A 224,048-nucleotide genomic window follows, 5' to 3' on the forward strand; every position below is an offset into this window, starting at 1 on the left:
GCATATACTTGTTACACGATGATATCAGCAAGAAACACTTAACTTACTCGGTTATACAGTCAACGTCTGATTTTTCGTACTCCCAAGAGGCCACGAAAATGTCCGAAATACGGGCAGTCCGAAAAAACAAATGCATGCCTTTTACTGGCCCCCAAGGACTCAAATCGCCACAGGCACGTCCGAAATAGCTCTGAAGGCCTGCCAGTACACTTATTAGGCGTATCAGTGCTCGTACTGTGACAGGAGACGGCAAGTTCACGCGTGTATAATTAAGGAGTACATAGTGTCCCGTAGTAATTGCCCCTTCTTCTCTTGGTATGCTTCACCGCCAATACATTGCGTATACTTGACCGGGCAACAGTACTGTATTGAGACAAAGCTGACTTTCGGCAACCGGCATCATGCAACACCTTGTGCTTTGCAAGCTTCGAAGGCATTGGCGATGATTACAAAGGCAGGGTCAGCGCCATTGGAAACAGCGGCGAATTGTTTTAATAAGAACACGGCACCGAACAGCAAGAAGCTTGATAGCCAACGTCTAAATAGCTAGGCCTAGCGTTGCCGCGGTGTTGGCTACAGCTGCCAGCGGATGTGCATGCGAGAGCGCCTGTACGAGGCGGCGAGATAATCAAAATGGCGGCGGCGGTGGCTTCGATCAATGCTGTTTCAGACCTGCGGTCATGGAAAAGCGTCCGGAAAATCGGACTGCGAAGGGTTTTTTGCGTCCGAAATTTCAGACGTTCTCATACATTGACTCTATGGGGTACTGTGGCGGTGCCGCGAAGGCGTCCGAATTATTGGGCATGTCCGAAAAATCGGGCGTTGACTGTATCCGATAATTTGTTATATATATGTCCGTTATGTTATGGCTCGACATATACAAAGTGCTTCCACACGATGCCTCAACGAAATATGTCAGAAATATCTCTCACATTTGTTTTTTTGCGATTCTGCGAGCAATCAAAAATGGCTGAAAACATAAGTGCTCGAATGTGGCCACGGACACATTTTTTTCAGATGTCTTACAGAAAGCGAAAAAGCATCCAGTAAAGCGAGACAAGTTAATTTATTTGACAATGAACATGACACAACGACAAACAAAAAACAAGAAGACCCTCAAACTGCAAAAGCCATTTCACGAGGAGGTTCCATGCGAGAGCCTTTCACGAGTGGGTTCCTATCTCAGAAACGACTGATCCTTGAGATAGTAACGCTGGATGAAGATGGACTGCGACTTCCTTTCCAATTGAGCCAGCTCCTGTACAGCTGGCGCCATCTGTGCCGTGTGCGTAGCGTAGTTGCTCCCTATGGGAAGAAGAAAAAAGATGAGACGGGTCCACAGGTAAATAGTTGTCAAAGCAACATTTGCCAGGCCCAATTGAGAATGTTTGCGCACTGGAACTTGTAAAGCGTCATCCAGGGAGCATTCTTCCACAATAACTTTTAAAAAGGGTTTAGTAGCAGCCGCGGTAGACGCAAATTAAATGTTACAAGACAGTGGTGTGAGAAGGTGGGCTACCTTCTCCACTGCAAAGGTTCTCTCCCACAGCCCGTGATATTTGTCCCCTGCCTTCTCTTATGAAAGAGCCGAGGGACGTTTATGTCATGACCCCTTCTAGCCCCCTTTTCTCAACTTCATTTTTCCTCTCCCTTCTTCTCATGCTTTGAAGCCCATTTCCATACGTGCAGCGCAGGTATGCAAATTTTTTATGCTGCAGGCAGTACACATAGACATGCAAACTCGCACATTTTTTTGGCATTTCCATGCACTTGAGCCGTTTTTCGTGCCTAGTCTTTGGAATTTGTTGGGATCAGTCTCTACTCATGTCTGTATGCAGCACAATCTGTCTTTACTGGTAAACATTTAACAAGCACCGAGTGCAAGCTGCCAAAATTTGTGACATCACTGGGAGACAGAACGGGACCTTCAAGGTAGCACTGCCATCCTTCTTTCTTTCTTTTTGTGTTCTTTTCGATTTGTGAAGCCACTGCTCAAGGTAAAGGCTCGTTTATAATCCATACATTTTTACGTTTATAGTCTGTATATACAGTCCATTTAAAGGCTGGCTTAAAACTGCCCCGTGAGGCATATTCACACTGTGAACTGCGGGCAATGTTTTCATAGTCTAACGCTGCCCATCCGTGAACGTTGTCGAGAATTCAGCGATGGAAGGGCAGACGCACTGCACACTCTTTTTCGTCGAGGTGCCAGTGCGTGAGCATGCTGGTATATTTTTCAACCATATTTATTAGAATATAGGCCGACTTCTTTTTTGTTTTTTTGCTAAATATGTTGTCCAAAATGAGCTATCAACCTACATTCATGAACAACGCGAACAAAAATACCAAGCTATTGAAGTTCCTTCATTACACAGGCCATAAAGCGAGCCTGCAGATTATCCAGACTGGTTTTAAGAAGTGCTGCATATGGAACACACTCGACGGCAACGAGGACGACACCATTTGCTGCTTCTGCCACTGCAGCTCCATTTACGCTCTGCTGCATGCAAATGTTGTTGGTCATGTGAGCAGAGCATAGCGGGTAACACGAACATCATAGTCTGCTGGCGATGTCTACTTCGACAGCATCAGCATGCGGCAGTGCATGCCAGTTATGCTATGGCGACATACTTAGACATCGCGACATACCGAGCTGTAGAGCAGTCACCTCCACACAGTGTAATTTAACATGTGCACGTGTGCATGACTATTACTTTGGCCTATATATGACCCTTAAGACTGGTTTAATGCTATTCCAGAGATCCAATCTATGAATTTATTTCACTGAACATTTACTCTTGCAGTCCTTTCTGGCTTATGAAGGCTCGGCTCAAGGTAAGAGTAAACTAATTGCTCTTCCAGAAGTTTAGTGTAAGAATTTATCATTAGCGTCTGTTTGAACTGCTTACCGATTGCTTGCTAGCGTGGAAAGTCTTCTATGCATGTTAAAAAATTCTTGCACAACTGCCAATTTCAGCAGGTCAGTACATTTGGAAAACCGAGAAATAGGGTCCAAAAACAGGAAGAATGATGCGGACGAACGAAACACTTTGTTTGCCCACCTTGTTCATTCTTTTCTGTTTTCAAAATAGGGCCCATGCAGCACTCACCCATCTCCCGGCGCTTCTGCCCGTAGACCACCTTGCCATCAAACTCGTCGGCGGGGATCTTGAGGTCAGGCTCTACTTGCTGAATTGTGACGTTAAGATGGTCCTCGATATCTGCCAGGTACTACAGCAGAAAAACGAGCACAACATATATCATATTAACACGCATAATCCCTTCAGTTGCCACTTTCCCTTGACGAATGCAGAAACGAAACACCTGCCATTCAAAAACTAATTCAAGTTAGAGAAAAAAACCGAAGGATGCACAGAAAAGCACAGAGAATGCAGGAATGATGCTTCTGCAGGTGGGTACAGTGATAGCCGTCAGTTAAACTGCGCTATAATATCTTAACAGTTGTTCTGTTGTGCATTGACTGACCTGCGGCTCATTATACCAGATGCAGCAGCCACCACGGTCTGTCAGGTTTGTGTTGAAGCAGTTGCGACCCTTGCTTGAACAGTTGGAGTGGTACCACACCTGCAAACCATGGCACAAGACACAAGTTAAAAAAAAAAAGAACTGAAAAAAAGACAGAAAGAGAAAGAGAGAGAGAGAGAGACAGTGGACACACACAAACAGACGTAATCACTGTCCAATAAGCAAAGGTTGACACACTCGCTCACAAGCACATTGACTTTTACTCGCTCCACGCTCATTTAACAGGCACGACATGGAGTGTTAGTGAGTCACGATGGGTTTGAGTGTATGCGAGTAGTATAAAAATGAGTGAATGCCTGTGAATTTGATTGAATACGAGGAGGCATGAATGTCGGTGACAGGGAGTTCAGGTGCGTGCGAGTACAGAAGTAATAAAGGAATACAGGAAGCATACATGAATATCTTGGGAAATAGCTATAAAGATTCCACACTTACGTTGGTTCTCCACAAGAAAACTAGAAAGTCTCCTGTCAGGAAAGGAGTCAGGCAAGGAGACATAATCTCTCCAATGCTATTCACTGCATGCTTAGAACTTTTCAAGGTATTAGACTGGGGAGGCTTAGGAGGGAGGGTCAACGGTGAACATGTCAGCAACCTTCAGTTTTGCAGATGACATTGTCCTGTTCAGCAACAATGGGGACGAATTATAACAAATGATTGAGGACATTAACCGAGGAAGTGTAAGAGTGGGGCTGAAGATTAATATGCAGAAAGCAAAGATAATGTTCAATAGCCTTGCAAGGGAACCAGTATTCAGGATCGCCAGCCAGCTTCTAGTCTGTACAGGAGTATGTTTCTCTAGGTGAATTGCTCACAGGGAACCCTGACCATGAGAAGGAAATTTACAGAAGCATATAAATGAGTTGGAGTGCATACAGCAAGCATTACCAAGTCCTGACTGTGAGCTTACCACTGTCATTGAAAAGGAAAGTGTACAATCATCACATTCTACTGGTGCAATCATATGGGGCAGAAACTTGGAGGTTAACAAAGAAGCTCGAGAACAAGTTAAGGACCCCGCAAAGAGCGGTGCAACAATAAATGTTAGGCATAACATTAAAATATGGGAAGAGAGCAGTGCAGATAGCCGGTATTCCAGGTGACATTAAGAGAAAGAAAATGAAGCTGGGCTGGCCATGTAATGCGTAGGGTAGATAACTAGCGGACCATTAGAGTTACAGAATGGCTACCAAGGGAAGGTTTGCGCATTCGAGGATGCCAGAAGACTAGGTGGAGTGATGAAACTAGGAAATTTGCAGCTGTAAGTTGGAATCAGCTAGCGCAAGACAGGGGTAACCGCAGAGAGAGGCCTTGTCCTGCAATGGACATAAAAAGGAGTACGGTGATGATGATGATGAGTAAAGACGTGAGCGATTGTCGGCGAGCGTGAGTGGACGTGAGCATGTATGCGAGTACCAGTGCGTCAGTGTTGACGCTAGTGTGAGAGTGAGTGGGTGCTGGTAAATATGAACTATGGTTGTGACTATTAAGACTATGACAGTTCTGATGAGCCAGAGTAATAATGTGAGCGAGTGCGCATTAGTATAACTGAGCACATAGTGTGCAAGTATAGTGGTTAGTGAGAACAAGTGATGATCCACGTATTCTGCCAACCTATGCATCACCTGGCGCACACGCGTAGCAAGGCCATAGGAAGCATTATCCTGACCACAGGAATACGTTGCCATTTTATAGAAACTTATTAAACTTAAAGAAAAAAAATTCAGTGGTGCCTCGTGTTGCCATAAAGATGCGTCTAAAGCTTTTCATGTTAGTTCAGCCGACCTCAGAGATTCTGTCTGCTTGATCTTTCCTGTGGGTTGTGGCTCCCAAAGGTGGTCACAAGCTTTTAAACTATTTTTTTTTTAGCAATAATAAAAGCATCATTCATTCGGAATTTGCTGCAGCTCTGATTTGTTATGAACCTGTGTCGGCAATGGAGCACGAAGGCAGCAGAGAAGTGGATGCGTTACATCTGCCAGGCTGCACGGTGCTACATTTTGCAGACCTACACTTCAGGCAGTATCACGGGAAATGAAGAACTGTTGTTTAAGGGTTCTGAGCCACAGAGGGGCATCCGAAGTGTTCCACAGCTTCTGGAGTAACACAACATTTGTCTATATATCTTTTATACTTCCCGTTCAAAACGAGCGTCAGGCACAGCGTGGCTTCAGACGTGAGAAAGGAGACTTATCGCATCACCTAAAGCAGATGTAGAAGGTATACTATCACAAATAACTCAAGAGCGCACCAATCAGACCAGTACTGTAGTTGAAGCCCATATAACGAATGTATTGCGCAAAGCTGCCAAACTGGTCCATTCAATAGTACGGTTCTCCCCCTTGGAAACGCAGGCGAAAACCGCTCTCCCCGTTTGTCCTGTAAAATGCTGAATGAACTCTACTTTTGGTAGCATGGCATGTGTGCATGCATGTGTGCATCCATGTCAGTGGTATCTGGTATTGCTAGACCGCCACAACAGGTTACGCTATGTGACAAGTCTCCGTTATCACGGCCAAATCCGCACTACACGCCACGGGTTTCCCACTGGTCTTATTAAAAGCTAAAGTAGTCAAATACTAGCTGTGCTCTCAAAGAGTCTAAGCTCTAAAGTGTAATTACTGGGTCACCAGCTATCCAATAAACAAGTAAAATTTACGCAAAACTTTTCTGGCGGTACTCCTAAAAAATAATAATAAAAACAGTGTAAATGCACTTACCTTCTCAGGAATAGCTGCAACAAGAGAAATGGCTAAACCCATCCTGGCAGGAGAGAACAACAATATTGGATTGAGTAAAATTGATGAGAGCGACTAGTCATCATAATCATTTTCACTATGAAGCAGAACCTTAATACGTGTAGCTTATAATTGCAGAACACACGGTAGCAAACATTTGCAAAGTGGCTGGTGCCTATGGGCTGTCATGCCAGCTACGATGTCATTGACGAGGCATATTGGAGGTCATAAACAATTGCCGAATCGCTGGCGTCTATGGGCATAAGAGTAACTCACGGTTATAATAAACAATCGTGCAATGGCTGGTGTCTATGGGGGTGTCACGCCAGCTATGACGTCCTTGACGGGGGCACAATAGAGGGGGGGAGGGGGGCTCGAGAGCCACAGGAGACAGCGAGCAATCTTTTATGAGAGGTTATGCACTCGCTGCTGCTTGCAGCTCAACAATATTTAGCTCATGTGTTCGTAAAGGCATGGCTTACAGAGATCACTAACATTTTCCTAGCATGCTTAAAAAGTGTACCAGTGCCCCTTTATTGTGCACACAAATATGCGTACATTAGCGTTTTCGCATTCCACCTCCGTCAGGATGTGGACGCCATGGCAAGGAATCAAATATGTAACCTCAAGCTAAGCAGCCAAACGCTATAGCAATTGGGCCACAGTAGAAAGCTGCCCATTAAGAGCAAAACTGAGACCAACCTTTCAGCTCGTCCAACCCTGCCAATGCGATGAACATAGTTTGACTTCTCGTCCGGCAGGGTCACATTGATCACTGAAAATAGCACAAAAATTTAGACATCATGTGTATTTTCTTTCTTGGCAATTAAGCTTCTTATGTTCATGTCAGACAGGTACCTTCAGGTAGGCTTGTGTCTATACTTCATTTCATAAGAAGCACGCAATTCTATGAAGGTAGCCTTTTCTAACTGCCCGCATTTGCGACCAACAAATAGTGCCTTGCATATGAAAGAAAGATTAAGGTTTGCATCATGTAATTCGACGTAGCCTTAACCTCATACCTTTGTCACAAAACATGATGTACGTAATTACAGTAAAACCGAGATATACTGAACCTGGGTACACTGAATTATTGTTCAATATCAGACACACAAATTATCCTGTACAATATCCTGTATAATGGCATACAGCGCCGTACACTTTCATTGAACCCCTGCATTCGATATATTGTTATGAAGCCAACACAATCCGTGAGCGACATTCTGCCTGGAGCAGATGACAAAGAAGACGGGTCTGTTGAGTGTGCAGGCTGTCCACCATCTTGATTGCTACTGTGTACCTCAGTGCAAATACATTGTAAATAGTCACGCCTTGCGTTGTTTCATATAACACCTTTGTGGTGGAGGTGCTGAGTACAGGGAACAACTACCAACACCACAAAGATGTTTTACGTCGTTTTACGTAACAATGTTGCATGCTGCACCTCGCCGCGCCCCTGCAAGCGCACTTCTCCTAACAGGGAAACAATCGCCTTTTGATGCCATCGAAAATATTTAATGCCAAAGAATACCAAGCAGCATTGTCTTGGCATATGCTGTCAAACAAAACATTGACTCTGAAGGGCAGTACACACTACAGCACGCCGCATCTGCACTTCGCGGAGATACCATCGCGGAAGCACAAAAGACTCATCGCAGTGGGATGAGTGAACCAGCTGAATTTGTTTCATTCATGCTCGCAGGGTTACATGTGAGTGGGATTGGACTCTGGATTGTTCTGCAAGCTGAAAGTTACTTTAAAATTTAACAGCATTTGTGTAGTGTTGGCGGGCACCGATGCAGCGCAGCCGCAAGGGAAGAGCCGCGAACTATGAGAACGAGAGGCCTCGAGCGTGGACTGCACGAGTAGTGAGGACGACTGGTTCCAAAGGGAAGTTGGTTGAACTCGAAATCCGACATAACTGTGTCTGCCAACTGTGTCAGCCAGCTGCTGATTGGCCAGATCGTGCTATAAATGGTGTATTGTAAGGGACATGTGGCCGGGCATGTTCATTGCATGATTCGCAGTACAAGTGTGCCGATGGCAGCAATGCGCATATCTACACAGACAGGTTTGCTTCCGTGCTGCGTTCATTTCTATTTTATTCGGAATAAAAATGTGCAACAAGCACTTCGACATATGTGAGGCGCACCGCGGTCTCACACCTGAGTGATGCAGGCTTTTAGGGTTAGTGCTGCGATTAGTATATCAAAGACCATTCCCAGTGCGAGCGACTTGGGGCATTTGTATGTAAAACAAGTTAGCAAACTTTTGTGTTTTCAACATGCCTTTGGAGAAGCAAATCGGTAAATTCCCGTTTTCCACTATCTCTGGAAACTATGCGAGACATGCGGAGTTTCAGGTAGGCATAATTTATATTTTGAGTTATCAATAGTATATAGAACAATTTTGCAGTCCCAGTGGAGTTCGATACTATATCCGGGCTTGACTGTATCACACAGAGTGCGTTGCAGACCTGAACCTATTTACCAATGAACTGGCGGAGTGACAGCTTTCTGCGACCAGCGGCCAAAGGGCACTGCTTGCACTTGCAACCAAAACAAAGTGCGTCGCATACTCGAATCACAAAGGTGCACAAATAACACGCGATGTGACGTAACCTTGAGTTCACATGGTGTAGTGATGATATGTGAACCAGCTGTCCTGCAGAAACTGCGGCAGTTCCAAAACAATCGCACTGTGAAACGTGCGCATTGAGACTTCTATTAATCTCACTACTAGCATAGCTTTCCCTCAGCAGACAGACAGTTATAATCAGCAAACCGTACCGCACAATTAGCTGACAAGCAGCTACAGGTAAGCACCCCACTACCAGCACTTGTGCTACAGTCGAACCCATTTACAACGAACGAGGCGTATGCAATAATGATTACTCGATATGTCGGGTAATTCTGTATACCCAAACATGCCCGAAACGAATTCAACTTTTGTGATGCATTCATTACAAATGTATTTGTTCCACTGTAGAAAAGAAGCAAGAATGGAACCTATTTATTAAAAACACAACTACGCCTACAGCTAGTAGACAGACATTTTTGCCTGCACATGCCTTGAACTAGTATTTCTCAGAATCACTAGGAGTGGCATTCTCGATGCACAGAGATTGCACAGGAGATTGCATAGGATTGCAGTACTGTGCCAATGTTGGCACAGTACTGGCGCAGCACATTAACTTTTACTAATAAATAAATAAATAAATAAATAAATGTAGGAAGTGTGACCATCACACAAAAACAAATCTTCTGAAAGCTGCGTTTGCGGCATGCAAGCGGCCTTGTGGAACTAGCAGCAGATGCCACAGTGCTACATGTATATGCATTCTCCCGCTCATTATGAGCGCGCTCTTTCACATGATTATAGGCCCAGCACATTTCATGTGTTTATATCAACGATAATTCGCACTACCGGAGCACGTTATATTTGGGTTTAGTGTAAACTAATTTATTGAAACTAATGCGTTTTGCATGCCCCTGACTAGACCCCTAGAGGGCTTCATAACTGACTTACTCACAATCCTAACAAAAGGTTCACAAGAGGAAAAAAAAAATTGTCATCCACCTGACTGTAGCACAAAGCTACAGAGAAAACCCATACAGCTTTCTCAGAAAGCTTTGCAGTTGAAGAAACATTCGGCCTGGTCTGAGGATCAAACCAGAGAGCAATGCCTTTTCCGGCCTGCCGTTCTGCCATCTGAGCTAACCAGAAGGCTATCAGATCGCAGAGTGAGGGCGAATTAATTGACAGCTCGAAGCAAAGGGATACTGGAGATGGCAAACCAGTCATGTTCAATCCTCAAGGCGGAGGAAGGTTCATGATAAGAAAAAAGTGTCATTTATCTGAGTGTAGCATGACACTACAAAGGAAACTCTTACAGGGTTATGGAAGAAAATAAAAAATTATGTGCAGCTTACCAAACGGCACACCTGAAATGTCGATACCACGAGCAGCCACATCAGTGCAGATAAGGAACTTGGCGCCACCCCTCTGCAGCAAATGAAGAAGCAAAGAAGTGAATTAACAAATAAAAGAAGAGACGGCAGGCAGGCTTGCAAGCACTGATAGTCGCTCGTCATCTTGTAATGAATTCAATGCATAGCATCGGCAACTGTGGTTAACTGCCTGACTTGCGGGTACATCAGCCCTTTGAGGGTCGAATCTTTTTCACAAGAACTGTGCTCCTGTGGTCAAGCGTTTTTATCGCAGTTTCCAGTAGTAGAACATGATTCAAAACTCATGAATATGGAACAAATTTATTGCAAGCAATATTTTGTCTCAAGGACGCTTTACTCGCACTAATAGTATATGCACACACAAATACGCTGTACAAAAGAGAGGGAGAAAGGTGCCTAGCAAAATTTATGGCTATCAAGATGTTGCCACTAAAACACATTTTATCAGAAGAAATGCTTGGGCAGTCACCACGAGAAGAGGCACTGAACGTGGCAATAGCACGCACCTCAGTGTAAGGGAATATGTGAATCGCAACCAAGAGGGGAACCGCAACGAAAGAAAAAAAGAAAACTGATTAGTATCTCTGAATTTTGGTCATGCCAGGCTTTCAGAAATGCGATAGCGGTGGCCATACAAAAATGGCAGCATCTCCTCCATGCATCCCTTGGAGGTAGCAGACGATGTGCGCGGGACCATGTGATTAAGCGCTCAGAGGTAAACAAGTCCACTTGTACGCTCCGGCGAGCACAAGCACAATTTCAAGTGACTTTAGGCGACTCCACAGAGATGGCAACACCTCTCAACAAGTGGTGTCGAATACGCATGAAATGTTAAACACAAGATTATTGGCACCAAACATGTGCTTCAAAAACCATGCGCGAGGAATCACCAATGCTGTACATGTACAGCAAAAACCCTCGAATGGTTAGATATTGTCATACGTATATTCTCAAATTTTGTACTGTTTTTCACCGGTGAAGTCCTGCCACAAAGCCATATGTGGTTACCAAACGAGAACACTGCAATCTTCACAGAGGAGATGACTCGCCTGTTTCACCACTTCAACCTCAGAAAAAAAGAAATTTTTCTAAAATGTATGCAAGCACCAGCGATTACGCTGGGGTATACAATGAGTCATATGTAAACAGCGGATGCATCTGACCCACGGGATGACGACAACCGTCGTGTTGTCCTACGGGTAGCCTCCACATCCTTCTGCACTGTGTACGGGTGTGTACGCATTCTCTCCATACGGATGTGTTGTGCACTGTACTCCAAAAGGTGCTAGGCTGTCTGCTATGGATACAGTGGGTGCTCAATGCAAGTGCAGTAGTCTGCTTCTGATGGCCTCTAAGCGAGGCCAAACAGCGGAAGAATCATGTAAACATTGTCACACGTAAGATAAAAGCAAGACAAGAACGTGAGTGTGCTTTCACCAGTGTCGCAAGTACCAAGGAGTGAAAACATCAGTTGCGAACGAGGCGACAATGCCTCCGAAAACATTGTATCAAATGTGCGCCACTTCGAGCGTTGCTAATCAGACAAATGCGTATTGACTTTAACAAGGTTTGACACTCTCATATTTCAAGCATCGCTTAAGTGTGTGTCTGAAGCTGTGCCGTGCAGTTTCAACAGTTGAAAAGCCCCGTAAAAACCCGCAAACATCAACACGAGCAAGCAGACAGGCAATTAGTATACACATGAGTGAGTCCACAAGAAACAAAGATTTTTAAACATTCAATCCCGCGTGTTGTGTGAATGAACGCATTGCATTAACACAAGATTCCCACATGGTATGAAATCGTTTAAATTCTTTTTCTTCACCGCAATCTTTTCTTTCGCCTCTTGTCATCTACGGTACCTGGAGTAGTATGCCAAGTCTGTCACCTGACGAAACCACACTGGTTATGGTCAAGCTTTCTTTCTCTCTCACGTGTGTGGCTTTCGTGACATACTGTTCGGTCATCCAGTTTACTTAAGGTTCATTTTGAGACCATGCAAGTTGCGCAGACAGGCTACGTCGTGCCGATCTGAGATGACACCAGTGCCACCTTTATGAGCAGTTAAAACTCTGGAGATCGAAATTGCAAAATATTGTCCACCGCTGTACATGCTGGCGGCAAGCGTGAAAGGTGTATGCAACTCACCTTGAACGTTTCCAGGTTGGCCTTCCGTTCCTGTGGTTTCCGGTCACCGTGGAGGCAAACGCAGGAGAATGGGTTGTCCTTACCACGGGATCCTGTAAGATCAGCACAGGTGATAGCATGTGCTATTTTAAGTGTCATAGTAAAAGTTGTTGGAATTTAGACAGCTGGGTGTCTGCTCTCGGTGTCAACATGTCGCCATATGACGGGTTCACTTCTTTAGATGGGTGCTTTCCAAGCGTGTTAGATATGGAATTGTCAACATTTTTATATCTCGCACTTCTCTGTAGAGTTCTCAAACGGAGTCCACATTCTACGAACTCCAAAAGCTCGCTCAAGAACTAAAAAATTCTGAATCCATTCTGCAGATGTACGCTTTTCGCGATTTTGAAGATGCAAGTAATGTGTGTGAAGTAGCACTCTCAATCGACAACATGAATTGGCAGCTGACGCGGATGCACGGTAGACACCTGTATTCATTATCTTGAGGCTCAGCTGCACCAGTTACCATGCCTGCTGAGGCGCTTCCTTGACACCTACCCTTGCTCAGGTGGTTGAGGTAGTTCTCGAGGTTGTCGCAGTCCAGCTTGGTGCGGCAGAAGATGATGCCCTGGTCCATGTTCTGCTGCTGGATGGCACGCACCGTGTACTCCCCCTTCAGGATCTTCACAGCCTCTGACAGGGTCTCGGGGGTGTTGGCACCGGGTCGCACATTGTCTCGCTCATGGACTCCATCCGTCTGGCAATGTCACAGAAGGCACAGGGCACTAGCTTTCTTCTTTTTTTTTTTTTTTAAATCTTGCCAACGGAACCTCTCTAACGCACTACAGTCAGCACTTCATAAACTCCTCTTGCACTGAATTTCGTTTCTGAAGTAAGAAAGGCTTATACTGAGTAACTGAAGGAGAAGAAAAATATGTACATACGATGCAGATCTATCGCTTCAAGAAAGCGAGTAGTGAACGAAATGCTGTACAAGTGTTAATCTTCTGCAACACATTTTGCAGCATACAGTGATTACGTGGCTGCTCGCCAAATCAGCAAAGGCTCAGCAAACCCCCCGCCCCCCCCATTCGACACAAGTGATTCACGTGACCACAGATTACACCGTCTCCAGAATCGGCCCAGTTTACTATTGCACTATTTTAAGGTTATTGCAACCCTAATTACTCAGCAAGAAGCCGACCAAGCAGAGGTGTCGAAACCCAGGAAAGAAGGCACAGAAAGCTTCAACTTGTGCGTTTGAAAGCGTACGCTTGTTGCAATTGAGCATATTCAGGGTACAGTGTGTTGTTTTAGTACTGCGTAACTCCGTAAGGAACAGATCTGGCAGTTGTGCTGGATTCCAGGTACAAAGTAAATAAAAAGTCAGTGGCCGGGAAATGGAAACACGCCGAAAACAAATTTAAGATTTTATTTATTTACCTATTTCAACATCTAACGGCTGACACAGGTATGATAAACAATGGAGTTGGGGGCCCTGGATTTATCTCCTATAATGTGCTTAAACCAAGTATGATACACGACTAAACGGAACACCATACTAGAACACCAGTGCTGATTAGAGATTACATTTCGTATGAAAACCCGTGAAACAATCTTCCATCAACGGATGCAAGTCTAAACTTTCACATCATCCACTTTCTTTGCAAAAAAGTTGAAGAAGTGAATGTTATATTCTATTGTTACTAGCTGTCCCTTTAACAGTGGATGATAGTGTACAGTCCACAGAAAAAGTTTGCGAGATGCGGTTTCCCCTTCAAATGTGAATTCCTGCACTGTTAAAGCATGCCACTTCGTATTTAATGAATCACTGCGTAGGTGGCGAAGGCTACTACATGCTGTAACATTTAATTCAAGACTGTGTGACTACGCTTCGCGAGAATTCAGCTTCTTGGCAGATCCTGCGTCCCGTAAACTTTTTCAGTTGACTGTACATGAGAATCTTGGCATATGGTGATTTTCATGTATAACCATAGCCCGATTTCACCACAAATCTGCTAGCAGCATTGAAGAATGCATCATCTTGATGGCAGCATTTCAAGCACGAAAGAGAAGTGTGCACAAATGACAACTAGGAGCAAAAGAATGTCAAACGTTTAACAAGGTACGCACCACAACATGCCTGCTCACATTCATCCAAGAGGTGTCCTTTCTCGGGTCCACAACGCACACCTGATCAAGAAAATCAATGATACACAAGAAAAAAGTACTGGCATTTAGAAGTTGCTCACAAAGTCGTAGCAATTGAACAGCCAAGAAAATCTAGGGAGAAGCTATGAACAAATCAAATCGAATCAAATTGTGGTGTTCAACATCATTGTTAGTCAAGCTTGTCAGTATGACAACACCATACGGTAAACAGCGTAAGAATGGGACTAAGATAGCAGATGCTTGCCTGTGTTGTCCATGTCTCCCGTGTTAGTCCTGTTCTTTTATTATTTTGTGTTAATATATTATGTTGTCTTAAACAATTATGCTGCGTTTAACATCCCAAAGCTAATCAGAGGCTATGAGGTATGCTGTAATAGGGTCTGCAGATTTTATTTCGATGACCCGGAGTCCTTTAATTTCCCCATGAATTTAAGTGTACAAGCGTTTTATAGGGAAGCTGTTTAAGGGGAGTTTCGCAGCTGTCTTTGAGCGACGAAGGCAAATGTGGAGCAGCGTGCCCGGTATCAATCAGCAGTGCAACCTGCGTCGAAGTCCCGAATTTTTTCGCTTGGAGACGTAATTATCAATGATTATACCAACATAAAAGTTACCTTGCATACACCTCACACGAATAGGCAACACCTTCCGTGTGCACTTATTTCAGTCAGTAATTCATAACATTTGTTTCTCACATCTCGTTTTACCGGCTTCATGTTGGAGGTCAACTAGGAGTCTGTATGGCTGCAGTGGTAAAGAGCGCCAGCAAGCGCAGGCCTGCATGGGAGCCACGAAGCGGTTGTATGACCAGGGTGTCGGTCACAACAGGCAGGCGGCGTCAGTAATGAACCATCACTAAGAACAGCCAGCTAATGGACCCACAGTACTTCCGAAGTGTGCGACAACTAGCTTGTACGGTTTTGCTGTGTCTGATCTCTCAGTTGCTCAAATCGGCATACATCTGCGAAGGATCTTTTCTTTTTTCCATTCGTGCTCCATCAGGATGAAGCCACTACAGCTGAAAATTGAACCTGCAACCTTATGTTCGGCCACAGAATGCCACAGCCACCGAGTTACTGTAGTGTGTTGGCTGCATTCTGCCATGCCAACGTGCCACGACAGCTGAAAGCAAGCAGTACAGTTGCAGTTGCAACATGTGCACGTCCCGTAACCAGGCACAGAACAGTGTGTGTGCTTTGTGGCTGATTCCTGTTATGTTGACTAAAAAAAAGCCAAGACAGATGAAAGAGTGTTCTTGCTGAGAAAGTCAGCTCTAAACTTATACTAGTACAGTAACTTCTGAATGTCAGCATTCAATATAGCTCGTACCACGCTCACGGAATGAAACACTAAATGCCGGCCATTTAACACATCATGCACAGAGGGGGCCCACTGCTGAAAGGAACACTTGAGTGCAAAGCATGTCTGGAGTTTCCTCTCTTGCCATAGTATGACCGCCTTGATTTGCAGCAGATAACTTGCGGTTGGTCGCTCCGACTTCTTTCGACACACCTGTGCAGTGCAGTGACATTGCTTCCAGAGCCACTTGCAGCTAGGATGCCAGCAAAGTGAGAGGTGCACATTCGAGTGCTACCTTTAACAGCGGACTGCACTGCGCAATGCTCATGGATGAAATGTGGGAGGGAAACTTGCAGCAGAATGCTCCATATGTGCAATTACTTGAGAGCACCCTATCATGTCGCTATGAATCTATTCACTAACGGTCATGCAGGCTCTGATCTAAGTGTACGAGCCAAAATTATGCCAATGTCACATTAACTGCTGACAGTGTAAAAGAAAGTATGCGCATTAGTCAGACATAAACTGACATGTTTCATTCTGTGAGTACATTACATAAATAAAACAGTGTTTTAACAGTAAATCTTTAGTACCAGTTCAGTGTTTGTTTTGTCTGTATCTGTTTGTCTGTCTACAAGTGTGCTGCTCCTTACAACAATGGCCAACCAACTAGCCCACTATTATCTCCTTGCCAAGTCCATAGCACAGTAACCTGTTCAGTTTACGAAACGTGACATGATAAGTTTCAGGCTATGTACAGCTTGTGCCATGTCATGCAACATTCTCACTCATGCTTGCTTGCCCGTTTGTCCTGTCTCCCAAAACTATGCAGCACTGTTTACCTCCAGCATTCTCGCACCTGCCACAGTGGTGTGGTTCGCGTGCACGTTTCCAGACACTTCCACTGGCAACAATTATGCCGGAATTTGGCATTGACATTTTCAACCAGTTGTTACAGGCGTACAACTTGTTGTACACCTGTAAAAATTTGTACAAGTTGTACAAATGCTTGTACAATGCCTGTGGTTGCAGACAGTGAAGTGATAGAACACTTTGTGAAAGGTCAGGCAAAAATGTCTGCAATAGCTTGCACAGTAACGCTAATAATGCCTTACGCTGGCAACATCTTTTGAAGAGTCATTCATGCATGCTAGAAACAGCTCAACAGTGCTCACATGTTGATGAAACATTCTCTACATGCAAAATTGATGAACATTACTCACCACATGGTGCACTGTTTCTGGAACGCTGTCCTCGCCCTTCAGATCCACCCAGGTAGGAAAGTGCATCAGGCGCTCCTACATCAGGTATAGAACATTTAACAAGCACATTGCTTCATCACTGAACTTGAGAGATTTACATGCAAGATAGACACCATGACCACACAAAGACGCTACTAGAGGCTTTAAGCCAAAAGACAAAATTGTACACTGTTAGCCAAATATTGTAATGACTTATTTTATAATAAGGTATGTAAAGTGGCTCACCAACTTCTCATGAACGGTTGACATGTAAGATAGACATCACTACCACGCAGAGACACTAGTAGAGGCTTAGGAAACCTTAGGGCCCAAGGACACTTGCATACTTCTAGCCAAGCAATGTAATGACTGATCTTACATAAAGTATATCAAGTGGCTCATCAACTTCTCAATCTTATCTCCCTCTACACCTGGTCGTTGAAGCTCATATTTGACTCGAAACAACTCAGTGCAGTTTGCCAGTCATATCCAGTCATATCCACTACTGATTTCATTATCCCCCATGCTACAACACAGGTAGTTCTGAGAAGATCACTTGCTGCTGATCAGCATAACAGTAATAAAAATAACTTAACCTCCGCTAGTTTAGGCTATTAACAGTTCGTTGTGCAAACTTATGTGATGATATTGTATCAGTAAACCAAATGAATAAAAAAATAAGCAAGACAACCCAATTCTCACTTCACATTTGCCTTTCTGTGCCTTTCCCATACTTTCAGTATACCTCGTCCAAAGCTTCAGTTCAAATCCAAAATCCCAAAGATTGTACCACACCATAAGTACATGATCATGTGACTTTGTAAACATGGTCATGTGCCCTCAGAATTATGCTCAAGCAGATATCAACGAAAGTCGGAGGGCTGGTGGACGTATCATTGGCAATAACTTCGTAATTTGCACACGCAACGCATCCACACTCACACACACATGCAAACACTACACACACGCACCCACAGAAGCTCTGAGCAAGAGACAGCATAATACTCACGGCAAGTTTCTTGACTTCAAAAGAATGAAGGGTTGCCGAACACACCACCATCTGAGAGAAGGTAAAAAAAAATGCTGGTCAGGCTCGTGGACAGAGGCTTCCTGGCAGGTTTTAGCTGACTGCAAGCCAAGCATAACTCTATCCCACAGAGGCGTTCAAGTAATCTCACAGACACGCTTCACCGATCTGCCTTGGGTGCTGCCATGTTTAATCATGTGTGGACACTTCCACTGCTTGCCTCAGCCAGTTTCGGCTGCCTCCGTTTACGATGGCCGTAAACGCTAGTCCAGTGCAGGAAGTTGCCTTTTTGGTGGCTGTCATCGACAGTGACCAGGTGGCTGTCATCGACAGTGACCAGGTCAATGATGCAAACTTTCAGCCAAAGCTTCAGAGGACATGCAAATCTTGCATATGTCTTTCCAAGCTCATTACGGCCAGTCCAAATGGTGTGGCAACTGCCATATTGTGTGTGCAAGAACACAGGGCTAGAAACTGTGTTCCAACATGCAGTGGTGCATACTTTTCACCCCAGAATTAAATCAGGATCACTGTCCTTTGTTCTTCTTTTTATTCTTTATCTGACAATCACTTTGAAACCCCAGCTTGTCATGTCTTTGGTTCAGTGACTTTCTGTGCGATGCCATTTGACTGATCATTATCTATGCAATCACTCGCGAATGTACCCAGCTGCTTTAGGTTTGTTCATGCAGTGTTCTGGGCTTTTAACATACATGTTTCTAAGTTTTGTAGTAACTTGCAGAAAAAGCTTAATATTGCTTGTCGCTTGTTTACACTGTGGCTTGTGACAAAACATTCAGCTTTGAACATCCGCATGTAAGCGATTTAAGGTACCCATTGGAAGGTATACTCAATAATGAGTGGACTAATATTTAATACATGAACAACTGAGTGGGTGGGGATGGACGTTAGCGGATACTAAAAGAAAAAAAAAACAGATGCATATGTGTGTGTGTGCACGTGCGTGCGTGGTTTATATTATAAAATAAATATGTATAGATATATAAAGAGACTGCTGTGAGAATTCACTGTACTCTTGAAAAAGGTTGTTCCACCTACCAAGACTGTTGAGTAAGTAAACCTCGCGGGATCGAATCCCGGCCACGGCGGCCGCATTTCGATGGGGGCGAAATGCGAAAACACCCGTGTACTTAGATTTAGGTGCACGTTAAAGAACCCCAGGTGGTCAAAATTTCCGGAGTCCTCCACTACGGCGTGCCTCATAATCAGAAAGTGGTTTTGGCACGTAAAACCCCAAATATTATATTGAGTAAGTAAACCAAAGATAACTACGAAGTTGTGCTTCTCATCTTTCTAAATATGCTTGGCCCATTGAAAAAGCTAGTTACTATATATCTGTAGATATATATACACGAGCATGCGTGAGCGCCCACTTATTCTGCATCGCTATCTGGCAACCATATTTTTTCTTAAATTTTGCCTTTGATAAAAAAGAATGATAACAATACTCCCAGTAGCACAATCTAGGCTTGAAGTATATGATGGTTCTTTGTTCCAGGTTTGTTGGCTAAGATACAAGGTCAAAGGACATGTAGCAGGGCAGAAGTTCCAGTCAATCGGAGTAGGCAAAACATCATTCACGAGTGGTCACGAGTGGTACAGCCTTCGTCAAAAATAGACGAGTCATGCTCCACACTTTCACATTATGTGTTGTTTGGCTATGTGGTGCATTTCCTTTGGTGCTCAAGACACTCCAGACCACTCCATGGAGAGCATGAGCGTTCTTGTAATGTTCCAGGGTGTTGGAACTGTGGCACACCACAAGCCTGTAGTCAGCCTGGCGGTCACAGGCAACATGACCCGTATATACTTCTGACAAAAAAAGTGTACGTCTTTTATCAATGCTTCTTCATTGTCATCACAAAACACTGTGAGCTGACCAGTTTTTGACACAAAGATCTAAGTGACAATGCCGCAGCTGTCAGTCCACTAACCATAAAGCAGCCTTGCTCAAGTATGTACATACTGCACATTTAGCAGATTACTTTTAGCGCATTTATGTATACAGACATCGTTTAGGTTTGAACTATCAGGATGCAAACTGACTAGTAGGGCTGCCACCTAGAAGTATTCTCTGCACTGTAATCTTACAGCAAAGCTGCTAAAGAGAATTTTGCAGATGTTTTTGTGTGGAGGTAAAGGACAGTGAATAGTTAAAAATGCATTCTGTTATTTTTTTTTAATATAGAACAGTTTCACCATCTTTTTCACAACTACAAATCTTGGAACCACATATCACACACTGGAAGCTTCAGAAAAGAAATTTCACAAACCAGTGCAAACATTAGGTTTACCTTGCTGTTGCAACTTTCATTACCCTCCCTTCTTTCCTTTTCTCTCTATCACAAGTAATAAAACAAAACATGACGGCAGAATTGAAAGCCATCAAGCAAGGTTTGACACCCTAGCTGCACTGCTCCATGACGTGAGGCCCACCTGCAGACGCCTTCCTTCGGCTGTTATCTGGGGTATCTGCCGGTGGATCCGGTTGATCAGGTCATTGTTCCCTTGGTTCAGCAGGCCGTCCTGTAATAAAAAAAAGCAAGCAAGACATGGACAAAACGTTAAGCATGGTGCAGGCACCAGATGGCGCTTTCACTTCGGGCTGATCCACATAACAGACAAAACTGCAGGTTTCAGTACAGGCAGTGCATCAAACGACTAGAATGTTTATTACATCATCATCATCGTCAGCCTATGTATGTCCACTGCAGAATGCAGGCCTCTTTCAGCAAAATCGAATTACTCGTCTTGCACTAGCTGATTCCATGTTGTGAATTCAAATTTCCTAGCTTCCTCACACCATCTAATACCCTGCTGCTCTCGATTGTGCTTCCGTTCCCATAGCACCTATTCTCTAGCCCCAATAGCCCATGGGTTATCTGCCCTACGTATTACATGGACTGCCCAGCTCCATTTTGTCATCTTAATGTCAACTAGAATATCGGCTACCTCCATTTGCTGTCTAACTCACACCATTACCTTCCCCCACTGGTACTTTACACCTGCCATTTTCCTTTCATCGCTCATTGCAGGGTGCTTACCTTCTCAAACTTAGCCTCCAGGTTTCTGCTCCATATGTTAGTACCAGTGAGATCCAATGATTGTACACTTACCTTTTCAAGACTAGTGATAAGTTGCTAGTCATGACCTGGTAATGCCTGTCATATATGCTTCAGTAAACTTGTATTCTTCAGTAAATTTCCTTCTTGAAAGATTAAAAATGGTTTGAAGCACCTAACGCAGCTCAACTGAGGCTGAAGGCACGTGAAACGGGAAATCTCCATCCCTGGATTCTCTGTCACCTGTTCTTTGGTGAGCTTCCTATTGAGGGGTGTGAAAGGCCACACCCAACTTCTATAGAACCACATGGTACCACATTCTACATGGAGAGCTGTTCTGTAGCATGCTATATAAAGCCAGTCTAATGCTTGTCGTCATGTGATGTTTTTGCCACACAGGTGCATCTGGTATTTACATGGAGTGTGTTGAGCATGTCCAGGTCCTTTTGTGTGACAAGCACTCTCTAAGTTATAATTTTTGCAGTGTTTGAGCATAAGCTTACAAGGCAACAACCTTGTGTACCTTGCACTGCATGCACACTAATGAGCCCTACGGGGTCAAAATTCATCCAAAGTCCTCCACTGCAGTAAGTCTCATGGTCAGATCACGATCTTGGCACTAAAACCCCAGAACTTAGTTAAAGCAACGTCTTTGTCAATGAAAACTTCGAGGGTACTTCTACAAAGACCTCAACTTTCTTGTGCTAGCAGTAAACAACTAGACAGGCAAATGTAGGCATTTTCTACCAAATAATGTCCTGCTGCTTCTTATATAAAAATCATCATCAGCCAAACAAATTTATCTGTTTGCCATAAGAACAGTTCCTTCTTTAATGAAGCAAGAAATAAAATTTTTCTGCTGAGAGAAAGATCCTTTGTGACGTTCTGAACACATATATATCAGAGTAAAAATGAGTGTTCACGTACCGCTTCATCAAGGACGAAGAACCGCACCTGAAACAAGCGACAGAATCAGTTACTTTTTGTTTACTTGTTTCCTTTGTTCTTTCTTTTTATTTGCAGATGCTGCCATTCCTGTACGCAGCATAGCAGGAATGCATACATAGAGCTTTCTACATAAATCACCAGAGGAAATTGTGGCACTAGTGTCTATGACAGCTGCAGGGATGGTGACTCAGTCAGCATGTGGATTTGCCCAAACTTCGTCCTTCTGCCTTCAAATATCTTTGCGACTTTGCAAATTAACCATTAACCAACAAGATATTGTGTTAAAAATGAAAAAATTTACAATGTTTATGCATGTGCGTGGAAACTTATTGCCTTCACTCATTCAGTAAAATAGGGTTTCACCGAAATTTAGAAAAATTAAGTTTAGTAAAACAAGGCTACAAGGACATCTGAAGCCACAAGCCCAAAGATTACACAAATCCATTGAACTACGCTACAGTCCCACAATAGCTGAAGAATTGAAGACCAGAATTCCATCACGTAATTTATGTGGGAAGATCTGTGCATGGACACACAAATAACTATAGTAGAGCAGATCATACAGTAAAAAAAAAAAAGAAAGTTACTAGTTGGAAAATGGTAAGGTATTTATTTGGCAAACCTTCTGAATGACAGATTATGCAGTGATGCATGATCAGGGATAAGAGCAAAAATGAAAACTTGTCAAAAAAAACCATTGGGCGATGATGACGAAGCTATTGACGAACTTCGTCGTGCATGTTTCCCCGAACATTACTTATTTTCGTAAAAGCTTGACGCATTGTTCATAACATCACAAAACAAAATTAAATTCTAAACTCTACTGACAATTCAGGAGAATGTGCAAGTATGTGGCTCTGAAACTGGCACAGTTTTTTTAGTAGCCATACCTGGGTAAGGCTAAGCTCCCCCGTGCTGATCAGGTCTTCAAGACGACCAGGCGTTCCGACCACGATGTCAACCTGAAACCAACCAGCATCAGATAAAGCAAGGAAATCAGTTTAACTGACATGACCAGCAAGGAATTAGACAAGATTAGAATCAAGCTATAGCCTCCTCAGACCCAATATAGTCTTAGTGACACATTTACATAACATTTACAGTGGTTCACATTGTCAACAAGGCTCTCACAAACTAGAAAATTTAGCTGTTAGATGAGATTACATGGACACATATGCACTACAGCCCTATCAATATATATATATTCAGATATATAAGAGAGCACGTTTTGTTTTTTTATAAATGCATACATTATGCTTGAACATGACCTGTTGGTTTGTTACCTTTACTTTTCAATCTGGATTGCCACAGCATCTCATGACATTTGCAATGTACTACAACCATTCCTTTTTTGTCATCTGTGAGGATGCAGTAGTTCATCTTTCAAAATACACATTTTCTTTAAAAGCAATGGAACATAACGACTAAGCACTTGATATAAACTGTTACCTGCATCTAGCTTCAGGTTGCACCAGAATTTATATTTTCGTTTTTCTTCTGGCCTAATAACGAAAAAGATAAAAGATGTATACAAGCATGAACAGCGGGCCTGAGGAGTATTGAAGGTGTAAAGCTTCCTACTCAAATTACTAGAGGGAACTCTGGCGCTAGTGCCTACGGGAGCTGCGGGTGCTGTGTTTCAGCCACCATGGGAATGTTGAGTAGTCTATGGATTTGCCTAAACTTCATCCTTCTGGCTTCAAACGGCTTGTTTTTACTTTGCAAGTTGATCACATTGAACAAAATACTGCATTATAAATGCAGTAATTCACAATGACTATCACTGTACGCAGAGTACTACTGTTTAAAATTCATTCTTATGCATTCAAATGACCCATTGATCCATTGATGCATTGATCCATTGACGCATTCAAATTACTCAATGACCCAAATTGATCACATTCAACAAAATATTGCACTATAAGTGCAGCAATTATGTGAATATGCATGTATGCAGAGTCAGGCTGCCTGAACTTCATTCTTCTGGATTCAAGTGGCTTTTCTGAATTCTTAAGTTGATCAGATTCAACAAAATACATATTGTGTTATAAATGCAGCATTTCTCAATGATTGCACGTGTTTGTTAGAGTCATACACTACCTTCATGGATTTAAGAAAACATGACTGCTTGAAAATGTAGGCCAATAGAGGCAGATAAGGCGTATTGAATAATGTCACACGAACGTCTGACGCCACAATCACAAAGATTAGAAACCACACACAAACCATCATTTCTGTGGTAGGTAGACAATTGTAGTGCCAGAATTCCCTCTAGTAAATTTTATAGGAAAATGCAAGATAGGAAAAGGTCTTGACTGGCAGGATGCCAATGTCATACCCCATTCCTCAGTGTTTCGATCTGCTCCTTCGCAGCGACACCTCCAATGACAAGCAGCTCCCTGCATCATCAAGGTCAGACCAATGATGTGATTGACCATTTGAACGGAGCAACAATAAAAAGAGGCAATAAACCAATTCAGATCGGTAAAACTTTGTTTCAACATGCCGGTTTCATTAATGTCGAAATAAGAGGTTCATTACTAGAAGCAAAAGCAAAGGCCAAAGCTTTCGTTCTTGAATTCCGTGCCTGCATCGCGGCAGCAATATGCTGACGTGAGCTCACAGGTTTCAATGAGCATTAGAGAAACCAAAGTGCTTAGTTTGTTTATTTATTAAAGCGGTAGCTTTCTTTAGATATTTTGGCCAGTTTGTATGGTTTGACAATATGGCACAGTAAACAGTGCACATACCCAGTGACACCAGTTGTATAAAAGGTTGGGCCACTAGGTGCGTGCTGGCTGCTCTACTACTGAGCATACAATATGGGTTGCCGGGTATGCACCCGAAAAGACACTTTCCTGTTTGCGCACATCGCTTTCCTAAGCATGCATATTCTGTTTTGCCTAAGCAGCCCTCCTGCTTACAGTTTCACACACCATCCACATCCATAGGTCTTCAACACAATGGTAAGTCTTGCTAATCGAGCCCGGTACATCTGACTTTCTTCAGCTGCTCTTCATAACAGCACTTGTCTATGTCATCTGCTTGTTAGACAGACAGCAAGGTAGTCTGCATCATTGCAGACTTCGATGCTGTCTCCTGCAAGCTGCCTTCTTTGCCATCTAAGTCAGGGTTGAAAGAGGACTAAAGCTGTTCAGCGAAGACGGCAGTGCAGTTGTCTATGCATTGATTGTCACCCCTTGCCTTATGTCTTCAGAATGAAGTGATAAAGAATTCCATCTCTTCCAAAAAAAGAACTTGGCTTGCTAAATGAAAACAGGATCAACACAATGAAGAAGTAAACAAGAACGAGAGTGAATGAATTCTTTACCTGATGACAGGATCCTTCAGGTGCTTCTTAAAGCTTGTGATGCACTTCAGCGTCTGCTCGGCAAGCTCTCGAGAGGGCTAAATAAAATGTCAGAACAGGGCAACATACTGCTTTGAAAAAGAAGGATAAAAGCACAACAACAGTAATTAAAACGCAGCACACAGTATCCTTGAGGGCAGAAATATTGCAAAAGCTCTCACCTCAATGATTATTGCTTGGGGTGCATTCTTGACACTCTTGGGAGCACCAACAGACGCTCCTGAAGTCGGACATGGGAGTGCAAAATGAGGACTTTTCATGCCTTAAGCACACAATCCTTAACCATAATGAAATCGCACTTCACACAGTAATTTAACAAATGGAGAGCAATCACTGGCAAAGAAATAGAAAGTAACACTGTAGCTGTTTCTCTAATACAGTATTACAAAAACATACTATATTCTGTAACAGATACCGTAATACCATATGTTGTATTACAGAAATGAAATTGGCATGATTTATTTGGTTTGAGTGGTTTGTGGGGTTTAATGTCCCAAAGCAATCCTGGGGCTATGGATTAAGGGCTCCAGATTAATTTTGACTACGTGACCATCACCACGTGACCATCACCATGTGACCATCACCGCAAACATGCACAATCACTACACGTGGCTGCCACCAGGAACAACCACCATCAACACAATGTGATAATATACTGTATTTATTCGATTACAAGGTTGTCACGGTCATAAGGCAAGAATGCCCAGTTCGGGCACCGAAGAAAAAGAACTTGAGTATGCACACTTATATATAGCAACGTAGAGTAGCTTGATGGATTATTCAGACTCAGCGGGAATTGCTCGAAATGTATAATAACTGGAAGCCTCCAGAATAATTGGATCATCGGTGTGGGTAATAAATGAATTTTGGCTTGAAGCCACATCCTAAGCGAAACTCACACTGCTGTGAAGTCACAACTCAAGACCACTTCACAGCTGCGCAAATTTCGCATATGGTGTGGCTTTAAGGCCCCAAGTAATGTTTGTGCTGCTGTGAAATCATAGCTCAAGAAGAAAGTCGCATAAAATTAAACTTTTTTTAATTATCAGAGTGAGTTGTTTGAGTGAAAAATATGGTACTGCCTCACCTGTCAAGGCTTATTATTAGTTGTTAGGATTTTCACTGCAATGTAAAATCTGGATCGCCAGAAATGTGGCGCTGCTGTTGCCATATTGAAATAGTAACCGAATCTGTCAGCCTAGCATATAGGAAGGACAATACCAATTATCGGGAAAAAAACCTCGCCTTATATTCGAATAAATACCATAAGTACGAATGTCTTTCCAGTTCACCCCCATTTAAATGCTGCCGCTACAGCCAGTGATCGGAACCATGACCTTAAGCGCAACAGGACGATGCTATAACCACTAAGCCATCAAAGCGGCACAAAAAGGTACGTCACAACTGTCTAGATACACGAAAATCTGACATGTTGTCATCAAATCAACGGCTTATATTTCATCGCAAGGCATAGCAATGCATGCAAGAGCTCGTACTACACTGGGGCCATATTCTGAAACGATCCACTTTGGCGAAAGTTCACCGTCAGGCACACGCCGATTGGCTGGTTGAGCAAAATCGGATGACGTAGCTCACCCGATTTTGGTAAAACAACCAATCAGCAAGCACCTGAGGGTGAACTGTCACTGAAGTGAATCATTTCAGAATTGCCCTTGCATTATGTATCAGCAATTGCAGATGCACACCGTGATAAGAAAGGAATACAGCACAGAGAAAAATGTTACCTCACGTTCGCCTTGAGTACACTCGTGCCATTTCTCATGTGCCTGTGGGCTGTGTCGGTGTCTTTTTTTTATTTCTGTCCTTGTCTTAGCATGCTCTCATGTTCCTTATAGCAGGCGGCTTTTTTTTTTTTTTGTAAACATAAAATTTTAAAAGATTGCCTGTGGCTATAGCACAATTCTAACCCTTGAGCTGGATTGCTTGAATAGATGAGCACTACTTACATGAGAAATCAAAATGCATAACTGATTACTTAACAAAATTTCACTAATCAAGTTATTACCTGAGCACTTTACAACATACAGTGCAATTTATGAACAGTAGGCAGTGAGTTTGCAAGGCATATTCATTTGTAACGAATTCTGAGGATGACACCAATTTCAAGGCATGAACAGTCAAACCTGCAGCAAAATGTACTGTTCCACTTCCAAAACAAATCCCTTTTTATGCATTGCAAGACCATAATAATGCAACAGTGCATTTTGTCACACACTATGGGAGTGAATGTCTCAAAACGGTCCCATTCTCAGAATTCTTCCCAGGTGAATCGTCTTGCGAACTCATCGGCTAGAATTAATCAATTGCAATATGTGCCATGAGGTAATTAGTTTAATTTTGTGAAATTCTGTTAATTACTGGATTATATGTTTCAATTTCTTGTGCAAATAATGCCTACCTCTTCCAGTAATCCAGCTGAAGGAATAATTGTGCAATCTGCCAAAAACAATTATTTAAAATTATCTTCAGTCTTAAAAATACTTTAAAAAAGACAGCCAGTATAATTTTATATTTTCACCTCTCTGTGACACTTTGCTGAGGACGACGCACCCTACTGCTTCAGTCTTGTCGTCCAGTCTTTGGAAGTAATGTCCAGTGGAGATAATGCCTGTCACACAATGCTATCTGACGACCTGCTTGCGCGGGTCATTTCTAATCAATGTTTCCAAGCAGCTTCCCGCTCCCTTTCTTCACCTTTTGCTTCACGCCTTCAAACACATTACCTTAACTGATGACCTGTTCCCAATGGCACCAGTGGGCATCATCTGGGGCATTTTGGAGTAATCTACATTATGGTTATAGTGACTTAAAGGGGGCCCTTCAAAAAAGGTGACGTAGAATTTGCAAAGGCAACAGAAGCGTGAAGGCACTTCATCGTTTTAGGGTTTCCACTAAGCAATGTAAAACGGTGCAACTGTCAACTTTCACTGAAAACGTTCTACGGCAACTGCGCTGTTTGTACTGAACTTGAAGACACCGTGGAGGAATTTCTTCATGAGCATTGCGCACGAGTTGACCTGGTAATGACAGATTCGACTCATTGCTAAGGCAGTTGAATTCACTTGTAAGCATGCAGCAGCCAACTTATCACCGGAAGGGTTGGTAATGGTTTCTGATCAGACAACGGCAGAAGAACAACTGTGTTGCCATTTTTCGCTCGTTTTGAAGGGCAAGTCCACATATACCAAACTACTGAAATAAGGACCACTTTTTGAATAACTATAAAGTTTGTTACAAAAGAGTTTGGCTGAAGTAGAACGCAATGAGTGAAGCAGAGCGTGTGAGGCCGCTGACCTGTGACTGTGGACTCAGCGACGCACTCTTTTGGTGCAGACGAAACTGCCACGTAGCCATCCTGGTAAAAGAGGTGGATAAAAAAAAGAAAGAGCGAAATCAGGAGAGTGAACAGGTAGTCTTGCCCAGCTGTGAGAGCCACCAAAACGCCTCCACACTTACAAGCGGCATATACTTGAAAGGTGTGGCACCAAAGTTGAACTCCATTTCGGCATTCTGAAAACAAAGACAGAAAACAGGGAGGAAACAATCCATGCATACACCACTTAACATACGGCGTGCCTAAAATGCAAATTTACTTTTCTTGGTGAACTGATTTCACAATGATTTTCACTACGCTCCCCCGCTGCTTCAACGCATGCCGGCAGTCGTTCTCAGCAGACTGAGAGGCAACTATGGTAAGATGTGTCTCATGTTTGTGACATTTGTTATTTTATGTTATTTATGCAAATCATCTGCAGCACCTAACGAAAGGCAAACCATCTTAGCCCTCTAGATCAAAAGGCAGGAAGGCGAGAATAAAGATTATACAATAGGTGTGGGGCTGAGGAGATGCACCCCCCTGCAACTTCCTTTTAAATCCACTGGAACAAACCACAATGGCATTGTCTTTGGCATACCCCTCAATGTCACCTTGCACCCAAGTACATACCACAGCAAAAAAAAAAAAAAAAAAAAGTGCGCAGCTTGCCCTAGTGGTGCAAGGCTGGAGTTAACAGCGGAGCTTGTGATCACCTAGCTTTTACGTGGCTTGCCTACCTAAGTTGTCTGTAGGTTTTGCGAGGTTATGCTAGGTTTTTCTAAGTTGTTGGTAGGCTTGGCTAAATTGTTTCTAGGTTTTGCAAGGTTATGCTAGGTTTTGCTAAGTCGTTGTCTCGGTGGGCTTGACGCTGGAAGTTTTCGAGCAGCCACAGACCAGGATCGCTTTCTTGGCGACATCGAGTGTTCAGGCGTCAACTCTCGCATTCCCTGGACTGAAACTCGGGATCCTCGACTCGGTGTCGCCTCTTCTCAGCCGCAGCTTCGGCGCGGTGTTCCAGATCAGCTTGACAGTGACGCATCGCTTCTCGCTTGGCAGTACGACGCTCTTCCTGGTACGCCGCTTCTTCGGGCGTCCGGACTTTCTCTGGTCTTCCCATGGCAGCAGCACATACGCACGAAGCAGAGGAGGTGAAAGGTGTGTCGCCACGCCAGCTGTTCCGAGGCATGTGACGTCACAGCTCCATCTTACACACATGAAGTGCGAGGAGGCTATGTGGTTCGGTGCTCTCGCAGGTGGTTGCTAGGCAACGCGAGGCGGCGCACAGCTGGGTTGAGTTTTCTGGTAACGCTCCACGGTGGAGCAAAAGCTTAAACAGCTCCGCTGTTAAAAAGTGGAGAGGACTACTTTTCTCACCCTAGAAGCATCATGGCTACAGCGCATATGCTCTGAATGTGATCAAATCATAGATCCATCAATATAAAAAAGAAGCTAAGGTGAAAGTCAGGTCAAGGGTCATATTTAGTAACAATCCATTTCATTTTTCAAACTTTTCTTACTTTCTGCTGCACCAAGTGGCCAACCACAGCAATATTGACGTCCAAGCCAATGGCAATAGGGCAGAAAAAATTTTCTGAAGAATTTAACTGAATCATTACGAACTACTACCGAACCAAGCTTTAATCACTGCGGTTGTAAGCTAAACTGAGGAGGTTCTAAGTTCCACGACTGGATGTTATGCTATGAGTGATGCCACAGTAAAATGCCTTGGGTTATTGATTGTATGAGGCGGACAAGAAAAGGTCAATATTCCATGCGCACATTCTTGTGCACATTTTTGCTTTCAGCCAGTAAAATTGCGGCCACATCAACTGGGAGTTAAACCCTTGCTAGCAGGCTAATAAATAATGTTTCATGCTTAAGTGACATACCTTGAGGACAACAGATGGAAATATGGGGCACCGCTTCACGTTTTGTGGTATCTGGAAAGCTTCCTCAAAGACGGTACCTGCATGACGATTCAGATCATGTTAATAAATTCAAATTAAGTCCAGCTTCTTTGAACAACCTAAATGACTGAAACAAAATAAAGCACCTCGTAGCTCTAGCAGAATAATCTTGTGGCCATTCCCATTTCTTGCTTTTACTGTTCTTATACTGTTATTATTATTCTTAGCAGCAACAGCGTTAGAAGCATAATAGTAGTGCTAACAATAATAATGGTGGTCCTTATGATATGAAGAAGAGAATACAAAAAACATGGATGGGTAACCGACACCAGAGGAATTAAAGCTTGCACTCAAACTTTACAAACACAAAAAATAATGCGTTAACACTAAAATAAGTTTTTAATGTGGATGCAAGAAGTTTTAAAGATGAATATTTCTTTTACTGCTCGTGATTATAATGTGTATTGTAGCGTACGAAAGTACAGATGCTAAGTCCAAGGAGATGCAGTGGCTGGAATAGATGCCAGTGGTCATCGTAACATGGCTACATTCTTGACTAGATTTCTCACCCCTGGCCAAAGTTAACTAACCATCATCATCATCACCATCGTGGTTACACCCACTGCAGGGCAAAGGCCTCTCCCATACTTCTCCATCTACCCCGGTCATGTACTAATTGTGGCCATGTTGTCCCTGCAAACTTCTTAATCTCATCCGCCCACCTAACTTTCTGCCGCCCCCTGCTACGCTTCCCTTCCCTTGGAATCCAGTCCGTAACCCTTAATGAACATCGGTTATCTTCCCTCCCCATTACATGTCCTGCCCATCGTCATCATCAAATCTAACTCTTAATCTAACAGTTAACTAATGTTTGGCTGCTATTGCAAATTTTGTGGCTGCTTTTCTGTGCCTGGAACCTGGCATCCACGACTGAAAGAGCAAGCAAAGAGCCCAAATAAAAATACAAACAAAAAAACTCCAAGCTTCAACTGTAGGCAAGCACAGGAAGACAGTGTGCACGAAGCCACCAGCCATGTTGGCTTGCCCTCACATGCCCACTCTTGCATTCCCTAGCACACTTGGCCGATGACGTTCAACATAGGGTGTGTTCTAATTCTGGCCAGCGTCAGAGACAGTATACATGGGCAACTGAGAAGACAGCTTCATGCCCAGCTAATAAAACCCTTCTGGAGCCGTCTGGAAGACGTCTGCGCAATGTGATGCCCTCTTGAATTGACAAGAACAAGCAACGAAAAGCACATATCACAGCTTTATTTAGTTAAAACTTTGATGTGCGAACCTATGAAAAACACAATGTTGCTTACATTAAACACATAGGAAAACATGACTACATTTTCCTGTAAGCAGACAATCTTGCTGTCGAGTTTTCAAGCCTTCTGTGAAGACGACGTCTCCTTTGGACAGCAAAGTAGCCTGCATCATTTTTTACTTCCATACTGACTTCTGAATAAAGGGAAAATCAGGCATCCACCCGTTCGTAGCAATTGCTACTAAGGAAACCCATACGGGTTCCTCGAAAGAAAAGCCTCATAGTTGAAGAAAAATTCGTCCTGGTCCGGGACTCGAATCCGGGACCACCGCCTTTCTGGGGCAGCCGCTCTACCATCTGAGCTAACCAGGCGGCTAGCAGATGGCAGGGCAAAGTCGAATTTGTCGACAACACGAAGCAAAGGCAAGAGTTTGACGCAGTATTTCTGCGGAAACCCGCAAGGTGGAGAGAAGCAATGAATAAAGGGAAAATCAGACATCCACCCGTTCGTAGCAATTGCTACAAAGGAAACCCATATGGGTTCCTCGAAAGAAAAGCCTCATAGTTGAAGAAAAATTCGTCCTGGTCCGGGACTCGAACCCGGGACCACCGCCTTTTCGGGGCAGCTGCTCTACCATCTGAGCTAACCTGGCGGCTAGCAGATGGCAGGGCGAAGTCGAATTTGTCGACAACACGAAGCAAAGGCAAGAGTTTGACGCAGTATTTCTGTGGAAACCCGCAAGGAGGAGAGGAGAGCTGCCCCGGAAAGGCGGTGGTCCCGGATTCGAGTCCCGGACCAGGACGAATTTTTCTTCAACTATGAGGCTTTTCTTTCGAGGAACCCGTATGGGTTTCCTTTGTAGCAACTGCTATGAACGGGTGGATGCCTGATTTTCCCTTTATTCATTGCTTCTCCACCTTGCGGGTTTCTGCAGAAATACTGCGTCATACTGACTTCTCGAAGCTATCCATTTTGCTGGCTTCATCAGAACTGGAATGAGACTTAAAGGGGCACTAAAGGCAAATATTAAGCCGAGCTAGATTGAAAGATTGTGCTTCTGCAATAACGAATTCTTCATTCGTCATAAAAACAGAGCTTTTGTTAGCGAGAAAATGACGAAAATTGAAAACTGGAGTAGCGTCATTTGTTGTTGACTATGATGCCTTTTATGTGTAGCATCAGCACCTCCGATTCACAGAGAGCGGCCGCGACCCGCCACTGCGAACAGCATTGCTCTTCTCAGTTTGCAACAGCCAAGGCGGCAACGTATGGCAATTGAACCCCCTGCCGGCTCCGGGCAGTAGAGGCTCAAGTGACCATAACATGGTGCCCTGAACCCAAGCAGAGCCAGAGAGTGATTCAAGCAAACTGAGCACCTACACCCATCAAGCAGTACACTTCGTATATAGAGCTAAATAAAGTCTACAAAACACCTTACAATGGCATAGAGGGCAGTCACGTGGAGGTGACGTGAAGTCCTCCGCTGTGGAGCGGGCGGTTCAAATTGAGAAGCAGCAGCGGAACCTTTGACTACAATATCCTAGGGAAAAAAATGGTACACTGGCATGCAGAAAATGATGATAGACTTCTAGATGAATATTCTGTCAATTTAGCTCGGCTTAGTACCTTCCTTTAGTGTCCCTTTAAGATGGCCGTTGTTCCCTTTGCTGCCTATTCAGCCGCCTGTGGCGTACGTGCATAGTCGCGAAGGTTGCCACGGGCAGCCACAACTGGGTCAGGGGAAGAGACTCTTCTCGAGTGAGAGAGGTGTATTCTCCTTCCCAAGCTTGGCCTTGAGGCAGCGCGTGCTTGATCATTTGACTTCCAAGATTGGGTATTGTGGGAAGACAACACGCACCAAACCTCCATCTTCCTCAGATCATTCTCGCACCCGCAGCAAGCCTCTCCCTTTTCCTCACACTTTGAACTTTATACAGGACGACACAGCGGCAGCGGCAGCGAAAATACGGCACGAATATTTCTACAATTACCATCAGCATAATAAAATGCTCATTTATTCTCCACACGTACCATTCTTGGAAAACTTGATGCTTCCGTTGTCCAGGTCGAGGTAGCAGCCAATCACATCATGCATCCCAAAGGGCTGCACAGGAGATTAAAACCAGGCACACAAACAATGTTTTTGTTTTTCAGCTGCAAGTTAAGCACTCTTCTCGCCAAACGAAAGCCACAACTTCCTAACTCCGAATAGTTGGCCAGTAGAGGCACTAGAATGAGACCTCAAATTCACTTACATGCTTGAAGGTTTCATGGCAAGTACAAAAGAACTGCTAAATGTCACAAAGCATGCCTAGAAATGTACCATACATGCCTGCACCACAAATTCAAGACGTTTAACCTGTCCAAACAAAATCCACTTCTATCTATTGACAGATTTATTTTACGCACTCCTCACATTATTAAGGTGCCATTCTGAGCAGATGACAGAAGACCAGAGCTAAATTTTGGACTCATTGTTAAGTTTCCATCACTTTCACAAGTGTACCATCAATATAGTACAGTTAAACCTCAACATAACAAATTTCAATATAACAAGATTCTCGATATAACTAAGAATTTAACTTTTCATAACCTCTTGTTCATAGAACACCATGTATTTAGAACCACAATTTAACGGAGTGTGTTTGTATGCAATTTCAATAGAACAAAATTTCGCTTCCCTCACAAAGGAATGCCGAGACAATAAATGGAAACTTCCATGGACGCAGATGGCCAAATGGTTGAATTACAAGCGGCTGCTTGCAAATGCACCTCTCAAATCACATGTGGCGCTACAAGTGCAACCTCCGAAGCGAAGCCGAATCATTTTCTACATAAAGTCCAAGTGCGATAAGGTCGTATGGCGCCCCACGAACTTTGCGCTTCAGGTGCGAGTGAAAGTGCGTGACGGTGGGGCAAGAAAGATGGTGGCTTCTCGTGTGCCACTTTCCTGTGCAAGCAAATGGAAAGAGGGGGAGGGGAGGGAGTGTGTGGTAACGCGATCAAGCGAGTGCGAGGGGGGTGGGGGAGGGGTAAGCTGGCGCACATCTCAGCTGTGGCTGCATACAGCTGTAAGCACGGCTGAGCGCATAGGCATACGTGCAGCCCGATATTGAGGTAACCTGCCTCGTGTGTAAAGAGTGGGCGCTCCAAGACGACTTGGCATCATGTAAGCTGTCTTGCCGCGCATTTAGTATTGGAGGTTGCGTAATCTCGAGTGTCGGTGACCCGTTGGAGTGAGAGGTGGACAAAGCATTCGCTCCCAGCTGCCGGTGCTTTTCATGATAGCATCGTCTCGGTGCGGGCGGCCTTATCAGCTGCGGGGGTGGAGTGCATGCGAAAGCGTGGATGGCTTCGCTTAATTCGTACCGCCGATGTGAAGATATCGTGACGCGCATGGCATGAAACTGTATCATTCATCGCCGAATGCCAAATTCATTCAAAAGGATTTGTTTTCTCATTCAAATTTGCATTTTTTCGACTGCCCGATAATTCGGAAAATTCTGCAGATTATTCGCATAAAAGGTCGAATTTCAATACTACGAAATTTTGATAGAACGAAGCAAATTGTCGATTTTACCTACTCCATTATATCGAGGTTTAACTGTACATTGAAATGTGATGACTCTGCAATCAATGATAATCTCTCCAGAGCTTGGCTTTGTACTAATAACAGTGTGGAAACGTTCCTGCGGAAATGTGAGGGTTGTTCAGCGCGCTTATTTGATGGGCTTATCCACCAATACGCAAGCCTTGACAAGTTGGCCGCAGCAGTCATGTCCAGCAACAGAAAATCCACTGCAAGAATGAAAACCCGGTCCGATGCAGTCACTCACCTCCCCGTATGAGTCAAACTGCTTTCCAAAGGACTTCTTTCCGGTGCCGCCAAATCCAAACCCTTGTTTGTCAGTTCCTGAGTGAAGAAGTGAAATTACAATAATGTAATGGTTTCCAAGGTAGCTCTGATTGCTGAGACTTTACAAAACATCAGCCTGAGCTATGTCTGATACAGATAAGCTAAAAAAAAAGAAAGACACAGAACAACTTTTTAAAATGAAGGGAACCTCTGCTCACCAAGATCAAGAGCTGCGGCCTGCGTAGACCACCCCACACGGCAGAGGCCTTCATCAGTGACCTTGGCTTCGTAATAGTACTTTCCTGGAGCGCAGATAATCAATCAATAATCCATCGATCGATCAATCAATCAATCAATCAATCAATCAATCAATCAATTCCTGCTATATACAAGTATAGCAATCATATGTATGCACATAATGGCACAAAAGCACTAATAATGTGCAAGAAATTCAATATTGAGGCCCTGTATCTACATGCAGGAGTGGAATATATGTAGAAATCAGACTTGTAGATGTTACAGAAAAAAAGTAACTGATTACAATTACAATTACTTGACTTGCACGCAGAGTATTCAGATATGATTCCGGCTGGAACTTAGGAACTTTTTTTTTTTAGGCTACACGATAGCCGCTATGCACACCGGTAGACATCGCCACCAAAAACGGCTATAGGACTTGTGCCTTGCTGTTTCGAATCGGACATGTAGCGCCACTGTGGATAGTGCTGGTGAAAAACCTGTGTTCCCTGCTCGCTGCCACGCAGAGGTGAGAATGGCTACTAGCAATGCGAACCTGTGTTTGCAGCACGGAGCAAGAAACATTTAGGAGTGGAAACTCCGCTGTTTGCGGTGACCAGAAGAAGTCACAAGCCCGCGGAGCCGTTATCGTGCTGGCGGTGCCTGGTGGCCTGGAAAGAAATTACTGCCGTTGAGAGCGCACAGGAGCCGCCTGCCCGGGCGCTGCATTTCTTTTTTTTCGCTGCGGCTTCTCCGACACGCCGCATAGCGCCGCCACTGTATACGGCCCCGTCGGCACATACAACAATTGTGACCTTATCTGGTCGCCCGCGCTCGCTCGCACTGACGGGAGTTTCCCCTCCTAAATGTCTTACTCCGTGGTTTGCAGTGAAAGTAAAACTTTACTTCTGTCTACTGTTGTGTGCACAGATGTCTCAATGGCTTTAAATACATGGCCTGGAAAGTGGAATTTTATCAGTTTCTCTAAAAATGGTATGAGGCAGATTTCATTTAACTTGTTACGTACATGTCTGGCAGAAGTTACAGGCACGATAATAAATTTTTTTAAAAATAAACAGCTTTACAATTTCAACCTGCAGAACTTGTAGAAGTCGAGAGAACCTGTAGGATTCAAAGATTGCAGCCAATAACTTGCAATCACAAACACAAAAGCAAGCTTGTCTTTAGAATTATGGGGTTTTACACACCAGAACCTGATTATGTAGCCCACCTAGTGGGGAACTCCGGATTAATTTGGACCACCTGGGGTTCTTTAACGTGCACTTAAATCTAAGTACACGGGTGTTTCCTGCATTTCGGCCCCATCGAAATGCAGTTGCCATGGCCAGGATTAGATCCCTTGAGCTCGTACTTAGCAGCCCAGCACCATAACCACTAAGCAACCACAGTGGGTTGAAGCTTGTCATGAGTCAATGCTTTAATATATACCTATACATAATAAGGCCCAGGACTGATGCAGACAGCAAGGAATTGAATGTTACTCATGATACAAGACCAAAAATTTTCACCACAGGGTATTTATGGCACAGCTTACCTCTGTACTGGACTCCCTTGGTGCAACGGCATCCATGCCAGCCTTTCTGGTCCCGGCTCTGAGTCGTCAGACCATCAGGGCTCACGGCTACAAGGGATGCATATAGCTTGAAAACTCTGTCTACATAAATCGCTGCACTTACTCAAGAGAGCATTTAGCATAAAGCTTTAAAAGCAAGAAATAAGAGAATGGAATGAAAGTATGAAAGAAAAAAAGAAGGGGAGGAAGCGGCAAGATAAAAAAAAGAAGACACCAGAACTTAAATTCGTAACTCTACAACAAAAACAGGTATTGCAGTTCTGTCAATTGCATTTGTTGGAGCATCTAAAGCGGACAAATTTGATGTATAAATTTACAGCTCACATGAATTTGTTACAATGTTTACGAGAGCTTTGCAAAAAACATACTCACAAATAAGTGGTATGTTGCAGGTCAGTGCATAATACATCAACTTTGTACGCTTTAGGTATATTGTTAGGTGCATTTCACAGAATTGTGATATCATTTTTCATTGCTGAGTTAGGGTTGTAAACTTGATACCTGCGTTTTTTTTTAATGAGCAACTTCAAGGATTTTTCTTAAAAAATTATGGCACAAACTGAAAATCCAGTTTCTAGAGTTATTAGATTTTGCTTCCTTTTTTTTTTTTTTAACAAAACCATTCTCACAAATATTACTACAGTGATTGCTGAGAAACACAATCTCTCCATTCCTATATATTCAATAGGAGCTTCAGAGCTAAAAGCTTCCTCTTAATGCTGAAACTCAGTTCCCGAGGACATCATTGCATTGCGCAGTGCCTGAAAATTCGTACCAACGCGCCCAACTATCAGTTCTGCTGCATGAAAATCGCCCTTGAAATAGCAAAAATCTTTCTTACCGAGCGCCGATCCACGGTCGAAGAAGCTCATGGCCCATTTTGTGGCTGGAGGAAAGTGAAAACCAAAAAGAACTATCAGCAGGCCATTAAAATGCCACAAGAAAAGGAATACTCGAAGTGCAAACAAATTTTTCACCCCTGTCACACTGCCGACCTATCTCTCCCAAGAAGAGACTGATACCAGCCCCACCACAAATCCTTGCATCAAACAAAGAATTCCTTAAGGACCTGCTTCTAAGTAAATGTTTTATCACAAACACATGTCATCCAAGTTCTGAATCTGTATCAATAAGCAACTAAATGTAATGTAGTACTAAATCAAACTAAAGGGATAACTTAATCTCCCAAAAATTTGCCTGCACTTCCTAAGCAGAGAAATGTTGCTTAAGGGGGCACTTGAACACTATCCCCATCTCACGAGTTATTTGCAGCACATGGAAGCTGCAGGACTCATGCAGGTCAAATGCCCCTCAAGATGTGTTCATCTCTGGTCACCTGATCACAGCCACAGTAATTAGTGGTACATGACATGTGCAAAGGTCCTGACATGTCACATATGGCTGTAACGCATCCTGTTCCGAGCAAACCTAAAGCTCTCTAATCCTAACAATAATCAGACGATTACGCCCGGAACTGTATTCTGCTGCATTAAGATATTACCTCAGTAAACCTCGTACCTTTGGCAGTGCTGCAAACGACTTCAGCTTAACTTAGTCTGCTAATTTTTTTGTTTTAAGACTGGATTTGCATTTATTTGGGAAAATAAGATGGATTACTAGGGGACTAAATGAAGGTCAAAATATCCCCCATGATCTAGGAGCTACAGTGTCAATATGACATGACATATTTCAAAGTATTCCTGCATGTACGGGCCTGTTAATAGGGAAAAAAAAAAGTTCTCAAAGTTTGTCAAGTTGAGTGTTTGGTTCCTCTAGAAGGCAATGCAGATCTGGTTTACCAGTAAGCTATAAACTAGTCTCGAAAAGACGTTGCCAAAATCTCATGATGTCACGAGGAGCTTGCACGGGAACTTAATTTGCATCTTTTTTGGTTTACCAAGACTCTGCACAGGCTAAGACTCACATTTCTGGTATTCCAGGCTACATTACGGTATGCATTATGGTAAATAAGATTGCCTTGCCAACTGAGGGGAACGAAGTTCTTTTGCTTTCTTATATCACCTTGATTAATCAGTTTTAGTCTGAGGTAATGTCCCATAACCTAAACATGTGAAAAGTTTAGGTTCAACATAACTTGGTTTAATTTATTCAAGTTCGATCCCATAAACAGCCACATCAAGTTGCAAACATACACAACGCTGTGTACAATTTAGATGGAACAAAAGCGGACTGCAGACTCAACTCTGCCTGCTGCTAACAGCCAAGCACCCTGCATGTTCTAGATCTGTATATTCAAGTGCCCGCTCGATGTTTCAACTATGCAGGACATAGGAATGGAATTGTTCACTTATGTGCCCAAAAATAGCATACAATGTGCCTTCTAGTTTGGTGCCAATTGGAGTGGTCTGCTAAAGGCATAGATGATTTACTGTGCTGCTTATTCAACAGAAAAATTGGAACGGCGCACTAGTTGATGCTTTAGTCTGTGGGGTGTTTTAATTTTTGTGCCAGAGATAGTGCAGTAAGTCATCTACGATGAACAACCAACTTGTACCAGTTTCAGCACTAATGCTAAAACTGTCTCATGCTGAGAGACATGCTTTGGGTATTTGTAACCCCCCTCCCCTTCCCTGATTTGTCTTACAAAAACGCTTATTTACTGTAGTTGATGACGTGGCTAACCAGTTCCCCACCCACAAGCACAACATTTCGGCCAGAGATACCAACAAAGTTGTTGTGCCAATGAATGACTGACAGCACACACTACAAGTGCATGCAGATTTCTTTTTTTGTTTGTTTACTGGACACCCAGCAAAATGAATGAAGATGCTCAAACCACATCTTTTCTTCTTTGTACCTTCCTGACACGAGCATCCAGCCTGCACAGTTATGGCAGGAATTTTAATTTTTAATTATTATGATTATTACACTTAGTACACTTGCAGTTCAATATTTGGAGGCGCTCTGCAGTTTTTTAATTTTTTGTCTTTTTTCTCTCACACAAGTGCACACTTGTGCCAACACAGGATATTTTCGATGCTAAACGTTCGGCAGCACGCATACCAACGAAAGATCTTATTACAGCAAACACATCAAAACTCACAGGCACTGGCCGGTTTGTCTGCGCCGCCCTTCTTGCCTCGGCCAAGCTCGTCGTCTTTCAGTGTCTCCCACACTATTTGCAGGATCGGCAAACAGAAGGCACCAGTCTTTCCACTACCTGTTTCAGCGGCCTGCACAATAAAACATCACAAAGCCTATCACTTGCATACTCACACCAGACGTGCCTGTTCAGCGACTTGTTACCAGTCATCCTCCTTATTCCGTGCAGACTGGAGCAGCGATTGTGCATCTAGGCAGAGACTACACTGCGTACGGTGGCTAGTGATAAATATTAACACAAAAGATCGCTGAAACTGTGGTATGCGGTGCTGCAGCTGACATGATGATACTGCCAAGAAGTGTAGGAGTGAGGTGACCATGAAACCATCAACTACTGTCCCAAACCATGCAATTCGTTTCATCCTTTCCAATTACTCCTGTACTTGTGAATGTGAATTCTAGGAAACTACACTTCGACTTCCCTGATTTTCCTTGTAGCAGGATGAAAGGTTGCACAATTTGTTCCCTTTTGCAAGATCTGCCACACAAACTGTGATTTTAAGAAGGTGTTGTTCTGGGAACCTTACTACGTCTAACCTTGTGCTAACCCCAAAATCAAGGTCCATGTCCCAAGCTTTCATACAAAGGATTGAAAATCAGGCGAGTTGGAACCTATCTATTCTTGGGCAGCGTACACACAAACGAAACACAAGACAGGACAAACATTTGTGTGTTCACTGCCCAAGAATAAACTGCCATAGAAATCTTTGTTCAAACTCCTTCATGACAAGGACAGCATCCAGCTGGAACTGCCTGCATAACCAGCAATACCAATTCATGATACTTTAAAACCGTGACATCTACTGAATGTCCCGATATCTACTTTTTCCAGTAACATCCCATGTGGCATTTATTTATCATGTGTAATTTACGCATTAGTGGGGGAGGAGGCATTACATAACAAAGTGAAACAAACTAGAGCACTACGTATTAAAAATATTGTACAACAATAGACTAACTAAAAATGAACCAATGTAATAATATAATACATTAAAATAGTAATGCACATTTCCAACAAGAAAGTATAATCAAAAATGTGCCTAAGAGCTTTCATAAAGCGAAAATGGCATCACGCAACAATACAAGGACACTTCAAATATACAGTGATTTCTACATATATTACAAGAAAAACATCAGCTACAGTCGAAGTCAGCAATAAGGAAAACTCAACTTACTTAAAGAGCAGTAGCAAAAGCTTCTTTGTCAACTATGCTAACTGTATCAGGCAGCCGATTCCACTCAGAAATGGTCTTGGGAAAAGAAAGTACTTTTGAAAAGGTCTGTTCTGCAATTACATTTCCTCACTTTTAGCTCGTGATCTATTCATCTGGATACATAATGTGGCTGGGATATGTACTTTTCGCAGTCAATTCCAGTCTGGGCATGAAATAGGTTATGAAGAAGCTTTAAGCATAGAGTTTGTCGTCTTTTTTTTTTTCCTAGGAGCTTCCATCCTAATGTTTGCTTTGCAGCAGTAATATACTAATATTTCTTGTGTAATTATCTATTACATACGCGCTTCTATGCTCTGGACTCTCTCAATTTTTTTTCCCAGCCATTGCCCCAACGGTGGGTTCCATACATGTGCACCCACACTCTAACAATGACATGGCTTTTGTACAGATAACAGCCTTGCTGAGGGAATAGCTTCGTGCTTCAATGCAAAAAAAAAAAAAAAAGAACAAAGAACAAGAAAAACAACTAACACTTTGAATTCTTTTGTTGTAACAAAATTGACATGCCTCTGCTAATTCGTAGATGGTGTAAGAAACATGTTTAAGTAACTATGTCTGGAAAAAGTTTGCAGTGGGGAGCTACTTATCTATATGTTGTTGCTGCCACATGCTTTTTTCTTGTGAAATGCTTGTGAACGCATTTTTGTGACTTTATTTGCATACGATTCTATACACCAGTTTTCTATTTAAGCTAAATAATTTTGTAAAATAATGGTATCGGTATCACTGGTAATTTCTCTATATATTGTTAGATCACCAGCAAACAATCTCATAGAAGAAGTGGCGGTGTCTAAATGGTTATCTATAAATAACAAAAAAATGCAACGAGCCTAATACCGAGCCCTGAGGGTCACCGGATGTTATGGCAAAGACATCAGATTTTGCACCATTTCCCACAACACACTGGGACAGCAAGGAAAGGTATTCCTGCATCCATGTGATTACTTGTTCGCTGAAACGTAACTTGTGCGTAAGCAATTTGTAATCGATCATGTCAAACACTTTTCTAAAATTTAAACAACGCAGACTCCACACAAGAGACCCTGGTCAATACTTGCCCCATACTGCACGTGTATTTACATCCTCACATGTATGAGCGGCCTTAAAAGTAGAAATTAGACATAATGACATGTCATAATAACATGACACATGGGGAACCACTTTATACCATAAGAACGTCGCCACCTCCGAGAATGAGCGGTACAGCTTCGGCCTGCACATCAGTCGGGAGTCTGGAAGCAAGAAAAGACAAATTGTACCTAGGCTATTCTCACAGCAAACATTAATTTAACAAATATGCAAAAAAAAAACATCAAATGAAGCACGAAACCTAATGACGTTTGTATGTGATGCTTCGAGATTCTGGTTGAGTTTCGCTTGTGGAACCAAAGGTATATATACTTAATGCACGTATGCAAAAGGCTGCAGAAGTGAAAATAGACACATGTAAACAAGCTATCTGCACAATCGTCTACTAAAGTGCTCGCGCGAACGCCGTAGCTTTAAAGACGCTTTGAAAGTGCCAATGAGCTACAGTGGTCGTACTGTTGAGATTGGCAGGGGTAGGTTTGGCTCTTATGATCACGAACTTTTAGCTAAAAAGGCAACAGCTAGAACAAGTAAAACTCACGTCCACTCCATGTCTTCGACTGCCCGCGCGATCTCGGGCAAGACGCCCATCTCTGCAAGTCAAATAACGCGAGAAACAAGTGTGAGTAGATCATGCCGGCACATCCAAGATGACAGCAACACCACACGCCGTTCCCTAACAGTAAACTTATGTTGAACAGTGGAAATATGCAAATTAATTAATCTCAGAAATTGAAAACTGAGAAAGTCACTGACTTAAGCCACCGACTTAATTATATGTACGACAAACTTTAGGGGAGTCCCGAAATGCCAACGTGGGCGATCGCTACCGCTACCGGCGATTCAAACTGCAAGCTAATACGTTCAGTAAATCGTCACTTTAGATTTCACAACAGCATGCTTAAAATGAAGTTCAACGCTTCTTTCAATTAACACCAATTGTGACTTGAAATATCACCTTCAAACGCAGTCATAATAACTTCTAAGCCACGCTTGAGTTACTGCCGACGCAAAAACGAAAACAACAGCGCTAGCGGATTGACTTGAAGTCGACGCAAGTATGCAAGCCGAAACTAAGGTACAATACCGAAACCACGACCTACCGAAACTGGCGTTCTCGGCTTCAAGGCAAACTGAGGAAAGAGCCAGTCACCAACTGGATTGCGATTGAGGGCCTTTATTACACGACTGATTATGTCCGTTGCATTGGTAGATCATGGTATTTAACATTAAAATATCGGTAAGCGTGACTCATCCCGGGTCATTCCTCGGAAAGGGCGACCACAGTAGTTTCCGGTCGTCAACACTACTGTCCACGAGGGTTCGTTCGTCGGTTCGTGTTTCTCCTTTCGTGTCGCCGTGATAAAAATTGATAAAATGCCCAGATTCGACGATCGCTTGTGCTTGTTCACGTGATTGTGCGGGCTTGTGGTGATGCGCGGTGACTTGCGGCGCTAGCGAACGCTTGGTTCGTCGCGCCGAGCACAGCAGAGGTCGACGTTTGTTGTGGGGTCCCGTGTCCCCTGCCGTAGTGAAAAGTGGGAGGTGAGTGTCTCCCTGTGGTCATGCGTATGCTGCCTTGCTGCAGCGACGACACTACTGCGTGTTCCCGCATGTACCCTCCCACAAAGTGCGTAGCGCGTCGCAAGTGTGTGTGTGTGTGTGTTCCTTTTTGTTTCCGTGCTTCTCGTTATCGATGGACGCGTTCGGGGACCACCTTCTGTCCCCCGTGACGCCGGCGAACTTCTAGAACCGCCCGCGTCGAATTTGGTTTAGCCGGACATTATCAGTTATCGTGAAGTGGAGCAGCGCTCAGCGTTCGCATTGTAGTTGCACCATATTCCTGCAGTCATTGTGTCAAACGTTGATCGGGTTGTGTTGCCGTGTAGCGGACGGTTGTTTCGTGTGAGGATTGTGACGTAACGGCCAGCGCTTGCACGGCACGGCGCTTAGTCACAGAAACGGTTCTGGCATTGGGTAGGGGTGTGGACGTTCACTGTATTCTTTTCGGAGACGCCAGCGACATTCTGATGACGAGCATGTGAGCACTTTCTTCATCCGTGACCTGCACGTTGTTCGGATCGTTCGGATCAAAGCAGGGAAATGGGTTCCTTCGCACGCAGTCTCCGTGAGGTGTTTTACTTTTTTATACCGAGTAACTGTCACGTACTACGCACAGCTGTTGTGTACTGCACGAAACCTCCTTTCTCGTCTACATTTTGCTCATCTTTTCTTTTCCCCAGAAGGGGACATGAAACAGTTTACATTTGACGTCGCAAACCTGTGGATTCCGCGTTTTGCGAAACCGTCGTTTCTTGCCATGAGTTTTGTTTTGTTTTGCCATGCGACTCCCGTAACACCTGCGGAATTAGCTTGAGCAGTCGTGCATGCAATATGCAAGTGTGTGGCTTGTGAAAAGGTCGGTGGAGGCCGCTGACATATGTCGTAATGCGATGCTCCGCCAGTGAGTGTTTGTTTTTCTTGAAATTCTTCGTCAAAGGATCGGTGCCTTTACAGGTCTAGGCAGCAGGTGCTGCGAAAAGCATTTTTTTTTATTGTGTGTGTGTGTGTGTGTGTGTGTGTGTGTGTGTGTGTGTGTGTGTGGCAACGCAACAGAATAGTTGCGTGAGTTTGGTTATCTTCGTAATGGCGCTGTTGTGTGAACATCCATTCGGCGTTGCTAGTGAATTATTAGTAGCTCTGGCAGTTGGTGCATTCCTTTCAGTACTGTAGTGCTGTGTTGCTCTGCTTGATGTAAGTGCCTTTCACGCGTGCTGTAGAGATGACCAACTCCTTTTTTTGAAGACAGACCGAATGTTGACTGTTCTACCACGTTAGAAGTTCAGAAAAACCTTGACAAGCTGTTGCAAAGCGTGCCTTCATTTACATCCACACCATTGTTCAGCTTTCATCTGGGATTCACTTTTCTTCCTGCCCGGTGGCACTTGGCAATGGCTGAGTGGAACAACCCATGTAATACATTTTATGAGATGCGCACCTGCTCATTGCATGGTTGCAGGTAATATTTTAGCCCAGAGCAGCTGTGTTCTGATGACAGAATGCAGAAAGAAAAGTTCGTGCGCACAGGTCGGGGTATAAATAGAAAAAGTCAAGGTTAAATTGTTGTCCGTTATTAAGGCATCTTTCGTAAAGCAGTATGCAGGTTTGAAACGCTAAAGCTCATTGCTTTTGTTATTACTAACCAGATTAATGGCAACCGGATTAATGGAAATGTTGCTGAAGTGCTAGCAGGAAGTAAAGTTTGCTGTTGATTGGGAGCAATGCATCGCCTCCGACTGCAAAATGAAGACTAAATTTTCAAAATTCTGCCATTTTTGAGCCCTGTATAAAGCTGTAAATTCAAGCTTACATCGGAGTTGAGTATCAGAAGGGCAGTAATGACACACTTTATTTCTCCTTACAGACTTCAGTGGTTTGATCAACAGCAGATGAACAATGGTAGTCTGAGCTGCAGAGTCAATGTTTTTGCAAGGATACTTGCCTTTAACATCCTGGTAAAAACAAGGGCACTTGTTTTACCAAAAACAAGGGCACTTGTTTTTACCAAAACACTGACTTGAGGGCTGCTACTAGCTTCATTTTCCTGCTGTTGATCAACTTTTTTTCCATGTTCATTTTCCCCTTAGTAAGCCTTGTTCCAGCTTTAGTTGATTAATTGTATATTCTCATATTTTTGTATAGAACATCTCTCATGGTTTTTTGTGTAAAACAATGGAACGCTGTGCTGCTGATTGAAGAATTGTATATTTGAGGGTAGATTTTGAATTTGAGAGATGGTGCTAGGGCTTGGGGGAAACTCGCACAAACCTGCAAACCAACCGCATATCTTTAAGCATTGTGCTTTCACATTGTAGTGACAGTGAAAGACCAGTCAGCACCAAAACTGAGAGTCATGAGCCTAACGCCTTGTTGGATGAATTCGTGCCCACAGCGAGTAACTTTCATAGCATAACAATTGTGGCATGCACTCATGTTGGTTTTCTAAATCTTATCTATGGGCCAAGTGCACTGGCTATTTGTACATGACTCGGCATACATTCCAACGCACACTTGCAACAGTGGTTAGTTGGTAAAAAAAACGGGTGTCCAGAAAATTTTTTTTTAAAAAGTATGCGCTTCAGTATTGTGAATCTGGAAACTGCTGCGAGATTACCCTTTCTTTTATTCACAGCACATTGCTACAGTGCTCTCGACAGTTGTGATAGAGGATGTGTTCATCCTATTGAACTCTCCATGCTCTACCTGTGCTGTTTGTATACTGCCCTTCCCTACGTAATACTGTTGGTATAGAGGGGAGAAAAATAAGGGGATCCAGAGGACTCGTTTTCTTTTTTTTTCATCATAGCCATATCAACAAAGCATATGATTAAACCAAAGAAAGCACAGGAGAAATCAGTTGTTGCATTCATTTAAGATGTAAAGGCAATAAAAAAAGGGGGGGAAGTGGACGAAATGACAGCTTGTCGCAGGTTGGAGCAACCCGCACCTTCCCCTTTACGCGTGCGGTGCTTGAGTGGGCCTATTACCGCGAAAGCAACGAAAGTGCTCCAAGAATACTTTATTAATCTAAACTGATGCAGCGTTTCTCTCTAGTGTCCCTCGAACATCGCTGGTGTCTTGTTTTTGAGGAAGAAGCAGTGGACGAATGCTCTCATGGCAAGGGGTACCTGTGTGTTCCATTGTCTGACCTTATCTCTGTTGCTCTGCATCTTTCTTTCCTCTGACCTCCCTGTCCTGTTTGACTGCAGTGATATTTGCATTGTGGCAGGCCTTGACAGTGTGCCCTAAATAAAGAGGAGCGCCGCCATGCCACTGCTGTACTGTGTGGTGGCACGAGGCAGCACGGTGCTGTCTCGGTATGCCAGCTGCGCAGGCAATTTCTCAGAGGTCACTGAACAGATCCTGGGCAAGATCTCGCCAGAAGTTCCCAAGCTTACCTACTCCCACGGAAGGTAAATGGGATGCAACTCTCATGCGTTTCAATTCAGAAAGAAAGTTGAACTTTGACTGGTTAATATCCATTTCAGAATTGAGGCACATTTCATTATCGCTAAAAAGAAAGTTACAACAGTGAGAAGCACAGGGGACATGATACCAATCTTTGTTGAAATTTAGTATTCATGAGCGCGCAGGTTCTTTGAAACTGCACAGTGCGTGAGCACCTATGGCAATGGTCAGCCAGATGGGCATCAGCTGCTGCAGCCACTTCAGTTAAAGTCCAGCTTCATGGATCAGCTGATGAATGCCACAAATCTTTGACCATTTAACTTAGAAACATTTGTTCTAGTTCATGACCTTTTTCTGCTGATGATGCTACTGGCTGCAATATAGTTTTCGTGTGTCATTGTCCTCTGTGATCTCTTATGTGAGATCTGGAGACCCACCTGGGTAATGTTGAGTGTAACAGTTTTCTCTTGGTTGTTTTAGTATACACTGACTTATTTGGCAGCAGCGTGTGTTACGATAGCTTAGCTCATCATAGCATTAATTTAGGAACGTGCTTAAGACACTCTTCTCTCAATGTGTGCATACGTGCATGCATGTGTAATAGCAATGGTGCAGCAAGTAATTTGTGTTCTTTAGCTTGAACAAGCTGGTTCGCACCAAGTGGACCACTTTGCTGTTTTTCCAGTGCATGCTTTGATGCCTGCAAACCTTCACTCCTCTTTTCTGTGTAACTTATGAAAGAACTCGCAGTATTAAGATAAAGGTATCATCCCATCATGCATGCTTTATCTAAAGTGGTTTAGCACAGAGCCATGCACTAGTCAAGAGCTGTGTAAGAAATGTGCCACGTTTGGTCATTTTCAGTTAGACTGTAGGTTTGTTCAATTCGCTTGCACCACCTGAACCAGTTCACGAGGTGCTGCACCTTGCCATTCATGTCAAAAGGTGCAGGGCTGGTTCACAATTTTGCTGCACCTTCTCAACTGTCTTTGCGGACTTGGTGCAGCAGTGCAACACATGGGTGCAAGCGTCATTAAAATCTCGCTTGTGCACATCTGCTGTGTCTGCACAAGCGCAGGATGTATTTATGCCTCGGAAGCCAGTCATACCTGCAGTTCGTGACTCTCAAACTTGCGCACTCGGTGCACATTAGTTGGACAAAACATAACACCTGCACCGTGTCTGCACCTCGGCATTCGTTTCAAGTGTCGCATTGTGCCTGCACCACAAAAATCGAGCTGCACAATTCCAAAACTTCTCGCGCGCTGCTGTTAACTGGTTCATAGTGCTACAGGCAAGTCAAATAGACCTTAAGTGTCATTAGCTGTTCAGCATGCAAGTGTCACTAACTAATGGTCAGAAGTTCTTTTGGCCTTAAATATCTTAGTAGTGTTCGCAGAACTAATAGAAGCCCATCTTAACTCAGTGTCATGTCTTCATTCCAACTTCCTTTGAACTTCAACTATTATGACAATGTTCCCAAGTTTTTCTTTTTCCTTTGCAGCTACTTGTTCCACTACATCCTTGAAGATGGCATTACCTATCTCTGCATTACTGACGATGTAAGCATTTTTTTAGTAGCTTTAGGCATCATTTTGGCTGCATGTTGGCTAGTTACGGCTGCTCGAGAAGTCATAGCACTGGACAATTATACTTTGTAAGAGGTGTTATGTGATGAATGCCACATTCAAGGGGGTAGGCGACTTCTTCAGGTAGTGGTGCTTGTTTTCTTCAGTTAAACTTCTCGATGTTCTCAGGGCTATTCGTTTGTGATCAGTTTGTTTGTATGTTGTCGTGCAAAGGCATTGTTGCATGCATTCTTGCACTGCTCTGGCCTTTTTCACCGATTTCTGTACAAACGTCTGTTACAGGAATTCGAAAGGGTAACAGCATTCCAGTTCTTGGTGGACATTCAGGGCAGGTGAGTAAATGTAGCCTGAAATGATCTGCTGTTGGATACCTTAGGTGTGGTAAATAGTACATTAATCACTGCTGCTATAGCATAGCTTCAATGATGGCAGTGCGAAAAAATGGAGATGATCGCGTTTGGTCTGCGAGTGCTTATCAATCTAGCAAGTAGTAGTTCTTTTCCCTGTGGGCACCACATGCTCTTAACCCTTCAAGCACCATTGATTTGCTGGTGCATTTCCACGTCTGTGTCCCGCCATGTTCCTTTCGACATTCCTTTGGCGAGGACTACACCAAGACTACACCAAAACCACACCATCATTTACAGGAATTATCGAAATGCTATTTTGTTTACATTGTATATCATACTTACAAACATTAGGCAAGATATTACATAGTACTGTATAATTAGGAATTACTAACACGCTGCATTGTTTATTTTCCGTACTTCATTGTTATGCTTCCCGTTTTCCCACTCCCCTCTGTAATGCCTTTGAGCCTTGAGGGTACCATAAATAAATAAATTTGCCATTATACATGTCATTTCCTTTTTTTCATTTCGGCACAACCAAAATAAACCGCTCTGTTAATTTTATAATATGAGGAAAAGAATACCCGCTAGGGGTGCGTCACTTCCGAAAATATGCGACACTGAAAAGGTTCAAGGGACATCAAGAGAACAATTAGTAATACTATACAATTCTGAAGTATGAAGGAAAAAAAAAAGCACTTTTAGCCTGAGAGGACACATGATGCAAGTTCGCCCTGATGTCGGGGGCTTCGATGGCATCTGCTCCAACCTAATTTTATTGGTAAAGCTGGACCACATTGCATTCTAAAGAAGTCAAAAGAATGAACTTGACGAGATCTAAGAACGCTCACTGCACCATAGTGGCTTAAATGCGAGAAATGTGCAATGTCACAGTGACTCACAGCTGATTGAGTTTTGGCACAAAGTTAAAAAATAATAGTTGATAAATAAATAACGGGGGGGGGGGGGGTAGGCCTTACTTTTTTTTCTTCTCGTTGACCTCATGCCATGAAATTAATCGGAACCTTAAGCTTGAAATATTCGGGCCTGTCTATGGCTTTTGAGATAATACCACATTTGAGATTACCACATAATACCTAGCGAACTTGAGGAGCAAGCACAGAGCTACTGGAGCTTCCACAGCTGTAGGGACATGTGGCTTATATTTCAAAAATGTTTAATGCCAATGACTAGCGTGTCAGTAATGCAGTTTTTGTTTCTTACTTGAATATAATGTGCACATAATTTCTGAGTACATTTAGTTAGAATCGAGCAAATGTGGTAACAATTTCCTTTGAACGTTCTTCTGACTTTATTATTGCCTTTCGATTGCAGGTTCCAAGCCAGTTATGGCCGTCAAGCTCATTCAGCGCTTGCCTATGCAATGAACAGTGAATTTTCGCGGGTACTGGCAAATCAGATGGTGAGCTCGTACTCTAGCTGGAAGCATACACTCTGCTAATATCTGTAATGTGCCACATTCCAGAAACACTACTCTGGCATTGGAAAGGATGGCGACAACATAACCAAAGTTCAAGAGGAAATCGACGAACTCAAGGGCATCATGGTGAAGAACATTGGTGAGTGGGCTGAGCTATCGAAGTCTTCAATTTAACACGCCAGCTCTCGGATGTTGCATAGAAGAGCTGTGGGTCAATTTGATTTTGTAGTTCATGCATCTAAAATAATGAGGGGTGCAAAATATTCAAAATGTCCGAATAATGAAGCAAATATTGTCTTGCTTCAGTCCCTGAATTGAATAGCTACCATTCCCAAATGCAAATTACCTTTCCGCTTTCGAATGCTTCACATTGCTAGCTGTGCGTGATCGAACATGAAACTGAAGCTTAAATGAAGCAAATACCCCCATGCCACGGTGGATCTAAAGAACGGGAAGCTACATAGAGTGCACCATGTTGCTCATGAGCCACGCATGGACATTCGGCAATGGGTATGATTTGACACTATTTATCGAAGCTGCAACCGTGTGTTCTCTTAGAATGATACCTGAATACGTTCGACCACAACATTTTGTATTATAGTAGCCCCATCTACAGCGGCCATTCCCACGAGAGAAAAAGTGGCTTCTTCACTCTGCGATTGTGGCAATCAAGGCAAATTCGCGCTTTCCTCTTGGAGGTAATCGCAGATGCTAAAGGACTGACAAGGCAGTCTTGGAACTAATTCACAACCAAAGAAGTTCTGAAGAACCCTGCTTGTTTGTTGCATTCTCGATGGCGGTAATAAGGCTGGCAGATGTCAGTCTTGCGAAGATTGCTTAGCAGTGCATGTTATTGTAAGGCCTAAAATGTATATTTTATGCCCCTTTAGTTTACTTCCACTCTGGAAACACCTACACCTCTAATTGCATTGGCTTATGGGCATTGAGCCATAAAATGTGCAGTAATTGAAAACATGTTTTATGACTGATTTAGATAAATTACATGTTTGCTGTGCCAACTCCATCAGCACCTTTAATGTTAATTACACATGGCATACATTTTACATTAATCCTGTATTTGTACTCTTAGCTAGACTCTGTAAGCCTTTTATTTCTTTTGCACCATATACCACCCTATTTTAAGCTATCTCCCTAATCTTTGCATTGGATAAGTGTGCAGTTTTGGTGCTCTTTGGTCACAAAACCTTGTATAATGACAGAAACTTCAAATGTGGTGAATACTGCAAGGTAAGCATCATTGTTTTATTTTAATGGTGAGAACAGCTGTTCGATTCATATTTCATTAGGCCTAAAAAATTCCTGATATTTGCACGCCCCTAAAAATAAGTAGCTTGCTTTTAGTGAAAGAAGACATTTCATATGTGCTGCAATTGCATTCTGTTCAGACATTAAATTCAATGCGATTTCTGTGTCCTCTTAGGCAAGAATTGGAAAATGTGTGTGTAGGGGGGGGGGCAGCTGGAGCGTCATTTAAGTTGACCTCGTGCGTTGTTTTGAACGCATGTGCAGATACGGTAACGTCGAGAGGTGAAAGGCTGGAACTGCTGGTCAACAAGACTGAAGCCTTATCAAGCACGGTCAGTCATCTGCTGGTTTAGATTTTATCTTGTGGTCCGCTATTGCTCTGCACGCTTATGATGAAGGTCCGAGCAAACATTTGTACATGATGGCTATCTTGCTGCACCCTTCCTGCCGTGTTTGCAGTCTGTGACGTTCCGCAAGAGCAGTCGCAACCTCGCCCGGTCCATGATGATCAAGAACATCAAGATAGCCATCATTATTGCGGTCATAGTTTTGGTGAGTACTTCACTGTACAGCTTCACTGTAGGGGGATCACTAAGGCGACAATTTAAGGTGTGTCAGTAAATTGTGCTTCTAGAATATCAATGAACACACTTTTACTGTGAGAGGAAGCACAGTAAGCCAGAAACATGGAAGATTGTGCCACCGCCTTGAAGTTACTACAACAGGGGTGCCATCTCAGATCATTGTTTAAAATGTGCATTCAGTTTGCATTCAATTTCGCCTCGCACGATTGACCTAGGCCGTGCCTTGTCGTCAGACGCGCCCAGCAGCTGACAACTTGGCAAGGCCTAGCCCAATCGTGCGAGGATGAACTGAATGTGCGTTTCAAACAACGATCTCCAGAGCACTCCAATTTTGTGGATTTTGATGATATCTTGTGTGTCCTAGTTACTTCTTCTTTATTCTTAAAGATGGGGCTAAACTGTTGCATATATGACTGGAAGATTCAACTTGGCAAGCTTTGAGAACATTTTCTTTGCCACAGTGACCGGAAATACGAGAAAATAAATTAAAATTTGACATTGCCCTGGTGGCACTGATGCTGAGGCTTTGCTGCAACATCCATGAAATGGAAGTTTGGCCGTCATTTTATCTTCCAACTCTTGCTGCAAGATTATTGAAAATCTGGAAGCAATTCGTAAATGGAGCCAGGGAGCGCCTGACTCATCGCTTTCTTTATCGCTCCTGCTGTGTGTTTTCCAGGGTTGGTATACACTTGTAGTAACACAGTTATTATCCAAGGTAAATCTGGTGTTATCGGAATTAGAGATACCTTATCAAATGTGCTTATGGGAATTGGTGTTCTTTGAAGTTTTGAATAGTGCAATAACTATATACTGAACAAATGAATAATTGCACAGATTTAATATTTGCAAAGAAGTGCAAGGGATGTTGGTGCAGATATAACTAAACTCAGTAGCCAGATACCTTGATCTTGTAAATGTCATATTGGGATTAACTTGATGGGATAGGCATGGCCTCGCAACGTGTAGTATGTGAAACGCCTTTGTATGAAGCCATAGTACAATGTCAGTAATGAGAGTTGTTTAAAGTATCATCATGATCCTGCTATGGTTCTTATAACTGTTGGCAGTTTCTTTGTGCATTGCAATGCATCTAGAAGCTGTTGCTTTGATTTTTGTGTGGTCCCGTAATAGGGCACTTCAGCTAGTCCAAAGATGTACTGTATTGTCGTTTGCGTAATACCAGGTTACAAGATATATAAATGAGTGGTTGGTTGATGGTATGTAGTTAACCAGCAATGACAGAGCTGTTAGTATATCAGTAACCAACTGTGTTCTCCTTGGCTGCTGGTGTAAAGCGTTAGCAGTGACAAATTGTCAACATGCAGCCTTTGTTTATTTTTATTCGACAAGAACAGCCTTGTGTACATGAAAATGTGTCTAATCTGTGCCTACGTTAATTAACCACTGCTGTAAAGTGTCAGCAGCGACATGACCATGAACATAAAGGTTCCCCCGTTGACAGCCATATACTAACACAAAAATGATTCTGGTTGCGGTTGGACAAAGCACCACAAGATGTTGCTAACAGCACAGTTGCTGCAGCACACATCTCCAGTATTCCACGAAGGATAACATGTTTACGGACAGGCTGAAGCTCTCTAATAACTGCAACGCTTCCCGTGTTACAGGTGGTAATCTACATCATCGTCTCGTCGGCATGTGGTGGGCTGAGCTGGCCGAGCTGTGTCTGAGGGTCGTCGCCATCACTGCTACCGCCACATGTGGCTTCGCCCTGCACATGTTTAGCTTCGTTTACCCTACACGCGTACACCTCAACACACGTTTTCGTCTATCATTGGTTACAAACTTTGCGCGTGCATGTAGTGTTGGGCTAACTTCGTCACCTGCCATCGCAGCGTCGAATGTGCGAATGACGAGGGTTGTTTTCAACGTCCCAGCTTCTGGCGAGCTGGTAAATAGTGATTGTACAGAGCGTTCTTGTTTTCCTGCAATTACATTGTATGATATTTTCCCGCACGTTTAAATTCTTATTATATATATATATATACAATGTCTCTGTGGCTACACACGACCTAACTGAAGATGCACAGTGGTTTACCTTAGGAGAATGAAATTTACGTGCAGCTCAGTCCGTCGTCGGGCTCGCACCTGTGCACTTTATTTCTGCGACTGCACGGAAGAAATGATTGTGTAATTTTAGTAACTCGTGTAACTGTGTATCGCACTCGACGTAACTCGGTGCAATGTTTTCTGAGCTTGTGTTTTTAGTGTACAACTCAGTGCAACCTCAGTCGCATCTTTTTTTTTTTTTACATTTATACTAGGTACTAATTTCGGATGCCGATTGCCGGAAAAAGCGAGTTGATCTGCCTGCATAAACAGAGTGCTTGAATGAAGTGCCAGAAATGAAATTGTTACGCATTGCCTGCAGTGTTGTATATAGCGAAATGGGAACAGTGAGTTTTTCTCTGTACTGTGTATTTGCAATACTTGAAGGGAGTAATAAATATTGGCACTTAATCAGAGTTGCAAAATCGTGTTCCTTTCTTTTTTTTCGTTGTAGCTGGTGGCATTCTCATTTACCTCGCTGGAACCTTCCACGAGCCGAAACCAACACACTGCTTCCATTGTACCGGCTGTTTTTATGGCAGAATTTAAGATAGAACCTTGTGATAGTGAGATGGCAATTTTCAAAACAGCACTGCCCCTGGTTACTCGAGATTTGACTACAGAAAGACGTCTATATTGCTCAGGTTGTCCCTCTGTACATCTCCATTCTTGAAAAAAAAAGTTTCTTGCAAGTTGCATTAAGATGATTCCAACCATCATGAATATTGCCTATTTAGAGTAGGTACAGACCTCTAAATTATTACTACCAAAAAACAAGATCATGTCGGTAAGATTTCACAGCACAAATAGCAACTGGGAATGGCCATTGCTCTGCAATATCTACACTCCTAAGAACAACAGCCAAAGCTAAGGCAGATGCTTGTCTCTCGCGTGTCCCGTGATGCAGTTTTCCCCGCAAGACTCTTGTCTCCCGTAATCTGGCCTCCCCGTGTAGCTAAGCGCCGGCGGTGTGGTGCAGCTTAATGCGAGATGGCGCAAGTGATGTGATGCTAATGCTACCTAATGGTGGGTTTACTCTGGCGCAAAAGCTCGTTTTTCTTTGGCTTGGGGATCGGTGAGCGACGTGGACATTTTGTGTGCTCGCCTGCTATTCACGTGACCATCCCGAGAAAGGCTTATCAGCAGGACTTCAGAATGGACGAACATAATCGTTCGAACGCGCCACAGTTTGTGGCCATACACGAGAGTGATTATGCATTGATGGCCTGAATGGGAGCCATTGTATGCTCGCTATAGGCTCGCAGCGAGTCAGGCTTCCTCGATTTGCCGCGTGCCCATATGGGTAGTAATTCGGCTAGCAGGCATCGGTGTAGGAAAGGTGCAATAAATGCCCTTGTGATTTTTTGCACTACACTCTGTTGTCATTCTTTTGTCCCAAGAGCACATGTGAGAGCTCACAATGTATACGGGACTAACTCTGATCTTTGCAACTGCCTGGTATACAAATTACAACACAGATTACTTGACCACTTATTTATTTGCTTGGACAACTGGCCACTTTCACAGCAGATTTTCAGAGCCTGGTTAGAGGAAGAGTATGAGGTGTGGTAGGAGACTGGTCCAGAACGTATTTGTGCAAATGGCCCTGACTGTAGGCTGCACTGCGTTGCATGTTTCGACGCTGTTAAAGATTTGCTGGTGTGTACAAGGCTCTCTGCATTAGTCTTCACTGCCTCATTACTTTACTGGCGTGCAACTATTGCAGCATACTTATAGCACAAAACAAAAGGAAAGTTAGTCTTCATGTGTCTTGCTCCCTTTGTCTTCTCTGTAATCCCAGCTCATCTCATCGGCTCTCCGTACTTATCCTCACTGCCTAGCTGTACTTGTATTCATACTTCGTAGGCAATGCTACACAAGTAGTACGGCCACAGAAGTCTCACTCCGTGCGTCTTCCAGTGCAGTTTTCGAAACTGCAACGCTTTCTGGGGGAAAAAGAATACTTCAGACACTTCAACTACAACATATAGATACAAGTTTATGTCCAATTTCATGTTTGTGCCCCTTTGTGCTTCCAGTATACGACATACGCCTTTGTCACTAGTACAACTGATGCACTGCAGCTGCAGGTTGCGAAAACGTGCCACTGCGTTCAGTGGTGGTAAATAGGTTTAGATTGGCGACACCTTCTATGTAACGTAGTCACCGACTGATAATTCGGACAGCTCCACGGCACCATCACTAAACCCATAGACTTAATTTACAAGGACGATAAAAATTTCAGTTGTCTTGTAGGTGTGCCGTGCGATAATTCAGACCGCAACTGCATGTCTGTGTGTTAATTCGGCCACTGAGTCAAGCAGAAATGGCAATATTTTTGTTCTGGTATGTCGTCAGCCATTTCGCTGGCGCCTCCTGAAAACCGAAACTAGCGAAGGCTAGTCGATCAAGCAGCCGCCGATAATTCAGTTCATGCATTGACTCTACTTTCATATTACCTGTAGCGACAGCGTGGCAATGGCCGAGATAGGGGCAGCGATATTGTAGCTATGCTTTCCACTCGATTCTATGGCACTCGTCATACCGTTCATGGCTGGCTGATTCTGTTGGTAACATGTGTGGAGCGTCGCTCTGACCACCGACGAAACACGAAAAGAACTAGCAGAAAAGGCACTGCTAGAAAATCGCGGCCACGGAATATCCAGGCCACAGGTGAGCATATGCGCTCGTAGCAACGTGTTGACAAACTTAGGCTGTAGTCCTTGATGGTCAGTTCTGAAGTTACTTTCACTTTTGCGATATTTTGCATGACTGGCAGCAGATATGTCAACAGATGGCAATGTTTCTGCACTGTGCAACAGATTGCATGCTTGGCGCTGAGCCAAGAATGCTGGAACTCGTAGACGTCACCAATACGTCTTGCGCTAGTCAAGTGAAATTGAAGGCGTACCCTGAAACTGATGATCCGAGAATAAGGAACCTTTTTTGCCGCTTGTGGAATAAAGTCGCTTCTTTTCTGGCTAATCTGGTATTTCGGGCTTCCGATTATTCAGACCTCTTGGCAATCCCCGTCGGGCCCGAATTATCGGCCAGAAATTCATCTCGCATCTTGCGACATGAAAGTATGAGACTTAATGCTACATCGAATTACATGACGCATTTAATTAGATGTAATTCGACCTGTACCCCTGTTTCATATGCGAGCAGTAAGAGAAGTCTGTCTAGCCTTCGTCGCATGGCCTGCCATCTGTGAAACACAGTATAGTTGACTCCCTTTGCAACAATATTACTATTGTAACAAAATATTTACTATGTCCCTGCCGAATTCCTTTTTTATATGTATGTATTGTGAACGGCTCTACAACGAAGACTACAACAACAAATATGCCTGTACAATGAAGGAATTTAAGCAGTTGATGACGACTTGATCGAAGTCTAGGGTGGAAAGGATGCGAATGTCAATGAAGGCAACATTGATGAAGAGCCTGTAAATGAACCATGAATTACGACAGTGAGGAAGGCGATAGTGGCATATTTGACAGTCTCCAGTTTTACCTTCATGTCGCTTCCACGTTCTGCTGTGGAGCGTGCCGTAAATGTCGGCGCACTCGCATATTCTATCGTACGAGTCTGCACCAAAAGAATGAGCATTTTATTTCACTAACTCTCTCTTGGACTCGTGTTAAATAAAGGCTTTGTTTCGTTGAACGTGCTTAGCCTGCACTTGTGTGAGCGTTACGGTGCAGGACCTTTACAGGGAAGTGACCTGTATAACGAAGAATTTTCCAGGTCTCAAGCACTTTGTTATAAAAGCGTTTGACTATATTTGGTCCATAGCTATTGCAATGTACAACCTCAAGTTAAGAGCAAGAGATTCAAGGCACATGTTCGGCTTTTTTTGTACCATCTGTGACAGCTGTCATCTTTTCTTTCTTGCCCTCTCCCTCTACATGGAGTCAGACTTGGCTCCTGAAGACAACCTGTCTACCTTTTTCATGCAAAAGGTTTTTCCCAATCGTACGGCTTCACACAGCAATCGTACGGCAATCGTACCTTGGCGTCCCGACAGATTTCGGAGAAAGCAAGAAAAGACCTACTATTACAATAAGACAACAAATGGAGGCCTCAAGTGTAGCCCCAAACAGTATTAGTGGCAGCTATTCTCAGTCAACTTTTGGGATACTATATGTCAATTTAGAACAGGATGTCCCATCTCCAACAGTACTATACACACTAGATGTCACATCATGTAAAGGCATTATCCCTGAAAGTACTCAACCAACCTTAACGCATACCTTCCAACTTTCCCTAATTTTTTATTTAGTTAACAAATGTTGCATTAAGTTTTACAAAAAGTAAATTATGTTTCCAAGAAGTTTTAGAGGTGTTAAAAGATTAGTCAGCGCAAAATTGCAAGATATGCATAAGAACAAAACTGTGATGGTATCTGTGCTGCCCTATCATGGCAACTCAATGCACCAAACACCATAAAGGTACTTGTTTCAAGCTACTTTATTCAGACAAATTCCTGAAGCAGGGGAAATTGCCAATGAAATGACTGAAATATCACTGATATAAAAGCAGCATTACTTGTTAGTCTCTGCTGTTCCAAGTTTGCTGCTGCTTCTGGGTTGCATCTAAAGGTAAATAATTGTAACAGGGTACTTACGTATCGCACAAACGAAAGGTGTAAACTCAAGGTAAACGCTAAAAACAATGGGTGCTATACACCACTGTCATGTCCATGGAATTTTTAGGAAAACTTAAGTTTGCATGTTGACAGGTATTTAAATCTACAGGCAAGGACAAAATGTTAATTATTTCTTCAGCTCAAATGATGGAGACTACAGGATGCACAGAAACGACAGAACCATGTGCTGAAATTGGTGACAATGAGAGTGCGCGGCAAAATGGTTAGTGTAAATATGGCTCCCCTTTGAAGAGCCATGCTCCTGATATGCAAGCCAGCGACACCTAATGGCAGGCACCTGGCGCCGAGACCAGCATTTGCATATTCGCAAGGGTGGCAGTTATCGAACTTCTGGTTGCCACATCTCCAACGGAGATTGTAGCAAGGCACACCTGTGGCGTGTCTGTTAAACAGTTAAATGATAAAAGATGGCGTCAAGGGTACTTTCAAGGGTACTTTGGCTGCATGCAGGAAGCAATCTGTGTACTGCCTCTGGGTCCTCACACTTGCTCTGGAACATGTGCATCACAAAATGCGATAGCATTGCTATGTCATTCCTTCCACTGTTTAAAAGACTCTCCACTAGTGCGGCAGTAGTGCACCTTGTGTCGTATGTGTTGCAGAGCTCACGTGGCACTAACTATATTCACACACACGCATGACTATGAACACTTGACACATCCTGCATTGCTGCAAAACAATGTATTCAGCTGCTAATCATAATGCACTCCCCCCTGCCCTCAAAGAAAAGTCAACACCTTTCAAACACTTTGTACAGGTTTGGCAAACTCGCCACTTGCAACACGCAAGAGTTCTCCATGTACTCAACAGGCAGTCTAAGCGTTTGCTTCGCTGCCGGAAACACAACATGCTCAGTCACCCATTTCCAGCCATTTGGGTCGTCGGCCTGACCAACGTCTATCGTGGGAGCCGCATAAAACCGTGCCGTCTCTCGGCAGAATGTTTCGAAACACTCCTGCTCTTTCTCCCACTCGACTTCCGTCGCAAGCCGCAAAGCGTACATGGGAAGCCCTTCTACCGGTGGTGTGTGGTCGTTGAGAATTATGGGCAGGGAAGTGATCTCTCCCGACTCGTTGATGCCCAACGAAAAGTAGTCCTCCAACATCTCGGCCTTTGATGTAAGGAACGTCGACATGTAGCGCGCAAGTTCCTCCTTGGGGCCGTCCGCTTCCGTCCACCCACATTCTTCGAGACCTAGAGCCATCATTGCGAGATCATAGATCGGAGCGGGCTCGGACAGCTGGTACAGGCCAAAGCGCCCAAAGTTTTTGAGCATTAGCTGGTAGAAGAGTTCTTCGGACACTCTTCGCGTGTTGATGATGTACAACTCGGTCTTGTGTTGAACAAGGGAATATCGTTGGTTGACGCAGCCAACGAATGTATGATTCCGGAACAGTTCCCGGAGACCCGCATGGCTATTTTTGATGACTGCCTCCCAGAGATTCGTGACACTCTGCAACTTGACTTGCGGTCGCTCTGCGGCTGAGTCGTCGTCGCTGTTGTCATCCGGCTCATCGGGGCGCGTGGGCTGGCTTGAGTTTTTCTTTCCGGCCTGTGGCGAGGGCTTTTTGAGGAAGGCATCCAGTTTCTGCATCTGGGAGTCTGTCCGGACCATGTGCCTCTCGTCGACCGAAGTGGACGTGCCTGCTTTGTCTGCTTTCTTGGCTGCGGCCGAGACAGACTTAGTCGGTACTATGCGTGGAAGGCATGCCTGTGTGAGGAAGGTCCGCGACGAGTTGCAGGACAGGAGCGCGGAGTCGACTGCCTTCTGGATGCTCTCCAGGATAAGTTCCTCGTGCAGAAAGTGCACCTCCCTTTTGGTCGGGTGGACGTTGACGTCCACGTTGGCCGGGTGTATCTCGAGCGACAGGTAGAGCCAGGGGTGTGCGTTCTTTGGCAGGTACGACGCGTAGACGGACTCGATGGCCTTGCGGAGCGTGGCGCTCTCGACGAGCCGGTGGTTGATGAAGAGCAGCATCGTGCACTTCTTGTACGAGCAGTTGGCGTTCGACACGAGGCCCGCCATCTTGAACTTGAGGTTGGCCTCGGCGCACTCGACGGTCAGCAGCTCGCGGCTGACGTTCTTGCCGTAGATGCACTCGATGTTCTGCAGAGCGCTCGCTTCGCTCGCCGTGTTCACGTCCGTCGACGAGTCGTCGGCCTGCCTGACGGACATGGCGATGCCCGCGTTGTGGACCGCGTAGCGGCTCACCATGTCCACGATGCGCCTGTACTCTTCGCCGGGGCTTTTGAAGGCGTTCTTCCTCGTGGGAACGTTGTAGAAGAGGTCCTCGACGACGATCAGCGTGCCTCGGTTCCCGGCGCACGGCCTGGCGGGCCCCGTGGGCTTGCCGTTCAGGTACGACAGCTTGTACGCGCACTTCGAGTCCTCCGTCTTGGTGGTGATGCTGACCCGGGCCACGTAGCTGATGCTGGCCAGGGCTTCGCCCCGGAACCCGTACGTGGCGATGGAGCCGAGGTCCTCGAACTTGACCAGCTTGCTGGTGGTGAAGCGCTCGCAGACGATGTCCAGGTCCTCCTTGCGGATGCCGCATCCGTTGTCCTTGATCTGCAGGAGTTTGAGTCCGCCGCTCTTGGCCACCACTTGGATGCTCGTGGACTTGGCGTCGATGCTGTTCTCGAGCATCTCTTTGAGCGCGTTAACGGGTCGCTGGACCACTTCTCCGGCAGCGATGCGGTTCGTGACGGTTTCGTCGAGTCGACGAATCTTGCCGGGTTCCAAAGGCGCCGTCATTCTTCTTTTTCTTGCTCTTGACTGCTGGCAAAAATGACGCTAGCTGCCCTTGTAGCGAAGCTCTACGTTATTCGAGCGAAACGCAGGCGTAAGACACACATGCAAACACGTCCCAGCGCTTCGGAAACTCTTTTCAACTGACTGCGTCGGCGTAACGAATCGAAAAGTCCTGCTTTCTCATTTCTCGTACTTCGCCGCCTTCTTGCAACAGCAGCCGATGCGCGCCATTTTCGCGTGGTAACGCGGCGCCCCTCAGCGGTGTTCGACAATTTGTACGTCAATGGTACGCCAAAGCCTATCAAACCTAAAATGTAACATACAGCGCATAGTTCCCGTGAAAACGTAAAATATAACTTTTGTTATGTATTTCATTTAATACTGAAAGCACGGCTTTAAATAAAAAAATAGTATTGCCGAAAATCACGCCAAATAAAGACGTCTGGCGGCCTGGCATTTGGCTATGTGTACAAGATGGCGGCGCCCATGCTTTGCGCGAGCTGATACAGAACTGCGATGCGCTTTCGATAGCGATCGTCACAGTTGGTCTTTATTTAAATGACGTACGCTTGCAAAACATCGCTCATTGTTCGGACAGGTCTCGCAGCCGGGCCACGCGCCCGATCGCGTTCCGTGATAATCGGCTGAAACGCGCGACTGTGTCCGACGCCGCACACATCGGCGATGCCCGAGATTTGCCCGAGCGGTTTCGTCGAAGACATCGAGGACGTCGTCCGATCGGCCGAAGATGTCGTCTCTCCGACAGCACGTCGAGAGGTGGTCCCTCGCGTCAGGAGGCGAAAGGGCCATCCTGAAGCCTGCGGCGACAGTTTCCTGCCTGGTAAGGGAGTCAAATGTGGTCGTCGAATCGGCGCAGTTTGTGTTCCGTTCCTCATCAACTTCTAGCACACTTGAAGGAAAAGGAACACAGAAGGTGCGAGTCAAAAACGAGCGCCAACTTCCAACTGACTTTCATAACGGAGTACGTTCTATTGAAATTGACGCGAAAGGCAAAACAGACAGAAGGTGACCTTCTCTTCTCGTCCGTGTTCAGTTGTGCCCTGGTACGATGTTTCATAATGCCAATCACAACCAACTAGCTCACCTGTCCATACTTAGTGAAAATTGCGCCGGAAGTGGAAATGATCTGAACTTGTGCAGGAGGTCGTGCGCAACGCATAAGCCGTCACGTACCAGCTCACTAAAATTCGAGAAATAGCAGTTCTTTGCTCGGTAACGCATTAGGTGGGTGCTAATAAATAAAAATCAAATCGCATATTACGAATTATTGGGCACAACGAAGTGAAGATGTGACGCGCCATTGTCAGCATGTAACGAATACACGCTTATAAGGAATACTGGATATAACGAAGTTATTTTCGTGTAGGACGCGGCTTTGTTATAACGAGATCTGACTGGACTTTGTACTTCATTCTCACATGCAGGCACCCACAAGATTCACGTGAAGACATGGGGCTGTGCCCACAACAGTTCGGACAGCGAGTACATGGCCGGACAGCTGGCAGCCAAGGGATACACTATCGTTGGTAAGGACATGAGGTGGCAAGCACAGTGGCTCTGCTTTTTATGGTAACAAGCGGCGAAGCAGTAACAAGTGGCGAAATTTCTGCACAAGATTGTTTTGCTGGTACTGTCAGTTCACTTGTGACATAACAGGCTTGCCTGGAATGCGAGTGTGCGCTTACTACATTAGCTCTTACTAGCAAGCTAAAGCAGCGGTGAGAATAGCACTCTTCAGCGATAGTGCATATGTATACTGCCAGCGTCAAATGAAATGTGAACAGCAGCACGCCCGATACTGCCTCGCACAAGTTGTCTTTTTCTGCACGCGAGGTATCTCCATCATGACTGCGAAGGCCAAAACGACAGACATGCACAGATCTTTGGTGCACAGAACTGCACCACTTATACTGGATCTAGCTTTACTGCAAGGACAAAACAGCTATGAGTGGCATCTTGCAAGCTATCTTGTCTGGCTCTGCACCCTACTACCACCACGCTCCATTGTGTTCTTATTAGAACTGCCTCATTGGTGGTATGCACTATGGTGCTAACAATCAACTGTTAGCCCTCCCACACCCTTTCTTCTTTTTTTTTTCAACACTTGCATATTCTTTTTTCAGTACATATGCGGATATAATGCCGCGTTTGTTCGAACATAATGCAAGTTAATTTTTTTCTTCTTAGAATTGCCAGCTTGAGGTGAGATGAGCTCGGCCATTAAGCTGTGTGGGGAAACCAATCTCCCAGTGGCAGGATGTGTGGGTTGACGAATTGAGACAGTAAAGAAAGCTGGCGTACAGGACCTTAGGTCCAGTGGCCCAAATACATTGAAGCACTGCTCACCTATGTCGCCTCAATGCACTGAAAATGTGGTCTTGGCACACTTTGCATGTATAACTACCTTGTTTGTGCATGTAAAACTTTGCATGTGAAACTACCTTGTTTGTGTGAATACAATGTGTTATCTCCTGCTCGCTCACAAAGATAAACAGCATGTGCATAGATGATAGAAAAAGGACATACAGTTACTCTAAAATATCAGTTACGTCATTATTTTTTTCTGTAACTTCTTTTTTATTGCCTTTATTGGCAACAGGAGTCATGCACCTGTAGTGTTAGACAGTGAGGTATACAAATGAAATAGTGATGCCTTAATTCACAGGCAATGGTTAGGAATTCATTTTGTGATTTGTGCAGCACTCTCGAAGCATGAATTGACAGAAGAGCAAGTGCACAGTTCCTGTGCTCACTCGCAGCTATGAACTGTTAGAAGAACGCTAACGTATACGGGGTGATCATTTTTTAAGTTTCCCAGAGTTTTTAAAGATCGCCTGTGGCTGATGGCATAATTCTTGTCCTTGAGCTGGATTATTCAAAGACGCGGAGAGAAATCATGAGATCAGCATGAGAAATCAAAACAAATATTGAACTAATCGACAAAAATTCACTAGTTAACTTCTAATTTAAACACTTTATGGCACATATTGCAGTTTACGAATTGTAGCTGCTGAGCTTGCAAGACGTATCCACTTGAAATGAATCTCCAGGATGACACCAGTTTTGAGATATTATTTCCTGAAGTGGGGGACGAAGTACATGGACGTTCCATACTTCTGTGCTTCAATGCCTAAAAGAGTGTTTTCTTAAAAATAAGTGGAGAAACAGTGCATTTTTGTGGCAAATTTTATGGTACATATCTCCAAACTGGTGTCATTCTGGTAATTAATTCCAAGTGGATACATCGCCTTGCAAGCTCACAGGCTACAATTAGTAAATTTCAATATGTGCCACAATGTAATTAACTAAGAAGATAATTAGTGAATTTTCGTCATTTGGTTGAGAATGTGTTCCAAGTTATCATAAAAGCAATGTCCGTCTCTCTGAATAATCCAGCTCAAGGACAAGAATGATGTTATTTGCAACAGGCGAGTTTTAAAAATTCTGGAAAACTTAATTATGACTACCCTGTATATGTTAGCTTTCTTCTAGCAGATCTTAGTTGTAAGCCGGTGCATGTCCTGTGTAAGTCCTTTTCTGTCGTTTTGTGTATCGTGAGCACTGCACAAATCACAGGATGAATACATACCACGTGCTCAGTTTTCTACTCTAGTAGAACTTCGTTGATACGTTCCAGTTGCGTACGTTTTCCCGGCGCCAACGTTTGTAATCAAGAACACAAAAAATGACGTACTAGAGTTACGCTAAATTTTTATCGGTTCATACATTCCCGGAAAACACGATTTTTCGGTATCAACGTTCAGTACGTCGCTAAACTGTGATTGTATGATACGTTTTCCAGCTTCTAGATCCCATGTCAACAAGAAAATGCGCGAGGCGCGCGATCGCAGCTTCACCGCAATACTCTCCCTCCCGTGTCACGTGAAAACGCCGTTGCGCACTCAATAGAGAGTTTTAGGTTAAGGAACGCAAGCCGTCTAATTAGGTCCCTTAACCTGAAACTCGAAATTTTTTTATTTTGGCACCAGCAAATTTTCTTCGGGGTCGTCGCATGCGGCATTCACAGCTATCACCGCCTATCGTATTGCGATAGGCTCATTCGCCTATCTGTTTCACAGCACGTGGTGCCGTCGGAAGCGTAGCGCACGCCTTTAATAGGCGATAACGGAAACTTGCCGCCGTTCCCTGCTGTAGACAGCGATCGTATATGTTTTCCGGCCGTTAGATCCCATGTGAACAAGAAAAGGCGCGAGACGCGCGCGATCGAGAACAGTACATAGCAGCTTCGTTTTCTCACGTGAAAACGAAGGCGCGCATTTTAACGCGATAGGGTTAAGGAGCTCGTGTCGCAGAAAAGCCGGTGTCGTCGGCGTCCGCGGCGTTGGCCGTGAGCGATAAATCACGGCAGGCACTTCATAAATAAAAAGCAACTTCCAAGATGGGCTGGGTGGGAATCGAACCAGGGTCTCCGGAGTGTGAGACGGAGACGTTACCACTGAGCCGATGCTTCAAAGCGGTACAAAAGCGCCTCTAGTGAACGCGGTGTTGCCTTAGAAACGAGCTGTTTCTAAGGCTCAGACGTGCGTCGCTTGCTCAGGCGCACATTTCGTTGTCGCGCCAAACGCTGCGTTGCTCGACGCTCACCGCGTCCGATGCGTGGCACGTAGTCGCTGCGCCGTAGCCCATTGTCTTACACCCCTTGGCGGGTAGACGGGAACGCTGTCGCGTTCCACTCTTGAAGGCGAAGCTTAAGCGTCCTCCAATTTTTCTTATTCCGGTACCAGCAAATCTCCGCCCGGGTCCGTCGCACGCCGCAATCGCAGCTGTCGCCGCCAAACCTATTGCGATAAGCGTATTCACCTATCTGTTTTACAGCGTACGGCATGTAGTGCCATTGGTGGCATACTGCACACATTTAGTAGGCGATAATCCAAACACGCCGTCGTCCCATGCTGTAGGCGGCGCGATGTGGGCGTCGCGTTTCGCTTCGGCGACACTCGGCGTCGCCCACCAGCTCGATTTCGTTTCGGTTTCCCGTCGCCCTCTTAAAGCACCACGCAATAAGAAAACAAGAAAGCGCGTCTCGGGCCGCCGGAGCACCATCAGCTCGACGCGCGTAGGCGTCTCGGGCCGCAACGATCCGCCGGACGCTTTGCATTACTTAGATGTCAACAATTGTTGAGTCTGTCAAATTTTGTTAGTTACTTCGGATCGTACGTTTTTCCGGTTAGTACGTTTCTCGAGTTTTTTTATTTGCAAAACGGTTTTGCAAAATGAGGTTCTAATGTAAATGGTTAGGTAGCCTAGAGATACAAAGTTAGTAGCCTTTCTGTTGCCAAGTGCCCATGGGCAGTTTTGGACAGTCATCACTTCCTGTAACTTTTTGCACTGATTAAGGAGGGAACTTTCTGCTTAGGCGAGCGCTCGCTTTACTTTTGACTTGGATCTAAGTCTAAGGTCACTGCTTCAAAATTTGAGTCCGTCCTTGGGCGTTCCCGTCGACGCAGATGATGCGAGCAGTGCTGACCTGTGGCTGCTCAACAGCTGCACGGTGAAGAACCCTGCCGAGGACCACTTTCGTACCGCCATCGAAGGGGGCCTGCACCAAGGCAAGAGGGTTGTGGTGGCAGGATGTGTCGCCCAGGCTACCCCCAATGTGGGCTACCTCCGCGGTCTCAGCATTGTGGGAGTCCAGCAGACTGACCGTGTTGTGGAGGTAGTCGAGGAGACTCTCAAAGGTACCCAAGCCTTCCAGCACATTCTGTTTCTTAGTTGGCTTTGACATCGTTGCATTGTCATACAATTGTCTTATCACCATTATCAGTGTCATGGTACACTAGACTAAACGTAGTCAGTCCACTGTTGCCTGTTCTTGTGGTCGGCAACCAAACTTTCTCTGCCAATGCAAAACAGAGGTGAGACGCATTCATTGCTGAAGGCCAACTGGTTCTTTGGGATGCATGGATTGTCATGCAAGAGCTTTGTGGAGGCTGATGGTTTAGATGCTTTGGTTTGGTGTAGCACCTGTATAGCATTTCCTTACCACCTGGGCCATTGGCTGCGAGGTATGCTTGGAACCGAAGTACGATGCATGTCTCTTCATCAAGATGCACCGTTTCACCTTGCTGGCTTACTAGAGCTTCGTCTAGACCAAGTTCTGCGGTGCATGAGGTCTACATGATATTAAAGCGAATGGTGGGAGGAGTATCTGGCCCCTTTGGAATAAACGTGTGGTGAAGAAAGTGAAGATGCCATGCCATTGTTGTCATTCCATTGTTGACAAGTTGCCGTAATGTCGCCATTGTTTTCACATTGTTGTCATACCTTGTCAAAATGCTGTTGTTGTCATGCTGTCATAATCTCTACTGTCGTCAGACTGTCACACTGTTTACCAAAACATATTGACGACAATTTGTGCCATCATCATCGGAGACTATTATCAACGTCAGCAGCATACTTCCAAAGTATTGCTAGTGCATCCACTTGATTCCTGCAGTTTGCAAAAGCTATTCGTATAATTTGACAACTATCTTCAATTATTTCTGCAACAATTTATTTAGAGCAACAATTTCAGCAGTGTTCACAATGTGCAAGGCATTGAGAGAATGCGTTTCTTGCAGGCAACTCTGTGCGGCTTCTAGGTTCCAAGAAGGAGGGCCGACGGAAAGCTGGCGGTGCCCCGCTGACCCTGCCAAAGATTCGACGCAACCCTCTCATCGAGATTATAGCCATCAACACGGGGTACTCGAAGGCACTTTCACTCACTACAGTCACCTAGCACTAAATCAAACTGCTGGGGACCATAGATTGTGCTTGAATTATTTGGAGTTGGATGTATACGAGATGGTCCCAAGCAGAATTATCAATTATTACAGGTACTGTCGTGGACAAAGAAACCATAAGCAAATTAGAGCTAACCGTACTTCGTTTTATACATAGCAGGCAATGATATAAAGGTTAGAGACCTTCATATCATTGCAAAGCACTTCACAATGCGATGAGGAAAAAGCCTGGAATCGGCATGGATGATAGCTGCCCAGTGACGAGTGTACCGTTTTTTTGTTTTTTTTTAAATGTTTGCGAGGCGCAAAAGGTAGAGTAAATGAGACGGTACTGAGTGCCGCCTTGTTTCCAGCTGCCTCAACCGCTGCACATACTGCAAAACCAAGCATGCCCGCGGAGACCTGGGCAGCTACCCGATCGACGAACTTGTGGCACGGGCCAGGCAGGCATTTGAAGGTAAAGCTACTCCCATTACCGTAGACATTTAGACCCAGATGTAGGCACCTACTGCATAAAAGGCAAAGGCTGTGATGAATGCAGTGCTGCTCCGTCCTTGCTTTAACCGACTTGTATTGTTTTCTTTCTGACAAAAGTCTCAATACTGCTCTTCTAAATAACACTATACTTTAAAAAAGGCGATGTATGCAGTTTTTCATAAGGTAGCATCATATGAAGCGTGGCGATACCAAAGACATCATAATCCAATGTGAGGGATAGGCCAATCCTGATGACAGTGCACAATATATATGTCCTTGCAAGTGTGTAGAAGTGGTTTCTAAAAGGGGCCGATCCTGAATGCAGTCTAACCAGAGATGTGGGTCGGCTGATCCTCATAGCAGTGCGTGATGCAAGTCCACACAAGCGAGGAGCTTCCCACAAGAATTACCAGAGGGAACTCTGGTGCTGTAATGGTTCAGCTACCATGGGAATTATTGGTGGCACATGGATCTGTCTAATTGTTGTGCTCACGGCTTTAGACATATTCTAGCGGCGTTATGACGGGGGTACTGACACAGGACATTTGACTACTAATTTTTTTTGCTTTATGAAGGTTCTAGACTTGGAAATATAGTGACAAGCATCAGAGTGCCGCAAATAATTTAATTAATAGCTTTTCCACACCCACTTTCAGTTTACTTTCCCAGGAGCGTACTGTACTGTGACGTCACAGCTCAGTATGTGGCCACGTGAAAGCAGCAGGACATTGCAACATTTTGATGCTTGCACCGGCTCGCCTGGTGCCCTGCACGCTGCTACTCGTGAGAACTTTACGTAGCAGCATAGCAGATGAATTAGCAAGCCGGAGCGAGTGTCAAAACATTGCAGTGTCCTGCTCTCGTGTGACCATATACTGTGTCGCGATGTCACAACACAGTAGAACTAAAACTGGCTGTAGAACAAGCTGTTGTATTAAATTATTTAGGTTTTTCTGAACCTTGCCAGTATATTTTCTAGGGTTTAAAAGCACTGAACCTTCGTTTAAAGTAAGAAAAATAAGGCTAGAAAATATTGTGTCAGTAGTCCTTTCAAGTTTTTTACCTGCCGGGTTTGCTGCTGCTGCTGTCTGCTAACTGCTGTCAGCTGCTGGGCGAGTCAGTATTTGTGCATATTTCATCATCAGCCTATTTATGTCCACTGCAGGATCAGGGCTTCTTTCTCTCTGTGATCTCCGATTGCCCCAGTCTTCAGCCAACTCATTGCACCTTATGCCTATGAATTGCTTAATTCCATCACGCTGCCTAATTAATTCTTCTGCAGTCCACGACTGCACATTCCTTCCCTTGGCTCCCATTCGGTAACTCTAATATAGACCACTGGTTACCTGCCCCGCACATTACCCGCCCAGCTCCATTTTTTCCCTCTTAATGTATCGGCTACCCCGTTTATTGCTCTGTAATCGACACCGTCGTCTTCCTGTCTCATAATGTTACATCTCACATTTTTTGCTCCATCACTCTTTGCATGGTCCTGAACTTCTCAAATTTCTTTTAACCTCCAAGTTTCTGTCCCATGTGTTAGTACCAGTAGAATGGAGCGAGTGTACACTTTTTCTTTTCAAGGATAGTCGTAAGCTGCCGATTATGACTTAGTAATGCCTGCATTGTGTACTCCAACCCTATTTATTCTTTTGAGAATTTCCTTCTAGCGATCAGGGTCCCCTGCGAGTGCCCTTTGGCATGCCACCAGGTACGGTACGTGCCTTTGAAATATGTACGTGCGTGCTCCTGGCCAGGTGTTCAGCCAATATGGGACATCAATGTCGGGAAGGGCTCCTACCTTTTGGGAAATTGCCGGCATGGCACTGGGAGGCATCCTTTCAAGTGTTGGTGTGGTGATCTGTTTGGTTTATTTATTTGTTGCACAGCAAGCATTGTGGTTTGTGCGAAGCCTCTCCCAAGCGACGCATCCCTGAAAATGCGGACCTCTGGCTTGGGGAGCTGCTTATACTCATCTTGTAGTCTGTCTTGTCAGCATTTTTTCTGGGGTTCACAGGTCTAGGACCTTCAATTACCGTGGAAACAAAATAAAACGATATAGACAGTTGCAAATACTATGTCAGTATTCCTTGAATTCCTGCTATGCAACTGGTGGCCTTACACGGAACTGCTTTCAAGGTCAAAATTAATAAGTTATTACGTGGCCGCTCGGGCCCCTCATTAAACCTGCAGAGGGTGTGCGTGAAATTTGGCTGACCTCGGAGGACACGGGGGCTTATGGTCGGGACATCGGGGTCACGTTGCCCGACCTGCTGCGGGAGATGGTGGAGGTCATCCCCGAGGGCTGCATGCTGCGGCTTGGCATGACCAACCCACCATACATTCTTGACCACCTGGAGGTGAGGAGGCCAGTTTTCCATCCCTTTGCCAGTTTCTTCTTTCTTTATGTTTATAAAGCAGTGCCAAAGAATGTTAATAAATGTTCAGTGGGTTCCATTTCTACTGAAAACGGTTTGTGTGCATTCTCATAATCAGAGGCTAGAACTTCAGGCAATATGCCTATCCTTTCCTTACATTCTTATCCTGCCTATTTAACATATAAGCATAATCAATGGGTGTAGAAACATATTAGTGGTACTTGTATTGGTGCCTATAAATGCCTATATTGATGTTGGTGCTTATATTGGATTTTCAGAGCCTAAAAATGCCTTTTTCGTTGTTTTGTCCTAGCCTTATTCTGTTTGATATTGTCAACTGCTGGGGAGCTTGACTGAAGGCAGCTGATTATTACCACAAACACTCTTCAGGTGCAAATGATGTTATTAACAACTTCGCAATCGACAAAAGCATCGCTGTGAGAAGGGCTCAACTGTGCTACATGACAGTATGCTTAAAGGTGACGTAGCATACTACTTGTGCACTCGGTTTGCAATTTTAGCCGACATCATTGAGTAATTTGAATGCTCAAACGCAACTCTTACTCAGAATGTGGGGCTCATTTAGGACCTTCAGGAAAGGTTTGCCACTGTTCCGAATGGACCTCTTGCTGATAAGAGTCAGTTCAAAACTTCAGTGGCCTCGAACTAAAATCCCGGCTTTCTGGTACTGAAAGAACTGCCAAAGGTTCTGAACAGCAAACATCTTGAAATTCCAGAAGGTGTTGGATTATCAAAGGTTCCGTAGTACAAAAATGTGCCCCTAAGTTCACTGGATGTTGAGTGTTCCTTTTCTGTTTATAAACCAATATTCAGTGAAAAAAGGCACGACATGAAACTCATAAATATTGAGACGGTACTTTTTTGTCACTGCTTCCACATCTTTTTTCGTGGTGTATGTATACCTACGCAACCTGCTTTATGCCATATTATAGAGCAAATAAAGTGAATTTCACTGAATGTGGGTTTAGTGGGCAGTGTTCCTTAGAAAATTATAATTTGTCGTCAGTTGCACTGCAGAAATTTTTATTCGTGCTTGTACATACTTAAACCTTAGACAGTATTTGGCACCTATACATGCCTTTGACGTAGTAGTTCTGCAGAAACCCGCAAGGTGGAGAGAAGTAATGAATAAAGGGAAAATCAGACATCTACCCGTTCGTAGCAATTGCTACAAAGGAAACCCATACGGGTTCCTCGAAAGAAAAGCCTCAAAGTTGAAGAAAAATTCGTCCTGTTCCGGGACTCGAACCCGGGACCACCGCCTTTCCGGGGCAGCCGCTCTACCATCTGAGCTAACCACACGGCTAGCAGATGGAAGAGCGAAATCGAATTTGTCGACAACACGAGGTAAAGGCTAGTGTTTGACATAGCAGTTCTGCGGAAACCCGCAAGGTGGAGAGAAGTACGAACGTGTGAATGTCTGATTTTCCCTTTATTCTTATACATGCCTTCAATGACAGTTATCGTGCCTGTTAGAGCTGCCTAAAACAGCAATTTTTAGCACCCAAACATCCTGTCTCTACTCATAAATCTGTGTGTTTTTCGTCATGTTTGTACAGGAAACAGGAATGATACTCGCTCTGTAATACATATATGTATATGTACAGCATGGTCCATTCTTAGAGGGAACACGCGAGTGCTTGGCCGGCGGTCCGCGGAACGCTAACTGCTGGTGAGCTTTGGAAGCGCGGAACTCACTAGCGTCAACTCACCAATCACAGCAAGTGCCCCAAGCTGAATATAATGAAAATGTGCTTACTGGTTAAGTAGTTGCTGTGATCTCTCACGCTATTAAATTATATCTGCCTCCTCGAGTGGTCCACCTCAGGCAGTAGATTTGCGCTATCCGCTACAGGCAACAAGTACTGCAGCCACAGTCTGGACGCTTGCAGATTGTCTCACTCTGTTTAGGAATTTGAGCGAATCGTGCTCTTTCTTGACAGGACATGGCCGAGATCTTGAACCATCCTCGCGTCTACTCCTTCCTGCATGTCCCAGTGCAATCTGGGAGCGACCCGGTGCTGACTGAAATGCGTCGAGAGTACACCATTGCGCAGTTCCGCAGCGTAGTGGATCACCTGCGGAAAGCGTAGGTATTGCCAGAGCCTGCTTGAGGTATTCCAACTGCTTTATGGATTATTTTAATGGAGCAGGGACGTGACATTTTTCACTTGTCATTTTTTATGTGCCAACTCTTTCTTCCTCCCCCCCTTCTTTCTTCCTTTCTTTCTTTCAGTGTTTCAGGAATCACAATTGCTACAGACATCATATGCGGCTTTCCTACAGAAACTGAAGAAGTGAGTTGAAAGCACCATAGTACGCTGCGGCTATACTGGATCACAAAATAATCCTTCTCATTGAATCAAACTTTGTAGCTGTGTTAACGCAAAGCCCATCATTTTCGTTTTTCATTATAAAGCATGTTTCACCCAACGATAATCTGCTACCATGAGCTTTTCGGTATGAACAACGACAAAATGTCGGGACTTATCATTGACTAGGCTTACTATTATTATTTATACCTCTGTCATTTCATGTTTTCACCGTTGCACCTGCCTCCTTTGTATTTTGCATTCTGCCACGTTTTCTTGGCTTTTCGAGTGCACCAGTAGTAGACAGCTGCTCTTGGACACTGCGGAAAACATTTGATTTATTTATTCACTCATTCATTGATTGGCTGGCTTTTTTTAAGTTATAATAATATGGATCTGTTATAGGAAAAGGCTTGCTTGCCTTTAGTTACATGCAGGTGCCATGATTGAGTCGTACAGATCATTCACTTACCCTTGAGAGATTGGCAGCTTGATTTACAGTCCACAGCAAAAGTTTGTGGACTGCACGAGCCCATGCCTAACTGCCTCTCCATGCCATCTACTGTTACATTATTAATTGTGGACCTGCCACTGAGAGCAGCTCTAGGCTGGAAATGTATCCTGTTGTTGTCTGCTGGTGTGTCAGTTTTTTTTTTTTTTTGTTAGCTTGACGCTTCTCTACTTCCTCATTCTCACACAAGGTGCTCAGTGGTACGTGGCTGATATCAATTCCAATGACACTGCTTTTGAAACAGAAGCACGTTGCCATGGCTACCGAAGAGCACATTGTGCAAGAAAGAGAAAATACAAAAGCCTCTTGTCGAGTTATAAAAGTGACATGCCAGCGAAGAACAAGAGGACACATCTCCAGCCTAGCGTTCCTCATGATAGCAGCTGACGCACCAGAAGTGTCATAAAGAGACTGTTTGATACCCACTCGCGTGGTCTCCAAAATTTGGCTGTAGACTGTAATAGTCTGTACACCCTATTTTAGCTCTTGCGTAGGTATGACTAATAAGGTGTCTATGCAGTTTAGTTCTGTGTACATGTTACTATTTGGACACACTTTGTAAACAGTCTATTTCATTTTTACTTTATTTTGACCCTTCATCACTGGCCATTTCTCACTCTTGGTCATTGGCTTGGTTCTGCCACTTGGTACAATGGATGATCACGAAAGAAGAATGAAAAATGAAAGTGGCCAATCCAAGCCATTGAGAAACTGCAAAAGGAATTGCAAATTGATTAGACTATTACAAAATATGGCTGCCAGCCTCCTTCACCATTTGCCTATTACTGACACAACATTTCTCACCCTAAATGAAGGTCCTCGTCATTGATACCTTGAAAAATAGACTGGCGAGCCTCAGAGCACCCGAAAAATTATTTGCTATAATAGCTTTTCTGTGAACCAGTTTCGGTTTTGTTTCTTGGGAAGTGCATGCATTGTGATTTAACGCACAAGGTGGTCACATGTGGAGTAGGACATGGTGACATTTTGACCTTTGTTTCGGCTCGCTTGGTTACCTCCTATGCTGCGGCTTGTTGCGCTACCCAAGGTAGCAGTGTATTAAACAATTGGGTGAGAAGAAACGACTGCCAAAAACTTCACAGTGCCCTGCTCCCATGTGACTATCTTCTGTGTTGCAATGTCACAACATATGCATTTCCTAAAAAAATAAACCAGGAGTGGCTCATAAAAAAGCTACTATAGTTAACTGTTCAGGGTGTTCTAAGGCTTATCAGTATATCTTCTAAGGTATCGATGATGAGAACCTTCACATTAAGCAAAAAAAATTATAAGTCGAGAATTTCATGTTAGTGCTCTCTCTAATGTGCCTTGGTGCACATGGTTCTTGCCCAGGATTTCGAGGAAACAATGCAGCTTGTCCGAGACTATCAGTTCCCATCGCTCTTCATCAACCAGTTCTACCCAAGGCCCGGCACCCCTGCGGCCAACATGAAACGAATTCCTACGCACATTGTGAGTTGCTTGATGAGGAAAATTAGTGCAACAAAAAGACAATGCGTATAGAAAGGAAAGGCCAACTAGCCCGACAATTAATTGTTGTTATGAGTCGACAATGATGAACTTGCGTGAACCCTAATAAGGTGTTTATGTTCCACAAACAGGGTCCATGTGCCCCCTCTTGTAAGAGCCATAATCAATAAAGCATGGGTCATGTAATTGTGCACACAATTTAGGACCTCCAGGCATCAAGACAGCATAAAAATACATTACTGTAGTGATGTGTCATATCATCTGCTGTTGAAACACAAAAATTTTTTAAATCTTTATTCTTTGAGGTATGCTGCTGAAAACTTGTGCTACATGTAACATTATGCACTTGTTTATAATAAGAGGTCTATTTTTGTTTACCTCCTTTGGTTCTAATTTTATGCAAGCTTCAGTTAATTTTCTAGAAAGATTTGCAATGTACAAGTTTGTCAGATTTTGATAAACAGGGTATCAATGGCTTCTTTATGATTCGAGGAATGTCGTTAAGACTAGCGTTATTGTGCTGACTATCCTAGAACAAGAGTTGCGAGACTTCGAAGTTAAGCTTCAGAAGAACACTCCCTCAAGTTTAAATTTTGCAGGTGACCCTATTATCACACCAATCATGCCATTATCATGGCATCGTGTTGCATGGCTGGAACGGTTACATGTCACAGTGTTTGACAGTGAGATGGCAGCAATGCAGAAAGCAATGTCTCGTGTGCCCCGTTACTTGCGGCAGGCATGGAGGCGACGCCGTTGGCAGTTTGTGGTGCCCGATACATGATGCCACATTCGCGCTTCTTTCAGGGAGACCAAATTTGAAATTTGTCTTTGACAATGCTTTTACAATGAATATCAAGTATAACAAAGGTATTTTAGTGGTGGATGTCTCTTCTGTCTCATGCTCATGTCTCATCCATTTGTGTATGTGTGTCGATACTGCCACCTACAGGTTAAGGAGAGGACTAAACGACTGTCAGAACTGTTCCAGTCATACATGCCTTACAGCCATCGAGTTGGCGAGCGACATATGGTCCTCGTGACCGACGTGGCCCATGACCAGAAGCACCTAGTCGGTCACAACAAGTTCTATGAGCAGGTGAGTCAATCCAAGCACATTTATCAGTGCTTTTTCGAATCACTTGAAAAACCTCGCCTTATTTCCTTTAGGCACTTGAGTGAGCAGCCGTACAAGCGAAGATGCATCGAAGTTGGAACAACCAAGTAAAATAATGGCATGTAAAATGTGCTGCTTATGTTTTCACGATTGGTCCTGCAGTGAAGAGTCTATAATATGCTCAGCGTGTGGCCACAGAAAACAGGAATGCTGATGTCTGGGCATTTGACTTCGGCACCACTGTGTGTTACAGTAGCGCATTGGCTTCCTTTAGTCTTTTCAACAATAACGATTTACAGCAGGCAAATTTAGCCAGCCACTGCTTGTTCTTCAAGTACACTTGCAAGTGAAATTAAGCTAGATCATAGGGTTTAACTCTCTGGAACTCCACAGTGGGCTGTGACGGAGAGCACCGAAATAATTTTCGCTAACTGTGGTTCTTTAACATGCACCCAAAACATATAACACAAGTGTTTTTGCATTCCGCCTTCTTATGAATGTGGTCGTTGATGCTGGAAACGGAACCTACCACTGTGGCAGGTCACTTGCATGTGAATTGGTCAGCTGTGCTTCCATAGTTGAAGCGTGTGTGGGAGCCGTGGCGTAGACGTTCACACTTGTGTACGCAGCAAAACTCGCTGAAAAATTCAGATTCTCAAAGGGACGCTAAAGAGCAAAATAGAGATATATATTAGTAAATTATGCTTTCACAACACAAAAACAGCCACTCTTTCTGTGAGAAGTAGATCTAAAAGGCAGAAAAGGCACAAGAACAACGGGCCTGCCGCCCTTAACTTCCCACACTATCTCACCACGACGTCAAGTAGTTCAATGATGTCTACTCAGGCCTAGTTAATTTTTCATGGGTAAAGATGGCCTACACTGAATTTTAAAAGAGCCAAAGACTGAGTTTAGAGGGGCCCTGAACCACTTTTTATCGAAGTGGAGAAAGACATTTGAAGTGAAGATAGGCTATTTCAGAACCACTTTGCCACAAAAAGCACTTCAGTGCGTTCAGCAGAAGCGGAGTTATCGGCAATCAAACACGGCTTCAGCTGTGCTCCCCTTCCTCTTCCAATGCCTTGCACTGTGAAGGCTACGGCAGAGACGTCACCATGGCGCGCAGTTCAAATTTCCGATTTGGTGCCTTTGCCGCGCTAAACGTAAGCGAAACGCGGCTGTCTTCAGAGAGCCGCAGTGCGCTTATTCACGGGACTCGTGGTATTCCAGGCCTGTATTCCCGGCCTGTAATGGGTTTCCACAGGTGCCACTACACTGCCCGTACAGAGTGGTGCCAGTGAAATTACGTCACTTTCAGATTGGGAGCGCTAATATTGTTTTACACTTCTTAATAATTTGAGAAGATTTAAGATAAAAAGCACGTGCTGTGAATGAAATGTATCGTGATGTGCTGTGCAATTCTAAAACATTCTGAGAAATAATTCAGTCCAGAAGATAAGACCTGGTTTGAGCAACTACTGCGGTTGGATGGTATAGTATGTAACTTGCCTCTACAACATAGGTAAACATAAAGCATACATATACATTTATATATATAGGACATCATGATGATGACGACAGCAAAAATCCGTCTGGAGTGTTCATATAATTGCTATCGCAATAATAAGAATGCTTTCTGAAGTCTTGCCTGCTGATACGTTCACTAGTGGACCTTTAAATGACGCACTATTTCCTCACCATAAAAAAAAATCCGGTGTGTGTGTGTGTGTGTGTGTGTGTGTGTGTGTGTGTGTGTGTGTGTGTGTGTGTGTGTGTGTGTGTGTGTGTGTGTGTGTGTGTGTGTGTGTGTGTGTGTGTGTGTGTGTGTGTGTGTGTGTGTGTGTGTGTGTGTGTGTGTGTGTGTGTGTGTGTGTGTGTGTGTGTGTGTGTGTGTGTGTGTGTGTGTGTGTGTGTGTGTGTGTGTGTGTGTGTGTGTGTGTGTGTGTGTGTGTGTGTGTGTGTGTGTGTGTGTGTGTGTGTGTGTGTGTGTGTGTGTGTGTGTGTGTGTGTGTGTGTGTGTGTGTGTGTGTGTGTGTGTGTGTGTGTGTGTGTGTGTGTGTGTGTGTGTGTGTGTGTGTGTGTGTGTGTGTGTGTGTGTGTGTGTGTGTGTGTGTGTGTGTGTGTGTGTGTGTGTGTGTGTGTGTGTGTGTGTGTGTGTGTGTGTGTGTGTGTGTGTGTGTGTGTGTGTGTGTGTGTGTGTGTGTGTGTGTGTGTGTGTGTGTGTGTGTGTGTGTGTGTGTGTGTGCGCGCGCGCGCGTGTGTGCGTGTGTGCGCGCGCGTGTGTGTGTGTACAAGCACTGAGAGAAGTGTCTAGCTGTAGCGTCGCCTGTTATGTATAATTCAGAGTATTCGTGCTTAGTCATGAATATCGGAGCATTCCTATAGCAGACCGAGCCAAGACAATTGCGTGTATACCTCTAACAATGCCTGCAACAGAGTTTGAAAAGCAGATTTCCCTCCTCCGCAGATCTTGCTTCCCATGGATGACCAGTACATGGGGCAGTTAGTCGACGTCGAAATCACCAGTGTGGGAAAGCACTTCATGCACTGCAACATCATCGGGATCAACACGTCAATGGACCGAAGACTTCCTAAGCCACTCCCCAAAGGTCAGGTCTCGGGCATCAAGCCAAGCCAAGCTGCCATCCAAAGCAAGCAAGCACAACGATCGTATGGGGCGAGCTCGAGACACTGCTTGACTGTTATTGTGACAGCTATATTAGTAGCCATTGTTGGCATTGTCTTAGAATTCTCTATAGGCACAAAAAGGCTTGTTTTGAAATAAAATCAAGACACGTGGTTGTTCATAGCAGCACCATCGGTCGTTGCTGGTTGTATCATATTAGAGGATTACTGACACGAACATTCTCTATCCCTTTCTTTTTTGCTTTTTTTACATAACTGTAGACTTAATAATAGCAGTGTGAAGACCCAGTTCTTTGAAAGCGCCACATATAAGCAATTATAAATTTTAGTTTACCAGTTCAAAACGTGCGCCAAGTGCCCAGCAGTTCCGGACATAAAGCAGAAGTCTATCCACGTCGCTGAAACTGAAGGTAGTGGTCACATGGCAAGACAAAATACTCATACATGCACCAGTTAACTTGGTAGAATAGTTTTGGTTGAAGGCCATGCAATAACAGTGTTGCTTAAGGCTGCGAAAGTGACCTTACCAAGTGTGCACGTCTCTTGGAAATGCACGGAAACCATAGAGTGCTGAAAAGATTCCGCTTTCAGTAGCATGGTCACAGTGTGTGTTTACACATCTACTTTGGTTTAGGTGCACAGTGAAGAACCGCAGGTGGCTCTCATAATCATATCGTGGTTTTGTCACATAAAACACAGAATTTATTTGGTTTGTATATGCGGCTTCACATCCGAAGCTACGTTGAACTTGGCACGTGTTTTAAACTGGTCACATTATAAGGTATAATAATTTGCATTTGTTGTGCTCTCCAGAAACGGAAGCGCCACAATGTAATTGCTTAATCAAGAGCTACACAATTAGAGCAGTAAAAGTGAGACAAGAAATGTTTGTGTCAGTACTCCTTTAGAGAGGCATTAAAAACAATAAAAATAAAGCGATTTCCTTCACCGACAGCCTTGTTTCTTTTCTGCCTAGAGAAAATCGCAGAGAAAAGTGCAACTGAAGGCTGCACGTCTTTTGAGGACAGCAGATTGCATGGGAAGATGGGCTGGATATAAGGGCTCATTCACACCGACGACTGACAGTGTTGGTCGCAAAGTGACCAGTCACAAATAGTCGCAAATGGTCACTTTTCTCGAAAAGCGACCATTTTGGGCATGTCGCTCGCTGCTCGATTTTTCAGTCGCACAACCGTGGTCGCAAAACTGATAAACCAATCAGCGGTGCACCGGAAGTGATATTTCACGTGCGTACATTCAGCCTCCTCCCACGTCACGGCAAATTCCGCGTAGATTCCGAGAGTTCTCGCTGAGAACGATAATCTCCAGGATCGCGACTTGCGGTTCGCGCTCAACCAGGCTTGCCGGTGTGAACATCAGTCGCCTTCGGTCGCTTTTTGGTTGCGAGTCGCAAATAGTCGCGCGGCCTCCTCAAGTCGCCGGTGTGAATGAGCCATAAGTCATCCAAACGCAGGCACTGCACAGGATTGCTATGCTGTGCTAGTGATTTGTGATGCCATGCTCTGCCGAGCACTACTGCCCCTTATGAGTCAAACCCACCACACACCGACTACCCCACACAGAGGAAGACACATTCCCGCATGTAGTGCCAATGGAGAGGAGATAGCATCAGTGAATACTTCTCTAGAAAAAAGTGTTACAATTAATCAATATACACACTGTCCTTTACATTTGTATAAAACATACAGTTATCATTTTAGTGTCAATCTAGCACAGAATCAGTTCGATCGCCATTCTCATGAAGTAAACACTCCCAGGTTGTGCAAGTTAGACTGACTTCACAGAGAGAGAGAGGTTATCTTGAAGAAAGCCCAGCGGATGGCTACACTAGAGAACTAATATGTAATAGCATTAAGAAAAGATATTGCAGAGTATAATTTTTTTTTATTATTATTGTGACCACCAACAAACCATAATTTGACAAAGTGAACAGGAGCAGGATTATGAGCATTTACAATCCCCTATTGAGTGTTTTACTACTGCCTTAAAGATGCACTTTTCAAATTAACGCTGTCATACAACACAGCATTCGTCAGTCGAAAATGTTTTATGCGACTTGGGCATCTACCAAGTCACCATAGTGGAACAGCTAAGGCAGAAAATATACTCTATGAGGATGTCGCCAAAGAACTTGGATAAGTGCAGTATACAGAACCAGTAAAACTTGGCTATATTCTGGCCACAACTCAAACCACACCATCTGAGCATTGACAATCTTAAAGCTCTGCTCTGATGTGTTGTTCGCTCAAAACAAACAAAAAACGGCAAAACAAAAAGAAAGCCACTGAGATCAAGGGCTATCGCTGTCCACAAGAGCAGTCTACTTTGATTCTTGCCGAGGGCTCTTGAACGACTGGACCTCTTCGGCAGTTAGCACATGGTGTTCAGCGCACCAAGTGAGAAGCCCAGTAAAGTCCCGTTGGATGCGCGCAACTTCTGCAGCCAGTTCGCCGTTGTCGGCCTCCAGAGCCTCAATGTGTGCGCGGATGATTTCCTTCTGTTCTTCCAAGTAGCTGCGCTGCTCAACTCTGCGTGTCCTATGTTGCAGAGAAATCCCAACACATTAGGCGAATTGAAATGTAGACGCCGGAGTATGGAAGCTTAGGTACAGCGAAGAGCTACTGCCACAGACGTTAAACAGAAAGTGTATGTGCTGGCGCCAAAACCATGCAGTAATGCGTTCAGCCAAAGAGCACGAAACTGCTACTGGAATGAGTGAACATTATTACAATGTGTGAGCATGTAAGGACTACAGACTGGATGTATTACGTAATGACTGTATACAATCATGGTAATCGCGAAAGTATTGGTCATTTGTTAACTGAAATCAAGTGGCACGGCACAAAAACTTCCCTGGCATGCCTTGGTTAGTCACATTGCCACAAGGCGTCGCCACCGAAGCAGCTGTTCTCCAATACATTCTCTGATATTCTAGGTTTTATAAACTGATGAGGGTTTAACAACCAACTGCAAAAAAGTTTTGGTATGGGTAAGAGGCCTAGTTTCAGATAGTGTAGACATAGAATCTTCTCTGTGCAACGTTTTACGTTTGAAGTTATGAGCGGGTGCATCACTGAAAGCTTGCAATAATTGATGTTTCTGATACCGAAACTATACACACTGATTACTACTAGCCAGAAACGATGCACAGCCTAGAACATTGAGAACCAACGCAACTTTTCTGCATGATTTCCGAAAATATGCAGTGCCGTGGTGCACTAGAAATCTCGAAGGTCAAATGCTGGGATTTGCATTCTATCCACTAACAACCAGGTGCATGCATCAGTAGAGATGAAATATACGCAATACAATAGAGATGAAAGGCAGGTAGGTCAACCAGAGTAAATGTCTGGAGCTTTGCCAAGATTGCTTAAATGTAAGTTATAATTTATATTTATACTAATTTATAATTTATAACCAATTGATACAAAGTGAAATTTCGTTGCAGTTGGCCCATCCCAAAGCACAGCTCAGTAGCAGTGACCGAGTGACACTGTAGTGGAGTACCCTGTATTTATTTCTGTCACCCAAGCTCTTCCAATTTGCACCGGAAACTTGGTGCATTTGTGCTTTTTCATTACACCCTTGCCAGAATGCAGCCCCTGAACCCACGTCCTCGCATGCTCACCAACGGGACACTACAGCCAGCCACCGAGTCCTTGTGTACATCTCTCTACTATGCTAAAATTGTCTATTATCATCATTACTGCATGCTACACTCCACTACTTACATAGCAAGCAACAATGCGAAAGCTAAATGAGTAGTGCAGTTGTAGAAGTCTCAGTCCCCATGTTTTGCGATGCAGTTTTCTTTTAAAGGGCCCCTCACCAGGTTCGGTCATTTTAAACAAAGTGCAGCGCATACATAATATGCTGGCCACCATGCCTGAAAGGTATTACAGCACTGTACTTTGCGAGAACAGATAAAATTATTAAACCAAATGCTGCACGCCCTAGCTCTTAAAGAAGCTGTGCTCCCGGCCAGAGAGTCACAGCAACATGCACAAATGCCTCTATGTAAAATGCAGTGCTAGCAAGCAATGTCACTCACCATGACAAGTGACTTTGGTAAATCATCCAATGCAGAATGTGCAAGCAGTCACTTAAAGTGCTCTGCTCAGAAAATAAAATACTAAAAGAAGGAAAAAGGAGGCGGGGCTCATCACGTGACGCAGTCACTCGGCTCCAGTGCGAGAGAAAGCATTGTATGCATTGCACTTAGTTTTACAGTATTCAAGTAACCGCTTCACGAAAGCTTTGCTTCACACAGGTTCCAACATGTGCGTTGGATCTGCGCAATTTTTAATTTGCAGAAACCTCTATGGAATACATGTTTCACATAACTACCACGTGTGGATGCAAGATTAGGTCAAATCACATATTGGTGTATATTTGCGATTCTAGTATGCAATGCAATTACATTTCTCGTTGCGAGCAGAGGCAAGGTACTGTAAGCACTGGTCACAGAAACATGCCGCTCCGTTCGTTCAATAGTGAACAGGTTAAATCTGCGACGCCTTCCATATAATAATTAAATCTTATTTTATGACATAAAACTGAACGTTACGTTGAATTTCGTGACACATACCTATATCTTTCTTTAACATGTAACAGACTACTTTTAAGTTGCAAATGCGAGCAGTAAGAGAAGTCTGCCTAGTCCTTGCAGCACTGCCTGCTGTGTATGAATTGGAGAACAGTTTTGCACATTTGACTCCTTTTCTGCAGCAACACTGTCTACGCATGGTGACACAACTTGCCTTTGCTTACAATTGCCAATGGTGCAGAATGCAATTTGCACGCTCTGCTAACAAAAAGTACTACGCAAAGTATGCTAGCGTGGAAAATTTTCCTCGACCAGCATCATTTTAAAAGAGATGCTGCTGTGACGGGCACAAGCATTGACGTTTTCTAGTGCGGTCAATGCACGACAAAAGTATAACAGGATTGAAGTCAAATGCACTTGGAAAGTGTGTTGAAAGTGAAACGCAGCAATGCTTACTTAGTCTGTATTCCGGCACAGACTCTAGTGTGCTCGAGAGCGCCTGTGTGACTAGGGATATAAAGTCTTGTTTCGCATTTAAAAACACCCATGAGAGATCATTGGCCTGCACTCCTGTTTTCAATTAAGATTCTGCTATACTCCTTGATAAAACATCACAGCACCATTGACACTGCTGATGAAAGGAGGTCCCACAAAATATGGAGACCTATGTTTCATTTCCCTAAAACTCCAAATCTGTCCCAAGTGAAAGTATTCACATTTTGCAACATGACCTTGTGACACTGTGCAGAGGTTGCACATTTCTTTCTCTAGTTTTAGACTTATCTTGAACATGTTCACCTTTACAAGCCTTGATTTTTTTTTTTACAACCCTGAGAGCTTGCTAGTAGCCATAACGCACCTTCGAGGCTTGCAAGAGAAAAGAAACAAAGTTCTTTATTTAAAGAGAAAGCTTCCAAATAAAGCAACATATACTGAGTGTACACAGTATAATAAGAGCACTCTTGCCTGATTAATCAGTACATTTTAAATGGTGAACTAATCAATTAATTGGATTTGTAGATTTACATACATAAGTGGAAAAAGTCGGTGCCATTGATTTTGTGCAATACATACTTTTAGAGGAAAGAAAAAAAGATATATGCTGTATGAATCAACAGGTGCCTTTAATATTACTTGAACGAAACTCTGCGCAAATGTACATTCAAGCATGTCAAACTTGGTGAAATGCAACTGCAGATCCAGCCGCGGAGGCAAAGAAGCTTGTTAATGTTATCTCAAAGTTTCTTGGCAGTTTGTCAGTTTTTGGCAGCAGCTTGTTGACATTCTCAGGCAGATTTAGGTCATTTGAGCTTAACCAACTGATTGCAATAAAAAATTTGTTGCAATTAAAATTTTTGTCAATTAATTCGAAGGGTAAGCGATCCATTGGTCAGCCATAATGATTACAATTAAAAGTGCGAAGAATCACACCTGGAGAGCAGCGGAGAGGAGGACAGCGCCAATTTTAATTTGATTAATTTCTTTTCGAATTATGACATGCATGCTTCATGCACAATGAATAATAAGTTAGCCGGAGGCGAGGACTATCCTTGTCTCTATTATCTAAGTTTGTTCTTCATAGCAGAAATTACTTTCAACAGAGAGTACAAGGATGCAGACAAATTATACTCCGTTTCATACATCAGGTGCAACACTGTGAAAGCTAGAGATACTTTTTGCAGTGGCTGCGTTTGCACTTAGAAATAGCTCGGTGTTTCTTGACCCGATTTTCGTGAAAATTTTCTTTATGTAAGCTGTTTTGAATGAAGGAAAGAAAGAATTTACTCTTAGAAACAAACAAACAGTGTACTCATATGGCTGATAACACGTTGTTTTAAATAAATTTGCGTTTCATAGTTTCTTTTCGTTAGCCGTAGCGGCAGCCTCACGTGCATGCTTGGACAAGCAAACGCCTCCTGGCGCGCAGTGAAGCATGGATGGGAATGCGCAGAGTGATCAATTTTGGTGACCAGACTTCTTGCGTAGCTTCCACAGCGTTGCACCTGATGTATGAAACGGGGTATAGCTAGACACACGACGTCTGTACAATGATTTTGATAGCGCAATCACTCAAAAAAGCACAACACAAGAGAGATGCACAAGCAGGTATACAGGACAACGCTTGAATGAATGAATTGTGGGGTTTTATGTGCCACAACAACAATTTGATTATTAGTCATGCCGCAGTGGGGGACTCCAGATTAATTTTGACTAGCAGGGGATCTTTAATGTGCCCTCAATGTATGGGTCCACGGGTGTTTTTGCATTTTGCCCCAATTAAAACGCAGCCGCCTCGGCCGGGATTTGATCCCGCGACCTCGTGCTTAGCCATAGCCACCACGGCAGGTAAGACAAAGTGTGACTAGCAACTCAGCTGCACTTTGTCCTATATATTTGTGCATTGGTCTGTTAATTTGTGTTGCACTTCCAAGAGTACGTTTTCAAAATGTAACATATAACCTGGGTAGCCCAATTTATTGTATGTCTGTATGTCAACAACGTTTTTGTCTGAGCTAGTTGGTTCATGGTAACTAGCATGCACCCCGAAGTTAGTCTGTACATTTAAACTGTCTTATGGCATTCCTCTGTACGTGTTCGTCTCAACCTACATCTTTGTCTTTTGAGCTGCAAATATATATATATATATATATAAAGGAGGAAAAGAGAGAATTGAAATCTGTTTTTCATGCTGTATACCGAGTCGACTAAACAGGCATTCAGCATACCTGCAGGTCGCCATGGTTGCTTAGAGGCTATAGTGTTGGGGTTGCCAAGCACAAAGTCAAAATGCGAAAACACCCGTGTACTTATATTTAGATGCACGTTACAGAACCCCCAGGTGGTCCACAATTTCCGGAGTCCCTCACTACGGCGTGCCTCATAATCAGATCGTGGTTGTGACACGTAAAGCCTCATAATATAAAAGTATATATTTTTTAAAATTTAGCATACCTGCAGATCGCCGCGTAGCCCCGGTTCTTGAGCATGCGCCGTAGGTGCTTGACGGCGCGGGTCTGATGGACGCCGAGATTGGCCGTGCGCACCCGGACGTTCAGCTGCCGCACCGACATGCTGACGAGCTCGCTTCTGGAGAGGCCCAGGGCTTGGCAAATGGCGAACGCGTCGCCCACTAGTGCACAGCTTCCGTCCGTCTGAGCCTGCGAACGCAGACCCACTCCGACGGGCTGCTCCGGCTCTATGTGGCCGTCGCGGGCCTCGGCGACTGATGCGGCGTCGTTCGAACCGAACTTCTCGACGTCGGGATCTGCGTGACAGCGTCGAGGGAACTCAAAGGGCGGCTCGTACCGTTTACGTGCGGTCGCCAAGTCGACGTATCTATCTTTTCGTTGAACTGCACGACAAACAGTGCGGACACGGGACAGACAGACGTGCTCGGTCATTTGCTCCCGTCGTCTGCTGTTCTCTTGTCCCGCCGTCTGCACTGCTCGCCATGCTCTAAACAAATGCGGAACTAGTCCAGCTCAGAACTTGCGCGCGTCGTTCTCAGTTACAGATCTGTTCACCGCCCTTCAAAAAAAGTGTTGTGTACTAGTTTCAAATTGCTTTCGGAACGACCTACTCTGTGTACCAGCAGTTGGTCATTTAGGGTGAACTGAAAAGAAAAAAAAATTGATTAAAGCTTGTGGTAAAAAGAGCGGTGGTGGCCAGCTGGTGGCCGTCTGGTCGACAGAAGCGGGAGTATAAAATGAAGATGGAAGCTGTCTGCAACAACGGACAAAACAAATATCAACTGAACTCCTAGTTGTCAAGCGCTTCAAGAACAGCACGCTAGCTATATTGCTAACACTTCTCCAATTATACAGCACTTTGAACTTTATTATACTAACGCCCTGTCAAACTTTCACTGCAGCGGTAGACAACAGAAACCGAAGGCGACATTCCGAAACCAAACTACTCACTAGTTATAGAGTTCATGACACTCGTCGTACGGTCAGGATAAGCGAATGGCGTTTTGCAGTCTTGTTAAAGACTGCTGTGTACCGCCACTCGACCTTTAACTTCTGTAAAACCGGTGTCCGCCGGCGCGACCAGCTGCTGCGGCTGCTGACCAGCACATGCCAGCACGAAGACGTGCAGTTACAGTCGCACCAGCCGCACGGTGCGCCACTTTCGCAGCGGCTGTTCAGGTAAAGAAATTAATCATTCGCTTACAGCAACTTTTGAAGCTTCCTTACGCTTCCGATAAAATGACAACCATAACATCTGATTTGCTGCAAGTTATACGCGGGCAGTTTTGATTTTGTTCTTTGTCTCATTTACCTTTTCATTTTTTCATTCGTCCGCTCGCTGTGACACCGAAATTCCTGAAAAGAATACAAGTGTGGACTAGAGTTTACCGGGAATCTCTTCAACTGAATGTGAAAAGACTGGAGCAGTGCTAGGAAGTCATTCGTGCAATATGTAGTATTTCGCAACACAACGCACTAGCAGCAATGTGCTATTATATTTCTGAAGGAACAAATAATAACACGAACGCGAGTCTTGCAGCGCACGAACGAGTTCTCCTGGCTGCATAAAAGTATTCCTGCGACTTACTGCAACCATGTTTATGACTTACGTTTATGGGCATCATCATGAGCCCGGTAACAACCCAGGACAGCTGTATCTCTGTCTAAAAAAAAATTGCAATCTCTCTTAATTGTACCATCAAATGAACTGTGCGTTCGGGGGTGACTTCGCTGTGAAGATCGAAACCGAAACTGCCAAGCTATCCCACGCCGGCGCCACGTACTGAGGGGGCGCCACAATATAATTTTCGACGCCATTTACAAGAAAGCGCGTGGTTGAAACGTTGAAAACTTTGGAAGCTCCGAAACTATGCGGTACATGGACGAGGCGATCTAAGGTGGGGTTCGAGCTTTCGGTTTATTTTCCGTCGTTCGCTTAGACGTTCACGTACCAGTGACAAGAGACTTCTGCAACGATTCGTGTGAAAAAAACGGTGCGGCTGTTCGCTTATACGGATATGCCGGGGTATGCGTATCGCCTTTGTGGCTTCGCCAGCGGAGTCGATGGGAGACCTGTCAACTTCAAGGAACCCCTGCCCCACGCCCGTGTCTGCGGTTTGTGCGGATTCGTGCCTATGGAACTAGCAGTGCTACCTTGCCTTCACCTCCTGTGTAGTTCTTGCCTTGGAGGCTGTGCACAGGGCGACGGCGCTGCCTGCTGCCCCATGGACAACACGTCGTTCCAGGTGGACAAAGAAGTCCAGCTTCTGTCGCCTCCTCGCGTCAACTTGGCGAAACAGCTGGTAGGTGCGAATGCTCCAACGCCGGTATCATTTTCTTTCGTTTCCCTCGGATTCGCTTATGTCTGAAAACGCGAGTCAATCGCTACAGGGCCTCCTGTGACAACGTCGTACGCGCCGCCGATCACGTTTTCTGACAATAGGCTAAACCAAAGCGCGAAGAACTCTGTTGAGTTCAGCCAGAGCTCGCAGAATTGTGTTCTGCTAATGTGCAAGCGTAAAAATATCGTAGGTGACATACATAGGGCGTAGTAGCTACCAGTGGCGTGGCCAGAAATTTATTTCCGGGGGTTTCTCCCCAGACAAAACTGCTTTAAGGGGAAGCTTTAGCTCGGGTGCTCCTATCTACATACGTGTGAAAGAACTCGTTTTTCTCGGCAACCACTTTACCAAATTTGGCGAGGTTTGTTGCATTTAAAAGAAAAACTTAATATCTAGTGGCTGTTGGTTTCGAATTGTTGATTTAGGTCGTCAATTTTTTATTAAAAATTGGCAAAAATCGAGAATTTTCAGAAAACGAAACTATCATGTTCACAACTCTCTAACTCGGCAATGAAAATTGATATCACAGTTCTGTGAGTTGCATCTAATAGTACATCTAAAGCGGACAGAATTGATATGTTACACATGAAACTAAAAAATTCAGTAACACGGAAATACAGCTTTTGCAGAACCCTTGTAAACAACGTAACAAATTCACGTAAAATGTAAAATGACATATCGAATTTGTCCGCTTCCAATGATCTAATGGATGCCGTTCACAGAATCGCGATATCTGTTTTTGATGCAGAGCTATGAATTTGTTAACTTCGTGTTTCTATTTTTTTTCAAGCTTCCGAATTTTTGAAAATTCTTGTAACAAAATTCAGGCCCTAAATAGAAATTCAGCTTCCAACAGTCACTGGAATTTAACTTTCTCTCTCAAATACAACAAATGTCATCAAAATCGGTGCAGAGGTTATTTCAGAAAAGCGTTTTTGCGTTTTACATGTATTTGAATAGGCCGCGTCGGAGTTGGGCCCGGGCTAATGCTTCCTCGTAAAAAGGATGCACGTTTTTGCGTTGCTGGAACAACGCTTTGGTTAACTTCTGACAAGTTCTTTTATACCTAAGGCGTGCAGCCACTTCGCATCAAATTATGCTAACGTCCTTCTGCTATGATATTAAAATGATATTAAAAAACTAAAGTTTAAAACTAAACTAAATGATATTAAAAATATTTAAAAAGCGAAGATTTAATTAACGAATTTATGCATTTTAATAGTGTATGTTGATGACCGAACTAGCACATGACTTAGAACAACAAACTGTGCTAAAAACGGGGCCAAGCAAAAACAAGACAGCGCACTACCACGTGTCGTCTCATTTGCAGGCCAGACTTGTTTGCAAGTCACCTGTCACCTGGTGTTGTGGGCATGCTATATTATTCGAGATTTAAAATAGAAGAATGAAGCTTCACGCTAGAACTTCGATAGTATCCTATGATGCAAGTTTCACTCACCTTCGGTGACCTGCTGCCCGACTTGTTTGAAGAGTTGTTTGGGAGCAACTTGCGATCATGGTATTGTAGTCATTACACGACGCATATTGTTATTTGATCACACTCGGGAATTGATGAGGAAGACAGTCCGAAGCAGGGTTGCTTTCTGTTTAGACGCCTCTGTGAAAATTATGGCATCCGTAGTTCGCAGTAAAATAAGGGCCAGCTGGTAGCTCCGAGAGGTTTAAAAGCATTGTCTCCCGACATCCATCTATTCTGAAAATTGCCGAGACGTTTAATTAGGATGGGCTCTCCGCAGCAAGCAGCCCGTGTTGCAACGGGGTAGGTGGGCCTAAACTAGGTGACTGGCTAGGGCCATCTGATGTTGAGCGATTGGGCAATGATAAGATGCATTTTCCATGTCCATAATTGTCTGCGAATTTCGTTCTTGACACCTTTCATGCGCATCTCCCCCCTTCCTCCTCGTATACATCACCCCCTTTCCTTCTTAAAATTCTTTTCTGTTGGTCACTGTCACCCTCCTCAACATTCACCGGGTTGTTGAACAGTGCGGCGGCCGCTAGCATTCCTATATTTCTGTTTCTGCATAGACTTCGATGCCAGTCACCTACCTGCCCACCTACCCATCTGTTTGTTGGGGCGGTTTCTTAGCTTCCCTGGTCCAGCACCCCCCTCCTTGATATAGTTTGCCGTACGCACATCAGTGTTCAGTAGGTCATTCTTTCTTGTCCTGTTTTTTGCCCTGTCTTAAAGCGAAGCTTTCTTTGCCTCTTCCTTCGACTTTCCCACTGCTGCTGCTGCTAATGGTGTGGCTGTCTGGCACACAGCATCGTGGAGTGGTTCAGAGTGTGTGTATACATGACAGTAGTGCGGCAGAGAGGAAAGGCGACACAAGAAACTCATTTGGACCTTTGCGCCGCGTCGAATGTGCGCAATGCCTTCTGGAGCTCCCTGGGCGTCACTACATTAGCCTCTTGACAGCTGTAATTATCCGTGACCCCCCCGCAAAAGCATTGATGAAATTACACCGTGTCTTGTTTATCGTGCGTCTAGTTGATTGAATGTAGCATGATTTTAAAAGCAAACAGGCAGATAACAGTTTCTCGGTTACGATGATAGCTGCCGAGTCCCAGTCAATGCTGTCTCATGCCGCCATGTTGTCAGATTCTGTGATGCTGGCATTTTGAGCCGATCAGAGAGGCCACGCAGCAGCCCTCTGGGCTAATCGGAGATGACAAGATGGGTAATTTGACATTATGGCAAGATTAGCAACCATGCGACTTCATACAAATACAAAATTACAGCAAACTATATAACACGTTCTTTCGCTTCCGCTGTGGCCAATTTGCATAACATCGATATAATTTCGTCTTGTACATATACTTTGTGCAGCGAATAGACCACCTTTGGCCACCAAGTAAGTGGCGGTGCGACATGGTGCAATCGAATTGCTATTTGTGAAATGCATTCATTGTAATTTCTTCTCATTTCACCTATCTGCGATTGCACGCTCTTGATTTGGGCTTTCCAAGAATTGGCGCGTAGATATGCAAGAAATTATGTTAATGGGTTCGGCGCTCATGTAAGGCGTTTATTTCATCCTTGCCTGATATACATAAGAATTTCCAGCGCCTGTAGGTGACCGCCATGTTTTTTGTTGTAGTGGCGATGATGGTGAAGGGGACTCCACACTCTAAAAACAGTTGCACCCTTTGGGGTGTATATTTACCACACAACAATAATCGTCATCTGTTGAGTACTCAAATGCGGCTCATTCATGTGCCTGAATAACACACGGCACAAAGAACGTCAAGTTCCGTGCAGTGTTGTTTATTTGCCATAAACAGTCACTGCTCAATAAGTTATGAATTCGACACCTGCACCCGAAAGCTTTCTGCTTACGTTTCTTTCGTATCCAAAACGCAGTTTTGCATAAGGGTTGACCACCAGGGCTTTCCATTGTGAAATTGATGTGAGCAGACCCAAAACAAAGACTGCCGAAACATCCTAGACGGCACTGTTTTATGCTTTTATTGCAGGCCCGCAGCACGGGTGCGCAAAAGGCACACTACCGTGCAGCTCATGATAACATAATCAATACGCACCCGAGTAAGCTTGATGGGCTTGGCTATATAAAGCCACTATCCTATAGTTTCGTTTCTCAGGCGCAGCAGGACCCATGTGTACACAGCGAATGCGCTTCACACCAACTTCTTGTGTCTTCTGTGAAGGTCGAATGAGGGGCTCTTGCATGAACAGCTTCCTCGATTTCTCGTTGTTGGTGCAGTCAGCGACGGCACAGTGCTGCTCGGATGAATAACTTGGTACGTCCCACTCAGAAGATGCGGCAAGGACACATCCAAAGCAGTAATCAGCACATGCGAAAGTAATACGCCTGAAACACAACATCCATACATCCGAACACGCACCACAAGTACAGCCACTTTCTTCTGTCTCCCACAGTTCTTACCATAGGGCAGCACCTGGTGCCAACACTGGTGTCGCACCTGGTGGCTGACACTGGCACTGTGAGGCTATAAAACAATCTGGTCTATATGATGTTCAAGCGACCTCAACCTCCTCCCCCTCCTTTTTTTTTCGTTTCCCTGTTATAGGTGAGTTGTTGGAACGCCAGCAATGGCTGTGGATTTGAGGGTCCTGTCGGAGAACTGCTGGAGCACTTTGAGAAGCACTGCTCCTTCCATGCCACCACCTGTCCCCGCTGCTGGGAGACTGTGACGCGTGGCGACCTGCCAAGCCACTACGTTGCTGGATGCGACGTCACCTCCAAGCCGCGCATAGACGGCGGAGGCGACATGACTGTCGCGATGCAGACGGACGAGCTGCTGAGCCGCAAGTCAGGTCAATGCTCGTACCACAGCTTGCTAATGTCCATACAGAGCCAAATGAACGAGCTGGCGGAGGCGCTCACCGGCATCAACGCTGCGATCGTGGAGCGCGACCATCGGGAACTAGAGCTTCTTCCCGGCGCCACCACCGAACAAGGAGCACAGCTGGGCACAGATCTAGACACCATCCTGGCGGCGTTTACAAAAACTAGCGCTGCACTTACTGAGCGTTTCGACAGTATGAACTGCTCTCTGCTTCAGGAAGTGGCGTCGGCCCTTATGCGGGCCCCGAGCGGCGAGACACTCGGTGGTAGTGCGACTAGAGTAGCAGTGTGGGAACAACAGGGATGCGGGGATCCCGCCGTGATTAGTGGCGCTGTGTCGGGTGTAGACGTGGGTGCCCTGCTGGTGGCGTTAAGCGAGAAGATTATGAAGCGCCTCGACAACTTGACCCACTCTCTTTGCCACGAGGGGACGATCCCACGGTTGCCAGCAGATGGAGCTAAAAGCAAAACAGTCGCGGCTAAATGCGTACAGACTTGCCCATACGAGAGTGCATTGTCACCAGCCGTAACCAGCGGTAGCCCCAACAAGGTACTCGTGGCTCTCGTTGTAGTTTTGGATAAGTGGCACGAGCCTAGCAGCTATCAGATGTTGAGTTACTTTCGTGTCGTTATTGGCAATATTCGTACTGGAATGTACCTGTCCTTTTATGCGTCGAGAGAGGCAAACCTGGTTGCGGTGTACGCAAGATTCGACCAGAGGGATAGGGACGAAGTGTACAGAAACCTGCCACTTGTACGTAAACTTTGCTCCAGTGACCGCAGCTCACCTGATGTCAAGGCTTGGATTATGCGAAAAGCAGATTGCTTTTTTGGAGATTCAGATTTAAGGCCGCAGACTGGGATTCTCCTGTTTGTGTGCAACCTGATAGAGCCTGGAGACAGTGATGGTAAGGGAAAGATAGAATTCATCATGGAATATGATTTAACCGCTGAAGAACAATGAACCACCATTTATCAGTCAGATGTCTCGTGTCTTTTCAAGGAATAAAGCAAATACAAAGCTAATAAAGAAAATATAAGACCAGCCTATTGTAAGTGGCTATTTCTCTACTGCCAGTAGGAATCTTACAAAATGTTTCTTCCTATAAAGCCTTTTCATATGACAAAGGTAATGCAAACAAGTTTAGCTTTCGACGCAAAGTGGAGGTTTGATCTAAGGGTCAGGATTCTATATAGTGTTATCAACTATTTAAAAGTGTGCAGGGAGTCGTGATCAACTTCATTTCTTTGTGGAAATCTTTCTGTGCAATAGAACACCATCTCATATACCTTTTTCTCACCCCCCCCCCTCCCATACACACACCACTCGCCTTTTTATGTATTGTATGAAATATTCATTCACTAAATTTTCCGGATGGGATTGGCAACACTTCAATCAGCCTGAAGCGCAGGCAGGATTTAAAAAGGCACATTCAAGAAGAAATAGCAACCACATAATAAATTAGGTGCTAGATTCAGCAGAGATACAAGCAGTCATGGAGACACTGCTTAGCCAAGGAGTAGATCTGTCTTATCTTAAGCTGGTATATATAGATATCTCAGTACCTATAAAGATTTCATGTACAACTACCTTATTTCTCCTGAAGAAAATCGGGCAAAATAAGGATGTCAGGCCAGGGGACAAAACGTCTTCATTGCTGTTCTTGGACTCCAATGATATGCTATTTGACTTATCTTCTTGCAGCAAATTAAGGTCCTAGACCTCTAAATTCCAGAAAAAAATGCTGACAAGCCTCAGAGCAGCCTTAATAAGTTAGCTTTTCTACAACTAATTTTGGCTTCGTTTCTACCATGTCACATAGTGACTCCGAAGGTAGCCTCGTGGGAGTAGGAGACTGTGACATGTAGACACTGCGGTGTGCTCAGTGACCACCTATATGCTGCTGCTCACTGGGAGGGCTGATGCAGCAGCATAGCAGACCGATTGAACATTCATGAGCCAACTGCCAGCATTGATTAGGTTGCATGAAGTATATTCTAGACCAGCTCCCAGCATATGTTGACCAAAAATATCCTAGCGATTGCTGTGATGTCACTGTATTCTCGGAACCACCTCGAGGCATAAATCTCGGGATATAAGCCTAGAGTTGGCATCATTGAATCATGGATCCCCGTGAATTGAGCTGTGCTACGTTCATTCTGTCGCAGTATAACGGGAATTATGTAAATTATGTAAACCATGTTGTGTTACAAGACTTGGTAAGATGGCGACGTCTGCTGAGAGAAAAGTTCACTGTGTACAGGACCGTTTATTCTGACTATGTTTTGCCCTGCTATCTGCGTTCCTATTTTATAACGCGATCTTATGTGCGCACACAAGTGTTTCTCGCATTGAGGTCGTCTTTCATCACTTCAGCGAATTTCCGATCCGGATGATACTTGGCTGGACTGCATTGAAGAATTACCGGCATATTTCCGACTATTCACATTTCGCGATAGCAAAGACAAGGGATTCTCTTAACCCTAGATAATGTATTGGCAAGCTTATCAGAGCACCCGAAATAGTTTAGTAGCTTTTCTACAGCCTGTTTCGGTTTCATTTCTAGCGCAGAAGGTAGTTGCGTGGGGAGCAGGACATTGGCAGGATGTCGACACGCGCTCCTGTTCACTCATGGCCCACAATACGTGTAGCACCATAGGAGTCAAGCGAGGGATTTGGTGTGAGTGTAAGTACCCCACAACATTGAATTGAATTCTGAGGTTTTACGTGCCGAAACCAAAATTTCATTATGAGGCACACCGTATATAGTGGAGTACTCCGGATAACTTTGATCACCAGGGGTTTTTAACATGCCCCCAATGCACGGACACGGGCGTTTCAGCATTTTGCCCTCATCAAAATGCGGCCGCGGCCGCCGGGATTTGATCCCGCGACCTTGTGCTTAGCAGCGCGACACCATAGCCGCACAGCCACCACGGCGGGTGCCTCGCAATGTCCTTCTCCCATGTACGTATCTACCTCCTGCGTCATGATCGCCAAACCCTATAAAAAACACTGGCAAACATAATTTGATGTAATACCTTCTCTGCAGCCAATTTTGGTTTCGTTTCCCTGGAGAAACTGTTTAGCACATGACACGGAGGTGACACATAATTTTGAAGAAAGGAACGAACTGATTTATTGTCTAGATGGGTGGCCATCGTGACGAAAGGTATGCACACTAATTTATTGTCTTGCTCCTTGGTCATTATTTCACTCGCAACTGCAATCGCATTTTTTGATAATGTCAAATCAGTTGCAAGTACGCCGCTGGGTGGTCGGTTGGGCCGGATCTGTGTGGCATCGCAAGTGATGTCTGCAACACGGAATGCCTAAACTGCTCCATTTTCAATGTGATGACAGTTTTCGAGATGCTGTTCTGTATGTTGTATGTGTGATGAAATATGATTTAAGCACTTTTCGCTTCACTTTTCTGAGCGCTTGTAGCCTCTGCCTTACAGGGCAATGAGCCATTGCATTTTTTGCTTACATAAGGGAGCATGAATGTCTACGAAGTTATGAGTCATGAAGACGATATTTTTTGTTGACGGAGAACAAAGATGTACGGTACCCTAGCCGTATGCAGCTTCGCTGTAAAACAAGGAATTTGTTGCTGCCTGTCCGATCTGGTGTTGTGACTGACCATATACATGAACGCTAATTGAATGCATAGTAAGATCACTTGCACTTGCGGATGCAGGTGGCCGGCAAGACGTCACATTGTCGTCATTTGTGACAGTCTAATTTGACCAATGTATTTCGTGATCTTTCTACAGGCATCCATTAAAGCACCTCCAGGACGTTTTCCGCCTACCACCTGGCGGACTTGTGTGGATCAAGGGGCTTTTAGCATTTGTGTTTTTTTCACGCCGCATGGTGTGATGCGCGTTGAAGTCGGCGTAAATGATGTATGACGCTTGGAAGCAGTCAGTGGTTCAATTGGAACTTTCTTCTAAAACATGTACACAAATTCAACACCGACTTATTTTTTTAAAGGTTTTTACTGAGTGCAGATTGATATTGGGGGTTTGTGGGATCTGGATATATGGCCACTTTCGTTTCAATTTGAGGCCTTCTGGTATACTATAAGGAAATTTCCATCAACCAGTCTCGAAGTGCTAGTTGCCCTAACAATTACCTCCTGAATTTTTTATGTATCTCACGGGAGCCATTTCGCGATGCAAAGTCCCCTAAAGTTTGTCTGCGAAAATGGTGAAGAGTGAAACTGCTATGAACTGCCGAAACTGCCAGAGCTATAGTTCAGAGGAAGCATGGAGACATTGAAGAAGAAATGCAAAGCACACTGTTTGTGGACGGTGATAATTCCTTCTTCCAAAGAAACATGTATGAGCTGCATATTCGTGACACGTGAGCCACGAACTGCTGCCAAGAAAATTTAAGCTTTTGTAACGAAAAAAAGGCTAACGAAGAAAAGTGCTAAAAACGCGCGGCCCGCCAGAGCACAAGTTTCTCCACTAGGCAGTGCAGAAAACCGCTACATTTGGTGGGAGAACCGCTAAATTGGCAACGCTGGTTGCAATGCTTGTCAGGGCAGGTGCAAGGCTATATAGCATAACTCCTACTGTTTGGCGTCAAGAAACTATCACAGCATCCTTTATAACGTTCACCAGGATACATTTGGTATATTTTGATGCCGCTATGCTTTGAACACAGCAAAGAGCTCCGCAAAGAAACTGCAGAAGAAAGGGCAGTGTTGGCTTTGAGTAATTTTGCTTTAATTTGAACAACTTCCCCATTAACACCTATAGATATCGAAATGAAATTGCGCTGACCTTCTTCATGTAGGTATAGAAACAGGCTTCTAGAATGTGTTGTTCATGAGTTAACGCATAGAACACGGTTAGTTTGTAGAGTCAGTAGGTTTGCATATGTCTGCAATTTTTCTATAAAGTAGCCCGCGTTCCTTGCCAGGTATCACAGCAACAGGTGGTCAACGTCCATTTGAAGGTGCTGGACTGCTAAAGTGCGGTGTTCACTTCAGTCATTGGGCACCAGGTGGTAAGTTCACTAGTTGCCCATGGGATTTCCAACCCACGGATAGTTCTTGGGGCACTGAGAACAGGTCGTCATGTAGCGGTCGCCTCCCAGTGATGTATTCTTGTAGGCACACGTGTTCGCCTTGGGACAGGTGCTTTGCACGACGCCGCCAGGGCACGTATGCTGAACGTAGGCTCCCAGCGGCTTCGGGTCCTGCATGAAGCGTAGCACTTCGGAGATGGTCACGAGAAAGACGTCGTCCTTCTGTAGTAGCCAGTCGACGAACTGCAGGTAGCCCTGCTTGCGACTGGGTTGTTGCAGGTAAGCCTCATGAAGGAACAAAGGGAAAGGTGCTCGGTTGGTCGTGTAGAAGTCCTCAAAGTTGGACCTGCACGGATACAAGTGAGCGCTAACATATATACTGTGTGCATCCATCCAGTCTTCCTGTAGTCATGTAAAATCTCAGATTAAACATAGATTTAGTGACCGAAAAGCACCCTGTGGACGCGTCGTAAAGCAGAGTGGAATGCCTAGTGTACTTCTTTCAACCTACAGCAATTTTCTTTATTTGTGCACGAGTTTCCACACGGTGTTATCGTATTTAACGGGTCACTAAAGGGAAATAAGTCTGACTAGGTTGACAGATTGGGCTTCTGTAATAACGGATTTCTCATTCTTAGCGAGAACAGAGCTTCTGTATGTGCGACAGTGACAAAAATGGAAAATCGGAAGGAAATCTTGCTTATCAAGTGACATCAGCATTAGCTGATCGCAGAAAGTGGCATAGTGGGAGGTCACATGGGGATTACATCAACACGTCCACTTTGGCGTGGGCGGTTCAAATGGAGCAGCAGAGTGCGAGACCTTGGTGGCAATCTTTTACGCAAAAACAAAAGTGATATAATGGCACACAGTAAGCAATATTATGGACTTCTAGACAAATAACATATTGATCTAGCTCGACTTAATATTTTCCTTTATAATCCATTTAGATAAATGCATGCAGGCCTTCTTCGTGAAGAAATTGTACAAGTGCTGCATAAACTAGTTGCCAATTACAAGCGAATCGTGAACTTGTACATAATTAACTCCTCGTAGTCTGCAGGCTGGTGTGTCCGCATCTGTGTACGAATGAATGAATCAATAAATCAATCGAATGGATGAATGAAGCTTTATTTACCACTGGAAAATGATGCAAGGAGATGGCTTGAGAATACTCAATCACTGTACATTTAAGCTTCTCTCTCTCTCTCTCATGCAGCCTTTGTCCCTGGACACGACACAGTCACAAATGAACATCAACTGACCACTGCAGATTCTTTGGCCGGTCAGTGTCGATTGCTGTTGTGCCTCAAGCACCAGCTACACCACAAATTTGTTAGCATTTTCAAAGCTAACTAGAGCCTGTATGGTTTTACCTTTAAGGACTGATGCTTCACTGAGGTGGATGTGCAACTTGCCCTGTTACGAAACTTAAATCAGATCCTGTTTAGTTAATAGTTTGTGCAACGCTTCGAGTTTTCGGAATTAATTGTGTCGGCTGAATGCTCGGAGTCGCCACAATGGGGAATGCACCTAACACTATTATATCAAAGGTCCGCACACTTGATACATGACATCATGCGCGTAGAGCTGCAAAAATAAGGTAAAACATTTCTCAACAGAAGCGTTGCGATATTTTTCGTCCGCTGTTCGCGACTCTGGAGTGCCTGCCAAATGCGGTCAGGCTTCTTTTTTCTCTCTTTTTTTACACTTGGACCCATGGAGAGAATAGCTCTTGACGTAATATGCCATGTTTGGTTCTACAGAGTTGCTTATGTACACCCATATATCGTCATGTGAAGTTTATGGGTGCAAAGAGACCATTGCGCGTTCGTGAATGTTCTCTGTTCGGTATGCGAAGAACAGCGCATCCGCCCCGCGCCCGACATGCTCTACAACAGTCTTTATATGGAAAGCAGAATCCTTCGACTGTGGTTGCAGCCGACGTCAGCCTAAGCTGCTTCAAAAACGCTGCTTCTTTTTTTACATCGATACTGTATTGAATTGTTGGGAAGTCTCTTCGCGCATTTGTGCGTGGACAGGTTATTTTTTGCACTCTCCATCTCCTTTACCCCCTCCTCCTCAGCGTACAGTCGCCAACCGAACAGGTAATCCTGGTTATGACCTCTCTCTCACTCTATGCGCAGTTATCTTTTATTCTCTCGTTCATCCATTCATTCACGCGCCAACCATCCTGCTTACTTCGCCTCGTCCACTTTCTCGCCCACCTGAGGTACTCGAAGGTGTCGTTGGCCGTGATCGGCTGCGGCACGCACATGTCTGCCATGGAGCACGGCAAGTCCTGGCCCGCGCGCTCGCGGAAGAGCACATTCATGGGCACCACCCAGAGACCCGGGTAGGGGTGCTCGGGGCACGGGTACACCATGCAGCTGCTTCGGAAGCCGAAGTCCATGGTGTACGGGTAGACGGGGTTCTCGGGGCCACGTCTGACGCGCTGATGGACCAGGGTGCAGTCGTACCTGCAGGCGTATTGTGACAGTTTCTATATATCGCAAAAAAAAAAGAAGTGTGTTATATACGGGTTCGGTAGAGAATGCGCGCTTGGTTTATCCGATTGCGATATTAGAAGTACACCTTTTTCAACAACCGTTTCGAGCGGGTCAAACGAAATGGCGTAAAGATTCAGGCGTAACACTTATTTTACGAGGGTGTTATATGTTATCAGCAAGGGTGCTTCATATATACTTTACACCATTTGCCTTACGGGGGTTGCTGAAAGGGCGTAAAGATTAAAGGCGTGTAGCAGTCTACTAAGAGTGTAATGCCCTATAGGTGCAAGCTGCCAAACTGTGCACCTTTCATAGCAATGGCAGTTATAATACCCGGACGCTCTAGGTGCGTTCGCAGCGCCGCCATTGTCGAGTGCACCTCTACGGTAGCGCATGCTCGGCACGCGCTCAGGGTTAGTGCGAGGGCCTCCAGAGACGGCAGAGCGCGTTTGGCTGCAAAGACGACCAATCTTGTGTGTTTTTCACTGGTCGATCTGGAACAGCATTTCTTTTTCTTTTTTTGCTCCAAGGCGGCGAATCCACACTTCACTGGTCTGCCTGAAAGCGGATTCGCGCTCTCCGCTGGTCGTGTCTGATCAGCTAGGTCCGCGTCGGGATCGCTTTCACTTGCAACGCTGCCGATCGAGACGCGGATTCGGGCGGAAATAGGGCGAGAAGCGTAAGTGATCGCTTCCGCTCGCTCGGTGACATTCGTTGCCGTGGAAACGCGCACAGCGCGGAAGTCGGTTAGTGTGACGTGTCCGCGCAGACTTCCGGTGAGGACCGATCCACCGCGGCGTATTTTTCGCTCTCCCGCTCTCTATGCTCCCGCTGGCAGCTTCAAATTGGTGAACTGCGAGCACTCGCTCCGCGATGTCGTCGGCCGCTCCAGATCGACCAGTGAAAAACATAAGTGATCAACGCATTGCAAACTCCGGTGACCACGAGGACAGGCTATAGGTGGCAGCACTGTCGGCGGGTTTCCTTAGAACACGCACCTATAAGGCGAGATATAAGAAGGAAGAATCAGCATTTGCTTGCTGCGGTAAAGCTAGGGAAACTATGGAGCATGTTTTATTCGAATGTGAAGACGTCTGCCCAGCGGTCGATTTAGGCACCACTGGCCTCCTTGAAGCCCTTGGGTTCAGCGAGAGCAGTGGAAAAGTAAACATGTCCGCAATAGGGATTAGTAAGAGGCGATTGGAGGATTGGTGGAAGAAAAGTAGGGAAACCACAAAGAACGGAGACGTACAAAAGCACAGTTCGTAATAGGGGATCAGAAAATTTGGTTGTGGGAGTTCATAGTGTTGTTGTTTTTTTCTTGTTTAACCTAGGTAGGACATTAGGGAGTATAATAGCAAGAGCTTGGTGGCGCAACCCACCGCCCCGTTCCAAAGGGGACGCTCATAACATCCATCCATGCTGTGGATCGGTAGTCGAAGGTGCGCATTGAAATGTACTCGGTGGCACTTCGCTGTGGGCGATTTGGGCCGATTGTCTGGCGAGAAAAATGCACTGAATGCAGTGAAGTGATAATTGTCCTCCAATGCCACAAACGCAGTTTCTATTCCACTACGTCGACGTACTTCTTGCGTTCTGCGCATTCTGTTCACCCTGTTGTTGCACAACTAAACTTTCTGCCATTCTCGCACTGGTTATACAAATGCATGTATTCATGTATAGTGAAGTGAAGTTATAGTAGCTAGTTCTTTTGACTCTACTTCACCACTGGTCTACGCATACTTAACTACATTTGACCTCTTTTTCGATGATGTGTCAAATACAAGACGTTTACTAAGTGTAGTTAAAGGATACGCAGCTATGAGTGACTGCACTGTGGCAGGATCGCCATGTGGCTTCACACGCATTTCTTTAGTGGTAGTTGTAAAAATGCAGTATTTTAGCACGAAGGATGCTTTACATTTCTACGTGCATGAGGTTGATGCGAACAATATTCAATTATTTTTAGAGGCAGCTTCAATAGGTTGCTTTCTGTACATTTGAAAATAATGGTCGATACCACCCGTCAAGCTAACGACGCCACACTAATGAGTTCGTTATGTTGGTCACCAGCAACTCAGTTTTACGACGTCCGGTGTCTAGCGACGGTAATGGTACACATGATCCTCTTGTAACACTATATTCCCGGTTCCCTTATGTAGAAGATAAAGTACAAAAGCGCAAAAAGACACTTGCGATGCAAAATATTATGTTGAATTCCAATAGCGGAGTCGGAGCAAGTTTTTCTGCTCGTTTCGGAGCAAGTTTGTTCCAATGACAGAGGGAGGGCGGGACTAAAGTGTTCCAATGAGAGCGTCGGAGTGGATTCAGAGCGGGAGTCACTCCGCGGAGCAGAAAAAGATAATCCGCCAAAAGCGGCAGAGTGGACCGGAAGTCCGCGTGACGTATTTCTTTTACCACGTTTGTCTGCTGGGAGGCGCCACCGGTCACGACTCGCGAGGAAGCAAAAGCTGCTGCACGCTTGGCGAGATATCTATTCCGCACTTTTTAAAAAAAACAACAGGTGACCGGCGCTGAAGAGAGAAGTGACCGGTGCGGCGGTGCTGGGATCAAACAGCGGAAGGAAATGACAACGCGCAAGGTATCCTGGGTAACTCGGCGATAGAAGTTCCGCTTCTGCCTTGCTCCGGCGGCGCAGGTTGTGTTCCACTCGCGGATTTGGAGGCATTGCTCTACGCCAGAGTCGAGTGCTCGCTCGCAGTCTGTCAGCTGCTCCGACTACGCCATTGGTATTCAACATTAAGTTTGCGTAGTGCGATGTCCACATAAAAGGGCACCTCAGGAACCGCTAAGGGAGGTCGCGTAACCGCTAAGCAGCAGCCATGGAATTATACGCCTAAGATCAATTGTGTCCCAATCACATGAGCGCTTAAGATTTTATTCTGCTGAGTGATCTCACGCCACGTCGTTTATTTGTGATGACATCACAAAGATTACATAATTATCAACACATCGCTACAAGGAATCGCTAAAGCGCTGCCTTCAGGTTTCTAAGCGCCCACTTAACTAATTTAAAACGACCCCAAATATTTTTTGTGTGTGAATTGCTTAAATCACAATTCAGCAATCGCGCACTCGACACGTGCAGTCTCTAATTTTATTGCAACCCAAAGGCTACAACGCAAAGTCAAACGAGCCTCTACATCGTAAAAAAACAATGCATACCACAATTTACGACGGCGATATATGTACGCGCACACGTAGACAAGTAGCGGCTGGCAGAAGACGCGACGCGCAATCCGCACTATGCACGTTCAGCCAGTGTCCGCTCGATATCGCGGCCAATACGCCCGATCGCCTCGGCGGCGCATCCCGGCTATAGGGCAGCATTCTACCTTCAGCTGCTGGCATGGCAATGCTGAGCTGCTGCGTCACTGGTCCGAGCGGAAAGGGTAGTAAGCAATAGGGGATGGTTGTCGTTTCGGCGGATTGCCGGATGGGCGGGGGCGCAAACGTGAGCGGCCGGAGCGGTGCAGCCGCCTGGCGGCGTAGAGCTCAACCAGACACAGTGCTGAAATTGCAGTAACCTACCATATCCTGCTTCGCTGCGGGTGCAAATTTACGACAGCGGCGTAATTGTGAACGCGATTACGCCACTGTCGAAAATTTACACCAGCAGCTAAGCAGAATATAGTAATTGGCTCTGTGTATGTGTGGTTCAGCTTTACACCACCAGCTGGCGCCACCAATCTGGCCGCTCACGTTTACGAAACCGCCCGCGCATGCCGGAATACAGGACGCACTAGAATTCTCGAATTAATAGACAATTTTAGTGTGTCCGGTATTACGGCAAGCCCGGGCGGTTTGCCGGTTTAGCGGGGGCGTAAACGTGAGCGGCCAGATTGGTGGCGCGAAGCTCAACCACACAAACACAAAGCTAATTACTACAGTTGGCTTAGCTGCGGGCGTAAATTTTCGACAGCGGCGTAATCCTGTTCACAATTACACCGCTGCCAAAAATTTGCACCAGCAGCGAAGCAGGGTATAGTTACCCTGCTGGGTTACTGCAGTTTTAGCTCTGTGTTTGTCTGGTTGAACTCTACGCCACCAGGCGACTGCACCGCTCCGGCCGCTCACGCCCCCGCAAATCCGGCAATCCGCCCAAACCACCCCCGTTTGCCGGATTAGCGGACAGGCTAGAAGTCTCTATTCTCTATTACAGGAAACCGGACCCCAGACGCACGCGCCAGGCGTCTCAAAGTGCGACTTTGGCGCGAGAGAATCGAGCACGCGTTCGAGGCTCTAATAGCAGTTAGAGCATCGGGCGCTGGAAGACGGAGGCTGTGATCCCACCGTAGGTCACGCGTTTATATTATAGCATTATAGGCGCACTTCACCCACTTTGGAGCTGTCTAACAGCTAAGACTCGCGAGGCATGTAGAGCGTACGCGGTGCGCCACCGTGTGCACAAAAAAGAAAAGCAAATTTGTAAAAGATGCAAGGTACACAAACGTCACTTTGATGGAGTATTGTGAAGGTAGCCCGTGACGCACGCGCGTGATGCTGTCGTGACGTCACAATCACATATTTATTTAACAATGTCCTTACAGGCCTCGTATGAGGCATTGGGTAAGGGGGGCGTTACAATAAGATTTGAGTATGATACCGCATATTGTTAGAGCGTTAGCTGTCCTATGTTCCGCCCTATTTTTTTTTCACCTTGGTAGAATATGGGTGCCGCTGTGTTTTTGTTTACATAACGGGAAAGTATTGACTGTTACTGAAGGAAGAAATTGTGTGTGTATATATATATAATGTATATATATAGTCATACCATGAGAAGCCAACAAACACTGACACCAAAGACAACATAGGGGAAATTACTTGTGCTGAATAAATGAAATAAAGAAACGATAAATTAGTGGAAATTAAAGTGGATGAAGAAACAACTTGCCGCAGGTGGGAGCCGAACCCACAACCTTCGCATTTCGCGTGCGATGCTCTACCAATTGAGCTACCGCGGCGGCGTTTCCCCATCCACTTTCTTGGGTATTTATGTGTACTAGTAGAACCCTGGGAGCGTTAGCCAGCGCCACCACTCATACACCTAGCGAAATGCGAAGGTTGTGGGTTCGGCTCCCACCTGCGGCAAGTTGTTTTTTCATCCACTTTAATTTCCACTAATTTATCGTTTCTTTATTTCATTTATTCAGCACAAATAATTTCCCCTATGTTGTCTTTGGTGTCAGTGTTTGTTGGCTTCTCATGGTATGACTAATAAAAATCGGGCCCCTCGGTTAACCCCCTCTCTTCTCGTTTATTACATAACGAGGGTCTCGAATCCGGCAACATTGATGCCTTCAGGTAGCATATGTGGCTGTATTGACCAGTTGCCTTCACCCAAAAAGATCACGTTCTCGTGACGCCTGCGGCAAAAACGACGTTCCACGTCCGCCGCCTAGGTCTATGAGTGGTGGCGCTGGCTAACACTCCCAGGGTTCTACTAGTACACATAAATACCCAAGAAAGTGGATGGGGAAACGCCGCCGCGGTAGCTCAATTGGTACAACATCGCACGCGAAATGCGAAGGTTGTGGGTTCGGCTCCCACCTGCGGCAAGTTGTTTTTTCATCCACTTTAATTTCCACTAATTTATCGTTTCTTTATTTCATTTATTCAGCACAAGTAATTTCCCCTATGTTGTCTTTGGTGTCAGTGTTTGTTGGCTTCTCATGGTATGACTAATAAAAATCGGGCCCCTCGGTTAACCTCCTCTCTTCTAGCTTTTATATATATATATATATATATATATATATATATATATATATATATATATATATATATAACGCGGTTTTACGTGTCAAAACAACGATCTGATTATGAGGCACGCCGTAGTGGGTGATTGCGGAATGATTTCGACCGCCTGGGATTCTTTAACGTGCACCTAAACGTAACTACACGGGTGTTCTCGCATTCCGCCCCCATCTATATGCGGTTGTGGCCGGGACTCGATCCCACGACCTCTTGCTTGGAGGAAGAAAGTCGAACTTATTCCTTTAAATACTGAATTCGGCTCGGCCAACATCAGCCCCGCTATACATAAATGTCACGTCGTGGATTTCGAAGTAATTTCCGCTGTTTGCGTCGTTTTCGACGGAGAAAATGTTGTCGAAATTCGCCTTGTTTTACCTCCGCTGCCTCTGGACACGCAACGAGCAGCAGCAGCCTTACAAACGACTGAACAAGCCCGAGCGAATGCCAAAACGTCATGATGTTCTGCTCCCACGTGACCACCAACCTTTATCTGCATGAGGTCCTGACTGAATGAACACTTACTGGAAAACGAAAGCGTTACTGGTTCCTATGGGTACATATATATATTAAATTATTTAGGGTGCTGCGAGGTTTGGCAGTATCTTGTTCTCTTGAATTTAGAGATTGAGGGCCTTCATTTAACGCACAAAACTGAAAACTAAGTAACGCAATTTCAGTACTGTTTTAATTTTATCTGTTTGTTCGCGCCCACTTTCTATGTGTGAGAATAAGAACACAGGACACTGGATATCCACTTTTCTGTTTAACAAGTTCTAAGCTTTTCTTACCGGAAATGTTGCGCTTGCATGCGGAAGAGCTGGTCTCCTCCGGTGTAGAGGAATGGGCCCCTGGCACCGGTCACATCCGACGGTGGCACATTCGCAAACGTCTCCATCATGATCTTTTGATCCAGCATCTCCCGTTCCCACTGGGTGCTGTTGATGGTGTTCCAGTAGTCCCAGTCGGCTCGGTGGCTGCGCGACGCGACAAAAAAAGTGCGCAGACTGAGAAGGAGAGCGAGAGCTTACAGAAAAGTTATGCTTGAGCAACACATTGTGGAAGTCAGTGAGGCAGTGTTTTGCGAAGAAATGCCGACAAGGGAACACGCTGTTCCAAGGGTAACCGGTCCACAATTGACTACTGTCGCAAACCGAGAAACTCTTTTGAATGTCTTGTTGGACACGCCATGACCCGCGAAAGTCACTAGACAGTTTTAGTATAGCGTGCGCTATACCATTGCGTACGCTAAAAAATAGCGGGTCGTCACTGCGCATGCGCTGAACGCTAAACGAAATAGCGGGTATAGCGGGCGTACGCAACGCAAACGAGTTAGCGTTAGCGTTTTTGCGGGGTTTGTGGAGTTTGCGGGAAACATGGCGGCGGTCCCGGCTGCCCGCTTCGAATTGAATTTGGCGTTGCTTTTGTAAAATGCACTTCGTTCTTAGCAAATGACTGTGTAAACGGCTTTCGCTTAGTATCAGGCCGCTTCGACGACACAGTATTATGGATAACCTCGTGGTGTTTTCGAGATCGCTTCTCGTTTCGAGCGAGTCGAAGCCTAACGAAAGAAACGTTCGAGATGTCAGCGCCACCTATCGCTACAGGCGCGAAATAGCCGCAACGACGGCATATAGCCTCTGAGATCCGAAGATATCGCCGGCCAACTAAAATTGTAGAAAACGTGCGCTGCTTAGCGTACGCTATATAATAGGGAGTTTTAGAATAGGGGCCCCAATAGTTTGGGGCCCCAAAGAGCTTTGCGGGTGTTAGCGTTGGGACACGTAGGAGTGAAGAGTTTTAGAATAGGGTTTTACGTTTGCGGATAGCGTCTTGCGCTTACAGCGCCACTACGGCGTCAAAGAAAAGCTATTAGAAATAATTAAATAAAATATACCATTTTACGATACGAATAATAATTTTGACTTGCGTGTATTCGCATTTAATTACAATTTAGAGGCTATTCTGTAAGCAGCAAACAATTAGTTGCGCTTAGTTATGAGCAAACCAACTATACTAGCCTTCACCAGCCAAGCTTAGCCGTGTTAGGCCTACGAGCCATAAAACCACAATCGAATTCAAAATCAGCGGCGTCTAATGAGTCAATCTTTATAACACACGCTAGTTGAGAGAAAGCGATAACCGCAGTCACTTCTCCTAGCTTGCGAACTTCACGCGTTACCGCGAATCGAATCCAGTTCGGTGCTAGGTTAGAACCGTCGCTTCGATGGGTGCCGCCATGTTTGCCGACGCAAAACTTTTGGGGCCGCTATTTGGGCTCCCGCTAAATCGGTGAAATAGCGTTCCCAACGCAAAACCCAAAGGCAGTTGCGTCTTGCGCATGCGCAGTGGCTTCGACGCTATTTCTTTGGGGCCCCTATTCTAAAACTCGCTAATAGCGTATAGCGTACGCTAGAGTTACTTACGCTAAACTAAAACTGTCTACTATCTTCCTGTGTACCTCTGTGCTGTCTGTAGTTGGTGCAGGTTACGATGAAAAATCTGGCGGTGGGTGTCAGATCAAACTCATAAAAATTTGGGGACGCACAGTTCAAAACTGGGGCGCTATAACGTGAAGATATTCCAAACTTTTCTATTCTAATTCTGTAATCAGCCCTCCGCGACTGGTCAAAAGCTTTTTTGGGCCACCCCCACTCCGCCTGTCAGTCGCGCGACGTCACGCAAACCGCGATAGCTACCACTCTCATTATGCATGATTGGACTGAACAAAAGAAATCGGGAATTATGACCTTTAATGCAGAGACTGAGTAATGACGTGGTATCAGTTCAATGGAAAGTGGTACCCACTGTCAAGCAATACATATGCCTAGGTTAAGCGTAAACGAATGAAACTCGTGCTAAAGTGCCCACCGAGATAACGTAAAAATGAAAGGGAAGGGGAATGTAGCAGTAATGAAACACAAAGCGCTTCGGGGCTTCAATAAATATGAGTTGGTGCGTGGAATCTCGAAATGAATTATGGTGCCAGCGCTAACGTTCGCTAGTGCCATTCTGTGCTTAATATAGGATATCTTGTGGCGGTTAGAAATTAACCAAATATGGGCGGGCCATTTGGCTTTGACGGCCCACGGTAAAGTGCCAAATGAGGCAGCACAGGGGGGCCATGGGTTGGGCCTCTTTTGAAGTCAGAGAAGCGCAGAGCAAAATTAGTTTTGAAGAAAAACTCAGGAACATGGATGAACATAAATGGGTGGCAAAAGTGCACAAGTATCTTCACTTGAAAAGCGTGGACACAAAATGCATGGAGGAAGAGGGCAGGAAAGTTGGCAACCAAGCACAGGGTAATTGAAACTGTGAATAGACAACCAGATTTCATCAGAAAGTAAGTGAGACAAACAGAGACAGTGAATTGTATGCAAAGAATAGAAGCAAAGAAATATCATGGAGCATTATAAGAATGCACGGGAAGAAAGAAATTAGAAGGGCGAATCTGTACAATATGCCATTTAAGGCTCGAGCTGATTGCCGAAGAACAAAAAACATACCGCAGCTAATATTCGCAACAAGATTAGACGTGTATGCTACAGCAAAAAGATGCGGCTGAAGTTCAACGTGTCTTGAACCCTGTTATACGAACGAAAGCTCTGGTAAGCATGTTTAGACACGGCTTTGCTTTTAAAATTTTATTGCACATCAAAGGCTTCATCACTGGAGAATTTTTGTGCGACCGGTATTCCGGCAAGCGAGGGCTGTTTGCCGGATGAGCAGGGGCGTGAGCGGCGAGATTGGTGACGCCAGCTGGTGGTGCGAAGCTCAACCACAAACACAGAGCCAATTACTGTATTCTTCTTAGCTGGGGTGCACATTGTCGACAGCGGCGTTATCGTGTTCACAATTACGCCGCTGCCGAAAATTTGCACCAGCAGCGAAGCAGAATATAGTAGCTTACTGCAATTTTAGCTCTATGTTTGTCAGGTTGAGCTCTACACCACCAGGCGGCTGCGCGGCTCCGGTCGCTCACGTTTACACCCCGTTTGCCGAAACCGCCCCCGTTTGCCGAAATAGCGGACACGCTAAAAGTCTCTACTGTCTTGCTGTAGCTTGTCTAAGGTAAGGACTGATTTGCGGTCTGTAAAGTAGTTGCTTGCAGTTAGAACTTGGTTTACTATAATGTTCAGACTCAGCTTGGCGCCTACGGCGAAGAGTTGACGCGCTCGCATCGGTGGGTGCTTCATCCATGGCGAGACTGAGCGACCAAGCCCCGGCGAGGCAGCTGTTAAACCGTCGCGTAATCACGTGGCACACGGCGGCGAGGCTCAAGCGAGCGCAGCTGCGACGCCTCTCCGCAGCGGATCACGTGACGTGACGTCACACCTTCACGCTCTGCGCCATTGGCTGAAGTTCAAGCGCATGCAGAGATTGACCTTGCGAGTTGTACCTCGAGGAATAGCGCTTTCGATCTAAAATCCGGAGGCCACTCAGAACGTCCTAATTGAATGTGAAGGGACTCGCCGAGTGAGACCCGTAGGTAACGTACACCTTCGAGAAGCGCTTCGATTTAAAGTGGATGGGAGCGGCCGGTCAGCAATCGAGATGAGCAATATATTTTTAGGGTATTGGCTGAAGAAAAGCAGGGAAGAGATTGATAGAACCGGAGTCATTGCAGGCGTAGGTAATGGTATATGTATAGTGATACAGATTTTAGATGCTAAAGGTAGCATCAAGATCAGATAGGCAAGGCTAGATAGCGATAGGTGTAATAAAACCTGGTTAAAACAAGCTGTTTAGGGGACTATTTGTCCCCGCCCCGTTTCGCAAGGGACGCCAATGATGATGATAATAATAATAATAATAATAATAATAATAATAATAATAATAATAATAATAATAATAATAATAATAATAATATAGTTCGACACCACTTATAGTTACGGAGCATCGAGATGATGCCAACCAAGAGAGGACGTTAGAGACATCTCGAACCCCCCCTCATCTCTGGCATTTACGGTGATTGCACAGGAAACGCAGTGCCATGTGCTGCGTCGTTTGAGGCATCGAGTTTCTCACTATATTACCGAGAGGGAAATCTGGCGCTGCTGCACTGTGTTATGCATGGGGATGCCGGTATATTGTGACTTCGGTTTGGCATCTGTTCTCGGAGAGCCAGGCAAGCACCGTTCCGTCTGTCGCAATGATTAATTTTCTACTAAAACAGCATTTAAGAAGCTGTTTCAGCTTTATTATTACACAAAAACATGTTTTGTTTAACTATGAGCACTTGTCATTGCATGTACAATTATATGAAACGTAAGAAGTATCAGCGGACCGCTAAAGTTGGACAGACGACAAGATTCGTGCTCGCTTTGGAACAGTTTTGTCGTCTGTTCTTGCTTTTCTTCGCTTGCGCATGCATTGTAGGTGAGTAAAGATGTAATATGCGTTAATGGAAATATTTTATGAAGATTTTACTCTAAAACGTGTTCTTTGTGTAGCCATATCCACGTTTTAGACGAAGCCTCTTACAACACCAGCCAACACAAGCCTCGCAGACACACATACCGTCATTCCCACGACGGCACAGCGCCCCTTAGGAAACTCCCATAGACGGTGGCGCCAGATTTCCCCCTAGGTGTTATGGTGAGAAGCTCTATGGTTTGAGCACGGCCGGACTCGACTCGCTCGCTCCTCCGCGGCGGAGAGAGTGGAGTCCGGCCGTGATTTGAAGACTGTGAAACATACGCACGTGACCTCTGCCCGTCCAATCACCTGATCGAGTGCACGGCGATCTCGTTGCCCCAAGAGTGCAGCGCGTTGACGGCCGCGTAGTTCGTGTGCTCGTGCGACACGAAGAAAGTGGCCGCGATGCCGCAGCCGTTCGCCTTGTTCTTCCTGGCGGAACCCTCGAGCAGCTCGCGGTAGAAGGCCATGTTGGTCACCGTCACGGCGTCGTCGAACGTCAGCGTCACGAACTGCGGCACCTGGTCGGGTCGCATGCCTGCGGGGGGCTTGTCGGAGGCGCATGCGCAGTGCGGGCGCAAGCAGACGGCCTCGTTGCAGCCGGCGTCCAGATCCAGCGCTATGAGGTGAAAATACGATGGAGACACGATTTTGGTAGTTCTTTTAGCAGGCTTTATAAGGCCCTGATTGCCGTCTACATCAATCCCCCTCTCCCATCCTTTTCAATCTCTTAGATTGGCCCGCTTTATTGGGCGAGAAAACGGCGGAGTAGACTCGCCACACTACGGTGAGGTCTAGCACAGACAGCTTTAATTCTGAAGAAAGGGAACTACGCGTTTGAAGGTGCATACTTGTGCAGCACCTGTATATATATATATGCAGGCTGGCAGTAGCTTCTTTTCGCATTTGCACTATATTTTCGCTCCTTATTTTAGATTCAGCTGAAAGATCAGGTATAGAGGTTGCAAGCATCTGCTATTTGCTACTAACACGCCTTGGTTTCTTCCCAAATCATCATTAAAGCGAAATTTTGTTTGGGTGTTTGGGGAGGAGGGGAGAGTTTGGCATAGTTGTGTTTCTCTTCGAGTAGATGACGTAGGGGTCAGGTGACAGACTCCGTTCATTACGCGACAAAATCAAAAACAACTGTAACAAAATCTCGTTACTGCATCAACCATCCACCTTCAACCACGTAATTGGTAGGAATTTTTCGGTCTGTGCTCACCCCCAGAACAGACGTCAAGTGGCAGCTGGAAAAGGGGTTTGTATTTGAGTTTCCGTGTAACAGAACTATGTTTTCTTGTATATTCGAATTACCATGCCACGCTATCATGTCTGCAGGTTGTGTGTGAGTCGTACTTTAGGAATTTGACGCATTTTACTGACAGAAATTCAATGAGCTCATTAACGAACTTGCGCCAGGCGGAGGGCCAACAAGAATAAAGGCTTATGCTGCCCCTCCGCACACGTGCGGGCACGCGTGATGAACTTGTGCACACAATGTATGTGTCCTTGATGCGTGGCCGCTCTGCCCTTTGCATCTGTCGCACAACGTGTACTGCGACCGTAGTCGACATTATGGCGCACACTGGATGGATGTTACAGCGACCCCTTTGGAACGCGGCGGTGGGTTGCGCCACCAAACTCTCGCTATTATACTGCCTAATATCCTACCTTGGTTCATAAAGAAAATAGAAACACTATGAACTCCAACAACTAAGTTTTCTGACCCTTTATTGCGAACTTTGCTTCTGTACAATGTCCAAAAACAGAACGGCCACCTAGCGGCCGCCGCCACTCAGACAGACCTCAAACGGCATCTGGAATAAAGGCTTTGGCTCTAAGTTTGCGCGTGTCATAATCATATGTCATCTCGTATATTCGTATTTCAGTGCGAAGCTATCATGTCCGAAGCTCGTGTGCAAGTCGTACTTTACGCATTTTTACAGCGAAGCTGTTAGCCTCTGGATGGTCGTCCTTTTTCGTGTCCCCGTCCGTCAACAAAAAAATGTGAGCCGATACCGGCGGCAGCGTAGGGCCAGGAGCAGTGCCTCGTACCCCGTAAGGCGGAGGCTCCAAGCAGCCAGCAAAGTGAAGCGAACAGGGCATATATTCTTTGGTATCACGCGTACAGCATGCAGAACAGCACGCGTTTCGATAAAGAACAGTCACGAAGCAATCATCCGAACCACACAGTTGATGATAAGGCGCTCCTGATAACAATGCGAAGCACGTAGCGCTCCCCGCACACGTTTCCCGATAAAGATTACCGTTGCTCAAGCAGCCGCCCCGACGGGAGCTTGCGACGTGGGGAGCGACGTCTCTACCCCCACTTTCGTATATACAAGAACCAGCCTTGCAACTGTTTCAATGTTGTTGGCGTGCTGTCAAAATTACCATTACTCATTACTCTAAATTACCATTACTACCATTACTCTAAAGCAATAAGGCATTGCATACCCTCATCAGCAGTTGTAGTGGTGGTTTTCGACAGCTACGCTGGACATCCACATTGGCAGGGCCGAGAGGCGGGAGCCTCCGAGATCCCCTCGGTGAAGCGACCAAGGATGCGTCACAACGGAGATCTTGGAGGCCCCCGTGCCTGCTTTCGTGTTAATTAATAATGCACGTTTATAAATTAAGGAGCTCTAGCCCTCCACCTTTGGTGGGAGTCGAGCCCACGACCTTTGTTGTTAATTAAGGCGAAGTTAAATTAAGGCGACTGAAAGGGCATAGACATCGCGCGGTAGTCGCAATGCTTTGGCATTCAGTGCCCCTTCAATTTTTGGCGTTCTGCCGCCGAGCACGAGGTCGGGGTTCGATTCGGTGGCAATCGCATTATCCGACGGGAGTGAAATAGGAAAAGAACATTCGTACTGTACCGCGCTTTGTGTGCAGGTGGTCGAAATTAATCCGGAGCACTTCGCTGTACAGCGTCCCCCAGAGCAGACGGCGCAGAACATAAAATTTTCGCAAATTGGGAAAGACAACTTTTGTACAAATAAGCACACGTGAAATACTATAGCGCACGAAAGTAATGAAAATCCACGCGGAGCAAGAATACAGCACTGTGAAGACACAATAACCGGAAAATACGTATGCACAAGTATGTAATAAAACGGAACTTCTGAAAATAGGTTAAGGTTCCGCGGGCAGGAAATGAAGTCAGTGCTGATACTTAAGTAAATATCAGCGTGACAGCTCGTCATTATTGTACACCGCTGCTATTCTATACTGCCGAGTATAGTGCGTGCCACTAAGTTGGCGAAACGAAATGATGTCGACATCACGAGAAGTATAGGGAAAGCAGAGACAAAGTAACGCGAGCTAGTTAGCTCTAACCTGTTTGCGCTCTATTTCTCCATGATCGTATACATTAAAGGGCGCTTTATATCAGGCTTTCAGTATTCGTGATGCACGTGACACATATGTTCTTACTCGCTGCTATTCCTGCTGAACCGTCCTAAACGGCAGTTTTCTTTTTTTTTTTTCATTTTGAAACGGAGAGATAAAATCTATCCCGATTGCTGGCAGCGCATGTCTCATTAAGGTTTTCAGTTTCTAGAGAAGCGTTGCCCAAAATCGGAAAACTTACGGGGAAAAATAAAGCTCATTGAAGATACGCACCTCGTCAGTCGAGGTCGAGCATTCCCCCTTACCATTTCACATGCTGATCCTGAAACCTACACTTTGACTTTACACCGTGCAGTTCATATATGTTCTCGATCACGTGTTGCAAGTCGTCGCCACTGCCTTGCAGAACGTCGTCTGCTGATCGCAGCTAGGTTGCTGATATATATGTACAGTGAAGTAGACGCGCGTATGAAGCGGTTCATTGACGTTTCGGCCGGGGTCCGGCCTTCATCAGAACCTGATTCTGATGAAGGCCGGACCCCGGCCGAAACGTCAATGAACCGCTTCATACGCACGTCTATTTCACTGTGAATATTTACCCGGACCCAGAACTGCTTTTTTTTCTGGTATATATATATATATATATATATATATATATATATATATATATATATAGACCTTGCCTACCTAGCATGTTGACTATTTCTCGGTGCTGGCTCTATATATAGGGATGGGGGTTGAATACTCTGAGGCAAACAGACGGCTCGACAGCGAGCATGAGGCGACGTATGCGAGGCGGCGAAGCGTTACCTGACTTCTGGTAAGAAGAGGGTGTCGTCTGCTCCACCGTTGCGGCACTCGTAGCATCGGACCCGAGCCATCCCAATGCCGCCAACAAAAGGACGCACTGAACAAGGAGCTCTTTTCGAAGCATCGCGTCCGCTCGGAGCCGACAGCTGTGGATCCGACTGTTTCCCCGATCGACGCTCGGAATGGAAGTATATAATGCCTCGAAATGCAGGAGCTAAGAACCCTTGTACTGATAGATAAGAACAATTGCTTTGTCGGAGGAGGCGTGCAGTTTCCTCGTTCCACTGATTCTGTGACGGGCGTACAACGTCCACCGACCTGATTGCTCGATAAGGTCGATGGCGAGGGTCTTAATCAATGTCTATATTTAATCGAGTTTTTTAGCAGATAAAAGCAGTTATGAGCTGTAGTATGCTCTGATGATCATGAGAAGGAAATTTGCAGAGGAATAAAAATCGGCTGGAGCGCACACGGCTTCAGACATTACCAAATCATGACCAGGAACTTTACACTGGTGTGATGAGGAGCGCCCGTTGCAGGCGTCGCACTTAGCAGTGTGCGCGGTGCCAGAGGTTTAAAAACAAGAGTATGTAATTGAAATGCTTGCAGTAAACAGGCAAATTTGGACGCGAACTAAGGCATGCAATTAGTTTTACCCTCATTGACATCAACCTAGAAGTGCTCCCTGAAGGCCGCGAAGTCGCTTTTGTGTGTGACGGAATACATCTTAGTGAAAGTGTAGTAACGCCGGTTATGTGCGTCGACTCACGGCGCGAGTAATAGGTTTTTAAGCAAGCCCCAGGCAATCATGAAGGAAGATGAAGTATTGAATGTAGCGGCACACTAGGAAGGAGCAGAATTAGACCACAAAGAGTTAAGAAAATACGCGCAAACGATAAGTATAGAGACTGTAAAATTTGTTACATAAACATGCCGGGTGGTCGCAAGCAGGAAAAATGACTGTCGTTGAAGAGTGTGCAATCATTGCATTCCACCGATACACACTGACGAGGTAGAAACTGCGAGGTTAATAACGAAGCTTGAGAATAAGTTAAGAACCGCGCAGCGGGAGTGCTGGTACGAAAAAAATTCACCGACGATTACGTTACTCCCTAAATTTCGCGATATATTGGCTGGGGCGTACAATGCATCTCGTGATCTCGTGCGGCACGTCGCAAACGGAGCGAAGTGTGGCGTGACTGCCTCGCTAATCGGGAGATCGCGAGAAGAAGCGCGTGGGTGACGCGTGGGCACGATTCACAGCAGCCGCTGCAGACAACCTTCACTCATGCAGCGCTTTGTTTCTATGCAAGAAAGCGCTTACAGAGTGTTGGCTCTTGAAACTGCCGAGCTCTACACTTTAGCGCAAGTAAACGGCCACCACATCACATTTCAGTGGATTCCCAGTCACTGTGGTATACACGGCAATGAACTGGCCGATGCCGAAGCAGAGAAAGCACTCGAAGAACTAGAGTCACTGCTTGCAATTCCTTTTTCAAGAGCGGACGCCAACTGCATCCTCTCCAGTGTCATCCGAAAATTGACAGAAAAGCACTGGGACAATCAGGATAATCGCCACAGACGACTCCAGAGATTGGACCCTACCATGAAAGTTAGGCTGCCACCGAAAATTCAACACAGCTGTGCCAGTCTTCTGCACAGACTAAGGCTGGGGGTGGCGTTTACCCGTGGATACGTGCACCTCATGCGACGCACTGAGTCTCCAGACTGTGACTTGTGCAATGTGAATGAGACTATAGGTCTTGTGCTTTGTGACTGCCCTAAGTACGTGGAAGAGCGTCAAAAGTTTAACAATGACCTTACGCGTCTCGACAGCCCACCGTTGTCGGAGGACGTTATTTTAGGCCCTTGGCCAGACGCTCAATCGGGTTTCAAGGCCACCCAGGCGTTACTGAACTTTTTAAAAAGTACGGGCCTGGACTGTAGGCTTTGAGCATGCCAAATTGCTTGCCATATGTTTTACATCCTCCCTCTATCCTCATCGTCACCCATCATGCGCCTCTTTCTTCCCTCTTTCTTTCCCTCTTCCCCTTCCCCCAACGCCGAGTAGCTGGCTAGAGGAACATACCCCAGGCCGACCTTTCTAGATTTAGTATCATTAAACTTCTCTCTCTCTCTCTCACTCTCTCTCTCTCTCTCTCTCGTTTCTATGCAGACGGCGCGCGCTACTCTGGCGCCATCTCGTAGCCATCGTGGCCACATGGCCCCTCGTGCGTGGCACTGCGCTTTTCTTCTCACGCTTTCGCCATACACTCCTCCTCCGCGCTCTCTTCACTCTCGCCGCGTTATTTTCATCCCCCGCTGCCCTCCGCATTCGCTCCCATCTTTCTCTGTGCTTGTTCACTCGGTTACGAGGCATAACGTTAAGAGACAGGGCGAGAGCAGTGTGGATCAGAGAGAAAACGGGCATAGCCGATATTCTAGTTGGCATTAAGAGAGAAAAAAAATGGAACTGGGTAGGCAATGTAATGCATAGAGTAAATAACCGGTGGACCGTTAGAGTTACAGAATGGGTGCCAAGGGAGGGGAAGTGCAGTCGAGGACGGCAGAAAACTAGGTGGGTGACGAAATGAGGAAATTTGCAGGCGCAAGTTGGTAGAATCAGCTAGCGCAAGCCAGGGGTAATCGCAGGGAGAGGCCTTCGTCCTGCAGTGGACATAACAATAGGTTGACGGTGATGGTGATCATTCGGTGTATCCATTCAGTCGTCCGTTTCCGTGTGCGCTAACGACAGCCAGGTGCGCGGTCACTCGATCGTTATGCTCACGTGATCGCTCCGCGCCCTAAGCATTCTTCAGTGCATCTGTAGCGGCAGAATGCTTTGTCTAAACCACATTTATTCGCCTACAGGTAGTGGAATGATACGTAAAAGAGGTGGCATAGCTGATGGGCAATACTGGAGTTCTAAAGCAGAAGGCCGCGTTCGCCGATTTGGAAGTTTCGGAGCTCTGCAGGCTCGCTTGCCCAATATTGGTCACTAACATTCTTGGTTGGAGGCATGCCTCGCCGGCAGCGACCGGTGAGGGATGAGGACTGGTTTTCAAGTTTTAAGGAATATTTAAAAATCGGCTGTGGCGGAATTCTAGTCCTCGAGGTGCGTTACTCAATGAGGCGGACGTATTTTCACGAGATATCGAAACGCATCTTCAACCAAAAATTCACTATTTAACTTCCTAATGAATTACTTTACGTCACATTGAAATTTACCAATTTCAATGTGCCAATATGCCTATTTTCAATTAAAATATGCATAACCACTTGGAACTAATTTTGAGGACCGCATGGGCGTCTAGATATGCGCCAATCAGACTGTAGCGGTAAAAACGCGCTGTTGTTCGACTTACTCTTTTAACAAAACACTCGTTTTTACTGTGAAGCACAAAAGTGACAATAGCAATGGATATCTTGAAAATGGTGTCATCCTGCAAATTCAACTCGCCGGCTACAATTCGTAAATTGCAATATGTGCGGTAAAGTAATTAATTAGAATGGTAATTAGTGATTTTTTTCATCAGATGGATACACGTGTTTCGATTTCTCGTGCAACTAATGCCAGTCTCTCGGAATATTCCAGCTCATGGAATGGACTTGTGCTAACTGCAGCCACGGGTGATTTAAAAAGAAAAAAATTCTGCAAGAACCTGTGGCGTCAAAGAGCCGCACCGCGGCAGCAGTGCGTCGTCTGCACATGGCTAACTGAGCTTCTCACACGGCACGTAAACAATTACGACAGTCACGTGAATTGTTTCCGAGTATTCCCGAGTGCGGTCGCACTGCATGACCTTGACGAAGCTGCAGACGACAACGCTCGCCCGAGTCGTCGGCGAAGAGCGTCGCTCAGGTACCGCTCTGCCGTATCACTACGCAGACAAAGACATTGGCACGATATGCACGCAGAAGTATCGTCGTATAGTTGTGTGGGTGCCTTCTGCACGGCGCGGAGACGGGTTTTCACAAAGCTGAAAGTACCACTCTGCCATATCACTACGCAGACAAAGACATTGGCACGGTATGCACGCGGAAGTACGGTCGTGTAGTTGTGTGGGTGCCTTCTGCACGGCGCGGAGACGGGGTTTTCACAAAGCTCACCCTACGAGCGACGGTCAGGAAACGTCACGACGCCCCTCCACTGCGAAACGAACAAAGGCGCGCTATACGGCAGGGGTTCGTCGACCCTCCGAAACGTCGATCCTCCGATACGGCGCAGAGAAGGTTCCGCAATCGGAAGAGGGCCACCAAGGTGAACGTACCCCATGCTGTCGGTGTCGTGCGCGTCGAAGGTAAAGTCCATATGCCAGGGGGTCTGTGGCAGGAGCGAGGGCGGTGAAGGGGCCTGCTCTGACGCCACACCGAAACCGAGTTGGCCGCCGGTTAGCTGGAGCTGCACCACAGTGCGACAGTCACGGCGCTTGCGGGCAAAGTCAAGAACGATCGAGCATATGCGCGCCCGTTGCGCTAGGCCTAACCGGGTGGCGCCGTCCACCAAGCGCAAGAACGAAGTCGCGGGTACAGAGGTCCCATGTTATACGCGGGGAATTAGCTCCGAAGCTCTAGCCGTGTCTGCCACGTTGCCACTGGGGCGGCCGGTGAGCGAGCACACTGGAGGGTCCCAAAGCCCCGGTACAAGAACATTTTGAATCCCGCATCGACCGAAATAGGGCCGCCGCTGCCCGACACCGTATACCCGCGAACTTGTGTTCATCACAGAAACGTCAGAGCCACTGGTATACTGCGGTGGGTCGCGGAAAGTTTCAATTCCCGCTGTGGGCGAGCGCCGACTGATTTTGGAGGCCATACGTTCTCTGTGTGCAGACGCTGCTCTTGGAAGGGCGGATGTCGGCAGTGGATCTGTGCAGATGTTGCTCAGTGGATCGCTGTCGAAAATTCTTTTTTTTTTTCGGCCGGAGGCGGTGCCACGGGGCTTGAATTTTAAGGTACATGCGGATTAATTACCTAGGCAATGTTCAGCGTTCCAAAACAATATAGGAGGACTGTGAGATAAACCATATGGACGTATGGGCCGCTATCTTGTACACGTTCGAAAAGCCGACGTTCGATTTCGCCTCACGCGATTGGACTAGATTGGCCTAGGCCGCGATAATGGCGCAGCCTGGACAATCGCGCGAGGCGAAATCAAACGTCGGCTTTTCGAACGTGTACAAGATAGCGGCACTGGTTATGTTTGGCCGTGCCCTCCGAGATTGGGCGGCGCGCGCTGATCAAGGAGGCTATGGTTTGACTACCTGGATCGTTCTTTTACGAGTACCCAAAGCTTCGAGCGCTTTTGAGTTTCGTGTGCGTCGGTAGGCTGCCGCTGCTGCCGAGGGGATCGAACCGGAGACCTTGTGTTCGGCATCAAAAGAACGCGCGCGTAACGCGGGTGCGCGGGTTATGATTTTCGCGGCAAGAACGGAGAATGCACTCGTGTCTGCATAGTGTGCTCAGTCACCAGTTACCGTCGCTCCTGAGATTGGACAAGGAGTCATGCTTTCGACGTCGACGATTTATCGGCTGAAGTCGCGCCTAGAACTCGTGCGTATTTAATTGGTAATAGTTACTTTGTCGTTGTTTTAGCTGAACGAGAAAGGGCTGGCGCAAGATTGCTCTTGCGCTTTTGGATTGTGAATCGGAAACGATTCCAAATGCGGAAGCGCTGCGCGATCATCATCATCATCATTATCTATGTCGCGTTGAGAGAGAGAGAGAGAAGTGGTTCTTGTGGGAAAGGAGGAAAGGCTGGCACTATCTTCTGCAACCCGTGCGGGAGCACGACTCAGCGCCAGCAGGGTGGGGGAGATGGGATTAAAAGAAAGAGAGGGCAGGGGAGAGAAAGGTAGAGGGTCGTCCCAGCAGCGTCAGAGCAGCCCGGCCGGGAAGGCCCAGTGGGTTCGACCGGAGGAGTAGGCTGGAGGTAGACCGTATACAGGAGGTGTCGCGTTGACCAACCTCGTATATGCTCAATTAACTCACGCCCTTTCACTCCCCCATCGCCCCGTGTGGGGTAGCAAAGTGAACAAAGTCTAGTTAAACTCCCTGCCTTTGCTTCCTCCCAAGGGATTCTCTCTCTCTCTCTCTCTCTCTGTCTACGCCACTCGATTCTTAGCCAGTCATCCTTAGCGAGCATGCTCCATGTGATCATCTCGTCATCATCATGAGCATCATCATCATCCCCCACGTGAGTGCACAAGAGCTCACCAGTGGCGAAGAAGAAACACGTCCTCGGCGTTCGATCTGGTCTGCGCCTGGTTCTGCTGTTTTGCGCCAGGAGTTCGCTCGGGTGAGCTCGATCGCGACGAATAGAATCACGCGTTTCAAGTTCGAGGAGGCGGGCGTTGCGCTGACCACGTATTTTGTTCTGATCAAGCTCCTAATTTAGGAGAATCGTGCTTTGCGTCGTATGCCTTATATGCATGTACAGTCGGCGTCACCCTTGTGTAGAGCGCCGGAACGGCGGCTGCCGCGGCGCCCAGGCAGCATCACTGAAAAAGGAGCCAGCCAGCGACGACTAACGGTAGTTTCTAGTCCCAAACTTGCACAGCAGCTACCGTTGGACGTCAGGCCCAGCAGCTAGCGCTAGACGTCGATGGCTGCCTCAGGAGCGCCCCGGAGGTCGCCGTTCCCGCGTTCTACACAAGGGTGACGCCGACTGTACTATCTGAAACGGGCAGCACTCGTGTAAGGGCCGCACCCCCAACTTGACAGACGAAAATTTGCACGACGTGTACTCTAGAACCCTGGCAAGAGTGCCAAAGCATGAATGTAAACGATTCTCGTAATGACCGGCTCACTGTGAACAAATGATCTGTGAACGAAGGATAAGGTTGAATATTGGATTAACCGCAGCTCATCAAGTTGGTCTTAAAGAGCACTGAGACATTTTCGAAGTTGTGGAGACGCCAGAACTCGATTTTCTCGCACGTTAGACTTGGCAAGTACGAAGTTTCGGAAATACTTGAAGGGTCACGTGGTGGTCACATGGGAGCAGGGCATTGCGACGTTTTGACACTAGGACGTTTCGTATATGCTGTTACGCGTAGCGCGCGAGGCGACCGAGCGAGCCGGAGTGAATGTCTCAAGACGTCGCAATGCCCTGCTCCCATGGAACCACCGCATACTGAGCCGTGTCGTCGTGGCACGGTATCCTCTTGGGAAACGAAACCGAAACTGGCTCGAGCAAAGCAGTTATATCAAAATTTTATTTGCGCTATGAGGCTTGTCATTGTATTTTCTTTTGTGGGGTATGGCTCCGAAAGAGAGCCAGATGCAGTAATTCTACCCAGTGTTGCGAGTGGGGGTCCGAAGATGTGGGAATGCACTTTGCTCGTGGAGGAGTAAGGGGACGCGGGGCTGGGCTCGACATCCAGGACGTTATACAAACAAGATTATAGTTACATATTTACAAGGAAATTCAAAGTAGCACAGAAGAGTTCACGAAGCAGTTGTAGCAGCCGATCACTCCCGCCTTCCGTCGCTCTTTTTATGCCCTGCGTGGTCGTTGTTCAGCCACTTCCACCAATCCGGCACCAGGGGACCGATGACATCAGGCCCCACCAATCCGGAGCTCTGTTGCCCTTTCCCTCCGAAGGGAGCTTTGTCGGAAACATACGCACATCGCTGGACACAAACAGGGGAAGGGGGCTCGTACAGTGACTGCGATCGTACACTGACTCCGTCCCCGGCGTGGACGTGCCAATTTGGGCGGCTGACAGGTTACGGACCGTATCCTTGCACTATTTGCCCAAACCTCTCTTGACCGAGGTACTCCCGGGATGGCCATAAATCATCCGTTTTGAGAAACATTTTGACGAGGCCGTCGGCCGGTTCCCCATAATCGCGCTATAGCCATGGCCGCAGGTTGTCGCGGGGTGAACGGCCGATCACAACACCGGAAACATGCATCTGCGACGTCTGTCCCGCGCAGCTTCTTAAAAGCCATCTGCGACAAAATTTCGGACCGCGTAAAAAGCCTACTTTAAAATAGCTTAGTTATAGAGGAGGGCCTTCCGTGCAAAATTTGACGTTTGAAATTGGAGCAGAAGCGCCACAAAGAGCTCGCAAAAATTGCCGTTTTTGATAACGGAACCTTCTAAAGGACGCCGCCATTAGCGCTCGCCGGGAGTGACGCATAAAGCGCGCGACACGTGGTGCGATTTTGCGATCGATTACGTCTACGCTATGCTGTTCGCATAGGCGTGTTTACATTGCCATCGTTTGTGTAAAACGAGAGGGTTGTGAAAAAAAAATTTTTTTACTTTATTTGCGAAGTTACATCGTCCGTGCAGGAGCGTGGGGTTCTGGGTGGAGCTACACGCCGCGCTCACTCATTCGAACCACGTGTCCCGAATCGTCGCATTCATCGAGTCGGACACGACGTGCCGTACGACGGACCGCAAGCAAAATCGCACTGTGTGTCGCGCGCTTAACGCGCGGCTTCTTGGCATGGCCTCAGAGATAGGGCGGAGCGCGCGGCCGCCCACGGCCAGCTGAAGTATATCTCGGAGGCAGCGTGTTGGAACTTAGGCCATAGCGACAACCACCAGGTGCACGCGTCGTCTGCTTAGGTGCTGTTTAACGTCTGCTAACAAAAAAAGCTATACAATTACCACCCCTGTGGCTTCGCCAAGATTGCCTTCAGTGGTATGCACTACTCATTTACAACAGATTTAGCCGAAGTGAGATTTTGTTGCGGTCGGCCCTTTGTGTTAAAGTTGGTCTGGAAACGGCGGTCTTCGACGTAATTCACATCGTCGTGATGTCGTGAAATCACAAAATTTTGCTAGGTATGATGTCATAGTTTATGCAAAAAAAGGGTACTTCACGTTTCGAGCTTTCGGCTGCACTTGCCTGTGGCTGCCGCCGCGGGAACGGAGTTCTCAGCCAGTGTTCACCGAGGTCATGACGCGTGCACCTTCTGGGCGCAGAAACCGAAACTGTAGCTCTTAGGAACAAGTATTAGAGTAAATTGTTTAAAACTCTCTGACCAACGTTTCTTTCTTTTAAAAAGAACGAGTTAGTTTTCTTTAGGCCTTTCGCCTGTTTTCGTGGTCGGAGGTTGGGGGTCGGTGTTCCTGCACTTTCGCCCCTGATGCACGGGCTTCACTGTCCTGCTTTCAGTGTGGAGCGCACGGACTTCTGTTCCTCATATCGGCGTTTGGGACTGCCTTGCGACACGACCATAACGCGCTGCCTTTTCCTGTAGCCCACTCGTCTATCGTCAAGAGTGCGCTTGCGGCACTGCTTGGCTTTTGCACTGTGACGCAACTAAGAGCGCGGCTCCGAGCCCCGCATTCGCTTATGCGTGTTTTTGCCGCCTTCTCCTTTCCTCTCTCTTCATCTTTTGTCTCCCGACAACCCTTTCCCCGTGCAGTGCTGTTGAGGTGTCCTCCTGCGAGAGAGAGTTACGGCACTGCACTTATCTCCTCCTTTCTCTTTAAAAGTCACTTTACACACACGCTGTCGCGCTACCAAATTGCAATACCGCGTTCGTCGCCGAACACCAACAGTAAGCATGTAAGATTAAAGAGCCGAACGAGCGGAGTTCTCACAAATTTAGCATTTGCAAAGATATTTTGGAAAATTTCGTTTACGGCATATCCAGGGATATCGCGGATGTTGCGCAAATTGGCAATGGGAGACGCGTCGCACAAAGCTAGACCACTCACTCACTCACTCACTCACTCACTCACTCACTCACTCACTCACTCACTCACTCACTCACTCACTCACTCACTCACTCACTCACTCACTCACTCACTCACTCACTCTATCCGGAAAGGTCAAATCGAAAGGAGTGCTGGACCGGCATTTTGAGACAACTTTTGCATGAATTAAAATACCTTGTTTCTCAACCTTCACACTTGCGAAGTGTTATCCTTTTCAGTTTGGGAATTTTGTGGTCGGAGTCTCGGTATACATCTTTAGAAATATGCCACAGTAGTGCTTTAGTCTCACAGGCCTACAACGGCATAGAAATGTCGGTCCTTATGGTCAAATAAGTGACGCAATAAGCGCTCATTAGGTCGCGGTTGGACTGATCTTGAGCGACATATATCTGTTGTTCCGATCGTCAAATTCACGTTCGTGTTCTTCTGCAGGCCTTGCGCGGAGCAGAAGACTTCCGCTTATCACCCTGATGAGCAATGGCGGATACTGGTAAGTGAACAGTACTTACACTGAGTTTCCGTAACCGTTATAAGGGCAGCTCCGACCGATGCCCTCTAAACAAATTTTTACGCCGTTTGGGGTGTTTTTGTTTGTTGCGCTCTCGAGGGGATCGAGGCTCTCTCGCGTGTGACTGCTAGGTCGACAGCTAATCAGTGAAGAAGTAAAAATGAAGAAATTTTTTTCTTTCCGTTTTTAAAGAAATGAATAAAGACGGAAAATACGCTCTAAAAAAGTTGCCACCGTTGGGGCGCATTTTGTCCCTGAAGAATAATCGTCGCCCCCTGTCCTGTGTCCCTCTCCTTTCTTTAACGTTGCGCGCCCGGTACTTCTAGGCCACAAACGGAACGCGCGTTATCAGCGTGAAACAACGTTATTGACGAGAACTTAGCGATAGCGCTGAGTTCGCACAAAGGGAACGAAGGCACGACAGGGGACGATTATTGTTTGGCGCCTCAGAGACTAAATTTTTAAAAGAGTATTGAAGGACAAGATAAGCCCTAAAGGGTCACGTTTTTCTTAAAGCGTAGTGTAAAAAAAAAGGCCTGGTTACATTGTAAAATAATTTACACACTTGAAAGTGAATAAGGGTGTAAATCGGTCTTTGACTAGCAACCTTACACCCAAAAAGGGTATGTGGTATAGACCAATTTATACCCTTTTGACATTTAAGGGTGTAAATGATTTTACAGCATATAAGCCGGGCGCAATGAGGGCGTACGCAGACGCACCCTAAAGCACTTTGGACCCGTTGGAGCGTATCGTTGTCCCACAACAATAACCGTCGTCTGTCTGCCTTTGCACTCGCTACCTTTCTATGATTGCGTTACGCGAATGACGTTATCAAAGTGGATGACGGTTATCGTTCTGTGACAGAGGCTGTGACAAAGCCGAAAATTGTGCAAGCTGTTCTTTGAGTGCATAATATAGGGCACACGATCGCACTTACTTCCCGCACCTTCTTTGATCTGGCGTATAGAGGCTGCTGTGAACATGCGAGCCAAATATTACTGAACTGCATGAAGCAGGGAAGTTACAATGTCGTGTCAGAAACAGCCAAGGATCGCTCGCTCTTGTTTTCTGGACGCCCGACTTTTGGCCGGGGCGCTTTTGGCCCCCTCTCGGCTTTTCCTCTGCGTGGCTTCTAGCACGCTGGCGGAGACGAAAATTAAGCAGGGTGTCAGCGCGATAACTCGACTTAGAGTTGAATGACTCGAAAAATTATTCCGGCATGAGACTCGTGAGGCGACGTCCTTTAATGGTGAGGCCACTCTGTGATTAGTTAGAAAAGTGTTTCAGGGCCCCTTGAGTATTACAAAAAAAAAAAAGCGTGAAATGTTTTAGAAATTAATTGTGGCCACAGTCCCGTCTGTGGATATTCTTCGGGGCTGCGACGTCTGTTTTCCCTGCACCGGAGCGGACGCAGCGCCGCCGCATCTTGTGACGTCACGACCTGTAGCTGCCCCGTACGTAGCGGCCTTACTCGCCATAACGCCTGTGGACCTACCGTAGCGTGTTCGTTTTATTCAGATGTGTCGCTGTGGCACCATGTGGAGTTTCCGTACAAAAATTACTAGAGGGAACTCTGGCGCTAGTGTCTACGGGAGCTGCAATGGGAGCGGTTGTCCCAGCATGGGAATTATGGGAAGTACATGAATATGCCTAAACTTCGTCCTTTTGGCTTCAAACGGCTTTGTGACTTTGTAAACTCGTCATTTTCAACAGTGTATTACGTAATAAATGATTGAATAAACATCATTAAAATTGCCCTACGGCAGGATTCGAGCACAGGGACTCCCAGCGCAGAAGCCTGATATTGAAACCATTAAGCCACGGACGCAAAGTATCGACAAGCGCATTAAACGCCCTTATGAATTTATCGCGGGCATGCCAGTGTCTTGAGACGCTTGGCGCGTTTCGATTTGGCCACCTGGACAAGCTCAATCGTTGCACGTAATAGCAATTGTACACGTTCCCGGCGTCTTCTGCACTTCGAAGAATATAGATTGCGCCGAAATATACGACAATAAGATTTGTATAGCGTAATATACAAAGCCACAAGAACGTCTGAATCCACACGCACGAAGATCAGACAAATCCACGTACTTCCCATCATTCCCACGGTAGGACAACGACTGCAGCGCCAGAGTTCCCTCTAGTAATTTTTGTAGGAAACTCTATGCTGTGGCAGAGATGCAGTGTCTTCCTGATGCCAGAGTGCTTCCCATCGAGCGTTTTAGGCAACCAAGTTCGCCAAGCAAAGTGTTCTTTCTGTTTTTCCCGCAGTTGACTATATGGGTGCAAGTTTTTGATGCGTTCAAATATGAGAAACACGCCACATGCATGGACATCACGCGCATAGCTTCCTCGTGCATTTAGCGGTATATAACTAATCTTGAAATAATGTTTCATCTGTGTAGTAACACTGATGCGAACCGGAGGGTCCTGTATATTTGCATGTTATTGTAACTTGTGATAAGTCTCACGATTTGAACATTTATTAGTGTTTATGCTATACCAAGTTAAAAGAAAGCTTTATGAACTCTACGGTACGGCGGAGATGTAGCCACACAAAGCTGCAGTGGCTCCACAATATATTAATTATATACCGATGACGTACGTTGACCTATAGTTAGTGTTAAGTTAGTACAAAAAATAATCAGTTCATTCTTTACCGCATGTATGTAATCAACAAATCTGGTTCATCCAATAATTATTCAGATATAAATTTTCGATTAATCGCTACATTTTTTTACGGATCAGCCGCTTTCCATTACCGGAGGAAACTGTAAAATAATTTCCACCGTTGAAAACGAAAAGGTGTAAATTTGTCTACACTCTAAGAACAGTTTACACCCTTTGGCGTGCCCCTTCTGCCACACAACAATAATCGTCATCTGCCTTGATGCGGTTCCTTTCTTGAAAACGCCGCGCCCGCTACTTTCCTGTCGGGAATGCTATCATGCTGATAACGCGCATGCCGTTCGTTACTGGAAAGTACCGGGCTCGCAGCGTTAAAGAAAGGAAACGCATCAAGGCAGATGACGATTATCGTTGTGTGGCAGAAGGGGCACTCCAAAGGGTGTAAACTCTTAGTGTACAACTCACGACATTACACCCAGTTTGTAGTTACACTCTAAAAATAGTTTACACCCTTTCAGGTGTATATTTTCCACACAACAATCGTCATCTGTCTTGCCCGCATTTACTTTCTTGAAAACGCTGCGTTCGTTACTTTCCTGTCGAGAACGCTCTGTCATGCTGATAACGCGCATACCGTTCGTGACTTGGAAGTACCGGGCTCGCAGCGTTTAAGAGGAAATGCGGGCAAGACAGATGGCGATTATTGTTGTACGGCAAATATACACCCCAAGGGGTGCAACTGTTTTTAGAGTGTATACTCTTAATCCTCTTGCAATCTTTGAAGTGTATATCTGTCCCATAACAATAATCGTCATTTGGCTTGCTTGAATTTACTTTTTTGAAAACTCGGAGCTCGCTACTTTCCGGTCGAGAATGCTGTGTCACGCCGAGAACGCACAAGCCGTTCGTGACTTGGAAGTACCGGGCTGGCAGCGTTAAAGAGAGGAAATGCGGGCAAGTCAGATGACGATTATCGTTGTGGGACAAGATAAGCCCCAAAGGGTGTACATTATTCTAAAGAGTGTAGTTCTAGACAGATTTACGCTCGTTTTCACCTTTAATGGTGTAAGTTATGTTACAGTGTACGTTCATACACTCCAAGAAAAGTTTACACCCTTTGAGTCGTATCTTGCCACCCAACAATAGACGTCATCTGTCTTGTCCGCATTTCCTTTCTTTAACGCTGCGAGCCCGGTACTTCACAGTAACGAACGGCATGCGTGTTATCAGCATAACATAGCATTGCCGACAAGAAAGTAGCGTCGCGGCGTTTTGAAGAAAGTAAACGCAAGCAAGGCAGATGACGATTATTGTTGTGTGGCAGATATACACCCCAAAGGGGGGTGTAAAATTTTTTTTTAGAGTGTAGGCTCACAACCGTCGTCATGCTGGAAGTTAAGCGCGGACGTCCAAAAGTGATTATTTAATTGCTTGGTGCTGGTGTCGATTGTCCAGCGCGCGGATGTTGCGATATCTGAGTCGTACATGCCTTCGTCTTGCTGCAGGCGACAAGCGCGCGTGGTTAACCTCGATGACAGAGCCGGACGAGAAGACGACGGACGCCACGAGACCCTCTGCCCAGACGTCGCTCGCAGCTTCCGCGCTGCAGTCTGGAAAGAGTGGTACGTTGCGGGACGAGACCACCATAACAGCACAACCATATAATTACCATCACGATCACACCACGGTGGATCGTTACCGGCACAACAGACCTGCACCATTATTACGGTCAGCGTTATCTCCACTACCACCGAAAGAACAACTACTATAGTTACTATTTGCTATTACTACTGCTAATGTTTACTGCGACCAACTAGAACTACTGCTACTATTTACTACTAGTAAATACAACTGCTACTACTACCACCACCGCCCCCACAACAGCAGCATCACCATCAGTGTGTATCATTGCAAGACGAGGACCATTCCCGAGTTCTCCATTTGTACGTGAGCTGATTCTGCAATCTGCTCACTCCCACTTATCCTCCGCCGTGCTCCACAGCGCTTCTGCTCCCCTGGAAAGCGCATTTATTCTAAGAAACAACCGGTTACCTGCTTCACGCATAGGATAGCCTGCTGTCCTCAATCTCTATCGCCGACTGCCGGGGATTCTCCTCCTGCTCCATGCTGCGTTCTTCCTACGCCTCTTAATGTCACTATTCAAATAGTGCTCATACCAAAGCTTTTGAAACCTTCTTAGGCCTAACGCATGCAGCCTGTGACCAAACGATATGAGTCCTGTCTGTGCAGAACGTTGTGTCAATAGAAGCGCTGGCTCGTTGGCGCTATGACTTCGCACTGTAGTGCAGTTAGTATTACCATGTCTAGGGGCATTTATTTATTTCGTCTGCAATAAATCTGAAGTGCGGCTCGTCTACGGTGACGTCACTCAGAAAATGTCGATTTTGCCGTGAGGAACGGTGGCGCCATCTGTCGCCGTTTCGTTGCAGCGAAATACGTTTTTTGAGCGGCATCGTCGCAGACAAGGCGCGAATCGGACGTATTGTGTACGAAACGGTGGGCGGTGGGAGCCGAGGTGCGTGAGGAGGGACAAGTAATGCCATCAGACGCGGTAATAAACTGAACGCGCCATGAAATCCTATTTCCGTGCGAAGCTACCGTGACAGCGAGTGGAGCCGTTTCGCTGGGCGCTCTTACATATGTACATATCATTGTCTCAGAGATCGCCTTCGCGCTTGATCTCGGAGGCCATGTATATATGCATATATTTCCGAAACACCCGGTAGGTGACGTTTTGGACAGGATCTTCTTGAGCGCATGCGTGGACCGACACATGTTCAGTGTTTCGACGGGTGTCTGCAGGCGTCGCGTCACTCGTCGACGCGAAGCGAGGCGAACAAGCTGAAATGCCGAGAGCTCGCCGGACACGCGAAATTTAGGCGCCGCGACGTGTCTATACTGACGCGCGATGGCGATTGGTCAGTCGACGTCGGCGGGAGGGGTGGCATGTACCGCGCTACAAGCGAGAACACCGAAATGTGGATGCGCCAGACCCCGCGCGATGGCGCCGCGATCGCATTTTTCCGCATGAGAGCTAATGCGGAAAGCCATGTTATATCGAGCTAGCCTCGGCGTTCGGCCTTGGTACGCAGATTTACGTCTCGTAAAAAAAAAAAGAAAGCACGAAGTTCGCAAATCTGGAACTCGGCACCAAGAACGGATGTCGCACTTCTGTAAACTGTATCTGTTAAAAGCACCTCAAACGCGCAAATGTGACGCGTGAATTTACAGCTTTCGCGACACCGTTGCGACGTTCTACGAGGGTTTAATAATATTCCCCATGCACTCACAATTTAGTGCTATATATTGGAAAGCGGTGTACAGTACATGAATTTTCGTCCGCTTTAGATGTCTTTATTTAATAGGTGCCTCTTACAGAATTTTACAGAATTGTGAATTTAGAGGATTAAAAGGGTGTCTACCAACCGGGAAAACCGGGAATTCTCAGGGATTTTAAGTAGTCTGGAAGAACTCAGGGAAAAGTCGGGGAATTTGTGCCTCTATCAGAAAAAATTAGCTGTAATTTTATTGAAAGGGTCGAAAGTCGCGGTGATGTTGGCTCGAGTAACAGACAGGAAACGTAATGAATCGTCTTTGACGCCCTGTCGTCGGCTGGAGGAGTTGCCAGTGTACAGTCAACGACTGACTTTCCGGATGCCCGATAATTTGGACGGCTTCGCGGCATCACCGCGTACCCCATAAAGTCAATGTATCAGAACATCTGAAATCTTGGACCCAAGAACCCTTCGTCATCCGATTTTCCGGACTTCTTGTCGTGACCGCAGGTCCGAAACGGCATTAATCAAAACCACCACCGCTGCCGTCTTGATTACCTCGCAGCTTCGAACCATCGCTCTCGCACGCAGATCCGCTGGGAGCCGTAGCCACCACTGCGGCAACGCTAGGCCTAGCTGTTTCGACGCCTGCTACTAAGCTTCTTGCCGTTGGGTGCCGTGTTTTTCATTGAAAGAATTCGCGTTTGTCAGCAATGGCACCGACTCCGCCTTTGTGGCCCTCGCGATTGGCTTAGAAGCTTGGAGAGCACGGTGCGTTGCACAATGCCAGTTCCCGAAAGTCAGCTTCGCCTCTGTACAGAACTGTTACTGGGTGAAGCATACGCAAAAGTATTGCAGTCAAGCATAACAAGAGTGGGAAGGGGCAATTGCCACGAGACACAGTATGTATTCCTTAATTATGCACGCTGGCACCCGGTATCTCCTGTGACAGCACGAGCACCGATATGCCTAGTACGTGTACCGACAAGCCCTCTGAGCATTTTCGAATGTGCCTGTGGCGCTTTGAGCCCCTAAGGGCAGTAAATGATATGCATTTGTTTTTTCCTACTGGCCGATTTTTCGGACGTTTTCGCCACTCCTAGGAAGTTCGAAAAATGGGACGTGGACTGTGCGACTGACCAAGAAGATGCTTCAAACGGTCAGTGGGGCGAACGAATGGCGGAAGGAGGACAATTGTGCTGAAAGGACCTGCGCATTGAAACGGGAAAGGAAGCGTGCTGCCGCCGTCTTGAAGCAGCTTGAGCTCAAAAAACAGTGTTGGCTGATGCCGAGACGCAGGTGTCCCTCATCCAAACCAAAATAAATTCTTTAAAGTAGCAAAACACAACACAGCGTGGGCTGAGAGTATGTCCGGACAGTTGAGGTTCACTTAGGAGCTGTCGAGAGAGAACCTCAATTGTGGCAAAGTTGGGGCCTCATACCACTCAGCTTGCTTTTATTTGATCGAAATAGCTTATATTCGAAAATATTTACTTTTGCATGCATCTCCATTTTATTTGTATTTGAGAATGTGCGACTCGATTGCAATTTTTATTTAATACATTTTATTTGCTGTGAATTTCACTAACCCCTTCCTTCTATTATCTTTATGAATAATATAAACACAACTCTTTAGTATTCAAACTTTATTAAGTCGTTTTTTTATATTTTTCATATGTTTACTAGAGATTGACAGCATCGTGCGACATGGTTTCAGCCCGTCTTGACATAAAACATAGTTCTGCGTCACTCAGGGAATTTTGCGAAGGCACTCAGGGAAAACCTGGAAAACTCAGGGAATTTGGAAATATTAACTTGGTAGACACCCTGATTATACAGAATTGCGATGTTGCTTTTTTACTGCTGTGTTACGGAGTTGTAAATTTGATACTTGGATATTTAAAAATTTTGCAATACTCGCGAAATTTCCTCAAATGACTTGTGGCATCAATTCAATATCCACTTCCTACAGTTGCCGACTTTTGTTTCCTTTAAATAAATCAAACATCATGAAATTCGGCGCAGTGGTTGCTGAGTCGAATGATTTTTTCCATTGCCATGCAATTAGACAGGAACTCTCTATAGCTATGAATTCACTCTACCCTGTAAACAGATTTGCGCCCGTAATGGTCCTTAAAGGTGCAGATCGGTCTATAACTTACACTCTTACACCCGTAAAGGGTGTAAAGGTGTGAGATATAAACAGAAAGCACCCTTATGAATGCAAATCGGTTTACACTGTAAGAAAAGTTTGCACTCCATTTGTGGCGTATCTTTTATCCCACAATAATAGTCTTCATCTATCTTGCTTAAGCCTCTCCATTCTTTAACGCTGTGCGCCCCATACTTCCAGCACACCAACTTATCAGCGTGACGGTAGCATTCTCGACAGGTAAGTAGCGAGCGCAGAGTTTTGCGAGAAAGGAAAAGCAAGCAAGGCTCATGATCAGTGTTTCGGGAGAATTAAGATACGCCACAAGAGGTGCAAACTTTTTCAGAGGGTTCCTCTTAAAGGGCTACTGGCAAGCATATTTCAAAGTTGTAGAAACTTTGCCACACTCTTCTCGCGTGTTAACGGATAACAAGATTTATCAAGTATGAAGGTTGGGGAAGGCTTATAAGATATATTAATTTAATACGAAAGTTGGTCTCTATAGGTGTAGACCTGGCTTCATCGACGTTAATCGTGGCGTCACGACAAAGAGCAAGATATCTAGTACTACTGCTGCTATTTATTACTACAACAACTACTACTACCACTACCACAGCAGCATCGGCATCATCATCCGTCTGTATTATTGCAGGACGAAGGTCATTTCTGCGATCTCCAGTTGTACGTAACCCTCACCAGCTGATTCCGCAACCTAATTAGTGCAGGTTACCTTCTGCCACGTTGCACGGCGTTTGCTTTCCCTTAGGAAGCACTGTTATTAGAGAGCTTTAGCGTGTCCGGCTGAGGGTAAGCCGAGATGGATGGTGGCTTGATGCGCGCGCGTGCGAGATCACTTGATAAATCGCACGCACACGGGTTCAGGGAGGCGGGAGGCAGGCGTTTCCACCTCTAGTCCGGCTGTTCGCCAGCCGCACCCTCTTTTAGAAGTGATCTCCGGCGGGCCGAGATTGCAGGCGGCTGCATGTTCATAGCTGTGTTCGCGCGCGCCTAGCGCTGGAGGTCGCGTGATCTCAAGTTGCGGTGACGTGTTGGAAGTGAGAGACAGCAGGCGCATTCGTTTTACGCTCTTCCCGACAACACCGGGAGAGTGAGTGTTCGTGGTCTTTACTCCATAATAATATAATAATAATGTCTGGGGTTTTACGTGCCAAAACCACTTTCTGATTATGAGGCACGCCGTAGTGGAGGACTCCGGAAATTTTGACCACCCGGGGTTCTTTAACGTGCACCTAAATCTAAGCACACGGGTGTTTTCGCATTTCGCCCCCATCGAAATGCGGCCGCCGTGGCCGGGATTCGATCCCGCGACCTCGTGCTCAGCAGCCCAACACCATAGCCACTGAGCAACCACGGCGGGTGGTCTTCACTCCACTGAGATGTGTTCTTGTTTGCCCGTGTGCGCTTGACATCCACGCGTGCTTCACTGTAATTACTGTAAGCGAATGTTTACTGTAATTTATACGAATACAATGAAGGCGCCAAATAAAACAACGGTCGAAGGAAGGCGACGCGGGACATACCATTAACATCTGGGCGTCTTAATTAGTTCTTGACACAGGATTAAATAGTTGCTGCCAAGGATCAGAACAAGAAGAAGAAAAAAAATTACCGACGATTATGTTACTTCCTAATGCGAAATTTGAGCGCAGCAAATAAGCTGTTTCACCTTTTCGATAGATTGAGGCAAAGAAATCGAGCAACACATGTATGCGCTATCACAGAATTTTTTTTTTATTTTTCACACGTATTCCTTTAACAAAGACTCCACTAACAGTTCTTGACAGTCATGAAGGAAGCTTTGTGGTCGGAGAAATAGACTGATATATGTTCGACTTGGTACACCAATGCTTGATTCTCAAAGACGAGATCTATACAAGTGCCTCGCGAGGTTGTCACAGCCGTGGGACGCGTTACGAGCGAGAGGAACGGGATGTTCTCCCGCATAAGTGTTAGGAAATTGCTGTTTGTCTTTATGTCAAGCCGCCACCGATCTGGCTCTCTGATTGCCACCGCACAGGGCGAACGGCAGCGGCAATTTCGGCTCGGGCGGTGCACATATACAGATCCGCCGCCACCGATCTGGCTCTCTGATTGCCACCGCACAGGGGTTGCATTGGAGGAGGAGCGAAGAAAGGAATTAAGTTCGAGCCGGCGCTTTGACAACCGGAGACTCGCAGGAAGAGGGGGGAGGGGGGCGGCGTGTACACCCAGCGGCAAACGATGGGGGCAGAAGCGCGCGCAGCAAGCGGACAACACGATAAAGGGAGGAGGGAAGAGATAGCAGCGACTGACTGATGCCGCTGACGCCGATAGTGAGTCAACCCCAGCTGCGGAGTTGGTTTCAGGGACAACGCCGCCGATGCCGACACAAACAATATGATACCCTCGCTTCCGCAGCGCTAAGAACCAGGTCTAGCCGTGGGAAGGTGGTCACGTATTCGTCGACGTGCCGGGGCCTACGTGAAATAACCGGCGCGTCGGCAACTGAAGAGCAGCCTATCCGCCACACAAGAACAGGGGGGGGGGACCCTTTCCTCCTCTTTCTGCATGGCGGCGACGGTGTTCTATGCAGTCACGTTATCTTGACTCTCTAGCGGCGTCAGCGGCATCCAGCGGTATCAGTCGGTCGCTGCTAGCGCTGGGGGGATGAAAGGGGGGCGGAGCTGGTTACGAGGCCGACGACAACGCCGACGACGACGCGAAACCCAGGAACGGACGCCAAAGAGCTGCGCTCTAAAACAGAGCAGTCATCTGTATCGTACAACGAAAACACGATACAGGGCAGCTTATAATTGCCGCTCCCAAGATACGCCAGTACCTTTGTCGATAGACAAACTGGGGGTTCACTGACAAGCATCACCGCGCTTCTTGATCTCAAGCGCTTCCAATATCTCCCTTATCAGTTGATCATCTGCTCTGTTCAAAACACGGGTTCCATTAAAATCTGGAATGCCCTTGTGAGCCCTGCAATGCGCACTAATGTGACCGGAGAGCTGGTTTTCCATCCTATATCGATGCTCATGCAATCTGTCATTTAGACATCTGCCCGTTTGGCTTACGTGTTTTCGTTGTGCGATGCAGATGATGGCACTGTTTTTTTTTTCTCGTTGTTGTGATCCTTGGCAGCAACTATTTATTCCTGTGTCAAGAAGTAAAACGTTCAGTTGTTAGTGCGCCTACGTGGTTGTCGGGTAACGCCTTCCTTCGTCTGTTGTTTTATTTGGCGCCTTCGTTGTAATCATGTATAACCAACTCGCCCACCAGCACGTGCTCAGTGTAATTTATGCAGCCTATGAAAGTACGAAGCTTGCTTCGTGTACTTATGTATACTTTGCTATCACTATCGATACTACTTTTGGGCGAAACAGCAACTCTTTTCCTTCCTCCACGATTTCAGGTAATGTTTCATAATTGTATTTTGACCGAATTTGTTGTCACGCGGTAGTGACGGTGAAGAAAGCAACAAAACTGTGAATGGCGAAACTAGTGTCTTATTGGGCGAACCTGTGCCCTCAAAGACAGGCTACACTAAAAGAACAACGGTAGCGGCAAACACAGTCGGCGATGGTCGAAAATCTGATCTGCCGGTCAAGCGTGTCGGCTTTTATACATGAGTCACCAAATGTTGCAGAGTCCCACATGTAATCAGATTACACAAGCTTCGGTGACAACAGAACCATCGATAACATTCGAGAAACATCCGATACATGTGGGCACGTCCCGCGCTGAGTGATAACATTTGTTAAGCGGTGAAAAGCACTCCCCCGTAAAATATATTTTTTTATTTATCACAGTACCTACAGCGCCAGTTTGGCAATACGGGGGGGGGGGGGGGAGAGGGGGAGCAGTTAATACAGAACACATGAAGAGAAAAATTGCAGTTCAGGGCAAATCGCTGACGCAAAATAAAAGATAAGCAGACCATAATCGTACATGCGCGAAGCGAAACAGAGCAGTTCTGGTGACTCAAGCACAAAGTGCAGAAAAGAGAGGCAGGATAAGTGCACTTGTCAATATGACGCTCTGCTCTTTGCTCGCGGGTGTGGGCAGGGTACGTAGTCACCCTATCTTCCACAGCGTCGCACCGTAAGTACAAAACGGGACTACTGCGTTCGCTCACCTCCGAGGTGCTATCTGGACTCCCTCAAATTCCGCCATGTTGTCGAATTCAGCAATGGTGGCATTTTGAGCCAATCGAAGAGGCCACGGAGCAGCCCCCTGGACCAATCGGAGGGGACAAGATGGGGAATTTGACATTATGGCAAGATTAGCAACCCTGTGACTTCATTAGAAAATTACGGCAAACTATGTAGCACTTTTTCTCTTGCGCTGTGGCCAATTCGTATAATATCAATACAATTTCGTCTTGTACGTGCGGTGCGCTTTGTGCGAGGCATAGACCACCTTTGGCGACCGAGTAAGTGGCGATGCTACATCGCGCAATCGAGTTGCTATTTGGGAAATGCATTAATTATAATTCTCATCTCACCTATCCGCAATTGTACGCTCTTGATTCGTGCTTTCCAAGAATTGGCGTGTAGATATGCCAAAAATTATGTTAACGGGTTCGGCGCTTAGGTGGGCGTTTATTTCATCTATAGTATACTAGAATAGGGGTATTACATAATTTCATCCTTGCCTGCTTTTGTGCTATTTGTCCAGTGTGTGAATTTCGAGCGCCTGTAGGTGGTCGCCATGTTTTTATTATGATGATGATCACGGTGAAGGAGACTGCCGGCCGCAGCGCCTTTGCAGTTATCAGTCGCCTGTGGTGCCTGGTTGCGAAAGCGCTGCAGCTGTCTTGTCTCTGAATGCCGGTAAGTGCCGGTAAGATCACAAAAATCTACCACGGAGATAGTTCAGCGGCAGCTCCCTGCGGCATGGCATCATCTACTTCAACAGAGCTACAGCGTCGTCTGCTTCACTGCAGTTGCATCATTCAGTTGGCCAAGATTTTTTTTTTTTCTTCTGCGAGATCTGCCTAACTATACATGTCTTTTAGGGCTTGTGGCACTGTATGAAAAATACTAGACATCTGGTGCGCTAACCCTGCTCTCTCTCTCCCACTCACTTTTTTTTTTCAGGACGTGTATCATATTTGTGCCACGCGCGTCACCACCGTGTAATGTCTACGCTCGTTACAACGAACCCGCGTACAATAGACTTTTTGATATAACGGACCATATTTCAACCGTAGTTTGCTCTAGCTACCTATTTTATTTATGCAACGAAAGAAGTTCACTTTTAACGGACCGCGCTACAACGAACTATTGGCTACAGCGGACGAAATTAGCGGCAATGTTTGTCAAAATCGGGCGTTTAAAACGGACTTTTGCCCTTTCGACAGGGGCTGACAACTGACTTGCGAGGGTCAGCCGACGATCGTGGAAATGCGCCGCGCTGTCCTTCGCGTGCGAGGCACCGGGGAGGTGGGGGGGAGGGTATAGGTGAGAGAGAGCGGGGTTCGGCTGCTGTTTACGGCGCAGGCGCCGTATCTTGAAAGCGATCTGCAATGTGGACAAAGTGCGCCCAGTGCCGGTAGCTTCGTATGCGCTGTGCTTTCGACGTTTGGAAGCGAGATACAGCACGAAGGTCAATTCTCTCGCATGCTGCTACCGCCCTTCCCCAGTCCAACGGCAGCAACTTTCTGTGGGCGCGCGACACCGTGTTTGTTCATTTAGTTCAGCTTTATACGGCCGATGAAGCTATCCCTACTTCGCATAGCTGTCTACTAATTTGCTATCGCAATCGATGCTTCAGGTCCGGGGTGAAACTGCTACTCTTTCTTTTTCTTTTTTTTCCTTTGGACATTCATCGCTCACTCTTTTCACTAAGGTTGTTACACATAGCAACCAGTTTCGGATGTGAAGCGTTTCAGATATTACGGACTTCGGATAAAACATACATTTTTTTATCGGATTATCAGCGTCCGTTGTAACGAGAGTGAACTGTACTATGCTGCATTTTTGCCCTGCTTTGTAATCTGGATCGCCGTGTGATTTTAGCAAACCATGATCAATATGAGCACAATAAAGTTATTCTCTATGTTTGGCAAGCTGCATGCAGTTGTTCAGGAAGCTCTAGCTCCTATGTGTTTACGTAAGACTTCGACATGAAGCAAGCATGAGCAGCATTTCACGCTGACAACGAACACACTCATCAAAATAACCAATTACTAGTCCAGTGCAGTGTGCACGAGATAAAGCATTAAATATTATGTCACATATGTAGCCAGTTACAGGCGCTTCATTAATCATTTTCTCCCTCGCAGCAAGTAGTAGGGAACACACTATTATTTGCGTATCCATTTACCACGTCGCTCAAAGGAGCACCACCTCTGTTAGGAACGGCTGAATATGCTTCTCACGTGGCTGACTGTGAGCATCGCACACTTAAAGGGCCCCTGAAACGGTTCGGACAAATTTTGTAGACGCGTAGGGTACAGCTTAAGTAGAACATTCGCACCACAATTTAAGTGAAGCGTTACGTATTAATGGAGCTACAAGCGATTAGAAGCTACCCTCCTCCCTAGCCATGCTTTTCCTCCTCAACTCGTTCGCCGAGCGAGTGGGGCTAAGCTCCGCCTTCACTGGTTCAGCGTCACGATGCGACGTCACATCGTCCACTTCCGGTTGTTTTGGGGACCGCCCCCCCCGCGCGAGACCGCTCCGCTAGCCGCTTGGCCGTCGACCACAAGCGAGAGCTATCGAAGCAGCGTGCGTTGCGAGCATTCGGTCGTAGCGCCGAACGTGTCTTGTATTCCGGTAACCATAGGCAAGCTGGTCATTTCGGCAAATGGCTGTAGGCATAAACTCAAGCTGATGAAGGAACTTTAGCGTAGACGTACGTGAGCGGCCTGATCGGTCTGCACGGTCCATACACTTGTTGGTGCAGCGTTTAACCAGCCAAACAAAGCGCTAATATTGCTCTAACCAAGTGTAAAACATTTTAAACATTTATAAAAACAACGTGTTCATGATTACACTCCTGCGAAAAATACACACCAGCAGCAAAGAAGAATACACTTCGTTGCTGCTACTGTGTATGGTTGAGCTCTGTGCCACGAGGTGGCTGCACCGTGCAGACCATTCGCATTTGCCCTTCTGCTCATCTCATGGCTCATCCCGTTACGGCAAAGTCAAGCGGCCAGACTCTGTCCCCTTGCGCTTGCGTTTTCCCTAATACCGGACTCGGGAAACGCTATTGCGTTCGTAATCTTCCGGTGTAAAGTGACGGCCACAAACGCGCAAATCCTGGCGCCGATCAAATAGCGGCAGTCCGATGCGCAGCAGCCAGTTCGCTCGTACGCTGCCTTGCAGAGGGACACGATGTCGCAGCTTGACATATTGCCAGTCGCTACGTTTGCAGTCCACAAGGCAACAAAGTCGAATCATAGTGCTCGCGAAAAGACTGAGACCAACTCTGACCGCGGAGCTCTCTTCAAAATGGAGTACGTTGTAACAGAAGCAGACGACACATGCTGTGTGCCGGAAGTGCTTAAGTGTACTGAAAAATTATTCTTGTGCATTCTCTTTATGTTACTTTCTTTTCATAAAAACAAATTAACTAACATTCCAACTATTACGAAGATCATTTGTTTACCATAAAGTTGGAAAAATTATCGATCACGCGCCCTTGTCAGCCAATCGGATAGCTCGCCCCACTGACGTCGTATGGGTGATTTCGGTCATATGGGTAGGGGCGGCTTAAAATTCCGCCAAGCAGTGCGCTGCGATCGGCAGCGATGTGCATATTTAAAACCTTATAATAAATTACACGCTTTACGCGGAGCACTTAGATGTGTCAATTAATGATCAGAAGGACCTACTCTAACGACTCAATACGTTTGTAGAAAATCGTCAAAAGCGTTTCAGGGTCCCTTTAAGCAGTTCAAGCACCCATATATCGTGTGAAAGAAAGAAAATTCAAGCGAGGAATTGACGCGTGCACAGCCCTGTTTTCGTGCACACTAGCCAAATGCTGTGTTCTCTTTTTGAGGTCACAAGTACTCGAATGTGGCTCATTCGATCATGTGCCTCAATAGCAGACGTCACGAAAACCGTCAAGTTCCGTGCAGTCTTGTTTATTTGCCATAATAGAACATTCGCTGCTCAAGTTGCGAATTCGACATGCGCACCCGAAAGCTTTCTGCTTACGTTTCTTTCGTATCCAAAACGCAGTTTTTCGTAAGGGTTGACCTCCATGGGCTTTTCGTTCTGAAAGTGATATGAGCAGACTCAAAACAAAGACTGCCGAAACATCTTAGACGGCACTGTTTTATGCGTTTATCGCAGGCCCGCAGCACAGGTGCGCAAAAGGCACACTATACCGCATAGTTCACGATAAAATCAATACGCACCCGAGCAAGGTTGATGGGCACTAAGTCTCTTCTATATAAAGCCACTAACCTATAGTTTCGTTTCTCAGGCACAGCAGGACCCTTGTATATTCACTTCACTTCACACCACACCTTCACATCAACTTCACACCAACTTCTTGTGTCTTCCGTGAACGTCGAATGACGGGTTCTTGCATGAACAGCTTCGTTGCTTTCTCATTCTCAGCAACGGCACATTGCTGCTCGGATGATTAACCTTGGTACGTCCCGCTCAGAAGATGCGGCAAGAACACATCCAAAGCAATCATAAGCAGATGCGGAAGTAATACTTCTGAAACACTACATCCATACATCCGAACATGCACTGCTAGTACAGCCAATTTCTCCTGTCTCCCACAGTTCTCACCATAGGGCAGCACCTGGTGCCAAGAGTAGCGGCGTGGCTGACACTGGCACTGCGAGCCTATAAAACAATCTGGCCTATATGATGTGCAAGTGATCTCCCCCTTCCCCATCCTTTTTTTCCATTTCCCTGTTATAGGTGAGCTGTTGGAACGCCAGCAATGGCTGTGGCTTCGAGGGTCCTGTCGGAGAACTGCTGGAGCACTTTGAGAAGCACTGCTCCTTCCATGCCACCACCTGTCCCCGCTGCCAGGAGACTGTGACGCGCGGCAACCTGCCAAGTCACTACGTTGCTGGATGCGATGTCGTCTCCAAGCCGCGCATAGACGGCGGAGGCGACATGGCCGTCCTGACGCAGACGGACGAACTGCTGAGCCAAAAGGCAGGTCAATACTCGTACCACGATTTGCTAACGTCCATACAGAGCCAAATCAACGAGCTGGCGGAGGCGCTCACTGGCATCAACGCTGCGATCGTGGAGCGCGACCATCGGGAACTAGAGCTTCTTCCCGGCGCCACCATCGAACAAGGAGCACAGCTGGGCGCAGATCTAGACACCATCCTGGCGGCATTTACAAAAACTAGCGCTGCACTTACTGAGCGTTTCGACAGTATGAACTGCTCTCTGCTTCAGGAAGTGGCCTCGGCGCTTTCGCGGGCCCCGGGTGGCGAGACACTCTGTGGTAGTCCCACTAGAGTAGCAGTGTGGGAGCAACAGGGATGCGGGGATACCGGCGTGATTAGTGGCGCTGTGTCGGGTGTAGATGTGGGTGCCCTGCTGGCGGCGTTAAGCGAGAAGATTACGCAGCTCCTAGACAACCAGAGCCACTTTCTTCGCCATGAGGGGACGACCTCGCGGTTGCCAGCAGACGGAGCTAAAAGCAAAATGGTTGCGGCTAAAAGTGTACAGACTTGCCCGGACGGGAGTGCGTTGTCACCAGCCGTATTCAGCACCAGCAGTGGCCCCAACAAGGTACTCGTGGCTCTCGTTGTAGTTATGGATAAGTGGCAAAACGATCCTTACTGCTATCAACTGACGGGTAGCATTGATGTCGTTATTGACAACATTAGTGCTGGAGTGCAGGTGTCATTTTATGTGTTGAGAGGGGCAAACCTGGTTGCGGTGTACGCAAGATTCTACCGGAGGGACGGGGACAAAGTGTACAGAAACGTGCCGCTTGTACGTAAACTTTGCTCCAACGACCGCCACTCACCTGATGTCAAGGCATGGATTATGCGACGGGCATATTACCAATCTGGATGTCCAAATTTCAATTCAATGGATGAGGTTCTCCTGTTTGTGTGCAACCTGATGGAGCCTGGAGAGAGTGATGAAAAGGGAAAGATAGAATTCATCATGGAATATGATTTAACCACTGCAGAACAATGAACCACCATTTATCATTCGGATGTCTCGTGCCTTTTCAAGGAATAAAGCAAATACAAAGCTAATAAAGGAAATATAAGACCAGCCTATTATTAGTGGTTATTTCTCTACTGCTGGTAGGAATCTTACAAAATGTTTCTTCCTATAAAGCCTTTTCAAACGAAAAAGCTAATGCAAACAAGTTTAGCTTTCGATGCAAAGTGGAGGTTTGATCTAAGGGCCAGGATTCTATATAGTGTTCTCAATTATTTGAAAGTGTGCAGAGAATTGTGATCAACAGGCAGTTAATTTCTTTGTGGAAATCTTTATTTGCAATAGAACACCATCTCATTAGCTTTTTCTCCCCCGCCCCACCCACACACATACACCACTCACCTTTTTATGTATCGTGCGAAATATTCGTTCACTAAATTTTCCGAATGGGATTGGCAACACTTCAATCAGCCTGAAACGCAGGCAGGATTTCAAAAGGCATATTCAGGAAGAAATAGCAATCAAGTAATAAATTAGGTGTTAGATACAAGCAGTCATGGAGACAATGCTTAGTCAAGGAGTAGATCTATCTTATCTTATACTGATCTATATAGCTATCTCAGTACCTAGAAAGGTTTCATGTACAACTACCTTATTTCTCCTGAAGAAAATCAGGTAAAATAAGGATGTCGGGCAAGGGGACAAAACGTCTTCATTGCTGTTCTTGGACTCCAATGATATGCTATTCGACTTATCTTCTTGCAGTGAATGAAGGTCCTACACCTCTTAATTCCAGAAAAAATGCTGACAAGCCTCAGAGCAGGCTTAATAAGTTAGCTTTCCTGCAGCCAATTTTGGCTTCGTTTCTATTATGTCACATAGCGGCTTGAAAGGTAGCCTCGTGGGAGTAGGAGACTGCACCATTTAGACACTGCGGTGTGCTCATTGGCCACCTATATGCTGCTGCTCACTTGGAGGGCTGATGCAGCAGCATAGCAGACTGATTGAACATTCATGAGCCAACTGCCAGCATTGATTAGGGTGCATGAAGTATATCCTAGACCAGCTCCCAGCATATGTTGATAAAAAATATCCTAGCGATTGCTGTGATGTCACCGTATTCTCAAAACCACCTTGAAGCATAAATCTCGGGATATAAGCCTAGAGTTGGCATCATTGAATCAAGGATCGCCGTGAATCGAGCTGTGCTACGTTCATTCTGTCGCAATATAATGGGAATTATGTAAATTATGTAAACCATGTTGTGTTACAAGACGTGGTACGATGGCGACGTCTGCCAAGAGAAAAGTTCACTGTGTACAGGACTGTTTATTCTATGTTTTGCCCTGCTATCTGCGTTCCTATTTTATAACATGATCTTATGTGCGCACGCAAGTTTTGCTCGCATTTAGGTCGCCTTGCATCACTTCAGTGAATTTCCGATCCGGATGATACTTGGCTTGACTGCATTGAAGAATTGCCGGCATATTTCCGACTATTCACATTTCGCGCTAGCAAAGACAAGGGATTCTCTTAACCCTAGATAATGTACTGGCAAGCTTATCAGAGCACCCGAAATAGTTTAATAGCTTTTCTACAGAGAAGGATCGACATTTGGGCGAGTTGGTACTGGTTGAACATCTTGAAGGGGCAGCGCAAAAAAACGACGACAGAAGGCAGGAACACACAGGACAGCGCTGTCCTGTGTGTTCCTGCCTTCTGTCGTCGTTTTTTTGCGCTGCCCCTTCAAGATGTTCAGCTTTTCTACAGCCTGTTTCGGTTTCATTTCTAGCGCAGAAGGTAGTTGCGTGGGGAGCAGGCCATCGGCAGGATGTCGACACGCGCTCATGTTCACTCATGGCCCACAATACGTGTAGCACCATAGGATGTCAAGCAAGCGATTTGATGTGGGTGTACATACCCCGCAATCTTGAATTGAGTTCTGAGGCTTTGCGTGCTGAAACCACAATTTCATTATGAGGCACGCCATATATAGTGGAGGACTCCGGATAACTTTGACGTCACACCAGGGGTTCTTTAACGTGCCCCCAATGTATGGTACATAGGCGTTTTAGCATTTCGCCCTCATCGAAATGCAGCCGCGGCGGCCGGGATTTGGTCCCACGACCTTGTGCTTCGCAGCGCGACACCATAGCCGCTAAGCCACCACGGCGGGTGCCTCGCAATGTCCTGCTCCCACGTACGTGTCTACCTCCTGCGTCATGATCGCCAAACCCTAGAAAAAACACTGGCAAAGATAATTTGATGTAATACCTTCTCTGCAGCCAATTTTGGTTTCGTTTCCCTGGAGGTCATTGCAAAAAAAAAAACCATTCCACTCTGTGAAGGCGGTTGACCAGGGAAGCTGTTTAGCACATCACACGGAGGTGACACATAATTTTGAAGAAAGGAACGAACTGATTTATTGTCTGCATGGGTGGTCATTGTGACGAAAGGTATGCACACTAATTTATTGTCTTTATCCTTGGTCATTATTTCACTCGCAACTGCAATCACATTTTTTGATAATGTCAAATCATTTGCAAGTACGCCGCTGGATGGTCGGTTGGGCCGGATCTGTGTGGCATCGCAAGTGATGTCTGCAACACGGAATGCCTAAACTGCTCCATTTTCAATGTGATGACAGTTTTCGAGATGCTGTTCTGTATGTTGTATGTGTGATGAAATATGATTTAAGCACCTTTCGCTTCACTTTTATGAGCGCTTGTAGCCTCTGCCTTACAGGGCAAAGAGCCATTGTATTTTTTGCTTACATGAGGGAGCATGAATGCTTACGAAGTTATGAGCCATGAAGACTATATTTTTGTTGACAGAGAACAAAGATGTACGGTACCCTAGCCGTACGCAGCTTTGCTGTTAAACAAGGAATTTGTTGCTGCCTGTCCGATCTGGTGTTGTGACTGACCATGTACATGAACGCTAATTGAATGCATACTAAGATCACTTGCACTCACGGATGCAGATGGCCGGCAAGACATCACATTGTCGTCATTTGCGACATAGCCTAATTTGACCAATGTATTTCGGGATCTTTCTACAGACATCCATTAAAGTACATCCAGGACGTTTTCCGCCTACCACCTGGCGGACTTGTGTGGATCAAGGGGCTTTTAGCATTTGTTTTTTTGTCACGCCGCATGGTGTGATGCGCGTTGAAGTCGGCGTAAATGATGTATGATGCTTGGAAGCAGTCAGTGGTTCAATTGGAGCTTTCTTCTAAAACATGTACACAAATGCAACACCGACTTATTTTTTTAAAAGGTTTTCACTGAGTGCAGATTGATATTGGGGTTTGTGGGATCTGGATATATGGCCACTTTCGTTTCAGTTTGAGGCCTTCTGGTATACTATAAGAAAATTTCCATCAACCAGTCTCGAAGTGCTAGTTGCCGTAACAATTACCTCCTGAATTTTTTTATGTATCTCACGGGAGCCATTTCGCGATGCAAAGTGCCCTAAAGTTTGTCTGCGAAAATGGTGAAGAGTGAAACTGCTATGAACTGCCGAAACTGCCAGAGCTATAGTTCAGAGGGAGCATGGAGACATTGAAGAAGAAATGCAAAGCACACTGTTTGTGGACGGTGATAATTCCTTCTTCCAAAGAAACATGTATGAGCTGCATATTCGTGACACGTGAGCCACGAACTGCTGCCAAGAAAATTTAAGCTTTTGTAACGAAAAAAAGGCTAACGAAGAAAAGTGCTAAAAACGCGCGGCCCGCCAGAGCACAAGTTTCTCCACCAGGCAGTGCAGAAAATTGCTACATTTGGTGGGAGAACCGCTAAATTGGCAACGCTGGTTGCAATGCTTGTCAGGGCAGGTGCAAGGCTATATAGCATAACTCCTACTGTTTGGCGTCAAGAAACTATCACAGCATCCTTTATAACGTTCACCAGGATACATTTGGTATATTTTGATGCCGCTATGCTTTGAACACAGCAAAGAGCTCCGCAAAGAAACTGCAGAAGAAAGGGCAGTGTTGGCTTTGAGTAATTTTGCTTTAATTCGAACAACTTCCCCATTAACACCTATGGATATCGAAATGAAATTGCGCTGACCTTCTTCATGTAGGTATAGAAACAGGCTTATAGAATGTGTTGTTCATGAGCTAACACATAGAACACGGTTAGTTTGTAGAGTCAGTAGGTTTGCATATGTCTGCAATTTTTCTATAAAGTAGCCCGCGTTCCTTGCCAGATATCACAGCAACAGGTGGTCAACGTCCATTTGTAGGTGCTGGACTGCTAAAGCGCGGTGTTCACTTCAGTCGTTGGGCACCAGGTGGCAAGTTCACTAGTTGCCCATGGGATTTCCAACCCACGGATAGTTCTTGGGGCACTGAGAACAGGTCGTCATGTAGCGGTCGCCTCCCAGTGATGTATTCTTGTAGGCACACGTGTTCGCCTTGGGACAGGTGCTTTGCACGACGCCGCCAGGGCACGTATGCTGAACGTAGGCTCCCAGCGGCTTCGGGTCCTGCATGAAGCGTAGCACTTCGGAGATGGTCACGAGAAAGACGTCGTCCTTCTGTAGTAGCCAGTCGACGAACTGCAGGTAGCCCTGCTTGCGACTGGGTTGTTGCAGGTAAGCCTCATGAAGGAACAAAGGGAAAGGTGCTCGGTTGGTCGTGTAGAAGTCCTCGAAGTTGGACCTGCACGGATACAAGTGAGCACTAACATATATACTGTGTGCATTCATCCAGTCTTCCTGTAGTCATGCAAAATCTCAGACTAAAGATAGATTTAGTGACCGAAAAAACACCCTGTGGACGCGTCGTAAAGCAGAGTGGAATGCCTAGTGTACTTCTTTCAACCTACAGCAATTTTCTTTATTTGTGCACAAGTTTCCACATGGTGTTATCGTACTTAACGGGTCACTAAAGGGAAATAAGTCTGACTAGATTGACAGATTGGGCTTCTGTAATAACGGATTCCTCATTCTTAGCGAGAACAGAGCTTCTGTATGTGCGACAGTGACAAAAATGGAAAATCTGAGGGAAATCTTGCTTATCAAGTGACATCAGCATTAGCTGATCGCAGAAAGTGGCATAGTGGGAGGTCACATGGGGATTACATCAACACGTCCACTTTGGCGTGGGCGGTTCAAATGGAGCAGCAGAGTGCGAGACCTTGGTGGCAATCTTTTACGCAAAAACAAAAGTGATATAATGGCACACAGTAAGCAATATTATGGACTTCTAGACAAATAACATATTGATCTAGCTCGACTTAATATTTTCCTTTATAATCCATTTAGATAAATGCATGCAGGCCTTCTTCGTGAAGAAATTGTACAAGTGCTGCATAAACTAGTTGCCAATTACAAGCGAATCGTGAACTTGTACATAATTAACTCCTCGTAGTCTGCAGGCTGGTGTGTCCGCATCTGTGTACGAATGAATGAATCAATAAATCAATCGAATGGATGAATGAAGCTTTATTTACCACTGGAAAATGATGGAAGGAGATGGCTTGAGAATACTCAACCACTGTACATTTAAGCTTCTCTCTCTCTCTCTCATGCAGCCTTTGTCCCTGGACACGACACAGTCACAAATGAACATCAACTGACCACTGCAGATTCTTTGGCCGGTCAGTGTCGATTGCGGTTGTGCCTCAAGCACCAGCTACACCACAAATTTGTTAGCATTTTTAAAGCTAACTAGAGCCTCTATGGTTTTACCTTTAAGGACTGATGCTTCACTGAGGTGTATGTGCAACTTGCCCTGTTACGAAACTTAATCAGATCCTGTTTAGTTAATAATTTGTGCAACGCTTCGAGTTTTCGGAATTAATTGTGTCGGCTGAATGCTCGGAGTCGCCACAATGGGGAATGCACCTAACACTATTATATCAAAGGCCCGCACACTTGATACATGACATCATGCGCGTAGAGCTGCAAAAATAAGGCAAAACATTTCTCAACAGAAGCGTTGCGATATTTTTCGTCTGCTGTTCGTGACTCTGGAGTGCCTGCCAAATGGGGTCAGGCTTCTTTTTTCTCTTTTTTTTACACTTGGACCCATGGAGAGAATAGCTCTTGACGTAATATGCCATGTTTGGTTCTACAGAGTTGCTTATGTACACCCATATATCGTCATGTGAAGTTTATTGGTGCAAAGAGACCATTGCGCGTTCGTGAATGTTCTCTGTTCGCTATGCGAAGAACAGCGCATCCGCCCCGCGCCCGACATGCTCTACAACAGTCTTTATATGGAAAGCAGAATCCTTGGACTGTGGTTGCAGCCGACGTCAGCCTAAGCTGCTTCAAAAACGCTGCTTCTTTTTTTACATCGATACTGTATTGAATTGTTGGGAAGTCTCTTCGCGCATTTGTGCGTGGACAGGTTATTTTTTGCACTCTCCATCTTCTTTACCCCCTCCTCCTCAGCGTACAGTCGCCAACCGAACAGGCAATTCTGGTTATAACCTCTCTCTCTCTCTCTATGCGCAGTTATCTTTTATTCTCTCGTTCATCCATTCATTCACGCGCCAACCATCCTGCTTACTTTGCCTCGTCCACTTTCTCGCGCACCTGAGGTACTCGAAGGTGTCGTTGGCCGTGATCGGCTGCGGCACGCACATGTCTGCCATGGAGCACGGCAAGTCCTGGCCCGCGCGCTCGCGGAAGAGCACATTCATGGGCACCACCCAGAGACCCGGGTAGGGGTGCTCGGGGCACGGGTACACCATGCAGCTGCGTCGGAAGCCGAAGTCCATGGTGTACGGGTAGACGGGGTTCTCGGGGCCACGTCTGACGCGCTGGTGGACGAGGGTGCAGTCGTACCTGCAGGCGTATTGTGACAGTTTCGATATATCGCAAAAAGAAAGTGTTATATGCGGGCTCGATAGGGAATGCGCGCTTGGTTTATCCGATTGCGATAGTAGAAGTACACCTTTTTCAACAACCGTTTCGAACGGGTCAAACGAAATGGCGTAAGGATTCAGGCGTAACACTTTCTTTACGAGGGTGTTATATGCTATCAGCAAGGGTGCTTCATATATACTTTACACCATTTGCCTTACGGGGGTTGCTGAAAGGGCGTAAAGATTAAAGGCGTGTAGCAGTCTACTAAGAGTGTAATGACCTATAGGTGCAAGCTGCCAAACTGTGCACCTTTCATAGCAATGGCAGTTATAATACCCGGACGCTCTAGGTGCGTTCGCAGCGCCGCCATTGTCGAGTGCACCTCTACGGTAGCGCATGCTCGGCACGCGCTCAGGGTTAGTGCGAGGGCCTCCAGAGACGGCAGAGCGCGTTTGGCTGCAAAGACGACCAATCTTGTGTGTTTTTCACTGGTCGATCTGGAACAGCATTTCTTTTTCTTTTTTTGCTCCAAGGCGGCGAATCCACACTTCACTGGTCTGCCTGAAAGCGGATTCGCGCTCTCCGCTGGTCGTGTCTGATCAGCTAGGTCCGCGTCGGGATCGCTTTCACTTGCAACGCTGCCGATCGAGACGCGGATTCGGGCGGAAATAGGGCGAGAAGCGCAAGTGATCGCTTCCGCTCGCTCGGTGACATTCGTTGCCGTGGAAACGCGCACAGCGCGGAAGTCGGTTAGTGTGACGTGTCCGCGCAGACTTCCGGTGAGGACCGATCCACCGCGGCGCATTTTTCGCTCTCCCGCTCTCTATGCTCCCGCTGGCAGCTTCAAATTGGTGAACTGCGAGCACTCGCTCCGCGATGTCGTCGGCCGCTCCAGATCGACCAGTGAAAAACATAAGTGATCAACGCATTGCAAACTCCGGTGACCACGAGGACAGGCTATAGGTGGCAGCACTGTCGGCGGGTTTCCTTAGAACACGCACCTATAAGGCGAGATATAAGAAGGAAGAAGCAGCATGTGCTTGCTGCGGTAAAGCTAGGGAAGCTATGGAGCATGTTTTATTCGAATGCGAAGACGTCTACCCAGCGGTCGATTTAGGCACCACTGGCCTCCTTGAAGCCCTTGGGTTCAGCGAGAGCAGTGGAAAAAACATGTCCGCAATAGGGATTAGTAAGAGGCTATTGGAGGATTGGTGGAAGAAAAGTAGGGGAACGACAAAAAGCGGAGACGTACAAAAGCACAGTTCGCAATAGGGGATCAGAAAATTTGGTTGTGGGAGTTCATAGTATTTTTTTTTCTTGTTTAACCTAGGTAGGGCATTAGGGAGTATAATAGCAAGAGCTTGGTGGCGCAACCCACCGCCCCGTTCCAAAGGGGACGCTCATAACATCCATCCATTGTGTGGATCGGTAGTCGAAGGTGGGCATTGAAATGTACTCGGTGGCACTTCGCTGTGGGCGATTTGGGCCGATTGTCTGGCGAGAAAAACGCACTGAATGCAGTGAAGTGATAATTGTCCTCCAATGCCACAAACGCAGTTTCTATTCTACTACGTCGACGTACTTCTTGCGTTCTGCGCATTCTGTTCACCCTGTTGTTGCACAACTAAACTTTCTGCCATTCTCGCACTGGTTATACAAATGCATGTATTCATGTATAGTGAAGTGAAGTTATAGTAGCTAGTTCTTTTGACTCTACTTCACCACTGGTCTACGCATACTTAACTACATTTGACCTCTTTTTCGATGATGTGTCAAATACAAGACGTTTACTAAGTGTAGTTAAAGGATACGCAGCTATGAGTGACTGCACTGTGGCAGGATCGCCATGTGGCTTCACACGCATTTCTTTAGTGGTAGTTGTAAAAATGCAGTATTTTAGCACGAAGGATGCTTTATATTTCTACGTGCATGAGATTGATGCGAACAATATTCAATTATTTCAATCGCGCACTCGACACGTGCAGTCTCTAATTTTATTGCAACGCAAAGTCAAACGAGCCTCTACATCGTAAAAAAACAATGCATACCACAATTTACGACGGCGATATATGTACGCGCACACGTAAACAAGTAGCGGCTGGCAGAAGACGCGACGCGCAATCCGCACTATGCACGTTCAGCCAGTGTCCGCCAGGCGGCGACTCCACTCGATATCGCGGCCAATACGCCCAATCGCCTCGGCAGCGCATCCCGGCTATAGGGCAGCATTCTACCTTCCGCTGCTGGCATGGCGATGCTGAGCTGCTGCGTCACTGGTCCGAGCGGAAAGGGTAGTAAGCAATAGGGGATGGTTGTCGTTTCGGCGGATTGCCGGATGGGCGGGGGCGCAAACGTGAGCGGCCGGAGCGGTGCAGCCGCCTGGCGGCGTAGAGCTCAACCAAACACAGTGCTGAAATTGCAATAACCTACCATATCCTGCTTCGCTGCGGGTGCAAATTTAGGACAGTGGCGTAATTGTGAACGCGATTACGCCACTGTCGAAAATTTACACCAGCAGCTAAGCAGAATATAGTAATTGGCTCTGTGTATGTGTGGTTCAGCTTTACACCACCAGCTGGCGCCACCAATCTGGCCGCTCACGTTTACGAAACCGCCCGCGCATGCCGGAATACCGGAGGCACTAAAATTCTCGAATTAATAGACAATTTTAGTGTGTCCGGTATTACGGCAAGCGCGGGCGGTTTGCCGGTTTAGCGGGGGCATAAACATGAGCGGCCAGATTGGTGGCGCGAAGCTCAACCACACAAACACAAAGCTAATTACTACAGTTGGCTTAGCTGCGGGCGTAAATTTTCGACAGCGGCGTAATCCTGTTCACAATTACACCGCTGCCAAAAATTTGCACCAGCAGCGAAGCAGGGTATAGTTACCCTGCTGGGTTACTGCAGTTTTAGCTCTGTGTTTGTCTGGTTGAACTCTACGCCACCAGGCGACTGCACCGCTCCGGCCGCTCACGCCCCCGCAAATCCGGCAATCCGCCCAAACCACCCCCGTTTGCCGGATTAGCGGACAGGCTAGAAGTCTCTATTCTCTATTACAGGAAACCGGACCCCAGACGCACGCGCCAGGCGTCTCAAAGTGCGACTTTGGCGCGAGAGAATCGAGCACGCGTTCGAGGCTCTAATAGCAGTTAGAGCATCGGGCGCTGGAAGACGGAGGCTGTGATCCCACCGTAGGTCACGCGTTTATATTATAGCATTATAGGCGCACTTCACCCGCTTTGGCGCTATCTAACAGCTAAGACTCGCGAGGCATGTAGAGCGTACGCGGTGCGTCACCGTGTGCACAAAAAAAAAACGCAAATTTGTAAAAGATGCAAGGTACACAAACGTCACTTTGATGGAGTGTGAAGGTAGCCCGTGACGCACGCGCGTGATGCTGTCGTGACGTCACAATCACATATTTATTTATTTAACAATGTCCTTACAGGCCTCGTATGAGGCATTGGGTAAGGGGGGCGTTACAATAAGATTTGAGTATGATACCGCATATTGTTAGAGCGTTAGCTGTCCTATGTCCCACCCTATTTTTTTTTCACCTTGGTAGAATATGGGTGCCGCTGTGTTTTTGTTTACATAACGGGAAAGTATTGACTGTTACTGAAGGAAGAAATTGTGTGTGTGTGTGTATATATATATATATATATATATATATATATATATATATATATATAGTCATACCATGAGAAGCCAACAAACACTGACACCAAAGACAACATAGGGGAAATTACTTGTGCTGAATAAATGAAATAAAGAAACGATAAATTAGTGGAAATTAAAGTGGATGAAGAAACAACTTGCCGCAGGTGGGAGCCGAACCCACAACCTTCGCATTTCGCGTGCGATGCTCTACCAATTGAGCTACCGCGGCGGCGTTTCCCCATCCACTTTCTTGGGTATTTATGTGTACTAGTAGAACCCGTAGAAGTAATTTCCCCTATGTTGTCTTTGGTGTCAGTGTTTGTTGGCTTCTCATGGTATGACTAATAAAAATCGGGCCCCTCGGTTAACCTCCTCTCTTCTAGCTTCTATATATATATATATAACGCGGTTTTACGTGCCAAAACAACGATCTGATTATGAGGCACGCCGTAGTGGGTGATTGCGGAATGATTTCGACCGCCTGGGATTCTTTAACGTGCACCTAAACGTAACTACACGGGTGTTCTCGCATTCCGCCCCCATCTATATGCGGTTGTGGCCGGGGCTCGATCCCACGACCTCTTGCTTGGAGGAAGAAAGTCGAACTTATTCCTTTAAATACTGAATTCGGCTCGGCCAACATCAGCCCCGCTATACATAAATGTCACGTCGTGGATTTCGAAGTAATTTCCGCTGTTTGCGTCGTTTTCGACGGAGAAAATGTTGTCGAAATTCGCCTTGTTTTACCTCCGCTGCCTCTGGACACGCAACGAGCAGCAGCAGCCTTACAAACGACTGAACAAGCCGGAGCGAATGCCAAAACGTCACGATGTTCTGCTCCCACGTGACCACCAACCTTTATCTGCATGAGGTCCTGACTGAATGAACACTTACTGGAAAACGAAAGCGTAACTGGTTCCTATAGGTACATATATATAGTAAATTATTTAGGGTGCTGCGAGGTTTGGCAGTATTTTGTTCTCTTGAATTTCGAGATTGAGGACCTTGGTTTAACACACAAAACTGAAAACTAATAACGCAATTTCAGTACTGTTTTAATTTTATCTGTTTGTTCGCGCCCCCTTTCTATGTGTCAGAATAAGAACGCAGGACACCGGATATCCACTTTTCTGTTTAACAAGTTCTAAGCTTTTCTTACCGGAAATGTTGCGCTTGCATGCGGAAGAGCTGGTCTCCTCCGGTGTAGAGGAATGGGCCCCTCACACCGGTCACATCCGACGCCGGCACATTCGCAAACGTCTCCATCATGATCTTTTGATCCAGCATCTCCCGTTCCCACTGGGTGCTGTTGATGGTGTTCCAGTAGTTCCAGTCGGCTCGGTGGCTGCGCGACGCGACAAAAAAAGTGCGCAGACTGAGAGAGAGAGCGAGAGCTTACGGAAAAGTTATGCTTGAGCAACACACTGTGGAAGTGAGTGTTTTGCGACCAAGGGTAACCGGTCCACAATTGACTACTGTCGCATACCGAGAAACTCTTCTGAATGTCTCGTTGGACACGCCATGACCCGCGAAAGTCACCAGCTTCCTGTGTACCTCTGTGCTGTTTGTAGTTGGAGCAGGTTACGATGAAAAATCTGGCGGTGGGTGTCAGATCGAACTCATAAAAATTTGGGGACGCACAGTTCAAAACTGGGGCGCTATAACGTGAAGATATTCCAAACTTTTCTATTCTAATTCTGTAATCAGCCCTCCGCGACTGGTCAAAAGCTTTTTTGGGCCACCCCCACTCCGCCTGTCAGTCACGCGACGTCACGCAAACCGCGATAGCTACCACTCTCATTATGCATGATTGGACTGAACAAAAGCAATCGGGAATTATGACCTTTAATGCAGAGACTGAGTAATGACGTGGTATCAGTTCAATGGAAAGTGGTACCCACTGTCAAGCAATACATATGCCTAGGTTAAGCGTAAACGAATGAAACTCGTGCTAAAGTGCCCACCGAGATAACGTAAAAATGAAAGGGAAGGGGAATGTAGCAGTAATGAAACACAAAGCGCTTCGGGGCTTCAATAAATATGAGGTGGTGCGTGGAATCTCGAAATGAATGATGGTGCCAGCGCTAACGTTCGCTAGTGCTATTCCGTGCTTAATATAGGATATCTTGTGGCGGTTAGAAATTAACCAAATATGGGCGGGCCAGTTGGCTTTGACGGCCCACGGTAAAGTGCCAAATGAGGCAGCACAGGGGGGCCACGGGTTGGGCCTCTTTTGAAGTCAGAGAAGCGCAGAGCAAAATTAGTTTTGAAGAAAAACTCAGGATCCTGGATGAACATAAATGGGTGGCAAAAGTGCACAAGTATCTTCACTTGAAAAGCGTGGACACAAAATGCATGGAGGAAGAGGGCAGGAAAGTTGGCAACCAAGCACAGGGTAATTGAAACTGTGAATAGACAACCAGATTTCATCAGAAAGTAAGTGAGAGAAACAGAGACAGTGAATTGTATGCAAAGAATAGAAGCAAAGAAATATCATGGAGCATTATAAGAATGCACGGGAAGAAAGAAATTATAAGGGCGAATCTGTACAATAACACGAAGGGCAGCGCCTTGCCATTTAAGGCTCGAGCTGATTGCCGAAGGACAAAAAACATACCGCAGCTAATATTCGCAACAAGATCAGACGTGTATGCTACAGCAAAAAAAAATGCGGCTGAAGTTCAACGTGTCTTGAACCCTGTTATACGAACGAAAGCTCTGGTAAGCATGTTTAGACACGGCTTTGCTTTTAAAATTTTATTGCACATCAAAGGCTTCATCACTGGAGAATTTTAGTGCGACCGGTATTCCGGCAAGCGAGGGCGGTTTGCCGGATGAGCAGGGGCGTGAGCAGCCAGATTGGTGACGCCAGCTGTTGGTGCGAAGCTCAACCAGAAACACAGAGCCAATTACTATATTCTTTTTAGCTGGGGTGCACATTGTCGACAGCGGCGTTATCGTGTTCACAATTACGCCGCTGCCGAAAATTTGCACCAGCAGCGAAGCAGAATATAGTAGCTTACTGCAATTTTAGCTCTATGTTTGTCAGGTTGAGCTCTACACCACCAGGCGGCTGCGCGGCTCCGGTCGCTCACGTTTACACCCCGTTTGCCGAAACCGCCCCCGTTTGCCGAAATAGCGGACACGCTAAAAGTCTCTACTGTCTTGCTGTAGCTTGTCTAAGGTAAGGACTGATTTGCGGTCTGTAAAGTAGTTGCTTGCAGTTAGAACTTGGGTTACTATAATGTTCAGAGTCAGCTTGGCGCCTACGGCGAAGAGTTGACGCGCTCGCATCGGTGGGTGCTTCATCCATGGCGAGACTGAGCGACCAAGCCCCGGCGAGGCAGCTGTTAAACCGTCGCCTAATCACGTGGCACACGGCGGCGAGGCTCAAGCGAGCGCAGCTGCGACGCCTCTCCGCAGCGGATCACGTGACGTGACGTCACACCTTCACGCTCTGCGCCATTGGCTGAAGTTCAAGCGCATGCAGAGATTGACCTTGCGAGTTGTACCTCGAGGAATAGCGCTTTCGATCTAAAATCCGGAGGCCACTCAGCACGTCCTAATTGAATGTGAAGGGACTCGCCGAGTGAGACCCGTAGGTAACGTACACCTTCGAGAAGCGCTTCGATTTAAAGTGGATGAGAGCGGCCGGTCAGCAATCGAGATGAGCGATATATTTTTAGGGTATTGGCGGAAGAAAAGCAGGGAAGAGATTGATAGAACCGGAGTCATTGCAGGCGTAGGTAATGGTATATGTATAGTGATACAGATTTTAGATGCTAAAGGTAGCATCAAGATCAGATAGGCAAGGCTAGATAGCGATAGGTGTAATAAAACCTGGTTAAAACAAGCTGTTTAGGGGACTATTTGTCCCCGCCCTGTTTCGCAAGGGACGCCAATAATAATAATAATAATAATAATATAGTTCGACACCACTCATAGTTACGGAGCATCGGGATGATGCCAACCAAGAGAGGACGTTAGAGACATCTCGAACCCCCCCATCTCTGGCATTTACGGTGATTGGAACGGAAACGCAGTGCCATGTGCTGCGTCGTTTGAGGCATCGAGTTTCTCACTATATTACCGAGAGGGAAATCTGGCGCTGCTGCACTGTGTTATGCATGGGGATGCCGGTATATTGTGACTTCGGTTTGGCATCTGTTCTCGGAGAGCCAGGCAAGCACCGTTCCGTCTGTCGCAATGATTAATTTTCTACTAAAACAGCATTTAAGAAGCTGTTTCAGCTTTATTATTACACAAAAACATGTTTTGTTTAACTATGAGCACTTGTCATTGCATGTACAATTATATGAAACGTAAGAAGTATCAGCGGACCGCTAAAGTTGGACAGACGACAAGATTCGTGCTCGCTTTGGAACAGTTTTGTCGTCTGTTCTTGCTTTTCTTCGCTTGGGCATGCATTGTAGGTGAGTAAAGATGTAATATGCGTTAATGGAAAAATTTATGAAGATTTTACTCTAAAACGCGTTCTTTGTGTAGCCATATCCACGTTTTAGACGAAGCTTCTTACAACACCAGCCAACACAAGCCTCGCAGACACATATACCGTCATTCCCATGACGGCACAGCGCCCCTTAGGCAACTCCCATAGACGGTGGCGCCAGATTTCCCTCTAGGTATTGTGGTGAGAAACTCTATGGTTTGAGGACTGCGAAACATGCGCACGTGACCTCTGCCCGTCCAATCACCTGATCGAGTGCACGGCGATCTCGTTGCCCCAAGAGTGCAGCGCGTTGACGGCCGCGTAGTCCGTGTACTCGTGCGACACGAAGAAAGTGGCCGCGATGCCGCAGCCGTTCGCCTTGTTCTTCCTGGCGAAGCCCTCGAGCAGCTCGCGGTAGAAGGCCATGTTGGTCACCGTCACGGCGTCGTCGAACGTCAGCGTCACGAACTGCGGCACCTGGTCGGGTCGCATGCCTGCGGGGGGCTTGTCGGAGGCGCATGCGCAGTGCGGGCGCAAGCAGACGGCCTCGTTGCAGCCGGCGGCCAGATCCAGCGCTATGACGTGAAAATACGACGGAGACAACGATTTTGGTACTTCTTTTAGCAGGCTTTATAAGGCCCTGATTGCCGTCTACATCAATCCCCCTCTCCCATCCTTTTCAATCTCTGAGAGTGGCCCGCTTTATTGGGCGAGAAAACGGCGGAGTAGACTCGCCACACTACGGTGAGGTCTAGCACAGACAGCTGTAATTCTGAAGAAAGGGGAACTACGCGTTTGAAGGAGCATATCTGTGCAGCACGAGTTTCGCAATATATATATATATATATATATATATATATATATATATATATATATATATATATATATAGGCTGGCAGTACCTTCTTTTCGCATTTGCGCTATATTTCCGCTCCTTATTTTAGATTCAGCTGAAAGATCAGGTATAGAGGTTGCAAGCATCTGCTACTAACACGCCTTGGTACGTTTCTTCCCAAATCATCATTAAAGCGAAATATTGTTTGGGTGTTTGGGGGGGAGGGGAGAGTTTGGCATGGTTGTGTTTCTCTTCGAGTAGATGACGTAGGGGTCAGGTGACAGACTCCGTTCTTCACAGAATTACGCAACAAAATCAAAAACAACTGTAACAAAATCTCGTTACTGCATCAACCATACACCTTCAACCACGTAATCGGTAGGAATTTTTCGGTCTGTGCTCACCCCCAAAACAGACGTCAAGCCGCAGCTGGAAAAGGGTTTTGTATTTGAGTTTCTGTGTAACAGAATTATGTTTTCTTGTATATTCGAATTACCATACCACGCTATCATGTCTGCAGGTTGCGTGTGAGTCGTACTTTACTCATTTCCTGACGCATTTTACGTAGAGAAATTCAATGAGCTCACTAACGAACTTGCGCCAGGCGGAGGGCCAACTAGAATGAAGGCTTATGCTGCACCTCCGCACACGTGCGGGCACGCGCGATGATCGTGTGCACACAATGTATGTGTCCTGGTTGCGTGGCCGCTCTGACCGTTGCATCTGTCGCACAGCGTGTGCTGCGACCGGAGTCGACATTATGGCGCACACTGGATCTTTGTTACGAGCGTCCCCTTTGGAACGGGGCGGTGGGTTGCGCCACCAAACTCTCGCTATTATACTGCCTAATGTCCTACCAAGGTTAATAAAGAAAGTATAAACACTATGAACTCCCACAACCAAATTTTCTGACCCCCTATTGCGAACTTTGCTTTTGTACACTGGATGGATGGATGGATGTTATGAGCGTCCCCTTTGAACGGGGCGGTGGCTTGCGCCACCAAGCTCTTGCTACTATGCTGCCTAATATCCTACCTAGGTTACCAATGAAAAAAAAAAAAACACTATGAACTACCACGTCCAAATTTTCTGATACCCTATTGCGAACTGTGCTTTCGTACGTCTCCGTCTTTTGTCGTTTCCCTACTTTTCTTCCACCAATCCTCCAATCGCCTCTTACTGATGTCTATTGCTGACCTGTTTGCTTTACCACTGCTCCCGCTGAAGCCAAGGGCTTCAAGGAGGCCAGTGGTGCCTAAATCGACCGCTGGATAGACGTCTTCACATTCTAATAAAATATGCTCCGTCGTTTCCCTAGCTTTACCGCAGCAAGCACACTGTCCAAAAACAGTACCGCCACCTAGCGGCCGCCGCCACTCAGACAGACCTCAAACGACATCTGGAAAAAAGGCTTTGGCTCTAAGTTTCCGCGTGACATAGTCATATGTCATCTCGTATATTCGTTTTTCAGTGTGAAGCTATCATTTCCGAAGCTCGTGTGCAAGTCGTACTTTACGCATTTTTACAGCGAAGCTGTTAGCCTCTGGTTGGTCGTCATTTTTCGTGTCCCCGTCCGTCAGCAAAAAATGTCGGCCGATCCCGTCGGCAGTGCAGGGCTGCAGGAGCAGCGGCTCGTAGTCCCGTAAGGCGGAGGCTTCAAGCAGCCAGCAAAGTGAAGCGAACAGGGCATATATTCTTTGGAATCACGCGTACAGCATGCAGAACAGCACGCGTTTCGATAAAGAACAGTCACGAAGCAATCATCCGAACCACACAGTTGATGATAAGGCGCTCCTGATAACAATGCGAAGCACGTAGCGCTACCCGCATACGTTTCCCGGTAAAGATTACCGTTGCTCAAGCTGCCGCCCCCATAGAGTTTCCTACAAAATTTTGTAGGAAACTCTATGGCCGCCCCGACGGGAGCTTGCGACGTGGGGAGTGACGTCTCTAGCCCCACTTTCGTATATAAAAGAACCAGCCTTGCAACTGTTTCAATGTTGTTGGCGTGCTGTCAAAATTACCATTACTACCATTACTCTAAAGCAATAAGGCATTGCATACCCTCCTGAGCAGTTGTTGTGGTGGTTTTCGACAGCTTCGCTGGACATCCACATTCGCAGACCTGAGCATCGCAGGGCCGAGAGGCGCGAGCCTCCGAGATCCCCTCGGTGAAGCGACCAAGGATGCGTCACAGCGGAGATCTTGGAGGCCCCCGTGCCTGCTTGGGTCTAACTTATAGACAGCAATATATTATCACTTTGTCCCCACGATATTTTGAATAAGAGACCGCCCTCGTTCGACATCGGGGCACGTTCTCGCAAACATTCGTCGTTTGTACAGTCGGCCACAAAAGCTTACAAGTGAATTCCCCTGACGCGCGGTCACATAACCTCGAAGTCTGTAGCAGTTTTTGCTGCCTTAATAGGGTACAAAGTGACATTTGTCGTGGAACACATGTCTATCAAACTTTTGTCCCGTAAACGTATGCAGCCTCCGAGGTTACATTTTGAACCTGCAACCATTAATTTATAATAGCAAAGCCGGTGGAAAAGCTGAGAGTCAATACCTGCTGTGGCATTACTGACTGCGGTCGTTGTAGAGGCACTGGGAGGGGTCCGAGGTACTGTTGCTGTGCTTCCTTGCGTGGAGACGGCTCCTGTAGTGGCTGCAGTGGTTACGGACCCCATTAACTGCTACGTACCAACAAAGCCGGTGGAAAAGCTGAGAGCCAATACCTGCTGTGGCATCACTGACTGCGCTCGTTGTAGAGGCACTGGGAGTGGTCCGAGGTACTGTTGCTGTGCTTCCTTGCGTGGAGACGGCTCCTGTAGTGGCTGCAGTGGTTACGGACCCCATTAACTGCTACGTACCAACAAAGCCGGTGGAAAAGCTGAGAGCCAATACCTGCTGTGGCATCACTGGCTGCGCTCGTTGTAGAGGCACTGGGAGTGGTCCGAGGTACTGTTGCTGTGCTTCCTTGCGTGGAGACGGCTCCTGTAGTGGCTGCAGTGGTTACGGACCCCATTAACTGCTACGTACCAACAAAGCCGGTGGAAAAGCTGAGAGCCAATACCTGCTGTGGCATCACTGACTGCGCTCGTTGTAGAGGCACTGGGAGTGGTCCGAGGTACTGTTGCTGTGCTTCCTTGCGTGGAGACGGCTCCTGTAGTGGCTGCAGTGGTTACGGACCCCATTAACTGCTACGTACCAACAAAGCCGGTGGAAAAGCTGAGAGCCAATACCTGCTGTGGTATCACTGACTGCGCTCGTTGTAGAGGCACTGGGAGTGGTCCGAGGTACTGTTGCTGTGCTTCCTTGCGTGGAGACGGCTCCTGTAGTGGCTGCAGTGGTTACGGACCCCATTAACTGCTACGTACCAACAAAGCCGGTGGAAAAGCTGAGAGCCAATACCTGCTGTGGCATCACTGACTGCGCTCGTTGTAGAGGCACTGGGAGGGGTCCGAGGTACTGTTGCTGTGCTTCCTTGCGTGGAGACGGCTCCTGTAGTGGCTGCAGTGGTTACGGACCCCATTAACTGCTACGTACCAACAAAGCCGGTGGAAAAGCTGAGAGCCAATACCTGCTGTGGTATCGCTGACTGTGCTCGTTGTAGAGGCACTGGGAGTGGTCCGAGGTACTGTTGCTGTGCTTCCTTGCGTGGAGACGGCTCCTGTAGTGGCTGCAGTGGTTACGGACCCCATTAACTGCTACGTACCAACAAAGCCGGTGGAAAAGCTGAGAGCCAATACCTGCTGTGGCATCACTGACTGCGCTCGTTGTAGAGGCACTGGGAGTGGTCCGAGGTACTGTTGCTGTGCTTCCTTGCGTGGAGACGGCTCCTGTAGTGGCTGCAGTGGTTACGGACCCCATTAACTGCTACGTACCAACAAAGCCGGTGGAAAAGCTGAGAGCCAATACCTGCTGTGGCATCACTGACTGCGCTCGTTGTAGAGGCACTGGGAGTGGTCCGAGGTACTGTTGCTGTGCTTCCTTGCGTGGAGACGGCTCCTGTAGTGGCTGCAGTGGTTACGGACCCCATTAACTGCTACGTACCAACAAAGCCGGTGGAAAAGCTGAGAGCCAATACCTGCTGTGGCATCACTGACTGCGCTCAGAGTCGGCGCACTGGGACTGGTCAGAGGTACCGTTGCTCTGTTTCCTTGCGTGGAAGCGTCTCCTGTAGTGGCTGCAGTGATTACGGACGTCGTCGAAGAAACTGCAATTGTCGAAGACGTTTCGGTAATAAGATAGGGATGTGCGAATATTTGAAGCTTTCGAATAACGCATCGAACAGTGTCCCATTCGATCCGGTCTTCGAGTCGAGTAGTCACTATTCGTAAGGAATATCTTGCGAATAGTTTTCGAACATTTCGAAACGCTAACAAGCGTAAGATTGGAGCAAAAGTACGATAAATTTGAACCCTACGGACACGCGGTGCCTGCCTGCCAAATCTCGCGGCGATTTGTCCGGTAGACTCCCTCCCGAATTCCGACCACTTCTCCCGGTTGTACTGCCGCGGCCATAAATTTAAAGAAAAAAAGACTGCCCCCAACGCCACCGCGCAAAAAAAAAAAATACATACCGCGTCATGAGGACAGTCGCATCGCAATTGCCATAACGTGCTATGGGTGGCTAGCTAGCAGATTTAAATCGAAACCATTCATGTGTACGCAGTGTAGGCCTCCATCACTAGGGCGCTCGGGAAGACAGCGCGGACGAAGCCATCAGCCATCTCGGCTCGCCTTTAGACCTTCCATCCGCCACAGATCATCTCCAAGACACGGCTCGTGGGCATGCGCGCTCTCCTCCACTCTTCAGCATAAGGCAACACCACCTAGATAGCACAAGGCCCGCTGACTAAAATCCATGACGTCACGCTACTTGGCCCGAAATCTCCATTGACAAGGCTGGTGTGCTGAAAAGCGGTGACGTCAAAATCCCCACTGACTACTTGAGAGCATCCTCATGAGATTCCATGGCAGTCGGGCCAGGTAACATGACGTCATGGATCGGAGCGAGAAGGCCTTGTGCTCTCTAGGTGGTGTTGGCATAGGTCGCGCTGGAAGACAGGCATGCATAAGAGTGACAATAACTCTCGGCTCGCCCTCGCACGCATTCTCTTGCACCAGCTAATTATTATCGCACTAGGGCTTCATGCGGAACATCACGCGGCGACAGCGAAAATTCGCATAGAGTGGCAATGTAATTGCTCTCGCAATTAAAGAGTAAACCAACGGAACATCGACATGACTGTGTCTATCCTTGTTAATGCGAAAGCGTTACGTAGCTTTTGAGGTGGCGAGTCCGGCGTTGGCGTGACCACGATTTTCCGAAAGGGCTACGAACCCTTGACCTTTGGTAGGCGTCGAAACCCACAACCTTCGGTGTTAAGGCGAATTAGGGCACAGTTAATTGAGGTATAGTTAATCATGACACTCGAGCCCTCGACCTTTGGTGGGAGTTGAACCCACGACCTTTGTTGTTAATTAAGCCGAAGTTAAATTAAGATGACTGAAAGGGCATAGACGTCGCGAGGTGGTCGCAATGCTTTCGCATTCAGTGCCCCTTCAATTTTTGGCGTTCTGCTGCCGAGCACGAGGTCGTGGGTTCGATCCGCTGGTAGTCGTATTATCCGATTAACCGGGCTTTGTGTGCAGGCATTCAAAATTAATCCGGAGCACTTCACTGTATACGACGTCCCCCAGAGCAGACGGTGCAGAGCATACAATTTTCGCAAATTGGGAAAGACAACTTTTGTACAAATAAGCACACGTAAAATACTAGCGCATGAAAGTTAAGGAAACCTGCACCAAGCAAAAATACAGCACTGTGAAGACACAATAACCGGAAAATACGTATGCACAAGTATGTAATGAAACAGAACTTCTGGAAATATGTTAAGGCTCCGCGGGCAGGAAATGAAGTTACTGCTGATAATTAAATAAATATCAGCTTGACAGCTCGTCATTATGGTACACCGCTGCTATTCTATACTGCCGAGTATAGTGCATGCCACTAAGTTGGCAAAACGAGATGATGTCGACATCACAAGAAGTAGGGAAAGCAGAGACAAAGTAACGCAAGCTAGTTATCCTTAACCTACGTTTGCGTTCTATTTCTGCATGATTGTATACATTAAGAGGCGCTTTACACCATGCTTTCGATATTCATGATGCACGTGTCACGTATATATGTTCTTACTCGCGGCTATTCCCGACTGCTGGGAGCGCATGTCTCATTGAGGTTTTCAGTTTCTAGGGAAGTGTTGCCGAAAATTGGAAAACGTACGGGGGAAAAAGAGAGCTCGTTGAAGTATATGCACCTCGTCAGTCGCGATGGAGCATTTCCCCCTTACCATTTCACATGCTGATCGTGAAACTTACGCTTTGACTTTATGCGATTCAGAGTTCTCGACCACGTGTTGCAAGTCGTCACCGCGGTCCTGCAGAACACCGTCTGCTGTTCGCAGCTATAGATTTCTCATACAGCCCCCGTTGATTCTTACACCTCTATATAGACCTCGCCAACCTAGCATTTGAATATTTCTTGGTGCTGGCGAAGAGTATCTATAGTTTGAAGAGTAGAAGAGTATATAGAAGAGTATCTATAGGTTGAATACTGCTAGACGAGCAGACGGCTGGACAGCGAGCATGAGGCGACGTATACGAAGCGTTACCTGACTTCTGGTAAGAAGAGCGTGTCGTCTGCTCCACCGTTGCGGTACTCGCAGCATCGGACCCGAGCCATCCCAATGCCGCCAACAAAAGGACGCACTGAACAAGGAGCGCTTTTCGAAGCGGCAGAAACATCGCGTCCGCTCGAAGCCGATAGCTGTGGATCCGTCTGTTTCCCCGATCGACGCTCGGAATGGAAGTATATAATGCCTCGAAATGCAAGAGATAAGAACCCTTGTACTGATAGATAAGAACAATGGCTTTGCCGGAGGAGACGTGCAGTTCCCTCGTTCCTCTGATTCTGTGACACGCGTACAACGCCCGCCGACCTGATTGCTCGATAAAGTCAATGTTGAGCGTCTTAGGCGATGTCTATATTTAATTTAGTTTTTTATCAGATAAAAGCAGTTATGAGCTATTATGCTCTGATGATCATGGGAAGGACATTTACGGAAGAATGAAGCCGTGTGCGCTGGAGCGCACGCGGCTTCAGACATTACCAAATCATGACCGGGAACTTAACGCTGTCGTTGAAGAGTGTGCAGCCATTGCATTCTGCCGGCACAAACTGATGAGGCAGACATTTGGAGGTTAATAACGAAGCTTGAGAATAAGCTAAGAATCGCGCAGCAAGCGATGATACGAAAAAAGTTCGCCGAGGATTAGGATGCTCCCTAATGCGAAATTTACCCGCCGTGGTTGCTCAGTGGCTGTGGTGTTGGGCTGCTGAGCCCGAGGTCGCGGGATCGAATCGGCGGCCGCATTTCGATGGGGGCGAAATGCGAAAACACCCGTATACTTAGATTTAGGTGCACGTTAAAGAACCCTGGGTGGTCGAAATTTCCGGAGTCCTCCACTACGGCGTGCCTCATAATCAGAAAGTGGTTTTGGCACGTAAAACCCCATAATGTTAATGCGAAATTTGAGCGCAACTGTATACGTGTTTTAGAGCGCAGCTCTTTGGCGTCCGTTCCTGGGTTTCGCGTCGTCGTCGGCGTTGTCGTCGGCGTTGTCGTCGGCGTCGGCCTCGTAACCAGCTCCGCCCCCCTTTCATCCCCCCAGCGCTAGCAGCGACCGACTGATACCGCTGGATGCCGCTGACGCCGCTAGAGAGTCAAGATAACGTGACTGCATAGAACACCGTCGCCGCCATGCAGAAAGAGTATCAGTCAAAGGCATCAGTCAGTCGCTGCTATCTCTTCCCTCCTCCCTTTATCGTGTTGTCCGCTTGCTGCGCGCGCTTCTGCCCCCATCGTTTGCCGCTGGGTGTACACGCCGCCCCCCTCCGCTTCCGCTTACTGCTGGTTGCTCTCGACGGCGGCGATGAGCCTCCGCTTCGGCGGCGCGAACTGCAGGGTCTTCTCGGCGGCGGCGATGAGCTTCTGCTTCAGCCTCGCTTACTGCTGGTTGCTCTCGACGGCGGCAATGAGCCTCCGCTTCGGCGGCGCGAACGGCAGGGTCTTCTCGGCGGCGGCGCTTAGCCTCTGCTTCCCCCACGGCTGTGACAACCTCGCGAGGCACTTGTATACATCTCGTCTTTGAGAATCAAGCATTGGTGTACCAAGTCGAACATATATCAGTCTATTTCTCCGACCACAAAGCTTCCTTCATGACTGTCAAGAACTGTTAGTGGAGTCTTTGTTAAAGGAATACGTGTGAAAAATAAAAAAAAAATTCTGTGATAGCGCATACATGTGTTGCTCGATTTCTTTGCCTCAATCTATCCAAAAGGTGAAACAGCTTATTTGCTGCGCTCAAATTTCGCATTAGGGAGTAACGTAATCGTCGGTAATTTTTTATTTCGCGATATATTGGCTGGCGCGGACAATCCGTTTCGTGCGGCACGTTGCAAACTGAGCGAAGTGTAGTGTGACTGCCGGGAGATCGCGAGAAGAAGCGTGTGGGTGAGGCGTGGGCCTGATTCACAGCAGCCGCTGCAGGCAACTTTCACTCATGCAGCGCTTTGTTTCTATGCAGACGGCGCGCGCTACTCTGGCGCCATCTCGTAGCCCATCGTGGCCGCAAAGGTCCTCGTGCGCGGCACTACGCTTTTCTTCTCACGCTTTCCATACCCTCCTCCTCCGCGCTCTATTCACTCCCGCCGCGTTATTTTCGTCCCCCGCTGCCCTCCGCGTTCGCTCTCAGCTTTCTCCGGGCTTGTTCGCTCGGTTACGAGGTAGGACGCTGACGCTTTCCGCAGGAACGGGCGCCTAAGAACTGCACTCTAAAATGTTAGGCGTAACGTTAAGAGGCAGGGAGAGAGCAGTGTTGATCAGAGGGAAAACGGGCATAGCCGATATTCTAGTTGACATTAGGAGAAAAACAAAATGGAACTGGGCAGGCAGTGCAATGCATAGAGTAGATGACCGGTGAACCATAAGAGTTACAGAATGGGTGCCAAGGGAAGTGCAGTCGAGGACGGCAGAAAGCTAGGTGGGGTGATGAAGAAATTTGGCAGGCACAAGTTGGAATCAGCTAGCGCAAGACGGGTGTAATAGCAGGGAGAGGCCTTCGTCATGCAATGGCCATAAAGATAGGTTGATTGCGATGGTGATGATGATGATTTAATGTATCCATTCAGTCGTCCGTTTCCGTGTCCGCTAACGACAGCCAGATGCGCGGCCACTCGATCGTTATGCTCACGTGATCGCTCCGCGCCCTAAGCGTTCTCGAATGCATGCGTAGTGGCAGAATGTTTTGTCTAAACCGCAATTATTCGCCTGCAAGTAGTGGAATGACACGCAAAAGAGGGATCGCGTGCCATAGTTGACGGACAACATTGGAGTTTTACATTGTATTGCAAAGCAGAAGCCAGTTCGCCTGATTTGGAAGTTTCGGAGCTCTCTGCGGGCTCTAGCTTGCCCAATATCGATTACTAACATTCTGCGCTACACCCATCTCCGACCGGCAGCGACCGCCATGTTGATGTACGGGGTGGTAGTTTTTAACTTGAAGGGATTTAAAAAAAATCGTCTGTGGCATATCGCATAATTCTAGTCCTCGAGCTGGGTTATTCAACGAGGTGGACGTTACTTTCACGAGAAATCGAAACATATCGTCAGCCAAATATTGACAGGAAATTTCCTAATTAACTGGCTGTATAATTCCCTTACGGCGCATTGAAATTTACCGACTTCAATGTGCCGATATGCCTATTTTTCAATTAAAATTAGGCATAACCACTTGTAACGAATTTTTGAGGATGGCATGGGCGTCTCGATATGATGAAATTATAGCAGTAAAATTGCACTGTCGTTCCACTTACTTTTTTAACAAAACACTCACCGGCTACAATTCGTAAATTGCAATATGTGTGGTAAAGTAATTAATTAGGAAAACAATTAGTGGCTTTCTCTTTTAAAAAAAATTATGAATATGTGTTTCGATTTCTCGTACAAGTAATGCCATCCTCTTTGAATATTCCAGCTCAAGGAATGGACTTACGCTAACTGCCTCAGGCGATTTAAAAAAAAAAAAAAAACATCCGTAAGAACGTATGGCGACAAACAAACAGGCGCACCGCGCCAGCAGCGCGTCGTCTGCATCACGTAGAGCGCATGGCTAACTGAGCTTCTGACACAGCACGCAAACACTTAAAACAATTAATTGTTTCCGAGACTTTCCTCGTGCGGTCGCACTGCGTGACCTTGACGAAGCTAGCTGCGAAAAGCGTCGCTCAAGTACCGACCTGCCATATCACTACGCAGACAAATAGGTTGGCACGACGTGCACGCGGAAGTACCATCCTGTTGTTGTGTGGGTGCCTTCTGCACGGCGTGCAGACGGGTTTTCACAAAGCTCACCTTACGAGCGACGGTCAGGAAGCGTCACGCCACCCCGCCACTCCGAAACGAACAAAGGCGCGCTGTACGGCAGGGGTTCGTCGAGCCTCCGATACGGCGCAGAGAAATCTCCGCAATCAGACGAGGGCCGCCAAGGTGAACGCACTCAGCGCTGTCGGTGTCGTGCGCGTCGAAGTTCAAGTCCATATATGGTCTGTGGCAGAAGCTGGGGCGGGGAAGGGGCCTGCTCTGACGCCACACCGAAACCGAGATGGCCGCTGGTCAGCTGGAGATGCACCACAGTGCGACAGTCACGGCGCTTGCGGGCAAAGGCAAGAACGATCGAGCATACGCGCACCCGTTACACTAGGTCTAACCGGGTAGCGCGGTCCACAGGTCGCGGGAACGGAGGTCCCATGTTACGCGGGAAGTTAGCTCCGAAGCCGTGTCCGCCATGTTGCCACTGGGGCGGCCGCTGGGCGGACACACTGGGGAGTTACTTAACGTGCGCCCAAAGCGGTGGAACAAGAACATTTGTGCATCCCGCATCGACCGAAATAGGGCCGCCGCTGCCCGACACCATATATCCGCGACCTTGTGTTGAGCATAGGAACGCCAGAGCCACTGGTACACTGCGGTCATCATCATCATCAGCCTGGTTACGCCCACTGAACGGCAAAGGCCTCTCCTATACTTCTCCAACTACCCCGGTCATGTACTAATTCTGGCCATGTTGTCCCTGCAAACTTCTTAATCTCACCCGCCCACCTAACTTTCTGCCGCCTCCTGCTACGCTTCCCTTCCCTTAGAATGCAGTCTGTAGTAACCCTTAATGACCATCGGTTATCTTCCCTTCTCATTACATGTCCTGCCATCAACTCGCATTTGTTCCCTCACCCAATCTGCTCTTTTCTTATCGCTTACCGTTACACCCATCATTCTTTCCATAGCTCGTTGCGTCGTCCTCAATTTAAGTAGAACTCATTTCGTAAGCCTCCAGGGATCTGCCCCGTACGTGAGTACTGGTAAGACACAGCTGTTGTACACTTTTCTCTTGAGGGATAATGGCAACCTGCTGTTCATGATTGCAGAATGCCTGCCAAACGCACCCCAGCCCATTCTTATTCTTCTGATTATTTCAGTCCCATGATCCGGATCCGCGGTCACTACCTGCCATAAGTAGATGTGTTTCCTTACCACTTCCAGTGCCTCGCTACCCATCCTAAACTGCTGTTCTCTTCCGAGACTGTTAAACATTACTTTAGTTTTCTGCAGATTAATTTTGAAGGCCCCTAGCCTTCGCTCAGGGGGTCCGCGAGCCGCGACCAGCACGACAAAGGACCAAAGGCGCAAGGAACAAGAACCGCTTTAATTTACGATAGAATGTAACACTCAAAATTACCGCAGCCTCGCGGCCAATAGCAGAAAAGAACAAGGCAAAGAAGCAAGCATTAAAGAAGCAAAGCAGCAAAAAGCAGAAAAAGCAAAGAAGCAAGCAACAAAGCAGCGAGGCAACAAAATATACAAGCCAAAGGGAGCGACGAAAGAACGGCCGCTACAAACCATCAACCAACACAATCTCTCAGGCGATAACAGAATGCATAAAGCGCAGAAAGCAAGCAAGCACCGAACCAGGCGCGCAGATAGTCCCAAAAGCGAACAACAAGAGCACTCTTTCATGCAGACACAATACAAAGACGCTTTTCCCCCTGCTCTGTAGCACGCTCGGACAGAAACCTAGACGGGCCACGCCCCACCAGCGCCTCCCCAAGCCCGCGCCCCGCAAAAAGCCCCGAGTGCCGTCTTCGCTGCCTTCTTATCGGGCAGCTCCCTTCCCGGCAGTCCCCGCGCGAGTTCTTACGATAACGCGATCGGTGCGCATGCTCCATGCGACGAGTTCCGTTGTGGCGCGCGTTTCAAAGGCTTCCCCCGTGCGCGCTACAGAGAGGGCCTAAGGGCCCGACAATTTTTAGACCCACCCTTCTGCTTTGCCTCTCCAGGTCAGTGAGCATGCATTGCAATTGGTCCCCTGAGTTACTAAGCAAGGCAATATCATCAGCGAATCACAAGTTACTAAGCTATTCTCCATTAACTCTTATCCCCATTTCTTCCCAATCCAGGTCTCTGAATACCTCCAGTAAACACGTTGTGAACAGCATTGGAGTAATCGCATCTCCCTGCCTGACGCCCTTCTTTATTGGTATTTTGTTGCTTTCTTTATGGAGGACTACGGTGGCTGCGGAGCCGCTGTAGACATCTTTCAGTATTTTTACATACGGCTCGTCTACGCCCTGATTCCGTAATGCCTCCATGACTGCTGAGGGTTTGACTGAATCAAACGCTCTCTCGTAATCAATGAAAGCTATATATAAGGGTTGGTTATATTCCGCACATTTCTCTATCACCTGATTGATAGTGTGAATACGGTCTATTGTTGAGTAGCCTTTACGGAATCCTGCCTGGTCCTTTGGTTGACAGAAGTCTAAGGTGTTCCTGATTCTATTTGCGATTACCTTAGTAAATACTTTGTAGGCAACAGACACTAAGCTGATCGGTCTATAATTTTTCAAGTCTTTGGCGTCCCCTTTCTTATGGATTAGGATTATGTTAGCGTTCTTCCAAGATTCCGGTACGTTCCAGGTCATGAGGCATTGTGTATATAGGGTGGCCAGTCTTTCTAGGACAATGTTCCCACCATCCTTCAACAAATCTGCTGTCACCTGATCCTCCCCAGCTGCCTTCCCCCTTTTCATAGCTCCCAAGGCGTTCTTTACTTCTTCCGGCGTTACTTGTGGGATTTCAAGTTCCTCTAGACTACTCTCTCTCACATTATCATCGTGGGTGCTACTGGTACTGTATAAATCTCTATAGAACTCCTCAGCCACTTAAACTATCTCATCCATATTAGTAATGATATTGCCGGCTTTGTCTCTTAATGAATACATCTGATCCTTGCCAATTCGTAGTTTCTTCTTCACTGCTTTTAGGCTTCCTCCGTTCCTGAGAGCATGTTCAATTCTATCCATATTATACTTCCTTATGTCAGCTGTCTTACGCTTGTTGATTAACTTGGAACTTGGTTAACTTGGTTGCCGCGACCCACTGCGGTGGGTCGCGGCAAGTTTTATTTCCCGCTGTGGGCGAACGCCGAATGATTTTGGATGCCATACGTTCCCTTTGTGCAGATGTTGCTCTTGGAAGGGCAGACCTCGGCAGTGGATCTGTGCAGATGTTGCTCAGTAGATCCTTGTCGTAATTTTTTTTTTTTTTGTTCCGGCGGGCGGCGCAGCCACGTGGCTTGAATTTTCAGGTACATGCGAATTAATTATCCAGGCAATGTTGAGCGTTCCAAAACAATATAGAAGGACTACGAGATAAACAATATGGACGTCTGGTTATGTTTGACCGTACCCTCCGAGATCGGGCGGCGCGCGCTGATCAAGGAGACCGGCCAGGGTCGTTCTTTTACGAGCACCCAAAGCTACAAGCGCGTTTGCGTTCCGTGTGCGTCGGTATGCGGCCGCTGCTGTGGAGAGAATCGAACCGGAGACCTTGTGTTCGGCATCAAAAGAACGCGCGCGTAACGCGTGTGTGCGGGTCATGATTTTTCGGGGCAAGAACGGAGAATGCACTCGTGCCTGCATAATGTGCTCAGTCACCTAATTACCGTCTTTCCTGAGATTGGACAATGAGTCATGCTTTCGAGCTCGCCGATCTATCGACAGAAGTCGCGCTTATAACTCGTGCATACTTAATTGGTAATATAGTTACGTTGTCGTTGTTTTAGGATTGGATTGGATCGCTTTTGGATTGTGAATCAGAAACAGTTCCGGACGCGGAAGCGCGCTGCGCGTTCATTATTATCATGATGTCGGACTGACCAACCTCGTATACACTCAATCAACGCATGCCCTTTCACTCCTATCCCCGCGTGTACGGTAGCAAACTGGACAAAGTCTAGTTAAGCTCCTTGCCTTCGCTTCCTCCCTTATCTCTCTCTCTCACTGTCTACGACACTCGATTCTTGGCCAGTCACCCTTAGCGGGTAGGCTCCATAACGTGATCATCTCGTCATCATGATCATCATCATCATCATCTCCCTCGTGATTGCGCAAGAGCTCACCAGTGGCGAAGAAGAAGCACGTCCTCGGCGTTCGATCTGGTCTGCGCCTGGTTCTGCTGTTTTGCGCCAATTGTTCCCTCGGGTGAGCTCGATTGCAACGGATAGAATCACGCGTTTCAAGTTCGAGGAGGCGGGTGTAGCGCTGACCACGTATATTGCTCTGATCAAGCTCCTAATTTAGGAGAATCGTGTTTACGTCGTATGCCGTACGTATGTACAGTCGGCGTCGCCCTTGTGTAGAGCGCGGGAACGGCGGCTGCCGCGGCGCCCAGGTAGCGTCACTGAAAAAGGAGCCAGCCAGCGACGCCTAACGGTAGTTTCTGGTCCCAGACGTGTCCAGCAGCTAGCGTTAGACGTTGATGGCTGCCGCAGAAGCGCCCAGGAGGTCGCCGTTCCAGCGTTCTACACAAGGGTGATGCCGACTGTACTGCCTGACACGGGCAGCATTCGTGTAAGGGCCGCACCCCCAACTTGACAGGCGCAAATTGGGACACCGTGTACTGTCGAAGCCTAGGAAGAGTGCCCGAGCATGAATACAAACGATTCTTGTAATGACCGACTCATTGTGAACAAGGGATCTGTGAACGAAGGATAAGACTGAATATTCGATTAGCTGCAGATCACCAAGTTGGTCTTAAAGAACACTGAGACAATTTCGAAGTTGTGGAAACGCTAGAATTTAATTTTCTCGGAAGTTAAACTTAGCAAGCACGAAGTTTCGGAAACAAAGGATCACGTGGTGGTCACATGGGACCAGGATATTGGGACGTTTTGACACTCGGACGCCTCGTATGCTGCTATACTCGTAGCGCACGAGGCGACAGAGCGAGCCGGAGCGAATGTCTCAGGACGTCGCGGTGCGCTGCTCCCAAGAAACTGGCTCGAGCAAAGCAATTATATGTAAATTTTAATCGTGCCATGAGGTTTGTCACTATTTCTTTTTTATGGGGTATATGACTCCAAAAGACAGTCAGATGCAGTGATTCCACCCAGAAACATATATCTGCGACTTCTAGCTGTCCCGCGTAGCTTCTTAAAGGGACCCTGAAACGATTTTGACGGTTTTCTACAAACGTATTGGGTCGTTAGAGTAGGTCCTTCTGATCATTAATTGACACATCTAAGTGCTCCGCGTAAAGCGTGTAATTTATTATAAGGTTTTAAATATGCATATCGCTGCCGATCGCAGCGCACTGCTCGGCGGAATTTTAAGCCGCCCCTACCCATATGACCGAAATCACCCATGCGACGTCAGTGGGGCGAGCTATCCGATTGGCTGACAAGGGCGCGTGATCGATAATTTTTCCAACTTTATGGTAAACAAATGATCTTCTTAATAGTTGGAATGCTAGTTAATTTGTTTTTATGAAAAGAAAGTAACATAAAGAGAATGCACAAGAATAATTTTTCAGTACACTTAAGCACTTCCGGCACACAGCATGTGTCGTCTGCTTGTGTTACAACGTACTCCATTTTGAAGAGAGCTCCGCGGTCAGAGTCGGTCTCAGTCTTTTCGCGAGCACTATGATTCGACTTTGTTGCCTTGTGGACTGCAAACGTAGCGACTGGCAATATGTCAAGCTGCGACATCATGACCCTCCTCAAGGCAGCGCACGAGCGAACTGGCTGCTGCGCATCGGACTGCCGCTATCCGATCGGCGCCAGGATTTGCGCGTTTGTGGCCGTCACTTTACACCGGAAGATTACTAACGCAATAGCGTTTCCCGAGTCCGGTATTAGGGAAAACGCAAGCGCAAGGGGACAGAGTCAGGCCGCTTGACTTTGCCGTAACGGGATGAGCCATGAGATGAGCAGAAGGGCAAATGCGAATGGTCTGCACGGTGCAGCCACCTGGTGGCACAGAGCTCAACCATACACAGTAGCAGCAACGAAGTGTACTCTTCTTTGCTGCTGGTGTGTATTTTTCGCAGGAGTGTAATCATGAACACGCTGTTTTTATAAATGTTTAAAATGTTTTACACTTGGTTAGAGCAATATTAGCACTTTGTTTGGCTGGTTAAACGCTGCACCAACAAGTGTATGGTCCGTGCTGACCGATCAGGCCGCTCACGTACGTCTACGCTAAAGTTCCTTCATCAGCTTGAGTTTATGCCTACAGTCATTTGCCGAAATGACCAGCTTGCCTGTGGTTACCGGAATACAAGACACGTTCGGCGCTACGACAGAATGCTCGCAACGCACGCTGCTTCGATAGCTCTCGCTTGGGGTCGACGGCCAAGCGGCTAGCGGAGCGGTCTCGCGCGGGCGGGGGCGGGCTCCAAAACAACCGGAAGTGGACGATGTGACGTCGCATCGTGACGCTGAACCAGTGAAGGCGGAGCTTAGCCCCACTCGCTCGGCGAACGAGTTGAGGAGGAAAAGCATGGCTAGGGAGGAGGGTAGCTTCTAATCGCTTGTAGCTCCATTAATACGTAACGCTTCACTTAAATTGTGGTGCGAATGTTCTACTTAAGCTGTACCCTACGCGTCTACAAAATTTGTCCGAACCGTTTCAGGGGCCCTTTAAAAGCCATCTCCAACAGAATTTTCGACCGCGTAGAAAGCCTACCTTAAAATAGTGTAATATAGAGGAGGGAATTCGTGCAAAATCTGACGTTTGAAATGGGAGGGGAAGCGCCACAAAAAGCTCGCAAAAGTTGTCGTTTTTGATAACTGAACTTTCTGAGAAACGCCGCCATTAGCGCTCGCCGGGAGTGACGCATAAAGCGCGAGACACGTGGTGCGATATTGCGATCGATTACGTCTACGCTACGCTGTTCGCACAGGCGTGTTTACATTGTCATCGTTTGCGTAAAACGAGAGGGATGTGAAAAGACGTTTGTTCTCACTTTATTTGCGAAGTTATACACAGTGTTCCGAGCGTCCACGTAGGACCGCTAGTTCTGGGCGGAGCGACACGCGACTCACTCATTCTTACGGCGTGTCCCGAATCGTCGCGTTCATCGAGTCGTACACGACGCGCCGTACGACGGATCGCGCGCGAAATCGCACCATGTGTCGCGCGCTTGACGCGCGGTTCCTTGGCATGGCCTCAGAGATAAGGCGGAGCCCGCGGCTGGCTGCCCACGGCCCGCTGAAACGTATCTCGGAGGCGGCGAGTTGGGACTTACGTCATAGCGACAACCACCAGGTGCACGCGTCGTCTGCTTAGGTGCTGTTTAACGTCTGATAACAAAAAAGCTATACAGTTACCACCCCTGTGGCCTTCAGTGGTGTTTACTACTCATTTAAAATAAATTTAGCCGTAGTGAAATCTCGTTGCTGTCGCCCCTTAAGGTGAATTTGGTCTGGAAACGGCGGTCTTTGACGTAACTGACATCGTCATGACGTCGTGACACCGCAAAATTTGGTAAGTACGATGTCATCGTTCATGCAAAAAAAAAAAAGAAGGTACTTAACGTTTCGAGCTTTCGGCTGCACTTGCGTGCGGCTGCCGCCGCGGGAACGGAGTATTCAGCCAGTGTTTACAACGAAGTCATGACTCGTGCACCTTCTGGGCGCGGAAACCGAAACTATAGCTCTTTGAAACAAGTATTACAGTAAATTATTTAAAACTCTCTTGCGCCTGCCAACATATATTTCCTTTAAAAACGAGTTAGCTTTCTTTAGTCCTTTCGCCGGTTTTCGTGCTCAGAGGTTGGTGGTCGGCGTTCCTGTGTTTTTGGCTCGGATGCAGGGGATCCGATGCAAAAAGACACATGCTGTCGTGCTGTCAAATTGCAGGGCAGCGTTCGTCGCCGGGCAGCGACAGTAAGCATGTAAGATTAAAGAGCCGAGCGAGCGCAGTTCCCACAGATTTGGCACTTGCAACGGTAAAATAAATATTTTGGAAAATTTCGTTGGACATATCCAGGGATATAGCGGATGTTGCGCAAATTGGAAATGGGCGACGCGTCACTTTATGTTGATCTATGCGCGCGCGCACACTCACTCACTCACTCACTCACTCACTCACTCACTCACTCACTCACTCACTCACTCACTCACTCACTCACTCACTCACTCACTCACTCACTCACTCACTCACTCACTCACTCACTCACTCACTCACTCCCGCTGGAAAGGTGAAATCGAAAGGAGTGCTGGACCGGCATTTTGAGACAACTTTTGCCTCAATTAAAGTACTTTGTTTCTCAGCCTTCACACTTGCGAAGTGTTATCCTTTTCAGTTCGGGAATCTTGTGGTCGAGTCTCCATATACATCCCTAGAGATTTGCGACAGTAATGATTTAGTTTCGCAAGCCTACAACGGCATATAAATGTCGGTCCTTATGGTCAAATAAATGACGCAATAACTGCTAATTAGATCGCGTTTATCTGTTGTTCCGATCGTCAAATTCACGTTCGTGTTCTTCTGCAGGCCTTGCTTGGAGCAGAAGACTTCCGCTTATCACCCTGATGAGCAATGGCGGATACTGGTAAGTGAACAGTACTTAAGCTGCGTTTCCGTAACCGTTATAAGGGCAGCTGCGACTGATGCGCTCTGAACAAATTTTTACGCCGTTTGGGGTATTTTTGTTTGTTGCGCTCTCGAGGGGATCGAGGCTGTCCCTGAAGAATAATCGTCGCCCCCTGTCCTCTGTGCCTCTCCTTTCTTTAACGTTGCGCGTCCGGTACTTCTAGGCCACAAACGGAACGCGCGTTATCGGCGTGAAACAATGTTATTGACAAGAACTTAGCGATAGCGCTGAGTTCGCACCAAGGGAACGAAGGCACGACAGGGTACGATTATTGTTTGGCGACAAGGTACGCCTCAAAGGGCAAGTTTTAAAGAATTTTGAAGGACACGATAAGCCCTAAAGGGTCACGTTATTCTTGGAGCGTAGTGTAAAAAAAAGGTCTGGTTACACTATAAAATAGTTTACACCCTTAAAAGTGATTAAGCGTGTAAACCGGTCTATGACTCGCAACCTTACGCCCAAAAAGGGTGTGAGGTATAGACCAATATACGCCCTTTAGACATTTAAGGGTGTAAATTACGGTGTATAGGGTGTAACAAGGGCATACGCAGACGCCCTCTAAAACACTTTGGACCTGTTGGAGCGTACCGTTGTCCCACAACGATAATAGTCTTCTGTCTGCATTTGCACCCGCTACTTTTATATGATGCCAATAGCGCGAATGACGTTACCAAGATGTCTGACGGTTATCGTTCTGTGACAGAGGCTGTGACAAAGCCGAAAATGGTGCAAGCCGTTCTTAGAATGTATAGTACAGGGCACACGATCGCACTTACTTCACACATCTTCTTTGGTCTGGCGTATAGAGGCTGCTGTGAACATGCGAGCCGAATCTTACTGAACTGCATGCAGCAGGGAACTTGCAATGTCGTGTCAGAAACAGCCAAAAGTCGCTCGCTCTCTTGACGCCCAACTTTTGGCCGGGGCGGTTTTTCCCTCTCGGCTTCTCCTCTGCGTAGCTTCCAGCGCGCTGGAGAAGACGAAAACTAAGCAGGGTGTCAGTGCGATAACTCCACTTAAAGTTGTAGGACTCGAAAAATTATTCCGGCATGAGATTCGGGAGACGACGTCCTTTAATGGTGAGGCCACTCTATGATTAGTTAGAAAAGTGTTTCAGGGCCCCTTGAGTATTAAAAAAAAAATAGGGTGAAGTGTTTTACAAACGCGTTCATTGCGGCCACAGTATCGTCTGTGGGTACTCTTTGGGGCCGCGACGTCTGTTTTCCCTGCACCGGAGCGGACGCAGCGCCGCCGCATCTTGTGACGTCACGACCTGTAGCTTCCCCGTATGTAGCGGCCGCATTCGTATTAACGCCGGTGGCCCAACCGTCATATGCTACAGGGGCGAGTTCATGTTTTATTGAAATGTGTCGCGGTTGCATAATTATTATGAATAATTATTCAGACTTAAATAATTAATTATTATGAATAATTATTCAGATAGAAATTTTCGATTAATCGCTACATTTTTTTTACGGATGATCAGCCGCTTTCCATTACCGGAGGAAACTGTAAAATAATTCACACCCTTGAAAACTAGAAGGTGTAAATCTGTCTATAACTCACTGCATTACGCCCAATTCATAGTTACACTCTAAAAAATGTTTACACCCTTTGGGGTGTATATTTTCCACACAATAATAATCGTAATCTGTCTTGCCCGCATTTCCTTTCTTGAAAACGCTGCGTTCGTTACTTTCCTGTCGCGAATGCTATGTCATCCTGATAACGCGCATGCCGTTCGTGACTTCGAAGTACCGGGCTCGCAGCGTTAAAGAAAGGAAATGCGGGCGAGACAGATGACGATTATTGTTGTGCGGTAATTATACAACCCAAGGGGTGCAACTGCATTTAGAGTGTATACACTCTAAGAAAAGTTTGCACACTTTGGAGTGGATCTCTGCCACACAACGATTATCGTCATCTGCCTTGATGCGTTTCCTTTCTTGAAAACGCCGCGCCGGCTACTTTCCTGTCGGGAATGCTATGTCATGTTGATAACGCGCATGCCGGTCGTTACTGGAAAGTACCGGGCTCGTAGCTTTGCAGAGTGTATGCGCAGAGTGTATACGTTCATACACTCCAAGAAAAGTTTACGCCCTTTGAGTCGTATCTTGCCACACAACAATTAACGTCATCTGTCTTCTCCGCATTTCCTTTCTTTAACGCTGCGAGCCCGGTACTTCAGTCGTTATCAGCATGACATAGCATTGCCGACAGGAAAGTAGTGGGCGCGGTGTTTTGAAGAAAGTAAACGCAAGCAATAAGGCAGACGACGATTATTGTTGTGTGGCAGATATACACCTCAAAGGGGCGTGTAAATTTTTTAAAGTGTATACACTAAAAAAAGTTTGCACCCTTTGGGGTGTATATCTGCCACACAACGATAATCGTCATCTGCCTTCATGCGTTTCCTTTCTTGAAAACGTCCTGTCGCGAATGCTATGTCATGCTGATAACTCGCATGCCGTTAGTTACTGGAAAGTACCGGGCTCGCAGCGTTAAACAAAGGAAACGCGTCAAGGCAGATGACGATTATCGTTGTGTGGCAGATATACACCCAAAAGGGTGCAAACTTTTTTTTTTACAGTGTAGGCTCACAACCGTCGTCATGCTGGAAGTTAAGCGCGGCGGACGTCCGAAAGTGATTATTTAATTGCTTAGTGCTGGTGTCCATTGTGCAGCGCGCGGACGTTGCGATATTTGAGTCGTACGTGCCTTCGTCTTGCTGCAGGCGACAAGCGCGCGTTGTTAACCTCGATGACAGAGCCGGACGAGAAGACGACGGGCGCCACGATGGCCTCTGCCCAGTCGTCGCTCGCACCTTCCACCCTGCAGTCTGGAAAGAGAGGTACGTTGCGGGACGAGACCACCACAACAGCACAACCATGTAATTACCGTCACGATCACACCACGATGGATCGTTACCGGCACATCAAACCTGCACCATTATTACCGTCAGCGTTGTCTCCACAACCACCGAAGGAACAACTACTACTATTACTACTATTTTCTGTTACTACTGCTAATACTACTACTACTGCTAATGTTTACTGCGACCAACTAGAACTACTGCTACTATTTACTACTAGTAAGTACAACTGCTTCTACTACCACCACCGCCACCACAACAGCAGCATCACCATCAGTGTGTATCATTGCAAGACGAAGACCATTCCCGAGATCTCCATTTGTACGTGAGCTGATTCTGCAATCTGCTCACTCCCACTTATCCTCCGCCCTGCTCCGCAGCGCTTCTGCTCCCTTGGAAAGCGCATTTATTCTAAGAAACAACCGGTTACCTGCTTCACGCATAGGATAGCCTGCTATCCTCAATCTCTATTGCCGGCTGCCGGGAATTCTTCTCCTGTTCCATGCTGCGTTCTTCCTACGCCTCTTAATGTCACTATTCAAATAGTGCTCATACCAAAGCTTTTGAAACCTTCTTAGGCCTAACGCATGCAGCCTGTGACCAAACGATATGCGTCCTGTCTGTGCAGAACGTTGTGTCAATAGAAGCGCTGGCTCGTTGGCGCTATGACTTCGCACTGTAGTGCAGTTAGTATTACCATGTCTGGGGGCATTTATTTATTTCGTCTGCAATAAATCTGAAGTGCGGCTCGTCTACGGTGACGTCACTCAAAAAATGCCGATTTTGCCGTGAGGAACGGTGGCGCCATCTGTCGTCGTTTTGTTGCAGCGAAATACATTTTTTGAGCGGCATCGTCGCAGACAAGGCGCGAATCGGACATATTGTGTACGAAACGGTGGGCTATTGGAGCCGAGGTGCGTGAGGAGGGACAAGTAATGCCATCAGACGCGGTAATAAACTGAACGCGCCATGAAATCCTACTTCCGTGCGAAGCTACCGTGACAGCGAGTGAGCCGTTTCGCGGGGCGCTCTTACATATGTACATATCATTGTCTCAGAGATCGCCTTCGCGCGTGATCTCGGAGGCCATGTATATAGGCATATATTTCCGAAACACCCGGTAGGTGTCGTTTTGGACAGGATCTTCTTGAGAGCATGCGTGGACCGACACATGTTCAGTGTTTCGACGGGTGTCTGCAGACGTCGCATCACTCGTCGACGCGAAGCGAGGCGAACAAGCTGAAATGCCGAGAGCTCGCCGGACACGCGAAATTTAGGCGCCGCGACGTGTCTATACTGACGCGCGATGGCGATTGGTCAGTCGACGTCGGCGGGAGGCGTGGCAACGTACTACGCTACAAGCGAGAACACCGAAATGTGGATGCGCCGGACCCCGCGCGATGGCGCCGCGATCGCATTTTTCCGCATGAGAGCTAATGCGGAAAGCTATGTTATATCGAGCTAGCCTCGGCGTTCGGCCTTGGTACGCAGATTTACGTCTCGAAAAAAAAAACACGAAGTTCGCAAATCTGGAACTCGGCACCAAGAACGGATGTCGCACTTCTGTAAACTGTATCTGTTAAAAGCATCTTAAACGCGCAAATGTGACGCGTGAATTTACAGCTTACGCGACACCGTTGCGACGTTCTACGAGGTTTTAATAATATTCCCCATGCACTCACAATTTAGTGCTATATATTGGAAAGCGGTGTACAGTACATGAATTTTCGTCCGCTTTAGATGTCTTTATTTAATAGGTGCCTCTTACAGAATTTTACAGAATTGTGAATTTAGAGGATTAAAAGGGTGTCTACCAACCGGGAAAACCGGGAATTCTCAGGGATTTTAAGTAGTCTGGAAGAACTCAGGGAAAAGTCAGGGAATTTGTGCCTCTATCAGGAAAAATTAGCTGTAATTTTATTGAAAGGGTCGAAAGTTGCGGTGATGTTGGCTCGAGTAACAGACAGGAAACGTAATGAATCGTCTTTGACGCCCTGTTGTCGGCTGGAAGAGTTGCCAGTGTACAGTCAACGACTGACTTTCCGGATGCCCGATAATTTGGACGGCTTCGCGGCAGCACCACGTACCCCATAAAGTCAATGTATCAGAACATCTGAAATTTTGGACCCAAGAACCCTTTGTCATCCGATTTTCCGGAATTCTTGTCGTGACCGCAGGTCCGAAACGGCAATAATCAAAGCCACCACCGCTGCCGTCTTGATTACCTCGCCGCTTCGAACCATCGCTCTCGCACGCAGATCCGCTGGCAGCCGTAGCCACCACTGCGGCAACGCTAGGCCTAACTGCTTCGACGCCTGCTATTAAGCTTCTTGCCGTTGGGTGCCGTGTTTTTCATTGAAAGAATTCGCGTTTGTCAGCAATGGCACCGACTCCGCCTTTGTGGTCCTCGCGATTGGATTAGAAGCTTGGAGAGCACGGTGCGTTGCACAATGCCAGTTCCCGAAAGTCAGCTTCGCCTCTGTACAGAACTGTTACTGGGTGAAGCATACGCAAAAGTATTGCAGTCAAGCATAACAAGAGTGGGAAGGGGCAATTGCCACGAGACACAGTATGTATTCCTTAATTATGCACGCTGGCACCCGGTATCTCCTGTGACAGTACGAGCACCGATATGCCTAGTACGTGTACCGACAAGCCCTCTGAGCATTTTCGAATGTGCCTGTCGCGCTTTGAGCCCCTAAGGGCAGTAAATGATATGCATTTGTTTTTCCTACTGGCCGATTTTTCGGACGTTTTCGCCACTCCTAGGAAGTTCGAAAAATGGGACGTGGACTGTGCGACTGACCAAGAAGATGCTTCAAACGGTCAGTGGGGCGAACGAGTGGCCGAAGGAGGACAATTGTGCTGAAAGGACCTGCGCATTGAAACGGGAAAGGAAGCGTGCTGCCGCCGTCTTGAAGCAGCTTGAGCTCAAAAAGCAGTGTTGGCTGATGCCGAGATGCAGGTGTCCCTCATCCAAACCAAAATAAGTTCTTTAAAGCAGCAAAACACAACACTGCGTGGGCTGATAGTATGTCCGGACAGTTGAGGTTCACTTAGGAGCTGTCGAGAGAGAACCTCAATTGTGGCAAAGTTGGGGCCTCATCCACTCAGCTTGCTTTTATTTGATCGTAATAGCTTATATTCGAAAATATTTACTTTTGCATGCATCTCCATTTTATTTGTATTTGAGAATGTGCGACTCGATTGCAATTTTTATTTAATACATTTTATTTGCTGTGAATTTTACTAACCCCTCCCTTCTATTCTCTTTATGAATAATACAAACACAACTCTTTAGTGTTCAAACTTTATTAAGTCGTTTTTTTATATTTTTTTCATATGCTTACTAAAGAGTGACAGCATCGGGCGACATGGTTTCAGCCCGTCTTGACATAAAACATAGTTCTGCGTCACTCAGGGAATTTTGCGAAGGCACTCAGGGAAAACTTGGAAAACTCAGGGAATTTGAAAATATTAACTTGGTAGACACCCTGATTATACAGAATTGCGATGTTGCTTTTTTACTGCTGTGTTACGGAGTTGTAAATTTGATACTTGGATATTTAAAAATTTTGCAATACTCGCGAAATTTCCTCAAATGACTTGTGGCATCAATTCAAAATCCACTTCCTACAGTTGCCGACTTTTGTTTCCTTTAAATAAATCAAACATCATGAAATTCGGCGCAGTGGTTGCTGAGTCGAATGATTTTTTTCCATTTCCACGCAATTAGACAGGAACTCTCTATAGCTATGAATTCACTCTACCCTGTAAACAGATTTGCGCCCGTAATGGTCCTTAAAGGTGCAGATCGGTCTATAACTTACACCCTTACACCCGTAAAGGGTGTAAAGGTGTGCGATATAAACGGAAAGCACCCTTATGAATGCAAATCGGTTTACACTGTAAGAAAAGTTTGCACCCCATTTGTGGCGTATCTTATAATAATCTTATAATAATCTTTAATATATCTTATAATAATCTTCAGCTATCTTCCTTAAGCCTCTCCTTTCTTTAACGCTGTGCGCCCCATACTTCCAGCCCACCAACGCCACGCACGTTATCAGCGTGACGGTAGCATTCTCGACAGGCAAGTAGCGAGCGCAGAGTTTTGCGAGAAAGGAAAAGCAAGCAAGGCTCATGATCAGTGATTAGGGAGAATTAAGATACGCCACAACAGGTGTAAACTTTTTCAGAGGGTTCCTCTTAAAGGGCTACTGGCAAGCATATTTCAAAGTTGTAGAAACTTTGCCACACTCTTCTCGCGTGTAAACGGTTAACAAGATTTATCAAGTATGAAGGTTGGGGAAGGCTTATAAGATATATTAATTTAATACGAAAGTACGAAAGTTGGCCTCTAGGGGTAGACCTGGCTTCATCGACGTTAATCGTGGCGTCACGACAAAGAGCAAGATATTTTGCACCCGCGTAGCAGTCAGGCTTTATAAGTAGGAAGACCGATTTACTTTCATTTTGTGTATTTAGTTGAGTCACTCGGTTTACACTGTAAGAAATGTTCATTACCGAATATGCAGGAGGAGGTCCCGGAGCTTAAAGCTATATGGGGACTTCCTGTCCGTGTGTGCATATGAGAAGCCGCAAAGAAAGAAATCCAATCTTATAGTGAACACTAGAGTTGTTTGACGTAGTAGTTCTGCGGAAACCCGCAAGGTGGAGAGAATTATTAATAAAGGGAAAATCAGACATCCACCCGTTCGTAGCAATTGCTACAAAGGAAACCCATACGGGTTCCTCGAATGAAAAGCCTCAGAGTTGAAGAAAAATTCGTCCTGGTCCGGGACTCGAACCCGGGACCACCGCCTTTCCGGGGCAGCCGCTCTACCACCTGAGCTAACCAGGCGGCTAGCAGATGGCAGGGCGAAGTCGAATTTGTCGACAACACACGAAGCAAAGCCAAGTGTTTGACGTAGTAGTTCTGCGGAAACCCGCAAGGTGGAGAGAATTATTAATAAAGGGAAAATCAGACATCCACCCGTTCGTAGCAATTGCTACAAAGGAAACCCATACGGGTTCCTCGAATGAAAAGCCTCAGAGTTGAAGAAAAATTCGTCCTGGTCCGGGACTCGAACCCGGGACCACCGCCTTTCCGGGGCAGCCGCTCTACCATCTGAGCTAACCAGGCGACTAGCGTTGTAAGTGTGTGTAGTTATGATAAATATAGTAGCAAAAAAAAAACTGCAAGCTAAACACAGAATGTGTCAGCGATTAGTCAACTTGTAAAAAATACATAAAGTAATGGCTACGCTCATAAGCTTGAATATAGTTTTCTGCCGACGGAGACGAAGAAATCCCGGGATCCTGGTCATACACAGCTTCTCTGTAAAAAGCTTTCTATAACTCGCACCATTACGCCCTTTAGAGTTATTTATACCTATGACAGATTTACACCCTTTTTCATTCACCTTTAAGGGCGTAAATTATTTTACAGTGTACGATTATAGGCTCATAGACGTCGTCATTCGATCTGCTGCAGGGCGCGCGTCGTTAACCTCGATGACAGAGCCGGACGAGAAAACCACGGGCGCCACGATGGCCTCTGCCCAGTCGACGCTCGCGCCTTCCGCCCTGCAGTCTGGAATGAGTGGTACGTTGCGGGATCTGACCACCATCGCACCACAGCCATATAATTACCGACACGATCCCATCGCCATCGATTGTTACCAGCACATCAGACCTCCACCATTACTACCATCAGCGTTATCTCCACTACCACCGAAATAAGAACTGCTCTATTGCTACTGTCTGCTATTTTACTGCTGCAGCTGCTAATGTTCACTGCAAGTAACTAGTATTACTGCTGCTATTTATTACTACAACTACTACTACTACCACTACCACAGCAGCATCGGCATCATCATCCGTCTGTATTATTGCAGGACAAAGGTCATTTCTGAGATCTCCAGTTGTACGTAACCCTCACCAGCTGATTCCGCAATCTAATCACTGCAGGTTATCTTCTGCCACGTTGCACGGCGTTTGCTTTCCCTTAGGAAGCACTGTTATTAGAGAGCTTTAGCGTGTCCGGTATTCGGGCAAACGCAAGCGGACTGGGCGTTTTACCGGATGAGTGGAGGCGCAAATGTGAACGGCCTGTACGGAGCAGCCACCTGGTGGCACAGAGCTCAATCGGACAAACACAAAGCTAATGTCGCAATAACCAAGCGTATTCTGCTTCACTGTTGGTGTAAATTTTCAGCAGTGGCGTTATCCTCTTGCTGCCGAAAATTTTCACCAGCAGCGAAGTAAAACGAGCTTGGTTATTGCAATATTAGCTACGTTTGTCTGGTTGAAGGATCGACATTTGGGCGAGTTGGTACTGGTTGAACATCTTGAAGCGGCAGCGCAATATGACGAATACGAAAGGCAGGAACACACCAGGACAGCGCAGAACTCACAACTAAGTTAATTCGAACGCGTACACAAACCTATGCACACAACCCATAGCCACGTGCTCTCCCATCGATGCTCTCTCGAAAACCTGCCGCTCTCAAACGCTCCAGTTGTTTTAAGAAACTCTCATAAGTCTGGTGAAAACACGATTTCGAAAGTGCGGAAGATAGAACCGAAAAAGTCAGTGCCATTTTTTACCACTTTCGAAGGTTTTCGAGAGGATGCTGTCCGCGTGACCGTACAGAAGCTTGTTAAGCGTGTAAAATTAGGAGCACCCACAAAAATGAACGCTCCAGAGCCTGCCGACAAGAAGAAAAAACTGGTTGTGATGTGCACAAGCTATCACACAGCCTCAGGAATGTAGCAGGCAGGTTTGATGTAGAGGTTGTTTTTTCTGCCCCTAACAAGATGAGCAAAATTTGCAGTAAGATTGGTAGGAGGTTGGCGCAGGCTGCCTCCACTCATGCTGGGAAAGGCTGCACTGATAAGCATACGTCCCCGCTTGTGCACTGTAGAATGAGAGTTGTTTACCAGCTTCCGTTTTCCTGCGGTCACGTCTATATCGGCCAAACAGGTCGTTGCCTGAACATTAGAGTGTCTGAGCATATGCGCTCGCTAACGGGTAATGTCCACTCACATGTCGCGTGGCATTGCTCTGAGCATGGGTGCACTCCAGTCTACAAAAACACCACAACACTTTCCGCGCATAGAAATCAGGCTACAAGGGAGATTATTGAGGCCTACTATATCAGGAAAAAAGGGTCGCGTTGTGTAAGCATGTCATCGTTAAATTTGTGTGACAGTGAATTTGAATTTTTAAGCCGCCACGTAGTGCAGCATTAAATTACAGGATTTTGCGTTTTTGCCAGCGCACTGATAATGGCGCCACCGATGGGAGAGCACGTGGCTATGGGTTGTGTACATAAGTTTGTGCGAGTCCAGATTTTATTAACAGGATCTATCCGGAGAGGGAAACTCAAACCAATTGTAATAAGTGCAATGGCATCATTACTCTTGACCACATGCTTTGGCAGTGCCCCGCGGTCTTCACAGACTGTGACAAGGAACAAGAATGGTGGCGGCATATGCTACACAGTGAATCACTCTCTGTCCGATTACGGGCAGTCCAGAAGGCCCGCGATGTGGCTGAAGGGCTCGGCCTGACAGTCCCAACGTGGGAGCGGCCCGCGTCAACCTAGGGTTAACCTTCAGGACCCAATAAAGTTCTTCATACCATACCATACCATACCATACCATAACATAACATAACATACCGTACTATGCCATATTATACCATACCATAGGTTTGTGTGTGCCTTCGAATAATGTTAGTTGTGAGTTCAGCGCTGTCATGTGTGTTCCTGCCTTCTGTATTCATCATATTGCGCTGCCCCTTCAAGTTGTCTGGTTGAGCTCTCCGCCACCATTTGGCTGCACCGTGCAGGCAATTGACGTTTGCGCCTCCGCTCATCCGGTAAAACGTCCCGTTCGCTTGCGTTTAGCCGAATACCGGACACGCTAAAACTCTCTATTCTAAAAAAACCGCCGGTTACCTGCTTCACGCATTAGATAGCCTGCCGTATACTCAATTTTTAATGCCGGCTGCCGGGCATTCTTCTGTTCCATACTGCATTCTTCATACGCCTCTCAATGTCTCTATTCCAATAATGCTCATTCCAATGCTGTTGACACCTTCTTAGGCCTAACGCATGCAGCCTGTACATAGCGTCCTGCACTGTCTGTAAAAGAACGCTGTTTAAAAAATTATTGATGTATGGGTTTTACGTGCCAAAACCATGATCTGATTAAGAGGTACGTCGTAGGGGGGGGGGGGGTACTCCGGAAATTTGGACCACCTGAGGTTCCTTAACGTGCACCTAAATCTAAGTATACACGGGTATTTTGCCGTTTCGCCCCCATTGAAATGAGGCCGCCGTGGCCGGGATTCGATCCCGCGACATCGTGTATGTATGTAATTAAAAATATGTATATTCTGGGGTATTACGTTCCAAGATCAGGGTATGATTGATGCATGATGCAGGGTGGGAGGCTCTGAGATCAATTTTGACGACCTGGGTTTCTTTAACGAGCGTCTGAAATCTAAGTACACGAGCGCTAATTCCATTTCGTTTTTTGCGTTTCTAGGGATCAGAGGCCTCCATTCTTCATCTAACGCAAAAAAATGGCAGTGGCTCAGCTCGGCTATGCCAGGATATATGTAGCGAAAACTAAGGCATAGCATGGTTAGCCTTGTTTAATCTTGATTGCAAGCCCAGGTTAGTCTGGTTGTCTATAGCTATGTTGCGGCGTTTAGCCAGTCGTTCGGCGCGCTGTTCGTCTGTTTCCTGGGCGATTCGTTTCCTCTTCATCTCGTTCCGATGTCGATTCCAGGCCTTCTCCTACTTATCAGAATTGTCGCCGTCCATACTGCCGCCTCAACTGTGGTTGCGGCACACGCGAGCTCTCCTTTTCAATCCTCCGACATCTTATCAGGCATGCGACGCAGCTGGCGAAGCGAGCGGAGGCGAGCACAACGACAAGGAACGCGGTGTGACGTCATACCAAACGGCGGCGGCAGTAAGGCGCGGCGCTGCGCAGCTGCGGTACATCTGTGGCTCGGTGCTATCTAGTGGCGCATGCGCAGTAGTGACCAGGGAACGAGAGAGAGAAAGAAATATCCGCGGCGAGGCGCGCGTTCATGTCTCTCCTCGGAGCACCGCCACGCGAAATAGCAAGTTCGGGGCCAGTAAAGCTTTCGCTTTAAAAAAATTATGACAAGTCTAAAATGAGACGTTCCTTTGCAGTCACCGCGGGCGAGTCGAAAGCGGAGAACGCATCTTCGGCGGACGATGAGACAATGCGCCTGACTGTCTCCCGGCTGCCGTCCAGGATGCCCTCCGCCATGGACTCGGTGTGGCGTGGACCAGTGCCAGAACAAAGTGGGCATTTTTAAACACAACAGTGTTAACGCATAGCATTTGGGCAACGCTATACAGTCGTTGCGTGAATTCCGAATGCATCTTAGGAACAGGAAGATGAACCAAGGTACGAGGAAGGAAAGCAGGATGCGTGCTCTGATCTTCAACCGAATTTGTTTTCTTTTTATTTAACCGCGCAGAAGAATGTCGGCTGTATACACACATGCAGAACTGCGTGAAATCACGCGCAACGTGAATGAAAAAAAATAAGTCAGTTTAAGCGCACGTAAGAGACAGCGAAAAAGAGAGAAGGAGTGATTAGGCTTAACTGATGCGTGTTCAAGCGAGGTATGCTTATGTTGAATTCCAATGGCAGATCCAGATCAAGTTTTTATGCTCTGTATGGAGCAATCCTATTCCAGTGCAGAATGAGAGCGTGAGTTGTGTGTTCCAATGGCAGATTGGGGGGCAGCCACTGATTCGGAATCGCTCTGCGGAGCAATAATATTTGCTCCGCCGAAATCGGCAGATTTGAACGGAAGTTCGCGTGACGTGTTTCCTTCAGCCGCCTCTGCTTCCTGTCACTGTTGTCTGTTTCCGGTCGCGGGCAGCCACGGAAAACATGGACGCTACGTCGCGCCGTGCGTTTGTGTTCCTGCTCCTGGATAGTGACAGCTCCGGCTGTGACACTAAGTTCCCAGGACCAGTGACAATTCTTCCTACTCGGAAGAAAAACGCACAGAATGCCGGGATGATCCAGACGATGGTGGCGATGGTGATGAGGCCTACCCAATCCACCTCTAGTCTAGCGCCATCTAGCTTGAGTTCCCTGTACCATTCTAGCCACCCTACCTGTACTAAGTGCCCCCGCGGCAGCGCACGCATTCCGTTCGCAGATTTGACGAGAGCGATCTCAGTCTGAACGACGCGTTCCGTTCGTGGTCCGGCCAAGCGCTCGCGATCTGCCGTTGGAATTCAACATTAGAAAGCTGCTGCTGAGGCAAATAAGGTGTTACATCTTTTTTTTTTCCAACCGCATGTTTTTCGTGCGGATGGACATCGGAAATTGCGCGCTGTATAGACGCCGAGTAACTGCTTTGTCAATTAGAATACATCAGCCACCGTCTAAATTAGTTCCGATAGGACTCATGCGCGTAGTAGTAGCGCGTGTGTCCTATTTAGTCCTAATTAACGTCAGGCCAGTACAATGTGGGCACCGTTTCGCATTGCTCACCCATCGAGTAGAGAGGGGGGGGGGGGGGGGAGGTTCGCACGTTGCCGGCTGTAAGTCGAACCAGCAACCTCGCGCAGAGATGCGCTACGCCTTAGCTATCGAAATTCCGCTTCCAAAAGACACTAGAATTTAACGTTCTCTTTCAAATGCAACAAAGTTCATTAAAATCGGTCCGGGGGTTATCTCGTAAAAACGCTTTTGCGTGTTACATGCATTTGAATAGGCCGCGTCGGAGTTGGGCCCGAGCTAAAGCTTCCTCTTAAGGTAAATAATTATGAGGTTCCTGAGTAAATCGAGGACATGTGGACAAATAGTTCGTAAGTGATTATCGCGCTATTTCGGATTTCAAGACCGGAACGAGGAACTGCAATAAAGAAAAAATAATAATAATCTATCAGCCACATGGTGATTTAGAATTGCTTAGCCTTCTCCGAAACAACTGCAATTGGCAGCAATATTATTGTTCCTGCTTTTTCTTTAGCGACAGCCGCCGACCGAGATCTGTGTTCACGTTACGTTGTTGTGTTTCTTAGAATTTATATATCGTTGTCGAAGAAGCCTGATGTTTGATAATACTTTCTTTTTAACTTTTCTTCATTGCAGTGAACCAGACCACGTAAGCACCGCCGAAACATTTTCAAGCGCAGTCGCCAAGTATTTGCGTAAAAAAAATTGCTCGCTTAGCTTTTCCATAAGAGAGACAGTGAACAAAGTGCAAGTATATCATCAATGCGCGCAGTTGTATGCCAGCTAAGTGCAGCCAAGAAAGTGACAGAGGTGCATCAGAACCTCCCGTCCAGTCGGCCGACCCGCCGTGAACGCGGCTGCCGTGCCGGTCGTTGGCACACAGTTTCGTAAAATTACTGGAGGGGTATACTCTGGCGTTGCGGCCATTCCACAAATATACTGTGAACTAGTGTACCGCTACATCGCGGGAATCGTGGGATTTGTCTAGCCTTCGTTCTTGTAGCTTCAGACGTCCTCGTTGCGTCATTTACACGTGCTTTACTCTTCTAAATTTCCAAGCGCTCCATCTTTTTTAAATTCTTAACAGAGAAAGGCAATTAGTTTCTGCCCGTATGCGTAATCACTGCGAATTGTTACACGTATAACACAGTATTTTGTGGGAAATGGTCGGAGCGCAGAGTCGCAGAACCGTTGTTTGAAGCCAAAAGGACGAAGTCTAGGCAAATGCGTGCGCTGCCCGTCATTGTCATCAAGCAGGAAGAAAATAAACTAGGAGAGAGCGTTACATCAACGACCCATCCGTGGAGCCATTCCCTTCACTTTTTCCCGTCCTCGAAAAAATCGGCCCAACACGTGACCTCTGAAGACTCCGTGTATTGGCCGAGAATGTTTGGTGTTACCGGCAGCTTTTAATCGACGGATGCAGCACTTGTTCGGCTGCCCTGCCTAGGGGGCGCTGCCTGCAGAGATGGAGCACTAAAACCTACCGCGCTAGGGTCCCTCGGTGTCACGCTTCTCCGTCGCGCTCTGACGTAATGATCACGTGTTGGGCCGATTCGTTTGGCTTCGGCCGCATCCTAGTTCATCCCTTCTTCCATGATTCGCACGCTGGTCAAACCGCCATACTTGCTGCAGCTCGGGCGTAAACTCCAGCGCCAGAGTTTCCTCTAGCAATTACTGTATTGAACGTTGAAAACTTGTCGGATCAGTTGTTGGCGTGATTGGCCATGAAGATTGGTCGGGAGACTCCCGACCAATCTTCATGGGCACAGCCATTAATCTGCCCCGACCCCGACGCGAAAAAAAGAAAATTAAAGGTGTCATATCCAGCACAGCCGCATCGCAATTTTCATTATGCGCTAGGTAGCTAGCGGAAGTCAGATTTAAATCTGAGCCATTTGTGAGTTGCCAGTGTAGGCCTAACTTGTTTCGCTTCCGATCGGGATATGCGTTCAGGAAAAGCTTAATATACGTTGCATAATGGCCTGCTTTTTTTTTTTTTGAAGTCAGCTTTGCCGCAATGCAGCCCGGTTAAGGGGTGAAGCATATGGAGAGTTTAGTGTGCTTGAGGAAAGGTTTAATATGCGTTGCGGGCAATGGACGGCTTGTTTAAAGTCGTCTTCGCCGCAGTACAGCCCGGTTAAGTTGTGAAGTATATTAATAGTGGAAAGAAGCTACTGTCAAGTGATCCAGTAGCTTGTTCCTTAATTATACACGGGCGCACTAGCTGTCTCAGGTTACAGTACGAAAACCAAGAAGCCTAATAACTGTAACTGACAGCCATTCAGCACTCTTTCAACGTTTCTGTGACTCCCACCAAAAAAAAAGTTTTTTTTTGTCAAACGCGTCATTGTTAATCAAATAGTCACACAAATGTCGCTACCAGCGCTGCTGCGGCTGTCTACGTCTTACTATATTTAATAATTCTAATATTATACTATATTTAATAATTCAGAAGGGCCTCTGTTGGGATAGTTGGCCCCTTTTTGTTTTCTTTCTGAGACTACTATCTTAGGCAAATCTGCGAACGACACGGCTCGAGTGGCTTTGGAAGCATTCCATATCCACAAAAATTCATCCACCTGTGTAAGCGAAGCATCTATTCTTTTTCACAGTGCCGAACTGGACTTCTTGAATTCTGCTATCTAAAGCAGGCAGCAGTATTGTTCACATTGTAATAGTTATGTTTTTTATCACCTTCGCCTGGGGAAAGGAGCGTGACACTTGTGCGCGGCTCATTATTATAAAACCAGAGGGTGTGTCGATTAGAATAAACTGTTGGCAGTAGCACAGGTCCGCGTCTGTCGTGTCTTATGTGATGTGTATGCATATTTTTTGCGCTGTATTTGGAACTTTCTAATGACCACGAACGTACATGTGTGCAGGCTCCTGGAAGGGTACGCGGTGTACCTGTTCCTCTTGTTCATCACCATGCTGGTGCTGAACGTCCTCACCATCGTCTATATCTACCTCGAGAACCAAGGTGCGCCCGTACTGCTATGCTATATAGCAAGGCGTTAGCAAACCGGGGAAGGGAAGACTATACGGAAGGAAACCGCATGCGTCACAGCGCTTCTGAAAATAGTCGCGCAGTCTGGTACACGCGTTTGTTTGAAATGGGCGACAGAAAGCATCTAAACACCCTATTACAGCACTTGCATAAAACAAGACGGAATACGGCAATCGGGATTGAAGTTGAACCTCGTATTTCCGCGTTGCTCTACCGCGTTTTGGCAAATGCGAAACGTCGCGATTTGCACGAAGCTACGCTGGTTCAGTTGTTCAGTGTCTGTTCCGAGGAACGTGAACGGAAGAAAGCTGTAGTCTTTGCCGGATTAGTTGGCGCAGTAACACATATGCTCCACCTTTGTCCTTATTGTTACTTTTCTAAAAATTGCATTGCGACGCGTGCGAAGGCACCGATTGTAAGCATGAAATGCTTTTAGCTCCCGTTGTCGGCGACCTCCAAGTGACCTTGAGCCAAAAGCCAAAGTCGTTGTCCGGGCACTCGGACGAGAACAACCGGGCATCGTTGTGAGAACAATACGAGACCATCCGGGCAACCAGTCAACACTGAAGAAAATGCGGTCTCTCGACCCTAATCCTTTGCACACGACCGCATTACATACTCTAGTTACTGCTCAAACAAATTACAAAAAAAAACGTTGCTTCCGAGTTCTTCCTAATGTTTGCTTACAATATCTCTCAAGCTGTTACTCATGGAACACTGAAGTTTTATTTGTCATTTCCAATAGGGACGCTCAAACGGCAGATACAGTGCACCGAACACTTGATTGCCGTCTCTTGGCGTTGAGACAGGGTTGCCTGTGCTCTTTTGAATGCCAGCGGTCCGTGAGTTCCGCAGCGCGGGTTTTTCGCCCCTCCGAGAGATGGCGCCACGCTGCGTGACCAGGCCGGCAGTTCCTTGCGTGCCCCGAACGCTTGTGAGACGGTTGTGAGTAATCGTCGTAATTACTCCAGCCAATGTGCTTTGCCGGTAGCCATTTCATGCTTACATCTAAGCTCGATTACGGGATGAGCCAGCATTTTTTGCCGCTCCAGTAGAGCAGCATGTGAAACAGCCCTCACACAGAGTTGCCCACGGATATAGTTTCACTTGCTCCGAATTAACTGTTTGCGATTCCGGCCGCACACCACACCGCTGAAACCGGGAGAATTCACCGCCTGTGTCAGCTGTGATTGGCCCGGAGGGCTGCTACGGGCCTCTCCGATTGGCTCGAAATGTCGCCGTGGCAGCAATTTGGCAACGTGGCGGAATTTGACGACGTCTGCGAATAGGTTCTCCGGCACTACGCGGCAGAGTTTGGACACGGCGGAGCTTGTCGCAAAGACTGAGAGAGTGACGTCACCGATTACAGGCGCAGGCCAGCGTATGCGAACAGCGGTCGAGGAGGTGACTTTGCTGAAGAGGAACATGACACATGTCCTGTTCAGAGCCGAAAACGGCTCACGGACATATTTTTATTTCTTGTCGGCTTTCAGAAGAGATCGGTATGTTACGTACGTAAAAAAAAAAAAACATTTTGTTAATACCAAGGTTTGATGCTGAACGTAGAGTCTCTCTGTGCATAAGGAAAGCTTCGTCTGTTTCGTGTCGTAAAGGCCAGTTTGTTTTTAGACAGATAAAAGTGTAACGTTTCGTAGTTTGGCATTTCGAATGTGATTAAATCATTGAGATATGGTTCCGTATGCATTTTATTTCAAATGCGCGGTGAATATTGTGCGAAATCACTCCTGTTTTCAATGTGCAAGGAATTGAAGTCAATCTGTAGCTGCATTATAATCCACAAGCGGTTTTAGGAGTGTATGAGAACGTATTCTGCTTTTCTTCTCGTGGTTGGTTGTAAGCGTTATCCTTAAGCCAGGTCAACTTCCTTTACAGCGAAAAGAAAAGGACCTGCCCACGACAGCGGAAGTAAGTCGATCGCCACTGATTTGAACTTCATCTGCGATACGCGCACTGCACTAGTCTACGCCGTTTGTTCGATATCACTGATTGAGATTAGCATGTCGTATAACAAACACATGGGCGTCTAGAGACGCCTGATATAGAGCGGGATTATTTTAAGATGAGGAGAGAGCAGGTTGGGTGAGGGAACAAACGCGAGTTAATTACATCTTAGTTGAAATCAAGAAAAAGAAATGGGGGGGGGGGCGTGAGCAGGACATGTAGTGAGGAGGGAAGATAACCGGTGGTCATTAAGTTTTACTGACTGGATTCCAAGAGAATGGAAGCGCAGCAGGGAGCGGTAGAAAGTTAGGTGGACGGATGAGATTAAGAAGTTTGCAGGGACAACATGGCCACATTTAGCACATGACCGGGGTAGTTGGAGAAGTATGGGAGAGGCCTTTGCCCTGCAGTGGGCGTAGACAGGATGATGATGATGAATTTTAAGCGCATGTGTAGTTCTTTCGATGTTGTGTCAAGTGCTTTTGTATTAGACGCAAAAGGCGAATGCAAATGTACTGTCAATAAAGTTGATTGGAATTTGGTAGAGTACTAAATAACGTAATCCTCTCTACTGACCCCTCTCCACTTGTGATTTTGCCAACGCTGTAACCAAAATGACCAAAATAAGTTGCACGTTTTAGGCGGTGCATTTCGATGCGTCAATTAGTGATCAGAAGGACCTGCCCTAACGACTCAGTACGTTTGTACAAAATCGTCAAAATCGTTTCAGGGTCCCTTAAAGAGAGCAGTTGTCATTTTCCGTCTCATTTATTTTTTCCTTTCTGCATAACCGAAAATGGACTTGAGAAAAAAGAAACCGATCTTGGGGGTGTGTCACCCCCCCCCCCCCTCAAAAAAAAAAAAAAAAAAGAAAAAAGCGGCACTGAAACAGTTAATAGGAGCTGGGGGGAGGGGCGATATCCTGTCAGTGTTAGGAGCCTCCAGTCTGCCTGTGTAACAATATTGAACAAATGTTTCAGTCCTATAGATCGTACGTGTCCCGATTCACGATAAAAAAATTTAAAAAAAGTGCGTTATAGTTACCTGGATAACGCGGCTGCTAATACAGATATAAGTGGTGTGAACGGTTAGGAACAGCAGGCAGCACAACTAGAACCATGATCAAAACGAAAGATCGCCTTTATGTTTACGACAATGCAGCAGACGACGTAAGGGGAGAATGTGCAAACGAGTTTCTCAAGCTTTATGTGAAAATCCGAGGACACCTAAGCGCTTCTTGCGAGTTGCGAGTGCGAACGCATTATAATGCTTCGTGCTATGTAGCGCGACGCTTTGCTTCGGCGTCGCGTTGTCGAAGGGGTTCGTCCTCCTGCCGCTCGAGACGCCTTGCTTGGCGATCCGCTTCCCCCCCTGACGCTTTCGCCCTCTCCTATCGCGTTGCACTGCTTCTTGTTCTGGCCAACGTGTATTGAAAGTTGACGACGACAATGATGAATTTACCTGCCAGCCTCTTTGCTCGTTTAGCTCCCTTCTTCCGCTCCCTTACTTCGTATGCGGTGTACTGGCGTGGACGGCCACGTTTCGTTACTGCCGAGGTTGCGGCCACCGACGACGTAGATGCTTCGGACTCCATAGCAGTACGTCCTGCCCGAGTCGGCAAGGGCAGCGGCAGCAGCGTGTGGTGCTGGCTCGGGCACCGCGCGCCGGCTTGCGAGAGCGAGGGTGACGTGGCGTCGTGGCGGTACCCTTTCCTCTCACGCGACATTAAGCCTCGGGGGCTACAGCAGGCAATACCTTATGGCGGACGACGCCGACGTTGTGTACGTCGCAAATAAAACTTGTGGTTCTTTAGAAGATGGCGGTGTATCTGCTGCGAAAGCACGCTATCTTAGTGCAGGGCGGGAGAAATTTATCGCCAAAGATCGCCGCTTCATGCGTGTGTGTTGCACAGACAGACAGACAGACAGACAGACAGACAGACAGACAGACAGACAGACAGACAGACAGACAGACAGATATTCACCCTCGCCTTCATCGCCAGACGCAGGCTTGGAACTCAACATGGACAAGGAGTCTCTCCTGCGCCACCCTCTGGTGTGTGTGCATCGCTGCTCACCCCTACTGGATCCCTACGTGCAGCACTACCCGAAGGACGACCTGTGTGACCACTTATACCTGCAGCTGCCCGCCGACCTGTCGGTGGCGCAGGTCAGGAAGGCGCCGTGCTACGACAAGTTCAGCAGCGTCGCCAGCGCCGCCGCCGTCACGCGACACGGCTTGCTCGTCGATTACAGGTACAGACCATCTGACTGGTCTACGCATCTGTCGCCGCGGTCACGAGCGGTGCTGGCTGTCGTGCCCGGGTCTCGTATACGCGTGCATAGACAGCCGTCGCCGTATAGCACTGCGCGTGTAATGCGGAAGGCATGGATTCGGCTCCGCATGGATCCGAAAAAAAAAAAAAAATAAACACTTTGCTTGTATGCATGCCCTTGAGGCGCGAATTATGGTAGACTGTTTACAAATGGGCCAAATTTACGCAACCTTATTGCCAAACGGGGTCAGCTGGCACAAGACGAGGGGTGGAGAGAGAGGGAGAGAGAGAGATCGCAGGAAGAGACCTTCGCTCTGCGCGCAGTGGGCATAAATATGACTTCCGACAATGTCAGGATGATGACAATGATTCCAAGGCCCTCAACGCTCCACTGCGACAAGGGCAATTAATGTATTAGGATGCTGCCTTGTGCATTGCATGGTTAAACAACACAATTGCACAGTAATATATATAAATATCTTACGATCGTGCAGTCGGTATTGCTGCGCGCCTGTTGCGCGCATACACGACAAGAAGTAGTGCGTCAAATACACAAAAAAAGCACATAGGTTTGCGTCACGCAATGCGGCGCAACATTGAGCCTCCCAGTTTTATGTCGCAAATATATGACTCGACTGTTGCGTGGAAGGCGTCGTAGATATGTACAGGTGCCCCCAGAATAATTCGGAACGCCGGACACGCAGCTGCTCGTCGGCGGAGCGCGCCGGCGGATAAATACAGGCAAGGTCTGCGCATGCGCAGCCTTCCTAGCGAGCAAGTTTCGCTCCCTGGTGTTTCTAGATTGGCCTTGTCTTGCTCCAAAATGGTAGCGCTAGGTGCCCTTTAGCATTGTGCAGGGGGGCTGGGCGAATAAATGTCTGTAGCGCAGCATGCACCATAATCTATAAATAAAGGCTTGTGGACGCCGTGCAGCGTATTCTCGCCATGGTCTGCATCCCGTGTGGGAGATAATAGCAATGCTTTGCGTGATTACGTGCTAGTGAGGCGGCTTGGCTACAACCACCTCGCTTCCCTATTTTTTCAACCGTGTTAGCCTGTCCTGCGAAGTATTAGTTCTTATTAAATTATCTCCCACTCCGTGGTACTAATGGCTTCGTAAAACGAGGACAATTTCCACTTATACATGACCCCTCTTAAAGGGTGTGTCTGCGATAGTGGCAATAAAAGAGTTTACAAAATGAAATAACGCGGCACGTTCCTCAAGGCCAGTTTCATGCACAGGAGGCCACCTCATTCCTTTTCCTCGTGGGAGGCCGCTCTTCGGGCCACTTGCTCGCATGACCAGCTCTGGCTGGTGGACCGTGCTTGCCTAAAGATGTCCGCCAGGGGGCTCCCGGACGTCTAGGGGCCCAACCACATTTAAATAGATCCAGTAAAGTTTTATCCATCCATCCATCCATTCGAAGGGCACTTTAATGAACTCCTCACGACTCCAGTCATTATTGGCGCACCACATTACGTGGTTCGCATATATTGTGCGCCAATCAATCACGGAAACTGGATCATTGGAAGCGAGTATTCTTACGTATTCGTCGCGTGTCGGCGTTTGTTGGTGTAGATATTCATTTTCATACTCATCTTCTTTTGCTCAGAGGGGATATACAATGATAATCAAGGGTAGGCTGTGTGAGCTGAATGAAAAAAATATAGTAAGGCGAACATAGTAAATATAAATAACAGGAAGAACACTGGGTTCATTTTTTCCACAGAAAACAAAAAGAATCGAAACGTAACTTTGTTTCGTCTAAAGCGGTTGGCATGTTCTGCTATCAACATCTCGCGATGTCCACGCGAAGCGCAGCTTGTAGGCAGCGTGGAATTGACTCGCAGAGCGCATCTACGAAGTCCCTCCTCTCACCAAAGCCCTTCCACTCGCGCGTTATGGCGAGCCAGAGCTCGTCGGCACTTGCCCCTCCAACATTCAGCTTGGATAAACTTTCCTTCATCGTACCCCACACGTTCATAACATTGAAGTCTGCACCTTTTGGAGGCAAGTAAAGAACGCGAACACCACATTTTTAGGAAGTTTTTCCACGGCTCTGGCCATGTGCACCGGCTCAGGTCTTGTTGGAACAAGTAGCAGCCATCTTTAAATGGCCCGTCAAGAGCGTATGGCAATAGGTGGAAGTCCTGAATTTCGCTGTAAACTTCAGCTGTGAACAATGGGGACAGCCGGATTATCGGACCGAGGCCCTCTTTGCTAATTGCTCCCCAAACGTTGAGGGCAGAGTGGCCGCTGTTGTAGATCTCTGAAACATACTCAGGCTCATATCTACACGAAAAGGAGGCAATGGATAATGGTCTTTTCAGATGAAAGACCTCTTGCACGTCCGAAGAATTTGTGCTTAAAAGATCAGAATGAAAAGGAAAATACCTGCAGTTGTATGGTCTCCATACCCGGCGCTCTTAATCCCATCTAGATGAAAATGTCGATTCATCTGAGAATATGACTTCCTTCCATTCTTCACAGTCGTCCAGCGCTCATATGCCCTGCCAAACTTAAGGCGCCGGCGATTTTGGCACTCCGTAATGTGTGGCTTTTGTGCCGCGACAAATCCACGAAGACCAGCCCTCGCATGCGCCTTCTAATTGTTTCCTCACTGACTTGCAGGTTGAGGGCTGTCTTGATCTGGCGGGCGCTCTAAAAAGGATCGGCAACGGCTGCAGCAACAATCAGAAGGTCGTACTCTTGCAACATGCATCGGTGTCGTCCCGATCGTGCTGCATCTTTGAGTCGGCCATCTTCATCCCTGTATGCTTGGATTATTCGGTTGACCGCACTTATAGACTTTCCTGTGAGGCGGCATATCTCACGTTGAGGTATATCTTGTGAACTGAGCTTAATTATATTTCTCCGCACATTCATCGGCACTTTTTTCGGCATGTTGCCTCGATTGTAATAGGGCGGAATTCGCGTAACTGTCATTGTTTAAGTATGTTCGTATCTCTTTATCAATCGAGCCGCCGATATCATCACGGTTGCATCAGACGCAAACGCCGCCCTTTGCCAGGGCTAGTCACGGTCACCTACCATAAATATTTTGAGCAAATGATAAATACGGCCCACATGAAAAATGAAAAACAAAGGCGCCCAAGCACCCGACCATGCAGACACGAGCGCTTATGCTCCAACGCGAGCGCATGCGCAGACACAGCTTGTCACGGACACCATCGGCCCAGCCCCCTTGACAAAACGTTAAGGGGCACCTAGGGCTACCGTTTTGGAGCAACGCAACCCAAACAGATGCACTAGGGAGCCAACCTTGCTCGCTAGGGAGACCGCGCACGCGCAGACCGTGGTACTACTTTTTCCACGGGCGCGCTCCGTCGGCGAGCGGCCGCGTGTGTTGCGTTCCGAATTATTCTGAGAGCGCCTGTACGTACATATCTGCCATAGAACGAACAAAGTGGCAGGTTTCTGCGGCCACAGCGCAACCCTTGCGTTTGCCACAACGGCAAGTACTTCGCATACTGGACGCACAAAAGGTGCGCAAATGATGCGGGATTTGACGTAACCTTACGCTCACAAGTTTTCGTTGTAATATGTCAAGTAGATGTTCCACTGAACAAAATAGTCGTAGATACTGGCGCATTCCATTGGGCGAACACGAGCACTCAAAAGCATCCACCGAAGTGCTCTCTCTCGAGTAAACAACTGCGATGCGAGTCTTTCATGATGGCACTACATCTGAGTAAAAAATTAAATTATGGGGTTTTACGTGCGAAACCACTTTCTGATTATGAGGCGCGCCGTAGTGGAGGACTCCGAAAATTTCTACCACCTGGGGTTCCTTAACTTGCACCTAAATCTAAGCACACGGGTGTTTTCGCATTTCGCTCCCATCGAAATGCGTCCGCCGTGGCCGGGATTCGACCGGAGACGTCGTGCTCAGCAGCCCAACACCATAGCCACTGAGCAACCATGGCGGGTTACATCTGAGCACCTTCCGCAGCGTTGCTTGTATGCTACAGGCATGAATCGGAATCCTCTCTCTTGTCGCAGCCAGAGCAACGTTAGTTACTGGCAACTGAAGGGCGACGACGGGATGGTCACGTTCGTGACGTTGTGGGGCAACAGGATCAAGAACCACGGAGTGGCCAACCTCGTCTTGAACACGTCGACCTCCATGGACGAGCTCAAGCTGTGCCTGCCCTTGATTGAGGTAGCCCTCCCGCTTTGCCGTATAGTGGCCGGTGTGTCGGAACGGAAATAAAAGAAAAAAACGGAAAAGGAAAAAAAAAACGACTTTTGACCGGAACGAAGATGTAACCGAAATGTTATTTTGTTTTGGAGTGAAAGTGAAATATTTTTGGGCGGTTTTCGGTTGCAATCCGAAACAACCGACCTCAGGCAACGTCAGAATTAGCGGCCGGAATCCCAGGGGTCCACATAATAGCGTGTCTTAGACAGGGGTAGTTAGAGCGATAACCGGTCGAGCGCGATAACTAATTTAAGCCTGCCGCTCGGTGTACAGCGGATCGGCATCGTAGAAAAACCCAGGGCTTGCGTGCTTGAAGAGCTTATCGTTTAGTTTTGAAATGACTGTCTTTCCTGTACGAAATGAGTGATGTAAATGTTGTGTATTCCAAGTTACTGCGTTCCTACAAGTTTACAGCACACATATTCCTTTCAGAAAAAAATAGGCAAACCGAAAAGAAAAAAAAAGCCCTGGATTGCGCAGGAACTTTTTAAAATGATAAAGCACAAAGATAAACTGTACCACAGATTTCTTATTGCACGCTTGCCTGATGCGCTGACACTGTTTAAGAAGTACAGAAACAAATTAAATACAGAACTTGAACGCACTGAGAATGCTTGTCAGCAGCGTCTGTTTGCAGACGGCACGAATAAAGATCCTGATAGCTTGCGGGGCATTATCAATAATGTTCTTGGTTACGAAACGCATTCTACCTCGCCGGAGAGGATTATTTACAACAAAAATGAAATCTCAGATTTAGCGCTTGCAAGCCGCTTCAGTAAGTACTTCGCAAGTATAACCGTGCCACAGCAATTTATTTTTAAATCCCACTAGTGAATCTAAGGTATTTAGGACTTTTATGAACCTTAAAAATAGTAAAGCTCTCGACATTGATTATATACAACACTCCAGCTTTGACGCATATCTTTAATCAAGCTTTACAGTCTGGGATGTTCCCAGAAAAAACGAAAACGAGTTGGGTAACTTTACTTTTTAAAGCAGGCAACAGAAACGATATGCCAAATTACCGACCCATCTCAATCATTCCAGTATTTTCCTAAGGATTAGAAACGATTATTTTTTTCTTGTGTGAACTTTTTTAGACAGACAAAACATTCCATATAGTGCTCAGATCGGCTTTCATAAAGGCAGGTCAATGGAAACTGCTTTGCTCACGTTCAAGGAACATGTACTAAGTAATATAGAAAAAAATCTCTTCACTTTGGCATTATTTATTGATTTCAGCCACGCGTCCGATTGTATAAATCATAAAATTTTGCTGTGGAAATTATCACAGAATGGCGTTAGAGGTACTTCATTAACATTATTTGAGTATTACCTTGCTGAACGGAAGCAATCAGTATGCATAAAACGTGATAAGTCATGTTTGCTTCAATTTACCAGATGGCGTGCCACGATGGAGCGTATTAAGTCATATATGCTTTTTAACCTCTACATTAACGACATTGCTAATATTAATACATCTGTAAAATTTATCATATGCGCCGATGACGCTACTCTTCTTATTTCTGGTCCGAATTCATAAAAAATAATAAAGATGTAACGATCTACTCACTATCTGAATGGTCAATCGCTGGCTGCCTAAAAATAAACCCTACGAGAACTAAAGTAATGCTATTCCACGCAAAAAATATAGCTCTTATTAGTAATCAAACTTTAGTGTGTGCTGGTAAGTAACTAAAAATTGTTGATGAACGCAAAATATTAGGCGTCAACATTTTTCTTCGCACCTTACTTGGGATAGACATATTGAAAATATCTGCAAAAAACTGTCTGCTATCACAGCTGTTTTGTCTCAATGTCGGTGTCTTTTTCCTCCCAAGGCAAAACCTAACAGTTATTATGCCTCATTTTCTTCCCATTTAAATTACTGTACCTTAGTGTGGGCGACTACAGGAAAGACGAATATTATGAAAATCATTTCTTTGCAAAAGAACATGATTCAGCACATTGACAACATGGGTTTTCTGGATACAACGTAGCCAGCTTTCTTTAAAGTATAAAATGATTAAAATAGAATGGTCCTACACTTCTCGACTTCCAAGTTCTTTTTACCTCTCAAATACTGTCTTCAAACATTTCCTAGTGTCTGCTGCATCTTTGACACCGAAATTCATTTCTGGAAATACTAGAAATAGTGATACGTAGCACGTTCCGTGGTTTCATAATAAATATAGCCTACACGAATTACAACGTAATCTACCATACATTTTAAATTAATATCAAGGCATATATATATATATATATATATATATATATATATATATATATATATATATATATATATATATATATATTTCCTCATGCAAGCAACTTCGAATGCATTTTGTAAACATGTGATAAGACTGTTTATCGTTTGTCAGAGCCAATTGTGTAACCTTTATGTAGCCCTTACACACATATTTCTTTCTCCTGTTGTATTGAATGGTTTTCTGCACACACGCGATTCGGCGCTGATGATGCGATATGTGTCGCTACATTGTTTCAGTGCTAATCGCAGTAACGCTGACATTCGTCGTGAGATGGGTCCTGCCGAAATTGTTTTTTGCACTTATAGAGTTTCTTGCATAAATGCTGCAGGGAACCGTGGCGCAGCGGTCGTTCCGCTATACCATGGGAATAACGGGTAGTACGCGAATTCGTCTAATCTCCGTGCTTGTGGCTTCAGTCGTTCTTGCGACGTTAGCTGTTACACACACACACACACACACACACACACACACACACACACACACACACACACACACACACACACACACACACACACACACACACACACACACACACACACACACACGCGCACGCACACACACACACACACACACACACACACACACACACACACACACACACACACACACACACACACACACACACACACACACACACACACACACACACACACACACACACACACACACACACACAGAGAGAGAGAGAGAGAGAGAGAGAGAGAGAAAGAGAGACATCATTACAAACCTCCAAGCAGGCGTATATATATATAGTTTACTTTATTTGCACTGCAGCACAGCGCGCGCGCGCTCTAGACAGAAGTGTTGACGTCTGTATATAGATGACAAATACTCCGTCGTGTACTTTCGGATTGCAGCGGCTACGTGAGCTGCAGGCTCTGCTGAACGAGCTGACAGGCGAGCAGGTCGAGAGGCGGTACATGATGTTGGACGTGCGCACCTCGTACACCAACCCGACCGTGGACCTCGTGGCACTGAGCAAGCTGCTTCGCTTCGCCATGTGAGTACTCTCTTTGGGAAAGGGTCGCGCCTGACGTTTAACTCAGTTTCAACAGAAAGTGCAATGAATATGCGACGGAAATTAACGAGAAACTCAAGTATACTTCTAGATACCTTTTTTTGTAAGGTGGTGGCGATCAAATCGTTCACCTGACGGAATCAAAGCATTCATATGACTGAGCATTCAACCGTCTATAGTTTTCCAAGTTAAGGTATAATGTGAACAGTTACACTTACCAAGCCTCCTGTCACGGTACGAGCTGCTTTTTCCGGTATTGTAGAAGGGTAATTTGATAACACAGCTAAACTTATTTTGCGCCTTTGTTAAGTTTTCCAAAAACTTTCCCAACAGTTTCCCAGTAACAACAGCAGCGTCAAATAGCTTCGGAACCTGTTGTAAACGTGGTATAGATATTGTTCTAAACCTATTGGAGGCGTTGTTATTGCTAATCGTACCTACAACACGCGCATTACGTTTCCAACATTACCCTACACGTGCCGACGCTATTTGACGCCGTTTGTACAACTCGGTACCTGCCGGGGAAATTACCTGAAACTGAATGGATGCACTGTCGTACAAAGTCCAAGGGCGATAACATAGTCGTCACGCGCCGTATGCTGTATGTGCGAGTGAAAGCGTGCGAGGATGAGCCGACGGTGGTGGCTCCATCTCGCTCGCGCAAGGAAGGAAAGCGGGGAAGAAACGCGCCGTCTTCCGTCGCGCGCAAGCCGTCGGGGGTGGGGGGGGTCGTTATTCTCCGCTGGCGGCTGTGTATACCACGCGGCCGCGCGGGCCCTATCTTGAAAGGTATCTGCGATGGGGACAGAGTGCGCCGAATGCTGATAGCTTCGTGGGCGCTTTGTTCTCGCCGCTTAGGTCGCGTTGAAGCGAGAGGCAGCACGAAGGTCAATTCGCTTGCTGCCGCTGCCGGTGCCACGCTTTCTCGATCCAGCGTTTTGACAACGAGCACGCGCGGTCGTCGAGTCAGATGTGGTCATGTTTGCTGTGCGCGCGACGCGCCATATGCTTGTTAATTTAGTTAGTAATGCGAATGTTTACAAGTTTATGCGGCCGACAAAACTGATATCCTTACTTCGTATAACTGCCTGCTAATTTGCTATCGCAATTGATGATTCGCCTATCGGACGAAACTGCGACTTTTCTAAAGCTAGAACGAACCGCAGTGCGATCACTTGACAATCTTCGGCGATGCCTCTTCCTTGCGTATAGGACCTTTCCAATCGACTTGCTGCTGCTTCAAACGCACCTTCCGGCGGATGGTGCAAAGCCCTGCATGGTGGTGGCCCCCACGACAAGCGCGCGAGCGGCCACGATGGACGCCGTGGACGTGCCCATCATGGTCAGTCCGCGCACTCTGAAAAATGGCGACCATGACTTGTGTTTCCAGCTCCGCAATATTTACCGGCTCATGCAGCCGACGAAAGCATAGCCTTCGATATTTGATGTTACTTTGAGGCAACCGTCGCTGGGGTGCGGATTTGGACATTACCTATTAATTGCTACGACGAGATATTCGCGCTCTGAGCCGCGACATAACGCTTTCACAAACCGAGAATGCAGCGACGGCCGGATGACGCGTAGGAAAGAGAGCTGGCTCGGATGTAGCTAATGACATGGTTGTCATACACTTGGCGGGCTTTCCATTGGTACAGCCGGTTCTTAAAGCGAAAGCTTTACTGGCCGCGAACTTGCGATTTCGCCGTGGCGGTGCTCCCAGGAGGCACATGACGTCACAACGCACGCCTCGCCGCGGATATTTCTCTCTCGCTCCCTAGTCACTACTGGGCATGCGCCACTAGTAGCAGCGAGCCACAAGTGTTCCGCCACGCCTTACCGCCGCCGCCTTTTGGTATGACGTCACACTGCGTTCCTCGTCGTTGCGCTCGCCTCCGCTCGCTTCGCCAGCTGCGTCGCATGCCTGATAACATGTTGCAAGATTGAAAAGGAGAGCTCGTGTGCGCCGCAACCACAGTTGTGGCGGCAGTATGGATGGCGACAATTCTGATAAGCAGGAGGAGGCCTGGAATCGACATCGGAACGAGATGAAGAGGAAACGAATCGCCCAGGAAACAGACGAACAGCGCGCCGAACGACTGGCTAAACGCCGCAACATAGCTCGACAACCAGACTAACCTGGACTAGCAATCAAGATTAAAGGGGTGGAGACATCAAAATTTTCGTTCATGCGTTTGTTGATTCAAACGTTGCATCATGCTTCAGGGAGCACGATACACACAGCGGGATTCATATATATCCGATAAATAATATAATAATAGCATTATTATACCGAGCGATTTCGGTTTCGGTTTCTGGGCTCCGGGGGATGCTATGACGTCACAGAGGAGGAAACGCAACATGGCTTGGTCACGTGGCCCACAAAAAATAGTGACGTAAAACTATGCTGCGTCGTCTGCTCGCGCATACGCGTGCTCTGCCAGCAGAGATCAACCACTGGCGATTCGAAGTGCATGTCGCGATTATTATAATTATTGCGAAGAGCGACGACAACGGTAAGAAAATATTGCGGCTTGTGAGGGTCGGTGATTCATTCCGAAGCGCCGTAAGCTTTAGCTTTGAAGTGAACCGGAAAAGGCCTAGCGACGATATCGGCGGCGCCGAACGATCAGAGGCGGTGAAGCTGCCGTCGATGCCAGAGTGACCACTCCTCGGTCGCTGATTGGCCGCTTCGCCGTACGGCTGCCGTATAAATGGGTCCCGGGCCCGTCCTCTCTACGGCAAGGAAATCTCGCCGTTTGCGAGCAAAACCGCCGTCGCACGGGGGCCGGCGAACGGCGTTCGGCGAGTTTCCGTGCCGGTAACATGGACGGGCCGGTAACGTGGAAAGGCCAAGCGAAGGAGAGTCCGCTCCGAGCTGCCGAACTACGCGACTATGCGAGGAGAGAAGCAGACAACACGAACGCCGCATATCCTGGTCCCTTTCGAAGTCGGCCGGCTAGTGTTACACTCAAACGTGTAAAGGCCCGTCCGCAGGGCAACTCGCCGCACGCAGTTTGCCGTTCGCGGGCCGCCGTGCGGCGTTGGTGTTGTCCACTTCTCTCCTCTTGTGTCCGTGTCTGCACGCCTTGCCCCTTCTTTGCATTAAGAAAGGATTTCTATATGCCTGTAGCTTGGTCGTAGTGGAGGCTATGCTCGGTTGCTCGGCTCAGCAGGCTCCGTAATCGGCATTTCATCGCTACTCATCATACGTCACGTTTTTGTGCTGGTGTGCTATGACGTCAATATTTTCGTTCCTCCTCTGTGACGTAGTAACTGCCGCGCTAGCGATGGGTCTCGACTACGAGAAGGAGTTTTTAATGACTCTTTGGAGCTCAATTAAAATTATTTTGAAATGTTTGCAGCGTCCAATACCTCGTTCTGGGTGTCCTTGCATACGGAAGCAGCCTACAACATGATTTTTATAGCCTCAAAATTTGGTGTCTCAACCCCTTTAACCAAGGCTAACCATGCTATGCCTTAGCTTTCGCTACGTATACCCTGGCATAGCCGAGCTAAGCCACTGCCAATTTTGACTTTGCGTCTCGTCCACGTTAGGTTAGGTTAGCTTAGCTTTAGGTTAGCTTAGGTTACGTTAGTTTAGCTTAAAGGGCGTTAGACTGGCGCGGTGTGTTCTCACAGCAGTTTTCCGTCCGGATTTTTTTCCCTCACTTTGCCTGCTGCCGGCTGAACCCTGACGCAGGGACGCCATTTGCCGGTTTTTCGATTCTGTACACAAAATGAGATCAAATCAAAGCTTTCATTTTCTAGAAACACCTGGATGAACTCGTGAGCCAAAAGCTGCCATCACCAGCTTGACAAAGGCCCGGGAGCCGTGGTACACGACCGAGGTACATGGCAACAGCACATAACAAACAACTGAACTATGCCTAGCGGATTCATTACTAATTTTCTAAAGGGGCGCTTTCTACTGTTTTTCAAGGACCTTCTATTGTGCAGTGCAATAGAAAGCATACAGTTGTTTCTCTGGGAAGTGAGCAGAAATTCTTGAAACAATGATTCGACCTGCGTAGTCTCCGCTTAAAACTGTGCACGCGTACGCCAACAACACTGGCCCTCTTCGATTATCCGTCCCCGACAGGCCGGGGCGGTCCGAGACGCTGCACACGCAACGCTCATTGGCTGAAAGCACCACCTCGGGCAGTCCACAGGACTGTCGGGGAGGGACAGTTGAAAAGAATTAATCTCTGACGCAAAGAAAAATTAGCAGAAAGGCATCAAATACAATTTCAGGCAATACAAGGTATTATATAAAGCAAAATAACGCTCTCTGCGCGGACCCAAACTCTTTCTTTACTCGAGGCGCTTTTGGCGTCCGCTGCTTATAATAAACCCCTGTAGGCGACACGCGAAACCTGCAAGCTCGCCTCTCGACACACCTCTTCTGACCAAACCAATATGGCGGAGCTCCCGGGCTAGAACAGCAATTAAGGTGTCAACATATGCGGGATAGTGACGTCATTCCTGTCGCTCTCCGTTTTCCGCTGTCTCCAAGCTTTCGGAAAGCGTGCCAACAGCTTTAACGTTGCCATAGACAGTGCTGGCTACCAGGCAAACCGGCCATTTTGTCTAGGCCTATGAGATGCGATGGAAAGCCTGCTCACGGAATTTCGCATATGGCGAGAGTACAACTGGGATCAAGATTGCGAGTTTGGTCAGTATAAATCGACGATGAAGCCAGCCAAGCGCGTTGATTCTCTCATTATGCAAAAAAAGATGAGGCGTGTAGACAGGACACAAGAGAAGAGAAGTGGACAACACGAACGCCGACTATCAACTGAAGGGACCACTGAGGCGAAAAGAAGGAAGAAGACACAGCTCATCTGCGCAAGCTCTGGAATGGTATCACCACGTATCAGTCGGGTACATGTGCCGGTATACTTAAGAGATAACTGTTAAGGCACTTAAACTCTTCCTTATGTAAAGTAATCGAAGGCTGACTCACGCACGCACTTCCACCATCATAGATATGCCATGCCTCTACCATAAGACGCGTATCTTCCTTCTTGTGCCTGTACAATATCGCGCATTCATCTAACTCTGGCATGCAGTTACATCTTTTACGCCTCACCCTTTTGCATAATGAATCCTTACCAACTAGCTCAGCTTTCTGTCGTTCTTTGATTCTCTCAACGCGCGCTAATCAGTACAGTTCTCGCAGAGCGAGACCGCGGTCATGGCTTCGCGGGCCGAGCCGCCGGACTACCTGACCGTGCTTCTATCGTTCAGTGCGCGGACGCTGTACTTCGATGTTCCGCAGTCGTGGAGCCTGGGCATGCCTTGCAACAATATCGCGAAACCGAAGCAGTTTAGCGAGGTACGTGACCCGGCTCGCGCTTTTCCTCTGTGCTGTTTTCAGACGCCACAGGGCGTGGCGCTCGAAATCATTCGTGTCTTGGAGCTTGTACACACCCGCCGAGCTATCCGCACCCAGTGGAGCCGAACCTCGCCGTAACGAGTCGCGTTCGACGCAAAAACACCACCGTTATATCCGATGTTCGTTATAAGCAAATATTCGTTACAAACTCATGTCACCGAGAAACATTTTATATTTGCTTCGTTATATCCGGTGATTCGTTATATCCGCATTCATCATGTCGAGGTTCGAAGGGAACCGATGCTTCAACCGCTCCTTGTTTCCATGCTGACTGAAGCGTCGCTAAATAGCCAATTGCGGCGAAATCTTTCATTGCGCAAATAAAATATTCGTAGTGATAGTGCAGCTACAAAGAATTAGGGCTGGGTGCAAAATTCTATGTGCGAAACGTGTATACCGGTGCGTCACTAACGACGTACAGAAATTCCTTCCTTTTCATACCGAAGCCAGAAATAAAGCTGCGCAATCAAAGCTCGCCGGAAGTTATGCAGAGATTAGGCCTAACCTGAACTAGAGTGCCTGCTCGCAGCTTTACAGGCATCGTATATGCGCATGCAATTACACTACGATTTGAAGTCGTTTTCACGCAGGGTGTCGAACGAAAAAAAATACCGGTTCGGTAACGGTTCAACGCACTTTCATTTTCGTCAGAAATAAACAAAATTAGAACGGTTAATTCGCACACCGGTTCGCCACAGTGCATTTAATCCTGCCCCGTGGCGATATAGTGCATAGTACTATCCACTTGTCCGCATAGCGCATTGTGCAAGTGTTTAAACCGAAGCTCTTAGGTGCCCGTTCCTGTGGCGAGCGTCGGCGTAACCGAACGAACAAGCACAGCGAAAGCGAACAAGGAGCGCAGCGGGAGATGAAAGACGCGAGGAGGAAAGCGGAGGAAGAGGTTACAGCGGAACCACGAGGTGGAAAGCCGATGAGGGTATTAGCGAAAGGGTGAGAAGAAAAGCGTAGTATGGCGACGATGACTACGAGATGGCGCCAGTGGATCGCGGCTTCGTCTGGGAGGTCTGTCAGCAGCGGCTGCTGTGAAACGCATCCACGTGATGGCTCTCGCGATCTCCCGATTACCGAGGCATTCGTGCCACACATCTCTCAGTTTGCAACGTGCCGCACGAGATAGATTGCCCGTGCCAGCCAATATATGGCGAATTGAAAACACGTATAGAGCTGCGCTCAAATTTCGCATTGGGGAGTATCGTAATCGTCGGTGTATTTTTTTTTCTCTTTGTTGTGGTTTTACTTTTGTTCCACTGAAAAAAAAAGTTTCAGATTCTGCTTCGGAACGCGAAAAAAAAATACAGATCTATAACGGTTTTTGTTCGCATGAAAAAATTTCGAAGCAAACTAACGATAACAGACTTAGTATTTATTTTTCTCAATAAGTGAATTATGAATTGTGAAATCATTCTCAGTGTCTTGAGTCAAGGCACTGAGCATGATTTTAGTAACGTCATCGAGTGTACTCGCCGAAATTCGAGACCACTATTCCGATAAAAGCGAACTTAAACGAACAATAACACTTCGGTAAGAAAGCCTTGTACCCGTAGAAAGCAATAGAATACAATACAGATTTACTTACAGAAATACAAGGGTTCGGGTGGATATCGTAGGGTAAAATCTGTAGCGGCCGCTGCACGCCGATACAAAATTTGCCTATTTTAGGAATTCGCCAGAGAAGGTCGACATCATCGAGCTCGCCCTAACCGGACCCGAGTAACAGAGAGGACTCGTTTCTAGTTCCGAGGTCGCGAGTTCGTTACCAGTGGAGACGTCATCGGCGGCGGCCGCCGTTGCCGGTGGAAACGCCCATGCGCGGATAATTCAAAAGCCAGAGCGGACCAGAATAATAGCGTCTTTCATGCTGTTGCTTTGGGTTCTAAGGATCGATCGATCAATCCACCAATCCTGAAAATAGTAAAGCTGCGGAGGTATGCTTCACCTTGTGCTACACGGATTCCTGTACATTACAAAGTTTTTTTTCCAGTCCGGTACCAACTATGGTCTTCAGACGATTTCCAACGCTCTTCCAAGACTGCTGCACTCTTTCCACAAATTCAGTGTCAACATAGCCGAGCTTACATGCACTAAATTTAATTGGATTTTACAATAAAAATGTTTTCAGTGATCGCCTACATGCATTTACCATTGTTTATGGGATCATCTCAAGTTATCTACAGTATTAATTTCCTCTTTGTAAAGGAAAAATAAATGTTTTGAATGAAACAAAATTTATTCAATAAAAGTATATGTTTACTTTTTGGTTTATTTATTATTTTATACATATTGGCAATCGGCGAAGCGAAATGCCAAAATCTGAAAGCATTGTCCGATATCGACCTCACTGTTCAGCGACATCGCACTGTTCAGCAAAGTAACATTAAAATCGAACATTGAATGAGAAATTAGAAAATTGCTAGCGGATGCACCGCAGAGCGAGGACTGGTGGTAGCAGATATGTGCGGATGCACAACATTACACAAAACAAATTATAAGTACAACATAAATCAACTTGATGCTTGAGCATTATGCCAGCCCATGTCGTATTGCAGTTAAACCTTAATAAAAGAAGTAGGTAAAATCGGCAGTTTGCTTCGTTATATCGAAATTTCGTTGTACTGAAGTTCGACCTTTTATGCAAATAAGTACAGTCGCGGATGGATTTTTCTTACAAGGGGCGGCAAAATTTTCCGAATTATCGGGCAATCGAAAAAAAAAAGCAAATTTGAAGGAGAAAACAATTCATTTTGATGAATTTGTGAGTCGGCGACGAATGATACGGTTTCCTGCCACGTCGACGATATTTTCGCATCGGCGGTACGAACTCAGCGAAGCCAGCCACGCGTTCGCGTGCACTCCGCCCCCGCGGCTGATCGCATCACCCGCACTGGGGCGACGCTATCATGAAACGCGCCGGCAGCGGCGAGCCAACGCTTCGTCTGCCTCTCGCTCCAACGAGTCACCGAAACTCGAGATTACGCAACTTCCAATACTAAAGGCGCGGGAGGACAGCTTACATGATGCCATGCCGACTCGGAACGCCCACTCAGTGCACACGCGGCAGATTACCTCTGAAGCGGGGTAATCTGTCGCGCAATCTTACAGCCATGCGCAGCCACGGCCGAGACGCGCGCCAGAAATCGCGGCGCGCGCCAACTTACGCTCCCCCGTCCCCCGCCCCTCGCGCACGCTTGATTGCGTTACCGCGAGGTCGCTCCACTTAAAACCGTTTAAACTTCGTAAAGTAGCGCCACGCTTTGAAGAACGCCGCCTCCTCCTCGCGCGCTCTGGCCGAGGCCGACGCCGCGTCGCTACTGGCCTAATAGCATCACGTGGGTCCTCGCGCCGTGCATCAGCGCCACTGCTCGAGAAGAGTCTACGGAGTGGCGAGGAACGCATGTTGGCGCCGTTGCTACGCTCGAGCGCTGTAGGCGGCGCCACGGTCGAGGGAGGAGCGTGAAAGAGAGGAGAAACGAGGAGGAGTGAAGGCGGAGGAGGAGAGTGTCGCTACTTTACGATGTTTAAGGGGCTTTAGCTCCCCTACCCCTCTTTCCCTTTGCTCGTGTGGGAAGGCGGCACTCGTGAAGCCTTCCCTCGCCCTCGCACACACTCACTCGCACCTAAAGCACAAAGTGTGCGGGACGCGATAGGATCTTACCGCACTTGGACTTTATACGGAGCAAGATGCGGGGCGGTCGCTCTTGTAGCGCCACGTGCGCGGTTTGAGAAGTGCGTTTGCAAGCAGCCGCTTGTAATTCGATCATTCGACCGTCTGCGTCCGCGGAAGCTTCCGTTTATTGTCTCGGCATTCCTTTGCGGCGGAAGCGAAATTTCGTTATATTGAAGCCACATACACACACTCATCGTTATATTGAGGTTATAAATACAAGGTGTTCTATACACAAGAGGTCATGAAAAGTTATACTTCGTTATATTAAGAATTTCGTTATACTTAAATTCGTTATACCGAGGTTGAACTTCTATAATCCAGTGTACACGACAGCAGGTAGGATTTCACGACACTTTGAAAACAAGTCGTTTAATTACATTTTTTGCATGTTACCATTGCAGTACATTTCAAGTATACACATAATAGGCAACACCAAACAGTGTCAGGATGTCTCATTAGTTAATTAATCAATTAATGAAATAATTGAGTGTCCTTCCTTTAGGTTTGCTACGATTTGCCGCCCATTATGAAGGCCGGCTGGGAGATGGCTTGGGCCCAGACGGACAGCCGCCGCAACCCGCAGGTGATCACATTCGATGACAACTCCACCGTCGGCCCAAAGGTATACGCATGAGCGACTCTATCGTGGTTCCTCTAACGGGGCATTCACACCAGCTGACTGACAGGTCGCGCGAGCAAGTTGGTCACAAATGGTTGCTTTGGTGACTGAAGTTTGCTGAGCCAACCAGCGGTGCAGGGTTAGGACATCTGAATACCCCAATGGCTATTTTATGTGTCTATGGTTGTGCGAGCCATAGCCTCCTATAGCCTCTGTGCCTGCCGAATGACCAGCAAACCAATGGGAAGCGGCCATCGTCTGAACTATGGTGGTGGCTCCACCTACGAAGGGTTGTCGGATTGTCTCGAGCACGCTTTTTACATTTTGGTAATCATTGCTGACAAAAAAAAATTATAAAAGATAAGCATGTGCATCAGCAAAAGAGAAGCAGCACACTTGTGCTTGCTGAATTATTAATGAAGCAACAAAAAGCAGCCGCTCTTGGAACTTATGCTGGGGGAACCACGCACATGGGGGTTTCCGGCGCACTATTTGAACCGCCTGCAACTGCCGCTAGAAACGTTTATTATGTGAAGAGTGCAAGCAACTTTTCTTGTCCGCTGCTGCTACTCAGTGGCAATACCATACCATGGTCACCTAGTGCCTGGTGAGGGTTGTCACTACCCTCAATATGTTGACTCTTACCTTACGCAAGTGGCACGTGCATAGACGACGGCCGTTTTGCGGTCATCCGGCAACACAGACGTTATATAGGAGGCTATGTGCAAGCATATGTGAATGGCAGGAAATGCGATGGAGGTTGAGGTGAAGAAGAGACGCTTACTTTTACAGTTCTAATGGGAACAGGAGAGAGAAGTGGGAAGAAAGAGGATAGAAAAATGAGGGAAAGGATAAGGTGGCATCCCATAGCGGGACTGACATTTCAGTGATCTCATTTGTCAGTGTGAACATCAGTCACCAGACACGGTCGGTTGCTCTCCCTCTGTCAATTGCCGGCATGAATGTGCCCTAACTCCAGCACCATTCTATTTCACAAAGGGCCAAGAGAACTTAGTCGCAGAACAGCAGACGTATTCTGAAAGTAAATGTCTCTGATCTCCTAAAACTCAAATAGAACTACCAAGATTAATCAACAAAGGAGCACAAAACTATTCCTTCTGCCCCGGAAAGCATCAACTCGATTCTTTTGTTAGCCCAATGTCAATCAATACAAGCCTTCACGTGAACGCTTTGTTTTAAAGGGACAGTTAGTTTATGCTGATAACGTGTTCGCATAAAACTCCATCAATTTCACAGTAATGATAATGTGCCGGGAAGATGCACTGTGCCGCAAAACACGTTTGCAGATGAACAGTAATACATAAAATTTAATTGGCCGCTTGACGAAAGCTTTGCTTCACACCGATTCCAAAGCATGCGTCACATCTGGATATTTTTTTTATTTCAATAGCAATATGGACACTCCAGACAAATTTAGATAATCATCACCATCAATTTTACTATATATGTATATTGAAACTGATGGTGTTCTGCTTCAAGGCCCCGTCAATTGCACTTCGACATTGCACTTCGACTCTGGAAGAGGCAGGACTTGTGTCGAGTGAGCTCCTGAACAACAGTTTACAAAGAGGTGAATGTGGTTTAAATCATGTATCCATGACCTCAAAAAGGTGTGATGTACGTAATGCTAACACATTTCTCTCGCATTTACCACTAAATCACCACTGAATTTCTCTCTCTCTCTCCTTTGCACGCAATTTCTTGAACTACAGATGACGCATGCTTACAAGCTCTACAGCGGCAAGCGCCTCGGATGGGCTGTTGATGATGTGGAGTTTGACATGGAGCCCAAAGCTTGCCGCAAGACCCTTCCGCTCGTTTGGCTGGTAGCCCAAGGCAGGCCCGGGCGCATACCACATCTGCCCTGAAGAGTGCCACGCTAACATGGCGCGAATTTTTACCGCCCGGGGTCGAACGTGGTGCACTGTTCGATAGAGACTTGTGCGATACCTTTCAATTGACGAACGCATATAAGGTGCAGTACGCACTTCGCGCGACATAGTGGTAATAATTAAAGCAAAAGCACCCACGCGAAACCACATGCATGCCTGTAATGTACAAGAGGTGCCTATGCACTGTATGCATGATAAACTGAAATACGCTATATTCATTATTGTTCATGACAGCCACCTGCTTCAGCCCAATTCCGAGTTCCCGCTTAAGAGAGTACTGACATTTTTGTTTACTTATTTTTTGCTTGTACTGGCAAGCCCCAATGAAGGCAACTTTCCTTGCCAAGATATTGGCTATACAGCGACAATCCTTGTTCAATCACTGTCAATCGTGGCAAACCTCACAGTGCACTAAATTGCTTTTCTGCAAACTAGTTGCCTTGCGTTTCTCAGGAGGTGCACATGTCATGATGTCATAAGACAAATGATGGTCACTAGGGAACAGGACGTTGCGACTGTATAGTTTCCAAAAATACACTATTGCATGAAACTCTATGCTCGCGGTGGTTTGACACTAGCTCCTGCGAGCCTGTGAGGACATACCATGGTGCCATCTGCTGTTATCTCTCCGTGACATAGCAAGCGATATCAGGTGATACCGCCTGCGAAGTGTTTGGCATGTCAGGTATGGTTCATGTAGCCGAGGCTACCAAATATTTGCATGTTTTAAGCGTTGTGTGTGTAGTGTCTTGACTGCAAGACCTAGCACGTATACATCCCAGTCTGGTATAGTATAAGGCAGTAAAGTTTTTTAGCGAGCGAGCAACCCGGCAGAATGGCCGCATCGTCCACTCTCGCCGGAGCGTGTGCATGTAGTGCTATGGTTGAGGAACATTTAGAGGCCACTCGTGCAAAAGTTGAGTTATCACGAAATTAAGATACTAAACTACCACTGGAAGTGCTCACACTTCGCTCGATTTGTATTTACCGAGGCATGAGTGAATGCGCGCACCTCTGTAGCTGTTGCGCGGACGACGGCTTGCGTTGGCAGCCACACGTGGCTCACAGCAGTGCTTTGCTTTGGTTTTGAGCTTGTAATTATCAGCCAAGCATCTTGCTGCCGCTTCGTTTTTGCGGTACGCCTGAGAACTCGCACCGGGCTCTGTTGAATACGTCCGACAGTTGCTGCGGCATCGAGCAGCAAAGCATGCTGTGCCTTGGGCATGAATCACATTATCTACAATCCAACAATGAAGGCTTCAGTCGCCAGCGAGCTGCGGTGGCAAAGGTGCGAATGCGGGTCCCGTGGTGCCACTTCCTACGTCACAGCGATAGCAGCACCGGTCTCTCCAGTGGCAGCTCTCAAGGCCACACAGCAAGATCGGGGGAATCAGAGTGTGTGCAAAAGTCTCTATATTCTGCTCCCACGTGATCACCTTCTGCGTCGCAATGTGCAAGTCTTAAGGGAAATGGAACTGAAACTGGTTCATATGAAAGCTATTTAGCAAATGATGTAGGGTGCTCTGAGCTTTGCCAACGTTGTTTTAAAGGCTAGGATTTTCACCTAACACAAAAAAATGGAAAGTCAATAATATGGCTATATACAGCGGTAGCACGGTATAGGAGGGTTTTCTCACCCTCCCCCCTTTCTTCTTTTGCATTTCGCGAAGCTGCATATTTGGCAACAAACAACCACTGCTCGAAACAGGGGATGCGACTCAGGAAGTGATTCGCTTGACCTTTTGTGATTGGTCAGAATGATGTTTTTGACACAAAAGCACGATTCTGACCAATCAAGTGAGGCCAGGCGAGTGGTTTGCTTTTCGAACCATCACAAGGTCCTGTTCTATCCGTCCGTCCATTCTGTTACGCCCATATCATCTGGCTTCACATTCGCCTTGCTGACGTCACCAAATTGTCTTCAGGTCACCCACCTCATGTTCTGGCTTCACATTTGATATACGATGAATAAACCCTTGTCCCTATGACAATGTGAAGTTGGGAGATGGACGTGCTAATCACTCTGCCGTAGTGCAGCTTAGATGCTTGGCGATTAATTCTAGAGTTTGTGCACCACTCTCATAATCAACGTCTTCCCTATTCTTACTTTCTACACCCTTCCCCCAACGCCGAGTAAGCAGATCAGAATATTTATTCAGGCCGAACTCTATTTTTCTCTCATAATAAATACTGCACTCAGGGAGTGGGGACGGCGGAAAGCTATAGTGGCATTCGCGCATGCATTTCTGAGGCCATGGCATTTATAATACTGTAGCAATCAGAACAATGTTGGATGCATCGCAAAGTATTTCTTGAGGCAGCATCCACTGTTGTAGCAATAAATGTGATCAGAACTGCAGGAATCTTTAAAAGGAAGCTCTGCCTCACATTGAAGGAAGCTCATATTAAAATAGATTCACTAAGCGTAGAAATCTGGTTGCTTGGTATCTACTGCACTGAGTTTGGTCTGCAAATTTGTCAGCAATATCTTATTTTTTTAGGCTGCAAATTTTTTCTTTGCAAGAATTGCCGAAAACTCGCAACGGCTATTGTAAGAGTAGCATTTCGTACTTCATCAACCCCGATCGGAGAGCCTACTGCTACTGTTATGCTGCAACGAGATTGGTTGGTTGGTCGGTCTCTACATGGAATAACGCAAATCACTGCTAAAGAATCAGCCATGAATCGAGTGGTAAAAGAAGAAAAAAATTCCATTCCACTCCGTAAAGGTTGTTGACTAGCGAAGCTGTTTAGTACATGACGCGCAGGGGACACATAATTTTGAATGAAGGCACGAAGTCATTTATTGTCTTGATCGGTGGTCATTATTTCATTCGCAACTGCAATCACATCCTTTGATAATGTGAAATCGATGCCTGCACGCCACTGGGTGGTTGGTTAGACCGGGTTGGTGTGGCATCGCTAGGGATACCTCTGCGACATGGAATGCGTAAACCGCTCCCTTTTTGGTACCGACACATCCACATTTAAATCACCGACAACGACAACAGAGGTAGTGTCATCGCAGCTAATTCATGCAAAGCGAGTAGCCATGAACTTTGCGGTACTAAGAGTCATTGCATTTTTTGCTTGCTCACGGGGTTATGAGCCATTGATGACGACAGTTTTTGACATGCTGTTCTGTATGTTGTATGCCTGATTAGAAAGAATTTAAGCACTGTTCACTTCACTTTGCTGAGAGAGAGAGTGAGAGAGAGAAAATATTTATAATGAGATGGGATGGACTTCCTTGTAGGGTGGAGCCCTTAGTTCACGGCTCCATTGGCTCGCGCCACTCCGCGTGCCCACCGGATCAGCCGTCGCTG

General features: G+C 46.5%; 9 protein-coding genes and 2 non-coding genes across 14 annotated transcripts; 4 read left to right on the top strand and 7 right to left on the bottom strand.

Annotated features, from left to right (window-relative positions):
- Positions 1–1,047: 1,047 nt before the first annotated feature.
- On the bottom strand, positions 1,048–44,242 carry Ddx1 (ATP-dependent RNA helicase Ddx1). Its single transcript, XM_075669153.1, has 29 exons — positions 44,127–44,242; positions 43,710–43,761; positions 43,248–43,311; positions 40,786–40,915; positions 38,563–38,607; positions 37,683–37,769; positions 36,109–36,192; positions 35,871–35,947; positions 34,066–34,138; positions 30,746–30,822; positions 28,997–29,050; positions 28,835–28,895; positions 25,681–25,739; positions 25,481–25,557; positions 24,488–24,548; positions 23,040–23,111; positions 22,129–22,155; positions 20,576–20,665; positions 18,101–18,151; positions 17,074–17,148; positions 14,516–14,575; positions 12,941–13,139; positions 12,404–12,495; positions 10,217–10,289; positions 6,987–7,059; positions 6,267–6,309; positions 3,487–3,585; positions 3,111–3,231; positions 1,048–1,305 (listed from the first exon to the last, which is right to left on the bottom strand). The coding sequence occupies exons 1-29, from the start codon at positions 44,140–44,142 to the stop codon at positions 1,178–1,180; spliced, it is 2,220 nt and encodes a 739-aa protein (XP_075525268.1). The 5' UTR covers positions 44,143–44,242; the 3' UTR covers positions 1,048–1,177.
- Positions 44,243–44,400: 158 nt separating this feature from the next.
- Positions 44,401–55,855, top strand: Vamp7 (Vesicle-associated membrane protein 7). Of its 2 annotated transcripts, none has more exons than XM_075669157.1 (9): positions 44,401–44,713; positions 47,938–48,141; positions 49,641–49,698; positions 50,008–50,057; positions 51,411–51,498; positions 51,562–51,655; positions 53,047–53,114; positions 53,242–53,334; positions 54,998–55,855. In XM_075669157.1, the coding sequence occupies exons 2-9, from the start codon at positions 47,996–47,998 to the stop codon at positions 55,058–55,060; spliced, it is 660 nt and encodes a 219-aa protein (XP_075525272.1). In that variant the 5' UTR covers positions 44,401–44,713; positions 47,938–47,995; the 3' UTR covers positions 55,061–55,855. The 2 variants fall into 2 exon arrangements, with proteins under 2 accessions (XP_075525272.1, XP_075525273.1); XM_075669158.1 differs by having other exon boundaries at positions 47,958–48,141.
- Positions 55,856–59,197: 3,342 nt separating this feature from the next.
- On the bottom strand, positions 59,198–63,119 carry LOC142557365 (DNA mismatch repair protein Mlh1-like). Its single transcript, XM_075669154.1, has one exon. The coding sequence runs from the start codon at positions 62,864–62,866 to the stop codon at positions 60,842–60,844; it is 2,025 nt and encodes a 674-aa protein (XP_075525269.1). The 5' UTR covers positions 62,867–63,119; the 3' UTR covers positions 59,198–60,841.
- A 195-nt stretch (positions 63,120–63,314) lies between these two features.
- On the top strand, positions 63,315–81,534 carry LOC142557366 (threonylcarbamoyladenosine tRNA methylthiotransferase). The gene is made up of 11 exons (XM_075669155.1): positions 63,315–63,704; positions 64,309–64,410; positions 68,353–68,583; positions 69,466–69,586; positions 69,981–70,084; positions 72,298–72,464; positions 74,447–74,592; positions 74,740–74,800; positions 76,680–76,799; positions 77,770–77,916; positions 80,402–81,534. The coding sequence occupies exons 1-11, from the start codon at positions 63,548–63,550 to the stop codon at positions 80,717–80,719; spliced, it is 1,674 nt and encodes a 557-aa protein (XP_075525270.1). The 5' UTR covers positions 63,315–63,547; the 3' UTR covers positions 80,720–81,534.
- A 931-nt stretch (positions 81,535–82,465) lies between these two features.
- Positions 82,466–89,199, bottom strand: LOC142557369 (transcription factor MafK-like). The gene is made up of 3 exons (XM_075669160.1): positions 89,068–89,199; positions 88,100–88,412; positions 82,466–83,138 (listed from the first exon to the last, which is right to left on the bottom strand). The coding sequence occupies exons 1-3, from the start codon at positions 89,081–89,083 to the stop codon at positions 82,922–82,924; spliced, it is 546 nt and encodes a 181-aa protein (XP_075525275.1). The 5' UTR covers positions 89,084–89,199; the 3' UTR covers positions 82,466–82,921.
- Positions 89,200–89,227: 28 nt separating this feature from the next.
- On the top strand, positions 89,228–95,855 carry LOC142557368 (uncharacterized). The gene is made up of 2 exons (XM_075669159.1): positions 89,228–90,419; positions 94,533–95,855. The coding sequence occupies exons 1-2, from the start codon at positions 90,135–90,137 to the stop codon at positions 95,772–95,774; spliced, it is 1,527 nt and encodes a 508-aa protein (XP_075525274.1). The 5' UTR covers positions 89,228–90,134; the 3' UTR covers positions 95,775–95,855.
- Positions 95,856–98,313: 2,458 nt separating this feature from the next.
- On the bottom strand, positions 98,314–117,887 carry LOC142557371 (chitin deacetylase 8-like). The gene is made up of 5 exons (XM_075669164.1): positions 117,716–117,887; positions 113,861–114,170; positions 108,925–109,110; positions 102,080–102,331; positions 98,314–100,197 (listed from the first exon to the last, which is right to left on the bottom strand). The coding sequence occupies exons 1-5, from the start codon at positions 117,837–117,839 to the stop codon at positions 99,840–99,842; spliced, it is 1,230 nt and encodes a 409-aa protein (XP_075525279.1). The 5' UTR covers positions 117,840–117,887; the 3' UTR covers positions 98,314–99,839.
- Positions 117,888–149,898: 32,011 nt separating this feature from the next.
- Positions 149,899–168,765, bottom strand: LOC142557370 (chitin deacetylase 8-like). 3 transcript variants are annotated; one of them, XM_075669161.1, is made up of 10 exons: positions 165,298–165,451; positions 165,129–165,227; positions 164,960–165,058; positions 164,791–164,889; positions 164,622–164,720; positions 164,453–164,551; positions 161,315–161,624; positions 157,759–157,944; positions 152,665–152,916; positions 149,916–150,781 (listed from the first exon to the last, which is right to left on the bottom strand). In XM_075669161.1, exons 1-10 carry the CDS (start codon positions 165,416–165,418, stop codon positions 150,424–150,426), a joined length of 1,722 nt encoding a protein of 573 aa, XP_075525276.1. In that variant the 5' UTR covers positions 165,419–165,451; the 3' UTR covers positions 149,916–150,423. The 3 variants fall into 3 exon arrangements, with proteins under 3 accessions (XP_075525278.1, XP_075525277.1, XP_075525276.1); XM_075669162.1 differs by lacking the exon at positions 164,453–164,551 and having other exon boundaries at positions 149,912–150,781; positions 165,298–165,455; XM_075669163.1 differs by lacking the exons at positions 164,453–164,551; positions 164,622–164,720; positions 164,791–164,889; ... (1 more) ...; positions 165,129–165,227; positions 165,298–165,451 and adding an exon at positions 168,564–168,765 and having other exon boundaries at positions 149,899–150,781.
- Positions 168,766–188,608: 19,843 nt separating this feature from the next.
- Positions 188,609–188,683, bottom strand: TRNAS-GGA (transfer RNA serine (anticodon GGA)). Its single transcript has one exon. It is a non-coding gene; the product is annotated as a tRNA-Ser (tRNA).
- Positions 188,684–188,890: 207 nt separating this feature from the next.
- On the bottom strand, positions 188,891–188,965 carry TRNAS-GGA (transfer RNA serine (anticodon GGA)). The gene has a single exon. It is a non-coding gene; the product is annotated as a tRNA-Ser (tRNA).
- A 371-nt stretch (positions 188,966–189,336) lies between these two features.
- LOC142558526 (uncharacterized) lies at positions 189,337–218,824 on the top strand. The gene is made up of 9 exons (XM_075670660.1): positions 189,337–189,427; positions 193,038–193,172; positions 194,989–195,001; positions 197,238–197,335; positions 201,333–201,579; positions 205,624–205,783; positions 208,950–209,092; positions 210,323–210,452; positions 218,693–218,824. Exons 1-9 carry the CDS (start codon positions 189,337–189,339, stop codon positions 218,822–218,824), a joined length of 1,149 nt encoding a protein of 382 aa, XP_075526775.1.
- The last annotated feature ends 5,224 nt before the right edge of the window (positions 218,825–224,048 follow it).

This window comes from Dermacentor variabilis, chromosome 9 (genome assembly GCF_050947875.1).
Source record: "Dermacentor variabilis isolate Ectoservices chromosome 9, ASM5094787v1, whole genome shotgun sequence".
Lineage (NCBI taxonomy): Eukaryota > Metazoa > Arthropoda > Arachnida > Ixodida > Ixodidae > Dermacentor > Dermacentor variabilis.

Coding starts and splice junctions, on each gene's coding strand:
- LOC142557366 (XM_075669155.1), top strand. CDS start 63,548: ATGCCCGAGATTTGCCCGAGCGGTTTCGTCGAAGACATCGAGGACGTC. Junction 63,705..64,308: donor CGGCGACAGTTTCCTGCCTG/GTAAGGGAGTCA, acceptor TCTCACATGCAG/GCACCCACAAGATTCACGTG. Junction 74,593..74,739: donor GTGGATCACCTGCGGAAAGC/GTAGGTATTGCC, acceptor TCTTTCTTTCAG/TGTTTCAGGAATCACAATTG.
- LOC142557365 (XM_075669154.1), bottom strand. CDS start 62,866: ATGACGGCGCCTTTGGAACCCGGCAAGATTCGTCGACTCGACGAAACC.
- LOC142558526 (XM_075670660.1), top strand. CDS start 189,337: ATGACAGAGCCGGACGAGAAAACCACGGGCGCCACGATGGCCTCTGCC. Junction 189,428..193,037: donor CCTGCAGTCTGGAATGAGTG/GTACGTTGCGGG, acceptor GTTCCTTTGCAG/TCACCGCGGGCGAGTCGAAA. Junction 210,453..218,692: donor CCGTGGACGTGCCCATCATG/GTCAGTCCGCGC, acceptor TCCTTCCTTTAG/GTTTGCTACGATTTGCCGCC.
- LOC142557368 (XM_075669159.1), top strand. CDS start 90,135: ATGCCGGGGTATGCGTATCGCCTTTGTGGCTTCGCCAGCGGAGTCGAT. Junction 90,420..94,532: donor TCAACTTGGCGAAACAGCTG/GTAGGTGCGAAT, acceptor TCCCTGTTATAG/GTGAGTTGTTGGAACGCCAG.
- Vamp7 (XM_075669157.1), top strand. CDS start 47,996: ATGCCACTGCTGTACTGTGTGGTGGCACGAGGCAGCACGGTGCTGTCT. Junction 50,058..51,410: donor TTGGTGGACATTCAGGGCAG/GTGAGTAAATGT, acceptor TTTCGATTGCAG/GTTCCAAGCCAGTTATGGCC. Junction 51,499..51,561: donor GGGTACTGGCAAATCAGATG/GTGAGCTCGTAC, acceptor GCCACATTCCAG/AAACACTACTCTGGCATTGG.
- LOC142557370 (XM_075669161.1), bottom strand. CDS start 165,418: ATGGGGTCCGTAACCACTGCAGCCACTACAGGAGCCGTCTCCACGCAA. Junction 161,625..164,452: donor AGTCAGTAATGCCACAGCAG/GTATTGACTCTC, acceptor TTCACGTCATAG/CGCTGGATCTGGCCGCCGGC. Junction 150,782..152,664: donor GACACCTTCGAGTACCTCAG/GTGCGCGAGAAA, acceptor GTATCCGTGCAG/GTCCAACTTCGAGGACTTCT.
- Ddx1 (XM_075669153.1), bottom strand. Junction 38,608..40,785: donor AGACAAACCGGCCAGTGCCT/GTGAGTTTTGAT, acceptor ACTTTCCTCCAG/CCACAAAATGGGCCATGAGC. Junction 3,586..6,266: donor TTGCAGCTATTCCTGAGAAG/GTAAGTGCATTT, acceptor CATGGTTTGCAG/GTGTGGTACCACTCCAACTG.
- LOC142557371 (XM_075669164.1), bottom strand. CDS start 117,839: ATGCTTCGAAAAGAGCTCCTTGTTCAGTGCGTCCTTTTGTTGGCGGCA. Junction 109,111..113,860: donor ATCGCCGTGCACTCGATCAG/GTGATTGGACGG, acceptor CGCGTCGCGCAG/CCACCGAGCCGACTGGGACT. Junction 102,332..108,924: donor ATGCAAGCGCAACATTTCCG/GTAAGAAAAGCT, acceptor ATACGCCTGCAG/GTACGACTGCACCCTGGTCC.
- LOC142557369 (XM_075669160.1), bottom strand. Junction 83,139..88,099: donor GGCTACGCGGCGATCTGCAG/GTATGCTAAATT, acceptor TCTGCAACATAG/GACACGCAGAGTTGAGCAGC.